The 227938-nt window shown below is 44.9% G+C and overlaps 9 protein-coding genes across 74 annotated transcripts in view; 4 read left to right on the top strand and 5 right to left on the bottom strand.

The window, feature by feature from the left end:
* LOC118376272 (ATP-dependent translocase ABCB1-like) overlaps positions 1-7338 on the bottom strand; it is a 46402-nt gene extending 39064 nt beyond the window's left edge. The window contains exons 1-5 of one of the 5 annotated variants that reach the window (XM_052502689.1): positions 7119-7338; positions 5994-6063; positions 5692-5779; positions 3752-3908; positions 3051-3099 (exon numbers count right to left, since the gene is read on the bottom strand). In XM_052502689.1, the coding sequence (XP_052358649.1) occupies positions 3051-3099; positions 3752-3908; positions 5692-5779; positions 5994-6055 (356 nt within the window). In that variant the 5' untranslated portion in view covers positions 6056-6063; positions 7119-7338. Of the gene's footprint in view, positions 1-3050; positions 3100-3751; positions 3909-5691; positions 5780-5993; positions 6064-7118 lie in introns of those variants that run through there. The other 4 variants (XM_052502690.1, XM_052502691.1, XM_052502692.1 and 1 more) reach the window with 4 other exon arrangements.
* A 12397-nt stretch (positions 7339-19735) lies between these two features.
* Positions 19736-39375, top strand: rundc3b (RUN domain containing 3b). Of its 2 annotated transcripts, XM_052502686.1 has the most exons (11): positions 19736-20393; positions 31929-32044; positions 32174-32307; positions 32712-32797; positions 32915-33004; positions 33092-33172; positions 33301-33481; positions 33837-33994; positions 37205-37351; positions 37590-37693; positions 37782-39375. In XM_052502686.1, exons 1-11 carry the CDS (start codon positions 20299-20301, stop codon positions 37925-37927), a joined length of 1338 nt encoding a protein of 445 aa, XP_052358646.1. In that variant the 5' UTR covers positions 19736-20298; the 3' UTR covers positions 37928-39375. The 2 variants fall into 2 exon arrangements, with proteins under 2 accessions (XP_052358646.1, XP_052358645.1); XM_052502685.1 differs by lacking the exon at positions 37205-37351 and having other exon boundaries at positions 20011-20393.
* A 142-nt stretch (positions 39376-39517) lies between these two features.
* Positions 39518-43085, top strand: LOC118383337 (uncharacterized). Of its 50 annotated transcripts, none has more exons than XM_052502634.1 (5): positions 39518-40363; positions 40593-40662; positions 41028-41249; positions 41342-41364; positions 41506-42938. In XM_052502634.1, the coding sequence occupies exons 3-5, from the start codon at positions 41103-41105 to the stop codon at positions 42887-42889; spliced, it is 1554 nt and encodes a 517-aa protein (XP_052358594.1). In that variant the 5' UTR covers positions 39518-40363; positions 40593-40662; positions 41028-41102; the 3' UTR covers positions 42890-42938. The 50 variants fall into 50 exon arrangements, with proteins under 50 accessions (XP_052358594.1, XP_052358622.1, XP_052358641.1 ...); XM_052502662.1 differs by having other exon boundaries at positions 39518-41249; positions 41506-41620; positions 41801-41836; positions 41873-42938; XM_052502681.1 differs by having other exon boundaries at positions 39518-41249; positions 41506-41728; positions 42017-42052; positions 42089-42938.
* A 616-nt stretch (positions 43086-43701) lies between these two features.
* On the bottom strand, positions 43702-55722 carry LOC118374509 (probable mitochondrial glutathione transporter SLC25A40). 2 transcript variants are annotated; one of them, XM_052502688.1, is made up of 11 exons: positions 55387-55722; positions 55160-55202; positions 54962-55021; positions 54766-54866; positions 52683-52750; positions 52038-52162; positions 46911-47084; positions 45947-46056; positions 45634-45715; positions 45432-45512; positions 43702-45119 (listed from the first exon to the last, which is right to left on the bottom strand). In XM_052502688.1, the coding sequence occupies exons 2-11, from the start codon at positions 55200-55202 to the stop codon at positions 44998-45000; spliced, it is 966 nt and encodes a 321-aa protein (XP_052358648.1). In that variant the 5' UTR covers positions 55387-55722; the 3' UTR covers positions 43702-44997. The 2 variants fall into 2 exon arrangements, with proteins under 2 accessions (XP_052358648.1, XP_052358647.1); XM_052502687.1 differs by having other exon boundaries at positions 55160-55273; positions 55387-55709.
* A 160-nt stretch (positions 55723-55882) lies between these two features.
* Positions 55883-72212, top strand: LOC127919199 (protein DBF4 homolog A-like). The gene is made up of 13 exons (XM_052502633.1): positions 55883-56097; positions 56453-56545; positions 56657-56829; positions 67959-68153; positions 68288-68338; positions 68543-68612; positions 68722-68810; positions 68908-68953; positions 69529-69574; positions 69700-69825; positions 70110-70242; positions 70391-70515; positions 70801-72212. Exons 2-13 carry the CDS (start codon positions 56500-56502, stop codon positions 71708-71710), a joined length of 2010 nt encoding a protein of 669 aa, XP_052358593.1. The 5' UTR covers positions 55883-56097; positions 56453-56499; the 3' UTR covers positions 71711-72212.
* Positions 72213-76880: 4668 nt separating this feature from the next.
* LOC127919198 (uncharacterized) lies at positions 76881-83106 on the bottom strand. Of its 2 annotated transcripts, none has more exons than XR_008102160.1 (2): positions 77099-82903; positions 76881-76941 (listed from the first exon to the last, which is right to left on the bottom strand). XR_008102160.1 is itself a non-coding variant. In XM_052502624.1 (2 exons), the coding sequence occupies exon 2, from the start codon at positions 82069-82071 to the stop codon at positions 77692-77694; it is 4380 nt and encodes a 1459-aa protein (XP_052358584.1). In that variant the 5' UTR covers positions 82072-82799; positions 82957-83106; the 3' UTR covers positions 76881-77691. The 2 variants fall into 2 exon arrangements, 1 of the variants encoding a protein (XP_052358584.1); XM_052502624.1 differs by adding an exon at positions 82957-83106 and having other exon boundaries at positions 76881-82799.
* Positions 77316-216383, top strand: LOC118373852 (disintegrin and metalloproteinase domain-containing protein 22). 5 transcript variants are annotated; one of them, XM_052502627.1, is made up of 31 exons: positions 77316-77384; positions 83877-84223; positions 84565-84725; positions 88506-88582; positions 138573-138639; positions 146096-146178; positions 159028-159091; positions 179957-180026; positions 180341-180417; positions 181137-181211; positions 181424-181495; positions 182546-182712; positions 183501-183585; positions 183712-183802; positions 183904-183955; positions 187104-187203; positions 187442-187513; positions 187628-187720; positions 188537-188668; positions 188751-188814; positions 188910-189015; positions 189181-189300; positions 206533-206701; positions 206840-206951; positions 208261-208351; positions 208462-208515; positions 208700-208900; positions 209572-209672; positions 209833-209899; positions 211984-212107; positions 214528-216383. In XM_052502627.1, exons 2-31 carry the CDS (start codon positions 84133-84135, stop codon positions 214546-214548), a joined length of 2859 nt encoding a protein of 952 aa, XP_052358587.1. In that variant the 5' UTR covers positions 77316-77384; positions 83877-84132; the 3' UTR covers positions 214549-216383. The 5 variants fall into 5 exon arrangements, with proteins under 5 accessions (XP_052358587.1, XP_052358586.1, XP_052358588.1 ...); XM_052502626.1 differs by lacking the exon at positions 77316-77384 and adding an exon at positions 83174-83242; XM_052502628.1 differs by lacking the exon at positions 77316-77384 and adding an exon at positions 83356-83478 and having other exon boundaries at positions 208700-208807.
* LOC118373850 (claudin-12) lies at positions 176822-179779 on the bottom strand. 3 transcript variants are annotated; one of them, XM_035760116.2, is made up of 3 exons: positions 179621-179779; positions 178429-178686; positions 176822-178265 (listed from the first exon to the last, which is right to left on the bottom strand). In XM_035760116.2, exons 2-3 carry the CDS (start codon positions 178645-178647, stop codon positions 177459-177461), a joined length of 1026 nt encoding a protein of 341 aa, XP_035616009.2. In that variant the 5' UTR covers positions 178648-178686; positions 179621-179779; the 3' UTR covers positions 176822-177458. The 3 variants fall into 3 exon arrangements, with proteins under 3 accessions (XP_035616009.2, XP_035616010.2, XP_035616012.2); XM_035760117.2 differs by having other exon boundaries at positions 178429-178681; positions 179621-179756; XM_035760119.2 differs by having other exon boundaries at positions 179377-179734.
* Positions 216384-220712: 4329 nt separating the features above from the next.
* On the bottom strand, positions 220713-224021 carry LOC118381640 (GTP-binding protein 10-like). Of its 4 annotated transcripts, none has more exons than XM_035768555.2 (11): positions 223844-224021; positions 223259-223452; positions 222982-223073; positions 222697-222841; positions 222502-222575; positions 222299-222351; positions 222003-222110; positions 221815-221892; positions 221578-221701; positions 221210-221473; positions 220713-221094 (listed from the first exon to the last, which is right to left on the bottom strand). In XM_035768555.2, the coding sequence occupies exons 1-10, from the start codon at positions 223874-223876 to the stop codon at positions 221232-221234; spliced, it is 1143 nt and encodes a 380-aa protein (XP_035624448.2). In that variant the 5' UTR covers positions 223877-224021; the 3' UTR covers positions 220713-221094; positions 221210-221231. The 4 variants fall into 4 exon arrangements, with proteins under 4 accessions (XP_035624448.2, XP_052358592.1, XP_052358591.1 ...); XM_052502632.1 differs by having other exon boundaries at positions 220713-220911; XM_052502631.1 differs by having other exon boundaries at positions 220713-221008; positions 223844-224020.
* Between the last annotated feature and the right edge of the window lie 3917 nt (positions 224022-227938).

The raw sequence follows: 227938 nt of genomic DNA, 5'->3' as shown, positions 1-227938 counted from the left end.
CAATTCTAGATTTAATTTTGGATTGGAGATGCTTAATGTGAGTTTGGAAGGAGAGTTTACAGTCTAACCAGACACCTAGGTATTTGTAGTTGTCCACATATTCTAAGTCAGAACCGTCCAGAGCAGTGATGCTAGTCGGGCGGGTGGGTGCGGGCAGCGATCGGTTGAAGAGCATGCATTTGGTTTTACTAGCATTTAAAAGCAGTTGGATGCCTCGGAAGGAGTGTTGTATGGCATTTAAGCTCGTTTAGAGGTTTGTTAACACAGTGTCCAAAGAAGGGCCAGATGTATACAGAATGGTGTCGTCTGCATAGAGGTGGATCAGAGAATCACCAGCAGCAAGTTCGACATCATTGATATATACAGAGAAAAGAGTCGGCATGAGAATTGAACCCTGTGGCACCACCATAGAGACTGCTAGAAGTCCGGACAACAGGCCCTCCGATTTGACACACTGAACTCTATCTGAGAAGTAGTTGGTGAACCAGCTGAGGCAGTCATTTGAGAAACCAAGGCTATTGAGTCTGCCGATAAGAATGCGATAATTGGGTCTCCCGGGTGGCGCAGTGGTCAAGGGTGCTGTACTCTGGGTTTGCGCCCAGGCTCTGTCGTAACCAGCCGCGACCAGGAGGTCTGTGGGGCGACGCACAATTGGCCTAGCTTGGTTAGGGAGGGTTTGGCCAGTAGGGATATCCTTGTCTCATCGTGCACCAGCGACTCCTGTGGCAGGTCGGGTGCAGTGCACGCTAACCAAGGTTGCCAGGTGCATAGTGTTTCCTCTGACACATTGGTGCGGCTGGCTCCCAGGTTGGATGCGCGCTGTGTTAAGAAGCAGTGCGGCTTCATTGGGTTGTGTATCGGAGGACGCATGACTTTCAACCTTCGTCTCTCCCGAGCCCGTACGGGAGTTGTAGCGATGAGACAAGATAGTAGCTACTAACTATTGGATACCACGAAATTGGGGACAAAAAGGGGTAAAATAACAAAAAAAAGAATGCGATGATTGACAGTCGAAAGTCTTGGCCAGGTCGATGAAGACGGCTGTCAATGGCGGTTATGATATCGTTTAGGACCTTAAGCGTGGCTGAGGTGCACCAATGACCAGCTCAGAAACCAGATTGCATAGTGGAGAAGGTACGGTTTGATTCAAAATGGTTGATGATCTGTTTGTTAACTTGACTTTAGAATACTTTAGAAAGGCAGGGCAGGATGGATATAGCAGGCTATAACAGTTTGGGTCTAGAGTGTCTCCGCCTTTGAAGAGGGGGGTGACCGTGGCAGCTTTCCAATCTTTGGGGATCTCAGACGATACAAAAGAGAGGTTGAACAGGCTAGTAATAGGGGTTGCAACCATTTATGTGGATAATTTTAGAAAGAGAGGGTCCAGAAACGTCTAGCCCAGCTAATTTGTAGGGATCCAGATTTTGCAGCTCTTTCAGAACATCAGCTGTCTGGATTTGGGTGAAGGAGAAGCAAGGGGGGGGGCTTGGGCAAGTTGCTGCAGGGGGTGCAGAGCTATTGGCCAGGGTAGGGGTAGCCAGGTGGAAAGCATGGCCAACCGTAGAAAAATGCTTATTGAAATGATCGATTATCGTAGATTTATCTGTGGTGACAGTGTTTCCTAGCTTCAGTACAGTGGGCAGCTGGGAGGAGGTGCTCTTATTCTCCATGGACTTTACAGTGTCCCAAAACTTTTTGGAATTAGTGCTACAGGATGCAAATTTCTGTTTGAAAAAGCTAGCCTTAGCTTTTGTAAGTCCCAATCTACACCAGGCGGTGTCAGAGGAAGGCCCTAAAAATGGTCAAAGACTCCAGCCACCCTAGTCATAGACTGTTCTCTCTGCTACTGCACGGCAAGCGGTACTGGAGCACCAAGTCTAGCTCCAAAAGGCTTCTAAACAGCTGCTACCACCAAGCCATAAGACTCCTGAACAGCTAATCAGATGGCTACCCAGACTATTTGCATTACCCCCTCCCCTCACTCTATGCTGCTGCTACTCTCTGTTATTATCTATGCATAGTCACTTTAATAACTCTACCTACATGTACATATTCAGCGTATGTGACAAATTAAATTTGATGTAACCAAGATTGAACTCTTTGGCCTGAATGCCAAGCGTCATATCTGGAGGAAACCTGGCACCATCCCTACGGTGAAGCATGGTGGTGGCAGCATCATCCTGTGAGGATGTTTTTCAGCAGCAGGGACTGGGAGACTAGTCAGGTGACGGAGAAAATTACAGAGAGATCCTTGATGAAAAACTGCTCCAGAGTGCTCAGGACCTCAGACTGGGGGTGAAGATTCTCCTTCCAACATGACAACGACCCTAAGCACACAGCCAAGGAAACGCAACGCAGGAGTGGCTTCGGGACAAGTCTCTTAATGTCTTTGAGTGGCCAAGCCACAGCCCGGACTTGAACCTGATCAAACGTCTCTGGAGAGACCTGAAAATAGTTGTGCAGCAATGCTCCCCATCCAATCTGACAGAGCTTTAGAGGATCTGCAGAGAAGAATTCGAGAAACTCCTCAAGCTTGTAACATCATACCCAAGAAGACTTGAAGCTGTAATCAGTTTCAAAGGTGCTTCAACAAAGTACTGAGTAAATGGTCTGAATACTTATGTGAATGTGATATTTCAGTAGATTTTTAAAAATAAATTAGCAAACATTTCTAAAAACCTGTTTTTTCTTTGTCCTTATGGGGTATTGTGTGTAGACTGATGAGAGAAAACAAACAATTTAATCCATTTTAGAATAAGCCTGTAACATAACAAAATGTGGAAGAAGTCAAGGTGTCTGAATAGTTTCCGCATGTAGACACTAGTATGGTGCTGGAGATAATGAATAGGAGGTTGAAAAGTGGTGGAATTGCCCTTTAACTATGCAGTTCACCCTGTCTAGGTTATGAAAATAGATGAAGTCCAAGTTCCCGTGAGATACTGTGAGAATTTGCGGACTCACAGATACGGAGCCTCTGAAATAAATCCGGTCAAAGATCAGAAACTACTCCCTTCTTGGTAAACTGAAATATCATTGAGTCTTAGCCTCACCCCGTCATCTCCTCTCCCAGAGTGGTGTTGGAAACAGGGAACGTGATGTCTAGAGCAGGAAAAGATGTGACAGTTAGACAGTTAAAGGGCAATTCCACCACTTTTCAACCTCATGTTCATTATATCCAACACCAAACCAGTGTCTATATGTGAAAACAGCCTGTGTCTATGATCTGTGGTTAAAAAGATGAGAAGAAAGGTCCTAAAACAATTGTTATCTGTGTCAAAAAACAGTGATTTTCAAAACCTGCAATTGAGTTTCTAGCCAGAGGGTATTTTCTTGCTCCCCGCATCACCTCAAATCTCATATTGTTTGAAAATCACTGTTTATTTAAAAATGTTTTAGCTTTTTATGATGTCATCAGGTATAACTATTTAACGTTATATTTTTTCCCCAAAAAATGCGTCATTTTCACATGTAGGCACTGGTATTGCGTTGGAGATGAAAATGAGGTTGAAAAGTGGTGGCGTTGTCCTTTAAGAGTGTGTGTGTGTGTGTGTGTGTGTGTGTGTGTGTGTGTGTGTGTGTGTGTGTGTGTGTGTGTGTGTGTGTGTGTGTGTGTGTGTGTGTGTGTGTGTGTGTGTGTGTGTGTGTGTGTGTGTGTGTGTGTGTGTGTATTTTTGCGTGCATGCTTGTGTATGTGTGTGGGTGTGTGTGTATGTGTGTGTGTGTGTGAGTGTGTGTGTAGGGACTGACTCACTGGTGAAGTTATTCTGTGTCTGTATGGAGTCTCCTATGAAGCTGTCAGTCATGTCCCCAAAGACGATACACATGAGAGGGAGGACCGTTCCATTAACCATAGCCATGATGGTCCCCAGCACAATCATCAACCTGTCCCAACCATCAGCAAACCTGAACTATAGGGGCATGGGGGAAGAGGAGCGAGAGTGAGGGGCAGGATGGGGATATGAGGGAAGTGAGAGATTGGGAAGGATAGAGAGAAAGGGAGTGAGAAGGGGCAGGGGAGAAAGATTTAAAGGGGGGGAGGATAAGTGGAGAGGAAAAGGGACAGAGATGGACAGATGAGCAGAGAGAGAAAGAGAACATATGAAGGTAATGAATACTGAGTCATTTTGAATGTAGAACTCCAGTATGTTTCTCCAGTGGTAGAGGCTCCTAACCAGAGGAAGTTTAACCAGCTATTCTACTGGCCCAGCAGGGAAACAGAGGAAATTCAACCTTCAGCTATTCTACTGGCCCAGCAGGGAAACAGAGGAAATTCAACCTTCAGCTATTCTACAGGCCCAGAAGGGGTCCAGAGGAAATTCAACCTTCAGCTATTCTACTGGCCCAGCAGGGAAACAGAGGAAATTCAACCTTCAGCTATTCTACTGGCCCAGCAGGGAAACAGAGGAAATTCAACCTTCAGCTATTCTACAGGCCCAGCAGGGGTCCAGAGGAAATTCAACCTTCAGCTATTCTACTGGCCCAGCAGGGAAACAGAGGAAATTCAACCTTCAGCTATTCTACAGGCCCAGAAGGGGTCCAGAGGAAATTCAACCTTCAGCTATTCTACTGGCCCAGCAGGGAAACAGAGGAAATTCAACCTTCAGCTATTCTACTGGCCCAGCAGGGAAACAGAGGAAATTCAACCTTCAGCTATTCTACAGGCCCAGCAGGGGTCCAGAGGAAATTCAACCTTCAGCTATTCTACTGGCCCAGCAGGGAAACAGAGGAAATTCAACCTTCAGCTATTCTACAGGCCCAGAAGGGGTCCAGAGGAAATTCAACTTTCAGCTATTCTACTGGCCCAGCAGGGAAACAGAGGAAATTCAACCTTCAGCTATTCTACTGGCCCAGCAGGGAAACAGAGGAAATTCAACCTTCAGCTATTCTACAGGCCCAGCAGGGGAACAGAGGAAATTCAAACTTCAGCTATTCTACTGGCCCAGCAGGGAAACAGAGGAAATTCAACCTTCAGCTATTCTACAGGCCCAGCAGGGAAACAGAGGAAATTCAACCTTCAGCTATTCTACTGGCCCAGCAGGGAAACAGAGGAAATTCAACCTTCAGGTATTCTACAGGCCCAGCAGGGAAACAGAGGAAATTCAAACTTCAGCTATTCTACTGGCCCAGCAGGGAAACAGAGGAAATTCAACCTTCAGCTATTCTACAGGCCCAGCAGGGGTCCAGAGGAAATTCAACCTTCAGCTATTCTACAGGCCCAGCAGGGAAACAGAGGAAATTCAACCTTCAGCTATTCTACAGGCCCAGCAGGGAAACAGAGGAAATTCAACCTTCAGCTATTCTACTGGCCCAGCAGGGAAACAGAGGAAATTCAACCTTCAGCTATTCTACTGGCCCAGCAGGGAAACAGAGGAAATTCAACCTTCAGCTATTCTACAGGCCCAGCAGGGAAACAGAGGAAATTCAATCTTCAGCTATTCTACAGGCCCAGCAGGGAAACAGAGGAAGCAGACCACTCCCCAACCCCCCCTATTTCCACATTAATGTCTGATCTGGGTTCCAACTTTACAGGCATGCAAGCACGTTGCACACACACAGTCACATGCACACACATTCGCACAACCACCCACCCATACACACACACACACCAATAATACCTCAGGGCCCTGATAATAAATAGTCTACAGTGTGTAAAGCTGGAGAAGTATGTGACAGTTTATCTCGGCTACTCACCAGAGCTATGGCGCCAATCATCGGCATCTTTGGCTCTTTCTCCCCCTTTTTCTCTTCATTTTTATCGTCTCTAGAAGAGACAGAATATCTACAACGTGATTTTATAAATCAATTTTAGATAATAATCTTTAAACTTTAAAAACGGCAGATTAAGTTATTGAGTTTTTTAACTCAGGAACTAGACCATAATTCCAATGAAGGAATAATGACACAAATCGATATTATACTGACTATAGAAACAATTGTTGACAAGATACAAACACCCAAAGACAAAATTCTAGGCATAGCACCTAAATATTTACCCAATGTCTCCGTTTTGCTCAATCTTGACTTTGGCCACAGCTATCTCGTCCTTCTTGCCCATGTCTGGGTCTTATGACATGTAGGAAACAATACAGACAGGTACAACCGTACAGGTGAGATTCCTTTAAAATTATTCATAAATATTATCCTGCCAACCACTATATGAAGAAGTTTAAGGAAAACATCAACTCAAATTGCTCCTTTTGTAATGACCACCCAGAAACAGTTGTGCATCTTTTTTGGCATTGTATGCATGTAAGAAAACTGTGGCAAGACATCAGTAGGTTTATAATTGAACACATTTATGAAGATTTTACACTATTGTGGAGAGATGTACTGTTTGGATTCTTTACATACAATAGAAATAAGCGGAATCATTTTTATGTAATTAATTTCATTATTCTTTTGGCCAAATTTCATATACACAAATGTAAATTTACAAACAGAAAACCACATTTTCGTATCCTACAAAAAGAAATTGAACTGTATTTTAAGACGGTTAAATGCTCTACTAACAAAAAAGCTGTTAGAATTGTAAGTATATGCATGTCCCTTAAGGTCCTTGTGTAATTGTAATGTGATATTGTACCCCCTAGCTCGATTGTCCATAGTTTGTAATCTATGTATGCTTGTGTTCCCTCATGTGCTTTATGTATTGATTTGTTGTTAATAAAAAAATAAAAATAAAAATTTAAAAAAACGTACAGGTGAGATCGCAAAGACGTGTAACGGTAAGATATTTAAGCGTCCTCAAGAGTCTGGGGAAAGACAAACTTTGACACCTGCAATAAAGCATTTAAGGGGCTAACCCACAGGCTGAGCTCATCATGGGCGTGCGTGCGAATTCATTGCTGGTTGCATGATACTGACTCCGGTTCTTGACCACAGAACTAGAATGAGATTCTATTTCTATGGTCTGGACTCGGTAATGAATTAACACCCTCAATATGCCCCAGAAGTCTACTTCATATTTATTAAGCCTACTTTTGAAATAGTTGTGTAGTATAGGCTATAGTCTAGACTTGTCTTGTAGGCTATTAGAAAAAGCAGTTGACATGACAAAGTGTAACGGAAGATCCGGTCGAGCACATAACAAATACATAATGGTTGTTAGATAAACTCACCGCTTCTTTCCCGCCAGTTGGTCCACTATCGGTGCTTTACCCCCCAGCTCCGGTGCTGTCCTCTCTTTATCTGCCTCTGTTTCGCTCTCACAATAGAGAAACAAGGGAGGCAGCAGCGCTTCTCTTATATCATAGTTACACGGGGGTGACATAATTTACTGCCGCGTGCCGCCCCTGCTCAAATCACACCTTCTGATGTCCATCAAACGTATGTCTGTCCTTGACTTCGACGTCAGGAGCTGCTTTAAGGGAGGCGACAATGACCTATAGGGTTATGGCTGAGTGTGTGTCTTTGTTATTACATTAGATACCGAACATGGCCATCTCATGTTGCCGCTATTTGAGAGACAACCACCGCTACTCTACAAAAGTGATATTATCTTTTTCTCACAACATAGTGAACCAACAGTGGGCATCCATATATCCAATGTCCAATCTCTTATAAAGAATGGAGAGCCTACCAGTTCAGCAAAATGAACATCCTATTGACTGTTCCATCTATTGACGTGCCTAGAACATAGAGTGAACAATGACTATAAATGATCTAGGACTAGCTTATAATAAACTCCCGAGCGGTGCAGTGGGCAAAGGTACTGCATCTCAGTGCAAGAGGCGTCACTACAGTCCCTGGTTCGATTCCAGGCTGTATCACATCCAGCCGTGATTGGGAGTCCCATAGGGCAGTGCACAATTGGCCCAGCATCATCTGGGTTTGGCCAGTGTAGGCAGGCATTGTAAATAAGAATATATTCTCAAATGACTTGCCTAGTTAAATAAATAAAAATTGAGTTACTATCACACTCTAATGCCCCTTACCTCTATTTGTAATTGTTCAGCTTAGGCCAAAACAGTTTCTGTTATTAATTACATTGAGAACACACACTGTAAAAAAAAATAAACCCCACAAATATATTGTTTCAACTAATTAAGTAACTGGTTCCACATAGTATTTTCTTGTTTACTCAACTTTTGGAGCTAAGTGTTACCTGAACAACAACAAAGAATTGTTGGCCCAAACTTAGATCCAACTTGTGAAAACTTCAGCAAAAATTCAGTAAATAAAAAATGATGTGTTTGCTCAACTTGTTCATTCAACTATAAATGAACATTGATGATGTTCTTTTCCCTCCAGTCTGAGTTAGTGCTTTGTCTTGTCCACTCTGTTCTAATGTGTTCTGTCAGCTTGTGGAGCATTGAAAAGAGATAAAGACTCCCACACTGCCATTTACCTCTCTACATTTGTTAATCATTGTCATCATCAGGGATTGGTACAGGGTTCACATACCCACAGACAGACAGTATGGTGGCCAGTGAGTTGCTCTTATTGATAAAACCATTAACTTCCCCTCAGAATCTCTCTGGCCTGTCTCTCTGGCCTGTCTCTCTGGCCTGTCTCTCTGGCCTGTCTTGATCGAGCTGGAATGACTGGACATCGGACAAAATATTCCACTACTGAAGGACAATGGAGTAAAAAACATGTATATCTCAATGACAAGCTAAACCAGAAAACATTTCTCTACTGAGCTTCCAATCTCCATTGTCCTCCAATTTCTGGTTGGACTGGTAGATAATGTCAGTACACAGTGAAGTGACAGTAGACACCTCCCCTCGTGTTGGACTTGTAGATAATGTCAGTACACAGTGAAGTGACAGTAGACACCTCCCCTCATGTTGGGCTGGTAGATAATGTGAAGTGAAGTGACAGTAGACACCTCCCCTCGTGTTGGACTGGTAGATAATGCCAGTACACGGTGAAGTGACAGTAGACACCTCCCCTCATGTTGGGCTGGTAGATAATGTGAAGTGAAGTGACAGTAGACACCTCCCCTCGTGTTGGGCTGGTAGATAATGTCAGTACACAGTGAAGTGACAGTAGACACCTCCCCTCGTGTTGGACTGGTAGATAATGTCAGTACACAGTGAAGTGACAGTAGACACCTCCCCTCGTGTTGGGCTGGTAGATAATGTCAGTACACAGTGAAGTGACAGTAGACACCTCCCCTCGTGTTGGACTGGTAGATAATGTGAAGTGAAGTGACAGTAGACACCTCCCCTCGTGTTGGGCTGGTAGATAATGTTAGTACACAGTGAAGTGACAGTAGACACCTCCCCTCGTGTTGGACTTGTAGATAATGTCAGTACACAGTGAAGTGACAGTAGACACCTCCCCTCGTGTTGGACTTGTAGATAATGTCAGTACACAGTGAAGTGACAGTAGACACCTCCCCTCGTGTTGGACTTGTAGATAATGTCAGTACACAGTGAAGTGACAGTAGACACCTCCCCTCGTGTTGGACTGGTAGATAATGTCAGTACACAGTGAAGTGACAGTTGACACCTCCCCTCGTGTTGGGCTGGTAGATAATGTCAGTACACAGTGAAGTGACAGTAGACATCTCCCCTCGTGTTGGGCTGGTAGATAATGTGAAGTGAAGTGACAGTAGACACCTCCCCTCGTGTTGGACTGGTAGATAATGTCAGTACACAGTGAAGTGACAGTAGACACCTCCCCTCGTGTTGGGCTGGTAGATAATGTCAGTACACAGTGAAGTGACAGTAGACACCTCCCCTCATGTTGGACTGGTAGATAATGTCAGTACACAGTGAAGTGACAGTAGACACCTCCCCTCGTGTTGGACTGGTAGATAATGTCAGTACACAGTGAAGTGACAGTAGACACCTCCCCTCGTGTTGGACTGGTAGATAATGTGAAGTGAAGTGACAGTAGACACCTCCCCTCGTGTTGGGCTGTTAGATAATGTTAGTGCACAGTGAAGTGACAGTAGACACCTCCCCTCGTGTTGGACTTGTAGATAATGTCAGTACACAGTGAAGTGACAGTAGACACCTCCCCTCGTGTTGGGCTGGTAGATAATGTCAGTACACAGTGAAGTGACAGTAGACACCTCCCCTCGTGTTGGGCTGGTAGATAATGTCAGTACACAGTGAAGTGACAGTAGACACCTCCCCTCATGTTGGGCTGGTAGATAATGTGAAGTGAAGTCACAGTAGACATCTCCCCTCGTGTTGGACTGGTAGATAATGTCAGTACACAGTGAAGTGACAGTAGACACCTCCCCTCGTGTTGGGCTGGTAGATAATGTCAGTACACAGTGAAGTGACAGTAGACACCTCCCCTCGTGTTGGGCTGGTAGATAATGTGAAGTGAAGTGACATTAGACACCTCCCCTCGTGTTGGACTGGTAGATAATGTCAGTACACAGTGAAGTGACATTAGACACCTCCCCTCGTGTTGGACTGGTAGATAATGTCAGTACACGGTGAAGTAACAGTAGACACATCCCCTCGTGTTGGACTGGTAGATAATGTCAGTACACGGTGAAGTAACAGTAGACACCTCCCCTCGTGTTGGACTGGTAGATAATGTCAGTACACGGTGAAGTGACAGTAGACACCTCCCTCGTGTTGGACTGGTAGATAATGTGAAGTGAAGTGACAGTAGACACCTCCCCTCGTGTTGGACTGGTAGATAATGCCAGTACACGGTGAAGTGACAGTAGACACCTCCCCTCATGTTGGGCTGGTAGATAATGTGAAGTGAAGTGACAGTAGACACCTCCCCTCGTGTTGGACTGGTAGATAATGCCAGTACACGGTGAAGTAACAGTAGACACCTCCCCTTGTGTTGGGCTGGTGGATAATGTCAGTACACAGTGAAGTGACAGTAGACACCTCCCCTCGTGTTGGGCTGGTAGATAATGTCAGTACACAGTGAAGTGACAGTAGACACCTCCCCTCGTGTTGGACTGGTAGATAATGTCAGTACACGGTGAAGTAACAGTAGACACCTCCCCTCGTGTTGGACTGGTAGATAATGTCAGTACACAGTGAAGTGACAGTAGACACCTCCCCTCATGTTGGGCTGGTAGATAATGCCAGTACACGGTGAAGTGACAGTAGACACCTCCCCTCATGTTGGACTGGTAGATAATGTCAGTACACAGTGAAGTGACAGTAGACACCTCCCCTCATGTTGGGCTGGTAGATAATGCCAGTACACGGTGAAGTGACAGTAGACACCTCCCCTCATGTTGGACTGGTAGATAATGTCAGTACACGGTGAAGTGACAGTAGACACCTCCCCTCGTGTTGGGCTGGTGGATAATGTCAGTACACAGTGAAGTGACAGTAGACACCTCTCCTCGTGTTGGGCTGGTAGATAATGTCAGTACACAGTGAAGTGACAGTAGACACCTCCCCTCATGTTGGACTGGTAGATAATGTCAGTACACAGTGAAGTGACAGTAGACACCTCCCCTCGTGTTGGACTGGTAGATAATGTCAGTACACAGTGAAGTGACAGTAGACACCTCCCCTCATGTTGGACTGGTAGATAATGTCAGTACACAGTGAAGTGACAGTAGACACCTCCCCTCGTGTTGGACTGGTAGATAATGTCAGTACACAGTGAAGTGACAGTAGACACCTCCCCTCGTGTTGGACTGGTAGATAATGTCAGTACACAGTGAAGTGACAGTAGACACCTCCCCTCATGTTGGACTGGTAGATAATGTCAGTACACAGTGAAGTGACAGTAGACACCTCCCCTCGTGTTGGGCTGGTAGATAATGTCAGTACACAGTGAAGTGACAGTAGACACCTCCCCTCATGTTGGACTGGTAGATAATGTCAGTACACAGTGAAGTGACAGTAGACACCTCCCCTCGTGTTGGGCTGGTAGATAATGTCAGTACACAGTGAAGTGACAGTAGACACCTCCCTCATGTTGGACTGGTAGATAATGTCAGTACACAGTGAAGTGACAGTAGACACCTCCCCTCGTGTTGGGCTGGTAGATAATGTCAGTACACAGTGAAGTGACAGTAGACACCTCCCCTCATGTTGGGCTGGTAGATAATGTGAAGTGAAGTGACAGTAGACACCTCCCCTCGTGTTGGACTGGTAGATAATGTCAGTACACAGTGAAGTGACAGTAGACACCTCCCCTCGTGTTGGACTGGTAGATAATGTCAGTACACAGTGAAGTGACATTAGACACCTCCCCTCGTGTTGGACTGGTAGATAATGTCAGTACACGGTGAAGTAACAGTAGACACCTCCCCTCGTGTTGGACTGGTAGATAATGTCAGTACACGGTGAAGTAACAGTAGACACCTCCCCTCGTGTTGGACTGGTAGATAATGTCAGTACACGGTGAAGTGACAGTAGACACCTCCCCTCGTGTTGGACTGGTAGATAATGTGAAGTGAAGTGACAGTAGACACCTCCCCTCGTGTTGGACTGGTAGATAATGCCAGTACACGGTGAAGTGACAGTAGACACCTCCCCTCATGTTGGGCTGGTAGATAATGTGAAGTGAAGTGACAGTAGACACCTCCCCTCGTGTTGGACTGGTAGATAATGCCAGTACACGGTGAAGTAACAGTAGACACCTCCCCTCGTGTTGGGCTGGTGGATAATGTCAGTACACAGTGAAGTGACAGTAGACACCTCCCTCGTGTTGGGCTGGTAGATAATGTCAGTACACAGTGAAGTGACAGTAGACACCTCCCCTCGTGTTGGACTGGTAGATAATGTCAGTACACGGTGAAGTAACAGTAGACACCTCCCCTCGTGTTGGACTGGTAGATAATGTCAGTACACAGTGAAGTGACAGTAGACACCTCCCCTCATGTTGGGCTGGTAGATAATGCCAGTACACGGTGAAGTGACAGTAGACACCTCCCCTCATGTTGGACTGGTAGATAATGTCAGTACACAGTGAAGTGACAGTAGACACCTCCCCTCATGTTGGGCTGGTAGATAATGCCAGTACACGGTGAAGTGACAGTAGACACCTCCCCTCATGTTGGACTGGTAGATAATGTCAGTACACGGTGAAGTGACAGTAGACACCTCCCCTCATGTTGGACTGGTAGATAATGTCAGTACACAGTGAAGTGACAGTAGACACCTCTCCTCGTGTTGGGCTGGTAGATAATGTCAGTACACAGTGAAGTGACAGTAGACACCTCCCCTCATGTTGGACTGGTAGATAATGTCAGTACACAGTGAAGTGACAGTAGACACCTCCCCTCGTGTTGGACTGGTAGATAATGTCAGTACACAGTGAAGTGACAGTAGACACCTCCCCTCGTGTTGGACTGGTAGATAATGTCAGTACACAGTGAAGTGACAGTAGACACCTCCCCTCATGTTGGACTGGTAGATAATGTCAGTACACAGTGAAGTGACAGTAGACACCTCCTCGTGTTGGGCTGGTAGATAATGTCAGTACACAGTGAAGTGACAGTAGACACCTCCCTCATGTTGGACTGGTAGATAATGTCAGTACACAGTGAAGTGACAGTAGACACCTCCCCTCGTGTTGGGCTGGTAGATAATGTCAGTACACAGTGAAGTGACAGTAGACACCTCCCCTCATGTTGGACTGGTAGATAATGTCAGTACACAGTGAAGTGACAGTAGACACCTCCCCTCGTGTTGGGCTGGTAGATAATGTCAGTACACAGTGAAGTGACAGTAGACACCTCCCCTCATGTTGGGCTGGTAGATAATGTGAAGTGAAGTGACAGTAGACACCTCCCCTCGTGTTGGACTGGTAGATAATGTCAGTACACAGTGAAATGACAGTAGACACCTCCCCTCGTGTTGGACTTGTAGATAATGTCAGTACACAGTGAAGTGACAGTAGACACCTCTCCTCGTGTTGGGCTGGTAGATAATGTGAAGTGAAGTGACAGTAGACACCTCCCCTCGTGTTGGACTGGTAGATAATGTCAGTACACAGTGAAGTGACAGTAGACACCTCCCCTCATGTTGGACTGGTAGATAATGTCAGTACACAGTGAAGTGACAGTAGACACCTCCCCTCGTGTTGGGCTGGTAGATAATGTCAGTACACAGTGAAGTGACAGTAGACACCTCCCCTCATGTTGGACTGGTAGATAATGTCAGTACACAGTGAAGTGACAGTAGACACCTCCCCTCGTGTTGGGCTGGTAGATAATGTCAGTACACAGTGAAGTGACAGTAGACACCTCCCCTCATGTTGGACTGGTAGATAATGTCAGTACACAGTGAAGTGACAGTAGACACCTCCCCTCGTGTTGGGCTGGTAGATAATGTCAGTACACAGTGAAGTGACAGTAGACACCTCCCCTCATGTTGGGCTGGTAGATAATGTGAAGTGAAGTGACAGTAGACACCTCCCCTCGTGTTGGACTGGTAGATAATGTCAGTACACAGTGAAATGACAGTAGACACCTCCCCTCGTGTTGGACTTGTAGATAATGTCAGTACACAGTGAAGTGACAGTAGACACCTCTCCTCGTGTTGGGCTGGTAGATAATGTGAAGTGAAGTGACAGTAGACACCTCCCCTCGTGTTGGACTTGTACATAATGTCAGTACACAGTGAAATGACAGTAGACACCTCCCCTCGTGTTGGACTTGTACATAATGTCAGTACACAGTGAAGTGACAGTTGACACCTCCCCTCGTGTTGGGCTGGTAGATAATGTCAGTACACAGTGAAATGACAGTAGACACCTCCCCTCGTGTTGGGCTGGTAGATAATGTGAAGTGAAGTGACAGTAGACACCTCCCCTCGTGTTGGACTGGTAGATAATGTCAGTACACAGTGAAGTGACAGTAGACACCTCCCCTCATGTTGGGCTGGTAGATAATGTGAAGTGAAGTGACAGTAGACACCTCCCCTCGTGTTGGACTGGTAGATAATGTCAGTACACAGTGAAGTGACAGTAGACACCTCCCCTCGTGTTGGGCTGGTAGATAATGTGAAGTGAAGTGACAGTAGACACCTCCCCTCGTGTTGGACTGGTAGATAATGTCAGTACACAGTGAAGTGACAGTAGACACCTCCCCTCGTGTTGGACTGGTAGATAATGTGAAGTGAAGTGACAGTAGACACCTCCCCTCGTGTTGGACTGGTAGATAATGTCAGTACACAGTGAAGTGACAGTAGACACCTCCCCTCGTGTTGGACTGGTAGATAATGTCAGTACACAGTGAAGTGACAGTAGACACCTCCCCTCGTGTTGGGCTGGTAGATAATGTCAGTACACGGTGAAGTGACAGTAGACACCTCCCCTCGTGTTGGACTGGTAGATAATGTCAGTACACAGTGAAGTGACAGTAGACACCTCCCCTCGTGTTGGACTGGTAGATAATGCCAGTACACGGTGAAGTGACAGTAGACACCTCCCCTCATGTTGGACTGGTAGATAATGTCAGTACACAGTGAAGTGACAGTTGACACCTCCCCTCGTGTTGGACTGGTAGATAATGTCAGTACACAGTGAAGTGACAGTTGACACCTCCCCTCGTGTTGGACTGGCTGAAAGGGCTAAAAGGAACAGGTGTGTGTTATTGTCCCTGACTATGTGCATGTCAAAGACCAATTCAGATAACACATGACTGTTATACAACATTCAATAAACACACACTAGTGTGTGGGCTAAAGGTGCAGTTAGTCAGGAGCTTCTCTACACACGCACAGGCAGACACAGACAGACAGACAGACAGACAGACAGACAGACAGACAGACAGACAGACAGACAGACAGACAGACAGACAGACAGACAGACAGACAGACAGACAGACAGTGTCACTCATTGACAATATTCTAATACAAAAGGGGGAGTCATACTGTGACATCACTTCTTGGGTTTTCGTCACACTTTGACTCAGTAGAAGTGGATGACATAAAGTGATGTCACCGGTTAATGAAGGATTGACCTAAAAACAACTGGAGTAATATGAGTTCTAAGGTTTTAAGACAAAAAGCACATTAGGATAGGTTAACTTCCTTGATTTAATGTCTCACTATAGGATGAATATATGAAGTATCTAGGTTTGTTCAGTCAATCTACAGACAGATCGAGGTTGTGTCTCACAAAATTAGGTTAAAAATCCGTTACTAGTCAGTCAGATAAGGTCCCTCCTCCCTATCAAAACGTCAGACACCAATTAATCCCTAAAGACAATATACCATTTTTCTTAATTTTTATCTCTGAATGGTTGGGAAAGGGCTCAAAGCATTTCACATATCAAATCTACACCTGTTGCAATCGGCCCATGTGACAAAAAACATGTGATTGGATTTGAATAATCTTCTATATCTATGAATCATTCACTGAAGCTCTTTCAGCTGTTATTGTGGTAGTTCAATAGGTTCAGATTTGCCCCTTTACTTACTTTCTGAGAATCAAGAAGAGAGATCTGCTCTTTCTCTCTTGTTCTGATGTCAACCACAGAACTAGTGACTACACAGACAGGAGGTCAGAGATAGAAGCTGAGGTATGGAGCGCAAGTCTGTATTCCAGTCCTCAGGGTTCTTCTCAGGCTCAAACCAGTTCCAACCAGTTCTGAGGGACAGGGGAAGAAGAACAGGGTCAGAGATTCTGATTAGTAAAGACTTTTTAACCTTTATTAAATCAGAAAATACCCTTGAGGTTGAAAATCTCTTTTGCAAGAGCAACCCACAGTGTGAGATGTAATGGCAAAACTAGCCAGCAAGTATTTTCGAAAGTTTGTAGAATTGTATTTACATATTATATACTGTATATTCTTTTGGGGGGGATTTTAGTTTTTGCTCAAAAAATGACTAAAATCACCAGGAATTCAGCTCAAAATGAGTTTGATTTAGGTCATCTGTTCACCTCATATTCCCATGAATAAAAAGAGACATATGTGATTGTGTCTCAATGTAATCAAGGTATGAAATTATTGTTATTTCCCAATACAAAGGTATGAAATTATTGTTATTTCCCAATACAAAGGTATGAAATTATTGTTATTTCCCAATACAATCTAATTTTGGGCGTAGTTGTGGACAATTTGCAGTGTACAAATTATTATAATTATGTTCCAGCCCCCTGACCATCCACTCCAACAAAAATCGGTCTGCGGCTGAATCTAGTTGGCTACCCCCGCAGTAGGGGCACCTCTCGTTTAGTTAGAAAATAGTTTAACCCCTGAAATTAGGCATCTTGTTTCCTCAGAGAAAAAAGAGACAACACAAAACACATCAAAACAGTTTTGATTGGTCTCTCAGTAGAGTTTTGATTGGTCTGTCTCAGTACAGTTTTGATTGGTCTGTTTCAGTAGAGTTTTGATTGGTCTGTTTCAGTAGAGTTTTGATTGGTCTGTCTCAGTAAAGTTTTAATTGGTCTGTCTCAATAGAGTTTATATTATTTGATTGGTCTGTTTCAGTAGAGTTTTGATTGGTATGTCTCAGTAAAGTTTTGATTGGTCTGTCTCAGTGGAGTTTTGATCGGTCTGTCTCAGTAGAGTTGTTGTCTTGGGGTAGATAAGTAGTCCATTGCATTTCATCAGTAGCCCAAAAACACTTTTTTCAATATCCATGAATCCCCTTTAACCTGGGGTGTCAAACTCATTCCATGGAGGGCCTAGCATCTGCTGCCTTTTCATTTCAATTAACACCTAGACAACCAGGTGAGGGGAGTTCTTTGCTAATTCGTGAATTTAATTCATCAATCAAGTACAAATGAGTGAAAACCCACAGACACTCAGCCTCCACAGAATGAGTTTAACACATGTGCCTTAAACTCACCAAATGCCCCTGTGGCTCTCCTCTGCTAAAAACACCATACTGACTATTCCTTGTCCAGGGCACTTCAAGAAAGGGGAGGAAGGATTCAGGTATTGGAACAGCTGCAGCTCACTCCATGGCCACTGGGGGTCCCCATCTACCTGAAAACTGACATTTCTAACATATTTTTTAATTTTTTATTCTCACATACATCAGATAGGTGTGGTTATACAGGGTCCGCCATAGTAGTACAGCACCCTTGAGGGAAATTAGGGTTAAGTGCCTTCCTCAAGGGCAGACCAACATATTTCACCTTGTCAGCTCAGGTAATTGAACCAGTAACCTTTTAGTTACTGGCCCACCACTCTAACCACTAGGCTACCTGCCACCCTATAACAGGGTACACAGTTCGAACACGTTCAATGTTGCCTGTGGCCTGATTAAATTAACATAAAAAACCTTGCTTTGCTTTCTGTTTATTGTTGCAGCACCATTTCAGCTAGTCAAATTACTGTACATATAAATATAAATATAAATAGCCTATATTTGGCGAATATAGGTTATTCTCATTCTGATCATCATCAATGTATTACACAAAACAATAACCATATGGATTATGTATACTGAACAAAAATATAAATGTAACATGTAAAATGTTGGTCCCATGTTTCATGAGATGAAATAAAAGATCTGAGAAATTGTACATACACAAAAAAATGATCTCAGATTTTATGCACACATTAGTCCACATCCATGTTAGTGACCATTTTTCCTTTGTCAAGATAATCCAAACACCTGACAGGTGTGGCATAACAAGAAGCTGATTAAACAGCATGATCATTACACAGGTGCACCTTGTGCTGGGGACATTATAAGGCCACTCTAAAACATGCAGTTTTGTCACACAACCACAGATTGTGGCCACAGATGTCACACATGTCACAGATGTCTCACATTTTGAGGGAGCATGCTATTGGCATGCTGACAGCAGCAATGTCCACCAGAGCTGTTACCAGAGAATTGAACGTTCATTTCTCTACCATAAGCCACCTCCAATGTCATTTTAGAGAATTTGACAGTACGTCCAACTGGCCTCACAACCACAGACCACGTGTAACCACGCCAACCCAAGACCTCCACATCCAGCTTCTTCACCTAGTCTGAGACCAGCCACCTGGACAGCTGATGAAACCGAGTATTTCTGTCTGTAATAAAGCCCTTTTGTGGGGAAAAACCTATTCTGATTGGCTGGGCCTGGCTCCCCAGTGGGTGGCCTTGGCTCCCAAGTGGGTGGGCCTATGCCCTCCCAGGCCCACCCATGGCTGTGCCCCTGCCCAGTTATATCAAATCCACAGATTAGGGCCTAATGAATTTATTTCAATTGACTGATTTCCTTATATGAACTGTAACTCAGTAAAATCTTTAAAATTGTTGCATTTTGCATTTATATTTTTGTTCAGTAAAGGTTAGGCTTTAGACCTGCGGTGGCTTTTGTCTCACAAATAATGATAAAGGTAAACAAAACAGCAAATAGCGCCAGCAGCAGAGATCCAGATTCAGCACCATGGATAGCGGCCGGCCATCGGAACCACCGACGATCTGACATTTGAGAGCCACAAGACTGGACAGCGGCTGATACCTCGTGGTGATCCTGTTGGAGTCATGTCCAACCTGGTCATCAGGAAGGATCAGCCAGTCATGAAAAATAAAATGTACTACTTCAATATGGAGATATCCTCAATGGCGCTGCCCATGCTGCCACAGACACTATAATGGCACTGATACAAAGATGAGTCCTGAAACTATCTCTATGATTATTCTTCAAGTGATTCTCCCAGCTGCCATTGACGTTGCTCCAGCTTCAGCCAGTCACTGTCCACAGTCTTGAAGTTGAAACTCCCACCAAGTTGACAACATTAAAATGGCCCTCAATGGCGCTGCCCATGTTGATATAACCTTTTGGCTACGAGAGTCTTCTTTCATTCTCTATGAAATAATAGGCAACGGTCTGTACAGGAAGTAGCCAAACCCTCTCTTGTTTCAGCTAGCCTGGGTGCCAGTCTATTTCTACTCTCTTGTGAACTCTAAATGCCATAACTCCTTATTGAATTGGCATGCCATGTGTTGGCTTAACAATAACAGCATTGGAGTTGACATGCGCACAAACCAATTTGGGACCAGGGTATGTTTGGTGTGAAACATTTTCATTAAACCTTTTAGATGGGTGCTGATGTAGGAGAGAATAAAGTTATTTTTATACTATTGGGATGCACACATAGAAAGTCTCTTCGTCTCCCAAGACCATCGAGGTTACCATCGGTAGCCTAATTCGCTCTAAACAGGAATTTAAACCGCTCAGACTTCCCGGTACTTGGTTTGGGCGTTTTAGCACAACCCCGTGACTGTTTCTCTCCCAAATCACTGGGTGATTTCTGTTCATCCATCCACCTCCTTCTTGCCCTATACGTTGACTTTCAACAAACGAGCGAGCGTGCTGGAGTGACGCGGATAGAGCCCGCGGGCGGTGGCGTGCACTGTTGAACCCAACCTGCTGATTTAAAAGAAACAGGGAGAGCAAATACTGCGCACCTACGCCGCGGAGATAAGACTAACTGTGGCGAGGATGGCGTCACGTAGCCTGGGGCTGCATGTAGCTCGCAAACAGGACGCTGCCAGAATCCGAGCTGTGGAGAGGAGGAATCTACTGACTGTCTGCAGGTAAAATAATGCTCGGCTTGATTGTGTTAATTTACTAATTGGTGAGATGATAAGTGACCGCATTCTCACGCGACTGGTGATTGTGTGGATGCTGTTGAAGACCGTAGGGTAATTGGTGGTATAGGCTATATTTCTAAATGGCGCACATAACCGACCATCCTTTGTCTTGCTTCAGTTGCATTGCGTTTACATTACAGTATTGATGGTGTTATATCGACATGTACTGTAGCCTATAACGCCGCACTAGTTCATTAGGGTTCTCCAATGGTCCCACACGCACGCGCCACCACCACCACCTATGAGCCTTAATCATTAATGGAATCAGTTACCTTCATTAATTAATTAGGTGCCCAACTCAATACCGGTATAGTCTATACATTTTACATGAACGAAGACAATTAAACACACACAGAATTGGCACGGTACTGTGCAATGTGTGATTCTCTTAAATTATTAATCTGAAGTATCATGCTCTTCGAACAGTACAAATAATAATAGTTTGGTGGGTGCTTATATTTGTCCTATTTCACACATGTAAGTGTGTATTATACGAAAGTGTGTGTGTGTTAGCTATAGTGATGTCGTTATCTGTGGATAACATCATGCTGTTGAACGCCCTATCAAGTATAGCTCCATCAGACCCAGCCGTATGCCCCCTGTGGTTCTAGTGAAGAGATTGGCTAGATGAGATATATGCTACATACTCTCACTCAATCAGTAGCCACGTTAGCCCCTTTTTGCTGCTCCCACACATGACTTCTGGTGCATCACCATTAAAGATCACTGCTATCAGAAAGCAGGGAGTGGGCATTGTATTCGCATGTCCCCAGGGCTGCGTTTTATTTTCATGGCGAGGTGGTGTATCTCATCTCCAAGCCATGGTTGGTGACAGGTGAGGAAACTACAACTGAAGATTTATCAGGCTTCGTTTTCCCTTTCTGGAGTGGCTTTTCACAACCTCATTGTCAGTTTTCTCTAGGAATGTCAGTTTTCCAAAACATTTAATGTGCAGTTCCTGTAATATTATTTAGTTGGTTTGGTGAACTATGCTCACGCGGTGAGTAACCTTGCCTGATTCCGGAAGACTCATGTTAGCTCACTAAGCTTATGCCTAGGCTTTCTCAGTGAGCTAAATCGATAGCTTGGGACTATAAGGTTCTATCTACATTTATTCCAGATTGAGTTATTGACAGCCTTGTTCTGTTCAATGTGCTCTACCTATATAGTACCCTAAATAACCCAATTCATGTTAAGTGCAACAGAATACAAGATAAACAGCGCTGACACCTTTCAAACCAATGAGGGGTTGGAACTTTAAAGCCAATTCTCAGAATCGTCATTTTGCAGATGGAACCCTATAGTCCCAATCTCTCAAACTCTTAGTTGATGTATGCAGAGCACTTGGGTTCAATATACGTTAGTTTATAGTGAGCAACTGCTCTAGTCTTAACCATCGCTTTGGGTCATCAGGACCGACTGCCTGAACCAATGATCTGAATAATGAAAATATACATCCTGTGGAATGAGTTCAGATCCAATCAAACACTGCTGCAGAACATGAATAGATACAGTTGATTGGTTTCATTGATCTAATATGCAGACAAGGCTGTGAAGTTCCTCTGTGTCCTCATCACTAAGGAATTATCATGGTCCACAGACACCAATACGGTCATGAAGAAGGCATGGCAATGCCCCCCCAGGAGGCTGAAATGATTCGTCATGGGATCTCCAATCCCCAGAGTACTACAGCTGCACCATTGAGAGTATCTTAACTGAATGCATCACCACTTGGTGTGGCAACTGCTTGACGTCCAACCGGAAGGCGCTAGGTTAGTGCATAAGGCCCAGTTCATCCCTGGGGCTGAGCTCCCTGCCCTCCAGACCCTCTATACCAGGCAGTGTCTGAGGAAGGCCTTAAAATGGTCATACTCCAGCCACCCAAGTCATAGACTGTTCTCTCTGCTAACGCATGGCAAGTGGTACCGAATCACCAAGTCTGGAACCAACAGAACCCTGAACAGCTTCTGACCGCTAAATAGTTGGTCTGGGTAGCTATTGGTTAACTATCTGCACTGACTCTTTTTGCTCTAACTACGCTGCTGCTACTGTTGCCTAGTCCCTTTATACCTACCTATACATATCAAACTCAATTCCCTCGTACCCCTGAACATCCACTCAGTACTGCTACCCCGTGTAATATAGCCAAGTTATCCTTACTCGTTGTGTATTTATTCCTTGTGTTATCTTTGTCTATATTTTTTCTTTCTCTGCATTGTTGAGAAGGGCCCGTCAGTAAGCATTTCATTGTTAGGCTACACCTGTTAACAAAGCATGTGACAATTCTTTTTGAATGTCATCTACCATGCTCTGGGAACTGTAATTTCTAATCACTGATGGGGGGGAGATGTATAAGGACAACCGTAACCGTTTTAGGTCTGAACTTGATGAGGATTCAGTGGTACACAGGGTAGATGGGCGCTCTTAAGTTCTCCTGAGACCTCTGAGCACCTGTCTACATGTCATCAGATCTATGTGTGCCTAAATGCCTTCTTAGAAGTGGAGGAGTAGGCCACTAAAAGCATCTGATGATGCATGCGGTGTTTATTCTCTCTGTCTCTTTTCTGCCCCTCTCTCGGTCTCCTCTCCCTCGCCTCTCAATTTAATTTCAATTAAGGGGCTTTATTGGCATGGGAAACATGTATGTTTACATTGCCAAAGCAAGTGAAGTAGGTGATAAACAAAAATGAAATGAACAATAAAAATGAACAGGAAATATTACACTCACAGAAGTTCCAAAATAATAAAGACATTTCAAATGACATTGTCTATATACAGTGTCATAACGATGTGCAAATAGTTGAAGTACAATAGGGAGAATAAATACGGGTTGTATTTACAATGGTGTTTGTTCTTCACTGGTTGCCCTTTTTCTTTTGGCAACGGGTCACAAATCTTGCTGCTGTGATGGCACACTGGTATTTCAACCAGTAGATATGGGAGTTTATCAAAATTGGGTTTGTTTTTTGAATTCTTTGTGGATCTGTGTAATCTGAGGGAATTGTCTCTATGGTCAAACATTTGGCAGGAGGTTAGGAAGAGCAGCTTAGTTTCCACATTTTGTGGGCAGTGTGTGCATAGCATGTCTTCTCTTGAGAGCCATGTCTGTCTACGGTGGCCTTTCTCAATAGCAAGGCAATGCTCACTGAGTCTGTACAGTCAAAGCTTTGCTTAAGTTTGGGTCGGTCACAGTGGTCAGGTATTCTGCCACTGTGTACTCTCTGTTTAGGGCCAAATAGCATTCTAGTTTGCTCTGTTTTTTTGTTAATTATTTCCAATGTGTCAAGTAATTATCTCTTTGTTTTCTCATGATTTGGTTGGGTCTAATTGTGTTGCTGTCCTGGGGCTCTGTGGGGTGTGTTTGTGGACAGAGCCCCAGGACCAGCTTGCTTAGGGGACTCTTCTCCAGGTTCATCGCTCTGTAGGTGATGGCTTTGTTATGGAAGGTTTGGGAATCGCTTCATTTTAGGTGGTTGTAAAATTTTACGTCTCTTTCCTGGATTTTGATCATTAGCGGGTATCGGCCTAGTTCGGCTGTGCATGCATTATTTGGTGTTTTACGTTGTACACTGAGGAAATATTTGCCGAATTCTGCATGCAGTCTCAATTTGGTGTTTATCCCATTTTGTGAGTTATTGGCTGGTTAGCAAACCCAAGACCTCACAACCATAAAGAGCAATGGGTTCTATAACTGATACAAGTATTTTTTAGCCTAGAGCCTAATTGGTATGTTGAATTTTTTGTTCCTTTTGATGGCATAGAAGGCCCTTTGATGGCATAGAAGGCACTTCTACGTGTGTGTGTGCGCACACACAGTTGAAGTCAGAAGTTTACATACACTTAGGTTGGAGTCATTAGCTTGTTTTTCAACAACTCCACACATTTCTTGATAACGAACTATAGTTTTGGCAAGTCTGTTAGAACATCTACTTTGCATGACACAAGTTATTTTTCCAATTTTTTTAACAGATTATTTCACTGCATCACAATTCCAGTTAGTCAGAAGTTTATATACACTAAGTTGACTCTACCTTTAAACAGCTTGGAAACTTCCAGAAAATGATGTCATGGCTTTAGAAGCTTCTAATAGGCTAATTGACATCATTTGAGTCTATTGGAGGTGTACCTGTGGATGTATTTCAAGACCTACCTTCAAACTCAGTGCATCTTTGCATGACATCAAAAGAAATCAGCCAAGACCTCAGAAAAAAATTGTAGACCTCCACAAGTCTGGTTCATCCTTGGGAGAAGTTTCCAAATGCCTGAAGGTACCACATTCATCTGTACAAACAATAGTACACAAGTATAAACACCATGGGACCACGCAGCCATCATACCGCTCAGGAAGGAGACGTGTTCTGTCTCCTAGAGATGAACGTACTTTGGTGCGAAAAGTGAAAATCAATCCCAGAACAACAGCAAAGGACCTTGTGAAGATGCTGGAGGAAACGGGTACAAAAGTATCTATATCCACAGTAAAACGAGTCCTCTATCGATACAACCTGAAAGGCCGCTCAGTAAGGAAGAAGCCACTGCTTCAAAACTGGCATAAAAAAGAAAACGAGGACAAAGATGGTACTTTTTGGAGAAATGTCCTCTGGTCTGATGAAACAAAAATAGAATTGTTTGGCCATAATCAAATCAAATCATATTTATTTATATAGCCCTTCGTACATCAGCTGATATCTCAAAGTGCTGTACAGAAACCCAGCCTAAAACCCCAAACAGCAAGCAATGCAGGTGTAGAAGCACGGTGGCTAGGAAAAACTCCCTAGAAAGGCCAAAACCTAGGAAGAAACCTAGAGAGGAACCAGGCTGTGGGGTGGCCAGTCCTCTTCTGGCTGTGCCGAGTGGAGATTATAACAGAACATGGCCAGGATGTTCAAATGTTCATAAATGACCAGCATGGTCCAATAATAATAAGGCAGAAGAGTTGTAACTGGAGCAGCAGCACGGCCAGGTGGACTGGGGACAGCAAGGAGTCATCATGTCAGGTAGTCCTGAGGCATGGTCCTAGCACAGGACACCGACTAGGACAGGAGAAGTATTCCAGATATAACAAACTGACCCTAGCCCCCCGACACATAAACTACTGCAGCATAAATACTGGAGGCTGAGACAGGAGGGGTCAGGAGACACTGTGGCCCCATCCAATGACACCCCCGGACAGGGCCAAACAGGAAGGATATAACCCCACCTACTTTGCCAAAGCACAGCCCCCACACCACTAGAGGGATATCTTCTAGTGGTGTGGTAGAGTTCCGGCACCGACAGAGATGGCCGCCTCTCTTCGCGTTCCTAGGAAACTATGCCTTTTAAAAAAAAATTTTTTTACGTGTTATTTCTTACATTAGTACCCCGGGTCATCTTAGGTTTCATTACATACAGTCGAGAAGAACTACTGAATATAAGATCAGCGTCAACTCACCATCAGTACGACCAAGAATATGACTTTCGCGAAGTGGATCCTGTGTTCTGCCTTTCACCCAGGACAACGGAATGGATCCCAGCCGGCGACCCCAAAAAACGACTTTGTAAAAGGGGGAAATGAAGCGGTCTTCTGGTCAGACTCCGGAGACGGGCACATCGTGCACCACTCCCGAGCATTCTTCTTGCCAATGTCCAGTCTCTTGACAACAAGGTTGATGAAATCCGAGCAAGGGTAGCATTCCAGAGGGACATCAGACTGTAACATTCTTTACTTCACGGAAACATGGCTCACTGGAGAGACGCTATCGGAGTCGGCTGGTTTCTCCACGCATCGCGCCGACAGAAACCAACATCTTTCTGGTAAGAAGAGGGGCAGGGGCGTATGCTTCAGGGTTAACGAGACGTGGTGTGGCCACAACAACATACAGGAACTCAAGTCCTTCTGTTCACCTGATTTTAGAATTCCTCACAATCAAATGTTGACCGCATTATGTACCAAGGGAATTCTCTTGGATTATAATCACAGCCGTATATATTCCCCCCCAAGCAGACACATCGATGGCTCTGAACGAACTTTATTTGACTCTTTGCAAACTGGAATCCATATATCCTGATGCTGCATTCATTGTAGCTGGGGATTTTAACAAGGCTAATCTGAAAACAAGACTCCCTAAATTATATCAGCATATCGATTGCGCAACCAGGGCTGGAAAAACCTTGGACCATTGCTATTCTAACTTCCGCGACGCATATAAGGCCCTGCCCCGCTCTCCTTTTGGAAAAGCTGACCACGACTCCATTTTGTTGATCCCTGCCTACAGACAGAAACTAAAACAAGAAGCTCCCGCGCTGAGGTCTGTTCAACGCTGGTCCGACCAATCTGATTCCACACTCTAAGACTGCTTCCATCACGTGGACTGGGATATGTTTCGTATTGCATCAAACAACAACATTGACGAATACGCTGATTCGGTGAGCGAGTTCATTAGAACGTGCGTTGAAGATGTCGTTCCCATAGCATCGATTTAAAACATTCCAAAACCAGAAACCGTGGATTGATGGCAGCATTCGCGTGAAACTGGAAGCGCGAACCACTGCTTTTAATCAGGGCAAGGTGACTGGAAACATGACCGAATACAAACAGTGTAGCTATTCCCTCCGCAAGGCAATCAAACAAGCTAAGCGTCAGTATAGAGACAAAGTAGAATCTCAATTCAACGGTTCAGACACAAGGTATGTGGCAGGGTCTACAGTCAATCACGGATTACAAAAAGAAAACCAGCCCAGTCACGGACCAGGATGTCTTGCTCCCAGGCAGACTAAATAACTTTTTTTTGCTTTGAGGACAATACAGTGCCACGGACACTGCCCGCAACCAAAACATGCGGACTCTCCTTCACTGCAGCCGACGTGAGGAAAACATTTAAACGTGTTAACCCTCGCAAGGCTGCAGGCCCAGACGGCATCCCCAGCCGTGCCCTCAGAGCATGCGCAGACCAGCTGGCTGGTGTGTTTACTGACATATTCAATCAATCTCTATCCCAGTCTGTTGTTCCCACATGCTTCAAGAGGGCCACCATTGTTCCTGTTCCCAAGAAAGCTAAGGTAACTGAGCTAAACGACTACCGCCCCGTAGCACTCCCTTCCGTCATCATGAAGTGCTTTGAGAGACTAGTCAAGGACCATATCACCTCCACTCTACCTGACACCCTAGACCCACTCCAATTTGCTTACCGCCCAAATAGGTCCACAGACGATGCAATCTCAACCACACTGCACACTGCCCTAACCCATCTGGACAAGAGGAATACCTATGTGAGAATGCAGCTCAGCATTTAACACCATAGTACCCTCCAAACTCGTCATCAAGCTCGAGACCCTGGGTCCCTGTGCAACTGGGTACTGGACTTCCTGACGGGCCGCCCCCAGGTGGTGAGGGTAGGTAACAATATCTCCACCCCGCGGATCCTCAACACTGGGGCCCCACAAGGGTGCGTTCTGAGCCCTCTCCTGTACTCCCTGTTCACCCACGACTGCGTGGCCACGCACGCCTCGATCTCAATCATCAAGTTTGCGGACGACACAACAGTGGTAGGCTTGATTACCAACAATGACGAGACGGCCTACAGGAAGGAGGTGAGGGCCCTCTGAGTGTGGTGTCAGGAAAATAACCTCTCACTCAACGTCAACAAAACTAAGGAGATGATCATGGACTTCAGGAAACAGCAGAGGGAGCACCCCCCCTATCTACATCGATGGAACAGTAGTGGAGAGGGTACTAAGTTTTAAGTTCCTCGGCATACACATCACAGCCAAACTGAATTGGTCCACCCACGCAGACCGCGTCGTGAAGAAGGCGCAGCAGCGCCTCTTCAACCTCAGGAGGCTGAAGAAATTCTGCTTGTCACCAAAAGCACTCACAAACTTCTACAGATGCACAATCGAGAGCATCCTGTCGGGCTGTATCACCGCCTGGTACGGCAACTGCTCCGCCCACAACCGTAAGGCTCTCCAGAGGGTAGTGAGGTCTGCACAACGCATCACCGGGGGCAAACTACCTGCCCCCCAGGATACCTACACCACCCGATGTTACAGGAAGGCCATAAAGGACATCAACCACCCGAGCCACTGCCTGTTCACCCCTCTATTTTATTTATTTTATTTTTATTTCACCTTTATTTAACCAGGTAGGCTAGTTGAGAACAAGTTCTCATTTGCAACTGCGACCTGGCCAAGATAAAGCATAGCAGTGTGAACAGACAACACAGAGTTACACATGGAGTAAACAATTAACAAGTCAATAACACAGCAGAAAAAAAGGGGAGTCTATATACAATGTGTGCAAAAGGCATGAGGAGGTAGGTGAATAATTACAATTTTGCAGATTAACACTGGAGTGATAAATGATCAGATGATCATGTACAGGTAGAGATATTGGTGTGCAAAAGAGCAGAAAAGTAAATAAATAAACTGTGGGGATGAGGTAGGTGAAAATGGGTGGGCTATTTACCAATAGATTATGTACAGCTGCAGCGATCGGTTAGCTGCTCAGATAGCTGATGTTTGAAGTTGGTGAGGGAGATAAGTCTCCAACTTCAGTGATTTTTGCAGTTCGTTCCAGTCACAGGCAGCAGAGTACTGGAACTAAAGGCTGGCTGAATGAGGTGTTGGCTTTAGGGATGATCAGTGAGATACACCTGCTGGAGCGTGTGCTACGGATGGGTGTTGCAATCGTGACCAGTGAACTGAGATAAGGCGGAGCTTTACCTAGCATGGCCTTGTAGATGACCTGGAGCCAGTGGGTCTGGCGACGAATATGTAGCGAGGGCCAGCCGACTAGTGCATACAGGTCGCAGTGGTGGGTAGTATAAGGTGCTATCATCCAGAAGGCGAGGTCAGTACAGGTGCATCAAAGCTGGGACTGAGAGACTGAAAAACAGCTTCTCTCAAGGTCATCAGACTGTTAAACAGCCACCACTAACATTGAGTGGCTGCTGCCAACACATTGACTCAACTCCAGCCACTTTAATAATGGGAATTGATGGGAAATGATGTAAATATATCACTAGCCACTTTAAACAATGCTACCTAATATAATGTTTACATACCCTACATTATTCATCTCATATGTATACGTATATACTGTACTCTATATCATCTACTGTATCTTTATGTAATACATGTATCACTAGCCACTTTAACTATGCCACTTTGTTTACATACTCATCTCATATGTATATACTGTACTCAATACCATCTACTGTATCTTGCCTATGCCGCTCTGTACCATCACTCATTCATATATCCTTATGTACATATTCTTTATCCCCTTACACTTGTGTCTATAAGGTAGTAGTTTTGGAATTGTTAGCTAGATTACTTGTTGGTTATTACTGCATTGTCAGAACTAGAAGCACAAGCATTTCGCTACACTCGCATTAACATCTGCTAACCATGTGTATGTGACAAATAAAATTTGATTTGATTTTCAACCAACTTACCATCCTCAGACAAGGCTGAGTATAGCCCACAAAGATCTCTTCCACGGCACAAGGCTTGCAAACCGAAGAACACCATCCCAACTGTGAAGCGCGGGTTTGGCAGCATCATGTTGTGGGGGTGCTTTGCTGCTGGAGGGACTGGTGCAGTTCACAAAATACATGTCATTATGAGGCAGGAAAATTCTGTGGATATATTAAAGCAACATCCTCAAGCTATCAGTCAGGAAGTTAAGGCTTTGACCCATTTGTGACCATGACCCCAAGCATACCCGGGGCGGCAGGGTAGCCTAGTGGTTAGAACATTGGACTAGTAAACCGAAAGGTTGCAAGTTCAAATCCCCGAGCTGACAAGGTGCAAAATCTGTCATTCTGCCCTTGAACAGGCAGTTAACCCACTGTTCCTAGGCCGTCATTGAAAATAAGAATTTGTTGTGAATAAAGTAAGAAAAAAAAATAAGAATAAAGTTGTGGCAAAATGGCTTAAGGACAACAAAGTCAAGGTATTGGAGTGGCCATCACAAAGCCCTGACCTCATCCTATAGAACATCTCTGGGCGGACCTGAAAAGGGCATGTGCGGAGCAAGTAGGCCCACAAACCTGACTCAGTTCCACCAGCTCTGTCAGGAGGAATGGGCTGAATTTCATCCAAATTATTGTGGGAAGCTTGTGGAAGGCTACCCAAAACGTTTGACCCAAGTTAAACAATTTAAAGGCAATGCTACCAAATACTAATGTAAACTTCTGACCCACTGGGAATGTGATGAAATAAATCTCAACTATTATTCTGACATTTCACATTCTTAAAATAAAGTGGCGATCCTGAGTCGGGTAATTTTTTACTATGATTAAATGTCAGGAATTGTGAAAGCCAAATACATTTAAACTCTTAAGGTGCATGTAAACCTCTGACTTCAACGGTATATATCTTGAGAGACTGGGTTGAGGTCCGTGATGAAGTAGTCTAGGGATGAGCTATAGTTGTACCTACCGTGGGAGTCCCCTTGAAGCCTACCATTGACTGTGTACATGCCATACTCAAGTGTGCAACAGGTGTTGTGACCTGTTTTTGTTGTCATAGTTGTGCCTAGGGGGGCATATAGGGGAGGGAATTTTATCTTTATTTAACTAGGCAAGTCAGTTGTGAAATTCTTATTTACAATGATGGCCTATCTCAGCCAAACTCAGACGATGCTGGACCAAATAATGTGCCGCCCTATGGGACTCCCAATCACGGATTCGAACCAGGTACTGCAGTGACGCCTCTTGCAGTATCTAGACCACTACGCCACTCAGGAATGCTGTTCCCTCCAGGTAGGTATTTGTCCCCCTGTGTGCTGAGGTGTCCGGTTCTGGTATTTAGGTCGCCACAGACTAGTACATGTCCCTTTCCCTGGAAGTGATAGCTTCTACATCACGCAGGGGCAAATCTGTCTTCATTAAAGTATGGGGATTCTAGTGGGGGAATTTGGTATGTCTCCCTCTCTCTGTATGTAACGGAAAACACAAACCTTAATGCCTGTCCTGTTTAGAGGAAGCTTTGTCTGCCCAGTCACCCCACTGCCACTTAACCTGCTACTGTGTGTCTGCAGTACAAGAACCACAGCACAGAGATTACTGTTGCATCTCTGTCTGACCAACATGGAAATGAGGCCATTTAAGACTACTGCGATGCATCCCTGTATTCCAGAATCAAAGTCATTTCCTGTGTTTGCTTCATTCCATTAAATCTCCTTGGTGCTTAATAACCTAGACACTAGTTAGAGTATCTCTGGTCAGGAGCCCTATCATTGTTGTCATGCCCCACAATCTGACCTCTGTGCAATCTACCTATATGCTTATAACAGTGATTTAAACATTTGAAAAAGAATGAATTTGTATACGTCAACGTTCCACTGATAGTAGAGAGATTGTTTCATAAAGCCTGTCGATCATCTGTTCAGTCAGATCTCCTCTCCTAGAGTCACATTTAACAGCATGTCAGAAAAGCGCTGATCCGGTTGGAACCCAGTGCAGACTCCGTTAACTGTGTGTGTGTGTGTGTGTGCAGGTTTTCAGTGAAGACGTTGCTTGACCGCTCCTGTTTAGACACGATAGACGACTCCTCTCCGGAGTTCACCAACTTCGTCTCCATCCTGGAACAGATCCTCAGTCACAAACTCAAAGGTAGTGTAACACACACACATGCTAAAAGCCCGTCCCATCTGGACCACTGCAGGGTTGCTGGGTATAGGAGTCAATATGCCACCTATAAATGTAGCTCTCTCTCTTCCATCTCCCCCTCCCTCCTCCCAGGTCAGACTACGTGGTTTGGTTATGAGACTCATCGTAGTTTCTGGGATTATGTGAAAGCAGCCTGCAGTAAAGTCTCTCCCAACTGCATCCACAGCATTGAGAGCATGGAGAATGTCCGCTCTTCCAGAGCTAAGGTGTGTGTGTGTGTGACTGCACGAGAGGGAGGTTGCTGGTTACGCTGGAAAGCCTTGAGCCATGGACCTTAATGATAACATCAATATTCCCACGGATCTAAAACATACACAGCCTTTTCTGCTGGATGAAATTACACACAGAACAAAAGACAGCTTTGTCCAGAAGCTTTAAACAATGAATACTGTAGTGTTGTCCAAGAGAACGCCACAGCGCCAGCACACACACACACACACACACACGTACGCACCCATGCATGCACACTTGCGTGAAGGTGCATAAACTCAATCAGCTGACTGTGGCTAAGTAGGAAGGGCAGCATGTATTTGTATTATAATGATGTCTGTTTTAAAGAGCTACTATGCCGGTCTGATGTATAAAACTAAAGAACTGTGTGTGTCCACAGGGTCGGGCGTGGATCAGGCTGGTGCTGATGGAGAAGAGGCTGTCTGAGTACATCTCCGCCGCCCTGAGGGACTTCAAAACCACCAGGTCTTTCTCTCTGGGACACACACACACACAATGGCAATACAAAACACCAGACTGAGTTGAGTGTTGGTTTTAGGTGTTCTGAGGATGGATCTAGTGTGTGTTTTCTATGTTGTGTAGGAGATGGTATGAGGATGGGGCCATCATGCTAGGTGAGGAGGCGGGGCTGCTAGCAGATACACTCATCGGTCTCAACACCATTGACTTCAGGTACCCGTATATTATTTATAGTGTTGCTGAGTCAGAGCTCAGGTTATACAGTAAAGGTCTCAATGAGTGTTTTCCTCTGGTGGTTAGCTTCTGTCTGAAAGGGGAGGGGCTGAATGGAAGCTGCCCAGCGGTGATTGACTATACGCCTTATCTGAAGTCGTTTCAGAGGTATGTGGGAGTCAGTATTTTAGTCCTTTACCTGCTATTATGCACCCTTCCCCCTGTATGTGCCCTATAAGTTGAACTCCTACCCCCTCTGTAGTACCCTCTGAAGTGTGCCCTTTCCCCCTGTGTAGAGAGAACAGCATCAGCAGTGATGAGGAGGAGTTGAGGACCCTGGGGAGCAGCGGCAGCGAGAACACCACCCCTGAAAAGATGGCCGCCAGCACTGCGGAGGCCATCTTAACCGAGCAGAGCAGCTGGGTCTGCAGGTGTAAACGACTCGAGCAGAAATACCGCATGGCACTGGAACAGAAGGTAACGTCTCAGTGTGTGTGTGTGTGTATTGTACGTGTGTGTGCTGCAGAACACTGTATTGCACTATAGAATGCAGGTGTATTTGTGCATGAGACACTGCGCCTGTAAGGAATAATTGGAAAGTTAGAAATCAAAATGTCAGACTAACTGTCAGTGTTCTGTTGAAGAAATGTGCTCTCTTGAGGAAATGGAAACGCACACAGCTTGGTATCATTCATTCCATCCTCACCAGAGTACAAATCTACAGAGTACAAAATAGTTCCTCCTTTACCAAAGCAAAAATCTAACCTTTATCTGTTTTGCTACTGCAAAAAATATAATAATGCAACAACTTGTGTGTGTGTGTGCGCGCCAGTGTTATCTGGAAGAGATGGTTCGTCTGAGAGAGGCCCAGCTGTCTCAAGTGATTCCTCAGAACAAAGCTCTTCAGCAGAGACTAACAGACACACACCTCTCACACACACTGGAGAAGGAACAACTAGAATACATCGTACTGGAGCTCCAGGACCAACTGTGAGTTTGTATCTGTGAGTGGGTGGAATGACCAGCTGTGAGTGACATTTTAACCACAGTGAGAGGGCCAGGGAATTGCAGTAGTGCACACAGCTATGTCTTACTATACTTGTGAGGACTTCTTGGGGACCAACAACCTTAACACCTGACCCTAATTCTATCCCTAAACCTAATTCTAACCCTAAACCTAACCACTAACCCTAATTCTAACCTTAACCCTAAGACTAAAATAGTTATTTTCACAAGTGAGGACCTGCAAAATGTCCCCACTTTTCTGAGGACTTATACTTACAGGTAAAGTGTGTGTGTGTGTGTGAGACGCAAGGTTGTTATTATTAGTTTTAAGCTTGTTTGAAGTTCAGTTAGTTTTCTGATCCACTTGTCCTTTTTAACTTAGTTTAATTTATGAAGAAAAAAATAATAATTTGGTTTTAGTGTTAGGGACAGAGTAGCCTATGCCACTATGGGCCAGTAATACATAAGGTGATGGGTCAGGTCATAGGTTAACCTCTATGTGATCGGTCCCCCCTCATCAAGATGATGTAGAATAGATACACCATGTACACAGTAGTAGTGCGTCAATTTCCACAACTATGAGTGTGAGGATTAACTTCTCCTCTGTTTTGGTCCCGTAGCTACCATGTTGCATCGTGCAAATCTCAATGGCTGTGTTAGAGCGTATCACTTTTGTCAAGCCTTTCAAAGTGTGTTGCATTGTGGGAGAAAGAAATGGTCTGACTTGCGCCTACATGTCAACTGCTTGAACATTACAAAAATGTGATCAAAGGTCATTGACTGCAAGTTTCTGCTCTCCACCAACTTAATTCTGCAGCCATCGCTTGTATTGTGGGAAGCTCTACTGCCAACCAATTATCAGGGTTGTTTTGTTTGACCCACGCAAACCTGACCAAAGACATGACTGAAAAAGGAACCAATTTGCTGCGCTTTATGTATACAGTGGGTATAATATAAATAAATGTGCTATTTGAGCATTTATCACTAATTGATTGTACACTATTATACTATGATTTCAGTTTGAGTGTGATATGGGGAATATATGTTTTATTTAGACATTATAAAGAACATTTTATAAACGATGGCAACACTGCCATGTTGATCTGAGCCTTGCTGTTGGAAAACCACATGACTTTCGGCTGTCACAGATGCATCTCCCCTGACTTCACTCCTTGACTTTTGCCTGCAGTCGGTTGCTTTCGACCTTACCACTCAAACGCCCCCAATATCTGCAGTGCTGCTCATGGCGCCGTCATCTTGCTGAACCTACATTTAAATATTAATGTGGCCTGCCAGATTCAGAAGCTTGATAATTCTATTTTATTTGAGTTCATTTTGGAGTCAAATATAATAGTTTGAGTATAGTTTTTCAAACATTTGTTAATTTTATTTCAGTTTACAGTTTTTTTTTTTTCATAATTAGTTTGTTTACTGTATTAATCTTGGTGTGATGACTTGGCCTGGGTGAGTCATCAGAGGAGATGGTGTGATGACTTGGCCTGGGTGAGTCATCAGAGGAGATGGTGTGATGACTTGGCCTGGGTGAGTCATCAGAGGAGATGGTGTGATGACTTGGCCTGGGTGAGTCATCAGAGGAGATGGTGTGATGACTTGGCCTGGGTGAGTCATCAGAGGAGATGGTGTGATGACTTGGCCTGGGTGAATCATCAGAGGAGATGGTGTGATTACTTGGCCTGGGTGAGTCATCAGAGGAGATGGTGTGATGACTTGGCCTGGGTGAGTCATCAGAGGAGATGGTGTGATGACTTGGCCTGGGTGAGTCATCAGAGGAGATGGTGTGATTACTTGGCCTGGGTGAGTCATCAGAGGAGATGGTGTGATTACTTGGCCTGGGTGAGTCATCAGAGGAGATGGTGTGATGACTTGGCCTGGGTGAGTCATCAGAGGAGATGGTGTGATGACTTGGCCTGGGTGAATCATCAGAGGAGATGGTGTGATGACTTGGCCTGGGTGAGTCATCAGAGGAGATGGTGTGATGACTTGGCCTGGGTGAGTCATCAGAGGAGATGGTGTGATGACTTGGCCTGGGTGAGTCATCAGAGGAGATGGTGTGATTACTTGGCCTGGGTGAGTCATCAGAGGAGATGGTGTGATGACTTGGCCTGGGTGAGTCATCAGAGGAGATGGTGTGATTACTTGGCCTGGGTGAGTCATCAGAGGAGATGGTGTGATGACTTGGCCTGGGTGAGTCATCAGAGGAGATGGTGTGATGACTTGGCCTGGGTGAGTCATCAGAGGAGATGGTGTGATGACTTGGCCTGGGTGAGTCATCAGAGGAGATGGTGTGATTACTTGGCCTGGGTGAGTCATCAGAGGAGATGGTGTGATTACTTGGCCTGGGTGAGTCATCAGAGGAGATGGTGTGATTACTTGGCCTGGGTGAGTCATCAGAGGAGATGGTGTGATTACTTGGCCTGGGTGAGTCATCAGAGGAGATGGTGTGATGACTTGGCCTGGGTGAGTCATCAGAGGAGATGGTGTGATGACTTGGCCTGGGTGAGTCATCAGAGGAGATGGTGTGATGACTTGGCCTGGGTGAGTCATCAGAGGAGATGGTGTGATTACTTGGCCTGGGTGAGTCATCAGAGGAGATGGTGTGATTACTTGGCCTGGGTGAGTCATCAGAGGAGATGGTGTGATTACTTGGCCTGGGTGAGTCATCAGAGGAGATGGTGTGATGACTTGGCCTGGGTGAGTCATCAGAGGAGATGGTGTGATGACTTGGCCTGGGTGAATCATCAGAGGAGATGGTGTGATTACTTGGCCTGGGTGAATCATCAGAGGAGATGGTGTGATGACTTGGCCTGGGTGAGTCATCAGAGGAGATGGTTGGGTGGAGGCTAGTTTCACTGAGAGAGTCTCTAAATTAATGGTGTGATCAATTTGATCTCTTCCTTTCCACCCTCAATATCAATATTTTAATTTGGGTTGTGAGGATTTCCTTAGCTTTCCAAATGCTGGGGTTGAATTTCAGTCATCTCTCAAACCAACAATCAGTCAGAGGGTATGGATTTACAGACACAACATAGTGAGGTAAAGGTAGAGAGAAGGTGAGGAGAGATTAGAGAGACTGGGGTATGTAGCATATTTTGGGACAGAATCTTCCAGGAACACTGAGTAGCTAGGGTCTTGACAGTAGAGGTTTGTCTTCGTGTATATTTCATCCTGCTCAAGGACAGTGCTGAAGAACCATAACTTGAGGTCCAGACAAGAACTGACCGCACATCTGACCAATCAGTGGCCTTCACCCGGTGCCATGGATACCAATGCTGTTGCCTTGGATACCATGATGTACAGGAATAGGGTGGGGCAGTGGGAGGAGTATGTAAACCGGGATAAATTCTTATTCCACAACGTCCTCACTTACACACCATAGTATGGTTTTATACGGTCCACCCAAATGTGGTGACAGTTTATTTATATATATATATACTGTACCTGTGAGAAGTTCTGTGAAAAACAATATGAATTTTAACATTCCAAATGGTTATTCCAATGTAGCCATCACACTACTTAGATGCATCCAGAGAGTCCACTCTAATGTCTCTGTGTTCTACAGGAAGAATTTCCAGAGTCTAGAGCAGCTGTCCCAAACCTCTCTGGAGCCCTCACACACACTCAACCTGGACACTAGACCAGCCAGCTCACACTGGCACCACCATGGTGTGTGTGTGCATTTCTGTGCTCTCCCCCACTACCAATAATTAATAGTAATTTTCTACATGTGTTAACCCCCTCTTCTGCTCCCTAGGGAAGGAGGACACCCCCTCTCTGATAGGTCTGTGTGGGTCTCTGCTGTCAGTAACCAGCAATAAGTCACTGGCCAGCCTGAAGTCCAGTGAGTGTCTAGCCAGCCCCACCACAGAGATGACCAGTCCTGACCTCACCCCGTCCTAGAACCAGAGACCAAGCACATGGTTTGGAGAAAGAGAGCCAGATTTGGACCCTGGAATTGGAACTCAGCCTTTTTGAATTGAAGAAGGAACTCATGGCTCAAAACATGGGAGCCACAGTCAATCATTTGGAATTTACAACCCGGACTGACCCTGGAACCAGCTCTTCAGTAGTCAGTCCTTCAATGTAAGCGCAGAGCCGTTGGAAAAACCAGGACTGTATTGACCAGGACCGACCTCATGTTTATTTATTTGTTTGTTGTATATCTGCACTGATGGGAAAACAACTACATAGTTGAAAGCCAGTTCTGGGTAGGTGTACTGTAGGTATACTGTTGTCACCTATATTATGTGTTCAGATCACTGCAGACCAAGGAGAACGCCACTTGACACTATTGGGATGCAGACCTTTTGTGTCACTTAAAGGACTCCTCATGATGTAAACATGCTCAGCATCCCAGAGATTGACAACTTAAGGAATTGCTTTCTTTAGGATTTATTTGGGGATGGGTAAGGAGTGTTAGGGTTTGTTTCTCAAGTGTTAAAGCCTGTAGACTAGTGGTTCTGTTCATGCCTCATCAACTTGCAGGTGTTGTCCTGTTACCCTGGCAACTTAAGTGAGCTCTACTATAGATGGCCATGGTGGGTCAGTCTCAGCGGCCAAAAAAATACACCTCAAAGAACGGACATATTTAGGTATTGTATTCCTGCCAGAGGACTGGACTATCCTCATTATTTATAAGTCTTTAATGTAATCATGCTTCCATGTTGGAAGGGCCTTGAAATATCTAGAGGAGAACAGTGTTGCTTTTATGTCTTCTGTTTCTACAGTCAATCCTCTGGTACCTGACTTGTAGCCATAATCATATTATTGAATGTATCTTTATAAACTATCAAAATAAAGTCTCACTCCATATATAAACTCCCAGTAATTTATTGGAAGAAGTCAGTGTCGAAACGTTAGTAAATACCCAATAAATTACTGGAGGTTTAAATATGGAGTGTGACTTTATTTTAGTTTATTTGTCATTAGTCAGCACCTCCACAAACACACTTTTCTGGGTGTGCACCAGTGAATGCTTTATTTGTTTTTTTAATTGAATGTATCTCATCCACAATCCGTTTTGGATTTAACCACACAGTATTATGTTATCTTTATGCATTATAAAGGGTTTGTGTTCTCAGGAGATGTTTCCTGTCCAACAGGGTTAGTTTGGTTAGGTTGAACATGATATTCTGTATTGGGGTTGCATGTTCTGTCTGACTGCTTCGAGATTTATTTTGATCAGAGGCATGTGGGGAAAGTGTTCAGGGTGTGTTCTGTCTCTCTCTCACACACACACACACACACACACACACACACACACAGTTAATTGTATTGTGATATTGCACATTGATTTTATTACTATTTATTTTCTCCTGTTTTGAATAAACTACTGTACTAAACATTTAGTTTTGTTTGAATTATATTCTGTACCAATGTTTAGTACAGTATGGTCATTCCCCATGTATACACATAGATCTCCATGTTTTGCCCCTAGTGTTAGAGCGGGATGTAACGGTTAACCCAGCAGGCCCCGGTCCAAAATAAAGTCCCTGACCGTAACATTAAACTGGTGTTTAATGACCTGTTCTGTCACCACAGGACTCAAATTAAGCACAGTAAATCACAACTTACTCCAGCTACTGAGGAGTAGTATGAAGCTCCAGCAACACAGATAATTAAATCCCTGCTCACTGAGCAAGACTGATATAAACAGCTGAGAAAACTAGACTAATATTTTATTTTTAGAAAATGGCTTAGATCTCTTCCCCCACCCCACTCTCTCTCCTTAAGGAGTTGTCATGTCTTGAGTGCTGTCTCACAGATCAGTTTACATGGCAATGCACACATTTTACTGGCTTCACACACACATCTCCCAGATCTTCTGTGTAAGACAGACGCAACACAGGACTCAAACTAACTGCAAAACTATTAATCACTGTGGTAAGAAAGCTGCTGACTAAACCAGGGTGCGTTTTCACATTGAAAGTAACCTCCAAATGCCATTAGGGAGTGAGAAAATGGCCTCCCAGGCATCTGTCCCAGAGATGGATCTCTCCTGTCCTGTGTGCTCTGAAACCCTCAACGAACCTGTTCTCCTGTCCTGTGGCCATAGCTGCTGTATAGCCTGTGGAGTCATACTGGAAACGAATGGAATCATGGGAATGTCCAGTGTGCAGCATAAAATGCTATAAGGATTCGATGGCTCTTGCTCTGAAGAACCTGTGTATGCCGGGTGAGAACGTTTCAGCTAAACACGTCTGCAGTCTGCATAGCAAGCTACTCGCACTGTTCTGTCTGGAGCATGAAGAGCTGATCTGTTCGGTGTGTGAGGGTTCAAGTAAACATAACATACATGAATGTATCCCAGTAGATGAGGCTGCTCTGGATCGCAAGGTACGATACAAAATATCAACTAACATACATAGTACATTCTCTCCTAGCAAATGTCTAGTGCAGAAGAGGTCCTTATCATATTCAGCTACTCTGTCGTACTTATACAGCCTTGATGTTCTCTTTGAAAAGCAACATTTTTCTAAGGCCTTGTTCTGTTCAGATTGATCAGAATGTGACGTTCTCATATCAATCATTAAAATCACAAGTAAATGAACTAAATTAATTGTAGGAAGAGCTCTTAGACAGGCCTGAAGCCCTTAGAGGAGCAGCTGGAGGGATTTAAAGAAACAGAGTTTAAGGTAAGACTGCTTTGTAATACACTTTCATATGCATATTGCATCAGAATTATTTTTTTTAGCATTTGGCTTGAGCCAAAAGGGGTCCCATAAATGTACAAAAATATTACCTAGAAATTACAAGGGGTACACCTTCCCACGACTATGAGCAAAAGCCTTAAACTAAGGATTGTGTGGTTTCATGAGTCTAGAAGTTGATTGTTATATTATGTGTATATGAACCATAGAGGCAACACTCAAGCCAACATTAAGTAAACCATAAGCAACGAACGTTCCATACAGCCTCTTGAACAGTATAATGTCTTGAAAAACCTTTCAGATTGATATGAAATATAGTGTAATAACTGATGATGACACACTGTCTCTAGAGCCAGGCTCATAAGACAGAAAATCAGATTCAGGAGAAACTTCACCAGTATCTACGATATGAAGAGGCAGCCAGGATGGCTGTCCTGAGGGAGGAAGAGGAAGAGAAGAGTCGGAGGATGAAGAAGATGATTGACGATATGAACAGAGAGATAGCAGCCATTTTAGACACAACGAGAGCCATAAAGAAGAACCTGGTATCTGATGACATCTCATTCCTGCAGGTAAGGACCAATATCTCTGTGCTGTCTAGAGGTTATTTGGGATAGATTTATTGATTAACTGATGATTGATTTGCTCTTTTGTTCACCTGCAGAACTACAAGGACACGTTAAAAAGGTAAGGCTACGGCCTATTTGTCCGCAACACTTCAGGTGAAGGGTGAAGAATCTGGACCCTAAGTGATCGGCCTCTTCTCTCTCTTCCCTGTGGTTCTGAACCCAACCCCACCGTATCACTAACTCTTGGATATTCTTCTAGAGCCCAGTGCACAAGCCCAGATCCAGAGCTTGTTTCTGGAGCGCTGATCAATGTGGCAAAGCAGCTGGGCAACCTGCAGGTCAGAGTTTTGGAGAAGCACCTGGGCAACCTGCAGGTCAGAGTTTTGGAGAAGCAGCTGGGCAACCTGCAGGTCAGAGTTTTGGAGAAGCAGCTGGGCAACCTGCAGGTCAGAGTTTTGGAGAAGCACCTGGGCAACCTGCAGGTCAGAGTTTTGGAGAAGCACCTGGGCAACCTGCAGGTCAGAGTTTTGGAGAAGCAGCTGGGCAACCTGCAGGTCAGAGTTTTGGAGAAGCACCTGGGCAACCTGCAGGTCAGAGTTTTGGAGAAGCAGCTGGGCAACCTGCAGGTCAGAGTTTTGGAGAAGCACCTGGGCAACCTGCAGGTCAGAGTTTTGGAGAAGCAGCTGGGCAACCTGCAGGTCAGAGTTTTGGAGAAGCACCTGGGCAACCTGCAGGTCAGAGTTTTGGAGAAGCAGCTGGGCAACCTGCAGGTCAGAGTTTTGGAGAAGCAGCTGGGCAACCTGCAGGTCAGAGTTTTGGAGAAGCACCTGGGCAACCTGCAGGTCAGAGTTTTGGAGAAGCAGCTGGGCAACCTGCAGGTCAGAGTTTTGGAGAAGCACCTGGGCAACCTGCAGGTCAGAGTTTTGGAGAAGCAGCTGGGCAACCTGCAGGTCAGAGTTTTGGAGAAGCAGCTGGGCAACCTGCAGGTCAGAGTTTTGGAGAAGCACCTGGGCAACCTGCAGGTCAGAGTTTTGGAGAAGCACCTGGGCAACCTGCAGGTCAGAGTTTTGGAGAAGCAGCTGGGCAACCTGCAGGTCAGAGTTTTGGAGAAGCACCTGGGCAACCTGCAGGTCAGAGTTTTGGAGAAGCACCTGGGCAACCTGCAGGTCAGAGTTTTGGAGAAGCAGCTGGGCAACCTGCAGGTCAGAGTTTTGGAGAAGCAGCTGGGCAACCTGCAGGTCAGAGTTTTGGAGAAGCAGCTGGGCAACCTGCAGGTCAGAGTTTTGGAGAAGCACCTGGGCAACCTGCAGGTCAGAGTTTTGGAGAAGCACCTGGGCAACCTGCAGGTCAGAGTTTTGGAGAAGCACCTGGGCAACCTGCAGGTCAGAGTTTTGGAGAAGCACCTGGGCAACCTGCAGGTCAGAGTTTTGGAGAAGCACCTGGGCAACCTGCAGGTCAGAGTTTTGGAGAAGCAGCTGGGCAACCTGCAGGTCAGAGTTTTGGAGAAGATGCTGAAGTCTGTTCAATACAGCGAGTCTGATTTTTTTCTTACCAATGTTCATATCTTCACAAATATTTTAAAATTGCATTCAGACAATTTCAGATTAAAAAATATCACTCATCTGGCAATAATGTCCCAGTAAATTAAAACAAACAGTGGATCTCTGGTTTTAAACACGTCTGTTTTTCTCTGTTCAGCGCCTGTGATTCTGGACCCCAACACTGCCCATCCATGTCTCATCCTGTCTGACGATCTGACCAGTATGAGATTCAGTGATGGGATACAGCTGCTTCCTGACAACCCAGAGAGGTTTGATAACTATCGAATGGTCCTGGGCTCTGAGGGCTTTGACTCTGGGACACACAGCTGGGATACAGACGTCGGGGACAATACAGTATGGTTTGTAGGTGTAGTCTATAAGTCTGTCCAGAGGAAGGGAGTGGTACAGACTGGACTCTGGCGTGTAGGCTATTATAATGATAAATACTGGGCACGGTGTCCAAAAGGGCCACAGACTGTCCTGACACTGGAAATTAAACCCCATTGGATCAGAGTGCAGCTGGACTGGAACAGAGATACACTGTCCTTTTACGACCTTGATAATAACACACACATACACACGTTCACACACACTTTTACAGAGAGATTGTTTCCATACATCAACATTGGCAGTAATCTCTACGCTGCTAGGATCTTACCAGGGAAAGCCTCTGTAACAGTGGAACAGCACATTATACCTCCCCATGCTAGCCCTTCTTCCTTTTAACTTGATCAGTTGTTGTGGTATGCTGACGCCACGGAAGCCACCACTACCTCTGTGATTTAGATTTGTTCAACAGGATTCAATTATGAATTGTATTATCATATGAATTATTACATGTTAACAACAGAAACTACTGGATTGAACCAAATCACAAATATTTGCTGATCTAATAAAAACAATTGATTCAACCATTCAAATGTCAAAATGTGACTTTTATTCTCTATGTATTTCTGTATAAAGTTGGAAAACATGTCACTGCAGGTGATCATTGTAGAATATATTCAACAATATAAATATATATCATTGCTACATGTTTTGAGAACATGTACAGGTTGTCACAGTTCACAGTCCATGTCTGGCTGACTGGGGATTGAATATGGGATTCTGGAAGAGGTGTAAGTTAAGAGTTGAATTTCAGGTTTAAACTGTCAGTCTGGCACTGAACAGAACATGTATCCTGAAGGACCTTGGGCCTTCTCTTCCAATAGGGTTGAGAATGAGGTGATAGAGTTAGGGTCATGAATTGAGAGAGAAAGCGGCAGGGAATGAGAGGGGGTTCTGCGGGACAGAGACTACTAACCAGAAGTTATCCCACCTCATCCACAGCTTTGACCCTCATCTCTACTGTCCCTGACTCCACTCTGAGGGTGTCGGGATATGCAAAACACATTTCCCCATTTCAGACATGGGTATGATACACACGTGTACATGTGTGAAACAGGACAAATATAAGCATCCATCAAATGATTATTATTATTATTATTATATTATTACTGTCAGACCCCGGATAGCACAGTGCACACAACCCCCATACCTCAATAACTAACGTAATGGGATAAAACACTTGTCCAATATGACCCACTCAGTTTCTGGTTACAGACAAGTCTCTGATACCACCTACAGGCCAGTGTAATTAAATGCACTTAAATGCACTTCATAACATGATGCTTCACCATGGGTGCACAGGAAAACGATTATGCAAATTGTTTTTAAGTAGTTATGAAAATGATAATACCTTCATGATTTGGCAAAAAAAACAATATATTTCAAATACAATCTGTGCACTTTTACTATTTTCTCTTGTCACAATTAGTATGGTGATTAAGTGCAGTATACCTTGATTGAGAAATATAAGATAAAATATGAATAATATTGATTACCTACAAATATTTGTCTTCAATATTGTTTTCATGTCTGCCAGTATTTCCTGCTTTGGAACAGAATCAAGTCCTGACGTTCTTGGGTCCTAAACGCCAACATTAGCTACTTCCAGCTAGTCACATGACAGATCACACTTGAACACTTTATAACAGGGTGTTGGAGTGTCTAAGCAGCTGGGAGGACACAGGCATGCGAAGTTACACCTGAACATCTCTAAGGACCCAGGGAAAGGTAGAGGTAGCCAATACCTACTGTTGGCGATGGCTGATTGTGTTCTTGGTATTGTCTATGGTGGTGGTTTGTGTGTGTGAGAGGCCCTAGTCAGGTCAGGTGGTGCTGGTCAGCAGCCTCTCCTGGTTGTGCTTGCGGAAGAAGGCTTTCCCAAACTCATAACAGCTGATCATAATGGCACAGGCTGGGGCCACCTTGATCACCCTGGGAAGGAAACCTAGAAGAGAAAAGTAGGAGATGGAGTGAAAGGGGGTAGAGAGAGGTGAGGGAGTGAAAGGGGGGAGAGAGAGGGAGGGGTGGAGGTGAGAGAGTGAAAGGGTGAGAGAGGGGTGGAGGTGAGAGAGTGAAAGGGTGAGAGAGAGGGGAGGAGGAGAGGGAGTGAAAGGGGGAGAGAGAGGGGTGGAGGAGAGGGAGTGACGGGGAGAGAGAGGGTTGGAGGAGAGGGATAAGAGAAAGTAGGTCACCAGTTAGGAGACTAACCTGAGGTAACTGTGTGTTTTGGGTGAACTATCCCTGTAGCTTGACCTACCTACAAACAGTCCACCCACGCCGTTCTCAGCCACAATCTTGGTCATCACACTGAGAGTAGAGGAGGAGGCCTTGGACGACACTGCAGAGACATGACAACATAGCTGGGTTAGTAGTACAGGATCACTACACATCAACACATCACTAAAGATCATAAGGATGATTCCATGAATCAGGTGATCAGCCTGGAGTTCTATACCCACAATTCATAGCCTGGAGTTCCCCTATCTCCACCTGCCTCCTGGTCTTCACGACATCAAAGGGAAGAGTTACTATGGAAGCAATCTGGAGGAAGACATAAACAAGGGTTAGAAATCACACTTATATTTGACAATGCTGCCCTCTAGCAGTATTAGATGGAATAACACCATGTCAGCACAGAAGAAGAGTTACAGAGCTAGAATAACATTAGAAAGGTACAACAAACTATATCAGATATTCAATGTTCAATATATCTAGGGGCTCTACTAGACAGAACAGTTTGAGTTGAGCTGAGAGGACAGCTAGAAGACTCACTGATCCAGACACCGCTCCGGATATGAAGGTGATGGCAAACGTTGGCTCTCTGATGTTGTTGTGCTTACACAGCCACGCCTTCCCCTTCTCATAGTTATACCAGTACATGGCTGAGGAGGAAACAGACAATATGGAACTCCTGTTATCAAACACTAAGAGACAGAGAGAAGGAGAGGGAACAGGGGGCTTGAGAGAAGGAGAGGGAGAGGAGAGAGAGGAGGGAGCTAGAGAGAAGGAGAGAGGGAGCTAGAGAGAAGAGAGAGTGAGAGGGAGAAATAGAGTGTTGTATACCTGAGATAGTTCTATAGTGATAGACATTGTGTTGTTTCTCACAGAGAGATATAGTGATAGTGATAAAATCATTTATATGTCTAAAGATAATAATATAATAATAATAAAGATAATGATTAAATAATTCAACTCTGAAACCATATAATTTTATGAAATTTATTAGAATCATAAAACTCTAATCTGATGACGTGCGTAGTTTTTGTCAGAATTAGAACAAGGACCTTTTGTTCCTTTTTAGTATGTAAGCAGGGTGCAAGTGGGAAACAAATGATAAGAGGAGCTATCGACAGACAAGCTGGGCTACTGTGTTCCTTACAGGACATTCTGTCTCCACCCGTGGAGGGGAGAAACTGTTAGGCTGCAGATTAAACAATGTATCTGTGTAAAAACACTGACTGTCTAAACAAGGCGTAGCTTAAGATTTGAACGTGTTTGTGTGTGTTATAAAGACTGGGTTTGCATTTTTGATGTTAGAAAGTTCTCGTGAATAAACACTTTTGTAAGCTGGGACTCTTGTCTGTTTCATTCAACCAGAATCTTACAAACTCTGGGTTGCAGACTGAGTAGATTAATTGAAGTTTATGAACATTGATAACAAAATTCTCATAAAAGACAGACATTGTGTTATTTCTACCTGAGAGAGATATAGTTATAGACATTGTGTTGTTTCTACCTGAGAAGGGCACGTCTCTAAGCAGTGTGGGTCCCCAGCCCCTCCAGAGAGACCGCCAGCCCTCGTTGCGTACTGCAGAGTGGATAACCTCACTCAGCTCCCTGTACGAACTTCTCTGGGACTGCATCTTAGTACGGATCAGCTCCAACGGACTGATCACTGTCACAGAGCCCACTGACTCACAGAGAGACAGAGAAAGAGAGAGAGAGAAAACACTTATAAGCACTACACACAGAAAGAGCAGTTAAGCAGAGCAGTTAAACACATACATTTCTTTCTCACATGAAAAGGAGGCCATAATTATATCATGGCGCTGGAGAAGATGGCTGATGTTTTACGTGCTCCTAACCAACTGTTTTTTTGTGTTGTTTGTACCATATTTTTTAAAACTTATTTTGTATATAATGTTGCTGCTTCCGTCTCTTAAGACCGAAAATAACTTCTGAACATCAGAAGAGCGATTACTCACCACCAACTGGCAGGCGCTCTTTTTTCCTTTAACGAGCCCGACAAGCCTGACGTGAAACACATACTGCTTTCCCGGGAACAGGCCCAAATCCCCGTAATTTGCGTGAAAAGGGCGAAGGTTGGGCTGCCTTCTGAGAATTCGTAGGCCTTCCTTTCTACTAGCTAACGTGCAATCATTGGAAAATAAAATTGACGACCTACGAGGAAGATTAAACTACCAAAGGAACATTAAAAACTATAATATCTTATGCTTCACGGAGTCGTGGCTGAATGAGGACATTATCAACATACAGCTGGCTGGTTATATGCTGTATCGGCAGGATAGAACAGCGGCGTCTGGTAAGACAAAGGGTGACGGACTATGCATAGTTGTAAACAACAGCTGGTGCAGAATATCTAAGGAAGTCTCAAGGTTTTGCTCGCCTGAGGTAGAGTATCTAATGATAAGCTGTCGACCACACTATCTACCTAGAGAGTTTTCATCTGTATTTTTCATAGCTGTCTACATACCACAACAAACCAATGCTGGCACTAAGACCGCACTCAATGAGCTGTATTACGCAATAAGCAAACAGGAAAACGCTCATCCAGAGGCGTCGCTCCTAGTGGCCGGGGACTTTAACACAGGGAAACTAAAATCCGTTTGAACTAATCTACCAGACGAGCTAAACTACTTCCATGCTCGCTTCGAGGAAAATAACACTGAAACATGCATGAGAGCAACAGCTGTTCCGGGCGACTCCGCAGCCAATGTGAGCAAAACCTTTAAACAGGTCAACATTCACAAGGCCAGACGGATTACCAGAACATGTACTGTGAGCATGCGCTGACCAACTGGCAAGTGTCTTCACTGACATCTTCAACCTCTCCCTGTCCGAGTCTGTAATACCAACATGCTTTAAGCAGACCAGCATAGTCCCTGTGCCCAATAACACTAAGGTAACCTGCCTAAATGACTACCGACCCATAGCACTCACATCTGTAGCCATGAAGTGCTTGAACGGCTGGTCATGACTCACATCAACACCATTATGCCGGAAACACTAGACCCATTCCAATTTGCATACCGCCCTAACAGATCCACAGATTATGCAATCTCTATTGCACTCCACACTGCCCTTTCCCACCTGGACCAAAGGAACACCTATGTGAGAATGCTGTTCACCATAATGCCCTCAAAGTTCATCAATAAGCTAAGTTCCCTGGGACTAAACACCTCGCTGCAACTGGATCCTGGACTTCCTGACGGGCCGTCCCCAGGTGGTAAAGGTAGGTAACAACACATCAGTCCCCTCCTATACTCCCTGTTCACTCATGACTGCACGGCCAGGCACGATTCCAACACCATCATTCATTTTACCGATGACACAACAGTGGTAGGCCTGATCACCGACATCGACGAGACAGCCTATAAGGAGGAGGTCAGAGACCTGGCCGCGTGGTGCCAGGACAACAACCTCTCCCTCAACGTGATCAAGACTAAGGAGATGATTGTGACCTTCAGGAAAAGGAGGCCCGAGCACACCCCCATTCTCATCGACGGGGCTGTAGTGGAGCAGGTTGAGAGCTTCAAGTTCCTTGGTGTCCACATCACCAACAAGTGAAAATATTTGGCATGGGTCCTCAGATCCTCAAAAGGTTCTACAGCTGCACCATCGAGAACATCCTGACTGGTTGCATCACTGCCTTGTATGGCAACTGCTCGGCCTCCGACCGCAAGGCACTACAGAGGGTAGTGTGTACGGCCCAATACATCACTGGGGCCAAGCTTCCTGCCATTCAGGACCTCTATACCAGGCGGTGTCAGAGGAAGGCCCTAAGAATTGTCAAAGACTCCAGCCACCCTAGTCATAGACTTTTCTCTCTGCTACTGTACAGCAAGCCGTACCGGAGTGCCAAGTCTAGGTCCAAGAGGCTTCTAAACAGGATCTACCCCCAAGCCATAAGACTCTTGAACATCTAATCAAATGGCTACCCAGACTATTTGCATTCCCCCCCTTTTATGCTGCTGCTACTCTCTGTTATTATTTAAGCATAGTCACTTTAAGCATAGTCACTAACCTGTACCCCCGCACATTGACTCTGTACCGGTACCCCCTGTATTATTTAAGCATAGTCACTTTAAGCAGAGTCACTAACCGGTACCCCCTGTATTATTTAAGCATAGTCACTTTAAGCATAGTCACTAACCTGTAACCCCGCACATTGACTCTGTACCGGTACCCCCTGTATATAGTCTCGCTATTGTTATTTTACTTTTTAATAACTTGATACTTAAACGTCTTATTCTTTAAACTGCACTGTTGGTTAGGGGCTTGTAAGTATGCATTTCACTGTAAGTTCTACACCTGTTGTATTCGGCACATGTGACTAATAACATTGGATTTGATTTGATTGAAAATAAGGTGTCTGTAGTTTCCACATTTATTTGAAATTTTGCAGGATGAAATCTCTTGAGATGCACCATCTCGTTTTCAAGAGTGTCCCAACATATACAGGTGTATATATATATATATATATATATATATATATATATATATAGTATATTTTATTTTATTAAAGTACTTAGTAAGAAGAAGAATATGGCAACTACTGTCTAATAATAATAATAATTAAATAATTATAATGATAAAATATAATTACATTAACAGCATATAAAATTGTTGTACAACTATGAATAGGCTTATAACTAATAAAAACTACTGCTACAACTAGTAATACAACTAAGTACCTATAATATAGAGTATACATACATATTTACAAATATCCTCACATGGTGATGTTTCTATTAGTTAAAAACACAAACAGTTTGTTCTTAACAGTTGAAAAAGGGTTTCGTAAATTAACTGTGTGATTACAATGTCCTGGTTTCTGTAGGTAAATGATTCCAGTCACTCAGGCCTTTGTACCGTATCTGAAAGATCTTACTCTTAGATCTGGCTTCCTGCCAAGGCAAGGGCTGATTTCAAGGTTTTACTGCTAACCTACAAAGCATTACATGTGCTTGCTCCTACCTATCTCTCTGATTTGGTCCTGCCGTACATGCCTACACGTACGCTACGGTCACAAGACGCAGGCCTCCTAATTGTCCCTAGAATTTCTAAGCAAACAGCTGGAGGCAGGGCTTTCTCTTATAGAGCTCCATTTTTATGGAATGGTCTGCCTACCCATGTCAGAGACGTAAACTCGGTCTCAACCTTTAAGTCTTTACTGAAGACTCATCTCTTGAGTGGGTCATATGATTGAGTGTAGTCTGGCCCAGGAGTGGGAAGGTGAGTCACTGATGTGATCTTCCTGTCTGGGTTGGCGCACCCCCTTGGGTTGTGCCGTGGCGGAGATCTTTGTGGGCTATACTCGGCCTTGTCTCAGGATGGTAAGTTGGTGGTTGAAGATATCCCTCTAGTGGTGTGGGGGCTGTGCTTTGGCAAAGTGGGTGGAGTTATATCCTTCCCGTTTGGCCCTGTCCGGGGGTGTCATCGGATGGGGCCACAGTGTCTCCTGACCCCTCCTGTCTCAGCCTCCAGTATTTATGCTGCAGTAGTTTATGTGTCGGGGGGCTAGGGTCAGTTTGTTATATCTGGAGTACTTCTCCTGTCCTATCCGGTGTCCTGTGTGAATTTAAGTATGCTCTCTTTTATTCTCTCTTTCTCTCTCTCGGAGGACCTGAGCCCTACTGGTCCTTCTGTAGCTCAGTTGGTAGAGCATGGCGCTTGTAACGCCAGGGTAGTGGGTTCGATTCCCGGGACCACCCATACGTAGAATGTATGCACACATGACTGTAAGTCGCTTTGGATAAAAGCGTCTGCTAAATGGCATATATTATTATATTATTATTATTATATTAGCCCTAGGACTATGCCTCAGGACTACCTGACATGATGACTCCTTGCTGTCCCCAGTCCACCTGGCCGTGCTGCTGCTCCAGTTTCAACTGTTCTGCTTGTGATTATTATTATTTGACCATGCTGGTCATTTATGAACATTTGAACATCTTGGCCATGTTCTGTTATAATCTCCACCCGGCACAGCCAGAAGAGGACTGGCCACCCCACATAGCCTGGTTCCTCTCTAGGTTTCTTCCTAGGTTTTGGCCTTTCTAGGGAGTTTTTCCTAGCCACCGTGCTTCTACACCTGCATTGCTTGCTGTTTGGGGTTTTAGGCTGGGTTTCTGTACAGCACTTTGAGATATCAGCTGATGTACGAAGGGCTATATAAATACATTTGATTTGATTTACTCCAAACCCCTTTTGGAATTACTGCCGTTGTCGAAAGTAGTGTGAGTTTTGTGAAGTTAGGTGTTCCTTAATATATACAGGGAACTTTAAGTTGATACATTTAAAAAGGAACTAGTACCAATGCAGTGGTCTTCTGTTTGGGAGTGACAGCTCGTTTTGTGATTCAGACATTGTTCAATGATGTCTTATAATGGCATCCAAGAATGAATCCGCAAAGATAGTTATAAATGACATCTAATTCGCAAAGTAAGGTCTTGGTTGTGTTTTGATAGATGACATCACCATAGTCTAGGATAGGAAGCAGCAGTTGGGTTACTAAGGTCTTTCTAGTGGATAGACAAAACAATATTAATCACTCTATCACTATTTATCGCTCTCAAGTATACATCACCACAGTGACCTGTGAGGTCAGAAGTCAGCTCACCTCTGGCGAGGGCGCCTGCTAGTAGAGGCGCCTCCTCAGCGTGTGACCCCATCCTGACCCTCAGGGCAGCACACAGTTGGTCATAGCACGTGAAGTAGATCACTGTCGCCGGGACCGCCATGATACTGCAAGAAGCATTAACAGAGATGCAAATCTAATGTTTCCTCAAGAACCCTGACTCATTGAAATCAGGCATTACAAACAAGAAACCAACATCAACAGATGAAATATCCATAAACAACGAATAAAATGAATCAGCTTTTACCATATCAGACACAAATCAGATGGGTACAAGCAAAAGGTACAAATAAAATGTTCCCAAATTAATCAACAGCCCATGACTCAGCCGTTACCACACCACCTAGACACAAATCCAGGACTGAGAGATTTAAAATAAAACATAAACAAAACAAATATCGATAAACCCTGAGTCTACAAAATCACAGTGTCCATCCGTACTGCTCGATACAAATGAGCAGAACAATGGGAAACAATCGTAAACAACTGAATTATCAATAGACTATGAGTTTGCTGAATCACAGCGGGCCAGCCACTCAAGACACAGCTGACCATATATCAGTGCTGAAGGCAAGTAAGCAGTGTGAATTAGTAATGAGGCAGAGTAACGGCAGACTTCAGACTCACAGGGTTGGAGGGAGGCCGCTCCATAACGACTTGATACCTTCCCTGCGGACTATCTTAATAAAGGCATCCTGCAGAGAGAGGGTCAAAGAACCAGAGAAATAACTAATGCATGATACTGATGTACATGTACATTATAAATGCTTAAGGGTTGTACTGAATGTGGATCTCCCGTTCGTCTACCGTTCATTCAGCACACTGTTGATGTCTGACTGCCGACACTTTTGTGCAATTCTACATGTAAGTCTTTAGCTGACACTCTAGGATTGTTCTTAACCTCATTGAGCATTCTGCGTTGTGCTCTTGCAGTCATCTTTGCAGGACGGCCACTCCTAGAGAGAGTAGCAACAGTGCTGAACTTTCTACATTTATAGACGATTTGTCTTACCGTGGGACTGATGAACATCAAGGCTTTTAGAGATACTACAATTTATGTAGTTGTGATTCAAACATTGGCCTATATGTTTTGCTTTTTAATACATTCTAAGGCTGCAAGAAGTAACTAATGATCATTAGAAAAAAGTAGCATGAAAGACATGAGCTTTGCTTTGTTTGTTGAAGAGTGTACAATGCAGGCTGTATACACTTAATCAGTCTCTCAATCACAATACGACAAGCACTTGATAATGCCTCAAATTTCCCGGTGGCATCTCCTTTGTGTGGCAGTAATGCCCCCTAAATAAAATCCATGCCTTTTGCGGCTAGTGGCCGTGGTGCCCTTGGGCTGAATATAATAATTATAATTCCCTTCTCCTGGCTGCGCGCCCCGAAGCACCTCTCACTCACAACCACTAGCATACAAAAACATGTTTTTAAATGATGAGGCTGATGCAACAGATCAAAACGTTTTGCTTAACATTTTAATAAACTATTAGGCTATTTCTTCACATTATATGCGCAGCAATGTGCACACGGCAGTAGGCTTGAAGCGCGACTGTTCCATTAGTGGGAAAACACCATTCTCAAAAGTGACAGCAAATGCAATTATGCATGTAATGATTTTATTATAAAGGTGCCTTTTTATGGTGAAAATGATCTTCCCCAAACGTGAAACTAACACACTGCATGTGTATGCCAGTTAGGCTCTACACCCATTGTAACGTGGATTAATGTGCTTCATTTTAAGAAGTTATTTGGCCACTTTAGTTGTGATACAAACCTTATTAAAACGTATAGGCCTATGGGCTAGGCTACATGAGGTGTGTGACTATGATTTGAAAAAGTCGCAAAAAAAAGGCATGTGCTGTTTGTTGCCTTACGCTGGGCATCCTTCACAAGTGATATGCTAATATTGTCACCCATCAGACTATTCTTGATTTAATCTTGTCTTTACAACTAAATAATATATGTGTGAAATTTGTTTTGATTTAGAATGGACAATTATCACGCACCTGTTTCGAAACTAGGGGGAAAAAAAGACATCATGCACTTAAATAGCAAATGGAGGACGCTTTTCCCATGGTTCATTATCATGCCAGCCAGGTAGACTGTACTCCTGTTGTAAAGATAATGTGCTTAATATTCGGAAAGTTGACAAGTAAATATAGTAGGCCTAGTCAATAGAAATCTGATGGGATCCTTATCTTTTTAAAAGAGGCCATCACTCTTGTTTTCCCACATGATTGCATAGCCTATAGAAAGGTTGCACAACATGAGCTCATGGACTCTCATGATGTGTTTGATTAGATTTTCTATTACATTTGCATTGATGTCAGAGTGCTTAGAGGGACAATAGAGTGCTGAGTACCAGGCAGTTAGCAAGTTTGGTAGGCTACTAATGACCATCAGCAGCATTAGAGCTTGGAGAGGCCTAATTACTGTGGCTAAACGGTCATGTGGAATTTGACTGTCATCATGACTCATAACCGCCCATGTGGCAGTAATACGGTCACCGTAACAGCCCTAGTCCCATCCCGCCCATAGCCTCTAACCCTTGGCCACATGTGCAGATCTGTAAGGAATGAGCAATATCTCAATGTTACCCTCTGATAGGCTAGACAGAATTTTCATCACATTGCACACCAACCCAATCCCTGCATATCTAGATGGGGGTTGGGAGTTGGGTAGAGGTGTTAGAGATGTTTACCAGAGTGCCGTTGAAGTGGCCGGGGGCCTTGTACCAGGCCTTGCCGTTCGTACACACACAGGTATGGTCCATCAGGCCATTGCAGTACACAAAGCATTTCCCTGGCAAACAATGAAGACATACATAATGGATTGAGCACTGTGGTTTAGAGAGAGGACAGAGGAATGGTAGGTTGCATTGATTATTGTCTTATTACCTTTGGGAAAGGGACTTTTCTGAGCCTGGAGTCTGATCTTGACAACATCCAGAGGTGTGACTGAAAAAAGACAGTTGTACAACCAGTTTAAATATAGTCAGTTTTATATATATATATATATATATATATATATATATATATATATATATATATATATATATATAGTCAGTGTATGTAGGGGAGGGTTCCAATGCTCACCAAACAATGACGTCAGGAGAGCCCCTGAGCAGGAAGCCAACATCTGTTGAAATGGAGTAATGCCATTGGTGTCGACGGGCACAGGATTTTTACCAGAATTACCACTCATCTTGCCTAAGAAAGATATTCAAAACAACATTTGATTCAGTTGTTGTTATGAACATTTAATTGACCATTAAATGATTGTTGAATTCTGGCCAGTGACAATTTGTAATCATTATGCTTACCTTAGAGAAGCTTCTTGCTAGCTATATTGCAGGAACTAGAAGCTAGCTAACTTATTTATCTAGCTACTCTTCCACAGTGGACAAGTAACGTTAGTCTTGCTCTTTGTCATTGACGGAATCCAAAGCAAACCCATTTTAAATGTGATGTCCCGGTATTCTTATAGCTCGTGTCTGCGTACATGTCCTTCGTGGGGCAATTGCACAATACATGGCTTCATTCAACTAGACAAAGTGAAATAAGAATGGCAAGTTCACCCACGTTACATTTGTAAAAATATTTAGACTTTCAGCAGAGCACATTCTTGGCACAAGGAGATCCAGCACATAGTTACAGCTACACTAGCTAACTAACTAAATATCTATAAATATGACAAATTTCAATTTCTCAATAAATGATTCGGTAAGGATAAACTAATCAGTTACTTGCTTGATCAATTTTTACTTTTAGAAAAGCCAGAAAAAAATATGTGGAAACATCGCATTCGAAAGCAATGATAACTTTCAGCAACACCCCCTTTTTGGAATGATGGGATTTTTCGAAGCGGGAAAGAACATAGAACATCTATGGCACAACAAAATATTATGGCAACAAAGTAATCTTAGCGGAACCAAAACAATTTAAAGATACTACTGAACTTTCGTGAAAATCGGTTGTAACAAATGTCAATTTAGGGAAATATATTGTTTGACAAGACCACAGGCTCTCACAAGGTAAATATGAACTTTTAGCCAGTGAGTTCGCAAGCTAACGTTACTTAGTAGCTAGTTAGCTGGCAGATTCCACTTCCTGTAGTTTAAAAAACAGGCTATAAAAACAAAGTTTAAATTGCCGTGGTATGGTTTTGTTATTTGCTTGTGCTAGTTAGGGTCTGTTCGTTTTCTTTGAAGTCCTATTTTTCATTTTAAAGTTATCTAACTATGCCAATATTTACATTACTCCTTAAACTTATTTTTGTTTTATTTGTAAAGCTAACGATTTTATGCAGTTTAGCTAGATAACGTTACAATGGTTAACGTTAACATCCATTAACTCAGTTTGTAAACATGTCTATTGCTTACAACACAGGAGAATACACGGATATTCTATTCTCCTCTCAAATTATATTGAATAAGATGAAATCTAGACGCACCCAAAAGTCTACAAAACCCAGTTTACAAGGTAAATGATATTTTTAAACATGTAACTAGCAAACGTTATTACTACATTGTTGATGAGCCTTATCTGCAAGAAAGTTACGTCAAATTGAAACTAACTTTGCTAATTTTTCAGACCCCAAACTCGCTGATAAGGGGCACAAGTCAGCCTCGAAGAGCCATGTCAAACCACCATGTGAATCTTATCCTGCCCAAAAAAAGCCTTTCACTGGGAAACTATTCTACTTAGATTTGCCATCAAACAGAAGAGCAGAGACATTAGAGAACGATATCAAAAGGTTTGGAGGGGTAAGTGAATATTTGTTTCCATCTGTTAGCATTTGACATCATGACAGACTGTAAAGTATTATAGCACATTGCATGTGGATGATAGTTAAGGATAATCATTCCTGAGCCAGCGAAATAGGACATTCAAATTGACAGGTTGTGTGAATTGTTAATAAGGTGTTGTGTTGACATACTGCTGATAATGGACCATTTTGAAGTGAAATGACAACTTGATGGCTTTCACACCAATGTGGCTACTGTCTACTTACTGTGGAGGAGGAGTGGCTTTCAGTCTTCTGGAACATAACTCTTCTAGTGATGGCTTCTGTCTTGTTACCGGAGTTGTTATCTCTCTGGTTGACCCACTTTGATACAATATACATGCAGTAAGTTATTGTCCATTTACATAGAAATTCATTTTGTGAAGTCAGCATACAAACACTACACTATAATACATGTAGTACGGAAAACATTGGAAAGTTAGTACTCAAGTCACACGTATTTAAAGTCTGTGGCTTAACTGTCCGACCATGTATTGGGCCTGCATCTGTCCTATGTTCCACTGTTCAGCAACCTGATAGCTGACGCAATCAAGCACAACCCGCTCCTATTCTTGCTGAACAGTGGGACCTATATCTCCTTCCGGAGTGCAGCAGCTCAAAACTTTGTGCAAGATTGTGCGTGTGGGGTCCTCATAGAGACCCTGAAAGCCTTTGCACTGCTGCCCGCTATCATGTCTCTCTTTTCACCACCATTTTAAATACTTGATTAATATTTGATTAATACTCTGGCTCAGGATGGACCTTGTGTGTTCTCCCCCAAATCAAAGTTTATTTGTCACGTGTGCCGAATACAACAGGTGTAGACCTTACAGTGAAATGCTTACTTACAGGTTCTAACCAATAGTGCAAAAAAGGTGTTAGGTGATCAATAGGTAAAAAAATAAAACAACAGTAAAAAGAAAGGCTATATACAGTAGCGAGGCTATAAAAGTAGCGAGGCTACCTACAGACACCGGTTAGTCAGGCTGATTGAGGTGGTATGTAGATATGGTTAAAGTGACTGCATACAGTGGGGCAAAAAAGTATTTAGTCAGCCACCAATTGTGCAAGTTCTCCTACTTAAAAAGATGAGAGGCCTGTAATGTTCATCATAGGTACACTTCAACTATGACAGACAAAATGGAGAAAAAAAATCTAGAAAATCACATTGTAGGATTTTTAATGAATTTATTTGCAAATTATGGTGGAAAATAAGTATTTGGTCACCTACAAACAAGCAAGATTTATGGCTCTCACAGACCTGTAACTTCTTCTTTAAGAGGCTCCTCTGTGCTCCACTTGTTACCTGTATTAAGGCACCTGTTTGAACTTGTTATCAGTATAAAAGACACCTGTCCACAACCTCAAACAGTTACACTCCAAACTCCACTATGGCCAAGACCAAAGAGCTGTCAAAGGACACCAGAAACAAAATTGTAGACCTGCACCAGGCTGGGAAGACTGAATCTGCAATAGGTAAGCAGCTTGGTTTGAATAAATCAACTGTGGGAGCAATTATTATGAAATGGAAGACATACAAGACCACTGATAATCTCCCTCGATCTGGGGCTCCACACAAGATCTCACCCCGTGGGATCAAAATGATCACAAGAACAATGAGCAAAAATCCCAGAACCACACGGGGGAACCTAGTGAATGACCTGCAGAGAGCTGGGACCAAAGTAACAAAGCTTACCATCAGTAACACACTACGCCGCCAGGGACTCAAATCCTGCAGTGCCAGACGTGTCCCCCTGCTTAAGCCAGTACGTGTCCAGGCCCGTCTGAAGTTTGCTAGAGAGCATTTGGAGGATCCAGAAGAAGATTGGGAGAATGTCATATGGTCAGATGAAACCAAAATATAACTTTTTGGTAAAAACTCAACTCGTTGTGTTTGGAGGACAAAGAATGCTGAATTCAAAGAACACCATACCTACTGTGAAGCATGGGGGTAGAAATATCATGCTTTGGGGCTGTTTTTCTGCAAAGGGACCAGGACGACTGATCCGTGTAAAGGAAAGAATGAATGGGGCCATGTATCGTGAGATTTTGAGTGAAAACCTCCTTCCATCAGCAAGGGCATTGAAGATGAAATGTGGCTGGGTCTTTCAGCATGATAATTTTTACATTTTACATTTAAGTCATTTAGCAGACGCTCTTATCCAGAGCGACTTACAAATTGGTGCATACACCTTATGACAACCAGTGGAACAGCCACTTGCATCTAAATCTTGTTGGGGGAGAAGGGGGGTGAGAAGGATTACTTACCCTATCCTAGGTATTCCTTGAAGAGGTGGGGTTTCAGGTGTCTCCGGAAGGTGGTGATTGACTCCGCTGTCCTGGCGTCGTGAGGGAGTTTGTTCCACCATTGGGGGCCAGAGCAGCGAACAGTTTTGACTGGGCTGAGCGGGAACTGTACTTCCTCAGTGGTAGGGAGGCGAGCAGGCCAGAGGTGGATGAACGCAGTGCCCTTGTTTGGGTGTAGGGCCTGATCAGAGCCTGGAGGTACTGAGGTGCCGTTCCCCTCACAGCTCCGTAGGCGAGCACCATGGTCTTGTAGCGGATGCGAGCTTCAACTGGAAGCCAGTGGAGAGAGCGGAGGAGCGGGGTGACGTGAGAGAACTTGGGAAGGTTGAACACCAGACGGGCTGCGGCGTTCTGGATGAGTTGTAGGGGTTTAATGGCACAGGCAGGGAGCCCAGCCAACAGCGAGTTGCAGTAATCAAGACGGGAGATGACAAGTGCCTGGATTAGGACCTGCGCCGCTTCCTGTGTGAGGCAGGGTCGTACTCTGCGGATGTTGTAGAGCATGAACCTACAGGAACGGGACACCGCCTTGATGTTAGTTGAGAACGTCAGGGTGTTGTCCAGGATCACGCCAAGGTTCTTAGCGCTCTGGGAGGAGGACACAATGGAGTTGTCAACCGTGATGGCGAGATCATGGAACGGGCAGTCCTTCCCGGGAGGAAGAGGAGCTCCGTCTTGCTGAGGTTCAGCTTGAGGTGGTGATCCGTCATCCACACTGATATGTCTGCCAGACATGCAGAGATGCGATTCGCCACCTGGTCATCAGAAGGGGGAAAGGAGAAGATTAATTGTGTGTCGTCTGCATAGCAATGATAGGAGAGACCATGTGAGGTTATGACAGAGCCAAGTGACTTGGTGTATAGCGAGAATAAGAGAGGGCCTAGAACAGAGCCCTGGGGGACACCAGTGGTGAGAGCGCGTGGTGAGGAGACAGATTCTCGCCACGCCACCTGGTAGGAGCGACCTGTCAGGTAGGACGCAATCCAAGCGTGGGCCGCGCCGGAGATGCCCAACTCGGAGAGGGTGGAGAGGAGGATCTGATGGTTCACAGTATCGAAGGCAGCCGATAGGTCTAGAAGGATGAGAGCAGAGGAGAGAGAGTTAGCTTTAGCAGTGCTGAGCGCCTCCGTGATACAGAGAAGAGCAGTCTCAGTTGAATGACTAGTCTTGAAACCTGACTGATTTGGATCAAGAAGGTCATTCTGAGAGAGATAGCGGTAGAGCTGGCCAAGGACGGCACGCTCAAGAGTTTTGGAGAGAAAAGAGAGAAGGGATACTGGTCTGTAGTTGTTGACATCGGAGGGATCGAGTGTAGGTTTTTTCAGAAGGGGTGCAACTCTCGCTCTCTTGAAGACGGGAGGGACGTAGCCAGCGGTCAGGGATGAGTTGATGAGCGAGGTGAGGTAAGGGAGAAGGTCTCCGGAAATGGTCTGGAGAAGAGAGGAGGGGATAGGGTCAAGCGGGCAGGTTGTTGGGCGGCCGGCCGTCACAAGACGCGAGATTTCATCTGGAGAGAGAGGGGAGAAAGAGGTCAGAGCATAGGGTAGGGCAGTGTGAGCAGAACCAGCGGTGTCGTTTGACTTAGCAAACGAGGATCGGATGTCATCGACCTTCTTTTCAAAATGGTTGACGAAGTCATCTGCAGAGAGGGAGGAGGGAGGGGGGGATTCAGGAGGGAGGAGAAGGTGGCAAAGAGCTTCCTAGGGTTAGAGGCAGATGCTTGGAATTTAGAATGGTAGAAAGTGGCTTTAGCAGCAGAGACAGAGGATGAAAATGTAGAGAGGAGGGAGTGAAAGGATGCCAGGTCCGCAGGGAGGCGAGTTTTCCTCCATTTCCGCTCGGCTGCCCGGAGCCCTGTTCTGTGAGCTCGCAATGAGTCGTCGAGCCACGGAGCGGGAGGGGAGGACCGAGCCGGCCTGGAGGATAGGGGACATAGGGAGTCAAAGGATGCAGTAAGGGAGGAGAGGAGGGTTGAGGAGGCAGAATCAGGAGATAGGTTGGAGAAAGTTTGAGCAGAGGGAAGAGAAGATAGGATGGAAGAGGAGAGAGTAGCGGGGGAGAGAGAGCGAAGGTTGGGACGGCGCGATACCATCCGAGTAGGGGCAGTGTGGGAAGTGTTGGATGAGAGCGAGAGGGAAAAGGATACAAGGTAGTGGTCGGAGACTTGGAGGGAGTTGCAATGAGGTTAGTGGAAGAACAGCATCTAGTAAAGATGAGGTCAAGCGTATTGCCTGCCTTGTGAGTAGGGGGGGAGGGTGAGAGGGTGAGGTCAAAAGAGGAGAGGAGTGGAAAGAAGGAGGCAGAGAGGAATGAGTCAAAGGTAGACGTGGGGAGGTTAAAGTCGCCCAGAACTGTGAGAGGTGAGCCGTCCTCAGGAAAGGAGCTTATCAAGGCATCAAGCTCATTGATGAACTCTCCTAGGGAGCCTGGAGGGCGATAAATGATAAGGATGTTAAGCTTGAAAGGGCTGGTAACTGTGACAGCATGGAATTCAAAGGAGGCAATAGACAGATGGGTAAGGGGAGAAAGAGAGAAAGACCACTTGGGAGAGATGAGGATCCCGGTGCCACCACCCCGCTGACCAGAAGCTCTCGGGGTGTGCGAGAACACGTGGGCGGACGAGGAGAGAGCAGTAGGAGTAGCAGTGTTATCTGTGGTGATCCATGTTTCCGTCAGTGCCAAGAAGTCAAGGGACTGGAGGGAGGCATAGGCTGAGATGAACTCTGCCTTGTTGGCCGCAGATTGGCAGTTCCAGAGGCTACCAGAGACCTGGAACTCCACGTGGGTCGTACGCGCTGGGACCACCAGGTTAGGGTGGTCGCGGCCACGCGGTGTGGAGCGTTTGTATGGTCTGTGCAGAGAGGAGAGAACAGGGATAGACAGACACATAGTTGACAGGCTACAGAAAAGGCTACGCTAATGCAAGGAAATTGAATGACAAGCGGACTACACGTCTCGAATGTTCAGAAAGTTAAGCTTACGTAGCAAGAATCTTATTGACTAAAATGATTAAAATGATACAGTACTGCTAAAGTAGGCTAGCTGGCAGTAGCTGCGTTGTTGACACTACACTAATCAAGTCGTTCCGTTGAGTGTAATAATTCTACAGTGCTGCTATTCGGGGCTAGCTGGCTAGCTAGCAGTGTTGTTTACGTTACGTTGAGTTAAAAGAACGACAATAGCTGGCTAGCTAACCTAGGGAATCGGTCTAGACTACACAATTATCTTTGAAACAAAGACGGCTATGTAGCTAGCTACGATCAAACAAATCAAACCGTTGTACTGTAATGAAATGAAATGAAAATGTGAAGCTACCTGACCGGGTTGTTGAATTCAAAACAGTAGACGTTGGCTAGCTGTTAGCAGTTAGCTGTTGGCTAGCTAGCAGAGTCTCCTACGTTAAGGACGACAAATAGCTGGCTAGCGAACCTCAGTGAATTAAGATAATCACTCCAAGGCTACACACACTAAACTACACAATTATCTTGGAAACAAAGACAGCTATGTAGCTAGCTAACACTGAACTAATCAAGTCGTACAGTTGAGTGAATAGCACTACAGTGATGCTAATCTGTGTGCGTTAGCTAGCTCCTGGGCGAATAGCAGTGAAGGCTACGTTAGGGCGACGAAATACGATAATTATGCAATTATCTCTGATACAAGGACGGCTATGTAGCTAGCTAAGAAGAATTGCTAAGATTAGACAAATCAACCGTTGTACTATAATGAAATGTAATGAAAAAGTTATACAACCTGCAGAGCGAAGTGCGAATGCGACCGCTCGCTCCAACCGGAACCGGAACCGGATAATGATCCCAAACACACCGCACAGGCAACGAAGGAGTGGCTTTGTAAGAAGCATTTCAAGGTCCTGGAGTGGCCTAACCAGTCTCCAGATCTCAACCCCATAGAAAATCTTTGGAGGGAGTTGAAAGTCCGTGTTGCCCAGCAACAGCCCCAAAACACTGCTCTAGAGGAGATCTGCATGGAGGAATGGGCCAAAATACCAGCAACAGTGTGTGAAAACCTTGTGAAGACTTACAGAAAACGTTTGACCTCTGTCATTGCCAACAAAGGGTATATAATAAAGTATTGAGAAAAACTTTTGTTATTGACCAAATACTTATTTTCCACCATAATTTCCAAATAAATTCATTAAAAATCCTACAATGTGATTTTCTGGGGGAAAAATTCTCATTTTGTCTGTCATAGTTGAAGTGTACCTATGATGAAAATTTACAGGCCTCTCTCATCTTTTTAAGTGGGAGAACGTGCACAATTGGTGGCTGACAAAATACTTTTTTGCCCCACTGTATATGATGAACAGAGAGTAGCAGTCACGTAAAAGAGGGGTTGGCGGGTGGTGGGTAGCGGGACACAATGCAGATAGCCCGGTTAGCCAATGTGTGGGAGCACTGGTTGGTTGGCCCAATTGAGGTAGTATGTACATGAATGTATAGTTAAAGTGACTATGCATATAAGATAAACAGAGAGTAGTAGCAGTGTAAAAAGAGGGGTTGGGGGGGACACAATGCAAATAGTCCGGGTAGCCATTTGACAACCAGTTCAGTAGTCTTATGGCTTAGGGGTAAAAACTGTTGAGAAGCCTTTTTGTCCTTGACTTGGCACTCCAGTACGGCTTGCCATGCGGTAGTAGAGGGAACAGTCTATGACTGGGGTGGCTGGGGTCTTTGACCATTTTTAGGGCCTTCCTCTGACACCGCCTGGTGTAGAGGTCCTGGATGGCAGGCAGCTTTGCCCCAGTGATGTACTGGGCCGTACGCACTATCCTCTGTAGTCAGGATGCTGCCGGTGTTGCAGCTGTAGAACCTTTTGATTAGAGGTCGACCGATTTAATCGGAATGGCCGATTTTTAATTTGGGCCGATATCAAGTTTTCATATCAATCGGAAATCTGTATTTTTGGACACCGATTTGGCCGATTTTTAAATATATATTTTTAAATGTAATAAAAATAAATAAAAAAGTACACATTTTATTCAACCTTTATCTAACTAGGCAAGTCAGTTAAGAACACATTCTTATTTTCAATGACGGCCTTGGAACGGTGGGTCAACTCTCTCGTTTAGGGGCAGAACGACAAATTTTTACCTTGTCACAGAAGTATATATTTTTAGACCTGCATATTTTGCTAAAAGAAATCCAGGTTAGCAGGCAATATTAACCAAGTGAAATTGTGTCACTTCTCTTGCGTCCATTGCACGCAGACTCGGTGTATATGCAAGAGTTTGGGCCGCCTAATTTGCCAGAATTTTACGTAATTATGACATAACATTGAAGGTTGTGTAATGTAACAGGAATATTTAGACTTATGGATGCCACCCGTTAGATAAAATACGGAATGGTTCCGTATTTCACTGAAAGAATAAACGTCTTGTTTTCGAGATGATCGTTTCCGGAATCGACCATATTAATGACCTAAGGCTCGTATTACTGTGTGTTATGTTATAACTAAGTCTATGATTTGATAGAGCAGTCTGACTGAGCGATGGTAGGCGCCAGCAGGCTCGTAAGCATTCTGTGGAAGGACCACTAGAGGGCAGGCTGGGCTCATGGATAGTAGCCCAACAAAGCATGGGAGACAAGGTAACCAGAGTCAATTAAGCACAGCTGACGGTACTAATGAGATACTCTCCTTCCCCTATAAAAGAGAGAATGGAACCAGCAGAGATGGAGAAAAAACTATCTCTGGAAGATGGCCACCGAGAGAGAGAAGCTGTGCTGAAAGAACCACGAAGATGGTGACAAACCCGTGATTTATGTTTGTTGTAGTTTAAAGATTATCCTATTGTGTTCTTGTTTCATCTGGAGAAGAAGATGTGTGTTTTTTCCTTGGAAGATTTTTCATTGATTATGTTAGAATGTTTTTGGTTGACAAAATACCCTCAATAGAGAACCGTGTTCAATCAGAAAAGCCTACTCCTGACTCGTTTATTCCACCTTCCCGCTTTAGAGTGACGCCTAATTACTTGGTACGCTCACAATTCATTCAAACAGGACTTTTGTGCGTTTTGCCAGCAGCTCTTCGTTGTGCTTCAAGCATTGCGCAGTTTATGATTTCAAGTCCATCAACTCCCGAGATTAGGCTGGTGTAACCGATGTGAAATGGCTAGCTAGTTAGTGGGGTGCGCATTAACAGCGTTTTAAACGTCACTCGCTCTGAGACTTGGAGTGGTTGTTCCCCTTGCTCTGCATGGGTAACGCTGCTTCGAGGGTGGCTGTTGTCTATGTGTTCCTGGTTCGAGTCCAGGTTTGAGCGAGGAGAGAGACGGAAGCTATACTGGTACACTGGCAATACTAAAGTGCATATAAGAACATCCAGTAGTCAAAGGTATATGAAATACAAATGGTATAGAGATAAATAGTCCTATAATAACTACAACCTAAAACTTCTTACCTGCGAATATTGAAGACTCATGTTAAAAGGAACCACTAGCTTTCATATGTTCTCATGTTCTGAGCAAGGAACTTAAACGTTAGCTTTCTTACATGGCACATATTGCACTTTTACTTTCTTCTCCAACACTTTGTTCAATTTGGTTTAAATAATGCAAAAACATGTTTCATTATTTATTTGAGGCTAAATAGATTTTATTAAGTTAAAATAAGTGTTCATTCATTATTGTTGTAATTGTCATTATTGCAAATACATTTAATAAATCGTCCGATTAATCGGTTATCGGCTTTTTTTGGTCCTCCAATAATCGGTATCTGCGTTGAAAAATCATAATCGGTTGACCTCTACTTTTGAGGATCTCAGGAACCATGCCAAATCTTTTTAGTTTCCTGAGGGGGAATAGGCTTTGTCGTGCCCTCTTCACGACTGTCTTGGTGTGTTTGGACCATTCTAGTTTGTTGATGTGGACACCAAGGAACTTGAAGCTCTCAACCTGCTCCACTACAGCCCCGTCGATGAGAATGGGGGCGTGCTCTGTTCTCCTTTTCCTGTAGTCCACAATCATCTTGGTCTTGGTTACGTTGAGGGATAGGTTGTTATTCTGACACCACCCGGCCAGGTCTCTGACCTCCTCGTCGTTATCAGTGATCAGGCCTACCACTGTTGTGTTGTCTGCAAACGTAATGATGGTGTTGGAGTCGTGCCTGGCCATGCAGTCGTGGGTGAACTTGGGAGTACAGGAGGGGACTGAGCACGCACCCTGTGGAGCTCCAGTGTTGAGGATCAGCGTGGCAGATGTGTTGCTACCTACCCTCACCACCTGGGGCGGCCCGTCAGGATGTCCAGGATCCAGTTGCAGAGGGAGGTGTTTAGTCCCAGGATCCTTAGCTTAGTGATGAGCTTTGAGAGCACTATGGTGTTGAACGCTGAGCTGTAGTCAATGAACAGCATTCTCACATAAGTGTTCCTTTTGTCCAGGTGGGAAAGGGCAGTGTGAAGTGCGATAGAGATTGCATCATCTGTGGATCTGTTTGGAAGGTATGCAAATTGGAGTGGGTCTAGGGTTTCTGGGATAATGGTGTTGATGTGAGCCATTACCAACCTTTCAAAGCACTTCATGGCTACGGACGTGAGTGCTACGAGTCTGTAGTCATTTAGGCAGGTTGCCTTTGTGTTCTTGGGCACAGGGACTATGGTGGTCTGCTTGAAACATGTTGGTATTACAGACTCAATCAGGGACATGTTGAAAATGTCAGTAAAGACACTTGCCAGTTGGTCAGCACATGCCCGGAGCACACATCCTGGTAATCCGTCTGGCCCCGCAGTCTTGTGTATGTTGACCTGTTTAAAGGTCTTTCTCACGGCGGCTACAGACAGCGTGTTAACACAGTTGTCCGGAACAGCTGATGCTCTCATGCATGCCTCAGTGTTGTTTTCCTCGACGCGAGCATAGAAGAGATTTACCTCGTCTGGTAGGCTTGTGTCACTGGGAAGCTCGCGGCTGTGCTGCCCTTTGTAGTCTGTAATAGTTTGCAAGCCCTGCCACATAAGATGAGCGTCGGAGCTGTTGTAGTATGGTTCAATCTTAGCCCTGTATTGACGCTTTGCCTGTTTGATGGTTCGTCACAGGGCATAGCAGAATTTCTTGTAAGCTTCTGGGTTCGAGTCCCGCACCTTGAAAGCGGCAGCTCTACCCTTTAGCTCAGTGCGAATGATGCCTGTAATCCATGGCTTCTGGTTGGGGTATGAACGTACAGTCACTGTAGGGACGATGTCCTCGATGCACTTATTGATAAAGCCAGTGACTGATGTGGTGTACTCCTCAATGCCATCGGAAGAATCCCGGAACATGTTCCAGTCTGTGATAGCAAAACAGTCCTGTAGTTTAGCATCTGCTTCATCTGACCACTTTTTTTTCTATAGACCGAGTCACTGGTGCTTCCTGCTTTAATTTTTGCTTGTAAGCCGGAATCAGGAGGATAGAGTTTTGGTCAGATTTACCAAATGGAGGGCGAGGAGTACAGGTGATCATTTAAAATGTTGATAGAAATTTGGTAGAACTGATTTAAGTTACCCTGCATTAAAGTCTCCGGCCACTAGGAGCGCCGCCTCTGGGTGAGTGATTTCCTGTTTGCTTATTTCCTTATTCAGCTGACTTAGTGTGGTCTTAGTGCCAGCATCTGTCTGTGGTGGTAAATAAACAGCCACAAAGGTATGGCTGAAAACTCTCTAGGCAAGTAGTGTGGCCTGCAATTTATGACAATATACTCTACTTCAGGCGAGCAAAATCTAGAGACTTCCTTAGATTTCGTGCACCAGCTGTTGTTTACAAATATGCACAGACCCCCCCCGCATCTGAGCCAGTGTCTCTGTCCCCTCTCTCAGATGGTGGAGAAGTTTTTCAGCAAGGAGATCAAGTACCTGGTGTCTAATAAGAGAGAGGCCAGGTATGTGCAGTGTCATGGCCGCGACTCACTTGTCCCAAGCCCTGACTCTGGGCACAGCTCCCCCCACCCTCGCCCCCATCCCGGCAGCCACAGAGACAGCCTCAAAGGAAGCTCCCATGGCCAGGCAAACATGGTGAGCCAATTCCTCTCTGTGTCTGTTACTGGTATCTGTATCTCAGTGGGGTCATTTTCCATGATATGCTCTAAAACTGAAGCTATCCATATATATATTTATCCATCTCTCCCTATCTCTCTGGTATTTGACAGGTGGTCATAAGCAGGGGCAAGTCTTTTGTGAAGAGAGTTGTAAAAGAGCAGGTTTGTTAATTAAGATCCTCACTAATGAGTTTGGCAAGCTATTTCCAACCTAATGCTACATGTTACTTTTATTGTTTCTGACTGATAGTCGTCAGGAACTTCAGGAAAGTTTGCACTTTGGATCGAAATGTTTATTCATACTTCAGGAGATACTTTGGATTTCAGTTCTTCGGGTTAAGATGTTCATTTGTTTTTACCCTGTAGGTGAGAATACAGGTCAACGAGATCCTGTCCAATGCTCTGGAGTGGGGAGTGAAAATCCTGTACATTGACGGTAACATGTCTATTCATTTGTTTCATAAGAAATGTTGACATAATGCTTATTATGACAATGATACTTTCATATGCAAAAAAACATTTTCTTGAATTTCCTTCAATTCCAGATGTAATAGCTTATATTGAAAAGAAGAAAAGGAATGTTAAGTATACTGCTGAAAAGCCAACCGCAACCACAGCTGCTGTCAAGAAAAGTGTAAGTCATGTTTCTGGACTTATATTTTGACAGTTCTTTCCTGGAATAACATATCACTTATATCACCAGTCTTGTGTGTTATTCCTTACTAATGTAGGCCAAAGGAGAACCTATAGGAAAACCAGCCTTCCAGAAGTATAAGGGTAAGTAATGTCCTGCTGCATGTGACTCTGTTGTCTGTTTACCACTTCATCACTGTGTTATTGTTATAGAGAACTTCTAAAACCTTCTTCTACGTATATCGTCTCAGTAGATTAAAGTTGATGTTGGTTGTATGATAACACTGTTACTCACAGGAGGTCGGTGGCACCTTAATTGGGGAGGGCGGGCTTGTGGTAATGGCTGGAGCAGAATCAGTGGAATGGTATCAAATACATTTTTTATTTAATTTATTTAACTAGGCAAGTCAGTTAAGAACAAATTCTATTTTTACAATGATGGCCTACTCCAGATGACGCTGGACCAATTGTGCGCCGCCCTATGGGACTCCCAAACATGTGATACAGCTTGGACTCGAACCAGGGTCTGCAGTGACGCCTCTAGCACTGAGATGCAGTGCCTTCGACCGCTGCGCCACTCGGGAGCCCATGTGTTTGATGCCATTCCATTTGCTCCGTCCAGCCATTATTATGAGCCGTCCTCCTGTATATCATTATGAGAAGGTATTTGACCCAGACATAGGCACAGTCTCTAATGCTTTGTTCTGTGTTTTACTCAGGTGGAAGGATCCGTAAACCCTTTGTAAAGGTAGTGGACTCCAGCAGGTGGGTCTATAAAAGAGATGATAGACTCTGATGTCTGTAGTATTGACATATTAAGGCAATTCTTATTGTCATTTTGTTGGTGTTTGAGCACATAATATAGCATCTATCTTATGTCTCTCTGCCAGACATTACCGTCCAATTTATCTGGCCATGCCGAACATGCCAGAGTTTAACCTAACGACAGCTCCCCCCTGCAGTCCATTCTATGTAGAGGACCAGGAACACTCTGGGAAGAGACCTAAAGTGCACGGGTATAGAGTCTTATTCACTAAATGCCTCACCTTCTTAACCCTTCTTGTTGTGAACATAAAGAAAATCCACCAATTACAGAAAAGCAGTGTGGCAGTATATTCCATTTGTGTTTTACCTGATTCAACAAAACATCCAGCTTTTCCTACTGTTGTTGATGGGGATTGCTACAGCAGAAAATGGTTATGTATTGCTTAGCACCCTCCGGGACTAACTGCTAAGTCTTGGTTGCTAGACAACTATATGTGATTGAACTCTGACCTGGCTATAACTTACTGACCTATAGGTGTCTCAGGAACCGAGGGGCGAGAGTGTCAGCCAGTGAGGAGAGGGGGCAGGACCGGGCCAGGAGGAACAGGGAGAAGAAACGTGGAGGCTACTGCGAGTGCTGCACGCTCAAATACAACAACATCAAAGCTGTGAGTTAGAATACATCTGTTTAATGTATGTAAACATAGTTAACACGTGTTTATAACGAGGACCTAATCATGTACAAAAGGCCTTCTGTACTTGATGTAGTGGTAGCAGACGTTGTGGGAATGCTTGACTTGTGTCTGTATTCTGCAGCACCTGCGGAGTGAGCAGCACAAGGCCTTCTCCAGAAGTGATGAGTACCTGGTGGTGGACAGGCTCATCACCACACTGCCCTTCAACTTCAGTCACGTCAAAACAACACAAACTCCAACCACAAGGTACAGTAGTCTTACATTTGTACATTTTAGTCATTTAGCAGACGTCCTTATCCAGAGCGACATACATTTTCTAAATTCCCCGCTACCAATTGTCCACACAGGAGCAAAATCTACCCAAATCAAAATTAAACACACATATATTGAATGCTGTTCAGTTATATGTTTGTTAGGAAAACAAATGCAATGTTGTGTGAAACATTTTGCAGATTGCCTGTTTTTTTTCCACCCCTGATTTTCTATTTTGTGCTGATCACCACATCTCTAAGTCATTTTTTGTTCCCACAGGTCAAAGTACAGCATAACCTCCCTGATATGTGTTCCTGGACCCAGCATACAGATGGAGGGAGGTGTGGAAACCAAAGAGCTGAAGGGGGGATTAATGTCCCTCTGGTCTACTACAGTGGAGCCCCCTCTCTCCCAGAGTGTGGAAAACCCCTTGGAACAGCCTCGGAAGCGCAGCCGAGGGGCCCCTGTTCCCCACAGCACCAGCGAGGGGGAGAAGAGGTGCTCTTACGTCCCAGACAGACCCCATCCCAAGCACAGATCCCTGTCCTGCAAACAACGCTGCCGACAGAGATACCCGCGCAAGCATCCCCAGAGGGCTGGGCTGAGTCAGACACCTGTGTCTAATGCAGAAATAGACCCTTCTACCCATGACTCTGTCGCCAACCCCAGACTTTCCCATCAGGGCCAGAGAACTCACACAGGCAAAGATGGCCGCTCTTCATTTAGTCACACAGAGGATTTACAATGTGGCGATCCAGCTAGACGTGTGAAGGTCCCTTCCAGTCAGCACAAGGTGGCAGGGCCTTCAGAACACCACAAGCTCAGAGCTTTAGAGGAGAGGGAACTGAGTCATGATACGTTGGCTGGAGATACTCTTCCCGGGAATACTGGGGGTGTTCCGGAGCTCGAGGCAGGTGACACGGAGACACACACCCCTCCTCCTGCCAGGACGTTACAGAGGAGGGTCAGGGATTACAGAAGGAAGAGAAGGAAAGTTGAGAAGCAGTGGACTGCTCAGGAGCAGGAAAAACCGAGCAATGTTCCCAGCAGCTCTCTGCTGAACCTCTGGCAACTGTTCCACTCCAGTGAGGACATGGAGTGTGAGTTCAGAGGCTTTCCCAGCTGTTCCACTCCAGTGAGGACATGGAGTGTGAGTTCAGAGGCTTTCCCAGCTGTTCCACTCCAGTGAGGACATGGAGTGTGAGTTCAGAGGCTTTCCCAGCTGTTTGACTCCAGTGAGGACATAGACTGGGAGTTCCAGGCCTTCCCCAGCTAGGGGGGGGGGGGGTTAGGGTGACCCAGAATCTTCCCAATATGAGCGCTAACCTGTTACGGACTCACCATATGAACTTATTGTATGACAGTTTCATTGAGTGACATAGCAGATCTATTTGGGAACCCATTGACTGTGACTCTTTAAACCTATGACTTCTATAAAGGGAATAGTTCCCTTCAGGTTGGGTGGGTGCTGGCGCAACACTGTTGTGTTGATTTAACCATGGCAGCTTTTAGTCTACCTGGCTTTTTTACCATGACTGGTTTTATCTGGAGAACAGGCTGGAGCACTATCCTCGGTTCTGTACAACGCCTGCATGTGTTCTGGTGTCCAGAGGAACTGCATGGTTGTGTTTTTAGTATGTGGTATTGTACATTTTTAAAACATTTAAAAAATAAAAAGGGATACAACCGAAGGTCTTCTATTGATTTGTCATTACATTTCCGTACGTATTGTACAGGTGAAAAAGGTATCTACGTGACGTCTGTTTGATAAATGAAAGATTACCTAAACCGCTCTGACATGTCTGTGATCAGTTGAATGAGCACATTCTCATAGATAAGAGTACATAGCTCTGACACTGGACAAGCTGTCTTACACAAAGGAGAGGACTCCCTCAAGGCTAACTTGTCATAAAGCACATCGTCCTCTTATACAGCAACCAACACAGAGAGACTCTGAGACAAGGCGAGAGGGATTGCTTCTTCTTTCCCTCCGTAACAGTAATAAAGAAGTGTTTGCACCTTCTCATGTACTGAATGCATCTAGAATTCACCTCAGCATAACTGAAGGAGAAATGCATCGGTTTTCTAGACTTTCCTTATTTGTGTGCCTGTATTTAGCACAGTGCTCTTGTTCTCCCTCATTTCTTTAAAATGAATGCACTGGGGTCAGATGGGAGTTGTTATGTGGCGCTGGTGATTAGTGACTGAATAGGAGATGCAATTTAAACTTGGTGTTCTTCCCCCCCACAACAACAAAAATCTGCACTGCGGTTACAGATTCATTAAGCAAAAATGACGAGAGAAAAACAGCACAATCTGATGAGTAAAGTACACACAATTTCAGAAAGCGCGTTCCGTTTCCACCAGCCATCACTTTGGAGGGCAGCCTGCCTAAAAAGTGCTTGATGCCGGCTGGGTAGCCCTGTTCTGCCTCACAAATATCGTAATGCATTTGCCAGAATATGTAACATCTTCATCCCATAATGTTGAAGTCATAATATCGATGTTACAGCTTCTTTAGACATAGGTCAAGTTTGGGTGGCAACTGGCAATTTCTGAAATAAGACCACATCACCAGGTAGCCTGTTGTTCTGGCAATGATGAGTCAGTAGTTGATGGCTAAACTGTATTTTATATGGATAATTAATGTAGGCCTACTCTGTTTTTGCCAGGTAATACTGTCTTTCTGTCCACAAATCTGGATAGGTTAGGGCTATTTGGAATCGTTGGGACATCCCTACCCTAAACCTAAGCTTACCATACCACCTTTGCCCAACAATGTTGATGACTGGCCATTGTCAGTGGAGTGTATTTATGAATGCCAAGGGAGCCAGCCCCCCGAAAAAATGACCAAGGATCAAATAAAAAAACGAAATAATTTATCTTTCGTCTCTGTGTTTCATAATTTTCCTTTAATTCGTAAGAGGTTGACTGTATCTCACAGGAGAAAGCATCTGAGAGAGCGAAACAGCTCCCCTCTGTCTCCATGTGTAGGCCATCTATCTGATTCTGTCTGGTCCAAATGAGGATGACATTGTTGCTGCCAAAGCATTGAAGGCAAGGGAAGCCAATGAGCATTTTTAATTTAACCTTTATTTAACCTTCTGTCAGGCCTCCCTTGACAGAAAAAGTATATCCGCATTGAGCTAAACTGAGCGAGCTCAATTGAATGGTCCTGGCACACCAACAAAAAAAGTGTCAAGGGAAGCCAGCTTGGGTTTTGGCTTCACTAGTATCAAATCCCATTGAGAGCATACATCATTAACAGAAAAACTTGAATTGTTGCATCTCGTTGTGTTGTTGTACTCCAGTGGCTAGCAAGCTAAAATGGGCACTTTCCTAAATTAGCCATGGATGGATATAGGGATTTGGAGTTGTGGTTTTACTTCATTCTCTGTACTTTACAATGATTATAATGGTGATTCTGATGGAACCATTAATTTATACATTGTTGTGCCCCTGGCCTGAGGATGGAAGTTCAATATGTAGCTAGATGTAGAACAGAAATGTTAAATAGCTAACGTTGCCCATGAATTAAAGTTAAGCTAGCTAGCAAGCCTTTTAGCCAGGTAGCCCAGGACACCAAAAGATAAAAGCTTGAACTGTATGACAGAGTGATAGACCATTTCGTCAACATGAGAGTATGGCATTGGCGTTTCTCTAGAAGTAGAGTGAGTCAACATGTTTTTCTACTTGCATGAAAGACTACGTACACAAGCATAAAATCAGAACCATGGACAGCCACATATTTAGCCTATGTTGATTGGACTAAATCATTTTTGGTACCTTTTAGTTGTCACTGTATTAGACTAAGCATAGGTGATTTGATGATGTTGAAGTTGAAATGGTGCTGGAATAGTGGAGGCTTCCCCAGTGATTTTACCCATGCAACGCTGCTGGTCATTGGTCAACAATCAAGACGCACACATTTTTGGTTCGGAGGAATAGGTGAGAATTCGAGTTCAGTGGGTTTAGAACAATGACATATTTATTGTATTTTTTTTTTTACACATTTTTGGGGGAAATTATACCACCATGGAAAAGTGTACTTTGGAGACTGGAAGGGGCATGTGCTCTGCACGGGTAGAGCCCTATCTGTACACATGCCTGAACAGAGGCAAGGATTATTTGCTGACAATGAGCAATCAATAGGTAATGAGAGCAGGTGGAAGTAATGTTGAGGAGGATATGGGGCTAGCCATACAATGCATTTGGAATGTATTCAGACCCCTTGACTTTTTCCATTTTTTTTAAGTGACATTCTTATTCTTGCAAAAATCGTTGAAGTTGGAGACTTATCTCCCTCACCAACTTTAAACATCTGCTATCTGAGCAGCTAACCGATCGCTGCAGCTGCACGTAGTCCATCGGTAAATAGCCCACCCAATCTACCTACCTCATCCCCATACTGTTTTTATTTGTTTACTTTTCTGCTCTTTTGCACACCAGTATCTCTACCTGCACATGACCATCTGATCATTTATCACTCCAGTGTTAATCTGCTAAATTGTAATTATTTGCCTGCCTCCTCATGCCTTTTGCACACAATGTATATAGACTATTTTTTTCTTTTTTTCTACTGTGTTATTGACTTGTTTATTGTTTACTCCATGTGTAAATCTGTATTGTTGTCTGTTCACACTGCTTTGCTTTATCTTGGCCAGGTCGCAGTTGTAAATGAGAACTTGTTCTCAACTAGCCTACCTGGTTAAATAAAGGTGAAATTAAAAAAAATCTAAAATGTATTAAATAGGTTTTTTCCCTCCTCAATCTACACACAATAACCCATAATGACAAAGCAAAAACAGCTTTTTAGACATTTTCAGTACTTTGTTGAAGCACCTTTGGCAGCAAATACAGCCTTGAGTCTTCTTGGGTATGACGCTACAAACTTGGCACAACTGTATTTGGGGAGTTTCTCCCATTCTTCTCTGCAGATCCTCTCAAGCTCTGTCAAGTTGAATGGGGAGTGTCGCTGCACAGCTATTTTCAGGTCTCTCTAGAGATGTTCAATCAGGTTCAAGTCCAGGCTCTGGCTGGGCCACTCATGGGCATTCAGAGACTTCCTGAAGCCACTCATGCGTTGTCTTGGCTGTGTGCTTAGGGTTGTTGTTCTGTTGGAAGGTGAACCTTTGCCCCAGTCTGAGGTCCTAAGTGCTCTGGAGCAGGTTTTCATCAAGGATCTCTGTAATTTTCTACGTTAATCTTTCCCTCGATCCTGACTAGTCAGGCCAAAGTATTCAATCTTGGTTTCATCAGACCAGAGAATCTTGTTTCTCATGGTCGGAGAGTCCTTTAGGTGCCTTTTGGCTCCAAGTGGACTGGTTACTGGTTTTTACTAAGGAGTGGCTTACATCTGGCCACAAGGTTCTCTCTGTACTTTGCTTTGTTCCTCTTTCCCTCAATCCTGACTAACCTCCTAGTCCCTGCCGCTGAAAAACATCCCCACAGTATGATGCTGCCACCACCATGCTTCACTGTAGGGATGGTGCCAGGTTTTCTCCAGACGTGACGCTTGGCATTCAGGTCAAACAGGTTCATCTTGGTTTCATCAGACCAGAGAATCTTGTTTCTCATGGTCTGAGAGTCCTTTAGGTGCCTTTTGGAATACTCCAAGTGGGCTGTGTGCTTCTTACTAGGGAACTGCTTCTGTTTGGCCACTCTACCATAAAGGCCTGATTGGTGGAGTGCTGCAGAGATGGTTGTCCTTCTGGAAGTTTCTCCCATCTCCACAGAGGAACTCTGGAGCTCTGTCAGTGACAAAGGTTAATCTGTCGCTGCAACTCCCTCCCTCCCTTCTCCCCTGATTGCTCAGTTTGGGTTGGGTGGCCAGCTCAAGGAAGAGTCTTGGTAGTTCCAAACTTCTTCCATTTAAGAATGATGTTGGCCACTGTGTTCTTGGGGACCTTTTTTAAAATGTATTTGTATTTAACTAGGTAAGTCCGGTAAGAACAAATTCTTATTTACAATGACAGCCTACAACGCTGGGCCAATTGTACGCCACGCTATGGGACTCCCAATCACAGCCGGATGTGATACAGTCTGGAATTGAACCAGGGGCTGTAGTGATGCCTCTTGCACTGTATTCCCCTGGGTTGTAGGATCATCTTGAATACAAATATCAATTGGCCTAGAGGTTTGTTTTGGGACCAAATACGGCACTTGTGAATGTTATTACCTTTGGATTGCTCCTAAAATGCGCTATAGGCCTAAAGGGGTTTAATACATGATCAAGTTGTGATGATTTCTGGTATATGTGTATGCTTGTAGGGGACCTGCTTACAGTAGTTTATCCATGGCAAAACACAATGCGCAACATCAGTGTAGCTCCCTTCAGTAACCACGAGCACAACCGTTCCTTGATTTTAACTGGCGGCTTTATTCTGTAGTTTTAGTCAGAATTATCACCTTCCGTGAGAACTATAAAGTAAATGAAAAATACAGTTAAGCACACTCTTACGACCTTATCTTACGAGTGACTTATTAGCTTGGTATAACTCTGAAGTGCTTACATACATAACAGTTTAACCGGCGTTATAACAGGTTCAGATTAACACATGAATAAAGGAACAAATACCTCATTGGCTGCTTATTACAGAAGGGAGGAAATTAAACTTCACACTTATTATTCCTGGCATGAATTCACACTTCATCCTAACATACACTCTTCAACCATTATGAACTACACCCGATGACATGAAAACTTAGCTAACGCAGCGCAGGATTGCCTTCCCTCCAAAGGTGTGTTGCTACAATAAGGATCCCCGTTACAACAGTATTAGCTACGTAGTTCCGCTTGTATTATCATTTCCCCCGCACAGCGGACACATAAACAATTCAAACAAAAGACAACGACATAACCTGTAAGTCTAACTGTCAGTTACACTCCCACCAATCACCAGTGATTTCTGTGAAAGGGGTCTGCAGGTTTCTTGATCGGCTTCCAGGAGGGTGACTGTCTTATGGATGGGCCTCTCCAGACAGGTGGGTTTGGTGATGCGTTTACCTCTCTCATCTTCGGTTGAGTCGCTGATCAGTAACTTGAATCTTCTCACCCGGCCATCCTGTCCCGGGTACACTTCTGTAACCTTTGCCAATTTCCACTGGTTGCGTGGTGCAGTATCATCTTGCAAAATGACAATGTCATTAATCCTTGCGTTTCTTCAGTCTTTACTCCATTTCTGTCTGTGTTGGAGGTTTAATGCGTTGAATACGGTTAGCTACAAAGACGTGGAATCTTCTGGCTTCATTGTTGATGTAGCCAAGAACTACCTTCGACTCTGTCCAGAAGTATTCCTGTAGACCTTGTATCTCTAACTCCTTTTTGAGCATGTCACTTGTTCGAACAGCTACCACCGCTGCTGAAAGTTCCAGTCGTGGTATGGTCGTAACCTTGGAAGGGGCGACTCTCGACTTTGCCATAACTAGGGAGCAATGAACTTCTCCTGCGGTGCTGATTGTTCTGAGGTATGAGCACTCTCCATAACCTGAGGTACTAGCGTCGGAGAAGTGATGGAGCTCATAACTCTGCACCTCCTTGAAACTTGATGGCAAGTAGCTTCGTTGGATCCTTACTTCAGACAAGTTTTGTAGACCTTGGAGCCAGAATTCCCACTGGGAACGTAGGTCATCTGGAAGGGGGTCATCCCAGTCGATTCTGTCACGACACATCCGCTGCAAGATCTGCTTCCCCACCAGGACAAAGGGTGCCACAAACCCAAGCGGATCATATACAGAGGCTACTGTAGACAACACTCCTCTTCTTGTGAGTGGGCGTTCCTTGACAACTACTCTAAACTGGAACTCGTCTGATGCGACACACCACAGTACACCAAGCGCTCTCTCCATGTGTGGTTCACCCAGAGCCATATCCAGGTCTTTGGCACCCGTGGCACGTTCTTCCTTGGGAATTGTGGCTATAACTTCCTTGCTGTTAGAGATAAACTTGTGCAACCGAAGTTTGCCGATGCTGCAAAGCTCTCTTGCTTCTTTCCCCAGCTGGGCCGCTTCAGCTTCAGACGATACGCTCGTCAACCCATCATCAACATAAAAGTTCCTTTCTATGAACTGGATAGACTTCTCGCTGAAGCTTCCTCGTCCTTCGGCAGCAAGATGTTTGAGACCATAGTTGGCGCAACCAGGAGATGAAGCTGCGCCGAACAAGTGGACCTTCATACGATACGCTGAGGGTTGAGACTCTAGATCTCCGTTCTCCCACCAAAGGAACCGTAGATAATCTTGGTCTTCTGCTTTCACATGAAACTGGTGGAACATGCACTCTACGTCACACATGATTGCAACTGGACCCTTACGAAAACGACAAAGGATGCCCAGCAATGTGTTTGTCAACTCTGGACCGGTAAGGAGATGATCATTCAAGGACGTCTCTCGAAACTTAGCTGAGCAGTCAAAGACGACTCGTATCTTCCCAGGCTTTTGTGGGTGATAAACTCCATGGTGCGGGATATACCATGCTGGATGCTTGTTAATTTCCTCTTTAGAGACCTTCTCAGCATCTCCACAAGCTATAGTCTCTTCCATGAATGCTGTGTAGTCCTTGTAGTACTGCTTGTCTCTCCTTAGGCTCCTTTCCAGGCACTTGAGTCGGTGAACTGCACATGTTTTATTGTTCGGCAGATTGGGTCTTTCTTCCTTAAACGGCAGCGGCATCTCATAATGTCCATTGTCCTTACGTCTGATGCCCTCTTTCATTTTCTTCAGGAACCGGATATCCTCTTGAGATATGAGGTCCTCTTCTGCAGGTCTCTCGTTGAAGTCAGATTCAAGCGTCTTGATAATGTCCAGTGTTGTGATTACCTCTCTTGCATGTGTTCTACAAACATAGTGTACTTGATTTGTGAGGTTGGAAGAAGATTGAAGGCTTGGCATCACCTGTCTAACGATAACCCGATGACTCACTCCAATAGGGTCGCCATAGTCGATACATGGATTTCCATAGCCGACTATGCTCCAGCCAAGATCTGTTCTCTGAGCAAAAGGCTGATTTCCCTTACCAGACACAATTTCTCTTGGAAGGAGAGCCTGGGAGCAGTTGTAGCCAATTAAGAGACCGACATCACAGCTCTGTTGAGGAGCAATCTCCTCTGCAATGTGTTCAAGATGAGACCATGCTCTTGCAGTCTCTGGAGTAGGAATATGATCTCTGTTTGCAGGAATAAACTCTCTCGAGTAGGTCGTTGGCAGAGGGATTTTCTTCTCCAAGTAAAACCCTCTAACCTGCAAACCAGACAGCTTCTGGCAGGGCACAGTGGTATTTCTTGAAGCCATTGTAGAGAGTTTCAGTTGGACTGGCTCCTTCCTTGTATTGAGAGCCTTTGTTGTCTCTTCAAGGATAAAAGTGGTGTCGCTCTGGGTGTCAAGAAGTGCATACACAAGAACTTCACGATCTGGCTCACTTGTGGTTGACACCCATACTGGAATGATTGTGGAGGTGTGAGTGTTAATGTCCCTTACGACTCTGTTAGATATGGCCTCACTTGACGCTCTTGTCCCCTTATCTTGTGAGGTCTTCCTATCCCTTAACCTTTCTTTAGTACGATCTTCGTGCAGGCAGGATGGATGCCTCCTCTGACACGTGTCGCAGGTGTTCCTGTTATCACAATCTTTCGATCGATGGCCAGGCCTTAAACAGCCAAAGCACAATTTATTCTCTTGAACAAACTTCTGTCGCTCTGCGGTGGGCTTATCCATGAACTTCCAGCATTTGTGGAGACTGTGACCTGACTTCTCACAGAAGACACAACTAGTAACAGTATCTTTCTCATCAGAGTTAGTTGCTAATACCCTTGCTCCGGGGTTTTGAATCCTTGGCGTCTTAAGTTTCCCATCTTCACTTGGTTTCAAAGCATGAAGGGATGTTACAGGATTGCAAGCAATCTTGGCTTCTCTTGTGAGAAACTTCACAAACTGACTGAAGCTAGGAAAGATCTCCGTTTCTTCTAAGATGTCTGTGACCTTTCTATTCCATCTTGAAGTTAGCCAATCTGGAAGTTTAGCGAGGATCTTTTGGTTTTCATTACAGTCATTAAGCACCTCCAGGCCCTTATTCTGAGACATAGCAGCTTCACAGCTGCGAAGAAAGTCTACAAGGTCTCTAAGTTCAAGACTGTCCTTGGATCCTATCGTAGGCCATGCATTGAGCTTATCTCTGAAAGACTTGGCGATGAAGAATTTGTTTCCGTACCTTTCTTCAAGAATGGTCCAAGCAGCATGGTAGGCTGATTCTGTTCCTAACATAAAGTAACTTTCGATGGCTTTCTTGGCAGGCCCACCGACATATTTTCTTAAGTAATATATCTTCTCAGTTGTTGGTATGTTCTTCCTGTCTATCAGAGTCTGAAAAGAGACCTTCCAGTCAGTGTACGAGAGAGGCTCTCCATTGAATGTTACTGGTTCTGGTATGGGGAGGCGGCTTTCACTGATTGCTTCCGCTAGTAACCTGAACATGGTCTTGGTGCCATCTTCTTGCTGTGTGCTTGTCACAACATGTTGTGGTGAGAGACTGTGAAATGAGCCACTTCTGTGCATGACTTCTTTCACATACTTGCAGTTAGAGAGTAGTTCTCTCTTCTCGTCCTCTGAGTTTTCATCTTGCTCATACACTTGCATTCGCGCCTTGGCAGCATTTAGTTTCTTGAGCACTTCTAGGTGCTCTAACTCTCTACGCTTGTCTTCTAGTGTCCTTCGTCTGGCAGCATTTTCTACCTCTAACTTGACTCGCAGCCTAGCTTCTTCTAAGCTGCGTTTCACAGCCTCAGCTTCTTGCTCCGCTGTCCTCTTCTTATCTTCATCTTCGAGTCGCTGAAGCTCTTCTAGTTGGCGTTCTTGCTTAACCATTACTTCTAAAGCTGCTTGGTTAGCAGCAACTTCCGCCGCAGCCTCTTGTCTCTTGACAGATGACACGCTTGAGCATCTGGAGTTTACCTTTGAGTTGTTTTGAGACTGGGAGGAAGCACTTGAGGGCTGATAGTTGGGACTTGACTTATGTGAGAGTTCGGACATGCACAAGGAATTGCTGTCCTTCCAGTGCAACTCTATCTGGTTACTTTGACCTTCTTCCCTGCCTTTTAAATGACACCTTACAGTCTTGATAATAGACATTGTAACTGCTTCACAAGTATCAACTCTGCGTCGTATATCGTTGTCGGGAATGTCGATTTGACGCAAATTTACATAGACACGGTTTAGCTCTGTAGAGGTATGGCTAATCTTGTTTAAGAGGTCTTCTAGTAGGTCTTCAGAGCAACAACCTGTCAGTGACAGTTTTGCTTCCTTTACCAGAGCCTTCCACTTCTCATAGCTGACCCTGAAACGTTGTTCGAGCTGTCTCCACCTTTCGTCGCGCAGTTCTCTGCCCTTTTCAGTTAACCTGCGGACCCTCTCACCTTTTCGTGGCTCTTGTTGTGCTACCTCTTCCTGCTGCTCTGTTTGTTCTGATGAAGGCTCGAAGTTTGCGAGGTGTTGCTGCAGCTGCTCAACTTGACCCACCCCATCTCTATCACCTTTAGTGAAACTACCTCTTTCTGACATTCTAAATCAAGTCAAATCAATTCTAGCTAAGGTTTGGATAAGTGAGTAGGTAATTTATACTCTAATTCACTGTAATTTATACCTCAGTACGTGGTATAAACATGTATAATGCTTGAAACAAAGGCTTGAACAAACACCTTACCAAACAATTACACTATTAACTTACAGGTGAAAATAGAATTAATAGGTGTACGCTGACCCTTAATGTTTGTGACTATATATATATATATTTAGTAAGTATCAAATAATATTTTTCAGTAATACACATACCAGCGATACATTAAGATAGAAAGAGCAAATGCATAATACCAGAGTCTTTATGAAATAGACAACTATCTCCAGTCCTTACGAATTGTGATCTTAAAGTCTCTTATTAGCTGTTCAGAAGGCTAGGACCACCTTCAAACACCTTGACTTGTACTTGCGTGTCTGACTTTCCTGTTAGTCTTGACCTTATGTTGCCTCACGATGCTTCCTTATGTGGAGATTTTCTTCTTAGTTTGCAGGTAGGTGCAAAACTCTTATCTGGCAGATGACAAGGTCTACCAGGATTTGGGAATCTTGTAGATGTTTTACAGCTGGATGAGATTCTTCTTTCTCTCTTGCTCGTGAAGAGCATTGAGTTCTCACTGTAGCTCCCTTCAGTAACCACGAGCACAACCGTTCCTTGATTTTAACTGGCGGCTTTATTCTGTAGTTTTAGTCAGAATTATCACCTTCCGTGAGAACTATAAAGTAAATGAAAAATACAGTTAAGCACACTCTTACGACCTTATCTTACGAGTGACTTATTAGCTTGGTATAACTCTGAAGTGCTTACATACATAACAGTTTAACCGGCGTTATAACAGGTTCAGATTAACACATGAATAAAGGAACAAATACCTCATTGGCTGCTTATTACAGAAGGGAGGAAATTAAACTTCACACTTATTATTCCTGGCATGAATTCACACTTCATCCTAACATACACTCTTCAACCATTATGAACTACACCCGATGACATGAAAACTTAGCTAACGCAGCGCAGGATTGCCTTCCCTCCAAAGGTGTGTTGCTACAATAAGGATCCCCGTTACAACAGTATTAGCTACGTAGTTCCGCTTGTATTATCATTTCCCCCGCACAGCGGACACATAAACAATTCAAACAAAAGACAACGACATAACCTGTAAGTCTAACTGTCAGTTACAATCAGGAAGTAGCATTAGCCACTCTAGCATGGTGGTGGAAAATTATGTTTTATTCAAATAGTACTTATATTTTCACGTTTTTTAGGCTGAAGGGCAATTAAACCGATTTTAGGAGGAAACTGATGCCTTTTGCAGCCTGAACGGAGGATGTTTAATGTATGAGCCGGTCGCAGGGGAACACCAGTGTATAGACAGACGGCTGGGCACATTACAGGTGGACGCAGATTATATAAAAGGAATAATAGCGTAATCTGGCTGTGGGTTGGGCTAATTATACAGCAACTGAGAATATAGTCTAGAAAGAGCATGATGGGCTGTTATTACACAACACAGCAGTATTACAGTTTGTTTATCTTGACCGTGCCCTTCAGTGATTGTGCCCTTCTATGATTATGCGCAGAAGCAGTCAGAAGGTAGTCTAGGTCTGTATGGAGATGGAGCGTGCACACTACAGTTCCCGACATCCCATCTCGGCAATCGCTGTTCTCCTCTCATGTTTACGCATGAGGCGCTTCTGCAGTGAGCTGCTGGATATTGATGTGCTTTAATGTGTCACCTCTCCTCTCCTCCCTTCCTCTTACCTCTCCTCCCTCTCCGCTCTGTGTTCCATAGAGACTCAGCGCGCTCAGATGCACTTGGCGTTCAAGCGGTAGAAACAGCAGCGGGAGCGTCTCAATGCAGGGGCAGCAAGAGCACCCCGATGGCCACCAGCACAAGAGATTGCGCTAAGCAGACGACCAGCGCGCGCGTTCATCTGTGCTCTGCAACTCCGAACCTCCTCAAGCGAAGAGAGAGGTGCCCAAATCCGTTTTAGGATATCGCTATTTTTTGTTGTCCCTCTTTCTGTCCATTCGATGAAGAAAAACTGATGACGATGTATCGGCGATGGTGGATTTCCCTTTTGTGCATCTATGGACTGATGTGCATCGTTCATTCCAGCAATCATATACCTCGAAATGGTAATGTATTTATGACAACAAATATTGCTATGTATTTTATTGGAATAGATCCGAATGGCAACAGCATCACCAATAACATGTTCCACATTCCATGTTATTATGCTGCCAGAGAGAGAACCTGAATCCCCAACGTAAACAACCTCTAAAATATGCATTTAATGTAACCGTGTGAAAGGGAATTAGTCTATTATTAATCAAAACTATTTGAGGAAAGCTATTCCAAAACCATTACAGTGCTATTTCACATTGATGTATGTTTTGGTATCGGCGCTTGTAGCTGTGTTTTTTTGCGCCAGGATAGCTATCGCAATCTTAAACATCGCTGTTTCCTCCCTGTGCAGGAGACGCCTTGTCACAGGCGAAGGCTGTTCGTGATGCGAGCAGGTTCGCATGGAAGGAGGACACGGTCCCTCTCCGTCTGCTCTACAGCATGCACAACCACAGTCAAATCACCCACGATGTCATCAGCACCAGGACTAGAGCCAGTTCCAGCCCCACACAGGTAGCCTACACAGTGGTGGTGTTATTTGTTATGGTGACGGTGGCGATGGAGATCCGCTATGTGCAGAGACAAATGCCTTTGGTACGCGTTGCTATTGGAGACATCCCGCTATTCTCATGTTGTTTATGTTTTTTGTTGAATCATCTCCTTTTTATGCATTTCACAGAGAATTCGGCAAGATCACATTTTCACCTATAACACGCTAGTTCTTTTGACTAGTGGTCTATTTATAGAAATGTCTTTTCATTGAGCAAAATAAAGATAGCCTGGTGGTATATTGTGGGGGTTTCTATGCACATACATACACAAAGACAGGCTCAGGCCTGATCAGAAAAAGAGCCCATACATGAAACACATGGGGATGAAGCCTATGCATTAGAATGAATAGACACATAGGCCTATAACATCCATACATGTTTAATTAGGTCAAATATGTTGTTTTCCTTATATAGTAAGAGAGGTTCTTATTATTATAAAGGTGAGCGGACCTAATGATTGGTTTGTGCCCTTACAATGGATTCGCCCGTAACCCACATGGCCCTATGTCTGAGACACACTGCTTCTTGGATGGTTAAAGAGAGTCTGCTCTCTATCTGGTTGGCATCCTTTACAGTTCACTAGCTGGGTGGTTGCTTTGGTTATTTGATGTGAAGACCTAGTCTGGATACTCAGATACAATCATAAGGCTCTCTACCTCTGAAATGGACACGTTATAAACATCATCCGATTTTTATTCCACTATTCCTGCCTTTTATCTAAAATCTAGTTGTGTCATTTATATTAAAGTCCCAGTGCAGTCAACACATGTGATTTGTCTGTGTTTTATATATATTTCCACCCGAAGTTGGAATAATACTGTGAAATGATGATAGTGCCCTTTTAGTGTAAGAACTGTTTGAAAAGACCGCCTGAAATTTCAGCCTGAGCAGAGGGACATCGAGAGCACAGGCACAAGGGCAGACACTTTCATTACAGGAATCATAAGGATAATGCACTTTATAGTTTGACCAAACCATGGTTTTAGTCGCCCCAAAAATAGGACGTTTTGAGTGAGGTGATAATGTAGAATGTGCTCTTTCTCTGTTTATATGCACCCTTTCAGTTTGTTTACTAGAATGAGCGTACGTCATTAGAACAGTTAACTTGGGACTGGAACATGTGTGCCAGATACTGATAAACTAGTTTGGCTTCATTTGTCTTCAAAATAAGATTATTGTGCCGCCTAAAAGAAAGTTCTTGGGGGAAACACTGCCTCATCTTTTTGTCACTATTTACAGCACAACTGCATCAGGTGACTCCAGGTGAAATTATACTGCCCCACAAAGAGAGAGAAAGAGATATGATGGAATCTTCATTTGATCTGATCAGTCTTTGAGTTTCTTGTCATCCCCAGAGAGAGTTTTAAACTGACCTCAAATCAGCCACTTTGTCACACAGCCTGCATTCTCAGCGTCATATTGTCTGATTATGCTCTGATTTCGGCTGTTTTTAGCTCGGTATCATAACATCTGAAAGGAACCTGTCAAATCATTCTTAAACGTATGACACACAAAAATAACTGTTTATAGACTTGCGTTGAGTCTACTATTTTCAGTTAAAGGCGTAACCTACTGTACACATTTTTAAAAGAGGAGCTTTGAGAAGAGCTCAGTTGAGTGCTGTTTTAGTGTTTCTGTGGAGGAAAAGCACTTATAGTCATCGGCCATAGCCAACAGTGGAGTCTGCTGTGTGTGTGTGTGTGTGTGTGTGTGTGTGTGTGTGTGTGTGTGTGTGTGTGTGTGTGTGTGTGTGTGTGTGTGTGTGTGTGTGTGTGTGTGTGTGTGTGTGTGTGTGTGTGTGTGTGTGTGTGTGTGTGTGTGTGTGTGTGTGTGTGTGTGTGTGTGTGTAAGGCTGTCTGTGTTGTAGTAGGATAACAGCACTCCCTGGTAGGCCCCTAGCTCCATCAGTGTGCGTGTGTGTAAGGCTGTCTGTGTTGTAGTAGGATAACAGCACTCCCTGGTAGGCCCCTAGCTCCATCAGTGTGCGTGTGTTTAAGGCTGTCTGTGTTGTAGTAGGATAACAGCACTCCCTGGTAGGCCCCTAGCTCCATCAGTGTGCGTGTGTTTAAGGCTGTCTGTGTTGTAGTAGGATAACAGCACTCCCTGGTAGGCCCCTAGCTCCATCAGTGGAGTTAGGTCCTGCTATGATGCACTAATCAATGAAACAGGAGTCGCTGATGGTCTCGGTGCCTCGACTCGGCCCAGTCAAACTGGGAAATCTGGTCCAGGAGAACACAATTACTGGTACCACTTCATGTGGATTCAATTCGCTTAATTTGATTTTAAGGTGTGCCCTGAAAAGGAATCACATACTCACGTACCGGTATATGCACACACACACACACACATACACACACACACACACACACACACACACACACACACACTAACACTAACACTAACACACACACACACACACACACACACACACACACACACACACACACACACACACACACACACACACACACACACACACACAGTAACAATAGAGTCTGTGGCCACAGGGGACCCCGAGGTCTAAGGTCATCCTTGGGTGAAGATTGCGGCATTTCATACTCACACACACTCCCTTGGTTTTAATGCAGCGTCCGGTGTGTATTGACTCAGGCCCGTGGGCCATGCCTGGGGGAGGGGTTAGTCCTGTATTAGACTAGCTGGGGACTCAGAGTTACACAGGGACAATAGTGGGAAGTCCTCAATGCCCCCGGGGCCTGTAATAGACCACGCGCCATATGTGCCCAGAGCTAGCGATGTATTAGACCTTCCCCCTCAACCCAATCAATAATTTCTGGATGAGCCAGCAGGGAGGGTGGGTGGGTGGATGTGTGTGTGAGTACAGGGGGAGGGTGTGAGTTACTCAGATTTGCATGGTTCATTTCACCGATGTCTCTCAGAATGTCTGGGTCTAGTTCAGCTTCCATTATAGCTCCCCTGTCTCTTGGAATGTCTGGGTCTCGTTCAGCTTCCATCACAGCTCCCTTGTCTCTCAGAATGCCTGGGTCTGGTTCAGCTTCCATCACAGCTCCCCTGTCTCTCAGAATATCTGGGTCTGGTTCAGCTTCCATCACAGCTCCCCTGTCTCTCAGAATGTCTGGGTCTGGTTCAGCTTCCATCACAGCTCCCCTGACTGTCATAATGTCTGGGTCTGGTTCAGCTTCCATCACAGCTCCCCTGTCTCTCAGAATATCTGGGTCTGGTTCAGCTTCCATCACAACTCCTCTGTCTCTCAGAATGTCTGGGTCTGGTTCAGCTTCCATCACAACTCCCCTGTCTGTCATAATGTCTGGGTCTGGTTCAGCTTCCATCACAACTCCCCTGTCTCTCAGAATGTCTGGGTATGGTTCAGCTTCCATCACAACTCCCCTGTCTGTCATAATGTCTGGGTCTGGTTCAGCTTCCATCACAACTCCCCTGTCTCTCAGAATGTCTGGGTCTGGTTCAGCTTCCATCACAACTCCCCTGTCTCTCAGAATGTCTGGGTCTGGTTCAGCTTCCATCACAACTCCCCTATCTCTCAGAATGTCTGGGTCTGGTTCAGCTTCCATCACAACTCCCCTGTCTCTCAGAATATGTGGGTCTGGTTCAGCTTCCATCACAGCTCCACTGTCTCTCAGAATGTCTTCATTTGCTTAAAGTTCATGGACAGTATGTATATTGTTAGTTGTTTTGTAAAAGCTTTTTCAGCACTAAATGGAATAGAGATGATTGTACAACGTTTCTGAATTTTTTTTATTCACAGGGGAACCACGTGGCCCAAGCCAGCTTCCAGGTGGACGCGTTTGGTGAGCAGTTCATCTTGGATGTTGAACTGAACCAGTGAGTATAACCTTTAACCTATCACCAACATTCTCTGTATCTACTGCGATAAATCCCCTTTCTCTCTATGTCATGATTTCTGCATGTGATAGTAAAATAGCCAGTAGTACTAGACGGTATTTTGTATGATTAAAGGGATTCTCCATTACTTTTGTATACTTATTAGCAAGTAGTTCTGAAAGTAAACACCCATGAGCCAAAAGTGGTCCCCAAAAATAGTGTACTACATCACATATGTGCAGATACTGTATGTGCACCACATCATTGCTCTCTCTCTCACTCTGCTGTGTGTGATTCTTGCCAGCTGTCACTCAAATTACGAGGAGCTGAATCTCATTGGCTGGAACTGAAATTGCTAGGGGTCTGGCCCATGCGGGGGAAATGTAGGGAAAATGATGCAGCACAGCTTCCAGAAAATAGTCACTTTCAAACGAGCAGTTTCGTGCCTCATTGAGGTAAGACAGTAATTCCGATCATAGATTATGTATGGGTGAACTACATATCGACACATCCAGGCCAAAGCGGGAGGTTTCAAAAATACTTACTAGTCGCCAAAGTACCGGAGCATGTCTTTAAGAGCTGTTTAATTAGTCCCTAATGTCTTCCTCACGAAGCTTTGATCTGGGGAAACCTGTTAGTGCCAGTGCTGTAGGCCTATCTTTGATTATGAATACTTGGTTGGTAATACTGCTTATAGGCTACTTATTCACTCGGGAACAATAGTTTATAAGCCGTTCATAAGCAGGTTATAAGCTGTTCATAAGCAGGTTATAACCGTTCATAAGCAGGCTTTCAAATGAGGTCTTAAAGGGATACTGCAAGATTCTAGAAGTTGTCATTGCGCACAGAATAAAGGAAGTTGAGGTAGTTTTGCGAGCCTGTGCTAACTAGTGTTAGGGCAATGTTTGGAAGTCTACAGGTACGGTAGCATGTCCTTCATGGTGCATGCAGAGACATTAAAATGGCATCCACGAGTTCTGCCTCTGGGTGTGTAGAACAACAGAATCTGGCAGTACATCTTTATGTGCTCTAATGGTCTCTGTAATGGAGGCATGAGGAATGAGGCATCTTTCACCTCTGGTTGATCGTAGTGGTACAGAGCAGACGGGAGCATATTTCCTCTCAGTGTCCAGTGCCTTTTGGGCCACCTTGTTTTGGGGAAGTAATGATATGCTGTGTGTTTGTGGGGCTATTTCTCTCGCTCTGCATCCTGCCATCTCTCTCACTCTCCATCCTGCCATCTCTCTCTCACTCTCCATCCTGCCATCTCTCTCTCTCTCTGCATCCTGCCATCTCTCTCTCTCTCTGCATCCTGCCATCTCTCTCTCACTCTCCATCCTGCCATCTCTCTCTCTCTCTCGCTCTCCATCCTGCCATCTCTCTCTGCATCCTGCCATCTCTCTCTCTCTCGCTCTCCATCCTGCCATCTCTCTCTGCATCCTGCCATCTCTCTCTCTCTCGCTCTCCATCCTGCCATCTCTCTCTGCATCCTGCCATCTCTCTCTCTCTCGCTCTCCATCCTGCCATCTCTCTATCGCTCAGCTTTCTCCCTTTTTCTCTTTTACTCCCTCTCACTGTTTCTCTGTCAGCTCTTTCCACTTCTCTCTCCCTCTCTTCCCTTCTCTCAAGCTCCCTCTATCTGGCCCTCACACTCTGCTGACCAATGGTCTTTCACTAATGAGGGGAAGTTGTGTCTCTCTCTCTCTCTCTCTCTCTCTCTCTCTCTCTCTCTCTCTCTCTCTCTCTCTCTCTCTCTCTCTCTCTCTCTCTCTCTCTGTGTCACAGGCACAGGCACAAAGACACAGGGTGACAGGTTCAGTACACATCACTGCTTTCTGTATCAGAAAGTAGGCTGGGCCTCTGAGGTCTCGTAGATCGGTGCATTGATGAAAGTAGGCTGGCCCTCTTTGGGGTCTCGGTGCATTGATGAAAGTAGGCTGGCCCTCTATGAGGTCTGGTAGATTGATGCATTGCATTATTTTAGTTTATAAAGCCCCCTTACACAACTTCCGCCGTACCTTGCATCGTTGTTAACCTACAGATGTAGGAGCTACCAGACCCGGTCTCAGGGAGGGCAAACTCGGGATATCCCTTCCATTACCACTGAGTTTGGTAAATCAGCTTTCAGTTTTTGTTGCACCTTACTCTTGGAATAGTTTTCCAAAGGTCTTTACATGTGATGTTTTGGTGTCTCTAGGCCTATCTATCTCTATTCAGATGGCTGCTGATTGATTATCTGTTTTACTGAAGAATGTGTGTTTTCTATGATTGTGATTTGTATCTATGTTGTGCTTTTTTGTAGTGTATTGATGTGTATAATTTTTTGTAATCACAGGGTTCTTCTGAAAAAGAGACCTTGGTCTCAGCATGACTCCCTGTCAAAATAAAGGTGAAATAAATCAAACAAGCTCACCTAAGCAGACAGTTGTGTGTAGAAGTGAGTCTGCATCATTAGAGTGAGTCTGTACTCTGTCGTGTCATTATAGCTGAAGTCATCTCTCTCTGTATGAGGATCTATTTCCCCTGTCACCCAGAGCCATTCACACACAGTAGACTGAGAGAAATGGAGATGACATCACAGGAATATCCAAACAGCACAGTGCTGCCACTCGTAGGGTTACTGTATGATGCATGAAGCGGCATGTGTCATGACACAGTGTCCCTGTGGGATGTAGAGCTATTGTTGTGACACGGTCAGGCACGTCTCTGTCGTATGTTGTGTTTGGTGACCTGAGGTGCTGGATGTCATCCATCATATGGAGTCTGTGCTGTAACTGTGTGTCTGTGTGGTTTGGGAAGCCTGCGTATAGATTTGAACCCCTGTCCTGTTGTAGTGATCAGTACAATGGTAGTATGGAGGGAATGGTTCTCTGTCCTGTTGTAGTGATCAGTACAATGGTAGTATGGAGGGAATGGTTCTCTGTCCTGTTGTAGTGATCAGTACAATGGTAGTATGGAGGGAATGGTTCTCTGTCCTGTTGTAGTGATCAGTACAATGGTAGTATGGAGGGAATGGTTCTCTGTCCTGTTGTAGTGATCAGTACAATGGTAGTATGGAGGGAATGGTTCTCTGTCCTGTTGTAGTGATCAGTACAAACGGTAGTATGGAGGGAATGGTTCTCTGTCCTGTTGTAGTGATCAGTACAATGGTAGTATGGAGGGAATGGTTCTCTGTCCTGTTGTCTCTTTCTCTCCCTCCCTCTTTCCATCTCTCTCTCTCCTGCGGTGGCAATGTGTTTGATGAGGTTCTGTTATATGCTCTCTCTGTGTGTGTGCTGCTCTTCTCTTCTCCATCCATCCCTCGCTCCCCAAGCGCTGCTCACTGACCTCACTGTTTAACCAATCACAGTGCACCCTGCTTGGGTTAAATGCAGAAGACACATTTCAGTTGAATGCATTGTTGTACAACTGACTAGGTATCCCCCTTTCTCTTTGTTGACGAGAACTTTCTTGAGCTGTGTGTGTGTGAGGAGGGCATTGAGGTTGAGCGTGCATGTTTCTTGGCTTCATGCAGCGAGACCTAGTTTCCTTAGGTTGATCAATGGACTCTGACTCCTCTGTGTGTGTGTGTGTGTGTGTGTGTGTGTGCGTGCGTGCGTGTCTGTATGTGTTTAAGCAGTTGCAAGTATAACAAACAAGAGGCTGCTTGTTTTTATTTCAGTTGATTTTGAGATGCTACTCTCTCTTTCCACTGGGATCTTTTAATAAGATCACAGATTTGATGATGAAGAAGAACCTCTCAGAAACGCATCAGGTATTTTTAGCTTGTGCCTACTATAACTGCAACTGTGAGGTTGTGTGTGTTTTTAGTGTATAAAGTTTTAATGTTACATGCACAAGTACAGTGAAATGCCTTTCTTGCAAGCCCTAAACCCAACAATGCAGTAGTCAGTAACAATGTAATAGTAACAATACCAAAGTATTGCAGGGCAGAAGTGTGTCTGTGTTGCCTAGCGTGCTAAGGTCACACATCACTCCCTTAGGCTTCTTTGTCCTCTCCCTCTTACATCTTTGGCTGTCTCCAAATTCCCATTCATGGCCTCGGGAGTGGGCTGGGATGGAGTGGGCTGCAATGGGGTGGGAGTGGTAGTGGGCTGGGATGGAGTGGGAGTGGGAGTGGGCTGGGATGGAGTGGGAGTGGGCTGGGATGGAGTGGGAGTGGGCTGGGATGGAGTGGGAGTGGGAGTGGGAGTGGGCTGGGATGGAGTGGGCTGGGATGGAGTGGGAGTGGGAGTGGGAGTGGGCTGGGATGGAGTGGGAGTGGGCTGGGATGGAGTGGTAGTGGGCTGGGATGGAGTGGAGTGGGTGTGGGCTGGGATGGAGTGGGAGTGGGCTGGGATGGAGTGGGAGTGGGCTGGGATGGAGTGGGAGTGGGCTGGGATGGAGTGGGAGTGGGAGTGGGAGTGGGCTGGGATGGAGTGGGCTGGGATGGAGTGGGAGTGGGAGTGGGAGTGGTCTGGGATGGAGTGGGAGTGGGCTGGGATGGAGTGGGAGTGGGCTGGGATGGAGTGGGAGTGGGCTGGGATGGAGTGGGAGTGGGAGTGGGAGTGGGCTGGGATGGGAATGGGCTGAGATTGGATGGGTTGGGATGGGGGTGCTTCTTTGAATGATGCTCCCCTTTCCACATAAACCACACCTCCTCCTCACTCCTCACCTCCCCTCCCACCTGCTCACGCTGAATAATTTATGTCCCTGTAAGATTAAAGGGGGACGCTGAAATGGGGTGTGTGTGTGTGTGTGTGTGTGTGTGTGTGTGTGTGTGTGTGTGTGTGTGTGTGTGTGTGTGTGTGTGTGTGTGTGTGTGTGTGTGTGTGTGTGTGTGTGTGTGTGTGTGTGTGTGTGTATGGCTCAGTCTGGTGCTCTTACTGCAGTACCAATTAGTACAAACCTATTGTTTAAATTACAACTAGTACAAACCTATTGTTTAAATTACAACTAGTACAAACCTATTGTTTAAATTACAACTAGTACAAACCTATTGTTTAAATTACAACTAGTACAAACCTATTGTTTATATTACAATTAGTACAAACCTATTGTTTAAATTACAACTAGTACAAACCTATTGTTTAAATTACAACTAGTACAAACCTATTGTTTATATTACAATTAGTACAAACCTATTGTTTAAATTACAACTAGTACAAACCTATTGTTTATATTACAACTAGTACAAACCTATTGTTTATATTACAATTAGTACAAAAATATTGTTTAAATTACAACTAGTACAAACCTATTGTTTATATTACAACTAGTACAAACCTATTGTTTATATTACAATTAGTACAAACCTATTGTTTATATTACAATTAGTACAAACCTATTGTTTATATTACAATTAGTACATACATAAATGATTACCACTCACGTCGGTAGCCATGAAGTGCTTTGAAAGGCTGGTCATGGCTCACATCAACAGCATCCTCCCGGATACCCTAGATCCACTCCAATTCAAAAACCGCCCCAGCAGATCCAGAGATGAGGCAATCTCAATCACACTCCACACTGCCCTTTCCCACCTAGACAAAAATAACACCTATGTGAGAATGCTGTTCATTGACTACAGCTCAGCGTTCAACACCATAGTGCCCACGAAGCTCATCACTAAGCTGAAGACTCTGAGACTAAACACCTCCCTCTGCAACTGGATCCTGGACTTCCTGACGGGCCGCCCCAAGGTGGTAAGGGTAGGCAACAACACGTCTGCCACGCTGATCCTCAACACTGGGGCCCCTCAGGGGTGTGTACTTAGTCCCCTCCTGTACTCCCTGTTCACCCACGACTTCATGGCCAAACACGACTCCCAACACCCTCATTAAGTTTGCTGACGACACAACAGTGGTAGGTCTGATCACCGACAACAATGAGACAGCCTATAGGGAGGAGGTCAGAGAACTGGCAGTGTGGTGCCAGGACAACAACCTCTTCCTCAGTGTGAGCAAGATAAGAGCTGATCGTGGACTACAGTGAAAGGTGGGCGAACAGGTCCCATTAACAACAGGGCTGTAGTGGAGCGGGTCGAGAGTTTCAAGTTCCTTGGGATCCATATCACAAATGAACTATCATGGTCCAAACACACCAAGTCAGTCGTGAAGAGGGCACGACAAAACCTTTTCCCCCTCAGGAGACTAAAAAGATTTGGCATGGTCCCCAGATCCTCAAACATGTACACCCGCACATTGACTCGGTACCAGTACCCCCTGTATATACAGTTGAAGTCAGAAGTTTACATACACTTAGGTTGCAGTCATTAAAACTAGTTTTTTAACCACTCCACACATTTCTTGTTAAAAAGCTATAGTTTTGGCAAGTCGGTTAGGACATATACTTTGTGCATGACACAAGTAATTTTTCCAACAATACATTCACTAAGTTGACTGTGCCTTTAAACAGCTTGGACAATTCCAGAAAACTATGTCATGGCTTTAGAAGCTCCTGATAGGCTAACTGACATAAGTTGAGTCATTTGGAGGTGTACCTGTGGATGTATTTCAAGGCCTACCTTCAAACTCAGTGCCTCTTTGCTTGACATCATGGGAAAATCAAAATAAATCAGCCAAGACCTCAGAAAAAAACATTGTAGACCTCCACGAGCCTGGTTCATCATTGGGAGCAATTTCCAAGCACCTGAAGGTACCACATTCATCGGTACAAACAATAGTACGCAAGTAGAAACACCATGGAACCACGCAGCCGTCATACCGCTCAGGAAGGAGACGCGTTCTGTCTCCTAGAGATGAACGTACTTTGGTTCAAAAAGTGCAAATCAATCCCAGAACAACAGCAAAGGACCTTGTGAAGATGCTGGAGGAAACGGGTACAAAAGTATCTACATCCACAGTAAAAATTAGTCCTATATCGACATAACCTGAAAGGCCGCTCAGCAAGGAAGAAGCTACTGCTCCAAAACCGCCATAAAAAAAGCCAGACTACAGTTTACAACTGCACATGGGGACAAAGATCGTACTTTTTGGAGAAATGTCCTCCGGTCTGATGAAACAAATATGGAACTGTTTGGCCATAATGACCATCGTTATGTTTGGAGGAAAAAGGGGGAGGCTTGCAAGCCAAAGAACATCATCCCAACCGTGAAGCATGGGGGCATCATGTTGTGGGGGTGCTTTGCTGCAGGAGGGACTGGTGCACTTCACAAAATAGATGGCCTCATGAGGAAGGAAACTTATGTGGATATATTGAGGCAACATCTCAAGACATCAGTCAGGGAATTAAAGCTTGGTCGCAAATGAGTCTTCAAAATGGACAATGTCCCCAAGCATACCTCCAAAATGGCTTATTGGAGTGGCCATCACAAAGCCCTGATCTCAATCCCATAAAACATTTGTGGGTGTTACGGTTTTGTTCCTGGGAAGCAGAGGAGGACCAAAATGCAGCGTGGTTATATGGTTGAACATCTTTAATAAAGATGATAACGTGAACAATATACATATACAAAACAAGAAAACGTTAAACCCGAAACAGTCCTAACAGGTGCAAAACATAGAGACAGGAAACAATCACCCACGAAATACCCAAAGAATATGGCTGCCTAAATATGGTTCCCAATCAGAGACAACGATAAACACCTGCCTCTGATTGAGAACCACTCTAGGCAATCATAGACTTACCTAGAATACTACACTGAACACAACCCCATCAATCTACAAAACCCCTAGACAAGAAAAAAACATAATCACCCATGTCACACCCTGGCCTAACCACAATAATAAAGAAAACACAGAATACTAAGGTCAGGACGTGACAGTGGGCAGGACTGAAAAAGCGTGTGCGAGCAAGGAGGCCAACAAACCTGATTCAGTTACACCAGCTCTGTCAGGAGGAATGGGCCAAAATTCACCCAACTTATTGTGGGAAGCTTGTGGAAGGCTACCCAAAACGTTTGACCCAAGTTCAATAATTTAAAGGCAATGCTACCAAATACTAATTGAGAGTATGTAAACTTCTGACCCACTGGGAATGTGATAAAAGAAATAAAAGCTGAAATAAATTCTCTCTACTATTATTCTGAAATGTCACATTCTTAAAATGAAGTGGTGATCCTTACTGACCTAAAACAGGGAATTTTTACTTGGATTAAATGTCAGGAATTGTGAAAAACTGAGTTTAAATATACTGTATTTGGCTGAGGTATATGTAAACTTCCAACTTCAACTGTAGCCTCGTTATTGTTTATGTTATTGTGTTACTTTTATTATTTTTTACTTTATTTTATTTGGGAAATATTTTATTAACTCTTCTTGAACTGCACTGTTGGTTAAGGGTTTGTAAAGTAGGCATTTCACGGTAAGGTCTACACTTGTATTCAGCGCATGTGACAAATACAGTTTGAGTTGATATGATTTACATTACAACTCATACAAAAATATAGTGTATATGAACTAATACAAAGACTAGAAGATCTCTTATGTCTTTTTTGTTTTTGTATGTCGTGCATTATATTTGATCTTAAAACATGACATGAATACTTAAAGGAGTAATACTTCATATTCCCCATGTTTTATGTACTCTTAGAATGAGGTTAGGAGGTCTGTAGACTACATGTCTAACCAGTGTTATGACATGTTATGAAATATTCACAGAGGCTTGAAAACTCATTGTTGTATACTGTAAACGGGATGTTGTTATACCGTATAGTGTCTATGAACAACACCATAGAATTTAATCTCAGTGTTGACAGAATAGAATCATGTGTGTGTGTGTCTCTCCCCCCTCTTCGTGTGCGATGAGAGGAGCAGGTGGGCAGGTGCTAGTGGGTGTCAGTAATTGCTATAACCTGTCTGTTTATGAAACTGGTGTTATGAGTGATACGATTCCAGCACTGAGCTGGTTCCTTGCTGTTCCTGTGTGGGCTGTTGTCAGGACAACGAGAGACCAGAGAGAGACTGGATATTCTGTTTCTATTGGAGTCGACTCCGACTCCTGCTATCAGAGTCGTTGGAGTCGATGCTTTCTCGACTGACCATTTTGAATCACATCGTACCTTCTCCACTATGCAATCTGGTTTCCGAGCTGGTCATGGGTGCACCTCAACCACGCTCAAGGTCCTTAACGATATCAGAACCGCCATCGATAAGAGACATTACTGTGCAGCTGTATTCATCGACCTGGCCAAGGCTTTCGACTTGGCAGACTCAACAGCCTTGGTTTCTCAAATGATTGCCTCGCCTGGTTCACCAACTACTTCTCTGATAGAGCTTAGTGTGTCAAATCGGAGGGCCTGTTGTCCGGACCTCTGGCAGTCTCTATGGGGGTGCCACAGGGTTCAATTCTCGGGCCGACTCTCTTCCCTTGTATACATCAATGATGTCGCTCTTGCTGCTAGTGATTCTCTAATCCACCTCTACGCAGACGACACCATTCTGTATACTTCTGGCCCTTCTTTGGACACTGTGTTAGCTAACCTCCAGACGAGCCTCAATGCCATACAACTCTCCTTCCGTGGCCTCCAACTGCTCTTAAACGCAAATAAAACTAAATGCATGCTATTCAACCGATCATTGCCCGCACCTGCCCGCGCAAACAGCATCACCACTCTGGACGGCTCTGACTTAGAATACGTGGATAACTACAAATACCCAGGTGTCTGGCTAGACTGTAAACTCTCCTTCCAGACTCACATTAAGCATCTCCAATCAAAAATGAAATCTAGAATCGGCTTCCTATTTTGCAACAAAGCTTCCTTCACTCATGCTGCCAAACATACCCTCGTCAAATTGACCATCCTACCGATCCTTGACTTCGGCGATGTCATCTATAAAATAGCCTCCAACACTCTACTCAGAAAACTGGATGTAGTCTATCACAGTGCCATCCGTTTTGTCACCAAAGCCCAATATACTACCCACCACTGCGACCTGTACGCTCTCGTTGGCTGGCCCTCGCTTCATACTCATCGCCAAACCCACTGGCTACAGGTTATCTACAAGTCTCTGCTAGGTAAAGCCCCACCCTATCTCAGCTCGCTGGTAACCATCGCAGTACCCACTCGTAGCACACGCTCCAGCAGGTATATCTCACTGGTCACCCCCAAAGCCAATTCCTCCTTTGGTCGCCTTTCCTTCCAGTTCTCTGCTGCCACTGACTGGAACGAACTGCAAACATCACTGAAGCTGGAGATTCCCATCTCCCTCACTAGCTTTAAGAACAATCTGTCAGAGCAGCTCACAGATCACTGTACCTGTTCATAGCCCATCTGTATACAGCCCATCTATCTACCTCATCCCCATACTGTATTTATTTATTTTGCTCCTTTTGCACCACAGTATCTCTACTTGCACATCCATCTATTGCACTTCTACCATTCCAGTGTTTAATTGCTATATTGTAATTACTTCACCACCATGGCCTATTTATTGCCTTACCTCCCTTATTGTACCTTATTTGCACTCACTGTATATACACTTTTTTTTTAAATGTTATACTGTATTATTGACTGTATGTTTTGTTCATTCCATGTGTAACTCTGTGTTGTTGTATGTGTCGAACTGCTATGCTTTATCTTGGCCAGGTCGCAGTTGCAAATGAGAACTTGTTCTCAACTAGCTTACCTGGTTAAATAAAGGTGAAATAAAAAAAATGTAAATAAAAAAATTGACAAAACTGACCACAATTAGCTAAAATTAGCTACAGCTGCTATGTCAGTGTGTGCACGTGTCCTAATGAACTGGGTGATTGATAAGCAATGCATATGGAGCCATCTGACAATCTCTACTAAACAAAATACTTAAGGCTATTCAGTAGCCTACGCCAGACTAGCTGGCTGATTTGTTTTTAACGTCTTCAGGATTTTTGGTGTCGACTCTCCCCACATGAAAAAAATACTACAGATTACTATAGAATACTTCAGTACTTACTATATAATTCTATAGTAAAATGTTGTATACCGTAGAATACTATGATACACACTGTGTTGTCCCTTAATAATGTGGAGTATTTACTAAACAATGTTGTAGAATACTATAGTAAATACTACAGGATTATCTCCCTGAAAACACTGTAGTCAATACTACAGTAATGTCCGCAAAAACACTTTTTGAACTAAAGTAAATACTACAGTATTTAATTAGCATATACCCTGCACATTCCCCTCCCCCATGTGAAGTTGTACCACCCATAAGTGAGAAACCTACATGCCAAGTATAGACCATATAATGTGTTCCATACATGTTATAGTGGAAGGCCTGCTGCTGGGTATTTGTGTTGTGTATGGTTTGGGGCTCAGGTGGAACAGGGGCTAATCAACTGGTGTCTTAGTGAGAGACAAGTGAACAGAAATGGAGGGATTGAAGTGAAGAGAAAGGAATGGGATGAGAGAGGGAGAGAGGGATTCCCCAAACAGCTGGGGAGGTAATTGAAGGTCAGAGGATCTGGGTTCCAGACGGATTTGCTACTAACACACTGTAACTGATTTAACATAGACTGCCCAACACATACCTCCTGACAACCAAACCAGAGAGACGGAGGGAACCATATTGAAGATGCTAAGTATACTCCTACCAGATTAAGCTGGTTTACAGTAAACAGTGGGTATTATGGAAAGTGATGATGCTTTCGTGATTCCATCCAACTGGTTTTGGATCAAGTCCTGTGCATATTTTCTAATCTCAGAGATTGAGCACTGCACACCTCTGCAGGTCATATTCATGAGAAAGCGTGTTTAAATCTAAAGGAGATTTTAAATAAGGCCCGGGGGGGTGGAATCTGAGTATCTCTTCTATCGACTATGGTACCTTTTTATTGTGATAATGTCACCTCAGCAATGTCCTTTAATGCTATATTCTTATATCCTCTACCCCAGCCTCACTACTTCTCTCTCTCTCTCTCTCAATTAAATTCAATTTAAGGGGGTTTTATTGGCATGGGAAACATATATTTACATTGCCAAGCAAGTGAAAAAGATAATAAACAAAGGTGAAATGAACAATAAAAAATTAACAATAAACATTACACTCAAAAAAAAATAAAAAAATAAAAACATTTCAAATGTCATATTATGTCTATATACAGTGTTGCAATGATGTGCAAATAGTTAAAGTACAAAAGGAAAAATAAATCAACATAAATATGGGTTGTATTTACAATGGTGTTTGTTCTTCACTAGTTGCCCTTTGGCAACAGGTCACACATCTTGCTGCTGTGATGTCACACTGTGCAATCCCTCTCTCGCTTTCCTTCTCTCCTCATCTCTCTCTCTTTCTCTCCCCCCTCTCCTCTCCTCGTCTCTCTCTCGCTTTCCTTGTCTCTCTCTCGCTCTCTATCCTTGTCTCTCTCTCTCCTCGTCTCTCTCTACTCTCACACATTGATAGGTGGTTCTATCAGAATATCATTATTACACAAGGGATAGACTGCCCTATACATGTTCATCTTGATCACCTGACATTGTGAAAGTGTGTGTTTGACTTTGGGCCAGTGATTTAAAGTGTTTTTAGGTGTCAGACCTTGATATGTTAATCCATGTTGTAGTGGTATCCATGTTGTAGTGGTATCCATGTTGTAGTGGTATCCATGCTATAATGTTATCCATGCTGTAGTGATATTCATGTTGTGGTGGTATTCATGCTGTAGTGATATCCATGCTGTAGTGGTATCCATGTTGTGGTGATATTCATGCTGTAGTGATATCCATGCTGTAGTGGTTTCCATGTTGTGGTGATATTCATGCTGTAGTGATATCCATGTTGTGGTGATATTCATGCTGTAGTGGTATCCATGTTGTGATGATATTCATGCTGTAGTGGTATCCATGTTGTGGTGATATTCATGCTGTAGTGGTATCCATGTTGTGGTGATATTCATGCTGTAGTGATATCCATGCTGTAGTGGTATCCATGCTGTAGTGATATCCATGTTGTAGTGGTATCAATGTTGTAGTAATATCCATGTTGTAGTGATATCCATGCTGTAGTGGTATCCATGTTGTAGTGGTATCCGTGTTGTGGTGGTATCCATGCTGTAGTGATATCCATGCTGTAGTGGTATCCATGTTGTAGGGGTATCCATGTTGTGGTGGTATCCATGCTGTAGTGATATCCATGCTGTAGTGATATTCATGTTGTGGTGGTATCCATGCTGTAGTGGTATCCATGTTGTAGTGGTATCCATGCCGTAGTGATATCCATGTTGTGGGGATATTGATGCTGTAGTGATATCCATGTTGTAGTGGTATCCATGCTGTAGTGATATCCATGTTGTAGTGGTATCCATGTTGTAGTGGTATCCATGCTGTAGTGGTATCCATGTTGTAGTGGTATCCATGTTGAAGTGGTATCCATGCTGTAGTGATATCCATGTTGTAGTGGTATCCATGTTGTAGTGGTATCCATGCTGTAGTGATATCCATGTTGTGGGGATATTGATGCTGTAGTGATATCCATGCTGTAGTGATATCCATGTTGTAGTGGTATCCATGTTGTAGTGGTATCCATGCTGTAGTGGTATCCATGTTGTAGTGGTATCCATGCCGTAGTGATATCCATGTTGTGGGGATATTGATGCTGTAGTGGTATCCATGCTGTAGTGATATCCATGTTGTAGTGGTATCCATGTTGAAGTGGTATCCATGCTGTAGTGATATCCATGTTGTGGGGATATTGATGCTGTAGTGATATCCATGCTGTAGTGATATCCATGTTGTAGTGGTATCCATGTTGTAGTGGTAGTGGTATCCATGTTGTAGTGGTATCCATGCCGTAGTGATATCCATGTTGTGGTGATATTGATGCTGTAGTGATATCCATGTTGAAGTGGTATCCATGCTGTAGTGATATCCATGTTGTGGGGATATTGATGCTGTAGTGATATCCATGCTGTAGTGATATCCATGTTGTAGTGATATTCATGCTGTTTTGATATCCATGCTGTAGTGGTATCCATGTTGTAGTGGTATCCATGTTGTAGTGGTATCCATGCTGTAGTGATATCCATGTTGTAGTGGTATCCATGTTGTAGTGGTATCCATGCTGTAGTGGTATCCATGTTGTAGTGGTATCCATGCTGTAGTGATATCCATGTTGTAGTGGTATCCATGTTGTAGTGGTATCCATGCTGTAGTGATATCCATGTTGTAGTGGTATCCATGTTGTAGTGGTATCCATGCTGTAGTGATATCCATGTTGTAGTGGTATCCATGTTGTGGTGATATTCATGTTGTGGTGATATCCATGTTGTGGTAATATTCATGCTGTAGTGATATCCATGTTGTAGTGATATTCATGCTGTAGTGATATCCATGTTGTAGTGGTATCCATGTTGTGGTGATATTCATGCTGTAGTGATATCCATGTTGTAGTGGTATCCATGTTGTGGTGATATTCATGCTGTAGTGATATCCATGTTGTAGTGGTATCTATGTTGTAGTGATATCCATGCTGTAGTGGTATCCATGTTGTAGTGGTATCTATGTTGTAGTGATATTCATGCTGTAGTGGTATCCATGTTGTGGTGATATTCATGCTGTAGTGATATCCATGTTGTAGTGGTATCTATGTTGTAGTGATATCCATGCTGTAGTGGTATCCATGTTGTAGTGGTATCCATGTTGTAGTGGTATCCATGCTGTAGTGATATCCATGTTGTAGTGGTATCCATGTTGTAGTGGTATCCATGCTGTAGTGATATCCATGTTGTAGTGGTATCCATGTTGTGGTGATATTCATGTTGTGGTGATATCCATGTTGTGGTAATATTCATGCTGTAGTGATATCCATGTTGTAGTGATATTCATGCTGTAGTGATATCCATGTTGTAGTGGTATCCATGTTGTGGTGATATTCATGCTGTAGTGATATCCATGTTGTAGTGGTATCTATGTTGTAGTGGTATCCATGCTGTAGTGGTATCCATGCTGTAGTGGTATCCATGTTGTGGTGATATTCATGCTGTAATGATATCCATGTTGTGGTGGTATCCATGCTGTAGTGGTATCCATCCTGTAGTGGTATCCATGTTGTGGTGATATTCATGCTGTAGTGATATCCATGTTGTGGTGATATTCATGCTGTAGTGATATCCATGCTGTAGTGGTATCCATGTTGTGGTGATATTCATGCTGTAGTGATATCCATGTTGTAGTGGTATCCATGTTGTGGTGATATTCATGCTGTAGTGGTATCCATGCTGTAGTGGTATCCATGTTGTGGTGATATTCATGCTGTAGTGATATCCATGCCGTAGTGATATCCATGTTGTGGTGATATTGATGCTGTAGTGATATCCATGTTGAAGTGGTATCCAAGTTGTAGTGGTATCCATGCTGTAGTGGTATCCATGTTGTGGTGATATTCATGCTGTAGTGATATCCATGTTGTGGTGATATTCATGCTGTAGTGATATCCATGTTGTAGTGGTATCCATGTTGTGGTGATATTCATGCTGTAGTGATATCCATGTTGTAGTGGTATCCATGTTGTGGTGATATTCATGCTGTAGTGGTATCCATGCTGTAGTGGTATCCATGTTGTGGTGATATTCATGCTGTAGTGATATCCATGTTTTGTGGTGGTATCCATGTTGTAGTGATATCCATGCTGTAGTGATATCCATGTTGTAGTGATATTCATGTTGTAGTGGTATCCATGCTGTAGTGATATCCATGTTTTAGTGGTATCCATGCTGTTTTGATATCCATGCTGTAGTGGTATCCATGTTGTAGTGGTATCCATGTTGTAGTGGTATCCATGCTGTAGTGATATCCATGTTGTAGTGGTATCCATGTTGTAGTGGTATCCATGTTGTGGTGATATTCATGCTGTAGTGATATCCATGTTGTAGTGGTATCCATGTTGTGGTGATATTCATGCTGTAGTGATATCCATGTTGTAGTGGTATCCATGTTGTGGTGATATTCATGTTGTACTGGTATCCATGTTGTGGTGATATTCATGCTGTAGTGGTATCCATGCTGTAGTGGTATCCATGTTGTGGTGATATTCATGCTGTAGTGATATCCATGTTGTGGTGATATTCATGCTGTAGTGATATCCATGTTGTAGTGGAATCCATGTTGTGGTGATATTCATGCTGTAGTGGTATCCATGCTGTAGTGGTATCCATGTTGTAGTGGTATCCATGTTGAAGTGGTATCCATGCTGTAGTGATATCCATGTTGTGGGGATATTGATGCTGTAGTGATATCCATGCTGTAGTGATATCCATGTTGTAGTGGTATCCATGTTGTAGTGGTATCCATGCTGTAGTGGTATCCATGTTGTAGTGGTATCCATGCCGTAGTGATATCCATGTTGTGGGGATATTGATGCTGTAGTGGTATCCATGCTGTAGTGATATCCATGTTGTAGTGGTATCCATGTTGAAGTGGTATCCATGCTGTAGTGATATCCATGTTGTGGGGATATTGATGCTGTAGTGATATCCATGCTGTAGTGATATCCATGTTGTAGTGGTATCCATGTTGTAGTGGTAGTGGTATCCATGTTGTAGTGGTATCCATGCCGTAGTGATATCCATGTTGTGGTGATATTGATGCTGTAGTGATATCCATGTTGAAGTGGTATCCATGCTGTAGTGATATCCATGTTGTGGGGATATTGATGCTGTAGTGGTATCCATGCTGTAGTGATATCCATGCTGTAGTGATATCCATGTTGTAGTGGTATCCATGTTGTAGTGGTATCCATGCTGTAGTGGTATCCATGTTGTAGTGGTATCCATGTTGTAGTGGTATCCATGTTGTGGTGATATTCATGTTGTGGTGATATCCATGTTGTGGTAATATTCATGCTGTAGTGATATCCATGTTGTAGTGATATTCATGCTGTAGTGATATCCATGTTGTAGTGGTATCCATGTTGTGGTGATATTCATGCTGTAGTGATATCCATGTTGTAGTGGTATCTATGTTGTAGTGGTATCCATGCTGTAGTGGTATCCATGCTGTAGTGGTATCCATGTTGTGGTGATATTCATGCTGTAGTGATATCCATGTTGTGGTGGTATCCATGCTGTAGTGGTATCCATGCTGTAGTGGTATCCATGTTGTGGTGATATTCATGCTGTAGTGATATCCATGTTGTGGTGATATTCATGCTGTAGTGATATCCATGTTGTAGTGGTATCCATGTTGTGGTGATATTCATGCTGTAGTGATATCCATGTTGTAGTGGTATCCATGTTGTGGTAATATCCATGCTGTAGTGGTATCCATGTTGTGGTGATATTCATGCTGTAGTGATATCCATGTTGAAGTGGTATCCATGCTGTAGTGATATCCATGTTGTGGTGATATTGATGCTGTAGTGATATCCATGTTGTAGTGATATTCATGTTGTAGTGGTATCCATGCTGTAGTGATATCCATGTTTTAGTGGTATCCATGCTGTTTTGATATCCATGCTGTAGTGGTATCCATGTTGTAGTGGTATCCATGTTGTAGTGGTATCCATGTTGTAGTGGTATCCATGTTGTGGTGATATTCATGCTGTAGTGATATCCATGTTGTAGTGGTATCCATGTTGTGGTGATATTCATGTTGTACTGGTATCCATGTTGTGGTGATATTCATGCTGTAGTGATATCCATGTTGTAGTGGTATCCATGTTGTGGTGATATTCATGCTGTAGTGATATCCATGTTGTAGTGGTATCCATGTTGTGGTGGTATCCATGCTGTAGTGGTATCCATGCTGTAGTGGTATCCATGCTGTAGTGGTATCCATGTTGTGGTGATATTCATGCTGTAGTGATATCCATGTTGTGGTGATATTCATGCTGTAGTGATATCCATGTTGTAGTGGAATCCATGTTGTGGTGATATTCATGCTGTAGTGGTATCCATGCTGTAGTGGTATCCATGCTGTAGTGGAATCCATGTTGTGGTGATATTCATGCTGTAGTGGTATCCATGCTGTAGTGGTATCCATGTTGTGGTGATATTCATGCTGTAGTGATATCCATGCGGTAGTGATATCCATGTTGTGGTGATATTCATGCTGTAGTGATATCCATGTTGTGGTGATATTCATGCTGTAGTGATATCCATGTTGTGGTGATATTCATGCTGTAGTGATATCCATGTTGTAGTGGAATCCATGTTGTGGTGATATTCATGCTGTAGTGGTATCCATGCTGTAGTGGTATCCATGTTGTGGTGATATTCATGCTGTAGTGATATCCATGCCGTAGTGATATCCATGTTGTGGTGATATTGATGCTATAGTGATATCCATGTTGAAGTGGTATCCATGCTGTAGTGATATCCATGTTGAAGTGGTATCCATGCTGTAGTGATATCCATGCTGTAGTGATATCCATGCTGTAGTGATATCCATGTTGTGGTGATATTGATGCTGTAGTGATATCCATGTTGTAGTGGTATCCATGCTGTAGTGATATCCATGTTGTAGTGGTATCCATGCTGTAGTGGTATCCATGTTGTAGTGGTATCCATGCTGTAGTGGTATCCATGTTGTAGTGGTATCCATGCTGTAGTGATATCCATGCTGTAGTGGTATCCATGCTGTAGTGATATCCATGTTGTAGTGGTATCCATGTTGTGGTGATATCCATGCTGTAGTGATATCCATGCTGTAGTGGTATCCATGTTGTAGTGGTATCCATGTTGTAGTGGTATCCATGTTGTGGTGATATCCATGCTGTAGTGATATCCATGCTGTAGTGGTATCCATGCTGTAGTGGTATCCATGTTGTAGTGGTATCCATGCTGTAGTGATATCCATGCTGTAGTGGTATCCATGCTGTAGTGATATCCATGTTGTAGTGGTATCCATGTTGTGGTGATATCCATGCTGTAGTGATATCCATGCTGTAGTGGTATCCATGTTGTAGTGATATCCATGCTGTAGTGATATCCATGTTGTGGTGATATCCATGCTGTAGTGGTATCCATGTTGTGGTGGTATCCATGTTGTAGTGGTATCCATGCCGTAGTGGTATCCATGTTGTGGTGGTATCCATGTTGTGGTGATATTCATGCTGTAGTGGTATCCATGTTCTGGTGATATTCATGCTGTAGTGGTATCCATGTTGTGGTGGTATCCATGTTGTAGTGGTATCCATGCCGTAGTGGTATCCATGTTGTGGTGGTATTCATGCTGTAGTGGTATCCATGCTATAGTGGTATCCATGTTGTGGTGATATTCATGCTATAGTGGTATCCATGTTGTGGTGATATTCATGCTGTAGTCGTATCCATGCTATAGTGGTATCCATGTTGTGGTGATATTCATGCCGTAGTGATATTCATGCTGTAGTGGTATCCATGTTGTAGTGGTATCCATGTTGTAGTGGTATCCATGCTGTAGTGGTATCCATGCTATAGTGGTATCCATGTTGTGGTGATATTCATGCCGTAGTGATATTCATGTTGTGTTGGTATCCATGCTATAATGTTATCCATGCTGTAGTGTATTCATGTTGTGTTGGTACCCCCCTCCCCCACCTGCAGAAACACTCCTCTCTAGTCTCTTCCTAGGTCTGTAATTTATTACGGAGAGTAGTGATCTGATTTACAGTGGACTTAATGAGAAATACACAGAGGTGAGAGGCAGAGGGAAAAAACAGAGAGAGAAAGTGAGAGTGGGAAGGCCAGAGAGATCGGGTTGTCCTTCGTGCACACTTGAGTCTTGGTGGGGGTGGGGGGTTGTATATGTGCAGGAGAGAGGGAGGGATGGGGAATGAAAGTCTATCTCTCTTCCTCTCTTCCTCCTTCCCTCCCCCTGCCACCCCCTCTCTCATTCCCTCCTTCTCTCCCTCCTCTCTCTGATCTGTCTGTGTTGTCTGATCAGACAGACACTTTAACTGCCTCAACATTACAGTCGTGAGCAGAGTGGGTGTTGAGTGGGGTGTGGAGTGGGGTATGCCTGCTTGAAGCTGAAGGGTATGTTAGTTGAGGATAGACTGGGGGTGTGTGTTTGGGGAGTAGGGGGTAGAGTGAATATTTTGGAAGTAGGAGTAGAGTGAACATTTTGGGAGTAGGGGTTCAAGTGAATATTTTGAGAGTAGGGGTAGAGTGAATATTTTGGGAGTAGGAGTAGAGTGAATATTTTGGGAGTAAGGGGTAGAGGGAATATTTTGGGAGTAGGAGTAGAGTGAATATTTTGGGAGTAAGGGGTAGAGTGAATATTTTGAGAGTAGGGGTAGAGTGAATATTTTGGGAGTAGGAGTAGAGTGAATATTTTGGGAGTAAGGGGTAGAGGGAATATTTTGGGAGTAGGAGTAGAGTGAATATTTTGGGAGTAAGGGGTAGAGTGAATATTTTGGGAGTAAGGGGTAGAGGGAATCTTTTGGGAGTGGGGGTAGACTGAATATTTTGGGAGTAAGGGGTAGAGGGAATATTTTGGGAGTAGGAGTAGAGTGAATATTTTGGGAGTAAGGGGTAGAGTGAATATTTTGGGAGTAAGGGGTAGAGGGAATCTTTTGGGAGTGGGGGTAGACTGAATATTTTGGGAGTAAGGGGTAGAGTGAATATTTTGGGAGTAGGAGTAAAGTGAATATTTTGGGAGTAGGGGTTCAAGTGAATATTTTGGGAGTAGGAGTAGAGTGAATATTTTGGGAGTAAGGGGTAGAGGGAATATTTTGGGAGTAGGAGTAGAGTGAATATTTTGGGAGTAAGGGGTAGAGTGAATATTTTGGGAGTAAGGGGTAGAGGGAATCTTTTGGGAGTGGGGGTAGACTGAATATTTTGGGAGTAAGGGGTAGAGGGAATATTTTGGGAGTAAGGGGGTAGAGTGAATATTTTGGGAGTAGGGGTAGAGTGAATATTTTGGGAGTAAGGGGTAGAGTGAATATTTTGGGGGTGTGGGTAGAGTGAATATTTTGGGAGTGGGGGTAGAGTGAATATTTTGGGAGTAAGGGGTAGAGGGAATATTTTGGGAGTAAGGGGGTAGAGTGAATATTTTGGGAGTAGGGGTAGAGTGAATATTTTGGGAGTGTGGGTAGAGTGAATATTTTGGGAGTGGGGGTAGAGTGAATATTTTGGGAGTAAGGGGTAGGGGGAATATTTTGGGAGTAAGGCGGTAGAGTGAATATTTTGGGAGTAGGGGTAGAGTGAATATTTTGGGAGTGTGGGTAGAGTGAATATTTTGGGAGTGGGGGTAGAGTGAATATTTTGGGAGTAAGGGGTAGGGGGAATATTTTGGGAGTAAGGCGGTAGAGTGAATATTTTGGGAGTAGGGGTAGAGTGAATATTTTGGGAGTGTGGGTAGAGTGAATATTTTGGGAGTGGGGGTGGGCTGTGTAAAATAAATGTTAGTGGGTGTGTTCGTGTCAGGGGGTAAGAGGCACGTGCCTCTTTTTGTGTTTTCTTTGAAGGGATTTGGGGGGGGTTGGAGAGTAGGATGTACTAGACACGTGCCCCTCTTTTTTGGAAGGGGGGAGTCATGGATGAGTTCTTTGTCTCTCTCTCACAATCATACACACACACACACACACACACACACACACACACACACACACACACACACACACACACACACACACACACACACACACACACACACACACACACACACACACACACAGAGCCTAGTGGTTAAAGCGTTGGGCCAGTAACCAAAAGGTTGCTGGATCGAATCCCTTGGCTGACAAGGTAACATTTTGTCGTTCTGCCCCTGAACAAGGCAGTTATTTTAAATAGGCCGTCATTTTAAATAAGAATTTGTTCTTAACTGACTTGCCTAGTTAAATAAAGGTTACACACTTCCACTCCTTCTGTCTCTGTCTCTGTCTCTGTCTCTCTGTCTCTCTCTCTCTCCCTCTCTCCCTCTCTCTCTGTCTCTCTGTCTCTCTGTCTCTCTGTCTCTCTCTGTCCTCTGTATAGCAGCCATGCTCAGTGTGTAGGATTATGGAGGACAAAGCGAGAGTTAATACAGCATCTCTGTGAGAACAGGGACAGTAGATAGACTATTGAACAGAAACAGTAGATAGACTATTGAACAGAAACAGTAGATAGACTATTGAACAGGGACAGTATATAGACTATTGAACAGAGACAGTAGATAGACTATTGAACAGAGACAGTAGATAGACTATTGAACAGGGACAGTAGATAGACTATTGAACAGGGACAGTAGATATACTATTGAACAGAAACAGTAGATAGACTATTGAACAGAAACAGTAGAGAGACTATTGAACAGAAAAAGTAGATAGACTATTGAACAGAAACAGTGGATAGACTATTGAACAGGGACAGTAGATAGACTATTGAACAGGGACAGTAGATAGACTATTGAACAGGGACAGTAGATAGACTATTGAACAGAAACAGTAGATAGACTATTGAACAGAGACAGTAGATAGACTATTGGACAGGGACAGTAGATATACTATTGAACAGGGACAGTAGATAGACTATTGAACAGAGACAGTAGATAGACTATTGAACAGAGACAGTAGATAGACTATTGAACAGAAACAGTAGATAGACTATTGAACAGAAACAGTAGATAGACTATTGAACAGAGACAGTAGATAGACTATTGAACAGGGACAGTAGATAGACTATTGAACAGAAACAGTAGATAGACTATTGAACAGAAACAGTAGATAGACTATTGAACAGGGACAGTAGATAGACAATTGAACAGGGACAGTAGATAGACTATTGAACAGAGACAGTAGATAGACTATTGAACAGAAACAGTAGATAGACTATTGAACAGAAACAGTAGATAGACTATTGAACAGAGACAGTAGATAGACTATTGAACAGAAACAGTAGATAGACTATTGAACAGGGACAGTAGATATACTATTGAACAGAGACAGTAGATAGGCTATTGAACAGAAACAGTAGATAGACTATTGAACAGGGACAGTAGATATACTATTGAACAGAGACAGTAGATAGACTATTGAACAGAAACAGTAGATAGACTATTGAACAGAAACAGTAGATAGACTATTGAACAGGGACAGTAGATAGACTATTGAACAGGGACAGTAGATAGACTATTGAACAGGGACAGTAGATAGACTATTGAACAGAGACAGTAGATAGACTATTGAACAGGGACAGTAGATAGACTATTGAACAGGGACAGTAGATAGACTATTGAACAGAAACAGTAGATAGACTATTGAACAGGGACAGTAGATAGACTATTGAACAGAAACAGTAGATAGACTATTGAACAGAGACAGTAGATATACTATTGAACAGAGACAGTAGATATACTATTGAACAGAGACAGTAGATAGACTATTGAACAGGGACAGTAGATAGACTATTGAACAGAGACAGTAGATAGACTATTGAACAGGGACAGTAGATAGACTATTGAACAGAAACAGTAGATAGACTATTGAACAGGGACAGTAGATAGACTATTGAACAGAGACAGTAGATAGACTATTGAACAGGGACAGTAGATAGACTATTGAACAGAGACAGTAGATAGACTATTGAACAGAGACAGTAGATAGACTATTGAACAGGGACAGTAGATAGACTATTGAACAGAAACAGTAGATAGACTATTGAACAGGGACAGTAGATAGACTATTGAACAGAGACAGTAGATAGACTATTGAACAGAGACAGTAGATAGACTATTGAACAGGGACAGTAGATAGACTATTGAACAGAGACAGTAGATAGACTATTGAACAGAAACAGTAGATAGACTATTGAACAGGGACAGTAGATAGACTATTGAACAGAGACAGTAGATAGACTATTGAACAGAGACAGTAGATAGACTATTGAACAGAGACAGTAGATAGACTATTGAACAGAAACAGTAGATAGACTATTGAACAGGGACAGTAGATAGACTATTGAACAGAGAACAGGAAAAGACACAGTGGGGAAAGACTATGGTTGCTTATCCCCTTTATTGTTCTTCTTTCTAAATAACCACTACACATAACCAGCCATAAGCTTCATCACACACACACACACACACACACACACACACACACACACACACACACACACACACACACACACACACACACACACACACACACACACACACACACACACACACACACACACACACACACACACACACACACACACACACACACACACTTTCTCTCTCTCTGATTTGAGGGATGGTTGCTACCATTCAGAGGACAAAGGCCATGACCTCATGACACTGTTACTGTGATGAGAGGATGGGGAAGTGTGCGAGGAAGGGGGAAACAGGTGAGACTAGCTGCAGCTGTCCCCAAACCGTCCCCTCACACTCTCTCTCTCTTTCAATTAAATTATCTTTCTCCCATCCCCCCTCCTCTTCCCCTCTCATCCTGCCCTACCCCCACCTCATTACAGACCTCTGACACAGCACATGTCCCATCCTTGTGTGTATAAACTTTTATATTGTTGTGTGATGGTGAGAGATAGTGATGGTGGTTCTCACTGAGAAATACACAGAGAAAACATTTCTCTCTCAATTCAAAGGGCTTTATTGGCATGGGAAACATATGTTTACATTGCCAAAGCAAATGAAATAGATAATAAACAAACGTGAAATAAGCAATCCAAAATGAACAGTGAACATTACACTCACAAGTTTCACAGGAATATACACATTTCAAATGTCATATTATGGCTATGTACAGTGTTATGATGTTTTAATTAAATAAGATATATAAGGGGTGTATTTACAATGGTGTTTGTTCTTCACTGGTTGCCCTTTTCTTGTGGAAGCAGGTCACAAATCTTGATGCTGTGTTGGCACACTGGTATTTCACCCAATAAATATGAGTTCATCAACATTGGATTTGTTTTCAAATTCTTTGTGGATCTGTGTAATCTGAGAGAAATCTCTAATATGGTCATACATTTGGCAGGAGGTTAGGAAGTGCAGCTCAGTTTCCACCTAATTTTATCTTCTCTTGAGAGCCAGGTCTGCCTTCGGGGACCTTTCTCAATAGCAAGGCTATTATCACTGAGCCCAAACTCTCTCTCACTCTCTTGCTCTCTCTTTCTCTCCCCATCTTTCTCCCTCTCTCGCTCTCTCGCACGCTTTCTCTCTCTCTCTCTCTCTCTCTCTCTCTCTCTCTCTCTCTCTCTCTCTCTCTCTCTCTCTCTCTCTCTCTCCCCCTCTTCCTCTCTGATGTGACTCTCTTACATTCTGAGCTTTTAGGGAGATCAGCACACAGTCGATCTCTCCCTCACACACGCATGTACACTCCTGTCCATGTCAGCCAAGTGAGTGTGTGAAGCAGGGCTGAATGAGCTCAGTTTGGCCCAGCTCTGTGGTTGAAAGCAGCTCAAAGCTGCTTTCATGCCAATCTACAGACACACACGCACGCACGCACGCACGCACGCACACACACACACACACACACACACACACACACACACACACACACACACACACACACACACACACACACACACACACACACACACACACACACACACACACACACACACACACACACACACACACACACACACACACACACACACACACACACACACACACACACACACACACACCGGTCCTGCCAATCTGGACTCGTTGTGGACTTTCCCCCCTTGTGGTACCATGACGATTCCCAGGGACTGTAGTCGTGAGAGGAATCCCAGAACACATGGAACCTAGAATGTGTGTGTGTGAGTTCGCGGAGTTGTCACCTCAGGCCAGAGAAGGGTACCTCAGTTCATGTTATTCATTTAGCCGATGCTCTAATTCAGCGTGACTCAGAACAAGTCATACAGATGAGGAGGTTATGAGAGGAATTATGTGACTGACAGACCAATGGACCCCCTGGATAGCTCATACTAACCCCCACCCCACCTCTCTAAAAAGGTTTACCACAAAACCTTGCAAGTCCTACTTTACAAAAGGCTTTTCTAAACCACATTTTCCAATGGAGCAAAAGTTGTGTTGATGTGGTGGTGTTTGGTTTCCCTGGTGTTGCAGCAGGGTGTCTGTCTGTCATCCATGTCTTTACTAGATTGTCTCTAAGCTTGAATGACAGCTGGAGTCTGGCTGGATAATATCTGTTACCACAGTGATGAAGGCGGAGAGAGAGGAGGAAGGAAAGAGAGGAGGATTGAGAGAGGGAGAGAGAAAGAGTTAAGGCAGAATTATAGATTGAAAGGGGGGGGACTGAGTGAAAGAGAGAGAGACAGACAATTGTGTGTGTAGTGTGAAAAGTCTCTGTTACAAATCCACACCTGGCTGTTTAGTCAGACTACTGATACTAGCTGGGTCCTATCTGCTTGTCTGCTGCTGCTTCTCACTCAATTCAATTTAAGGGTGTTATTGGCATGGTCAACATATGTTAATATTGCCAAAGCAAGTAAAGTAGATAACAAACAAAAGTGAAATTAATAGTAAACATTACACTCACAGAAGTTACAAAATAATAAAGACATTTCAAATGTCATATTATGTCTATATACAGTGTTGTAACGATGTGTAAATAGTTAAAGTACAAAATGGAAAATAAATCAACATAAATATGGGTTGTATTTACATTGGTGTTTGTTCTTCACTGGTTGCCCTTTTCTTGTGGCAACAGGTCACACATCTTGCTGCTGTGATGGTACACTGTGGAATTTCACCCAGTAGATATGGGAGTTTATCAAAATTGGATTTGTCTTCAAATTCTTTGTGGATCTGTGTAATCTGAGGGAAATATGTGTCTCTAATATGGTCATATATTTGGCAGGAGGTTAGGAAGTGCAGCTCAGTTTCCACCTCATTTTGTTGGCAGTGTGCACATAGCCTGTCTTCTCTTGAGAGCCATGTCTGCCTACGGCGGCCTTTCTCAAATCAAATAAAATCAAATGTATTTGTCACATACACATGGTTAGCAGATGTTAATGCGAGTTTAGCGAAATGCTTGTGCTTCTAGTTCCGACAATGCAGTAATAACCAACGAGTAATCTAACCTAACAATTCCAAAACGACTACCTTATACACACAAGTGTAAAGGGATAAAGAATATATACATAAAGATATATGAATGAGTGATGGTACAGAACGGCATAGGCAAGATGCAGTAGATGATATCGAGTACAGTATATACATATGAGATGAGTAATGTAGGGTATGTAAACAAAGTGGCATAGTTTAAAGTGGCTAGTGATACATGTATTACATAAAGATGCAGTAGATGATATAGAGTACAGTATATACATATACATATGAGATGAGTAATGTAGGGTATGTAAACATTATATTAGGTAGCATTGTTTAAAGTGGCTAGTGATGTATTTTACATCAATTTCCATCAATTCCCATTATTAAAGTGGCTGGAGTTGAGTCAGTGTGTTGGCAGCAGTCACTCAATGTTAGTGGTGGCTGTTTAACAGTCTGATGGCCTTGAGATAGAAGCTGTTTTTCAGTCTCTCAGTCCCTGCTTTGATGCACCTGTACTGACCTCGCCTTCTGGATGATAGCTGGGTGAACAGGCAGTGGCTCGGGTGGTTGTTGTCCTTGATGATCTTTAAGGCCTTCCTGTGACATCGGGTGGTGTAGGTGTCCTGGAGGGCAGGTAGTTTGCCCCCGGTGATGCGTTGTGCAGACCTCACTACCCTCTGGAGAGCCTTACGGTTGTGGGCAGAGCAGTTGCCGTACCAGGCGGTGATACAGCCCGACAGAATGCTCTCGATTGTGCATCTGTAGAAGTTTGTGAGTGCTTTTGGTGACAAGCCGAATTTCTTCAGCCTCCTGAGGTTGAAGAGGCGCTGCTGCGCCTTCTTCACAACGCTGTCTGTGTGGGTGGACCAATTTAGTTTGTCTGTGATGTGTACGCCGAGGAACTTAAAACTTACTACCCTCTCCACTACTGTCCCATCGATGTGGATAGGGGGGTTCTCCCTCTGCTGTTTCCTGAAGTCCACTATCATCTCCTTAGTTTTGTTGACGTTGAGTGTAAGGTTATTTTCCTGACACCACACTCCGAGGGCCCTCACCTCCTCCCTGTAGGCCGTCTCGTCGTTATTGGTAATCAAGCCTACCACTGTAGTGTCGTCCGCAAACTTGATGATTGAGTTGGAGGCGTGCATGTGCACGCAGTCATGGGTGAACAGGGAGTACAGGAGAGGGCTCAGAACGCACCCTTGTGGGGCCCCAGTGTTGAGGATCAGCGGGGTGGAGATATTGTTACCTACCCTCACCACCTGGGGGCGGCCCGTCAGGAAGTCCAGTACCCAGTTGCACAGGGACCCAGGGTCTCGAGCTTGATGACGAGTTTGGAGGGTACTATGGTGTTAAATGCTGAGCTGTAGTCGATGAACAGCATTCTCACATAGGTATTCCTCTTGTCCAGATGGGTCAGGGCAGTGTGTAGTGTGGTTGAGATTGCATCGTCTGTGGACCTATTTGGGCGGTAAGCAAATTGGAGTGGGTCTAGGGTGTCAGGTAGGGTGGAGGTGATATGGTCCTTGACTAGTCTCTCAAAGCACTTCATGATGACAGAAGTGAGTGCTATGGGGCAGTAGTCGTTTAGCTCAGTTACCTTAGCTTCCTTGGGAACAGGGACAATGGTGGCCCTCTTGAAGCATGTGGGAACAGCAGACAGGGATAAGGATTGATTGAATATGTCCGTAAACACACCAGCCAGCTGGTCTGCGCATGCTCTGAGGACACGGCTGGGGAAGCCGTCTGGGCCTGCAGCCTTGCGAGGGTTAACACGTTTAAATGTTTTACTCACGTTGGCTGCAGTGAAGGAGAGTCCGCATGTTTTGGTTGTGGGCCATGTCAGTGGCACTGTATTGTCCTCAAAGCAAAAAAAAGTTATTTAGTCTGCCTGGGAGCAAGACATCCTGGTCCGTGACGGGGCTGGTTTTCTTTTTGTAATCCGTGATTGACTGTAGACCCTGCCACATACCTCTTGTGTCTGAGCCGTTGAATTGCGACTCTACTTTGTCTCTATACTGACGCTTAGCTTGTTTGATTGCATTGCGGAGGTAATAGCTACACTGTTTGTATTCGGTCATGTTTCCGGTCACCTTGCCCTGGTTAAAAGCAGTGGTTCGCGCTTTCAGTTTCACGCGAATGCTGCCATCAATCCACGGTTTCTGGTTTGGGAATGTTTTAATCGTTGCTATGGGAACGACATCTTCAATGCACTTTCTAATGAACTCTCTCACCGAATCAGCGTATTCGTCAATGTTGTTGTTGGACGCAGTGCGGAACATATCCCAGTCCACGTGATGGGAGCAATCTTGGAGCGTGGAATCAGATTGGTCGGACCAGCGTTGAACAGACCTGAGCGCCGGAGCTTCTTGTTTTAGCTTCTGTCTGTAGGCAGGGAGCAACAAAATGGAGTCGTGGTCAGCTTTTCCAAAAGGAGGGTGGGGGAGGGCCTTATATGCATCGCAGAAGTTAGAATAGCAATGATCCAAGGTTTTACCAGCCTTGGTTGCGCAATCGATATGCTGATATAATTTAGGGAGTCTTGTTTTCAGATTAGCCTTGTTAAAATCCCCAGCTACAATGAATGCATCCTCAGGATATGTGGTTTCCAGTTTGCAAAGAGTCAAATAAAGTTCGTTCAGAGCCATCGATGTGTCTGCTTGGGGGGGAATATATACGGCTGTGATTATAATCGAAGAGAATTCCCTTGGTAGATAATGCGGTCGACATTTGATTGTGAGGAATTCTAAATCAGGTGAACAGAAGAACTTGAGTTCCTGTATGTTGTTGTGACCACACCACGTCTCGTTAACCATAAGGCATATGCCCCTGCCCCTCTTCTTACCAGAAAGATGTTTGTTTCTGTCGGCGCGATGCGTGAAGAAACCAGCTGGCTGCACCGATTCCATTAGCGTCTCTCGAGTAAGCCATGTTTCCGTGAAGCATTGAACGTTACAGTCTCCGATGTCCCTCTGGAATGCTACCCTTGCTCGGATTTCATCAACCTTGTTGTCAAGAGACTGGGCATTGGCGAGAAGTATGCTAGGGAGTGGTGCGCGATGTGCCCGTCTCCGGAGCCTGACCAGTTTGGGTCCCATTTTGTGAATTCTTGGTTGGTGAGCGGACCCCAGACCTCACAACCATAATGGGTTTTATAACTGATTTAAGTATTTTTTAGCCAGATCCTGATTGGTATGTCAAATTTGATCTTCCTTTTGATGGCATAGAAGGCCCTTCTTGCCTTATCTCTCAGCTCGTTCACAGCTTTGTGGAACTTAGATGTGGAACTGATGTTTAGGTCAAGGCATGTACATGTTTTGTGTGCTCTAAGGCAACTGTGTTTAGATGGAATTTGTATTTGTGGTCCTGGCAACTGGACCTTTTTTGGAACACCATTATTTTTGTCTTACTGAAATGTACTGTGAGGGCCCAGGTCTGACAGAATCTGCGCAGAAGATCTAGATGCTGCTGTAGGCCCTCCTTGGTTGGGGACAGAAGCACCAGATCATCAGCAAACTGTAGACATTTGACTTCAGATTCTAGCAGGGTGAGGCCAGGTGCTGCAGACTGTTCTAGTGCCCTCGCCAATTCGTTGATATATCTCTTAAAGAGGGTGGGGCTTCCCTGTCTCACCCCACGGCCCTGTGGAAAGAAATGTTTTTTTTCCCCCAATTTTAACAGCAAACTTGTTGTTTGTGTACATGGATATTATGTCATATGTTTTTCCCCCAATACCACTTTCCATCAATTTGTATAGCAGACCCTCATGCCAAATTGATTCAAAGGCTTTTTTTAAATCAACAAAGCGTGAGAAGACTGCCTTTGTTTTGGTTTGTTTGTTTGTCAATTAGGGCATGCAGGGTGAATACGTGGTCTGTCGTATGGTAATTTGATAAAAAGCCAATTTGACATTTTCTCAGTACATTGTTTTCACTGAGGTAATGTACGAGTCTGCTGTTAATGGTAATGCAGAGGATTTTCCCAAGGTTACTGTTGACGCAAATCGTACGGTAGTTATTGGGGTCAAATTTGTCTCCACTTTTGTAGATTGGGGTGATCAGGCCTTGGTTCCAAATATTGGGGAATATGCCAGAGCTAAGGATGATGTTAAAGAGTATAGCCAAGTGGAATTAAGTATAGCCAAGTGGAATTTGTGGTCTGTATAATATATCATTTCATTGAGGATACCATCAACACCACAGGCCTTTTTGGGTTGGAGGGTTTGTATTTTGTCCTGTAGTTCTTTCAATGTATTTGGTGAATCCAGTGGGTTCTCGTAGTCTTTAATAGTTGATTCTAAGATTTGTATTTTGTCACGTAGATGTTTTTGCTGTTTGTTCTTTGTTATAGGGCCAAAAAGTTTGGAGAAGTGGTTTACCCTTTACGTTCCCCAGTTTCTGTGTTGTAGTTTGTGTATTTGAGTGTGCGTTTCAGGAGATGGCTACCTGAATTCTCCCCAAGCAGCTGATTGGTCGGCCCTGAATTGATTATTGGAGAGCTGACCCCGCCCCCTCGTCAGGACGCAGCTGTCTTCAATTAGATTCCTTCTGAAGATCACTGCTAAGAGATCATTGCTGAGAGAGGAGGTTGATGGCTGAGAGAGGAGGTTGATGGCTGAGGGTTATATCAGGTTGGTTGTTGCTGAGAGTGAGACAGGCAGTTGGTATGTACTATGTTAGTTGTTGATGGGAGCAGCTATGTTCTGTGTGAGTTTCTTGCTCAGTCAGAGCCAATTTGATGTCCTGTGTTTCTCAGTGTGTTTGTGAAATTGCTTATAATATTCTGTTTCATTTGTTCCCAAGGGGGAAGGGACCTAGGGAGTGCTTAGGCAAGAGGCCCACGGGCATACATATACATGCATATATATATATATATATATATATATATACACATAAAGTATATTCACTGTCTAGGCACACTAGGTAAGACCTGGGCAAAATAAATGCAGGTATTTTATCAACCAGCACATTTGAGTTCAGCCATAATATTTGTTGTAATATTTGTTCTATCTTTCAGGGGGATGAAATTGAAATTGTAGCCAGCTCTGCAGTGCTTGTTCGAAAAAGAGAGATACTTTGAAAAAAGTATAATTTCCAATGAATTGAAAATGAGACAATGCAAAGGGGAAAGGCCATTTAAAAACAATGGATGAGCTTTTCTTATTAATCTACTTGAGAACCATTTAGGGTTGAAGTAAAACTTTTGAATAAGTGAAGCTTTTAGAGAGAGGTTTAGTGCTTTTATATTTAATCATCTCAATTCAGCCAATTCATATTCATTATATAGATAGGCATGCTTTATTTAGTCTGGTTTAGCATCCCAGATAAAGCAAAATATTTTTTGCTCATACGATTTTTAAAAAATCATCAGGACTTGGCAGTGCCGTAAGTGAATATACTGAGATATGACTAAGGAGTTAATCAGGGCAATTTTAGACCGGTATTTACCTCTCTGTGGTTGCAGGATCTTATCTATTTTTTTTCTATTGAAATTCGTTGTGGAGAGTTTATTTATATATTTTGTGATATGAATACCAAGTATGTCTACTTCACCATCAGCCCTTTTTATAGGTAAACTGCAGGGTAATGTACAGATTTTTTTCAAAGATCCAATACGTAATTGATAATGGAATTTATATTTGGTAATGGAATTTATGTTTAAATTAAAGATTAGAGTAGTCCACTCTGAAACCATATTGTATGAAATTGATTAGAATCATAAAATTCTTATTAATGATGTTGTCAGCGCCGTGTGTATAGGTGGCAGGGAAGTCAGGCGCAGGAGAGTCAAAATGGAGTGTAAATGGAGTCTTTTAATAAATGTCCATAGAACATGCTCCATAACACTAAAAGTACAGACATGAACAAACATGGGTACGAGGACCCGTCGCCCACCAACACAACAAATAAACAACACTGACAATAAAACAATCTCTGACAAAGACATGAGGGGAATCAGAGGGTTAAATACACAACAGGTAATGAATGGGATTGAAAACAGGTGTGTGGGAAGACAAGACAAAACCAATGGAAAATGAAAAATGGATCAATAATGGCTAGAAGACCGGCAACGCCGAGCACCGCCCGAACAAGACTTCGGCAGAAGTCGTGACGGAAGTCTGTAGTTTTAGTCAGTAAAATTATAATTAATGATGTGTGTAGTTTGTCAGAATTAGGGTAAAACAATATATCTTTATAGTATCTTAAACACAGACTGTCTGAGCAAAATGCGGTGCCCACCTGGCTATGAGAGATTTGGGAGAGGGCAGGGAGTACTTCTCACGGTCTCCCTAATCTTGGGGGAGGACAGGGAGTGCTTCACACGGTCTCCCTATTCTTTGTCGGCTGGGTAGTGATACAGTATGTGCGTAGGATACCTACTGTTTGTGTGTGAAGGTATGTGCATAAGGAGCCAGTATAAAATGGATGGTTTTGTACAACGGGAGCTCTCTCGTGAATAAACTGTCTGACTATTGTAGCTGGGACTCTGTCTGTTTCATTTCAACTAGAGTCTTACAAATTCTGGGTTGCAGACTGAGCAGTTTAATTGAAGTTCAGTTTATGAACATTGATAGCATAATTCACATAACAGTAATATTGTACACTTCTCATAATTAGGTTGTAGTCCAGAGTGTACAGAAACGTTATCTAGATCTTCAATGAGACATTGCAAGGATCTAGCTTGTGGACTTAATATAAAACTTGAGTCATAGGTGGAGTCATACATGGACACCTTTGTTTTTAAGCCATGAATTTCTAATACACTAATATTGTTATTGGATCTGATTTTAATAGCTCGCATTTCGATGGCCATGACGAATAGATATGGTGACAGCGGACACCCTTGTTTAACTCCTCTTGACAATTCAAAGCTCTCTGAGAAGTAGCCGTTATTTACTATTTTACACCTGGGGTTGCTATACATTTTTTTAAAATGTTTTTATTTTTTTATTTTTTCCAATTAAGAACATTCAAAACGAACGTGAAAAGATATTAGACAACGATAGGACAAAGTGACAGTAACAGATGAGCCTAACAAAAAAATTAAAATAATTATAATTTATATAAACAAACATATAATAACGAGACATTGGATCACCTGCCATAGGCTAAATATTATACATTACGTGTGAAACATTGTGAGGATTATATATAGATTCAATCAATGAGGTGTGGGGGTGATTCTCCATATAGTCAAAAGGTTGCCAAATTCTGTAAAATGTCTTTAACTTATTCCTCAAGCAGTAAATGATTTTCTCCAAAGGGATACAACTATTAACTTCCGCTAGCCACATTGCAACTGGCTGGCAGGAATCCAATTTCCACTTCAAGGCAATACATTTCTTGGCAATCACTAGCAATATTTCTGTTAGCTTTATAGTATGGCTTTGACTAAGATTGGTGTTAGTAAAGTTACCCAGTAGACAGACCTCCGGGTCTAAAGGGAATGCAACCCCGTGATTTGAGGATATGGTATCGCATACCCCCTGCCAGAAACCGTGGAGTTTTGAACACTGCCAAGTGGAATGGAGGAATGTTCCTTCATCTGAGCCACATCTAAAACATAGGGAGGAGATATCTGGGTTGAACTTGTGCAGTCTAGATGGGGTGATATAGAGCTGATGGAGGAAATTAAACTGGATCAGTCTGTATCTGGAGTTCAATGTGGCTGTAACACCATCCCTGCATAGGTCACTCCAGGCAGTGTTAGTCCTGACATAAGAGCATCGTATACACGGGAAATGGTCTTGAACAGTGGTTGGTCTGCGTGGCAGAGTTGTTCAATAGGTGACATCTTAGGTAGTTTCCATTGTCCCTTGAGAGTCACCCTAGTAAAGTTTCGTAGTTGTAGGTAGCTAAAGAAGTCCCTGTTAGGCAAGTGGTATTTCTGTTTCAGCTGATCAAAAGACACAAGAACTCCCTCCTCGTAACAATGTTCCAGAAGAGTGATCTCCTTATCAGACCATGGTCTAAAGTTACTATTCTGGAAAAACATAGGGATCAATCTATTGTTCCATAAAGGAGTTTTAGGGGAAAGAAATCCCCCTCGTCTGAACAACTCTGCAGTTTGCACCATGCCAGGACAGAATGTATGATTAAAGGGTTGTCTGTGATGTTTTTTATAGATTTTCTTTCTCATTTGTAAAACAATTCTGCCCCAGTGTCATCATTTACCTCAAGCTTTTCAATGTTCAACCATGAGGGAGAGGGACCATTGTCAAACCTCTGAGCCAGAAACCTAGACTGTGCAGCCCAGTAGTACATTCTAAAATTGGGGAGGTTTAAGCCCCCTTGACTGTAATCAAGGGTCAGTTTATCCAGGCCAACCCTAGGGGTTTTGCCGTGCCAGATAAACCGTCTGGTCAGCTTGTCGAGAGAGGAAAAAAATGCTGCGGGAACAGGGATAGGGAGAGATTGAAACAGATATAGACATCTGGGCAGGACATTCATTTTAATTACATTGATTCTACCCAGTAGAGTGAGAGGTAAGTCCATCCATTTACAAAGGTCAACCTCCACCTTTTGAAAAAACTTGCCAGATTGAGTTTATAGAGGTTGTTCAGATTACCATCCACCATTATGCCCAAATATGTGAAGCCCATAGGCGACCATCTAAAAGGAAACTTGTGCTTGATGGTATGATGGTCAAAGACAGACAACGGTAAGATTTCGCTTTTATCAAGATTGACCTTATATCCAGAGAAAGAACTATAACACTGTAGTAGGATCTGCAAGTGAGAGAGGGAGTGTTCTGGGTTTGTTAGAAATAAGATAAGGTCGTCCGCAAAGAGTGATAATTTATGGGTATGGGGGCCCACCTCAAAGCCATGTATGTCAGGGCACGTTCTAATAGCCTCAGCCAACGGTTCGATGGCGAGGGCAAAGAGGTGGGGGCTAATTGGGCAACCTTGTCTGTTCCCCCTATAAAGAGGGAAAGAGGAAGTAATCCCATTGGTAGCAATCCTAGCTTTAGGAGATTTGCAGAGTGATTTTATCCAATTTACAAACATGGTACCTAAACCGAACTTTTCCAAGACGCGAAAGAGGTATGGCCATTAAACCCCATTAAACCCTATCAAAGGCCTTTTCAGTGTCGAGGGAGACTGCGACACTAGGTATTTTGTTTTTGTTAGCAAGGTGAATTATATCAAAGAACCTTTTGAGATTATTGGAGGACAATCTATTAATTATGAAGCCAGTCTGATCTGGGTTGACCAACAGGGGAAGGCATGACTCCAGTCTCTTAGATAGCATCTTGGCGACCAGTTTACAATCTGTGTTAAGGAGAGAGATTGGTCTATAGGAGGCGCACTTTAGCGGGTTTTTCTCTTTCTTGTGGATTACAGTAATCACTGCTTGAGAGAAGGACTCTGGAAAGCAGTTGTCTTCTCTGGCTTTTTTAAGTACCTCCATAAGGTAGGGGACCAACAGCTCCCTAAATTCTTTATAGAACTCTGGAGGGAAGCCATCCTCCCCAGGAGATTTATTAGAAGGTACGGATTTAATGACCTCCAACAATTCAGGAACTGAGAAGTGTTCACTCAGGCGCTCGCTGTCTTCCCCTGACAGGCATGGGAGGTTGAGAGAGGAGAGAAAGGAGTCGATCTCTGATAGATCGTCGCTTGATTGGGAAGTGTAGAGGTCTTCATAGTATTTCTTAAAAGTATTATTAATTTCAGTAGGGTCGAAAGATATCTCATTAGTAAGAGTTTCTATGGCATTAATTGTCCTCTTACTTTCCTCTGCTTTCAGTTGCCATGCCAATACTTTGTGAGCTTTCTCTCCAAGCTCATAATAACGCTGTTTTGATGTAGTGATGGCCCTCTCAGCTTGATATGTGTTCAGAATGTTATATTTAAGTTTTTTATTTACCAAAAGCCTGTATAGATCTTTAGTCGGGCCTCTTTGGTAGGTTTTCTCTAGCTCTGAGATTTCAGATTCAAGGGCACTCAGTTCCGCACCATGTTTTCTCTTCAGCCCTTTAGTATAGGAAATAATCTGTCCCCTCAGATAGGCCTTCAATGTGTCCCAAAGAATGAAGCTGTCAGGAGCAGAGGGTTTGTTTGTCTAAGTAAAAATATTGATCTGATGAATGCACAAAATTCAGGTTGCTTTAGGAGTGTAGAATTTAGTCTCCATCTATATGCTCCATTTACCTTGGTAGGAATGGAGATTGATAATACCAGAGGAGAATGGTGTATCTCACTGATCATCCCTAAAGCCAACCTCATTTGGCCGCCTTTCATTCCAGTACTCTGCTGCCTGTGACTGCAACGAATTGCAAAAATCGCTGAAGTTGAAGACTTTTATCTCCCTCACCAACTTCAAACATCTGCTATCTGAGCAGCTAACCGATCGCTGCAGCTGTACATAGTCTATTGGTAAATAGCCCACCCATTTTCACCTACCTCATCCCCATACTGTTTTATTTATTTACTTTTCTGCTCTTTTGCACACCAATATCTCTACCTGTACATGATCATCTGATCATTTATCACTCCAGTGTTAATCTGCTAAATTGTAATTATTCACCTACCTCCTCATGCCTTTTGCACACAATGTATATAGACTCCCCCCTTTTTTTTCTACTGTGTTATTGACTTGTTAATTGTTTACTCCATGTGTTGTCTGTTCACACTGATATGCTTTATCTTGGCCAGGTCGCAGTTGCAAATGAGAACTTGTTCTCAACTAGCCTACCTGGTTAAATAAAGGTGAAATATATATATATTTTTTAAATGGTCACTAAGCAATCTGGGGAGATACTCGACATCTAACACTCTATGAAACAGTTGTGTCGAAAGTAAAAAGTTATCTGTGTCTTGTGTGAATAAAAAGAGTAGTCCCGATCCTGTGGGTGCAACTGTCTCCAGATGTCTAGTAAATTGAGATCTTTCATGAATGACATGGTGAGCTTGTCGGCTTTGGTAAGAAGTGAGGGTTTATCAGAGGACCTATCAAGAACTGTATCTAAGCACAAATTAAAATCTCCTCCAACCAGTAGCCATCCTGGTGGTGCTTGAGCGACCTGAAGGAAGATATTCTGAATAAACATATGGTCATCAAAGTTAGGAGCATAAATATTCAATAGGGTCCAAGACTCTGAAAACATATGTAACAGATGTGAAACGGCTAGCTTAGTTAGCGGTGCGAGCTAAATAGCGTTTCAATCAGTGACGTCACTTGCTCTGAGACCTTGAAGTAGTAGTTCCCCTTGCTCTGCAAGGACCGCGGCTTTTGTGGAGCGATGGGTAACGATGCTTCGTGGGTGACTGTTGTTGATGTGTGCAGAGGGTCCCTGGTTCGCGCCCGGGTATGGGCGAGGGGACGGTCTAAAGTTATACTGTTACACATATGCCCCTGCACCAAAACAAACCTGCCAGAGGGATCAGAGATGGTGTTGTTGACGCAGAAAGGGTTGTGTCTACTTATTAAAATTGCAGTTCCTCTTGCTTTGGAGTTTAAAAGAGGATGCAAAATCTTGTCCTAACCATTCCCTCTTCAATTTCTTGTGTTCACTGGCTGTAAGATGTGTTCCTTGTAAAAACACAATGTCAGCCTTTAATTTCTTAAGGTATGTATAGACTCTTCCTTTTAATCGGGCTGTTAAGACCTTTTACGTTGAATGTGACATTTTATATATATATATATATATATATATATATTTATATACATTTTAGTGGATTAAGCATAGGTTGGGTTTCAAATATGTAACTGAATATCTATCATATGCAGATAATTAGGAAATGTTTCAACTTTGGTTTGAGCACAAAAGTGACCTGTGTGTCTCTTTAGGAAGGAAACAATAAACATAGAAAAAAGGAAGAAAAAATAATAATAAAAATCTCACCCACCCCGATTGTCAGACTAAAACAACAATCCCAACAATCAAACATGAATACACTTGTATACACAGAGATACGTTGCTGCTCGCTTTCCATCTTGCTCTTACTAGCTAAACCTTGGCGTAAACTAAAACTTGCGAGCTTTCTAAGTTGAAATCAAACGTTGTGAATAGATATTTATGGCTGAATATTTACTGCCCACGGTAAGGGCTGCTTGAGTCTCTTTTCGAAAGATTAACATAAATGAGGGGGAAAGCAGTGGGGCTAAACCCACTTATTGCTTCGCCCAGTAGATATGGACTAAACCAAAATGTACTCTCCTGTAAATGTAATAGAACTCATCCCGGAAAGATACGGTTAGTTGAAAATGTACAAATCAATTATAGCGACCGGAAGATATCAGCAGTTTAGTCCGGATAAGAGAAAACAAGCGAACTGCATTTTATCCCCCAGAGAGACCGTCCTGGCTCAGACGTTGCATCTTATCCCCCAGAGAGACTGTCCTGGCTCAGACGTTGCATCTTATCCCCCAGAGAGACTGTCCTGGCTCAGACGTAGCATCTTATCCCCCAGAGAGACCGTCCTGGCTCAGACGTTGCATCTTATCCCCCAGAGAGACTGTCCTGGCTCAGACGTTGCATCTTATCCCCCAGAGAGACTGTCCTGGCTCAGACGTTGCATCTTATCCCCCAGAGAGACCGTCCTGGCTGACGTTGCATCTTATCCCCCAGAGAGACCGTCCTGGCTCAGACGTTGCATCTTATCCCCCAGAGAGACCGTCCTGGCTCAGACGTTGCATTTTATCCCCCAGAGAGACCGTCCTGGCTCAGACGTTGTTCAGTTCTTTGAGAAAAGTGTGCACTTCTCCCGGTGTGTTGAAGAGATGGCTTCGGCCTTTGTACTGAACTTTCATCCGCGCAGGGTGGATGAGGTAGCCGGTGATGTTCTTCTCCTTCAGTGCTTTGGCGGCAAGTCTGAACTGCTTGCGACGTCTGGCGAGATCCGCGCTCATATCTGGGAAAAGGCTGACCCTCTTTCCATCGATGTTGATGTCCCCTTTGGCTCTTGCGAGTTGCAGTATCTTCTCTCTGTCTTGGAAACGGAGGAACCTGATCAGGGCAGCTCGTGGGGGCTCATCTGGCCGGGGTTTCGGCGCTGATGTTCTGTGGGTGCGTTCGATTTCCAGCGGCTTGATGAAGTGGATTATGCCTAGGACCTCCGGGATCCATTGAGTGAAGAAACGGACCGGGTCACGGCCCTCGCTGTCTTCTTTCAATCCCACCACACGGATATTACTACGTCTACTCTGGTTCTCCATTTGATCTACCTTGTTTTTGAGGTAGGCATTGTCCTTTTGCAGTTGTATCAAGACCTGGTCATGTCTAGCGATGGTATTTTCAACTGTGCTAATGCGCAACTCTGCCTCAGTCGTTCTCAAAAGGAGATCATTCATGGAGGATTTCAGGTCGTCAATGGAAGAATGGAGTTCAGCCGATTTCTTATCAATTTTCATAGAAAGACCTCTGTTACCATCCTGAATTTCTCGGAGGAGAGTAGCCAGCATGTTGGCAGGCTCGCAAGAGGCTGCTGAGAGCAACAGTCTGGAACTGTCGTCTGAGTTATGAGGGCTAATGCTAATCTTGCTAGCTGTAGCGTTATCCTTATCTTAGGAATCAACAACGTTTTGGTCGTCCTTCTTGCCTCTCAGTCGGAGGTCCATGGCTCTTTGGGAAGGTAAGTACTTGACAATTTATCAGCCGATGTTAGAATATTGTTTCAACATTGTTATTTAGGTAAAAATAGAATAACTTTGAAGAGCTCGGTTTGTCAACGTCTGCTCAGCTCCGCGGCATCACGTGCTCCCGCTATACATTATTTTTGCCCATTTTATAGGAGATTCACCGAAATTGAAAAATCCAGGCATTTATAAATAAAATCCAGTCTTACCTTTTCAAATGCCTTTTCAAAATCCGCTATAAATACCAGGCCTGGCTTCTTAGATGTTTCATGATGTTATATTATTTATAGTAGTTGTCCTATATTATCTCCAATGTATCGTCCATGTAAAAAAACTGTCTGATCAGGATGAACAATACCTGGTAAAACCCTTTTTAATTCTGAGTGCAATGCATTCCGCTAGTCTTTTTGCATCACAACATTGAAGTGTAAGGGGCCTCCAGTTTTTTTTTAGACTGGGTTTTATATTTGCCATCTGGGTCTTGTTTTAATAATAGAGAAATCACACCTTCCGACCTGCCAGACTACCATTTCTATAGGAGTAGGTAAAACAATCTAACAATGGAGCTTTTAGTATAACAAAAAAGGCTTGATATACCTCTACCGATATGCCATCAATCCCTGGGGGTTTTCCAGACTGAAAGAAATTAATAGCCCCAGAAAGTTCTTCCTCTGTAATTTGGCCTTTGCAGTGATCTTTCTGTACATTTGTTAATTTTCCATTTTTTATATTATTTGGAAAGAATTTCTTATCGTAATCTTCATTCAGTGGGAGAGGATGAGATGGAAAAGAGAACATCTGCCTAAAATATTTAGCTTCCTCCTTTAAAATATCATTAAGAGAATCATAGATGACGCCATCTTCAGTAACGAGCTTCTGCAAATTATTTTTGTTAGCGTTCCTGTATTGGAGATTCAGGAAGAATTTTGTGCATTTTTCTCCATATTCCATCCAGTTTGCTTTATTTTTGTATTAGATTACATTAGATTGTTAGTCCAAGTTAGTTTTGGTTTTCCTCTAACTTGTTTTGCATCTCTGTAGTATCGTTTTTATTGCTATCTACCTGTACTATTAGTTCATGGATTTCCCTTGTTAGTCTTCTCTCTTCAACCAGAAACAGCTTTTTTTTAAATGATTGATGAATATTGAATTGAATGACCTCTGAAGGTACATTTAAAAGTATCCCAAACAATAAGGGGATTTGCTGGACCTATATTATACTTGTTTTAAAAATAAATTGTCCTCCAGTAAACTTTGATTACATTTCCAATATCCCCGTCCATGTGGAAAATCTATAATAGTTATGTGAATGCCAATTAGATGATGATCCGATCGCATTCTGTCTCCTGTTAAAACTTTTCACGTTTGATGAAAGAGACAAGAAAGTAGTCAAGACGACTAGCTTAAGTCTCCTCCATGTAGGTCTGGATCTCACGAGGTCTGGGTTTTTTAGTCTCCAAATCCACTATATCTCATGTGTCCATAATATTTGTGATTTCCTTAAGGGCACGGTGATGATAGTTTGTAGAGTGATTACCTTTACGGTCCGTTGAGGTACTTAACACTGTGCTATAGTCTCCTATCATAATGACATAATCATTTGTTGCCTGTAAGTTCAATAAATTGGTATGAATGTTTTTAAAGAAGTATGGAACATCCTGATTTGGACCATATAGGTTAATGAGCCAAATGTATTTTTCGTCCACTTTCATATTCAAAAAGATCCACCTTCCTTTCGGACCATTCCTGACTATTTGCACATTCAGATGTACCTTTTTGTTAATTAATATCATCACACGTTTTGAGTTCTTCTGTCCATGACAGAAAATTATTTCACCACCCCATTCCTTTATCCACGCAACTTCATCTAAGGATGTAGAGTGAGTTTCCTGTAAACAGTACATGTTATATTCCTTTTCTTTTAGTCACGTAAAGACTGATCTTTTTTTATAATCTGCTAAACCATTACAATTATAACTGGCTATACTTATTTCACTCCTTACCATAACTAGATACTATTCTCAATTAATTATTGCATTAATGAAGCTCGTCGACGACCCACCTGTAGGTGATTTGTTGAGAGCCCAACAAGCGGATTTGAGCCACAGCATTTTATAGCAAAGTCCATCCTCCTGACTGTTCATGACAAACAACAGATGTATGGAATGGGTCACACGGTTAGGATTTTTATGAAAGATACTAATAATTCACAGCAGACTGTATCAGCTGTAAAGACTGTTCTCATTGTGTAGAAACCAGGGTCTGGGCCCCAAAACAAAGTTCCTCATCATTATCCATACCTGACCCATCTCCACCCTGGTACCTCCCGGCACAAACAAAACAACAACCATTTGATGCAATAACAGTATTATTAACACAATCTTGTAATTTCTCCACGATATGTGTGTTTTTTGTTTGTGTTAGTGTGCGTGTGTGGGGGTAGGTGAAAAGCAAGAGCTGACTTTGCGTCTTTGTCTGTATAAATAAATTATTCAAATCTCAAAATAATTAAAGCTGAAATCGGTTATCAGCATCCTCCATTACGGCCCTGTGTGTCCTCCATGCGGGCTCAGTACGCACGCCAGTGTCTCTCCAGGCCCCCGCTCAGCATGGGGGCTGATACAGACCACAGAAGCTGAATCTTAAACACACACCCTGTCAGAACAAAGAAATATACTTTGTCTCAATGTGGGATGGTTTGGGGTTGGAGGACACACAAGGATTGTGAGACGTGCATAAGGAGGCTGATCTCTGTACCTTTCTCTATATTTCACTGTTCCTATGCTTTTTATTCTTCTCTGCTCATCTCTGCCATCCATCTCTCCCCGTCTATTTTCACTCCCTGTTTCTAGCCCTCTTTCCTCTCTCTCTCTCTCTCCCTTTCTATCTCTTCTCCCTTGCTGTTTGTATTACTGTAACAGAATGTATGTTAGTCATCTAAAACCCAGTTCCCCTTCTCTCTGTCTCTCACTTTCTCTCCCTTCCCCTCTCTCTTTCCATTCTTCTCCCTCTCCATTCCTCCCTCTCCATTCCTCCCTCACTCTCCCCCTATGTCTTGTTTGTTGATGTTTAATGCCAGTGTGTGTCTCTGACCAGCTGTTTGGCGTCTGCTTGGTCATGTGACTGGTGTCTCTATCTTACACGCACACACAGATACGCATGGGCATACACATACAGACACACACTAACTCATGGGCATACACATTCAGACACACACTAACTCATGGGCATACACATACAGACACACACTTTCAGATTCTTTATACACAAAATCCTCTACTTGGTCTCTGTATGCCCCCGAGATAAACTTTGAAACACTCCATCTCTTAGTCAGGGGAAAAACTATCCCCGCCTCCACAGCACTGGCTGTTGATTGGGTGCTGACAGGCGGTTGGAGGTGATTGATTGCTCACTGGGCCAATGTTGGGAGTGGGTCTGTTGAGGTGCAGCGCGCTGGTGTGATTATAGATTTTAGTGTCACTCCTGATGCTCCAACTAATATACATCCAGGGAAGTACAGAGTCTGATATTGGGGTGGAGCCAGGTGTGCCCACAGATACAGTAGCTCAGCAGAGCATAAAACACCCTGATGCAGCATTAGCAGTTGCACCAAACACCTAACAACTCAACTGACACCAATAAAGAACTTACCAGCGTAGGTAGAGGGCAGTGTGTAACTGTGTGTGTGTTATGTCTGAGTTGTCCTTTCTGTTGTTTAGTGTTTGGATGTTGTCAAATCCAATTTTATTAGTCACATTCTTCATAAACGGCAGGTGTAGACTAACAGTGCAATGCGGCCTTAGGGCCCTTCCCAACAATACAGAGAGAATAATAACACAAAGAATAAATACACAATGAGTAACGATAACTGGGTTATATACACGGGGTACCAGTACTGAGTCATGATAACTGGGCTATATACACGGGGTACCAGTACTGAGTCATGATAACTTGGTTATATACACGGGGTACCAGTACTGAGTCATGATAACTGGGCTATATACATGGGGTACCAGTACTGAGTAACGATAACTGGGCTATATACATGGGGTACCAGTACTGAGTCATGATAACTGGGCTATATACATGGGGTACCAGTACTGAGTCATGATAACTTGGCTATATACATGGGGTACCAGTACTGAGTAACGATAACTGGGCTATATACATGGGGTACCAGTACTGAGTCATGATAACTGGGCTATATACATGGGGTACCAGTACTGAGTCATGATAACTGGGCTATATACATGGGGTACCAGTACTGAGTCATGATAACTGGGCTATATACATGGGGTACCAGTACTGAGTCATGATAACTGGGCTATATACATGGGGTACCAGTACTGAGTCATGATAACTGGGCTATATACACTGGGTACCAGTACTGAGTCATGATAACTGGGCTATATACACTGGGTACCAGTACTGAGTCATGATAACTGGGCTATATACACTGGGTACCAGTACTGAGTCATGATAACTGGGCTATATACACTGGGTACCAGTACTGAGTCATGATAACTGGGCTATATACACTGGGTACCAGTACTGAGTCATGATAACTTGGCTATATACATGGGGTACCAGTACTGAGTCATGATAACTTGGTTATATACATGGGGTACCAGTACTGAGTCATGATAACTGGGCTATATACATGGGGTACCAGTACTGAGTCATGATAACTTGGCTATATACATGGGGTACCAGTACTGAGTCATGATAACTTGGTTATATACATGGGGTACCAGTACTGAGTCATGATAACTTGGCTATATACATGGGGTACCAGTACTGAGTCATGATAACTGGGCTATATACATGGGGTACCAGTACTGAGTCATGATAACTGGGCTATATACACTGGGTACCAGTACTGAGTCATGATAACTGGGCTAAATACACTGGGTACCAGTACTGAGTCATGATAACTGGGCTATATACATGGGGTACCAGTACTGAGTCATGATAACTGGGCTATATACACTGGGTACCAGTACTGAGTCATGATAACTGGGCTAAATACACTGGGTACCAGTACTGAGTCATGATAACTGGGCTATATACATGGGGTACCAGTACTGAGTCATGATAACTTGGCTAAATACACTGGGTACCAGTACTGAGTCATGATAACTGGGCTAAATACACGGGGTACCGGTACTGAGTCATGATAACTTGGTTATATACACGGGGTACCGGTACTGAGTCATGATAACTTGGTTATATACACGGGGTACCGGTACTGAGTCATGATAACTTGGCTAAATACACGGGGTACCGGTACTGAGTCAGGATAACTTGGCTATATACACTGGGAACCAGTACTGAGTCATGATAACTTGGCTAAATACACTGGGTACCAGTACTGAGTCATGATAACTGGGCTATATACATGGGGTACCAGTACTGAGTCATGATAACTTGGTTATATACATGGGGTACCAGTACTGAGTCATGATAACTTGGTTATATACATGGGGTACCAGTACTGAGTCATGATAACTTGGTTATATACATGGGGTACCAGTACTGAGTCATGATAACTTGGTTATATACATGGGGTACCAGTACTGAGTCATGATAACTTGGTTATATACATGGGGTACCAGTACTGAGTCATGATAACTTGGTTATATACATGGGGTACCAGTACTGAGTCATGATAACTTGGTTATATACATGGGGTACCAGTACTGAGTCATGATAACTTGGTTATATACATGGGGTACCAGTACTGAGTCATGATAACTTGGTTATATACATGGGGTACCAGTACTGAGTCATGATAACTTGGTTATATACATGGGGTACCAGTACTGAGTCATGATAACTTGGTTATATACATGGGGTACCAGTACTGAGTCATGATAACTTGGCTAAATACACTGGGTACCAGTACTGAGTCATGATAACTTGGTTATATACATGGGGTACCAGTACTGAGTCATGATAACTTGGTTATATACATGGGGTACCGGTACTGAGTCATGATGACTTGGCTAAATACACGGGGTACCGGTACTGAGTCATGATAACTTGGTTATATACACGGGGTACCGGTACTGAGTCATGATAACTTGGTTATATACACGGGGTACCGGTACTGAGTCATGATAACTTGGCTAAATACACGGGGTACCGGTACTGAGTCAGGATAACTTGGCTATATACACTGGGAACCAGTACTGAGTCATGATATCTTGGCTATATACACTGGGTACCAGTACTGAGTCATGATATCTTGGCTATATACACGGTGTACCAGTACTGAGTCAGGATAACTTGGCTATATACACTGGGAACCAGTACTGAGTCAGGATAACTTGGCTATATACACTGGGTACCAGTACTGAGTCATGATATCTTGGCTATATACACGGTGTACCAGTACTGAGTCAGGATAACTTGGCTATATACACTGGGAACCAGTACTGAGTCATGATATCTTGGCTATATACACTGGGTCAGTACTGGTCAGTGCATGCTCTGAGTACGTGTCCTGGTATTCTGCCTGGCCCCGCGGCTTTGTGAATGTTGGCCGGTTTAAAGGTCTTACTACGTCAGGGAACCCAGTCATTTGTCTCTCTTGAGCCGTTCCTCTTCCGTGTCCTGGGGATTAGGGCCTGGTCTGAAATGAGCAGTACATCAACACCGACCCGTTGAAGGAGAGATCTTCATCTAAATTGAGGTTAGTGATCACTGTTCTGATGTCCAGAAGATGTTTTCAGTTATAGGAAATGATGGTGGAAATATTCTATGCAAAAATGATGAACTAAGAAAAGTTAAGATCAGCTTAAAAAAAACACAAAATAAAGAATTGGTCAGGAGCCGGTAAGATGGCAGCCATCCACAGCGCTGTGTGTATAGCTCATATATCTCTGTCCCAGATTGGGGCTGCAGTATGTAATTCAATGGGGAATCTTAGGCCCAGTTTTGCTGCGAAAGCATTCATAGACTGACTGGCCCTTGTGTATTAGTCTCTCTTTCTGTTTCTCTCTCTTTCTGTTTCTTTCTCTCTCTCTCTTTCTGTTTCTTTCTCTCTCTCTTTCTGTCTCTTTCTGTTTCTTTCTCTCTCTCTTTCTGTTTCTCTCTTTCTGTTTCTCTCTTTCTGTTTCTCTCTTTCTGTTTCTCTCTTTCTGTTTCTCTCTTTCTGTTTCTCTCTCTCTCTTTCTGTTTCTCTCTCTTTCTGTTTCTCTCTCTTTCTGTCTCTTTCTGTTTCTTTCTCTCTCTTTCTGTTTCTGTTTCTCTCTCTTTCTGTTTTGGTTTCTCTCTCTCTTTCTGTTTCTCTCTCTCTTTCTGTTTCTTTCTATCTCTCTCTTTCTGTGTCTTTCTCTCTTTCTCTCTTTCTGTCTCTTTCTGTTTCTCTCTCTTTCTGTTTCTCTTTCTTTCTGTTTCTCTCTCTTTCTGTTTCTGTTTCTCTCTCTCTCTTTCTGTTTCTCTCTCTCTCTTTCTGTTTCTGTTTCTCTCTCTCTCTTTCTGTTTCTCTCTCTCTCTTTCTGTTTCTCTCTCTCTTTCTGTTTCTGTTTCTCTCTCTCTCTCTCTTTCTGTTTATCTCTCTCTGTTTATGTTTCTCTCTCTCTCTCTGTTTATGTTTCTCTCTCTCTCTCTCTTTCTGTTTCTCTCTCTCTCTCTCTTTCTGTTTCTCTCTCTCTCTTTCTGTTTCTCTCTCTCTCTCTCTCTCTCTCTTTCTGTTTCTTTCTCTCTCTCTTTCTGTCTCTTTCTGTTTCTGTCTCTTTCTGTTTCTTTCTCTCTCTCTTTCTGTTTCTCTCTTTCTGTTTCTCTCTTTCTGTTTCTCTCTCTCTCTTTCTGTTTCTCTCTCTCTCTCTTTCTGTTTCTCTCTCTTTCTGTTTCTCTCTCTTTCTGTTTCTCTCTCTTTCTGTTTCTCTCTCTTCCTGTTTCTCTCTCTCTCTGTTTCTTTCTCTCTCTTTCTGTTTCTCTCTCTTCCTGTTTCTCTCTCTCTCTCTCTCTCTCTTTCTGTTTCTTTCTCTCTCTCTTTCTGTCTCTTTCTGTTTCTGTCTCTTTCTGTTTCTTTCTCTCTCTCTTTCTGTTTCTCTCTTTCTGTTTCTCTCTTTCTGTTTCTCTCTCTCTCTTTCTGTTTCTCTCTCTCTCTCTTTCTGTTTCTCTCTCTTTCTGTTTCTCTCTCTTTCTGTTTCTCTCTCTTTCTGTTTCTCTCTCTTCCTGTTTCTCTCTCTCTCTCTTTCTGTTTCTGTTTCTTTCTCTCTCTTTCTGTTTCTGTTTCTTTCTCTCTCTTTCTGTTTCTGTTTCTTTCTCTCTCTTTCTGTTTCTGTTTCTTTCTCTCTCTTTCTGTTTCTGTTTCTTTCTCTCTCTCTCTCTTTCTGTTTCTCTCTCTCTCTCTCTTTCTGTTTCTCTCTCTCTCTCTCTTTCTGTTTCTTTCTCTCTCTCTCTTTCTGTTTATTTCTCTCTTTCTGTCTCTTTCTGTTTATTTCTCTCTTTCTGTTTCTTTCTCTCTCTCTCTTTCTGTTTCTTTCTCTCTCTCTTTCTGTTTCTTTCTCTCTCTCTCTTTCTGTTTCTTTCTCTCTCTCTCTTTCTGTTTCTTTCTCTCTCTTTCTGTTTCTTTCTCTCTCTTTCTGTTTCTTTCTGTTTCTCTCTCTCTCTCTTTCTGTTTCTTTCTCTCTCTCTTTCTGTCTCTTTCTGTTTCTCTCTCTCTCTTTCTGTTTCTCTCTCTCTCTTTCTGTTTCTCTCTCTCTCTTTCTGTTTCTCTCTCTCTCTTTCTGTTTCTCTCTCTCTCTTTCTGTTTCTCTCTCTCTCTTTCTCTCTGTTTCTCTCTCTCTCTTTCTCTCTGTTTCTCTCTCTCTCTCTCTCTCTCTCTCTCTCTCTCTTTCTCTCTCTTTCTGTTTCTGTTTCTCTCTCTCTTTTTGTTTCTCTCTCTCTCTTTTTGTTTCTCTCTCTCTCTTTTTGTTTCTCTCTCTCTCTTTTTGTTTCTCTCTCTTTCTGTTTCTCTCTCTTCCTGTTTCTCTCTCTTCCTGTTTCTCTCTCTTCCTGTTTCTCTCTCTTCCTGTTTCTCTCTCTGTTTCTCTTTCTGTTTCTCTCTCTCTCTCTTTCTGTTTCTCTCTCTCTTTCTGTTTCTCTCTCTCTCTGTCTCTGTTTCTCTCGCTTTCTGTCTCTCTCGCTTTCTGTCTCTCTCGCTTTCTGTCTCTCGCTTTCTGTCTCTCTCTCTTTCTGTTTCTCTCGCTTTCTGTTTCTCTCGCTTTCTGTTTCTCTCTCTTTTTTCCTGATTCTCTTTCACCCTGTCCCTTTCTTTTGTCTGCTCATTCTCTCTTTCTCAAGTACAAACACATCCACGACATGCCCTTGAATGTTTTCAATTGTGTGTGTGTGTGTGTGTGTGTGTGTGTGTGTGTGTGTGTGTGTGTGTGATCGCTGGAAGTAGTCCTCTATCAGTAGCAGCTGATAATTGTTGGTATGGATGCTCTGACACTTTGAGACAATCCTGGAGATAACCAGAGAATACTGTAATTTCATTAACACTCTTCCATCCCTTTAACCGACACAGAGCTCTGAATTCATATCTGTAATTGTCTAACATTTCTCCTCCTCTGTTTCCTCTTCTCCCCAGTGATCTTCTGTCTTCAAAGTACATGGAGAGGCATATTTCAGAAAATGGGAAGGCTGTCATATTCAAAGTAAGAACCTGAGCCCCGTATGGAAATCTAGTCTCTGAATTAGAATGTTGTTTCAGAAATGACATGGTTTGATGATACCCTGCTGATAGGGTGCACTACAGTGTTGTGTCATTAACTACCAATGGTTGATCCTTAAAACTCTTCATCTGGGATTAACAACATCCTCATAGCTCGCTGACCGTACTGTAATCTGGACATCCACCTCTCTGTGCCACGGCCAGTTCATAGTTAAACAGTTTAAAAAAATTATTAGGTTATTAGGGGAATAATAATCCACACTTTACAGATTATTATCTCTTCATGTTGTTACTAGGGGATACTTTATTAGCCATCAACAGTCTTTACAGTGGAGAACTATGTAATAATGTTTATAAACAGCTGAGAAGCAGCAAGGTAGAATAACATTATTTCTGATGGTAAGTACTTACTACGACTGAGATGTTTTATTGTTACACCTAGCTATCTGAAGAAGGATGCACTAACTAAGTAGCTCTGGATAAGAGTTTCTGCTAAATGACTACAACGTGTCTCTCTCTCTATGTCTCTGTGTCTCTGTCTTTCTCTCTCCATCCTCTCTCTCTCTCTCTCTCTCTCTCTCTCTCTCTCTCTCTCTCTCCTTTTGTCTCTCTCTTTTGTCTCTCTTTCTCTCTCTCTATCCTTCTCTCTCACACACACACACACACACACACACACACACACACACACACACACACACACACACACACACACACACACACACAATGCAGTTTGCTGGGTGTTTCTTGCCTCTATGAGAACTGGAGCAGAAGGTTCAGAGGAGGGGAGGAAGAGAGGTGCTGGATAGTAGAGCACAGCCCTGCTTATAAATATCTCTCTCTCTCTTTCTCTCTTCCTCTTGTTCTTCCCCTCTCTCTCTCACTCTCTCTCGCTCTTTCCCTCACACTCTCTCCCCCTTTCTCTCTCTCTCTCACTCTCTCCCTCTCCCCCATTGACTGAGAGTGATATCACAGGAGTACTTCCTCCCCAGAGAAGAAGTAGGAAGGAGAGGGGAACTCTAATGACAACAGAAGTAACAGTCATCTCATCCATAGATAGTGATATAGATAGACAGGCTTTGATGGTCATTGTCTCCCTTCACATTCCTCACTCCCTCTCTTTCCATCTCGTTCTCTCTCTCCCTCCTTCCTGACAGAGTTGTGGTAGAGAGAGAGTGTTGTGGTAGAGCGAGAGAGTGTTGTGGTAGAGAGAGTGAGAGTGTTGTGGTAGAGAGAGAGAGAGTGTTGTGGTAGAGAGAGAGAGAGTGTTGTGGTAGAGAGAGAGAGAGTGTTGTGGTAGAGAGAGAGAGAGTGTTGTGGTAGAGAGAGAGGGAGTGTTGTGGTAGAGAGAGAGAGAGTGTTGTGGTAGAGAGAGAGTGTTGTGGTAGAGAGAGAGAGTGTTGTGGTAGAGAGAGAGAGTGTTGTGGTAGAGAGAGAGAGTGTTGTGGTAGAGAGAGAGAGTGTTGTGGTAGAGAGAGAGAGTGTTGTGGTAGAGAGAGAGAGTGTTGTGGTAGAGAGAGAGAGTGTCGTGGTAGAGAGAGAGGGAGTCGTGGTAGAGAGAGGGAGTCGTGGTAGAGAGAGAGAGTGTTGTGGTAGAGAGAGAGAGAGTGTTGTGGTAGAGAGAGAGAGTGTTGTGGTAGAGAGAGAGGGTGTTGTGGTAGAGGGAGTCATAGTAGAGAGAGAGGGAGTCGTGGTAGAGAGAGAGGGAGTCGTGGTAGAGAGAGAGGGAGTCGTGGTAGAGAGAGAGAGTGTTGTGGTAGAGAGAGAGAGTGTTGTGGTAGAGAGAGAGAGTGTTGTGGTAGAGAGAGAGAGTGTTGTAGTAGAGAGAGAGAGTGTTGTGGTAGAGAGAGAGAGTGTTGTGGTAGAGAGAGAGAGTGTTGTGGTAGAGAGAGAGGGTGTTGTGGTAGAGGGAGTCATAGTAGAGAGAGAGGGAGTCGTGGTAGAGAGAGAGCGTGTTGTGGTAGAGAGAGAGAGTGTTGTGGTAGAGAGAGAGGGAGCCGTGGTAGATAGAGAGAGTGTTGTGGTGGAGAGAGAGAGTGTTGTGGTAGAGAGAGAGAGTGTTGTGGTAGAGAGAGAGAGTGTTGTGGTAGAGAGAGAGAGTGTTGTGGTAGAGAGAGAGGGTGTTGTGGTAGAGAGAGAGTGTTGTGGTAGAGAGAGTGTTGTGGTAGAGAGAGAGAGTGTTGTGGTAGAGAGAGAGAGTGTTGTGGTAGAGAGAGAGGGAGTTGTGGTAGAGAGAGAGAGTGTTGTGGTAGAGAGAGAGAGTGTTGTGGTAGAGAGAGAGAGAGAGAGTGTTGTGGTAGAGAGAGAGAGTGTTGTGGTAGAGAGAGAGGGTGTTGTGGTAGAGGGAGAGGGAGTCGTGGTAGAGAGAGAGAGTGTTGTGGTAGAGAGAGAGAGTGTTGTGGTAGAGAGAGAGAGAGAGAGTGTTGTGGTAGAGAGAGAGAGTGTTGTGGTAGAGAGAGAGGGTGTTGTGATAGAGGGAGTCATAGTAGAGAGAGAGGGAGTCGTGGTAGAGAGAGAGGGAGTCGTGGTAGAGAGAGAGGGAGTCGTGGTAGAGAGAGAGAGTGTTGTGGTAGAGAGAGAGTGTTGTGGTAGAGAGAGAGTGTTGTGGTAGAGAGAGAGAGTGTTGTGGTAGAGAGAGAGAGTGTTGTAGTAGAGAGAGAGAGTGTTGTAGTAGAGAGAGAGAGTGTTGTGGTAGAGAGAGAGAGTGTTGTGGTAGAGAGAGAGAGTGTTGTGGTAGAGAGAGAGAGTGTTGTAGTAGAGAGTGTTGTGGTAGAGAGAGAGAGAGTGTTGTGGTAGAGAGAGAGAGTGTTGTGGTAGAGAGAGAGGGTGTTGTGGTAGAGGGAGTCATAGTAGAGAGAGAGGGAGTTGTGGTAGAGAGAGAGCGTGTTGTGGTAGAGAGAGAGCGTGTTGTGGTAGAGAGAGAGAGTGTTGTGGTAGAGAGAGAGTGTTGTGGTAGAGAGAGAGAGTGTTGTGGTAGAGAGAGAGTGTTGTGGTAGAGAGAGAGGGTGTTGTGGTAGAGGGAGTCATAGTAGAGAGAGAGGGAGTTGTGGTAGAGAGAGAGCGTGTTGTGGTAGAGAGAGAGAGTGTTGTGGTAGAGAGAGAGTGTTGTGGTAGAGAGAGAGAGTGTTGTGGTAGAGAGAGAGAGTGTTGTGGTAGAGAGAGAGGGTGTTGTGGTAGAGGGAGTCATAGTAGAGAGAGAGGGAGTTGTGGTAGAGAGAGAGCGTGTTGTGGTAGAGAGAGAGAGTGTTGTGGTAGAGAGAGAGAGTGTTGTGGTAGAGAGAGAGTGTTGTGGTAGAGAGAGAGTGTTGTGGTAGAGAGAGAGGGAGCCGTGGTAGAGAGAGAGAGTGTTGTGGTAGAGAGAGAGAGTTGTGGTAGAGAGAGAGAGTGTTGTGGTAGAGAGAGAGTGTTGTGGTAGAGAGAGAGAGTGTTGTGGTAGAGAGAGAGAGAGTGTTGTGGTAGAGAGAGAGAGTGTTGTGGTAGAGAGAGAGAGTGTTGTGGTAGAGAGAGAGAGTGTTGTGGTAGAGAGAGAGGGTGTTGTGGTAGAGAGAGAGGGTGTTGTGGTAGAGAGAGAGGTGTTGTGGTAGAGAGAGAGTGTTGTGGTAGAGAGAGTGTTGTGGTAGAGAGAGAGTGTTGTGGTAGAGAGAGTGTTGTGGTAGAGAGAGAGTGTTGTGGTAGAGAGAGAGTGTTGTGGTAGAGAGAGAGTGTTGTGGTAGAGAGAGAGTGTTGTGGTAGAGAGAGAGAGTGTTGTGGTAGAGAGAGAGAGTGTTGTGGTAGAGAGAGAGGGAGTCGTGGTAGAGAGAGAGGGAGTCGTGGTAGAGAGAGAGGGAGTCGTGGTAGAGAGAGGGAGTCGTGGTAGAGAGAGGGAGTCGTGGTAGAGAGAGAGGGAGTCGTGGTAGAGAGAGAGAGTGTTGTGGTAGAGAGAGAGAGAGTGTTGTGGTAGAGGGAGTCATAGTAGAGAGAGAGGGAGTCTTGGTAGAGAGAGAGGGAGTCGTGGTAGAGAGAGAGAGTGTTGTGGTAGAGAGAGAGAGTGTTGTGGTAGAGAGAGAGAGTGTTGTGGTAGAGAGAGAGAGTGTTGTAGTAGAGAGAGAGAGAGTGTTGTAGTAGAGAGAGAGAGTGTTGTGGTAGAGAGAGAGAGTGTTGTAGTAGAGAGTGTTGTGGTAGAGAGAGAGAGAGTGTTGTGGTAGAGGGAGTCATAGTAGAGAGAGAGGGAGTCGTGGTAGAGAGAGAGGGAGTCGTGGTAGAGAGAGAGCGTGTTGTGGTAGAGAGAGAGAGTGTTGTGGTAGAGAGAGAGGGAGCCGTGGTAGAGAGAGAGAGTGTTGTGGTAGAGAGAGAGAGTGTTGTGGTAGAGAGAGAGAGTGTTGTGGTAGAGAGAGAGTGTTGTGGTAGAGAGAGAGAGTGTTGTGGTAGAGAGAGAGAGTGTTGTGGTAGAGAGAGAGAGTGTTGTGGTAGAGAGAGAGAGTGTTGTGGTAGAGAGAGAGAGTGTTGTGGTAGAGAGAGAGAGTGTTGTGGTAGAGAGAGAGTGTTGTGGTAGAGAGAGAGGGTGTTGTGGTAGAGAGAGAGGGTGTTGTGGTAGAGAGAGAGAGTGTTGTGGTAGAGAGAGAGTGTTGTGGTAGAGAGAGTGTTGTGGTAGAGAGAGAGTGTTGTGGTAGAGAGAGAGTGTTGTGGTAGAGAGAGAGAGTGTTGTGGTAGAGAGAGAGTGTTGTGGTAGAGAGAGAGAGTGTTGTGGTAGAGAGAGAGAGAGTGTTGTGGTAGAGAGAGAGAGTGTTGTGGTAGAGAGAGAGAGTGTTGTGGTAGAGAGAGAGAGTGTTGTGGTAGAGAGAGAGGGTGTTGTGGTAGAGAGAGAGGGTGTTGTGGTAGAGAGAGAGTGTTGTGGTAGAGAGAGAGTGTTGTGGTAGAGAGAGAGTGTTGTGGTAGAGAGAGAGTGTTGTGGTAGAGAGAGAGAGTGTTGTGGTAGAGAGAGAGGGAGTCGTGGTAGAGAGAGAGGGAGTCGTGGTAGAGAGAGGGAGTCGTGGTAGAGAGAGGGAGTCGTGGTAGAGAGAGGGAGTCGTGGTAGAGAGAGAGGGAGTCGTGGTAGAGAGAGAGAGTGTTGTGGTAGAGAGAGAGAGAGTGTTGTGGTAGAGGGAGTCTTGGTAGAGAGAGAGGGAGTCGTGGTAGAGAGAGGGAGTCGTGGTAGAGAGAGAGGGAGTCGTGGTAGAGAGAGAGGGAGTCGTGGTAGAGAGAGGGAGTCGTGGTAGAGAGAGAGGGAGTCGTGGTAGAGAGAGAGAGTGTTGTGGTAGAGAGAGAGTGTTGTGGTAGAGAGAGAGAGTGTTGTGGTAGAGAGAGAGAGTGTTGTAGTAGAGAGAGAGAGTGTTGTAGTAGAGAGAGAGAGTGTTGTGGTAGAGAGAGAGAGTGTTGTAGTAGAGAGTGTTGTGGTAGAGAGAGAGAGAGAGTGTTGTGGTAGAGAGAGAGAGTGTTGTGGTAGAGAGAGAGGGTGTTGTGGTAGAGGGAGTCATAGTAGAGAGAGAGGGAGTCGTGGTAGAGAGAGAGCGTGTTGTGGTAGAGAGAGAGAGTGTTGTGGTAGAGAGAGAGGGAGCCGTGGTAGAGAGAGAGAGTGTTGTGGTAGAGAGAGAGAGTGTTGTGGTAGAGAGAGAGAGTGTTGTGGTAGAGAGAGAGAGTGTTGTGGTAGAGAGAGAGAGTGTTGTGGTAGAGAGAGAGGGTGTTGTGGTAGAGAGAGAGGGTTTGTGGTAGAGAGAGAGGGTGTTGTGGTAGAGAGAGAGAGTGTTGTGGTAGAGAGAGAGAGTGTTGTGGTAGAGAGAGAGAGTGTTGTGGTAGAGAGAGAGGGAGTCGTGGTAGAGAGAGAGGGAGTCGTGGTAGACAGAGAGTGTTGTGGTAGAGAGAGCGGGAGTCGTGGTAGAGAGAGCGAGTGTCGTGGTAGAGAGAGAGAGTGTCGTGGTAGAGAGAGAGAGTGTCGTGGTAGAGAGAGAGAGTGTCGTGGTAGAGAGAGAGAGTGTCGTGGTAGAGAGAGAGAGTGTTGTGGTAGAGAGAGAGAGTGTTGTGGTAGAGAGAGAGAGTGTTGTGGTAGAGAGAGAGAGAGTGTTGTGGTAGAGAGAGAGAGGGAGTCGTGGTAGAGAGAGAGAGTGTTGTGGTAGAGAGAGAGAGAGAGAGAGAGAGAGAGAGAGGGAGTCGTGGTAGAGAGAGAGAGTGTTGTGGTAGAGAGAGAGGGAGTCGTGGTAGAGAGAGAGAGTGTTGTGGTAGAGAGAGAGAGTGTTGTGGTAGAGAGAGAGAGTGTTGTGGTAGAGAGAGAGTGTCGTGGTAGAGAGAGTGTCGTGGTAGAGAGAGAGAGTGTCGTGGTAGAGAGAGAGAGTGTCGTGGTAGAGAGAGAGAGTGTCGTGGTAGAGAGAGAGAGTGTTGTGGTAGAGAGAGAGGGAGTCGTGGTATGCAGCAGGGCAGTGCAGAGCTGCCTCCCTGTGTTCGTCCCAGGGGAGGGTGTAGTGCAGGAATTGATCCAGTGATAAAAGCTGTTTTCCCTCTGAGAGGCCGGCTTCCTGTCTAATGGCAGCTAGACCAGGAGAAATAGACCAGGAAGAGACTTAGACATCATACAAATCTATATGAATAAATATGGCTTTATGTACCACACAATGCAGCCTAATGCAGCAGAATGGGCCTAAGCACTCTGTGGTTTAAAAAAGCCTGAGAGATGGAGAGAGAGACATCGAGGGAGAGAGAGACATCGAGGGGGTCGATCATTGCTGTGGCTTCCTGTCAGTAGATGATCTGATGAGAGAAACAAGAGGAAGGTTAAGATAGGATAGAGGGATGAGAGGAGGAGTAGTGAGTAGTAGAATATCTCCCTCTCAGATCATTAAACGTGTTCAAGGGATGCATGTGACCTGGTTGAGCCCCCAGAGCATTTCCGTGCACCTGAGATAGCATCTTCAAATCTGTATACGCGACCAATAAACTTTGATTTGAGACACACACGTCCCTGTAGTCTTGATTCTGTCGAACGTATTAGTATTCACAGACACCCCTTGGTCTATGTGAGCACATACTCTGTGAGAGATTACTCTGTGAAAGAAAACAGGCACTCGTGTTGATCTGTAAGGAGTAGATATGTGTTTAAACTGAGGGTAGTAGCTCCACCTTTCAACACATTGCTGACATTTTTGGTTGTTTCTGGGTAGGAGGTTGGATTGGCTCTAAAGTTACCGTCCTCTATGTCACTGACAGTTGTGTTAATCTATCTCTCTCACTCTTTTTCTCTTTCTCTTTCTCTCTTTCTTTTTCTCTTTCCCTTTCTCTCTTTCCCTTTCTCTCTTTCTTTTTCTCTCTCTCTCTCTCTTTATCTCTCTTCTCTCTCTCTCTCTCTCTCTCTCTCTCTCTCTCTCTCTCTCTCTCTCTCTCTCTTTATCTCTCTTCTCTCTCTTTATCTCTCTTCTCTCTCTTCATCTCTCTCTCAGGGAGGAGAACATTGTTATTACCAGGGGGTAGTGCGGGACATCCCTGAATCCTTCGTGGCCCTCTCCACCTGCCACGGCCTGCAGTGAGTATTCTGTGTGTGTGCTTTTCCTCGGATCAGTATTTCCTTCCCCCCGTGTACCAGTCTCAGGCCTAAATAGCAATTATCCCATTTAGGCAATATGCCAGTATAATTATTGCAGATTAGCTGATCTCTCTCTCTCTTTCTGTTGTGTGTGTGTGTGTCTGTTGTCCAGTCATGACATGCAAAGGCCGCCACTCAGAGCCAGTTTCCTTTATGATGTGTTGGTCCCACCTGGACCTGATCCCAAGGCTCTTACAGGGAGCTGAATTGAACACCAGGGAGCACCATTTGGGTAGCTTGATGCTACCAACCACCTCAACATACACATACAGTCATACTTTATTTATGTTTCTGTTCACACATAAACACCTCTCTTCCCCTCTCTCTCTCTCTCTCTCTCTCCCCATCTGCTCTCTCCATCCTCTCTCTCTCTATGTCTCTGTCTTTCTCTCTCCATCCTCTCTCTCTCTCCATCCTCTCCCTCTCCTCCCTGCAGCATTGTCCTGTGGGACGTCTCTGTTTGTCAGGCTGGTATTTTTAGTTGTTCTCTAAAGCAGTGCTTTCTCTGAGAGAGAGATGGGTCAGCTGGAGAAAGCCCTGCAGGGAGGTGTGTGTGTTGTATGTATGTTTATGTGTGTGACTGTATTGGGATATATCCGACAGTATCGGGTGTCTCGAATACAGAGGAAACACACGAGAGCGAGAGAGACTCTCTTATGCTGAGTCAGGTCTCTACCATAATGTACATCCTGCCTTGCCTTCACACACACCCTGTCGTGCTGCAATATAATATTAACAGCCGAAGTAGGATTGGGACTCAATTGAATGTACTTGTCCCAGTGTCCATCAGGCTCTAAACCACAATGTGACTCAGAGAAAACTGTTCTTCTAAACCAGATATTCCCAAATTGGGGTACGCTCTGCTGTCGGGGGTACGCTAAATGAAAGTGTAATTCACATTTAAATTTAAAAAATGTCAAACAGTACATTTATATTTTTTTCTCGCCTGAGTAGCCTTGTTTCACTGACAAAAATAAAATGAAACCATCTAGTGTTCAGTGAAATAACAACACAATGTCAAATACAGGTAGCCTAGTCAAATAATTAACATCCAATCACGTTAACTGTTACTCTCTCGCGCAAAACCTTCACTCTTGCCCAGACATTTAGAACGAAACATGACAATTTGAAAAATAAGCCATGGAAGTATTTGGAGTGAGAATAAAGATGACTTTTGAGTAGTAAGACATGTATAAAAGCAACAGATACCATTAATAACAAGGGCTAGAAATTCCACGTTTCAAGATTGCTTCGTTCACGTTGACTGGGATATGTTCCGAATAGCCTCAGACAACAACATTGATGTACGGTGAGCGAGTTTATTAGCAAGTGCATCGGTGATGTTGAACCCACGGTGACTATTAAAACCTTCAATAACCAGAAACCGTGGCTTGATGGCAGCATTCGCGCAAAACTGAAAGCACGAACCGCTACTTTTAATCATGACATGGCAACCGGAAAAATGACCGAATAAAAACTATTACAGGCTATTCCCTCTGCAAGGCAATCAAACAAGCTAAGCGTCAGTATAGAGGCAAAGTAGAGTCGCAATTCAACGGCTCAAACACGAGACGTATGTGGCAAGGTCTACAGTCAATCATGGATTACAAAAATAAAAGCAGCCCTGTCACGGACACCAACGTCTTGCTCCCAGACAAATTAAATTACTTCTTTGCTTGCTTTGAGGACAATGCAGTTCCACTGACACGGCCCGCTACCAAAACCTGTGGGCTGTCCTTCTCCATGGCCAACGTGAGTAAAACATTTAAACGTGTTAACCCTCACAAGCCTGCCGGACCAGACCCACTCCAATTTGCTTACCGCCCCAATAGATCCACAGACGACGCAATCGCAATCACACTGCACACTGTCTAAACCCATCTGGACAAGAGGAATACCTACAGTGCCTTGCGAAAGTATTCGGCCCCCTTGAACTTTGCGACCTTTTGCCACATTTCAGGCTTCAAACATAAAGATATAAAACTGTATTTTTTTGTGAAGAATCAACAACAAGTGGGACACAATCATGAAGTGGAACGACATTTATTGAATATTTCAAACTTTTTTAACAAATCAAAAACTGAAAAATTGGGCGTGCAAAATTATTCAGCCCCCTTAAGATAATACTTTGTAGTGCCACCTTTTGCTGCGATTACAGCTGTAAGTCGCTTGGGGTATGTCTCTATCAGTTTTGCACATCGAGAGACTGAAATTTTTTCCCATTCCTCCTTGCAAAACAGCTCGAGCTCAGTGAGGTTGGATGGAGAGCATTTGTGAACAGCAGTTTTCAGTTCTTTCCACAGATTCTCGATTGGATTCAGGTCTGGACTTTGACTTGGCCATTCTAACACCTGGATATGTTTATTTTTGAACCATTCCATTGTAGATTTTGTAGATTGTAGATTTTGTAGATTGTAGATTTAAACATCCCAAGGAGCCAAATACAGGACCATTCTGGAAGAAAACCTGATGGAGTCTGCAAAAGACCTGAGACTGGGACAGAGATTTGTCTTCCAACAAGACAATGATCCAAAACATAAAGCAAAATCTACAATGCAATGGTTCAAAAATAAACATATCCAGGTGTTAGAATGGCCAAGTCAAAGTCCAGACCTGAATCCAATCGAGAATCTGTGGAAAGAACTGAAAACTGCTGTTCACAAATGCTCTCCATCCAACCTCACTGAGCTCAAGCTGTTTTGCAAGGAGGAATGGGAAAACATTTCAGTCTCTCCATGTGCAAAACTGATAGACATACCCCAAGCGACTTACAGCTGTAATCGCAGCAAAAGGTGGCGCTACAAAGTATTAACTTAAGGAGGCTGAATAATTTTGCACGCCCAATTTTTCAGTTTTTGATTTGTTAAAAAAGTTTGAAATATCCAATAAATGTCGTTCCACTTCATGATTGTGTTCACTTGTTGTTGATTCTTCACAAAAAAATACAGTTTTATATCTTTATGTTTGAAGCCTGAAATGTGGCAAAAGGTCGCAAAGTTCAAGGGGGCCGAATACTTTCGCAAGGCACTGTAGATGGCATCATGAGGAAGGAAAATGTGGCTATATTGAAGCAACATCTCAAGACATCAGTCAGGAAGTTAAAGCTTGGTCGCAAATGGGTCTTCCAAATGGACATTGACCCCAAGCATACTTCTAAAGTTGTGGCAAAATGGCTTAAGAACAACAAAGTCAAGGTATTGGAGTGGCCATCACAAAGCCCTGAAATCAATCATATAGAACATTTCTAGGCAGAACTGAAAAAGTGTGTGCGAGCAAGGAGGCCTACAAACCTGACTCAGGTACACCAGCTCTGTCAGGAGGGGTGGGCCAAAAGTCACCCAACCTATTGTGGGAAGCTTGTGGAAGGCTACCCAAAATGTTTGACCCAAGTTAAATAATTTAGAGGCATTGCTACCAAATACTAATTGAGTGTATGTAAACTTCTGACCCACTGGGAATGTGATGAAAGAAATAAAAGCTCAAATAAATAATTCTCTCAACTATTATTCTGACATTTGAAATTCTTAAAATAAAGTGGTGATCCTAACTGACCTAAGACAGGGAATCTTTACTTGGATTAAATGTCAGGAATTGTGAAAAACTGAGATTAAATGTATTTGGCTAAGGTGTATGTAAACTTCCGACTTCAACAGTATAAAGATAAATAAATACAGAAAAAAAAGTAAACAGAAGTCATTTGAACCCAGTCTGGCACAAAGAGAAGATTCATATGGGAGACAAGCCTACAGTATAGACAATCTATATACACACATGCCATTTACCACAGAAGCTAAATATTTGTACATGACACGCCCTGACCTTAGAGATCCTTATTATTCTCTATGTTTGGTTAGGTCAGGGTGTGACTCGGGTGGGAAAGTCTGTTTTCTATTTCTTTGTTTGTGGCAGAGTGTGGTTCCCAATCAGAGACAGCTGTCTATCATTGTCTCTGATTGGGGATCATATATAAGTTGTAATTTTCCTTTTGGGTTTTGTGGGATCTTGTTTTCTGTTTAGTATCTGAGCCTGACAGAACTGCGCTTTGGTTTTTTGTCTTTGTTATTTTGTTTGGTGTCATCGATAAAAATATGATGTACGCCTACCACGCTGCACTTTGGTCTCCTACAAACGAGAGCCGTTACAGAAGATCCCCCCAAAATCAGACCAAGCAGCATGGCCAGGAGGACTGGACGTGGGAGGACATCTTAGACGGTAAAGGATCCTGGACGTGGGAGGGGATCCAGGCCGGAATGGATCTCCTTCCATGGTAGCAGACTGAGGCAGCGAGGGAGGAACAACGTCGACACTGGGGTTTGTGACCTCAAAGCAAGCACAAGAGGCAGCCCCCAAATTTTTGGGGGGGAGGGGCACACGGGGAGATTGGCGGAGTCAGGGTTTAGACCTGAGCCAACTCCCCGTGCTTACCGTGGGGAGCATGTGACCAGGAAGGCACAGTGTTATGCAGAGATGCGCACCGTGTCTCCAGTGCGCATTCACAGCCCGGTGAGCGCTGTGTCAGCGCACATTTGCTGTGCTAGAGTGGGCATTCAGCCAGGACGGATTGTGCCGGCTCAGCGCTCCTGGTCTCTGGTGCGTCTCCTCGGTCCAGGATATCCTGCGCCAGCTCTACGCACAGTATCACCAGTTCGCCAGCACAACCCAGTGCGGCCTGTTCCAGCTCCCGCACTTGCCGTGCTACAGGGTGTATTCAGCCAGGACGCGTTTGTTACGCACGCCTCTATGAAGAGGGAACGCAACACCCTGCTACAACTAAACTCTCCGTGAAGAGAAAAAGGTATTGACTGTAGATGCAAGTAAGAATGACAACAGGCAGAATGTGGTACCGTTTACAAGGACTTTATTCCTTTATACGGTAATATGGGGAAAAGGGGCTGGACGGAACCAAAGCGAAGAAAGTAAATCTCAAAGCCCCCCCCTCTCCTATCTTACCTGCCTACCCACTACTTACCTAATTTAGCACCACCTGGTGCCCTAACCAAAATACAGGGGGTGGTCCGCCCAGGTCTTACCTAGTGTGCCTAGACAGCGAATATGCTACGGGTATATGTATGCCTGCGGGCCTCTTGCCTAAGCACTCCCTAGGTGCCTTCCCCTTCCCCCCTGGGAACAAATGAAACAGAATATTAAACAATTTCACTAACAAACAAAGGACATCAAATAAGCTCTATCTGAGCAACAAACTCACAAAACATACCAACTCTCAGCAATGAACTCCCAGCAAAATCTCAAGCAAAATCTCTCTAGCAAAATCTCTGCAATGACCTCCCAGCAAATCTCTCTAGCAAAATCTCTGCAATGACCTCCCAGCAAATCTCCTCCTCCTGAACAGAACACTGGCTTTTATATAGCTTCTGAAGGAATGGGTAATTGGAGACAGCTGTGTCTTGACGAGGGGGCGGGGTCAGCTCTCCAATTAGCCATGGAGTCGACCAATCAGCTGCTTGAGGGATTTCAGGAAGCCATTTCCTGAAATAAACACATGCAAATACACAAACTACAACACATAAACTGGGGAACGTAACAGCGTTGTGCCAGCTCTACGCTCCAGACCTCCAGTGCGCCTCCACGGCCCCGTATATCCTGCGCCTGCTCTACGCACTGTGGTGTCATATTTCTGCTTTACCAAATGAGGAGAGAGTTACAAACTTCACACACTAGTCAGAGTTATACTTAAACTACATATTTTAATAATAAGCTTTGCAATAGGCTTTTTGACTTTAAATGATGCGCTATCTCTAATGAACCATTGAAAGTACCGACAGAAATGTATAAAGATCTTTTATAGCCAAGATACACCCCTCTCAACTTACACTGACGAACCACAGATCTTAGGAACAGTTCACAAAGGTTAAGATTTGTATGAAAGATATCTATAAAACATAGTAGACAGTTAATGCTGTGTCAACAGTTTTCATTGTAAAGACCAGTGTCTGGCCCTCCTACTCCAAACTAGAACCGGTCTCACCCTGGTACGGTATAGCACAAAAACATTACCTCATGTTATCTGGATTGCTCTTTAGGCTTTATTAGCCAAAGGCATCGCAAATCTCCTCTGTCAGTGCTATCTCATAGAGGCCCATCCTCAGTGGAACACACACACAATACTCTATTCTGTCTACTAAAACCACCATTATAATGCAATACAAGCATTATTACATAATCTTGCAATTTTCCACGACAGCACTATACCTTCAGTGCGCCTTCATAGCCCAGTGCGTCCTGTGCCAGCTCTCCACACTCACCGAGCTAAAGTGGGTATCCAGCCAGGACGCGTTGTGGCAGCTCCCCGCACGTCTCCTCAGTCCGGTGAGATCTGTTCCGGCTCCACGTACGAAGCCTCCAGTGATGATCCATGGCCCGAAGCCTCCAGTGATAATCCATGGCATGAAGCCTCCAGTGATAATCCATGGCATGAAGCCTCCAGTGATGATCCATGGCATGAAGCCTCCAGTGATGATCCATGGCCCGAAGCCTGCAGTGAGGATCCAGGGAAAGGAGCCTCTAGCGACAGTCCCCAGTCCGGAACCTCCAGCGACGGTCCACAGGCCGGAGGCCCCGGCGACGATCCCTGCACCAGAGGCGCCACCGTAGTGGGGGGAGCCTCAAGCGGAGCGGGGCCTGCGTCCAGCACCGGAGCCTCCACCGAGTGTAGATGCCCACCCGGACCCTCCCCTATAGGTTCAGGTTTGCGGCCGGAGTCCGCACCTTTGGGGGGGTACTGTCATGCCCTGACCTTAGAGATCCTTATTATTCTCTATGTTTGGTTAGGTCAGGGTGTGACTCGGGTGGGAAAGTCTATGTTTTCTATTTCTTTGTTTTTGGCCGAGTGTGGTTCCCAATCAGAGGTCTATAGTTGTCTCTGATTGGGGATCATATATAAGTTGTCATTTTCCTTTTGGGTTTTGTGGGATCTTGTTTTCTGTTTTAGTATCTGAGCCTGACAGAACTGTGCGCTTTCGTCTTTGTTATTTTGTTTGGTGTCATCAATAAAAATACGATGTATGCCTACCACGCTGCGCTTTGGTCTCCTACAAACGAGAGCCGTTACAGTACAATTTAATTATAGGTAGCCCTTTTTCTTTTATTCCAGGCTTTATCTAAATATTCTGCAAACGGAAATACACAATGGACAAAAAACTATTTCACTTTCTCCTCATCACTCAGCCACATAATTCCAGGGAATATCTGATGAGCAAGCATATATCGTGGTAGAAAGGGCAATAGAGGATAAAATGAGTTTCATTCTTTTTTCTTCTAGGTCACAATAGTTACATTTTCTTTTCCATTTCACCACAATACCGACCTGTTTCGATACGCAGAGGCAATATCCCTGATCTTACCTGTGCACATAGCGATCTCTTGCTTTTAGGTAGGTTATACATAATATATCTCTCACACACAAATTCACCCTTAATCAAACAAAAGGTTCTCAATTTGGGTTTATGATTCATCTTGTATTGTTAGTTAGTAGTGTTGGTTACTAGTGTTAGTTAGTAGTGTTGTTTAGTAGTGTTAGTTACTAGTAGTAGTGTTGGTTACTAGTGTTAGTAGTGTTGGTTATTAGTGTTAGTAGTGTTGGTTAGTAGTGTTGGTTAGTAGTGTTGGTTACTAGTGTTAGTAGTGTTGGTTAGTATTGTTAGTTACTAGTGGTAGTGTTGGTTAGTAGTGTTGGTTAGAAGTGTTGGTTACTAGTGTTAGTAGTGTTGCTTACTAGTGTTAGTAGTGTTAGTAGTGTTGGTTAGAAGTGTTGGTTACTAGTGTTTGTAGTGTTGGTTAGAAGTGTTGGTTACTAGTGTTTGTAGTGTTGGTTAGAAGTGTTGGTTACTAGTGTTTGTAGTGTTGGTTAGTAGTGTTGGTTAGTAGTGTTGGTTAGAAGTGTTGGTTACTAGTGTTAGTAGTGTTGGTTAGAAGTGGTGGTTACTAGTGTTAGTAGTGTTGGTTAGAAGTGTTGGTTACTAGTGTTTGTAGTGTTGGTTAGAAGTGTTAGTAGTGTTGGTTAGTAGTGTTGGTTAGTAGTGTTGGTTAGAAGTGTTGGTTAGAAGTGTTAGTTAGAAGTGTTGGTTACTAGTGTTAGTAGTGTTGGTTAGAAGTGGTGGTTACTAGTGTTTGTAGTGTTGGTTAGAAGTGTTGGTTACTAGTGTTTGTAGTGTTGGTTAGAAGTGTTGGTTACTAGTGTTTGTAGTGTTGGTTAGAAGTGTTAGTAGTGTTGGTTAGTAGTGTTGGTTAGAAGTGTTAGTTAGAAGTGGTGGTTACTAGTGTTAGTAGTGTTGGTTAGTAGTGTTGGTTAGAAGTGGTGGTTACTAGTGTTAGTAGTGTTGGTTAGTAGTGTTGGTTAGAAGTGTTAGTTAGAAGTGTTGGTTACTAGTGTTAGTAGTGTTGGTTAGAAGTGGTGGTTACTAGTGTTAGTAGTGTTGGTTACTAGTGTTAGTAGTGTTAGTAGTGTTGGTTAGAAGTGTTGGTTACTAGTGTTAGTAGTGTTGGTTAGAAGTGTTGGTTACTAGTGTTAGTAGTGTTGGTTTGTAGTGTTGGTTAGAAGTGTTGGTTACTAGTGTTAGTAGTGTTGGTTAGTAGTGTTAGTTACTAGTGTTAGTAGTGTTGGTTAGAAGTGTTAGTAGTGTTGGTTAGTAGTGTTAGTTACTAGTGGTAGTGTTGGTTTGTAGTGTTGGTTAGAAGTGTTGATTACTAGTGTTTGTAGTGTTTCGATACGCAGAGGCAATATCCCTGATCTTACCTGTGCACATAGCGATCTCTTGCTTTTAGGTAGGTTATACATAATATATCTCTCACACACAAATTCACCCTTAATCAAACAAAAGGTTCTCAATTTGGGTTTATGATTCATCTTGTATTGTTGGTTAGTAGTGTTGGTTACTAGTGTTAGTTAGTAGTGTTGTTTAGTAGTGTTAGTTACTAGTAGTAGTGTTGGTTACTAGTGTTAGTAGTGTTGGTTATTAGTGTTAGTAGTGTTGGTTACTAGTGTTAGTAGTGTTGGTTAGTAGTGTTGGTTACTAGTGTTAGTAGTGTTGGTTAGTATTGTTAGTTACTAGTGGTAGTGTTGGTTAGTAGTGTTGGTTAGTAGTGTTGGTTAGAAGTGTTGGTTACTAGTGTTAGTAGTGTTGCTTACTAGTGTTAGTAGTGTTAGTAGTGTTGGTTAGAAGTGTTGGTTACTAGTGTTTGTAGTGTTGGTTAGAAGTGTTGGTTACTAGTGTTTGTAGTGTTGGTTAGAAGTGTTGGTTACTAGTGTTTGTAGTGTTGGTTAGAAGTGTTGGTTACTAGTGTTTGTAGTGTTGGTTAGAAGTGTTAGTGTTTGTAGTGTTGGTTAGTAGTGTTGGTTAGTTAGTGTTTGTTAGAAGTGTTAGAAGTGGTGGTTACTAGTGTTAGTAGTGTTGGTTAGTAGTGTTGGTTAGAAGTGGTGGTTACTAGTGTTAGTAGTGTTGGTTAGTAGTGTTGGTTAGAAGTGTTAGTTAGAAGTGTTGGTTACTAGTGTTAGTAGTGTTGGTTAGAAGTGGTGGTTACTAGTGTTAGTAGTGTTGGTTACTAGTGTTAGTAGTGTTAGTAGTGTTGGTTAGAAGTGTTGGTTACTAGTGTTAGTAGTGTTGGTTAGAAGTGTTGGTTACTAGTGTTAGTAGTGTTGGTTTGTAGTGTTGGTTAGAAGTGTTGGTTACTAGTGTTAGTAGTGTTGGTTAGTAGTGTTAGTTACTAGTGTTAGTAGTGTTGGTTAGAAGTGTTAGTAGTGTTGGTTAGTAGTGTTAGTTACTAGTGGTAGTGTTGGTTTGTAGTGTTGGTTAGAAGTGTTGATTACTAGTGTTTGTGGTGTTTCGATACGCAGAGGCAATATCCCTGATCTTACCTGTGCACATAGCGATCTCTTGCTTTTAGGTAGGTTATACATAATATATCTCTCACACACAAATTCACCCTTAATCAAACAAAAGGTTCTCAATTTGGGTTTATGATTCATCTTGTATTGTTGGTTAGTAGTGTTGGTTACTAGTGTTAGTTAGTAGTGTTGTTTAGTAGTGTTAGTTACTAGTAGTAGTGTTGGTTACTAGTGTTAGTAGTGTTGGTTATTAGTGTTAGTAGTGTTGGTTAGTAGTGTTGGTTAGTAGTGTTGGTTACTAGTGTTAGTAGTGTTGGTTAGTATTGTTAGTTACTAGTGGTAGTGTTGGTTAGTAGTGTTGGTTAGTAGTGTTGGTTAGAAGTGTTGGTTACTAGTGTTAGTAGTGTTGCTTACTAGTGTTAGTAGTGTTAGTAGTGTTGGTTAGAAGTGTTGGTTACTAGTGTTTGTAGTGTTGGTTAGAAGTGTTGGTTACTAGTGTTTGTAGTGTTGGTTAGTAGTGTTGGTTAGAAGTGTTAGAAGTGTTGGTTACTAGTGTTAGTAGTGTTGGTTAGAAGTGGTGGTTACTAGTGTTAGTAGTGTTGGTTAGAAGTGTTGGTTACTAGTGTTTGTAGTGTTGGTTAGAAGTGTTAGTAGTGTTGGTTAGTAGTGTTGGTTAGTAGTGTTGGTTAGAAGTGTTGGTTAGAAGTGTTAGTTAGAAGTGTTGGTTACTAGTGTTAGTAGTGTTGGTTAGAAGTGGTGGTTACTAGTGTTTGTAGTGTTGGTTAGAAGTGTTGGTTACTAGTGTTTGTAGTGTTGGTTAGAAGTGTTGGTTACTAGTGTTTGTAGTGTTGGTTAGAAGTGTTAGTAGTGTTGGTTAGAAGTGTTAGTTAGAAGTGGTGGTTACTAGTGTTAGTAGTGTTGGTTAGTAGTGTTGGTTAGAAGTGGTGGTTACTAGTGTTAGTAGTGTTGGTTAGTAGTGTTGGTTAGAAGTGTTAGTTAGAAGTGTTGGTTACTAGTGTTAGTAGTGTTGGTTAGAAGTGGTGGTTACTAGTGTTAGTAGTGTTGGTTACTAGTGTTAGTAGTGTTGGTTAGAAGTGTTGGTTACTAGTGTTAGTAGTGTTGGTTAGAAGTGTTGGTTACTAGTGTTAGTAGTGTTGGTTTGTAGTGTTGGTTAGAAGTGTTGGTTACTAGTGTTAGTAGTGTTGGTTAGTAGTGTTAGTTACTAGTGTTAGTAGTGTTGGTTAGAAGTGTTAGTAGTGTTGGTTAGTAGTGTTAGTTACTAGTGGTAGTGTTGGTTTGTAGTGTTGGTTAGAAGTGTTGATTACTAGTGTTTGTAGTGTTGGTTAGTAGTGTTGGTTAGTAGTGTTAGTAGTGTTGGTTAGTAGTGTTAGTTACTAGTGGTAGTGTTGGTTTGTAGTGTTGGTTACTAGTGTTGGTTACTAGTGTTTGTAGTGTTGGTTAGTAGTGTTAGTAGTGTTGGTTAGTAGTGTTAGTTACTAGTGGTAGTGTTGGTTAGAAGTGTTGGTTACTAGTGTTTGTAGTGTTGGTTAGTAATGTTGGTTAGAAGTGTTGGTTACTAGTGTTGGTTACTAGTGTTGGTTACTAGTGTTGGTTAGAAGTGTTGGTTACTAGTGTTGGTTACTAGTGTTGGTTACTAGTGTTGGTTAGAAGTGTTGGTTACTAGTGTTGGTTAGAAGTGTTGGTTACTAGTGTTGGTTACTAGTGTTGGTTAGAAGTGTTGGTTACTAGTGTTTATAGTGTTGGTTAGTAGTGTTAGTAGTGTTGGTTACTAGTGTTGGTTAGTAGTGTTGGTTACTAGTGTTGGTTACTAGTGTTAGTAGTGTTGGTTACTAGTGTTGGTTACTAGTGTTAGTAGTGTTGGTTACTAGTGTTGGTTAGAAGTGTTGGTTAGTAGTGTTGGTTACTAGTGTTAGTAGTGTTGGTTACTAGTGTTAGTAGTGTTGGTTACTAGTGTTGGTTAGAAGTGTTGGTTACTAGTGTTAGTAGTGTTGGCTACTAGTGTTGGCTAGTAGTGTTAGTAGTGTTGGCTAGTAGTGTTGGCTAGTAGTGTTGGCTAGTAGTGTTGGTTAGTAGTGTTGGTTAGTAGTGTTAGTAGTGTTGGTTACTAGTGTTAGTAGTGTTGGTTACTAGTGTTAGTAGTGTTGGTTAGAAGTGTTGGTTAGTAGTGTTGGTTACTAGTGTTAGTAGTGTTGGTTACTAGTGTTGGTTAGAAATGTTGGTTACTAGTGTTAGTAGTGTTGGCTAGTAGTGTTGGCTAGTAGTGTTGGTTAGTAGTGTTAGTAATGTTAGTTATTATCCATATTATCCATAGACATGTACCTACCAGTATAAACCATCCATAGACATTTACCTACCAGTATAAACCATCCATAGACATGTACCAGTATAAACCATCCATAGACATGTACCAGTATAAACCATCCATAGACATGTACCAGTATAAACCATCCATAGACATGTACCAGTATAAACCATCCATAGACATGTACCTACCAGTATAAACCATCCATAGACATGTACCAGTATAAACCATCCATAGACATTTACCAGTATAAAGCATCCATAGACATGTACCAGTATAAACCATCCATAGACAGGTACCAGTATAAACCATCCATAGACATGTACCAGTATAAACCATCCAGACATGTACCAGTATAAACCATCCATAGACATGTACCAGTATAAACCATCCATAGACATGTACCAGTATAAACCATCCATAGACATGTACCAGTATAAACCATCCATAGACATGTACCAGTATAAACCATCCATAGACACCTATCCATCTTAGTGCCGTTACAGACACACACAGTCCTCATCAGTTACTGTCGAGAGGAGAGAGAGTGCTGGCATCCATCATGTTTACGTCTGCAATGGCTGGCGGTCATATTGATCTCTCTTTTTCTCTCTCTCTCTGTCAGTGGGATGTTCTTTGATGGGAATCACACCTACATGATCGAGCCTGGAGGAAAGGACCGCGTCAGCGTGAGTACCTCGGCTAAGCCTGGCCTTGGCCATCCATTCATACATGCACGCATGTACGCACTCACACACACTGTGTAATGGTAGTCGTCTCGACTGAATGGGACTAGAAGACTATTATCCACTAGGACAGAGCAGAGTTGACCGGCCAGTTAGTTAATGAGGAATGGAGAGTGATATAATTAAGCAATAAGGCACAAGTGGGTGTGGTATATGGCCAATATACCACGGCTAAGGAATGTTCTTAGGCAAGACGCATCGCGGAGTACAGCCTGGATACAGCCCTTAGCCGTGGTATATTGACCATATACCACAAACCCCCGAGGTGCCTTATTGCTATTATAAACTGGTTATCAATGTAATTACATCAGTAAAAATACATGTTTTGTCATACCCGTGGTATACGGTCTGATATACCACGGCTGTCAGCCAATCAGCATTCAGGACTCTAACCACCCAGTTTATAATACAGTATATGTTTGTATTTATGAGGGAGAGCTGATGGTTTAAAGCAACATCTGTCGCCCTGAGAGAAAAGACCAAGCTCTGATTCTGATGTGTTGATGTGAGAGACACTTTATCTTCTGCGTATGTGTTTAGGGTGGAGGTCATCAGGAAGGGATGAAAGGTATGTTTGTTTGTGTGCAGTGTTTCCCCTAGGATTCTTTTCAGAAGTGGCGGCAAGGGTAGGAGGGATGAATTACTACAAGCGTTAGCGCAATGACATGCTTAGCTGTTCCCATAGACATCCAGTCATTGAGCCAACAACTATCAATTTAAAAATGCATCTTGGCAGAAATATATAAATAAATAATGTGTGTGCGTGCGTGTCTGTATGTGTGTGCGTGTGTTCATGCATGTCTATGTGTGTGTGTGTGTCTGTATTTGTGTGTGTCTGTGTGTATGTATGAGTGTGTGTGTGTGCGTGTGTGTCTGTATTTGTGTGTGTGTGTGAGCGAGCACAAGTGCCCGTGCGGGTTTGTGTGTGTATGTATTTCAGGCATATAGAGCCGCCTTCTTAAAATGCATATCCATCTGACAGGTTTACCACCTTATGGTGGAGAGGAGAGGGGAGAGAGAGAGGAGAGAGGGGAGAGAGAGGAGAGAGGGGAGAGAGAGGAGAGGGGGGAGAGAGAGAGGAGAGGGGGAGAGAGGAGGAGAGGGGGAGAGAGAGAGGAGAGGGGAGAGAGAGAGCGTAAAATGAGAAGAAGGACGTGAAATGAGTCAGGGAGAAGGAGGGAAGAATAGAGAAAAAGGGAGAGAGGAATGGACATGAGACAGTGGGAGAGAGGATTGGACAGAGACAGTGGGAGCGGAAGAGAGGATTGGACAGAGACAGTGGGAGTGAGGGAGAGAGGATTGGACAGAGACAGTGGGAGTGAGGGAGAGAGGATTGGACAGAGACAGTGGGAGTGGGAGAGAGGATTGGACAGAGACAGTGGGAGTGGGAGAGAGGATTGGACAGAGACAGTGGGAGTGGGAGAGAGGATTGGACAGAGCCAGTGGGAGTGGGAGAGAGGATTGGACAGAGACAGTGGGAGTGGGAGAGAGGATTGGACAGAGACAGTGGGAGTGAGGGAGAGAGGATTGGACAGAGACAGTGGGAGTGAGGGAGAGAGGATTGGACAGAGACAATGGGAGTGGGAGAGAGGATTGGACAGAGCCAGTGGGAGTGGGAGAGAGGATTGGACAGAGACAGTGGGAGTGGGAGAGAGGATTGGACAGAGACAGTGGGAGTGGGAGAGAGGATTGGACAGAGCCAGTGGGAGTGGGAGAGAGGATTGGACAGAGACAGTGGGAGTGAGGGAGAGAGGATTGGACAGAGACAATGGGAGTGGGAGAGAGGATTGGACAGAGCCAGTGGGAGTGGGAGAGAGGATTGGACAGAGACAGTGGGAGTGGGAGAGAGGATTGGACAGAGACAGTGGGAGTGAGGGAGACAGGATTGGACAGAGACAGTGGGAGTGAGGGAGAGAGGAATAGACAGAGACAGTGGGAGTGAGGGAGAGAGGATTGGACAGAGACAGTGGGAGTGAGGGAGAGAGGAATAGACAGAGACAGTGGGAGTGAGGGAGAGAGGAATAGACAGAGACAGTGGGAGTGAGGGAGAGAGGAATAGACAGACAGTGGGAGTGGGAGAGAGGATTGGACAGAGACAGTGGGAGTGGGAGAGAGGAATGGACAGAGACAGTGGGAGTGGGAGAGAGGAATAGACAGAGACAGTGGGAGTGGGAGAGAAGAATGGACAGAGACAGTGGGAGTGGGAGAGAAGAATGGACAGAGACAGTGGGAGTGGGAGAGAGGAATAGACAGAGACAGTAGGAGTGTGGGAGAGAGGAATAGACAGAGACAGTGGGACTGTGGGAGAGAGGAATAGACAGAGACAGTGGGAGTGGGAGAGAAGAATGGACAGAGACAGTGGGAGTGGGAGAGAGGAATAGACAGAGACAGTGGGACTGTGGGAGAGAGGAATAGACAGAGACAGTGGGACTGTGGGAGAGAGGAATAGACAGAGACAGTGGGAGTGTGGGAGAGAGGAATAGACAGAGACAGTGGGACTGTGGGAGAGAGGAATAGACAGAGACAGTGGGAGTGGGAGAGAAGAATGGACAGAGACAGTGGGAGTGGGAGAGAGGAATAGACAGAGACAGTGGGACTGTGGGAGAGAGGAATAGACAGAGACAGTGGGAGTGGGAGAGAAGAATGGACAGAGACAGTGGGAGTGGGAGAGAGGAATAGACAGAGACGGAGGGAGTGGGAGAGAAGAATGGACAGAGACAGTGGGAGTGGGAGAGAGGAATAGACAGAGACAGTGGGAGTGGGAGAGAGAGGAATAGACAGAGACAGTGGGAGTGGGAGAGAGGAATAGACAGAGACAGTGGGAGTGGGAGAGAGGAATAGACAGAGACGGTGGGAGAAGGAAAGAGGATTGGACAGAGACAGTGGGAGTGGGAGAGAGGAATGGACAGAGACAGTGGGAGTGGGAGAGAGGAATAGACAGAGACAGTGGGAGTGGGAGAGAAGAATGGACAGAGACAGTGGGAGTGGGAGAGAAGAATGGACAGAGACAGAGACAGTGGGAGTGGGAGAGAGGAATAGACAGAGACAGTGGGAGTGTGGGAGAGAGGAATAGACAGAGACAGTGGGACTGTGGGAGAGAGGAATAGACAGAGACAGTGGGAGTGGGAGAGAAGAATGGACAGAGACAGTGGGACTGTGGGAGAGAGGAATAGACAGAGACAGTGGGACTGTGGGAGAGAGGAATAGACAGAGACAGTGGGAGTGTGGGAGAGAGGAATAGACAGAGACAGTGGGACTGTGGGAGAGAGGAATAGACAGAGACAGTGGGAGTGGGAGAGAAGAATGGACAGAGACAGTGGGAGTGGGAGAGAGGAATAGACAGAGACAGTGGGACTGTGGGAGAGAGGAATAGACAGAGACAGTGGGAGTGGGAGAGAAGAATGGACAGAGACAGTGGGAGTGGGAGAGAGGAATAGACAGAGACGGAGGGAGTGGGAGAGAAGAATGGACAGAGACAGTGGGAGTGGGAGAGAGGAATAGACAGAGACAGTGGGAGTGGGAGAGAGAGGAATAGACAGAGACAGTGGGAGTGGGAGAGAGGAATAGACAGAGACAGTGGGAGTGGGAGAGAGGAATAGACAGAGACGGTGGGAGAAGGAAAGAGGATTGGACAGAGACAGTGGGAGTGGGAGAGAGGATTGGACAGAGACAGTGGGAGTGGGAGAGAGGATTGGACAGAGACAGTGGGAGTGGGAAAGAGGAATAGACAGAGACGGTGGGAGTGGGAGAGAGGAATAGACAGAGACGGTGGGAGTGGGAAAGAGGAATAGACAGAGACGGTGGGAGTGGGAAAGAGGAATAGACAGAGACAGTGGGAGTGGGAGAGAGGATTGGACAGAGACAGTGGGAGTGGGAAAGAGGAATAGACAGAGACGGTGGGAGTGGGAAAGAGGAATAGACAGAGACGGTGGGAGTGGGAGAGAGGATTGGACAGAGACAGTGGGAGTGGGAAAGAGGAATAGACAGAGACAGTGGGAGTGGGAGAGAGGATTGGACAGAGACAGTGGGAGTGGGAAAGAGGAATAGACAGAGACGGTGGGAGTGGGAGAGAGGAATAGACAGAGACAGTGGGAGTGGGAGAGAAGAATGGACAGAGACAGTGGGAGTGGGAGAGAGGAATAGACAGAGACGGTGGGAGTGGGAGAGAGGATTGGACAGAGACAGTGGGAGTGGGAAAGAGGAATAGACAGAGACGGTGGGAGTGGGAAAGAGGAATAGACAGAGACAGTGGGAGTGGGAGAGAGGATTGGACAGAGACAGTGGGAGTGGGAAAGAGGAATAGACAGAGACGGTGGGAGTGGGAAAGAGGAATAGACAGAGACGGTGGGAGTGGGAGAGAGAGGAATAGACAGAGACAGTGGGAGTGGGAGAGAGGAATAGACAGAGACAGTGGGAGTGGGAAAGAGGAATAGACAGAGACGGTGGGAGTGGGAGAGAGAGGAATAGACAGAGACGGTGGGAGTGGGAGAGAGAGGAATAGACAGAGACAGTGGGAGTGGGAGAGAGAGGAATAGACAGAGACAGTGGGAGTGGGAGAGAGAGGAATAGACAGAGACAGTGGGAGTGGGAGAGAGAGGAATAGACAGAGACGGTGGGAGTGGGAGAGAGGAATAGACAGAGACAGTGGGAGTGGGAGAGAGGAATAGACAGAGACAGTGGGAGTGGGAAAGAGGAATAGACAGAGACGGTGGGAGTGGGAGAGAGGAATAGACAGAGACGGTGGGAGTGGGAGAGAGGAATAGACAGAGACAGTGGGAGTGGGAAAGAGGAATAGACAGAGACGGTGGGAGTGGGAGAGAGGAATAGACAGAGACGGTGGGAGAGGGAGAGAGGAATAGACAGAGACGGTGGGAGTGGGAGAGAGGAATAGACAGAGACAGTGGGAGTGGGAAAGAGGAATAGACAGAGACGGTGGGAGTGGGAGAGAGGAATAGACAGAGACGGTGGGAGTGGGAGAGAGGAATAGACAGAGACAGTGGGAGTGGGAGAGAGGAATAGACAGAGACAGTGGGAGTGGAGAGAGAGGAATAGACAGAGACGGTGGGAGTGGGAGAGAGGAATAGACAGAGACAGTGGGAGTGGGAGAGAGGAATAGACAGAGACAGTGGGAGTGGGAAAGAGGAATAGACAGAGACGGTGGGAGTGGGAGAGAGGAATAGACAGAGACGGTGGGAGAGGGAGAGAGGAATAGACAGAGACAGTGGGAGTGGAGAGAGGAATAGACAGAGACAGTGGGAGGGGAAAGAGGAATGGAGAGTGGGAGAGAGGAATAGACAGAGACAGTGGGAGAGGGAGAGAGGAATAGACAGAGACGGTGGGAGAGGGAGAGAGGAATAGACAGAGACAGTGGGAGGGGAGAGGAATAGACAGAGACGGTGGGAGAGGGAGAGAGGAATAGACAGAGACGGTGGGAGAGGGAGAGAGGAATAGACAGAGACGGTGGGAGTGGGAGAGAGGAATAGACAGAGACGGTGGGAGTGGGAGAGAGGAATAGACAGAGACAGTGGGAGTGGGAGAGAGGAATAGACAGAGACGGTGGGAGTGGGAGAGAGGAATAGACAGAGACAGTGGGAGTGGGAGAGAGGAATAGACAGAGACGGTGGGAGAGGGAGAGAGGAATAGACAGAGACAGTGGGAGTGGGAGAGAGGAATAGACAGAGACGGTGGGAGAGGGAGAGAGGAATAGACAGAGACGGTGGGAGAGGGAGAGAGGAATAGACAGAGACAGTGGGAGTGGGAGAGAGGAATAGACAGAGACGGTGGGAGTGGGAGAGAGGAATAGACAGAGACGGTGGGAGTGGGAGAGAGGAATAGACAGAGACGGTGGGAGAGGGAGAGAGGAATAGACAGAGACGGTGGGAGTGGGAAAGAGGAATAGACAGAGACGGTGGGAGTGGGAAAGAGGAATAGACAGAGACGGTGGGAGAGGGAGAGAGGAATAGACAGAGACGGTGGGAGTGGGAAAGAGGAATAGACAGAGACGGTGGGAGTGGGAAAGAGGAATAGACAGAGACGGTGGGAGTGGGAGAGAGGAATAGACAGAGACAGTGGGAGTGGGAGAGAGGAATAGACAGAGACGGTGGGAGAGGGAGAGAGGAATAGACAGAGACGGTGGGAGTGGGAGAGAGGAATAGACAGAGACGGTGGGAGTGGGAGAGAGAGGAATAGACAGAGACAGTGGGAGTGGGAGAGAAGAATGGACAGAGACAGTGGGAGTGGGAGAGAGGATTGGACAGAGACAGTGGGAGTGGGAAAGAGGAATAGACAGAGACGGTGGGAGTGGGAGAGAGGAATAGACAGAGACGGTGGGAGTGGGAGAGAGAGGAATAGACAGAGACAGTGGGAGTGGGAGAGAGGATTGGACAGAGACAGTGGGAGTGGGAGAGAGGAATAGACAGAGACGGTGGGAGAAGGAAAGAGGATTGGACAGAGACGGTGGGAGTGGGAGAGAGGATTGGACAGAGACAGTGGGAGTGGGAAAGAGGAATAGACAGAGACGGTGGGAGTGGGAGAGAGAGGAATAGACAGAGACAGTGGGAGTGGGAGAGAGGATTGGACAGAGACAGTGGGAGTGGGAAAGAGGAATAGACAGAGACAGTGGGAGTGGGAAAGAGGAATAGACAGAGACGGTGGGAGTGGGAGAGAGGATTGGACAGAGACAGTGGGAGTGGGAAAGAGGAATAGACAGAGACAGTGGGAGTGGGAGAGAGGAATAGACAGAGACAGTGGGAGTGGGAGAGAGGAATAGACAGAGACGGTGGGAGAGGGAGAGAGGAATAGACAGAGACGGTGGGAGTGGGAAAGAGGAATAGACAGAGACGGTGGGAGTGGGAAAGAGGAATAGACAGAGACGGTGGGAGTGGGAGAGAGGAATAGACAGAGACAGTGGGAGTGGGAGAGAGGAATAGACAGAGACGGTGGGAGTGGGAGAGAGGAATAGACAGAGACGGTGGGAGTGGGAGAGAGGAATAGACAGAGACGGTGGGAGTGGGAGAGAGAGGAATAGACAGAGACAGTGGGAGTGGGAGAGAAGAATGGACAGAGACAGTGGGAGTGGGAGAGAGGATTGGACAGAGACAGTGGGAGTGGGAAAGAGGAATAGACAGAGACGGTGGGAGTGGGAGAGAGGAATAGACAGAGACGGTGGGAGTGGGAGAGAGAGGAATAGACAGAGACAGTGGGAGTGGGAGAGAGGATTGGACAGAGACAGTGGGAGTGGGAGAGAGGAATAGACAGAGACGGTGGGAGAAGGAAAGAGGATTGGACAGAGACGGTGGGAGTGGGAGAGAGGATTGACAGAGACAGTGGGAGGGGAAAGAGGAATAGACAGAGACGGTGGGAGTGGGAGAGAGAGGAATAGACAGAGACAGTGGGAGTGGGAGAGAGGATTGGACAGAGACAGTGGGAGTGGGAAAGAGGAATAGACAGAGACAGTGGGAGTGGGAAAGAGGAATAGACAGAGACGGTGGGAGTGGGAGAGAGGATTGGACAGAGACAGTGGGAGTGGGAAAGAGGAATAGACAGAGACAGTGGGAGTGGGAGAGAGGAATAGACAGAGACAGTGGGAGTGGGAGAGAGGAATAGACAGAGACAGTGGGAGTGGGAAAGAGGAATAGACAGAGACAGTGGGAGTGGGAAAGAGGAATAGACAGAGACGGTGGGAGTGGGAGAGAGAGGAATAGACAGAGACAGTGGGAGTGGGAGAGAGGATTGGACAGAGACAGTGGGAGTGGGAAAGAGGAATAGACAGAGACGGTGGGAGTGGGAGAGAGAGGAATAGACAGAGACAGTGGGAGTGGGAGAGAGGATTGGACAGAGACAGTGGGAGTGGGAGAGAGGAATAGACAGAGACGGTGGGAGAAGGAAAGAGGATTGGACAGAGACAGTGGGAGTGGGAGAGAGGATTGGACAGAGACAGTGGGAGTGGGAAAGAGGAATAGACAGAGACAGTGGGAGTGGGAGAGAGGAATAGACAGAGACAGTGGGAGTGGGAGAGAGGAATAGACAGAGACGGTGGGAGTGGGAGAGAGGAATAGACAGAGACAGTGGGAGTGGGAGAGAGGAATAGACAGAGACAGTGGGAGTGGGAGAGAAGAATGGACAGAGACAGTGGGAGTGGGAGAGAGGAATAGACAGAGACAGTGGGAGTGGGAGAGAGGAATGGACAGAGACGGTGGGAGTGGGAGAGAGGATTGGACAGAGACAGTGGGAGTGGGAAAGAGGAATAGACAGAGACGGTGGGAGTGGGAGAGAGGATTGGACAGAGACAGTGGGAGTGGGAGAGAGGAATAGACAGAGACAGTGGGAGTGGGAGAGAGGAATGGACAGAGACAGTGGGAGTGGGAGAGAGGAATAGACAGAGACAGTGGGAGTGGGAGAGAGGAATGGACAGAGACAGTGGGAGTGAGGGAGAATGAGGGGGTGAGAGAGAAACAGAAATGAACAACACTGGGAGCCTGTGGCTTTGTGGCATCTGTTTTAGCAGCCTCCTTCATCATTCCCTCCCTATCTCCCTTTCCTCCTCCCCTCCTTCTCTCCCTCTGTCATTCCTCTGTAGTCTTCCTGGAGGGATGGAATTATTGAAGCAAGGAGTGAGTGGGAAAATTGCACTCCAAGATCTCTTAAGCTCTGCTAGACACACACACACACGCAGTGTGGCATCTATAAATTGTTCGCTAGTTAGCCGTTAGCATCCTGGCTCCAGGAAAAGGCCATGCTGTGCTACTGTCAAGCCCAGTGTCGACTGTTAGGTTCTGGGCTTAAAGCCACTGATACGCCTGCCTTCTTGGGGCTACTCTCTCTCTCTGACAGTCTGCAGTTCATTCTAAGAGGCTTGTCACACAGACACACAGATGCCTGCTGGAAAGTTCAAGTAGTGGCCTCCCTGCCCTGCATGCCAAGTGATACTCACCCACAGACAGACAGACAGACAGACAGACAGACAGACAGACAGACAGACAGACAGACAGACAGACAGACAGACAGACAGACAGACAGACAGACAGACAGACAGACAGACAGACAGACAGACAGACAGACAGACAGACAGACAGACAGACAGACAGACAGACAGACAGACAGACAGACAGACAGACAGACAGACAGACAGACAGACAGACAGACAGACAGACAGACAGACAGACAGACAGACAGACAGACAGACAGACAGACAGACAGACAGACAGACAGACAGACAGACAGACAGACAGACAGACAGACAGACAGACAGACAGACAGACAGACAGACAGACAGACAGACAGACAGACAGACAGACAGACAGACAGACAGACAGACAGACAGACAGACAGACAGACAGACAGACAGACAGACAGACAGACAGACAGACAGACAGACAGACAGACAGACAGACAGACAGACAGACAGACAGACAGACAGACAGACAGACAGACAGACAGACAGACAGACAGACAGACAGACAGACAGACAGACAGACAGACAGACAGACAGACAGACAGACAGACAGACAGACAGACAGACAGACAGACAGACAGACAGACAGACAGACAGACAGACAGACAGACAGACAGACAGACAGACAGACAGACAGACAGACAGACAGACAGACAGACAGACAGACAGACAGACAGACAGACAGACAGACAGACACACACACACACACACACACACACACAGCTGTACTTGCATCCTCTCTGCAGTGTTCTGTTTGTACACCCCATTGGTTTTAAAGTTTATTTTTTGCGTTTTCCTTCACCCTGCTTCTGTGTGTGTGTGTGTGTGTGTGTGTGGCGGCATAACTCCTGTCTCCCATATGGCTAATCCATCTGCCCTCCTTCGACCTGGACAGAACCAGAACCACCAAGCCAGGCAGCCAAGAGGAGCCAGGCAGCAGGAAGGCAGCCGAGAGGAACCAGGGATCCAGGCAGTAGGAAGGCAGCCAAGAGGCACCAGAACCAGGCAGTAGGAAGGCAGCCAAGAGGAACCAGAACCAGAGAGCCAGGCAGTAGGAAGGCAGCCAAGAGGAACCAGAACCAGAGAGCCAGGCAGTAGGAAGGCAGCCAAGAGGAACCAGAACCAGGAGCCAGGCAGTAGGAAGGCAGCCAAGAGGAACCAGAACCAGGCAGTAGGAAGGCAGCCAAGAGGAACCAGGACCAGAGAGCCAGGCAGTAGGAAGGCAGCCAAGAAGAACCAGAATCAGGGAGCCAGGCAGCAGAAAGGGAGCCAAGAGGAACCAGAACCAGAGAGCCAGGCAGTAGGAAGGCAGCCAAGAAGAACCAGAACCAGGGAGCCAGGCAGTAGGAAGGCAGCCAAGAGGAGCCAGAACCAGGGAGCCAAGAGGAACCAGAACCAGGGAGCCAGGCAGCAGGAAGGCAGCCAAGAGGAGCCAGAACCAGGGAGCCATGCAGCAGAAAGGGAGCCAAGAGGAACCAGAACCAGAGAGCCAGGCAGTAGGAAGGCAGCCAAGAAGAACCAGAACCAGGGAGCCAGGCAGTAGGAAGGCAGCAAAGAGGAACCAGAATCAGGAGCCAGGCAGCAGGAAGGCAGCCAAGAGGAACCAGAACCAAAGAGCCAGGCAGTAGGAAGGCAGCCAAGAGTAACCAGAACCAGGGAGCCAAGAGGAACCAGAACCAGGGATCCAGGCAGTAGGAAGGCAGCCAAGAGTAACCAGAACCAGGAGCCAAGAGGAACCAGAACCAGGGAGCTAGGCAGTAGGAAGGCAGCCAAGAGGAACCAGAACCAGGAGCCAGGCAGCAGGAAGGCAGCCAAGAGGAGCCAAGAGTAACCAGAAGCAGGAGCTCGCCAGTAGGAAGGCAGCCAAGAGTAGCCAAGAGTAACCAGAAGCAGGGAGCTCGCCAGTAGGAAGGCAGCCAAGAGGAGCCAAAACCAGGGAGCCAGGCAGCAGGAAGGCAGCCAAGAGGAGCCAGAACCAGGAAGCCAGGCAGCAGGAAGGGAGCCAAGAGGGACCAGAACTAGGGAGCCAGGCAGCAGGAAGGGAGCCAAGAGGAACCAGGGAGCCAGGCAGCAGGAAGGGAGCCAAGAAGCTGACTAACATGGCTCTATGTGGGCAGGATGTTGGGACTGGGATTCTGGGATCGGTTCTCTGCAAGATGCTGCAATTTAGCTAAATCTGTGTGTGCGTGTTTGCGTGTGTGTGTGTGTGTGTGTGTGTGTGTGTGTGTGTGTGTGTGTGTGTGTGTGTGTGTGTGTGTGTGTGTGTGTGTGTGTGTGTGTGTGTGTGTGTGTGTGTGGCGGCATAACTCCTGTCTCCCATATGGCTAATCCATCTGCCCTCCTTCGACCTGGACAGAACCAGAACCACCAAGCCAGGCAGCCAAGAGGAGCCAGGCAGCAGGAAGGCAGCCGAGAGGAACCAGGGATCCAGGCAGTAGGAAGGCAGCCAAGAGGCACCAGAACCAGGCAGTAGGAAGGCAGCCAAGAGGAACCAGAACCAGAGAGCCAGGCAGTAGGAAGGCAGCCAAGAGGAACCAGAACCAGAGAGCCAGGCAGTAGGAAGGCAGCCAAGAGGAACCAGAACCAGGGAGCCAGGCAGTAGGAAGGCAGCCAAGAGGAACCAGAACCAGGCAGTAGGAAGGCAGCCAAGAGGAACCAGGACCAGAGAGCCAGGCAGTAGGAAGGCAGCCAAGAAGAACCAGAATCAGGGAGCCAGGCAGCAGAAAGGGAGCCAAGAGGAACCAGAACCAGAGAGCCAGGCAGTAGGAAGGCAGCCAAGAAGAACCAGAACCAGGGAGCCAGGCAGTAGGAAGGCAGCCAAGAGGAGCCAGAACCAGGGAGCCAAGAGGAACCAGAACCAGGGAGCCAGGCAGCAGGAAGGCAGCCAAGAGGAGCCAGAACCAGGGAGCCATGCAGCAGAAAGGGAGCCAAGAGGAACCAGAACCAGAGAGCCAGGCAGTAGGAAGGCAGCCAAGAAGAACCAGAACCAGGGAGCCAGGCAGTAGGAAGGCAGCCAAGAAGAACCAGAACCAGGGAGCCAGGCAGTAGGAAGGCAGCAAAGAGGAACCAGAATCAGGGAGCCAGGCAGCAGGAAGGCAGCCAAGAGGAACCAGAACCAAAGAGCCAGGCAGTAGGAAGGCAGCCAAGAGTAACCAGAACCAGGGAGCCAAGAGGAACCAGAACCAGGGATCCAGGCAGTAGGAAGGCAGCCAAGAGTAACCAGAACCAGGGAGCCAAGAGGAACCAGAACCAGGGAGCTAGGCAGTAGGAAGGCAGCCAAGAGGAACCAGAACCAGGGAGCCAGGCAGCAGGAAGGCAGCCAAGAGGAGCCAAGAGTAACCAGAAGCAGGGAGCTCACCAGTAGGAAGGCAGCCAAGAGTAGCCAAGAGTAACCAGAAGCAGGGAGCTCGCCAGTAGGAAGGCAGCCAAGAGGAGCCAAAACCAGGGAGCCAGGCAGCAGGAAGGCAGCCAAGAGGAGCCAGAACCAGGAAGCCAGGCAGCAGGAAGGGAGCCAAGAGGGACCAGAACTAGGAGCCAGGCAGCAGGAAGGAGCCAAGAGGAACCAGGGAGCCAGGCAGCAGGAAGGGAGCCAAGAAGCTGACTAACATGGCTCTATGTGGGCAGGATGTTGGGACTGGGATTCTGGGATCGGTTCTCTGCAAGATGCTGCAATTTAGCTAAATCTGTGTGTGCGTGTTTGCGTGTGTGTGTGTGTGTGTGTGTGTGTGTGTGTGTGTGTGTGTGTGTGTGTGTGTGTGTGTGTGTGTGTGTGTGTGTGTGTGTGTGTGTGTGTGTGTGTGTGTGTGGTGTGTGTGTGTGTGTGTGTGTAGGAGGGAGTTTATGCTGAGTTGTCTTTGTACAGAACACCATATGTCTGGCTCTCACGGTTGTGCCACCACCCTGCACTGCCTGTCTCAATAAAAGATGGATGTTATTATAGGGAATGTGAATTAAAGCTTCATGTTTGGGCATTCCTCTCCTTTGCATAAAAATATGATTAACAGAATGTATAGAGCGCATAGAAAGGTTGTGGTGATCAGCATCACAGAATGTAACATTCCAAAAACAGCCCTTCCTGGAAATGTAAATGTAAATGTGGTGGATTGGCTAGTTTACAAAGAACCAGTCGTCTCAATGGGGATACTCAGTGGACCCTCTCTGTACCCAGGACATCCCAGACTACCCAGTCCCTCAGGCTGTGCTGGGACCAGGGCTGGTTGGGGAGGTGTGGGGGATGGGGCGAAGCTGATAGCCTATGAATGTGCAGGCTTGGAGGGGAGGGTAGTGGTGGTGAGGGGGGTTCAGGACTAGGGGGATCCTTTGTGGCCTTTAGCCAAGCCCCTTCATGCACTCTAATGCAACACACACACAAACACAGGACAAATCCTTGGAACTCCTAAGCCTGAATGAAATGGGTGCTGCCCCCCCCCCCCACTCTATATTAATTCATCCGAGATACGGTCTCCCCCAGCAACCTAGGCCACGCCCTGTTCTTTTGTCCAAGGACATCTGAGCCCATCTGTGTGAGACCCTAATCCTACTCACGACACACACCCCGTGGACTGCATGTGTGTGTGTATGTGTGTGTTTGTGGGCAGTTGTCCCCCCAAACTGCTATCCTACCTTACCAAAAAGGGATTCATCAGTAAACAAAGACAATTGGACAAGAGAATCTCATTTGAGATGACTGTTTCTTAACAAAGTCCAAACATTAACCAGCATATTCATGTGTACAAAACATTATTCTACTTAGCTCACATATTCTGAAATGAAACCGCATATTAATATATACACATGTATCATGAAACAGAATAATAAAGAACAGACATGATACAGATTAAACTGTCATTTCTGTTCTGTATAGAAATCTACCATCACATTGACATGAACATGAGCATTTAGGTTTGCGATCCACCACTAATCACATTGGCAACATGAAAGCGTGAGATTAAACAGAGTACTGGTTGGTGTGAAGATTGTCTGTGGTGGGATGATGAGAGATGGTGTCTGTCCTTAGGGGGGTTTGTGACACATATCAAAGACTGTAACTCAATGGAGAGAGCTCACTCATCGAAGACTGTATATGATGATAGAGTTAGCTCACTGCCTGGTTGTTTCTGCCTGCACTGATGTGGAGGAAGCTGTTCTCTATGGACAAAGGCTGAGTTGGTTTAGGCCTCCCTGCGTGTGAGTGCTCCCAAGAGGTCTGGACCTTTATGGCAGACCTTCAGAGCATGGTTGCTGGTTCAAGCCCATTTAAATAGTACTGGTGTAGTTTGTTCATACTGTGTTCTATTCAGGCCCAGTCCCTAAAGGAAACACCATGTTATCAGTGTCAGGAACTAACTCCCTCAGGTTGGAAGAAACCTACTCTCAACTCGTCATTGTCTTTGCTACCAGAATGTGAACTATAGTCTTGTCTCTGCTCTTCATGCTGCTTCAGACCTTACCGGAACAATAAGTCTGTCTTGGTTCAGAAGAGTGTAGCCAGGGTTACCAGAACAATATGTCTGTCTTGGTTCAGAGTGTAGCCAGGGTTACCAGAACAATATGTCTGTCTTGGTTCAGAAGAGTGTCACCATGGTTACCAGAACAATATGTCTGTCTTGGTTCAGAGTGTAGCCAGGGTTATCAGAACAATATGTCTGTCTTGGTTCAGAGTGTAGCCAGGGTTACCAGAACAATATGTCTGTCTTGGTTCAGAAGAGTGTCACCATGGTTACCAGAACAATATGTCTGTCTTGGTTCAGAAGAGTGTAGCCAGGGTAATCAGAACAATATGTCTGTCTTGGTTCAGAAGAGTGTAGCCAGGGTTACCAGAACAATATGTCTGTCTTGGTTCAGAAGAGTGTAGCCAAGGTTACCAGAACAATATGTCTGTCTTGGTTCAGAGTGTAGCCAGGGTTATCAGAACAATATGTCTGTCTTGGTTCAGAGTGTAGCCAGGGTTACCAGAACAATATGTCTGTCTTAGTTCAGAGTGTAGCCAGGGTTACCAGAACCATATGTCTGTCTTGGTTCAGAGTGTAGCCAGGGTTACCAGAACAATATGTCTGTCTTGGTTCAGAATGTAGCCAGGGTTATCAGAACAATATGTCTGTCTTGGTTCAGAGTGTAGCCAGGGTTACCAGAACAATATGTCTGTCTTGGTTCAGAGTGTAGCCAGGGTTACCAGAACAATATGTCTGTCTTGGTTCAGAGTGTAGCCAGGGTTATCAGAACCATATGTCTGTCTTGGTTCAGAGTGTAGCCAGGGTTATCAGAACCATATGTCTGTCTTGGTTCAGAGTGTAGCCAGGGTTATCAGAACAATATGTCTGTCTTGGTTCAGAAGAGTGTCACCAGGGTTACCAGAACAATATGTCTGTCTTGGTTCAGAAGAGTGTAGCCAGGGTTACCAGAACAATATGTCTGTCTTGGTTCAGAGTGTAGCCAGGGTTATCAGAACAATATGTGTGTCTTGGTTCAGAGTGTAGCCAGGGTTACCAGAACAATATGTCTGTCTTGGTTCAGAGTGTAGCCAGGGTTACCAGAACAATATGTCTGTCTTAGTTCAGAGTGTAGCCAGGGTTACCAGAACAATATGTCTGTCTTGGTTCAGAGTGTAGCCAAGGTTATCAGAACAATATGTCTGTCTTGGTTCAGAGTGTAGCCAGGGTTACCAGAACAATATGTCTGTCTTAGTTCAGAGTGTAGCCAGGGTTACCAGAACAATATGTCTGTCTTGGTTCAGTGTAGCCAGGGTTACCAGAACAATATGTCTGTCTTGGTTCAGAGTGTAGCCAGGGTTATCAGAACAATATGTCTGTCTTGGTTCAGAGTGTAGCCAGGGTTACCAGAACAATATGTCTGTCTTGGTTCAGTGTAGCCAGGGAACAGTTCTTAGTGGACCTTACAGTGTCAAAAATCCTTTGGTCTCCTCAGCCTTCGGTGACAGCTAGCCTCTCAGCGGGTTGCTAACGCTCACGGTCCTCTCTGTCTGTCGTGTCTGTCACTCCAAGATGTGACAGCGGACTTCCTGGGGTCAGACAAGGCTCTGTGTGTGTGTGTGTCAGTCTCGAGGCGAGGCAGCATGCTGTCATCACCATCTCTGAATCAAACAATAATAACAAACTGACCTGGTGAGAAAAACTGAAAATTAAAAAGTGCTGTCAGGTTTTTCTAGGCCCTATATTTCCATGTACTGTGTCACTGACTGTGTAAATAGGATGGGCCAGCAACCAACACTGCTCCCTGGAATATGTACGAATCATAGCCTATTAGCCCGTAAAGGATTTTAAAAATAAATGCTTTAAAATGCACTTTCTTTTCCCGAAGGCCACAAAATGTCTCATTTCCATCCGTCTTTCAATTAGCAACTCATTGGGCGAGTTACAGGGACCTATCCAGCCCTACTTATCAGTGCAGATCATGGCGAGGATACTGTTGGTGAACAGAACTTACAGCCCATTAATCACTACTCTGACTGATCAATAAAGTGCCAAAGTGGAGCAATAACCAGCTGATACAGCACTAACCCTGAGGACCGGAAACAACCCATTACCCTGCTGCTTGTAATCCAATCTGCCTGAAAGATAAACCCAGCTCCATCTCAACTAGCCCTCTCTCTCAGGTTCACCCAGTTCAAATCACAGCACGCCAGGCGAGCCAGCTAAATGACTCCAACTAATACATTCACTCAGATTCACTGCAAACAGGTAACTAATTTTAGTGTGGCCTTTCTCTGGCCCTGTTAATCATGTTAAGTACTTAGTAATGGTAAATACATCTCTGATGGTACTGTGACACCAGTATTAGTCATCGTCGGCCGTGGCGAGGAACACAGTTTAATTAGATACAAATTTTATTGAGAAAAAGGTCTGGTGAACACATTTTCCATAGAGATAAGAACATTAGACTACATGCAGCACTGCAACAGAGAGAGCATGTCAGTTACGGCTGATACAAAGGGTATTTAAGATGAAGTCAACACACGAGTTAGAGGACAGTTTGGTCAAAACTAGTGTTTAGGGATAGAATGCAACAAATCACAGAATCCTTTCTCTAGATAGTAGATTCGTAAGAGGCCCAGTGCATTGTCAGTGTTCTACCATTTTAGAACCAACACAGCCAATGGAATGTGATGTTACAGTGTAGTGAAGCCCCCTTCATGTGAAATCAATGACAGTTTATTTAACTAGGCAAGTCAGTTAATGGCCTACCCCGGAAAATGCTGGGCCAATTGTGCACCGCCCTATGGGACTCCCAATCATGGCGATACAGCCTGGAATCGAACCAGGGTCTGTAGTGACACCTCTAGCACGGAGATGCTGCACCACTCAGGAGCCCAGTAGTGGATGAATGAAGTGGAAACAAGAGTAGCTCTACGTTTGCTTACACAGCTCAGTGTAGCCGTACAATTTGACAAAAAGGACAGGCGACAGATGGCAGTGTTCCGGAGCTAAAATAAGATGTTCATTTTGATGTTCCTTTGGTCTGAGTAGCAGACAGAGCCACAGTATGTGTTCTGGTTCAATCATACCTCCCAGGCACTTTAACAAAGGAGACAGTTCAACAACTACCTTCATGATATTGCACTTTGTGACATTTGATTGATTTACGGTGGCATCATGATATGTGAATTAGATACAAAATGATCTAATCCATGTGTACATATAAAAAGTCATGGCCTTAGAGCCACTGCTGTACTGTTGATGAGTCATTAGGACATTCATGTCATCTCACATGTTACAGCATATTATAATATTTCCAACGCCCAAAAACAGCACGTGTAGAAAACTAGCAGAACAAAGGAAACAGTAACATATTACAGTATTAATACACAAACAGAATAACTAAGCAATGTAATATGGCTGTTCTGAACAAGGCACAGCAGTAGTATTTATTAACAGACCAATAATATAAACAGGCACAACAAAGACATCACAGCCAGTTAGTGTCACTCCCTTTTACCTCACTACATCAAGTTACCGCACGGTTAAAGTACAGTTTAGTTCATTTCTTAGCAGTTGAAATATTAGTGAACACAATATACACAGTGTAGAAATGCTATGAGGTTTCAAGCAGATTTACATTAAGAGATGTACAAATAGAAAATATTGTTTTCTAATTGCGCCTATCAAAATGTAACAGTGAATTCAGACTTCATTATGGGACATCTCTGGTGTCCTTTCACCAGATGTGGAGCCTGCATACTAAACTGTGTCTAACAGTGCAGTGCTTGGTTGAGTGACGCACAGTTGTATTTCTAGTGCAGACTGACCAACAGTCATATCCTTCACTGACAGTACACACCCTTTACAGGAGACAGGACAGCTAAATGGAACCACGACTCAGTGTTCTTGCAGCAGCCCTCCCTCAGAGGCCTTGTGTTAGAACAGGGATGTCTATCTCTATGCCAGACATGCGTGAGCGTGTGGAGTAGCGGTGGCCTATGTAGCTGGGGGCGTAGCCCACCTGAGAGGGTGCATAACTCTGGGATGGGGCATAGCTGTAAGCCTGGTTCTGACCCACCTCTGACCCATACCCATCCGGGGCTGACATCTGGGACATATAGACCTGCTGAGGCTGCTGGGCCAGTGGGGCTACGCTCTGAGGGTAGCCCTGGGAGGGAGCGTAGGGCTGGGCATCCATCACAGTGGGGACGTACCCCTGTGGAGGGAAGGTCTGAGGGGGTCCGTAGACAGGGGAGGGGGGGTACCCGTTGGCTGTGAGGGGCTGGGTGGAGAGGGAGTTAGGAAGTGTGGGGAGAGGCAGCCAGAAGGGAGAGGGTAGCTTCTTACACATGCAGTACCACATGAACATCAGCAGGGCGGCGAGCATGAGGCCGCCAGAACAGCCGATGGCCACGTAGACCGCGAACCCGTCTGAGAAGATGCGGTCGTACCTGATGTTCATCTCTTTGGTCCGGAACAGGAACCACACGGAAGGCGCCAGGGCGATAGCACCACCCAGGAACAGGAACATACCGGCCACTAGGTGGCAGCCTGCGCTGTTGACCAGACAGCGGGTATTCTTGATGTCTGTCTCAGCCTTATCAGAGCAGCAGCATGTCTTAGACATGCCTGCCATACATAGCACCAGGGCCAGGGAGCCAAACAGTAGCCCAGTCGGCAGGCAGAACTGGAGCAGTCGCAGGTCCAGCTGGTCCACTTTAGAATACCACTGTGGGGAAAAGGAATAAATGAGAAGTGATTCATGCAAATCTCAAATGACAACCTGTTTCCTGTATAGTGCACTACTTTAGAGCCCTATGTGGCAGTGCACCATATGGGGGGAATATGGGATGCTGTATGTCCTTATGATTGTGCGATCATCAGACCTGTACCTCTGAGTCGTAGTAGTAGCAGCCAGAGTAGCCATCTTGTTTCACACACTTGGCCCACAGGCCATCATAGACGCTGATGTTCTTGGCGTTTTTGTTGAAGGTGACAAGTCGTGTCACTCGCCACTGTGGGATCAGCGCCGCCACAGCGATGCCGCCCACGGAGATGAAGGCGATGATGAAGGAGAAGGCATTGGTGGCGTGGATGTCCCGGCACGACATAGCCACAGACAGGAGGTGATGTCAACAGGACTTCCTGTTCTTTTGGATAAAGAGAGAAAGGGAAAACGAGGGAGATCAGTACTCAGTCAGATGAACTGGGCATCCAGATTTAGAGGCCTGTTTAACTCTGATTATAAATAGAGGTGACATAGCATTCCCTATTCTGCATGGCAGGAAGACCTTTCTGCTTGACAACAATCCACAGCATTACACTGTACTCTTAAACAGCATCAACGTTTACACCACTGAGGGAGGTGACCCAGCTACAGGCAAACCCCTTATATGTTCCTATTCACTAACACAGTTGACCTAGAATCTGCATGTGACTGAAAACAATGCTCTCATTTCATTGTAACTCAGACACTTACAAACTAAGCCTATTAGGCAAGTACTGTAGTACTGCTCCACAACAGGGGCTGTCCAGAAAAACAATGGACAATAGACTGGACTACCCTTTACTACCGTTGACAATGGTTATTGCGCCGTAATGCTTCTCAATGCAGTAAACTCAATTGTCTCAAAGTAGAACCAGTTATTTACCAATGTGTAACAGGATCACTATGTTTACAGCGCTGGAATATAACCTTAATTTACTGTGTGGATGTTCTACGGAGCAGACTAGCATAACATGACAGACACGTAATAAGAATTCAGTAGTGAATGCGTGTAGTCAGTGCGCAGCTAGCTAATTAGCTATAATTCAATTAGCTAGTTAGCCTACTAACTTACTTTAGTTGTTCTCCCCGTATGCTTGTGAAGTTGTGGATGTCATTTAGCTGTGATGTCTTCTACATGTAGCTGTTCAAACAATGTTGATACAAGCTAGCAATCATTAACCAGCTGACTAGCTAGTTAACGTTAGCTAGAAACCTGTTGCGCCCTGGATTGTCGAAAAGATGGGACTAGCTAGCTAAACGCTAGAGCTCACAGAAGCTCAACGGAGTCTATGAAAAAGAGTGGTCGAACTTCATACCTTTGATTTTTGTAACGTTAACGCGTTTATTAGGGAGAAATCGCAGCCATTCCAATTCGTTGTTGAGTTGTTCAGTTCCAAGGAGCTGCTTCCCGTCCGTAGCGCACTCGCTTCTTGCGCGTCCCCGTGGTCGGCAAGAGAATGTGACGTCACCCGCTCATTCATATTCACATTTTACTGGCCTTGGTCTGTGTGGTTGAGTGATGATGACAGACTTCGCACTTTATTCCGTTTATATGAATATACATGGTTGGATGATTAAAAAATATATATATACAAAAAAAGAGAGAAAATAATGAATAATGACCCTCCACCTTTCTTTCTAATGTCTTGCAGGGTGATGTCCAGATCCACATGATCTATAAATCAGCAGGACAAGAGGCAGCAGCTTACTTCCTTCCTATTGGTAAGGTATCTGCTGTAAGAGTTATGAGGGGTGGATTAAATTAACGAACTATTGGAAAACTGACAAATAAAATAAATATTGCAAAACTATTAGCTCTGGCCACACAATCTGATTGGTTACCATGAGTTGCAGCTGAACCAATATCCAGTATCAGAGCCTTAGGCCTATAGAAACACATAAGCCTGAGTAAACATAATATAGAACTGCATAGTTTGGTTACTGTTAGATGTGGAGAACGTTATAGTGAATGTTATAACCCTATACGCTAACAAACAATAATATGCTAACCCTCCTTTGTTTTTGTTTTTCCCCAGTTGACCTCCCAGAGCCTCCTTTCCCCAGCCCTCCATTTCCTGGGTCAAAGGTCATCCACAGGAGGAAGAAGAGACAGGTGAGTGAGAACTGTAGAATGCCCCAGGTTTTCCTCCTGCATCCCTATGGCCACACTTATGGATGAGTCATAATTTACTGTAACTGGGGAAGGAATGCTGAGAAAGGAGTCATCTTGAGTTCAGTCGTGTGTGTGGTGTGTGTGTGTGTGTGGTTGAGAGAGTGTGTGTGTACTATATAATCGTGCATGCTTATGTGTGTCTGTATGAGCGTGTTGGAGATAATTTAAATACTCCTCTGTGTGTTCTTCACGTTGTTGACTTTGCATTCTGTATGTCAATTCACTGAGGTAGAAATGAAGGTGATTTCCTTGTCACCCCTCTCATCCTCTTGTTATAAAATATTCACCATGTGAGTGAAGGTTGTTCTCTGTGGCTCCTCATCCTCCACTGCCTGCAGACAGACAAACTGGTGTGGATGTGTCTGCATCTCTCTCTCTCTCTCTCTCTCTCTCTCTCTCTCTCTCTCTCTCTCTCTCTCTCTCTCTCTCTCTCTCTCTCTCTCTCTCTAGACGGGGGGGGGTTACAGGAAAGCACAGACAGATCTGATGCAGTTGAAACATTCCATCATCCCAGCATCATTCTTCCTGTTTCTATGATGTATTTTGGTGGAAACAGTCATCATACAAATATAATGTTTTTACAGTAAGAGAGAGACAGTTTTAATGCGTGTGTGTTAGATCCATTGTTGCTTACCGTCTGCCCTGTGTTGCTCTCGTAGGCCCCGCGGGTTGGAGGCAGTGTAACCGAGGAGACCAAGTACATCGAGCTGATGGTGATCAACGACCATCTGATGGTGAGAGCAGTCCGTCTGTGTGTGTTTATGATTGTGTGTGTGTGCTCTTTCTTTCACTGATGTTACCCCCAATAAAGAAGCCAAGGGTTCAGGTATAAGACTGATGATCTCTCTCTCTCTCTCTCTCTCTCTCTCTCTCTCTCTCTCTCTCTCTCTCTCTCTCTCTCTCTCTCTCTCTCTCTCTCTCTCTCTCTCTCTCTCTCTCTCTCCAGTATAAAAAGCATCGTCTCTCTGTTGGTCAGACAAATAACTACGCTAAGTCTGTGGTCAATATGGCTGATATGGTAAGTTACCTAACATAATCTTTTTGGTATTGGATATTTTGAGCTACATGAGCCTAGAGACAGTAGACTCATCTGGTCTTTAGAATCTCAACCAATCAAGGTCGGAATCTTCAGTGTCAACGTCTGCAACGATAACTGGTCTCCTCAGCCTCGTCTGTCTGCTGTGCTGCTGAAATCTGATAGGCCCGTTGCAGAGGACAGGGTCACATTTGAAAGTTGATAGGCTGGTGGAAAAGGGTCATATCTGTTTGCATGCCCTTGATATTTAGTGATGACATAAAAAGGATGCTATATAGGGAATGGTGTGTGTTTGATAGATGTTTTGTTTTAAGAATAGAACTGAAAGCGTCCCTGTCCACTGTGCATTGTTGATTTAATGGAATGTTTTTGACTTACTGTGCAACCACAAACAGACAAACAGACAGGCCTAAATATAGACAACAGTGACCCTTCCTGTACCCTCCCTCTCCTCTGTGCATCAGTCCCTCGCTCCTCTCTGCGCACCTGAGCCTAAAAACAAACAACAATCCCCTCCCTTCTTCTCCTCCATCAATCCTCTCCTTTCTCCCCTCTCCATCTCTGTCCATATGAGACTACTGCTGGTATTCAGCTAAATCAATCAGTCTTTACAGGTGTCCTTTCCTCCCTCCCTCCCCTCACCGTCTCCACTGTTTATCTGGGCAGTCAAACAGGTTGTTTAATAGATTTTCATCCTATTCAGGCAAACATGTTCTCTCACTGTACCACTCGTCCCCATTGTGTCCTTTGAAGAGACTATTAGCCTCTGTTGATTCTGTCTGGCCACGGAGCAGTGTTCTCATAAGCTGCTCAGATTAGAATCACAAACACTACCATTATTTGTTGTTATCCCCCCAGACATAAGTCTGTTGGAATGGATGTTGTCATTAGATCTCAGTCAGCTTTCAAAGTCATTTAGGTCATTTAAGTAGCTTTGTAGGAAATACTCTCAAGAGACAGACAGCACTGTATTTCCTGTAGCTGTTCTGTTGGTCTGATGTTTGGTGTTCTGATGTCACCCTCCCTTCCCAGATCTTCAAGGAGCAACTCAACACCCGCATCGTGCTAGTTGCCATGGAGACGTGGGCGGCTGACAACCGGTTCAACATCGACGACGACCCCATGGTGACCTTGAGGGAGTTCATGAAGTACAGACGAGACTTCATCAAGGAGAAGTGTGACTCCGTGCATCTTTTCTCGTAAGCCTGTCTGCCTCTGTTTTGGCTGGGGGAGAGGGGGTGGTATGGGTTCTGTCTGTCTCTGTGGGGTGGGGGAGAGGGGGTGGTATGGGTTCTGTCTGTCTCTGTGGGGTGGGAGAGAGGGGGTGGTATGGGTTCTGTCTGCCTCTGTTTGGGCTGGGGGAGAGGGGGTGGTATGGGTTCTGTCTGTCTCTGTGGGGTGGGGGAGAGGGGGTGGTATGGGTTCTGTCTGTCTCTGTGGGGTGGGGGAGAGGGGGTGGTATGAGTTCTGTCTGTCTCTGTTTGGGGTGGGGGAGAGGGGTTGGTATGGGTTCTGTCTGTCTCTGTGGGGTGGGGGAGAGGGGGTGGTATGGGTTCTATCTGTCTCTGTGGGGTGGGGGAGAGGGGGTGGTATGGGTTCTGTCTGTCTCTGTGGGGTGGGGGAGAGGGGGTGGTATGGGATTGTTCTGTCTGTGTGGGGTGAAGGAGAGGGGGTGGTACGGGATCTGTCTATCTCTGTGTGGGGTGGGGGAGAGGGGGTGGTATAGGTTCTGTCTGTCTCTGTGTGGGGTGGAGGAGAGGGGGTGGTGTGGGTTCTGTCTGTTTCTGAGAGGGAGTGGCATGGGTTCAGTCTCTGAGTGTGTGACTAACTTCAAACCATGCTTCCTGTCAGACTGATTTGTAATAGACTGTCATAGCCCCAAATGAAAAAGTTAACATTGGCTGTTGGTGACATCCTTATTTGACTGGACAAAAAAGTCTGGGAACCCCTGGTTTAGAGATTTAATCACTTCCTCTCTTTTTACCAGAGGGAACCGGTTCCATAGCAGCTGGGGAGGAGCTTCCTATATGGGAGGAGTCTGTTCTCTAACTAAAGGAGGAGGAGTCAATGAGGTAAGCCCCGCTTCAGGATGAAAATGGACCTTAATCAGCATCTCTTTTAGGCACAATTTAAGAACTTATTCTCTCTCTCTGTTCTCTCTTTCTCTTTCTTTCTTTTCTCCTCCCTTCCTCTGTCAGTATGGCAAGACAGATGAGATGGCCATAACCCTGGCCCAGTCTCTGGGACAAAACATTGGCATCTTTTCTGACAAGAAGAGGATCCTCAACGGTACAATCCTGTACACGTACACACACACACACAGGCCACACACACACTGGCCACACACACACACTGGCCACACAGAGACATGTATGTTGTGTGTTCCACAGGCGAGTGCAAGTGTGATGACCGTTGGTCTGGCTGCATCATGGATGATGTTGGGTAAGTTTCCTCTAAAGTACTTTGTTTCCCAAACAACCTGTCGCACACTGCCACGGCAACAGACCCCATCTCCCGCGGCAATGCTGACATTCCAAACGTGTGTTCCCTCTGTGCATCTCTGTTTCGCTGTGATGTCATAGTGTGTTAGTCTCTTAGTCTCTCACTATCTGACCATGTTAGAAAGGATGGAAGTACTGCACTTTTAACCACTAACCCGAACTCACCATAACCTTACCCCTAACTCTCAGCCTTAAACCTAACCCTCAACCGTAAACCTAACCCTAACTCTGAACCTAACCTTAACTCCGACTAAGAACTAATATCTCATATACTTGTTCATCAGTTCTGATGATAATGCCACCTTTGTTCATCTTAGACTGGCCAGAAAGTGACTACCCAGAAAAATAGTCAGTCTGACTTAGTTGGACATTTAGACAGGGAAGATCATCTGAATTAGGACAAATAATACATTCACAGTGATTATCTTGTTAGTGTTGACTGGGTTAACAATGTCTGGAGCATTAGAAAATACTTTAGACTGCATTGTAGTTCAGGAAATATTCCACTAGATGGCAGTAAAGGCTGTTGTTTACTCCAGACATCAGTAACTTCAGGCACTGGACTGTTTGGCCAGGGATTCATATTAGTAATACTATCTGTGAGTGATTGGTCATGTCCTGAACTGCCACGTAGAGTTTCACCAATCACATTCTATATTCTGAATAATATGTTATACCTCTCTTGGTTAACTGTGGAGCTCTTGTACTGTCCTTGTCAGCCAAATGTTTACTGTTCATTGTGTGGTTCTGTGTGTACACGCTTGCTGCTTTGCAGCTTGTGTGTGTGAGTGTATCTATATGGATGCAACTGTGTGTGGGCACTGTGTGTGTTAGTATGGAGGATGTGTGTCTTTACCCCTCTTCTTTAATACCTCTTGCGTTTCCCCTCAATCCCAAATGGGACAGCAGGTGAGCAGAAGCTTGGCTGGAACGCTGCTCGTGCAGTTTGAACCAATCGGCTGCCTGGAAGGGTTGTCAGTCATCTCAACCTTTCCCATTCCATCCAATAGCATTACGGCCTCTGTGGCTCGACGTCCCGCCGTAGCTTCGTCTTCTTCAGATGATGATGCAGTGTAAAGAAATACAGCTCTGTGGTCTGATCTCAGCTGTATTTATTTATGTTCATTATGTACATATATTTTTCAGATTTATTTTCATATATTTTTTCAGTTTTGGGCTGATGTCACTCGCTGAGCACTTTTGGAGCAACGGATTGTTCTACTGTTATACTCATAGGGGGGATCCCTTTTCCCCCTTAAAGCTTTGACAATGAGCCCTACCCATCATGTCTTGTCCATCTAACCGATTGATACAGTCTGCAATGTCATTCCCGTACGAGACCAATGTGATTTATCTCCATTAATACTGTACTCAACAGCACGGACCCCTTTTAGGATTCTATCTTTGATATTGTTATCTGACTTTAGCAACCTCTCCGTGGGGTCAGCATGTCAAAGGTCAGAAGTTATTATTTACCCTTTCCCCAGCACATGGCTCTTACCCAGACTCCCTCTCTCTAAGCAGAGGTCAATGGTATTTCAGACACTCGTATTCAATGAGCAAGTATCAGTCACTTTTTATTTTCTCTTCTCAGCGCCTGCATGTCTGTTCCTGTTAACTAATACTGACAGTTTACTGTGTGGTGGTTCTCTCCATCAAAAGGGTTGGGGTTCTATCTGGGTTCCCTAAATAGTGTGTTCTATCTGCTCTGTGTGTGTGTGTGTGTGTGTGTGTGTGTGTGTGTGTGTGTGTGTGTGTGTGTGTGTGTGTGTGTGTGTGTGTGTGTGTGTGTGTGTGTGTGTGTGTGTGTGTGTGTGTGTGTGTGTGTGTGTGCACAATTGGGTTGTTAGCCAGCCTGGGGGTGCCATAATGCACTAGATGAATGAGAGACTTGTGTTTGTATCACACTGGGTTCCTCTGTGTCAGGTTCTTCATTACTGAGGGTTTTACTATGTTGAGGCTATGTTGGGGCCACCGCCCACAAATGGGAAATGTTCTTTATCAGTCATCATACACTATCCTCTCTTCATTTAGAGTGTTTAGCGAGAGAGAAGAAGAGACCAAGAGAAACATAGAAAGAAGTAAGGGAAGGTTGATGTATATCTATATTGCCATTGGAGGTCTCTCTCTCTCTCTGTTATTGTGAGCCTTTGTTTGATTCCTAATCAGTATGACTCTCACTACTATTGTAAGTGCTACAATAATCCAAACTGAACTCAGTCCCTTGACTTCCACCATTTCCTTTCTCCGGGAAAGCTCCTGTTGGGCCCAGGATTTGCTGCATTGTGTTTACAGCACTCGCTCCCATTAGCCACTCACTAGCATTACTACTCAAAGCGGATACATATTTGCTGTATCAGTTAGCAACAGTGCTATGGCGAGACAGGACAATGGCGTCTGAGGCTAAGCCCTGATTGCAGGAATGCAGAGCAGCAAGGGGCCAACACTAACAATGACAGACTACCAACAGAAAGACCCCTGATTGATTGTCAATTGCTTACTAGAAAACCAGGTGCTATTGATTACTTCAAGGCAAAGGTGGTCAACAGAAATGTATTAATTTCAAGTCAATCAATTTCTGCAACAAAAGACACCTTTGTCCTTAAGCTATCAATGGGACCTGATTTCTGCCACCACACATCACAGATTGTGTGAAGGTTATGATTCACAACCAGAAGCAACAACAAGGACAATAACAACAACAATAATAATGTGACAAATATTATTTCCTCTACACACCATCAGTCAATATTAATCTAGTATGCCAATGCCTTACCGCTACTCTCCCTATTCTCTGTCCCTGACTCTGACTGTGGTCATCAACAGATAAAAGGTGTGTGTGTGTGTGTTATTCTATAGATGGTGGGCTGTTAGTCAGTCTTGTTCAACACGTTTTGTGGTGAATGCTTCCTTCCTGTTCATATAGGGTCATTTGTAAGTATATACCACACTACTGGCCTTCTCTCTGTAAGGACAACGCTAAAGCAACACAAGAGTGGCACAGTGTGTCTCAGAGGGATGTGTGTTGTTGTTGACGTGCTGCAGTTGTTTCCACTGTAACTGCGTGACTCTGTGGTTGTGTTGAACAGCTTCTACCTGCCCAAGAGGTTCTCCAACTGCAATGTGGAGGAGTACCACACCTTCCTCAACACTGGTGGTGGTGCCTGTCTCTTCAACAAACCCATAAAGGTACACACACACACACACACACACACACACACACACACACACACACACACACACACACACACACACACACACACACACACACACACACACACACACACACCTGGAGGGGATAATGAAGAAAATAACTTCAAAGCTTATAATGCACTTTTCTTAAATTTCACCCAAAGCACTTAGATAAACCTAACCTCTCTCCTCTCCCCTCTCTTTCACTCTCCCCCCTCACTCTCTGTGACTCCAGCTGGTTGACCCTCCAGAGTGTGGGAATGGTTTGGTGGAGCCAGGGGAGGAGTGTGACTGTGGTAGCCCAGCGGTGAGTAGCTGAGAGTGGACAGACATTGGCCCTAAACACCTCTGGTCCTGGAGAATCTACAGGGAACCTTGATTCATATGTGTTTGTTTATATGTGTTTGTGTTCCTTCACTAGGAGTGCGAGAGGGAGGGAGAGAAGTGCTGTCAGAAGTGTACACTCACACAAGGCTCAAAGTGTAGCGACGGACTCTGCTGTAACAACTGTCAGGTACAGGACACTATGCATTGTCACATCACACACTTATGCACATATGCATAATCAATCAATCAATCAATCAATCAATCAATCAATCAATCAATCACTCAATCAATCAATCAATCACTCAATCAATCAATCAAATGTATTTATAAAGCCCTTTTTACACCAGCAAATGTCATGAAGTGTTATACAGAAACCCAGCCTAAAACTCCAAACAGCAAGCAATACAGTTGTAGAAGACCGGTGGCTTGGAAAAACTCCCTAGAAAGGCAGGAAGCAAGAGAGGAACCAGGCTATGAGGGGGTGCGATTCCTCTTCTGGCTGTGCCAGGTGGAGAGGAACCAGGCTCTGAGGGGGTGCCAGTCCTCTTCTGGCTGTGCCAGGTGGAGAGGAACCAGGCTCTGAGGGGGTGCCAGTCCTCTTCTGGCTGTGCCGAGTGGAGAGGAACCAGGCTCTGAGGGAGTGCCAGTCCTCTTCTGGCTGTGCCGGGTGGAGAGGAACCAGGCTCTGAGGGAGTGCCAGTCCTCTTCTGGCTGTGCCGGGTGGAGAGGAACCAGGCTCTGAGGGAGTGCCAGTCCTCTTCTGGCTGTGCTAGGTGGAGAGGAACCAGGCTCTGAGGGAGTGCCAGTCCTCTTCTGGCTGTGCCGGTTGGAGAGTGCATGGCCATTAAGACCAGATTGTTCTTCAAGATGTTTAAACGTTCATAGATGACCAGCAGGGTCAAATAATAAGTACAGTGGTTGTAGTCTGTGCAACAGGTCAGTACTTCAGGAGTAAATGTCATACACCTGCTGACATGCTTTGACCTGTGTTGTGTGTGGACAGATGGAGTTTATGGGCGTGGTGTGTAGGGAGGCAGTGAATGACTGTGATATTCCAGAGAACTGCACTGGTAACTCCAGCCAGTGTCCCCCGAACGTGCACAAGATGGACGGCTACTCATGTGAAAAGGAACAGGTAAGAGATATCAAGAATGATCAGAGTGGACCAGTTGGTGTGTACAGGTGTGTGTTTGTGTTTGACGTGTACCATTCCTCAGGGTCGTTGCTTCAACGGGAGGTGCAAGACCAAAGACAGACAGTGCAAGTACCTTTGGGGAGAGAGTGAGTAACGTTTTTATGTCGACCTCAAAGACACTCAATGCAGGGTTATTTATGTAGGTTGTGACATCATCCCTGTTCATTGTTTGATTTTTCAGAGGCGACCGCTGCTGATAAGTTCTGTTATGAGAAGTTGAATATCGAGGGGACAGAGAAGGGGAACTGTGGGAAGGACAAAGACACATGGATCCAATGCAACAAGCAGTAAGGACACTTGTTTATGTCACAGTTCTGTTGTGCTTGAATACAATGACATGACATCACACTGTACTTTTATCCTTGAACATAACATGTGTCCAGCAAAGTTTAGGTAACTAATGGAACTTGAACTTAGAGAGAAGGTTCATCACTACTTCCTGTGTGTTTCAGAGACGTGCATTGTGGGTACCTGCTATGTTCCAACATATCGCCGGCCCCCCGACTAGGAGAGTTGCAGGGGGGACTGACGTCCTTCTCTGTTGCACAGCACAGTGCCTCGCTGGACTGCAGGTACACACACACACACACACACACACACCATCATCATCAGACTCTGATTCATTCATCGCGTTATGGTTCTCCTTGGGTTGCTAAGGAATTACAGTCCATTCATAGATATTTACACACACTGATTGATAAAGCAACCTCCTTATAAAGCGACCTCCTAGCTCTCTCTCTGACGATGCAGGCCTCCAGAGCACATACAGAATAATGTCTCTAGCTCTCTCTCTGACGATGCAGGCCTCCAGAGCACATACAGAATAATGCCTCTAGCTCTCTCTCTGTCGATGCAGGCCTCCAGAGCACATACAGAATAATGCAGAAGTAGGCATAATGGCAGGCTGTACAATTTCTCCTCTGGCCTTCACTATGGCCATGGAAGTCATCATCAGGGCATCGAGGTGGGTGGTCGGCGGTGAGAGAACTAAGGAAGGGCTCCGTCTCCCACCTATCCGAGCATACATGGATGACATGACTATACTGACCACCACTGCAGCATGCACCAGGCGGCTACTTGCAAAACTGCAGGATAACATCAAGTGGGCCCGGATGAAAATCAAGCCAAGCAAATCTCGAAGCATCTCCATAGTCAAGGGACAGCTTAAAGATGTGAGGTTCTGCATTGGAGATGACCCGATACCAACGGTATCTGAGCAACCCATCAAGAGCCTGGGTAGATGGTACAACGAAAGCCTCCGGGATAAAGATCAAGTGCAGCAAGTAAGGCAGGACATCGCCGACGGTCTTGAGAACATCAACAAGACCCTACTGCCTGGGAGGCTCAAGCTTTGGTGCCTACAGTTTGGACTTCTCCCCGGGTAATGTGGCCACTCACCGTCTATGAGGTCCCATTAACAACAGTGGAGAATATGGAGCGAACCATTACCTCATACGTGAAGAAATGGCTGGGTGTCCCACGATGCCTGAGTAACATCGGCCTCTATGGCAAAGGGGTCCTTGAACTACCTCTTACAAGTCTAACGGAGGAGTACAAGTGCTCTAAAGTAAGACTTCAGATGACATTGAAGGACTCCAAAGACCAGACCATTAGCAAGGCTGCACCTCTTCTACAAACTGGACGGAAATGGACATCATCCAAGGCTGTGCAGCAAGCAACATCAGCCCTGAGACACCAAGACATTGTGGGGAATATCCAGCATGGAAGAGGAGGCTTTGGCCTGGCAGCAAGCAAACCAACGTTCCATAAGGCAACAACATCTGAACGCAGGAAGCTGGTGGTCGAGGAGGTGCGCAGACAGGAGGAGACTGCAAGAAGTGCAAAGGCTGTCTCTCTTGCTAAACAAGGGCAATGGACGCGGTGGGAAGGCCTGGAGAGGAGAAAGATCAACTGGAGTGAGCTTTGGCAAATGGAGGCAAGCAACATCAGCTTCATCATAAGAGCTGTTTATGATGTGCTTCCATCACCAAAAAATCTACATCAATGGTATGGCGAGGACTCGACCTGCCCCCTCTGCCCAGCTCCAGCGACTCTCAGGCATATAATGACAGGTTGCAAGACCAGCCTCTCATAAGGCCGCTACACCTGGAGGCACAATCAGGTCCTCAAGAGCCTGGCTGTAGCACTTGAGACCAAGAGGAGTGCAACCAATTCATTACCTCCAAAAACAAGCAATCCCGTCAAAACAACAACATTCATCCGGGAGGGACAGAAAAGGCCCAAGTATCCTCCTACAAAGCCAGAAACTGGACACCTAGCCATGGCCCGGGACTGGAAGATGCTTGTCGATATTGGCCAGCAACTCATTTTTCCACCTGAGATTGCTTCTACCAACCTTAGGCCAGACATGGTACTCTGGTCCCCTTCACGAAAGGCTGTGTACATCATAGAGCTCACAGTCCCATGGGAAAACTCTGTTGAAGAGGCCTACGAGCGTAAGAAACTGCGTTACACAGAGTTGGCAGCAGACGCAACTCAGCGTGGCTGGAATGCAAAGGTCTGGCCAGTTGAAGTGGGATGCAGAGGATTTGTGGCTTCTTCCATCATCAGGTTGCTGAAAGAACTTGGAATCCATGGACAGGCTCTGCGGCAGACCGTCAGAGCAGTTTCTCAAGCAGCTGAAAGAAGCAGCCAGTGGATCTGGATCAAACGGAAGGACCCTTGCTGGGCTATAACTTCATGACCCCCCACCCCCACCTGAGAACCCAATTCAGATCCCTCCAACTTGAGGAGGGCATATGAGGTATGCGGTCAGCTGTATGGCTGGCTCAGGGAAGAGGACGCCCCTGCCTTGCATAGTCCCGTGGGACATCTTAATTGGGCATGGGACACAAGCTAAGGCTTGATTACCCTTTAGCTGGCCACCTTTGATGAGGGTGTTTAGTGATTAAAGGCCGAAACACCCACTGATTCGAAGGCACACTACTGAGGATGTGTCCCAAAATTGACATCTTACCCCAGTCTAAGAAATAAACCTCCCATGCCACTCTGTCAACATCACGGCAAATCTCATGTGAGTGCATTCCATCTATTGGCACAATGGACAGTTTTTAACATCTCATCCCGTGTTTTATGATTCTGATCATCTGGACCAGTCCAGTGACTGCTGTGAAAGGACAGCTGACAACATAGGAAAGTCTGTGTGACAGCTTGGAGAGACAGCTGACTGGAGGGAATAGACCCCACTGGGGCTGTCATGGGCTAGCTACCCATGTTGGCAGTCTCCGACGCTGTTTCAGTATGTTGGAGACAACCGCTAAGTGCTACTGAAAGTCAACAAAGGAACATACCCCTAGAGCCTGCGAGAGCTGGGGCGCAAGATGGCTCAACGACTGATCACATGGTTACGGACCCAGGAACGGAAACGACTATGAGTAGGAACACAGCACATGAGACAACCATAACAGCAGCAGGACACACACTTCAGGTGTGCAGCTGTGGTTGGGAGAGAGTAACATCGGCAAGGGGGTTAAGGATCCATCAAGGGAGGAAAAGGTGCTTGGGAGAGCAGAGACAGGGACCTCGCATTGACCAGTACTTCTTACGAAGCAGCCAGTCAAATCAGTTGAATGAAGCACAGCGACGGGACGCAAACCAAAGTTTGCAGAGCATCAGCACCCCTGTAACTGAGGAGGATAACACAAGCACAGAAATGCCGGTGGATGAACTCACCCAACCACAGAGACCTCTAAAAGAGGAAAAGATCAAAGGGCACAGACCGAGTGTGAAGTGGCCCAAAGCTGTTGAAAAGAGAGAGTGGGAAACAATCAACAACGACCTGACAAAAATCTTGGAACAACAGGTAGGAACAGCAGAGAAAAAGCTTGAAAGGATGGGAGACATTATCTACCACTACGGAGAAGAGCGCTTTGGAGTAAACGAAAGGAGAAGTGGCAAGACACCCCCCCCGCCAGCCAAATCTAGGAGACAGCAGGAGATCGAGATACTTGTCAGAGAGAGACGGCAGCTGAGGAAGCAGTGGAAGAAGGCCTCTGATGCAGAGAGAGAAGGTCTCATGCTACTTCAAGCAGACATTAAATGTCGGCTGGCAACCTTGCGAAGAGCGGAAAACTTAAGGAAACTTCGTAGGAAGAAGGTACACTCAAGAACACGGTTCTATAAAAACCCCTTTAAGTTTGTCAAAGATCTCTTCGCAAAGGAAAAGTGCGGAATCCTAAAAACTCCAAAGCCTGAACTGGAAGAACATCTGGAAAATGTCCACCAGGACATGAAAAGGCATGAGCAGATAGTCATCCCACATGACATCCCACCTATTCAACCACCAGAATTCAATCTGGACACTGACCCTCCAAAATGGAGGGAAGTAGAGAACGTTGTCCGAAGAGCAAGAGCGGCCTCTGCTCCTGGGCCTAATGGAGTACCATACAAGCTCTACAAGAACGCCCCGGATGTTCTACGCTTTCTTTGGAGGCTCATGAGGATAGTGTGGCAGAAGGAAATAATACCAAAGGCATGGCGAAGGGCTGGTGGTGTGCTAATCCCGAAAGAGAAGGATGCGACAGACATCAGTCAATTCCGACCAATCTCCCTTCTCAACGTCGAAGGGAAGATCTTTTTCAGTATAATAGCACAGAGGCTGTCCACTTATCTGGAAAGGAACAAGTACATTGATACATCTGTACAAGAAGCAGGCATTCCTGGTTTCTCTGGTTGCCTGGAACATACTAGTATGATTTGGCACCAGATCCAAACAGCTAAGAAGGACAAGAGAGACATTTACATTTAAGTCATTTAGCAGACGCTCTTATCCAGAGCGACTTACAAATTGGTGCATACACCTTATGACAACCAGTGGAACAGCCACTTGCATCTAAATCTTGTTGGGGGGGGAGAAGGATTACCTACCCTTACTTACCCTATCCTAGGTATTCCTTGAAGAGGTGGGGTTTCAGATGTCTCCGGAAGGTGGTGATTGACTCCGCTGTCCTGGCGTCGTGAGGGAGTTTGTTCCACCATTGGGGGCCAGAGCAGCGAACAGTTTTGACTGGGCTGAGCGGGAACTGTACTTCCTCAGTGGTAGGGAGGCGAGCAGGCCAGAGGTGGATGAACGCAGTGCCCTTGTTTGGGTGTAGGGCCTGATCAGAGCCTGGAGGTACTGAGGTGCCGTTCCCCTCACAGCTCCGTGGCGAGCACCATGGTCTTGTAGCGGATGCGAGCTTCAACTGGAAGCCAGTGGAGAGAGCGGAGGAGCGGGGTGACGTGAGAGAACTTGGGAAGGTTGAACACCAGACGGGCTGCGGCGTTCTGGATGAGTTGTAGGGGTTTAATGGCACAGGCAGGGAGCCCAGCCAACAGCGAGTTGCAGTAATCAAGACGGGAGATGACAAGTGCCTGGATTAGGACCTGCGCCGCTTCCTGTGTGAGGCAGGATCGTACTCTGCGGATGTTGTAGAGCATGAACCTACAGGAACGGGACACCGCCTTGATGTTAGTTGAGAACGTCAGGGTGTTGTCCAGGATCACGCCAAGGTTCTTAGCGCTCTGGGAGGAGGACACAATGGAGTTGTCAACCGTGATGGCGAGATCATGGAACGGGCAGTCCTTCCCCGGGAGGAAGAGGAGCTCCGTCTTGCTGAGGTTCAGCTTGAGGTGGTGATCCGTCATCCACACTGATATGTCTGCCAGACATGCAGAGATGCGATTCGCCACCTGGTCATCAGAAGGGGGAAAGGAGAAGATTAATTGTGTGTCGTCTGCATAGCAATGATAGGAGAGACCATGTGAGGTTATGACAGAGCCAAGTGACTTGGTGTATAGCGAGAATAAGAGAGGGCCTAGAACAGAGCCCTGGGGACACCAGTGGTGAGAGCGCGTGGTGAGGAGACAGATTCTCGCCACGCCACCTGGTAGGAGCGACCTGTCAGGTAGGACGCAATCCAAGCGTGGGCTGCGCCGGAGATGCCCAACTCGGAGAGGGTGGAGAGGAGGATCTGATGGTTCACAGTATCGAAGGCAGCCGATAGGTCTAGAAGGATGAGAGCAGAGGAGAGCGAGTTAGCTTTAGCAGTGCGGAGCGCCTCCGTGATACAGAGAAGAGCAGTCTCAGTTGAATGACTAGTCTTGAAACCTGACTGATTTGGATCAAGAAGGTCATTCTGAGAGAGATAGCGGTAGAGCTGGCCAAGGACGGCACGCTCAAGAGTTTTGGAGAGAAAAGAGAGAAGGGATACTGGTCTGTAGTTGTTGACATCGGAGGGATCGAGTGTAGGTTTTTTCAGAAGGGGTGCAACTCTCGCTCTCTTGAAGACGGGAGGGACGTAGCCAGCGGTCAGGGATGAGTTGATGAGCGAGGTGAGGTAAGGGAGAAGGTCTCCGGAAATGGTCTGGAGAAGAGAGGAGGGGATAGGGTCAAGCGGGCAGGTTGTTGGGCGGCCGGCCGTCACAAGACGCGAGATTTCATCTGGAGAGAGAGGGAGAAAGAGGTCAGAGCATAGGGTAGGGCAGTGTGAGCAGAACCAGCGGTGTCGTTTGACTTAGCAAACGAGGATCGGATGTCATCGACCTTCTTTTCAAAATGGTTGACGAAGTCATCTGCAGAGAGGGAGGAGGGAGGGGGGGGGGAGGATTCAGGAGGGAGGAGAAGGTGGCACAGAGCTTCCTAGGGTTAGAGGCAGATGCTTGGAACTTAGAATGGTAGAAAGTGGCTTTAGCAGCAGAGACAGAGGAGGAAAATGTAGAGAGGAGGGAGTGAAAGGATGCCAGGTCCGCAGGGAGGCGAGTTTTCCTCCATTTCCGCTCGGCTGCCCGGAGCCCTGTTCTGTGAGCTCGCAATGAGTCGTCGAGCCACGGAGCGGGAGGGGAGGACCGAGCCGGCCTGGAGGATAGGGGACATAGGGAGTCAAAGGATGCAGTAAGGGAGGAGAGGAGGGTTGAGGAGGCAGAATCAGGAGATAGGTTGGAGAAAGTTTGAGCAGAGGGAAGAGATGATAGGATGGAAGAGGAGAGAGTAGCGGGGAGAGAGAGCGAAGGTTGGGACGGCGCGATACCATCCGAGTAGGGGCAGTGTGGGAAGTGTTGGATGAGAGCGAGAGGGAAAAGGATACAAGGTAGTGGTCGGAGACTTGGAGGGGAGTTGCAATGAGGTTAGTGGAAGAACAGCATCTAGTAAAGATGAGGTCAAGCGTATTGCCTGCCTTGTGAGTAGGGGGAAGGTGAGAGGGTGAGGTCAAAGAGGAGAGGAGTGGAAAGAAGGAGGCAGAGAGGAATGAGTCAAAGGTAGACGTGGGGAGGTTAAAGTCGCCCAGAACTGTGAGAGGTGAGCCGTCCTCAGGAAAGGAGCTTATCAAGGCATCAAGCTCATTGATGAACTCTCCGAGGAACCTGGAGGGCGATAAATGATAAGGATGTTAAGCTTGAAAGGGCTGGTAACTGTGACAGCATGGAATTCAAAGGAGGCAATAGACAGATGGGTAAGGGAGAAAGAGAGAAAGACCACTTGGGAGAGATGAGGATCCCGGTGCCACCACCCCGCTGACCAGAAGCTCTCGGGGTGTGCGAGAACACGTGGGCGGACGAGGAGAGAGCAGTAGGAGTAGCAGTGTTATCTGTGGTGATCCATGTTTCCGTCAGTGCCAAGAAGTCAAGGGACTGGAGGGAGGCATAGGCTGAGATGAACTCTGCCTTGTTGGCCGCAGATTGGCAGTTCCAGAGGCTACCGGAGACCTGGAACTCCACGTGGGTCGTACGCGCTGGGACCACCAGGTTAGGGTGGTCGCGGCCACGCGGTGTGGAGCGTTTGTATGGTCTGTGCAGAGAGGAGAGAACAGGGATAGACAGACACATAGTTGACAGGCTACAGAAAAGGCTACGCTAATGCAAGGAAATTGGAATGACAAGCGGACTACACGTCTCGAATGTTCAGAAAGTTAGGCTTACGTAGCAAGAATCTTATTGACTAAAATGATTAAAATGATACAGTACTGCTAAAGTAGGCTGGCTGGCAGTAGCTGCGTTGTTGACACTACACTAATCAAGTCGTTCCGTTGAGTGTAATAATTTCTACAGTGCTGCTATTCGGGGGCTAGCTGGCTAGCTAGCAGTGTTGTTTACGTTACGTTGAGTTAAAAGAACGACAATAGCTGGCTAGCTAACCTAGGAAATCGCTCTAGACTACACAATTATCTTTGAAACAAAGACGGCTATGTAGCTAGCTATGTAGCTAGCTACGATCAAACAAATCAAACCGTTGTACTGAATGAAATGAAAATGTGATACTACCTGTGAATGCGACCGGTTGAGTTCTATTCAGTAGACGTTGGCTAGCTAGCAGAGTCTCCTACGTTAAGGACGACAAATAGCTGGCTAGCGAACCTCAGTGAATTAAGATAATCACTCCAAGGCTACACACACTAAACTACACAATTATCTTGGAAACAAAGACAGCTATGTAGCTAGCTAACACTGAACTAATCAAGTCGTACAGTTGAGTGAATAGCACTACAGTGATGCTAATCTGTGTGCGTTAGCTAGCGTTGCTAGCTCCTGGGCGAATAGCAGTGAAGGCTACGTTAGGGCGACGAAATACGAAATACGATAATTATGCAATTATCTCTGATACAAGGACGGCTATGTAGCTAGCTAAGAAGAATGGCTAAGATTATGTAGCTAGCTAACAGTAAACTAATCAAGTCGTACAGTTGAGTGAATAGCACTACAGTGATGCTAATCTGTGTGCGTTAGCTAGCGTTAGCTAGCTCCTGGGCGAATAGCAGTGAAGGCTACGTTAGGGCGACGAAATACCTCTATGTCATCTTCCTCGACCTGGCCAATGCCTTTGGCTCAGTTCCCCATGAACTCCTCTGGGAATCCTTCAACATTTTCCATGTACCAGAACCCATCACTACACTGGTAAAGGCCTATTTCCAAGACCTGCAATTGTGTTTCACAACACCTGACTTCACAACAACATGGCAGCGCTTGGAAGTAGGCATAATGGCAGGCTGTACAATTTCTCCTCTGGCCTTCACTATGGCCATGGAAGTCATCATCAGGGCATCGAGGTGGGTGGTCGGCGGTGAGAGAACTAAGGAAGGGCTCCGTCTCCCACCTATCCGAGCATACATGGATGACATGACTATACTGACCACCACTGCAGCATGCACCAGGCGGCTACTTGCAAAACTGCAGGATAACATCAAGTGGGCCCGGATGAAAATCAAGCCAAGCAAATCTCGAAGCATCTCCATAGTCAAGGGACAGCTTAAAGATGTGAGGTTCTGCATTGGAGATGACCCGATACCAACGGTATCTGAGCAACCCATCAAGAGCCTGGGTAGATGGTACAACGAAAGCCTCCGGGATAAAGATCAAGTGCAGCAAGTAAGGCAGGACATCGCCGACGGTCTTGAGAACATCAACAAGACCCTACTGCCTGGGAGGCTCAAGCTTTGGTGCCTACAGTTTGGACTTCTCCCCCGGGTAATGTGGCCACTCACTGTCTATGAGGTCCCATTAACAACAGTGGAGAATATGGAGCGAACCATTACCTCATACGTGAAGAAATGGCTGGGTGTCCCACGATGCCTGAGTAACATCGGCCTCTATGGCAAAGGGGTCCTTGAACTACCTCTTACAAGTCTAACGGAGGAGTACAAGTGCTCTAAAGTAAGACTTCAGATGACATTGAAGGACTCCAAAGACCAGACCATTAGCAAGGCTGCACCTCTTCTACAAACTGGACGGAAATGGACATCATCCAAGGCTGTGCAGCAAGCAACATCAGCCCTGAGACACCAAGACATTGTGGGGAATATCCAGCATGGAAGAGGAGGCTTTGGCCTGGCAGCAAGCAAACCAACGTTCCATAAGGCAACAACATCTGAACGCAGGAAGCTGGTGGTCGAGGAGGTGCGCAGACAGGAGGAGACTGCAAGAAGTGCAAAGGCTGTCTCTCTTGCTAAACAAGGGCAATGGACGCGGTGGGAAGGCCTGGAGAGGAGAAAGATCAACTGGAGTGAGCTTTGGCAAATGGAGGCAAGCAACATCAGCTTCATCATAAGAGCTGTTTATGATGTGCTTCCATCACCAAAAAATCTACATCAATGGTATGGCGAGGACTCGACCTGCCCCCTCTGCCCAGCTCCAGCGACTCTCAGGCATATAATGACAGGTTGCAAGACCAGCCTCTCATAAGGCCGCTACACCTGGAGGCACAATCAGGTCCTCAAGAGCCTGGCTGTAGCACTTGAGACCAAGAGGAGTGCAACCAATTCATTACCTCCAAAAACAAGCAATCCCGTCAAAACAACAACATTCATCCGGGAGGGACAGAAAAGGCCCAAGTATCCTCCTACAAAGCCAGAAACTGGACACCTAGCCATGGCCCGGGACTGGAAGATGCTTGTCGATATTGGCCAGCAACTCATTTTTCCACCTGAGATTGCTTCTACCAACCTTAGGCCAGACATGGTACTCTGGTCCCCTTCACGAAAGGCTGTGTACATCATAGAGCTCACAGTCCCATGGGAAAACTCTGTTGAAGAGGCCTACGAGCGTAAGAAACTGCGTTACACAGAGTTGGCAGCAGACGCAACTCAGCGTGGCTGGAATGCAAAGGTCTGGCCAGTTGAAGTGGGATGCAGAGGATTCGTGGCTTCTTCCATCATCAGGTTGCTGAAAGAACTTGGAATCCATGGACAGGCTCTGCGGCAGACCGTCAGAGCAGTTTCTCAAGCAGCTGAAAGAATCAGCCAGTGGATCTGGATCAAACGGAAGGACCCTTGCTGGGCTATAACTTCATGACCCCCCACCCCCACCTGAGAACCCAATTCAGATCCCTCCAACTTGAGGAGGGCATATGAGGTATGCGGTCAGCTGTATGGCTGGCTCAGGGAAGAGGACGCCCCTGCCTTGCATAGTCCCGTGGGACATCTTTAATTGGGAATGGGACACAAGCTAAGGCTTGATTACCCTTTAGCTGGCCACCTTTGATGAGGGTGTTTAGTGATTAAAGGCCGAAACACCCACTGATTCGAAGGCACACTACTGAGGATGTGTCCCAAAATTGACATCTTACCCCAGTCTAAGAAATAAACCTCCCATGCCACTCTGTCAACATCACGGCAAATCTCATGTGAGTGCATTCCATCTATTGGCACAATGGACAGTTTTTAACATCTCGTCCCGTGTTTTATGATTCTCTCTGACGATGCATGCCTCCAGAGCACATACAGAATAATGCCTCTAGCTCTCTCTCTGACGATGCAGGCCTCCAGAGCACATACAGAATAATGCCTCTAGCTCTCTCTCTGACGATGCAGGCCTCCAGAGCACATACAGAATAATGCCTCTAGCTCTCTCTCTCTGACGATGCAGGCCTCCAGAGCACATACAGAATAATGCCTCTAGCTCTCTCTCTGACGATGCAGGCCTCCAGAGCACATACAGAATAATGTCTCTAGCTCTCTCTCTGACGATGCAGGCCTCCAGAGCACATACAGAATAATGCCTCTAGCTCTCTCTCTGACGATGCAGGCCTCCAGAGCACATACAGAATAATGCCTCTAGCTCTCTCTCTGACGATGCAGGCCTCCAGAGCACATACAGAATAATGCCTCTCGCTCTCTCTCTGACGATGCAGGCCTCCAGAGCACATACAGAATAATGCCTCAAGCTCTCTCTGATGTTGCAGGCCTCCAGAGCACATACAGAATAATGCCTCTAGCTCTCTCTCTGACGATGCAGGCCTCCAGAGCACATACAGAATAATGCCTATAGCTCTCTCTCTCTGACGATGCAGGCCTCCAGAGCACATACAGAATAATGCCTCTAGCTCTCTCTCTGACGATGCAGGCCTCCAGAGCACATACAGAATAATGCCTCTAGCTCTCTCTCTCTGACGATGCAGGCCTCCAGAGCACATACAGAATAATGCCTCTAGCTCTCTCTCTGACGATGCAGGCCTCCAGAGCACATACAGAATAATGCCTCTTGCTCTCTCTCTGACGATGCAGGCCTCCAGAGCACATACAGAATAATGCCTCTTGCTCTCTCTCTGACGATGCAGGCCTCCAGAGCACATACAGAATAATGCCGCTAGCTCTCTCTCTCTGACGATGCAGGCCTCCAGAGCACATACAGAATAATGCCTCTAGCTCTCTCTCTCTGATGATGCAGGCCTCCAGAGCACATACAGAATAATGCCTCTAGCTCTCTCTCTCTGATGATGCAGGCCTCCAGAGCACATACAGAATAATGCCTCTAGCTCTCTCTCTGACGATGCAGGCCTCCAGAGCACATACAGAATAATGCCTCTAGCTCTCTCTCTGACGATGCAGGACTCCAGAGCACATACAGAATAATGCCTCTAGCTCTCTCTCTGATGATGCAGGCCTCCAGAGCACATACAGAATAATGCCTCTAGCTCTCTCTCTGACGATGCAGGCCTCCAGAGCACATACAGAATAATGCCTATAGCTCTCTCTGACGATGCAGGCCTCCAGAGCACATACAGAATAATGCCTATAGCTCTCTCTCTCTGACGATGCAGGCCTCCAGAGCACATACAGAATAATGCCTATAGCTCTCTCTCTCTGACGATGCAGGCCTCCAGAGCACATACAGAATAATGCCTCTAGCTCTCTCTCTGACGATGCAGGCCTCCAGAGCACATACAGAATAATGCCTCTAGCTCTCTCTCTCTGACGATGCAGGCCTCCAGAGCGCATACAGAATAATGCCTCTAGCTCTCTCTCTGACGATGCAGGCCTCCAGAGCACATACAGAATAATGCCTCTAGCTCTCTCTCTCTGACGATGCAGGCCTCCAGAGCACATACAGAATAATGCCTCTAGCTCTCTCTCTGACGATGCAGGCCTCCAGAGCACATACAGAATAATGTCTCTAGCTCTCTCTCTGATGATGCAGGCCTCCAGAGCACATACAGAATAATGCCTCTAGATCTCTCTCTCTCTCTGACGATGCAGGCCTCCAGAGCACATACAGAATAATGCCTCTAGCTCTCTCTCTGACGATGCAGGCCTCCAGAGCACATACAGAATAATGCCTATAGCTCTCTCTCTCTGACGATGCAGGCCTCCAGAGCACATACAGAATAATGCCTCTAGCTCTCTCTCTCTGACGATGCAGGCCTCCAGAGCACATACAGAATAATGCCTATAGCTCTCTCTCTCTGACGATGCAGGCCTCCAGAGCACATACAGAATAATGTCTCTAGCTCTCTCTCTGACGATGCAGGCCTCCAGAGCACATACAGAATAATGCCTCTAGCTCTCTCTCTCTGACGATGCAGGCCTCCAGAGCACATACAGAATAATGCCTATAGCTCTCTCTCTCTGACGATGCAGGCCTCCAGAGCACATACAGAATAATGCCTCTAGCTCTCTCTCTGACGATGCAGGCCTCCAGAGCATATACAGAATAATGCCTCTAGCTCTCTCTCTCTGACGATGCAGGCCTCCAGAGCACATACAGAATAATGCCTCTAGCTCTCTCTCTGACGATGCAGGCCTCCAGAGCACATACAGAATAATGCCTCTTGCTCTCTCTCTGACGATGCAGGCCTCCAGAGCACATACAGAATAATGCCTCTAGCTCTCTCTCTGACGATGCAGGCCTCCAGAGCACATACAGAATAATGCCTCTAGCTCTCTCTCTGACGATGCAGGCCTCCAGAGCACATACAGAATAATGCCTCTCGCTCTCTCTCTGACGATGCAGGCCTCCAGAGCACATACAGAATAATGCCTCTAGCTCTGTCTCTGACGATGCAGGCCTCCAGAGCACATACAGAATAATGCCTCTAGCTCTCTCTCTGACGATGCAGGCCTCCAGAGCACATACAGAATAATGCCTCTCGCTCTCTCTCTGACGATGCAGGCCTCCAGAGCACATACAGAATAATGCCTCAAGCTCTCTCTCTCTGATGTTGCAGGCCTCCAGAGCACATACAGAATAATGCCTCTAGCTCTCTCTCTCTGACGATGCAGGCCTCCAGAGCACATACAGAATAATGCCTATAGCTCTCTCTCTCTGACGATGCAGGCCTCCAGAGCACATACAGAATAATGCCTCTAGCTCTCTCTCTGACGATGCAGGCCTCCAGAGCACATACAGAATAATGCCTCTAGCTCTCTCTCTCTGACGATGCAGGCCTCCAGAGCACATACAGAATAATGCCTCTAGCTCTCTCTCTGACGATGCAGGCCTCCAGAGCACATACAGAATAATGCCTCTTGCTCTCTCTCTGACGATGCAGGCCTCCAGAGCACATACAGAATAATGCCTCTTGCTCTCTCTCTGACGATGCAGGCCTCCAGAGCACATACAGAATAATGCCGCTAGCTCTCTCTCTCTGACGATGCAGGCCTCCAGAGCACATACAGAATAATGCCTCTAGCTCTCTCTCTCTGATGATGCAGGCCTCCAGAGCACATACAGAATAATGCCTCTAGCTCTCTCTCTCTCTGATGATGCAGGCCTCCAGAGCACATACAGAATAATGCCTCTAGCTCTCTCTCTGACGATGCAGGCCTCCAGAGCACATACAGAATAATGCCTCTAGCTCTCTCTCTGACGATGCAGGCCTCCAGAGCACATACAGAATAATGCCTCTAGCTCTCTCTCTGACGATGCAGGCCTCCAGAGCACATACAGAATAATGCCTCTAGCTCTCTCTCTGACGATGCAGGCCTCCAGAGCACATACAGAATAATGCCTATAGCTCTCTCTGACGATGCAGGCCTCCAGAGCACATACAGAATAATGCCTATAGCTCTCTCTCTCTGACGATGCAGGCCTCCAGAGCACATACAGAATAATGCCTATAGCTCTCTCTCTCTGACGATGCAGGCCTCCAGAGCACATACAGAATAATGCCTCTAGCTCTCTCTCTGACGATGCAGGCCTCCAGAGCACATACAGAATAATGCCTCTAGCTCTCTCTCTCTGACGATGCAGGCCTCCAGAGCGCATACAGAATAATGCCTCTAGCTCTCTCTCTGACGATGCAGGCCTCCAGAGCACATACAGAATAATGCCTCTAGCTCTCTCTCTCTGACGATGCAGGCCTCCAGAGCACATACAGAATAATGCCTCTAGCTCTCTCTCTGACGATGCAGGCCTCCAGAGCACATACAGAATAATGCCTCTAGATCTCTCTCTCTCTCTGACGATGCAGGCCTCCAGAGCACATACAGAATAATGCCTCTCGCTCTCTCTCTGACGATGCAGGCCTCCAGAGCACATACAGAATAATGCCTCTAGCTCTGTCTCTGACGATGCAGGCCTCCAGAGCACATACAGAATAATGCCTCTAGCTCTCTCTCTCTGACGATGCAGGCCTCCAGAGCACATACAGAATAATGCCTCTCGCTCTCTCTCTGACGATGCAGGCCTCCAGAGCACATACAGAATAATGCCTCAAGCTCTCTCTCTCTGATGTTGCAGGCCTCCAGAGCACATACAGAATAATGCCTCTAGCTCTCTCTCTCTGACGATGCAGGCCTCCAGAGCACATACAGAATAATGCCTATAGCTCTCTCTCTGACGATGCAGGCCTCCAGAGCACATACAGAATAATGCCTCTAGCTCTCTCTCTGACGATGCAGGCCTCCAGAGCACATACAGAATAATGCCTCTAGCTCTCTCTCTCTGACGATGCAGGCCTCCAGAGCACATACAGAATAATGCCTCTAGCTCTCTCTCTGACGATGCAGGCCTCCAGAGCACATACAGAATAATGCCTCTTGCTCTCTCTCTGACGATGCAGGCCTCCAGAGCACATACAGAATAATGCCTCTTGCTCTCTCTCTGACGATGCAGGCCTCCAGAGCACATACAGAATAATGCCGCTAGCTCTCTCTCTGACGATGCAGGCCTCCAGAGCACATACAGAATAATGCCTCTAGCTCTAATGCTCTCTGATGATGCAGGCCTCCAGAGCACATACAGAATAATGCCTCTAGCTCTCTCTCTGATGATGCAGGCCTCCAGAGCACATACAGAATAATGCCTCTAGCTCTCTCTCTGACGATGCAGGCCTCCAGAGCACATACAGAATAATGCCTCTAGCTCTCTCTCTGACGATGCAGGCCTCCAGAGCACATACAGAATAATGCCTCTAGCTCTCTCTCTGACGATGCAGGCCTCCAGAGCACATACAGAATAATGCCTCTAGCTCTCTCTCTGACGATGCAGGCCTCCAGAGCACATACAGAATAATGCCTATAGCTCTCTGACGATGCAGGCCTCCAGAGCACATACAGAATAATGCCTATAGCTCTCTCTCTGACGATGCAGGCCTCCAGAGCACATACAGAATAATGCCTATAGCTCTCTCTCTCTGACGATGCAGGCCTCCAGAGCACATACAGAATAATGCCTCTAGCTCTCTCTCTGACGATGCAGGCCTCCAGAGCACATACAGAATAATGCCTCTAGCTCTCTCTCTCTGACGATGCAGGCCTCCAGAGCGCATACAGAATAATGCCTCTAGCTCTCTCTGACGATGCAGGCCTCCAGAGCACATACAGAATAATGCCTCTAGCTCTCTCTCTCTGACGATGCAGGCCTCCAGAGCACATACAGAATAATGCCTCTAGCTCTCTCTCTGACGATGCAGGCCTCCAGAGCACATACAGAATAATGCCTCTAGATCTCTCTCTCTCTGACGATGCAGGCCTCCAGAGCACATACAGAATAATGCCTCTAGCTCTCTCTCTGACGATGCAGGCCTCCAGAGCACATACAGTATAATGCCTATAGCTCTCTCTCTCTGACGATGCAGGCCTCCAGAGCACATACAGAATAATGCCTCTAGCTCTCTCTCTCTGACGATGCAGGCCTCCAGAGCACATACAGAATAATGCCTCTAGCTCTCTCTCTCTGACGATGCAGGCCTCCAGAGCACATACAGAATAATGCCTCTAGCTCTCTCTCTGACGATGCAGGCCTCCAGAGCACATACAGAATAATGCCTCTAGCTCTCTCTCTGACGATGCAGGCCTCCAGAGCACATACAGAATAATGCCTCTAGCTCTCTCTCTGACGATGCAGGCCTCCAGAGCACATACAGAATAATGCCTCTAGCTCTCTCTGACGATGCAGGCCTCCAGAGCACATACAGAATAATGCCTCTAGCTCTCTCTCTGACGATGCAGGCCTCCAGAGCACATACAGAATAATGCCTCTAGCTCTCTCTCTGACGATGCAGGCCTCCAGAGCACATACAGAATAATGCCTCTAGCTCTGTCTCTGACGATGCAGGCCTCCAGAGCACATACAGAATAATGCCTCTAGCTCTCTCTCTGACGATGCAGGCCTCCAGAGCACATACAGAATAATGCCTCTAGCTCTCTCTCTGACGATGCAGGCCTCCAGAGCACATACAGAATAATGCCTCTAGCTCTCTCTCTGACGATGCAGGCCTCCAGAGCACATACAGAATAATGCCTCTAGCTCTCTCTCTGACGATGCAGGCCTCCAGAGCACATACAGAATAATGCCTCTAGCAGGCCTCCAGAGCACATACAGAATAATGCCTCTAGCTCTCTCTGACGATGCAGGCCTCCGGAGCACATACAGAATAATGCCTCTAGCTCTCTCTCTGACGATGCAGGCCTCCGGAGCACATACAGAATAATGCCTCTAGCTCTCTCTCTGACGATGCAGGCCTCCAGAGCACATACAGAATAATGCCTCTAGCTCTCTCTTTGTGAATTCAATTCTATATTTGATTTATGTCCCTGTGTAACTTCTATATGAATGGATCCTCTAACTGTGCTGTGTTGTGTGCTGTATGTCAGTGGGGGTCATGTGATGATAGACGGGGACAGTGACCTGGGCTATGTGGAGGATGGGACAGCCTGTGGGACAGAGAGGGTCTGCTTCAACCACAAGTGTCTGCCCCTTCAGGAGTTCAACTTCAGCACCTGCCCTGGAACCACCGAGAAGACCATCTGTTCTGGACACGGGGTACGGATACACACACACAAATGCACAAACACACACATGCATGCACACCCACTTTCTCTCTCTCTCTCCAACCTTTCAGCTCCTAATACATATTTTTTGGTGTGTGTGCCTGCATGCTTGTGTATGTGTGTGTTGCAGATTTGTAGTAACGAGCTGAAGTGTGTGTGTCACTTGGGTTGGACTGGAGACGATTGTAACTCCACGTCTCCTCTCAGCTACCTGGTGGTTGGACCCACCGCCTCTGTATCAGGTACAAATAACTCCACACGTCTCCCTATCTCTCTCTAACTCTTTCCCTCTCCTCCTATTTATATAAGCCCTGCTCATAAATATCTCTCTCTGTCTCTCTGTCTCTCTCTCCCTATTTCTCTCTAACGCTTTCCCTCTCCTCCTATTTATATAAGCCCTGCTCATAAATCTCTCTCTCTGTCTCTCTGTCTCTCTCTCCCTATCTCTCTCTAACTCTTTCCCTCTCCTCCTATTTATATAAGCCCTGCTTATAAATAGCTCTCTTCCTATCTTTCTCTCTCTCTCTCGCTCTCTCTCTTCCTCTTTTTCTTTCCCCCTCTCTCTCTCTGTCTCTGTCTCTCTGACTCTCTCTCGCTCTTTCTCTCACACTCTCTCCCTTTCTCCTTCTCTCTCGCTAACTCTCCTACTCTCTCTCACTCTCTCTCTCTAACTCTCTCTAACACTCTAACTCTCCTACTCTCTCTGTCTAACTCTCTCTCTCTAACTCTCTAACTCTCCTACTCTCTGTCTAACTTTCTCTCTCTCTAACTCTCCTACTCTCTCTGTCTAACTCTCTCTCTTTCTAACTCTCAAACTCTCCTACTCTCTCTAACTCTCTCTCTCTCAAACTCTCTCTCTCTCTAACTCTCTCTCTCCTACTCTCTCTCTCTCTAACTCTCTCTCTCCTACTCTCTCTAACTCTCGCACTCTCTCACTCTAACTCTTTCCCTCTCCCAATTTTAACACAAAGACTGTGAGAGGTTTTGGTTCGACATACGTTTTAAGCCTTTATTTTCATCATAAATCATTGGTTCATTCATTGTTTAGTTATTTAGCATATAATCATTATTTTTGGCCTTTACGTTTGCATTAGTATTTGTTAAAAAAAACAACAACCAGGCACATCTTTCTTTTTGTTTGTTGTTTATTTTCACACACATTCTTTGTCGACAGGCTCATGTCATTGATGGAGTGACGCTGAGGTCAGATCTGAGTTCCTCTTCATTGTGTTTGCTCCTTCTGTGATGTCACTTCCTCCTCTTTCTCCTCCTCTCACCCCATCCCAGTCTCCCCAGCCTGTAGTCAGTCATGTTTTTGAATCTTTCTACGTTTCCCCTCAAAAACATACACATCAATGTTTGTAATCTGTTTCCTCCCCCCTCTTTCCTTTCAGATGTCTTCCCTCTGAGTGTGCTGTGTGTTAGTGTACTATTGAAGTGAGGTGTACCCACTTGATCACTTCAAAGTGTGTTTCTCCTACAGATTCATCTGGAAACAACTATAATACAGTTTGTTTATAAAGTGCTCTCTCTCCCCCCCTCCTCTGTCAGGTATCACCAGTACTAACATCATCATCGGGGCCATCGCTGGCTCCATTCTGTTCCTGGCTCTCATCCTGGCCATCACCGCCTGGGGATACAAGTGAGTACAGCTGGACCTCAGCTCTAGACCTGGGATAGCTGACTAGGAACTGGCTTGGGATCCTGTCATTGGTCAGTGTGTCTGACGTGACTGTCCTTCTTCACTAACAGGAGCTACAGACAGCGGTGCTACGTTGAGTCAGAGGTTCACAGAAGATTCTGCAGGTTTGTCATCCTTATTCTTTCCCATTTACATTTTTTGTCATTTAGCAGCGCGACTTACAATTCCACATTTTCGAAACGGTCATTAGTTGTTGATCTATTTATGTGTTGGTCAATTTGTTGATGTGTTTGTGAAATCTATGTCATGACAGTGTTCAGATGTCTAATGTTTGTTGGCGTTTCTCAGGCAAATGCCTCCGGGTGACTATGTGAAGAAACCCGGGGATGCAGACTCGTTCTACAGTGACCTGGCCCCTGGGGTCAGCACCAACTCAGGCTGTAGCTCCAAGAAGAGGTCTGGCTGTCTGTCTAACCTGCAGATATACACGCTCTCTTTCCCCCCCTCCATCGCCTCCATCTCACAAAACATCTCTCTGTTTGCATTCAGGTGTGACATCATTTCACTGCCATTCGCAATATGTGTAGTTGGTTGTGTAGTGTTGTTTGCAATATGCCTCTTTCTGCACATTCTTCTCATCATGTTGTCATGGTATCACTCTCTGTCATCATGCTATCGTTCACAGTCGTCATGGTGTGGTAGTCTGTTCTCATGGAATGTACCATCAGTCTCCTTCCTCTCCTCCTCCTACCCTGAGCTGTCTGTCTGTTCTCTACTGTAGACAAAGGGAAATAATATTATAATAATATATTAATATGCAGTCGTGTGTGCATACATTTTACGTATGGGTGGTCCCAGAAATCAAACCCACGAAACAGATGTTGTAAATCTGGGCTCCCGAGAAGCGCAGCGGTCTAAGGCACTGCATCTCAGTGCTTGAGGCGTCACTACAGACACCCTGGTTTGATTGCAGGCTGTATCACAACCGACCGTGATTGGGAGTCCCATAGGGTGGCACACAACTGGCCCAGCATCGTCCATGTTTGGCCGGTGTAGGCCGTCATTATAAATAAGAATTTGTTCTGAACTGACTTGCCTAGTTAAATAAAGGCTAAATAAAAAAATTAAAAGTCTGGGGATCAGGTTGTCAGTAATGATGATCGTGATGATAATGGTTATCACTGTTTCACAAGGAAATCTAACTCTGTGTGTGTGTGAAGGTCTAACGGTCTGTCCCACTCGTGGAGCGAGCGAATCCCTGACGCCAAACACATCTCTGACATTTGTGAGAACGGACGACCCAGGAGCAACTCATGGCAAGGTACACACACACACACACACACACACACACACACACACACACACACACACACACACACACACACACACACACACACACACACACACACACACACACACACACACGCACAGAGTTATATTTCCCTGTGCTAACCATGTGTTACTGTGTCCTTCCTCTGTAGGAAATCTGAGTGGAAATCGCAAGAAGTCGAAAGGGAAGAGGTTCCGTCCTCGCTCCAACTCTACAGAGTAAGTCACCATGTTCCTGGATGGGCTTCCACATGGCTCAGGGATTGTATTTACACCCATCCAGTCACTATAGAAATCAGCTCAAATAGCAGCAAGCCAAGAGGTTCTGTATGGTGAAATAGACTTATACAAGTTGTGGGGTTACTTGTAGAATCTGTGAATCAAGAACTTTATAAGAAAGTGTATTAATGAGTTAAATTGACTACTACCAGATTTTGTTACCCCAGAGATGCCATTGTTCTACAATGTTGTACTGCATTGTTCTATAAAGAAAAATGTCATTGTAGAGTGCATGTGGGACTTAATGGCAGTCACTATGGCCATGCTTGAACAGACAAATGCTATTTGTTTTTATCTAAGGGTTAGTGTTACGGGTGAGGGTAAATGTAAAGGTTAAGTGTTAAGGTCAGGGCTATTGCTTAGAAAGATGACCTCTGTGAAACCATACTTCTGTCCTTTCTAGCACGGCCACTCAAAAACAACCCTAACTGCACATGCTCCCCGTGAATGAACAATTAACGCCTTGTTGACCTTTCAGCCTTGTTGACCTTTCAGCCTTGTTGACCTTTCAGCCTTGTTGATCTCCCAGCCTGTTGTTGTTTGTTTGTTTGTTTGTTTCCTGGTCTTGACACCTGAGGTCATTTACAGAGCAACTGTTCTTGTTTGAATGCATGGGAGTGAATGAGGAGAATTTAACTGCTTGGACTGATTTGTGACATCTGGCCAAAATGCAAATGACCATCTTACTAAAACACACATTCATCTAGTCAAGTTCTTCACAGTCCCATCTTGTCTTCCTCTCACTTGCATATTGGTGGTGTGTTCAGAATGTTATTGGTCTGCTCTGCTCTCTTAAAATATCTCCTCTTCCTCCCTCGTCCTCATCTCCATCCTCCTCCCTCTCATCCTCTTTTTCCTCCTGTTTCCTCTTCTCCTTTCCTCCTCCCTTCTCGGTGTGTCTATCAATCCCCACTCCTGCAGGTATTTAACCCCTCGCTTCCAAACAGAGCATTATGATGTAACTAAGTGGGTAGAAGATGTGAATAAAAACAGTGAAGGACCCTACCTTAGGTATTACCTCAGATCATCTCCTATTCCTCAACACCCCCCACCCCCCTCTTTTAACTCCCCTTTGGCTTGGTCTGTGTATTTGGGTTCAATTTGGCCAGGGGAGGTAGGGAAGGGTTGTACCAGTGGTTACCAAATGGGGGTCAGTTCCCTTTTATCACAGATAAAGAGCAGATTGATTGGTAGTTCTGGTGATGATGTCAGAGCTTTGGTTGACAGCTCTTGGTCCTCTTGTGTCTTTGGACTCCCATGATTCATTGTTTTTAGCGTACGATGGTTGGATGTATCAATAGCTGCTGAACTTTTACAACAGTTTAACATTTGTTTGAGTATTGAGTAACATAATTGTATTGCTTTATTTGTAATGACACCAAAAAGGAAGTCATTAGAAATAATCTCTATTACTAGTCTATTTCCTTATTTCCCTCCGTTGCTCTTTCCATCTTCTCTCTCTTTATCTTTGCATGTTCAGTGTTGTGTTTGCTCTGATGTCATCATTGTGCTACACACATGTCTGAGTCCCCGACTGAGTGTCTCTGTGCTCACCGGCCTGGTCGGTTCACATTTACCCACCATGACACCATCTCCACTACACCTTCTGGTCCTGGACCAGCCCAGATACACCCCAACACAGGCACAGGTCTAGTCAAATTAACTGTACTCAGTGGGTGACTGACTGACCTGCCCACTCCCACTCCAGCCACAGCACAGCTGGCCCTGTTGCATTGCTGATGATGGTGCAGCGGTTGATGATGTCATAGGCAGGTTGATGAGAGGAAGAGGTGACTGTTCCCAGACCAGGGCTGTTCAGACTGGTCTACTCTGGCACAGGCAGATGCTTCCCCTAACCACAGTCCTGGGGTAAAATTATCGAACCCCCAATCTGAACCTTAACCGTTAGGGTCATGAAAAAAAGTCTGCCTCTGTGTTTAGGGGCAACTTCTGCCTATTCCAGGCAGATCAGTAAGAATGATGATAAGACCGTTTATAGTGAGGTAATTTCCTGTCTCTTTCAGGACGCTCTCCCCGGCGAAGTCGCCCACCTCCTCCACGGGGTCCATTGCATCCAGCCGGAGGTACCCTTACCCCATGCCCCCCCTCCCCGACGACCAGAAGAAGGCCAACAGGCAGAGTGCCAGGGTAAACTACTATAATAACATAGTATATAGCACATACTGTACATAACATCTCATACGTAACACATACTGTACATAACATCTCATACGTAACATATACTGTACATAACATCTCATACATGACATATACTGCACATAACATCTCATATGTAGCATACTGTACATAACATCTCATATGTAGCATACTGTACATAACATCTCATATGTAACATATACTGTACATAACATCTCATATGTAACATATGTAACATACTGCACATAACATCTCATATGTAGCATACTGTACATAACATCTCATATGTAACATATACTGTACATAACATCTCATATGTAACATATGTAACATACTGCACATAACATCTCATATGTAGCATACTGTACATAACATCTCATATGTAGCATACTGTACATAACATCTCATATGTAGCATACTGTACATAACATCTCATATGTAACATATACTGTACATAACATCTCATATGTAACATACTGTACATAACATCTCATACATAACATACTGTACATAACATCTCATACGTAACATACTGTACATAACATCTCATATGTAACATACTGTACATAACATCTCATACATGACATATACTGTACATAACATCTCATACATGACATATACTGTACATAACATCTCATACATAACATACTGTACATAACATCTCATACGTAACATACTGTACATAACATCTCATACGTAACATATACTGTACATAACATCTCATACATGACATATACTGCACATAACATCTCATATGTAACATACTGTACATAACATCTCATATGTAACATACTGTACATAACATCTCATACATAACATATACTGTACATAACATCTCATACATGACATATACTGTACATAACATCTCATACGTAACATATACTGTACATAACATCTCATATGTAACATATACTGTACATAACATCTCATATGTAACATATACTGTACATAACATCTCATACATGACATATACTGTACATAACATCTCATATGTAACATACTGTACATAACATCTCATACATGACATATACTGTACATAACATCTCATACATGACATATACTGCACATAACATCTCATATGTAACATACTGTACATAACATCTCATACATAACATATACTGTACATAACATCTCATACATGACATATACTGTACATAACATCTCATACATGACATATACTGTACATAACATCTCATACATGACATATACTGCACATAACATCTCATATGTAACATACTGTACATAACATCTCATACATAACATATACTGTACATAACATCTCATACATAACATATACTGTATATAACATCTCATACATGACATATACTGTACATAACATCTCATACGTAACATATACTGTACATAACATCTCATATGTAACATATACTGTACATAACATCTCATATGTAACATACTGTACATAACATCTCATACATGACATACTGTACATAACATCTCATACGTAACATATACTGTACATAACATCTCATATGTAACATACTGTACATAACATCTCATATGTAACATACTGTACATAACATCTCATATGTAACATACTGTACATAACATCTCATACATGACATATACTGTACATAACATCTCATATGTAACATACTGTACATAACATCTCATATGTAACATACTGTACATAACATCTCATATGTAGCATATACTGTACATAACATCTCATATGTAACATACTGTACATAACATCTCATACGTAACATATACTGTACATAACATCTCATATGTAACATACTGTACATAACATCTCATATGTAACATACTGTACAAAACATCTCATATGTAACATATACTGTACATAACATCTCATATGTAACATATACTGTACATAACATCTCATACATGACATATACTGTACATAACATCTCATACATGACATATACTGTACATAACATCTCATATGTAACATACTGTACATAACATCTCATATGTAACATACTGTACATAACATCTCATATGTAACATACTGTACATAACATCTCATATGTAGCATACTGTACATAACATCTCATATGTAACATACTGTACATAACATCTCATATGTAGCATATACTGTACATAACATCTCATATGTAGCATATACTGTACATAACATCTCATACATAACATATACTGTACATAACATCACATACGTAACATACTGTACATAACATCTCATACATAACATATACTGTACAAAACATCTCATACATAACATATACTGTACATAACATCACATACGTAACATACTGTACATAATGTCCTAGAAACTAGGTAAATACAGTAGTAGTTAATGACGTGTGTACTATAAATACCCCTATTGCATTGTGGGGTTAACTGCAGTTAAGGTACTGAAGCCTTTATCTAATTATAGTCTTTGTCTCTTCATCTCGTTTCTCTTCCTGCAGCTGTGGGAGACTTCAATATAACACTCCTGTTATCTACTCTGCAAAACTACTTAAGAACTACATTTTCGTCCACTTTTCTATGAATTAAAAAATACAAAGAAAAACAGTGAGTAACTGGTGTGAGCGGAAAAGAGAAGCAGATGAAGAGGAGGAAGGTGTGAGAGTGTGTACGAGGTCCGTCAGACCTGACCTGCTCAGTAGGGGACGCTACAGGGGCCATCTGTCATTCCTACACTGACAAGCCAAGACATAACGAGGCAAGACAAGATCCCTTTCAGATTAGTTGGAGATCCACCAGAGATCAGCCCTTCACTCATTGGTGAGGAAAAGCAAAGCTGGTGTGATGGTAACAGTGCAGACAAAGAGGAGAGGCCTCGTTGTGGATGTCTCCCCCACTCCCAACACCCCAACATCCCCCCAGCTTCCACCACACTCTTCTAGCTCCTCCCTCAAACCGTCCCACCTTACCTTACTCACCTCTCCCCCCCAACCCCCCTCTAGCCCTGCCCCCATGTAAACTCTCTCCTCTGATTGGTACTCCTCTCTGTTGAGGGGCACGGACAGCTATCATATCGGCAGATTTCTCTACCATTTTGAAGCACGCTGTTTAATTACTGTAGAAAACTCCAACACTGTATGCATGAGAACACCCTGTTAATCAACTCTTCCTAGTGTCACAAAGAAGAAGTCTGGGACGGACAGCATGCGGGGGATGGTGATGTCATACGTACTGTAGGCCTTTAAGCTTTCTTTACATTATAGGCTTCTTCTATCTCTGTGATCAGCGACTCATTATGAACTGTATCACACATTATACTAGCCAACTGCCCCTGACATGGACCCTAGCCCCTAGACCCTAGCCACTCCCTGTTCTCTTTCTTTCGCCGTGTCAGGTTTTCCTGGAGGATTTGGTTATCGTTGTAAATATGTACAGCTTAAAGGCAGAGTAATGTGTGCTTTTCTTTTTTACTTACTGGGAGGCGAATGATGAAGGGATGCTCCCCCTCTCCTCCTCCTGCTGTGGTTCGTGTTGTAGACAGACAGGGTCTCCGTAGGTCTTTGTAGAGACCCCGTACTTGTTTTTTCTGTCTGTTTCTCTCTTTTCATTTCTGGCTGAACTCTCTCTCTTCTCTCCCGTGTGTCTGTGTGAACACTCCAGCTTTCGTTTTCTTCCACAGCAGAATGTACAAACAGTGTTCTATATTTCCTCTTTGTGTCATCCCTTTCTCTGAGTAATGCACTCAGTCACAGCCCGTCATAATTAAGACAGTAAACTTAAGAATGTCATTGATTTATAACATTAACTGAGCATTTTATCCATTTGGATATTGATAATGATGAATATGATTTGAACTAAGAGCCCTTCCTCGCTACAGAGGGGAGAGAACAAGTGTTCTTTGGTAGTTTTAGATTTGATATTCATGTTCATTTGGTAATGGTGATTTAGAGAAGTTGGAGAAATGTCCTGTGACTATAATCATTCCACACTACGGTCTGTCTGTACAGCAGGGACAGACTGGCCATCTGGCATTTTGGGCAAATGCAAGATGGCCTGGTCCATTTTTAACACCGTGGGCCTGTCTTACTTGTTTTCTGGGGGGGCAAAATGATAATTATCTTGCTAATAATGGGGGCCTCGAAGAAAGAAATGGGCCGTTGTGTTTAAAATGCCAGAGCCGATTTCTGGTCCCAGTCCGCCCCTGGTGTACAGTGTGAGACCAGACATAACAGATAGATACAAATGGAACCGACAACGCCACTGAGATCCAACTGGACGATGTGGGAATAACAATGTGGAAACTGAACATTATGTCAGATGAATTTGGAATTTGTTTGGATAAAATGATTAAAATGTGCATTTTTGCTTTTGTTTTGTTTCCTACTGTAAGTTTGCCCTGCTGTCTGTAAATGATGAAGTGTCCTGTACAGTGCTTGCTGTTTGAGATTTATAAGACCAACAGAATGGCAATGGATCTACTAGCTAGCACTCTATCGCTGTTCTCTGGTAATCTGTCTGTGAGGCTGTAATACGAAATAAGCATGACATTGAAATACTTTTTCCTTGATTGCCAATTGCTGTTATCTTCTTGGAATTTCATACCATAAACCCCATATCAGTAGTGAACAGGTTTTCAACATAATCAACCAGGTCTCAAACATTTTCATGAATGGCCCGAGTAATCTAGTGGTTTAAATGTGGCTTAAGATTCAGGTTCTTACCTACGCAGAGTAGGATAAAGTGTCCCTAGTCACTGATCCAAGGTCAGTTTTGTATCTTACCCCCCTGATGGTAAATGTTGTGAATTGGGGAGTGGAAAGCTGATCTTAGATCTGTGGCTAAAGGGAAACTTATTTGTACAGAAGTCACAACCCCCATCCTGTAGTTACTGTACTGTCCATATCAGTTAAGCCTGCTGTATGTTAACTCCGTATGCTTAAGTTTAAAATGTGGGCACTGATCATTCTGATTTTCTACTGTATGCATTATGACTGCAAAGATATTAAGATCACCACTATATCACATTAATATTGCTACTGTAAGTCTCAAGTATTTTTTTTTTACTCTTAAGTACCTTTATATGTTCACTTGTCAGTGTTGTGTACAGCCGTTATTCAGACAGACCAACTGCATTATTGTTCTTCTGTGCGTTGAGTGGAACGGAGATATGATGCGGCCATTTTAGTTTTTTAAAGCACACACTCATCATCGGACCGCTCTGGCATGTGAAGATCTGTACGTGTCTTCTATGTTATGATGGGATGCAGCTATGGCAACATGGGGTGCATTATGCTATAGAGATCTGATTTGATTTGATCTGTGCAGGTGAATGCATGTTGACTAAAGCTCTCATCATCACTCGTCTTATTTCAATTACGATATGATTGGCTGGTGCTTAGTAACTTGAGTTTTGACCAAGGGATTCCCTAGGCCGTGGTAATATGAAAATAAAGGATCATACTTGTCAAGCAATATTTTAAATATCATATTGTCTGAATTCTGACATCTATGATAATTTACCTGCAGGTCATAGGATTGAGGTATATTAGATGTTAGGATGGTGGCAGGTGGAACCTGTCCAGGTAACAATTGTAACTGTCTGATGTGTGTTATCTGTATTAGTGGCTTGACTGACGTAACCCAACCGGACCCACAGAGAAACGGCCAAACGCCACAAAGTAGGGACAGATTCTTGAATGTATCAATACAACCAAGCACCCAGCACCCAGCCATAGCCTGTGGAGAAGTAGGTTATATCAGGCCTCTGAACGCACCATGCAGTCTACTGAGAGGTAGGTTATATCAGGCCTCTGAACGCACCATGCAGTCTACTGAGATGTAGGTTATATCAGGCCTCTGAATGCACCATGCAGTCTACTGAGATGTAGGTTATATCAGGCCTCTGAATGCACCATGCAGTCTACTGAGATGTAGGTTATATCAGGCCTCTGAATGCACCATGCAGTCTACTGAGATGTAGGTTATATCAGGCCTCTGAATGCACCATGCAGTCTACTGAGATGTAGGTTATATCAGGCCTCTGAATGCACCATGCCGTCTGAGATGTAGGTTATATCAGGCCTCTGAATGCACCATGCAGTCTACTGAGATGTAGGTTATATCAGGCCTCTGAACGCACCATGCAGTCTACTGAGATGTAGGTTATATCAGGCCTCTGAATGCACCATGCAGTCTACTGAGATGTAGGTTATATCAGGCCTCTGAATGCACCATGCAGTCTGAGATGTAGGTTATATCAGGCCTCTGAATGCACCATGCAGTCTACTGAGATGTAGGTTATATCAGGCCTCTGAATGCACCATGCAGTCTGAGATGTAGGTTATATCAGGCCTCTGAATGCACCATGCAGTCTACTGAGATGTAGGTTATATCAGGCCTCTGAACGCACCATGCAGTCTACTGAGATGTAGGTTATATCAGGCCTCTGAATCCACCATGCAGTCTGAGATGTAGGTTATATCAGGCCTCTGAACGCACCATGCAGTCTACTGAGAGGTAGGTTATATCAGGCCTCTGAACGCACCATGCAGTCTACTGAGATGTAGGTTATATCAGGCCTCTGAATGCACCATGCAGTCTACTGAGATGTAGGTTATATCAGGCCTCTGAACGCACCATGCAGTCTACTGAGATGTAGGTTATATCAGGCCTCTGAATCCACCATGCAGTCTGAGATGTAGGTTATATCAGGCCTCTGAACGCACCATGCAGTCTGAGATGTAGGTTATATCAGGCCTCTGAATGAACCATGCAGTCTGAGACGTAGGTTATATCAGGCCTCTGAACGCACCATGCAGTCTGAGACGTAGGTTATATCAGGCCTCTGAACGCACCATGCAGTCTGAGATGTAGGTTATATCAGGCCTCTGAACGCACCATGCAGTCTGAGATGTAGGTTATGTCAGGCCTCTGAACGCACCATGCAGTCTGAGATGTAGGTTATATCAGGCCTCTGAATGAACCATGCAGTCTGAGACGTAGGTTATATCAGGCCTCTGAACGCACCATGCAGTCTACTGAGATGTAGGTTATATCAGGCCTCTGAATGCACCATGCAGTCTACTGAGATGTAGGTTATATCAGGCCTCTGAACGCACCATGCAGTCTACTGAGATGTAGGTTATATCAGGCCTCTGAATCCACCATGCAGTCTGAGATGTAGGTTATATCAGGCCTCTGAACGCACCATGCAGTCTGAGATGTAGGTTATATCAGGCCTCTGAATGAACCATGCAGTCTGAGACGTAGGTTATATCAGGCCTCTTAACGCACCATGCAGTCTGAGATGTAGGTTATATTAGGCCTCTGAATGCACCATGCAGTCTGAGATGTAGGTTATGTCAGGCCTCTGAACGCACCATGCAGTCTGAGATGTAGGTTATATCAAGCCTCTGAACGCACCATGCAGTCTGAGATGTAGGTTATATCAAGCCTCTGAACGCACCATGCAGTCTGAGACGTAGGTTATATCAGGCCTCTGAACGCACCATGCAGTCTGAGATGTAGGTTATATCAGGCCTCTGAACGCACCATGCAGTCTGAGATGTAGGTTATATCAAGCCTCTGAACGCACCATGCAGTCTGAGACGTAGGTTATATCAGGCCTCTGAATGCACCATGCAGTCTACTGAGATGTAGGTTATATCAGGCCTCTGAATGCACCATGCAGTCTGAGATGTAGGTTATATCAGGCCTCTGAATGCACCATGCAGTCTGAGATGTAGGTTATATCAGGCCTCTGAATGCACCATGCAGTCTGAGATGTAGGTTATATCAGGCCTCTGAATGCACCATGCAGTCTGAGATGTAGGTTATATCAGGCCTCTGAATGCACCATGCAGTCCCATCCTGCTGCAGTATGCTCCTACTGTGACCTTAACCCTCATATGTACCGCTACAAAATATATATACAGTCCCAAATGATTGACACCCTGCATAAAGATGGGCAGTAATGATAATTCAAATACTGAACTAAATTGTATGTAACAAAACAAAATTGGGAATCTATATTATTTGATAAAAATAATTTTGCTCAGAGAAAGATCTACCTCAAAATGTTAGGGGTCAGAATGATTGAAACGCCAAAGGGTTCTTATAAAGTAGTCAAAAGTTTCATATTCGGGCCCATATTCCTACAGCACACAATGACCACACCAAGCTTGTGACTCTAAAAACTTGTTGGATGCAACAAAAATGTGTCATTGCGTGCTAGGAATACGGGACCAAATTTATTTTGGACTGACTTTATTTCTAAGAATCTTTAGGGGTGTCAAATTTGACATTCCTTTGAGAAAAATAAGTATTACTTGTTAAACAATCTTTCACTGAGCAACTGTATTGGTATAAATCATTTTATACCAATACAATCAATCGTTTCCCCCTTAAAAAAATACAATATAGCTTAGTAGTTGAATTATTTCATACAATCATTATTGCTCATCTTTATGGAGGGTGTCAATCATTAAGACCCCACTGTATAATTACAGCACTTGTCTTTTACTGTATGCTGTACAATGACTGACAATGCAAAAATCAATGCCCATATTTTTTTTCTTACAATATCATTCAGTATTGTAATATATTTAATATAAAATAAAACTTTCATTGATATTTTCTGTGTATGTATGTTTAGTGTCCCTTAAGGTGAGGTTATTGCTAAAGGAGGCAGCATTAATTAACATGTTTATTACTACATGGTGGAAAAGCAACATATTACATCAAACAGTCAGAGACAACATCCAGCAGAAAAACACAAACGTACTCCCCCCCCTTTTTGTCAGCCCTCTTCCTCAACGTCTGTAACTCTGTCCATAGTGTGGTCATAAGGGGAAGGCAGGACGGCAACACCCTCGCCTGGGTTATGACTGTGGGTGTCAGCCCTCTTCCTCAACGTCTGTAACTCTGTCCATAGTGTGGTCATAAGGGGAAGGCAGGACGGCAACACCCTCGCCTGGGTTATGACTGTGGGTGACATCATCGTTAGTGTTTTCCATAGATAGTCTCAAGCAGGGTGCAGAGCCAGGATGAATGTTGAGGAGTCATCCTACCTAGGGTATGATAGGTAGGAACATCACCCTGACTTCCACAATATTGAAAACGTTCCACACTGAGTGAACATGAATAAAGTTCAAACCCTTTTTCAAAACTGCAGAACATACTAACCCTGAATGTTCCACAGTTCAGCTCAAACTGAGGCGGTGGGGCCCCATGTGAGTGTGTTCTTGGCTGGGACCGCCCCTCTCAGTGCCTGTAGCCTATCACGGTGCAGGGAGTCCGTTGCCATAGAGGCATCCTTGTCTAGTGATTGGCGGATACAGGTCTTGAGGTGTGCGATGCCAAAACCGGTGGCAGCTGAGATAGGAACCACGTGTCTGAAGACCATGTTGTTCTTAGGAAGCATATCGTCAGGTAACAGGTGGGAGAACTCTGAAAGGGAGAAGCACACCAGGGGGGCACTATGAGTAGTCTAATGTCACAGATCGTACACCTTAATTACCTAGATTTAGAATCTACGTATATCATTAGATTACCGTGTGGGTTTAGGAGTTGCTCCTGCAGCTCTGTGAGTTTGTCCTCTGCATCAGGCAGGTCCATCTTATTGACCACCAACACAGCAGGCTTACACGGGAGATCCTCCTTATACAGCTCCAACTCCTATAGGAGGGGTCGAGAGAGAGTGGGATAAGGAGAGAGAGAAAATATTATGATACTGGTGCTCGGAGGGAGGAGGGAGAGGTTTCTGTGTAGATGTGTCCTGCTAGCCTCACTTTAATTAAAAGTTGAACAGCCTCAAAAGCAGACCTAAAGGGCGTTTTGCTTGCCAGCTGGAAACCACAAACGTCCACCTATGACCAGAGAGAGAAGAGAGACTTCATCAGTATTACAGCTAGAGGTTTTCGCACCACAAATCTCCTTGAGACTTTGACCATAAATTGTGTTTGTGTTTAGGTCGAACCACAAAGAGCAGCTGTCTGGTCCTCTCAACGTGTTTGAGGAACTGGTGGCCCATGCCTCTATTCATGTGGGCCCCCTCTATCAGCCCTGGGAGGTCTGCCACTGAGATCTACACCAATCCGAGGACAGAACACCAAATGGACCAATCAGAGGAGAGAACTCAGATTGAACCAATGAGAGGAGAGAGAACACCGAGTATGGACAAACCAGAAGACAATCTTGAGAATGAACCAATCAGGTGAAGGAAAATATTGACTCGCACAAAAGGGAGGAAGTGACCTCATCTGCTTCTCTTACCTGTTTATGGTCTTCATACATGACCTTGCCAATCTCTGGTCTCAGAGTGGTGACTGCAGAACGACAACAAACATTTACCATTCATAAATAACTCAAACATCATGGTATCATCCTCCACTCAAACATTTGACAAAAAAACTGGGTAATATATGGAACATTCACTTCAGAGGGATGTGGTGTGTACATATTTACTCAATACTCACAGGCATAGCTCGCAATCTGGGGTTTGGCGTGAGACAGGGCGGTCAGTAGAGAGGATTTTCCCGCATTGGGGAACCTGGTAGTGATGGAGGGGGAAATCATGAAGTCAATATGTTCCTGTATGATTGTGTGTGTATGATTGTGTGTGTGTGTGTGTGTGTGTGTGTGTGTGTGTGTGTGTGTGTGTCCTGTCTCACCCCACCAGGCCGAGGTCAGCAATGAGTTTGAGGTCCAGTCGTATCTGTCTGGTCTGGCCCTTACTGGGCAGAAACTCTGAGTGGTAAGAGCCTCCTTGACCCCCTCTTGCCACCAGCACACGATCTCCCTCAGTGTTCAGCTTACCTATGGAGGGGATTGATGAGCTATGGTCAGTTAAATTTACACCCAACACTCTCATCCTGAGTGCAGACATCTAGATCATCTTCAACCAATACACAGTGCCTTGTGTCAGTGAAGGAGGTGTATCATGTGTAAAGACTTACCGAGGACCATTCCATCATCATTGGTGACAGTAATGCCAGGAGGAGCAAAGACTTCTTGGTCCGCTCCTTTCTGCCCCCTCAGAGCACGGACACTACACACACACGCGAAAACACACACGATTGCTGGTAATTCAGGTCATGATTCTTCCAAAAGGGATATTGGCCATAATTGTTGTACAATGCTTTTGTGCATTATCCAATATGTGTGCCGCCTACATATGTAAGTGATCTACCGGTGAGCTCACCGTCCACCCAGTGAGTTGTGGTCCAGACATACCTGCTGTTGGTTCCTACTCCAGCGATGAAGCGTTTCTGGGGGTACTTATCCTTGACCCTCTTCAGAGTCATCTCCTTCTGAGCCACCACCCACACGTCTCCCCCTTTCCCCCCCTGACCCCCCAGACGGGGCAGCCCCATCCCCCCACTGCCCCCTCGCACATACAGACGCAGGTTGTCCACGAAGTTACCGTACTAGAGAAAAGAGAGTAGTGATGACATCATTTCACACTTTGCGTCAGACAACTGAAGTATCTACAACACTAATATATTGTAATGTCTTCTACAATGACGTGGACAGTAACTCTAAGTTTAGCCGTGTAGCCTTTTCCATTTCCATAACTAGCAAGTTAATTGTAGAAACGACCTTGTAAGACTGATAGAACACCACAACCAACTAGTCCTGTCTACGAAACTGACCGTGAAGGGCAACAGAAGACCACCTACGACTAGCAAACTAAGCTAGCTAGCATGGCTACCTGGATAGTAGAGCCACAAACAGGAGGGGTTAGTTATAATTATAAATATATTTGGTATAGCTAACGTAGCTTGTTAGCGAAATACAATGTAACAGTGGGTTACTAACCTTCCGACAACACATCCTACTGATCCAAACCATTTTGAGTAAATATTTAGAAGTTACAGTTGACCGTTTGTGGCATTTTTGCCTGAAGACGTCAGATTAGTCGTTCACGTGTGTTGTTATAGGTTGTTTGGTGGTGGAACAGGAAACAGCAAACGGGGCTTTCGATTATGTCAGCGTCAGTCAACGTAGCTAGTCCCGCCTCCCTCTCCTCCCCAGCTAAACTATGCACACAAAATATTAGGCGATGTTGTGGGGTTTTACCTGTAGTCTTAGTCTACAAAGAAATCACAGTGTTTTGAACAATCATTTTGGTTACGTCCCTTTGATAAACTTTCAAAAACACCACTAGTATAGGCTAAGTCATTTTATGTTAGGACCTATTTGTTTATAATTTTATAGCATACCCTACCCCAAATTCATTCAGTCAGTCAGTCAGTTGGTCAATCAATCAGACATCATGTTTGTTCATAGGCTATCCCTGGTCAACTGTCAGCTCGTGCGCTACTTGCATGTAGGCTATGACGGGGTATGAGGTGCGCGCGGTGTTTAACTCTAAAGAGCTCCGCCATGGAGTGGACTTGTGAGTCAGTGTCAAGGTCATTTTCTATCCTAATGATAATAACTGACAAACACTAGCTCTGACCAATTCCCGAGGTTTGTAAGACCATGGGTATAATAATAATTAGTCAAAGACTCAGCTTATGCAAAAGGTTAGTACAGTTTATTCAGAGAACGTTCTGGCGTGTATAGTAGTAATTTTATACTGACTTCTCACGCCCACACATTCACACAACCATACGCACACACATACACACATGTCCTGCTACGCACATTAGTGGCCTTGTCCTTGAGACGTACTCCCCGTTCTCTCCCAAATCTCTAGTCAGGTCGGCACCAAACTCAGGCAGTCTGTGTTTAAAATACCATAAAGACATATTGTTTTACCCTAATTCTGACTAGGACTACACATTTATTGATTATGATTTTATACATTCTAATCAATTCCAAACATTCATATGTTTCAGGGCGGAATATTCTAATCATTCAATTAACAGACAATTCTCACCTATCAGTCAGTCAATACATCCACACAATGAACCACACCGGATACGCACTCGCGTTAGGTGGTGGTTTTAAAAACTGCAACAGCTGATAGGAACATAACAAGTAAGTATCCTATATTTTATTCATAGCCTATAGAGGCTATGGAAGTATTTCTTTGAGAGGGAGACAATTATGCACACCTCTGATTTCACTTCTCACATTTTCTGTTTCTAAATGTGTGTCTGATGGCCATATGATCTGTCACAGTAGGTCGGTAGACTATATTTGACTTTAGCCTTCTTCTCTTAGGCTATTTGTCTCTGCATTCCCATCTCTTTGCCACTCAGGGCTCTCTCTCTCTCTCTCTCTCTCTCTCTCTCTCTCTCTCTCTCTCCTATCGCACCAATCGGATGATGGTTTTACTCCATGGCTGGACTCTTCTCCAGTGCCTTTGTATGCTGCTGACTCTCCACCGCCTCCTCCAACACCATGCCCAACTTTTTGATCGGAACCGACGGGCCGGGGGAGTGTGGCTCGGCGGCTTCATGGCTTCCGGTAACCTGGACGAGATCGACTCTGGCTGCTGGGACTTGTCTTCCCTCATGGTGATACAAACACGGCGGCTGCGCCTGGCGGACAGCCGGGGCGCACTGTGGGATTTCATGACATACCTGCGCACGTCGCAGAAGCACCACGAGCTATTACCAGAGCTCACGCAGCACTTCTGGGCCATGTACGTGGACTGCATGCTGTTCCGCGCGCACGGACTGGGGGAAGCGTGGCTTCAGCACAACGCTGTCCAAGCTGCGTGTCATGGAAGTCTCCCCAAATTATGCACAGAATAACGCATAGAGCGAGTGTTGTCTTTAGGCACAAGACTATGCGTAGACCTACTGCAAGTGTGACAAGAGTTTCAGATGAACCATTCTAATCTACCACCCTCCCGATCTAGTGTTGTATTATTCTCCGATAGGTGGCTGAAAAAGATTGGATGTGTATGAACAGTTCTTAGCACCACGAGTAGCCTACACCGAGGACATGGCCTTTAATATGGCTCTTTGAAGAGATATGCAAGTTTGTCAGACACATTCAAATCTGAAAAGTTGTCTGAAGTCAAGTTTATAGCCTAATTTCATATCCCATCTGTTGTGTGGACCCCCGTGATATGCATTAGGAAAGTCTGCTGCATTATCGCCACATTTTCAAGAAACTCAATGTTACTTTTCAGCTGATGCGTTGTTAATCATTTTGAACAATAACAATAAAGAAAGCTGCACAATTTATATTTCTCAAAGTTATTTATTGGGCAACCAACGTTTGGCAGTCCATTGGAATGTTTATCCGTGTATAGGACTATGTCAAAATATCATTGAGCCCTATAGGAGGCTTTATACCAGTAGATTATTCTCACATAGGGAAGAGCAGGAAGCCACTGAAGGTACTGTGGTTAGAACCATCGTCATACACTGCCCAGCCGTTGGGAATGCGCATATGGACCGTATCACCCTTTTACAGATGCAGAGTCACTCCATTGCACACATACTCATTCCCAGCATTGTAATACTGACCATTATGCAATATTCTCTGGTCATTCCTGTACATGTTTAGACCCCCACTAAATGAGATTTCATTATAAATCATAGAGAATCGGAAGTAGTAGACTCCTCTCACTGTTGCTGTGAAGATACCTGCATCAGAAGGAAGCAGAGAGAGATCAACAACACTGTCATTTTCTCATGGGCCTTGTAGGAGAGCATCAACAACGTAATGTATCATGGGTAAATTGTGACTGACTGATCTACAAATAAAATAGACTAGTTATTTATGATGCAAGTTGATTTGTAGATCAGTCAGTCGACAGCCGCCTACACTGTCGACTGCAATGTTGAACAAGCACATGGACATTGGAGCAGCATGTTTAGTGATCGTGGACTCTGCCACTGGCCCACTTGGACATGTGTATTGATGTGTAAGCAGTAACTACCTGTATTTGGGTTGTAGGTGTTGCTGACGTTTGTGAAGACCTTGGTGTAGATCAGTTGGGTTTCAGTATTGAAAGGTCCTACTTTTCCTGAGTTAGTCAAATCAGCAGAGAAGACCACCTTTGGTTTCTGGTGTCCTTTGACAGCTCTTTGGTCTTGGCCATAGTGAAGTTTGGAGTGTGACTGTTTGAGGTTGTGGACAGGTGTCTTTTATACTGATAACAAGTTCAAACAGGTGCCATTAATACAGGTAACGAGTGGAGGACAGAGGAGCCTCTTAAAGAAGTTACAGGTCTATGAGAGCCAGAAATCTAGCTTGTTTGTAGGTGACCAAATACTGATTTCCCACCATCTTTTGCAAATAAATTAATAGAAAATCCTACAATGTGATTTTCTGGATTTTTTTTCTCATTTTGTCTGTCATAGTTGAAGTGTACCTATGATGAAAATTACAGGCCTCTCTCATCTTTTTAAGTGGGAGAACTTGCACAATTGGTGGCTGACTAAATACTTTTCTGCACCACTGTATGTCAAGTTGAGGGTGTGTGCAATTGGCATGCTAACTGCAGGAATGTTAGTTTCTCTACCATAAGCCACCTCCAATGTCATTTTAGAGAATTTAGCAGTATGTCCAACCGTCTTCACAACTGCAGACCATGTGTAACCACGCCAGCCCAGGACCTCCACAACAGGCTTCCTCACCTGCGGTATCATCTGAGATCAGTCACCCTTTTGTGGGGAAAAACTCATTCTAATTGGCTGGGCCTGGCTCCAGGTGGGTGTGCCTATGCCCACCCATGACTGCGCCCCTGCCAAGTCATGTGAAATCCAAAGATTAGAGGCCTAATTTATTTATTTAAATTTTGACAGATTTTCTTATATGAACTGTAAGTAAAATTGTTCAAATGATTGCATGTTGCATTTGTACTTTTGTTCAGAATAGATTTTTATTGGGTCTATTGGTATGTCAAAGAAACATTTGGTGTTCTTGGGGACCAATAGGGGCTAGATGATTGTGACAAATTTCACAAGTTTGGCTTCTCACCATCTGACGAACCCGTTGGAAGGG

The sequence above is a fragment of the Oncorhynchus keta genome, unplaced genomic scaffold (assembly GCF_023373465.1).
Source record: "Oncorhynchus keta strain PuntledgeMale-10-30-2019 unplaced genomic scaffold, Oket_V2 Un_contig_1599_pilon_pilon, whole genome shotgun sequence".
Taxonomy (NCBI): domain Eukaryota; kingdom Metazoa; phylum Chordata; class Actinopteri; order Salmoniformes; family Salmonidae; genus Oncorhynchus; species Oncorhynchus keta.
Note: the sequence above shows the minus strand (reverse complement) of the source record. Positions and strands in the feature narration are given on the sequence as shown.

Excerpts from the sequence above, each read along its gene's own strand:
- rundc3b (XM_052502686.1), top strand. The coding sequence starts at position 20,299 with ATGGCGTCACGTAGCCTGGGGCTGCATGTAGCTCGCAAACAGGACGCT. Across the intron at positions 32,308-32,711 it reads TCCGCTCTTCCAGAGCTAAG|GGTCGGGCGTGGATCAGGCT; the intron begins GTGTGTGTGTGT and ends GTGTGTCCACAG. Across the intron at positions 33,995-37,204 it reads CTGGAGCTCCAGGACCAACT|GACAGTGCTGAAGAACCATA; the intron begins GTGAGTTTGTAT and ends ATCCTGCTCAAG.
- LOC118383337 (XM_052502634.1), top strand. The coding sequence starts at position 41,103 with ATGGCTGTCCTGAGGGAGGAAGAGGAAGAGAAGAGTCGGAGGATGAAG. Across the intron at positions 41,250-41,341 it reads ATGACATCTCATTCCTGCAG|AACTACAAGGACACGTTAAA; the intron begins GTAAGGACCAAT and ends GTTCACCTGCAG. Across the intron at positions 41,365-41,505 it reads TACAAGGACACGTTAAAAAG|AGCCCAGTGCACAAGCCCAG; the intron begins GTAAGGCTACGG and ends ATATTCTTCTAG.
- LOC118374509 (XM_052502687.1), bottom strand. The coding sequence starts at position 55,268 with ATGAGTGGTAATTCTGGTAAAAATCCTGTGCCCGTCGACACCAATGGC. Across the intron at positions 54,867-54,961 it reads GAAAAGTCCCTTTCCCAAAG|GGAAATGCTTTGTGTACTGC; the intron begins GTAATAAGACAA and ends ATTGTTTGCCAG. Across the intron at positions 52,163-52,682 it reads AGCGGCCTCCCTCCAACCCT|TATCATGGCGGTCCCGGCGA; the intron begins GTGAGTCTGAAG and ends TGCTTCTTGCAG.
- LOC127919199 (XM_052502633.1), top strand. The coding sequence starts at position 56,500 with ATGAAATCTAGACGCACCCAAAAGTCTACAAAACCCAGTTTACAAG. Across the intron at positions 68,811-68,907 it reads CAGCTGCTGTCAAGAAAAGT|GCCAAAGGAGAACCTATAGG; the intron begins GTAAGTCATGTT and ends TTACTAATGTAG. Across the intron at positions 70,243-70,390 it reads AATACAACAACATCAAAGCT|CACCTGCGGAGTGAGCAGCA; the intron begins GTGAGTTAGAAT and ends TGTATTCTGCAG.
- LOC127919198 (XM_052502624.1), bottom strand. The coding sequence starts at position 82,071 with ATGTCAGAAAGAGGTAGTTTCACTAAAGGTGATAGAGATGGGGTGGGT.
- LOC118373852 (XM_052502627.1), top strand. The coding sequence starts at position 84,133 with ATGACGATGTATCGGCGATGGTGGATTTCCCTTTTGTGCATCTATGGA. Across the intron at positions 182,713-183,500 it reads GACTCCGTGCATCTTTTCTC|AGGGAACCGGTTCCATAGCA; the intron begins GTAAGCCTGTCT and ends TCTTTTTACCAG. Across the intron at positions 187,721-188,536 it reads TCTGCTGTAACAACTGTCAG|ATGGAGTTTATGGGCGTGGT; the intron begins GTACAGGACACT and ends GTGTGTGGACAG.
- LOC118373850 (XM_035760116.2), bottom strand. The coding sequence starts at position 178,647 with ATGTCGTGCCGGGACATCCACGCCACCAATGCCTTCTCCTTCATCATC. Across the intron at positions 178,266-178,428 it reads GCTACTACTACGACTCAGAG|TGGTATTCTAAAGTGGACCA; the intron begins GTACAGGTCTGA and ends TTTTCCCCACAG.
- LOC118381640 (XM_035768554.2), bottom strand. The coding sequence starts at position 223,876 with ATGGTTTGGATCAGTAGGATGTGTTGTCGGAAG. Across the intron at positions 222,576-222,696 it reads GCTGACCTCGGCCTGGTGGG|GTTCCCCAATGCGGGAAAAT; the intron begins GTGAGACAGGAC and ends CATCACTACCAG. Across the intron at positions 221,893-222,002 it reads CCAGACAGCTGCTCTTTGTG|GTGGACGTTTGTGGTTTCCA; the intron begins GTTCGACCTAAA and ends CTCTGGTCATAG.